Source organism: Podarcis gaigeae, assembly GCF_964106915.1.
Source record: "Podarcis gaigeae genome assembly, chromosome: 12".
Taxonomy (NCBI): Eukaryota; Metazoa; Chordata; class Lepidosauria; order Squamata; family Lacertidae; genus Podarcis; species Podarcis gaigeae.
The window spans coordinates 28,433,992-28,665,560 of NC_139688.1; the positions used below are offsets into that span (position 1 = coordinate 28,433,992).

General features: G+C 42.1%; 3 protein-coding genes and 3 long non-coding RNA genes across 37 annotated transcripts; 3 read left to right on the plus strand and 3 right to left on the minus strand.

The window, feature by feature from the left end:
• Positions 1-549: 549 nt before the first annotated feature.
• LOC310828257 lies at positions 550-12,142 on the minus strand. The gene is made up of 2 exons (XR_014556789.1): positions 11,646-12,142; positions 550-1,765 (listed from the first exon to the last, which is right to left on the minus strand). It is a non-coding gene; the product is annotated as an uncharacterized lncRNA (long non-coding RNA).
• A 200-nt stretch (positions 12,143-12,342) lies between these two features.
• On the plus strand, positions 12,343-43,065 carry CASD1 (CAS1 domain containing 1). Of its 3 annotated transcripts, none has more exons than XM_083705262.1 (18): positions 12,343-13,318; positions 18,442-18,538; positions 19,758-19,878; positions 21,666-21,710; positions 22,863-22,925; positions 24,063-24,107; positions 24,735-24,858; positions 25,961-26,175; positions 27,957-28,382; positions 29,215-29,304; positions 30,521-30,640; positions 31,891-32,047; positions 33,240-33,319; positions 35,460-35,561; positions 36,487-36,627; positions 37,193-37,270; positions 38,825-38,917; positions 40,042-43,065. In XM_083705262.1, the coding sequence occupies exons 1-18, from the start codon at positions 12,724-12,726 to the stop codon at positions 40,306-40,308; spliced, it is 2,859 nt and encodes a 952-aa protein (XP_083561388.1). In that variant the 5' UTR covers positions 12,343-12,723; the 3' UTR covers positions 40,309-43,065. The 3 variants fall into 3 exon arrangements, with proteins under 3 accessions (XP_083561388.1, XP_083561389.1, XP_083561390.1); XM_083705263.1 differs by having other exon boundaries at positions 12,682-16,542; positions 16,847-18,538; XM_083705264.1 differs by lacking the exon at positions 12,343-13,318 and adding an exon at positions 13,523-13,541.
• A 710-nt stretch (positions 43,066-43,775) lies between these two features.
• On the minus strand, positions 43,776-71,144 carry SGCE (sarcoglycan epsilon). Of its 4 annotated transcripts, none has more exons than XM_083705364.1 (12): positions 70,930-71,143; positions 66,582-66,686; positions 60,517-60,639; positions 58,942-59,099; positions 55,747-55,819; positions 53,859-54,057; positions 51,608-51,770; positions 49,550-49,761; positions 48,638-48,664; positions 46,539-46,727; positions 46,232-46,275; positions 43,776-44,054 (listed from the first exon to the last, which is right to left on the minus strand). In XM_083705364.1, exons 1-12 carry the CDS (start codon positions 71,003-71,005, stop codon positions 44,038-44,040), a joined length of 1,386 nt encoding a protein of 461 aa, XP_083561490.1. In that variant the 5' UTR covers positions 71,006-71,143; the 3' UTR covers positions 43,776-44,037. The 4 variants fall into 4 exon arrangements, with proteins under 4 accessions (XP_083561490.1, XP_083561491.1, XP_083561492.1 ...); XM_083705365.1 differs by lacking the exon at positions 70,930-71,143 and adding an exon at positions 69,994-70,127; XM_083705366.1 differs by lacking the exon at positions 66,582-66,686 and having other exon boundaries at positions 70,930-71,144.
• Positions 71,145-76,214: 5,070 nt separating this feature from the next.
• LOC310828265 lies at positions 76,215-85,706 on the minus strand. Of its 2 annotated transcripts, none has more exons than XR_014556798.1 (3): positions 85,647-85,706; positions 79,281-79,369; positions 76,215-76,908 (listed from the first exon to the last, which is right to left on the minus strand). It is a non-coding gene; the product is annotated as an uncharacterized lncRNA (long non-coding RNA). The 2 variants fall into 2 exon arrangements; XR_014556799.1 differs by having other exon boundaries at positions 85,593-85,676.
• A 60-nt stretch (positions 85,707-85,766) lies between these two features.
• On the plus strand, positions 85,767-230,080 carry PPP1R9A (protein phosphatase 1 regulatory subunit 9A). Of its 26 annotated transcripts, none has more exons than XM_083705217.1 (23): positions 106,048-106,333; positions 107,737-107,999; positions 108,868-110,506; positions 167,266-167,398; positions 168,538-168,658; positions 178,173-178,277; positions 189,260-189,395; positions 193,040-193,108; positions 194,494-194,649; positions 199,249-199,302; positions 201,739-201,968; positions 202,970-203,066; positions 204,151-204,322; positions 210,015-210,172; positions 210,694-210,985; positions 214,962-215,049; positions 215,157-215,234; positions 216,150-216,351; positions 221,350-221,469; positions 223,368-223,391; positions 225,612-225,794; positions 227,501-228,859; positions 228,898-230,080. In XM_083705217.1, exons 3-22 carry the CDS (start codon positions 109,061-109,063, stop codon positions 227,711-227,713), a joined length of 4,077 nt encoding a protein of 1,358 aa, XP_083561343.1. In that variant the 5' UTR covers positions 106,048-106,333; positions 107,737-107,999; positions 108,868-109,060; the 3' UTR covers positions 227,714-228,859; positions 228,898-230,080. The 26 variants fall into 26 exon arrangements, with proteins under 26 accessions (XP_083561323.1, XP_083561327.1, XP_083561335.1 ...); XM_083705207.1 differs by lacking the exon at positions 106,048-106,333 and adding an exon at positions 106,408-106,746; XM_083705215.1 differs by lacking the exon at positions 106,048-106,333 and adding an exon at positions 107,044-107,165.
• Positions 144,489-152,152, plus strand: LOC310828274. The gene is made up of 3 exons (XR_014556809.1): positions 144,489-144,533; positions 149,810-149,980; positions 150,357-152,152. It is a non-coding gene; the product is annotated as an uncharacterized lncRNA (long non-coding RNA).
• Positions 230,081-231,569: the final 1,489 nt, after the last annotated feature.

Consider the following 231,569-nt stretch of genomic DNA (forward strand, 5'->3'; position numbering starts at 1 on the left):
TTCACATCTAATGTTTCCTTTCCAACTCGTGATTCTTCCCTATTAAAATGTAGAAAGTTAGCAAGATTCAGATGTGCTTCTGATGTATTTTGACTACACCCAACCCCCTGTGTTTTGGTTTTTCTGGTTCATCTGATGGTTGAATATGCTAAAGACTATTAACTTCATTGCAATGAATAGGCCACTGCTTGCTATATACTAAACACCAATTAATACCCTTTCCAACAAACTATGCATAATAAGCCAGTGTCTGTCTTGTTTTTATATATCTTTGATATGCTCCAATTCTGTAAAACAAAGCATTTCCCAATCAAGTACGTCAATCTATTTTAGAAAGAGACACAATAAAATTTCCACTCCAGAGTTCGTACCCTGTGAGACTTCAAATTCTACTCGCAATTGTATCAACATTCCCTCTTTTTACCAGGTGTATTCTCTACTTTTGTTTTCCATACAAACAAATCCATAAAGGCCACACAACCCTCAAAGAAGCCACAGTCCTCATCACACAACGTGACACAAATTAAGTGCACTACAAAGCACATACCATTGATTTCAAAGGTATTTATTTCCAACAAGAAAAGTTTAACAAAGTTGTTTCTGCTCTGGGCAGGCTGTTTTTGGAGTACAGAGCCCAGTTTCAGGTGCCACATTTTAAGGATGATGATTGATCGGGAAGCCAACTTTGAAAAAGCTGGGTATGTTTATTCTTGAGAAACGAAGGTTAGCTGTCTTCAAAGATCGAAGAACTGCCATACAGTTAGAGCAGGCTTGTTTCCTGTTCCTCCAGAAGGCAGGACGAGAACCAAGGTATGGAAATGGAAGGCAATTAGATTTCAGCAAAGGATCAGAAGCATCCTTGTGGTAACAGCTGTTTAGCCATGGATCAGGCTGTCTTGGGAGTTGGGGGGCTGCCCTTCACTAGAGGTATTGAAGTAAAGGTTGTTTGCTGTCTATCAGGGATGCTATAATCGCATCCTATATTGTAGATGCTGCATCTCATGGGGGTTGACTAAGGACCTTCCAGCTCCATGAGCCTGTGATCTAAGAGCAAATCTACACATTCAGGAAAAGCCAGTGGTACACTTATTTACTGAAGCACCATAGGAAATAAACAGATGTTTGCTCCTAATGTCAAAAGCGCTTTGCTCTTGGAAAGCTAGCAATGAAGGTTTTCTAACCTCCCCCACATTCTAATTTTCTTTATGCAGGTAGGGTTTTTGTTTTGTTGTTGTTGTTAGCTAAGAAGCACACAGACATGAAACAGTCCAAAAGGGCTGATCACCTGCTTTTTCTGACCACAACAATGGATTCACTTAGTGATATGAATGGAATTGTTTCAGAGTACAGTGGATTTATGCTATTGTTTTTTTTTATCAGTCCCATCATCTCATGATGAGGTTTAACTGGAAGATCATCTTGTGAATGAGTCCCCCAATATGTTTCAGGGTGTTGCATTACTTCTCACTCTGCAAGCCAAATTCTAGGATTACCAGATGATGATGAATTCTGCTGGATCTGTTTGTAAGTTCATCCTCCATTTGGCTTTCATGTAAATTTAATTAGAGGAATGACAAATCCTCCCAAAATCATTTTAGAAATGCATTGCAAACTTCATTCTTCTGACTTTGCTTTCCTGGATCTTTATAAAGAGACCATGTGCCTGATGCTATTCAGAGGCCCAGTAAATTCTGCTACAAGGGCACAGTTGTTGAGCAATTTTTAAGAATTCAGTGGTGCCTGACTTCAAGAAGATATTTCTGAACTACCGGAAAAATAATTTCATTCATTTAGTAAAAATCTGTTCAGCAAGATAATTTTTTTGTCTAGTTCTTTAAAAGCACAAGATGATCACAGTACTGAGAGGTGCCATCATTTGACTAAAATCAGGCAACAACAACAATAGCTTTTATTGTTTATATGGTACCCATCTGACTGGGCTGTCCCAGCCACTCTGGGCAGCTCCCAACAAAATGTTAAAGACACAATAAAACATCAACCATTAAAAACTTCCTTGAACAGACCTACCTGCAGATGTCTTCAAAAAGTTGTTTATCTGTTTGATATCTGGAGTAAAAGGACTGATACAAAAAGCATCCCACCCCAGCAAGTTTTTGCATCTGGTCCTTGCAGAATATTATATTATAAATATTAAATATTACATTTGTAGCCCACATTTCCTCCAGGAGATCTAGGTGGCATACGTGGGTCTTCTTCCTCCTTGTCCCGTTTTATCCTCACAACAGCTCTGAGAAGTAGATTAGGTGATGTACTGGGCCGAGGTCACCCAATGAGCATCAGGGCTGAGGGGAGATTTGAATCCTGGTCTCCCAGAACTTACCTTGACATTCTAACCACTGCACCACACTGACTCTAGATTATTATTTTTTATTATTAAGAAGAAGAAATGCATAGTAGAATACAGATTATCATAAAATACAGATTCTCAACAGAGGCAGCATAAAAAGTAAGGGAAGAGAAAATCAGCAGCGGGTTCTCTAAAATACAAAGAATAGTGTACAAATGAAGAATCTTCTCTCTACCCAAAGTACCGTAGATTCCGGCGTATTAGGCGTCTGGGCGTATAAGACGACCCCCAACTTTTGCTGTTCAGTTTTAGAGCTATAGCGTTTGAATGCCGCCAGGGGCAGAGCGCGCACCCCTCCACTACTTCTTCCATCGCAGCAGCAGCAGCCCGAGGTGAGGCGTTTGGTGGGCAGGCAGGCAAGCGAGCGCCACGCTCAGAAGGACTTTCCGCTTCCCCTTCTGTAGGGAGGGAGGGAGAGCGACAGCAGAAGGGGCGCCTGTGATGGCTTGGGAATCGGATTCAGAGGCTGAACCTGAGGAATCCCAGCCTGCACAGGAGTCCCCGCCTCCAGGGCTGGCTGAGCCGGGGCAGGGGCTCTGAAGTGTCCTCATGCTGGATCCTCAAGAACAGACAACAGCTGAATCCACTCTGGCTTCGGAGGTGATCGAAGACCCATTGCCTGCAGGTGCACCTCTCTCAGCCCTGTCAGGGGAAGGTGAGGTTGCCAGTCACCCTCCAGCCTCTCCGGAGCTGTAGAGGCTCAGGGCAGAGAGGTGGAGGGAACTAAGTTCTCGCAGGAGGAGTGCTCACCTTCAGACCAGGGGAGGCGAGTCATCTGTGGACCGGGGCCACCCTATGCCTCAGAGGAGATAAAGGCCAGCCAGCCCAGTCCCAGGTTGCGGAAGCAACATTGTTGGTAACCTATTCCTGCCAGCACCCTGACCTGCTCTCCTGCCAGAGTTCCTGACCACGCCCGACTCCTCGCTTTGGACCTCGCTTCGCCCCTGACGGACAGCCTCCATACCCTCGACTTAGGACCGGACTTAGACCACGCTGCACGGTAAACCCCCCCCCCCCCGGACCAGCACAGCGCCTCTGCTCACCAGCTCCCTCTCTTCCTTCCCAACGCGTATACCTGGCATATAAGACGACCCCCGATTTTGGGGGTGACTTTCCAGGGATAAAAAGTCGTCTTGTACGCCGGAACATACGGTAACTATTAATCCAGCCACCCACAGTAAATGACAGACCCTCCCAGCTCTCACCTGGGAGCTTTCCTTTCCCAGCCTCTCACCCTGGGGGATCTTCAGTTTCCTGCATCTCACGAGGGTGCATCCACCATCTATCTGTCACTTTCATGGCCCCTAATAGCATCCCAGAAGAGGGGACACCTCTACCCCCTGAGGTGAGTCCCATAGGCATTGGCCCATCACTGGCTGTGGCACATCTGTCCATATCTGAGGCTATCTCTGAGGCAGATAGGGATCCCTGTCCCAATCTGGAGCAGTTCTCTGTACACACAAGCAGACCGATCTAGAGCAAAGTTATCCACAATGGAACATGGTTTTTAAAGGCCACTTCATAAAGAAAAATGAGGTGCCTTTCTGGACGCATCCTTTATTAATGGAAAATGCAGCATAGCCTATCACCTGAAGGATTGGAAAATACAAAGTGTGCTCAAAATATTTTTGCGTTGATTGAAAGTTCACAGTGCTAGTTTAAAATCGCTGCACTTTCTTGGGCAAGTGTCTCCCATTCTGAAAAATTCAAAAGCCACTTGCAGCCATCGAAGGGTAGCAGTTTTGTGTCATTAATCGAAATAGAAGCCATCATCCACTGAATAGGTGCCTATCACAAAACTAGTTAAAGGCACAGAAGCCCAGCAAGGGATGGGGAGACAATTTTGTCTTGGGGGGGGGCAGCAACTGAAAGAATCCCTACCACCTAGCAATTCTGTACAAATATCAGTTAATTTTAACACTTACACCCTATCCTCAAAAAACTATGTTTAATTTAATTGCTTTGTTCCAATATGTGGGAATTATTTTTTCTTTGAACTCAAATTATTAATTACAAAGAAAGAAACCAAAGTTTATCAGCACTTGTCTAGGCAGAAATAAGGCCAACTTCAGTGGGGTTCTATCCCAGCTAGGGGTGTGGGAGAGATTTTATTCAGTTCGCATTTAAAGCTGAATTGATCAAATTTGCACTTTCTGAAACAAAATGAGAACCAAAGCAGAACCTTTCGAAATTTGCAGTTATCCATAATTTGCGATGAAGTTATCCAAGCAATGTTTGCAAAAAAACAAATGCATATATTAGGGGGAAATGAGCTTAAAAATGAATACATTTGTGAAAACAACACGCAGAAATTAATTATGAGAAACTGCTTGTAAAAAGTGTATGTGAGTCAAAATGTGCACATGAAACTGCTGAAGAATTTTCATGAGGTTTTTCGGGAGGGGTTGCAAACTGTTTCAGAAATCTGGAGAACCGAATTTAAAATGGGAAACTGAGAGAGCTGAAATTGACAGATTCTCCCACCAGCTAAGTGCTTATAGGATTGCAGCCTAAATCAGTCTTGTTTTCAGTGCAACGGCCATAGACTGCCACCTGTTGTCTTGAAAAGGAAGTGTTGGAATACATGGGATCTGTCTTTTTGGCACCATCAGCTTTTACAGGAACTTGAAGGGGGTACACTCCAGGGGGTGGGGCAGGGTGCTCAGAGGGCCACCCTCCTCTCTGTTGTCACAACTACCCATTCTTAAACTTCTTTAGACCACTTAAAGTTGCGATACTGGAATTTACACTAGGGTGCTGCTAGTTCCACTGAACCCTGTGGGATTGCAGGGCAAGCTTCTTCAGTCACATTTTTCTCTCAGCAATACAATTTAGCTAATACCACATCCTAGTTTTCAGCAACAACAAACATGCAAAAGATAAATTCAGCTATAGGTGCCACACTCTCCCTGATTTTTATGAAAATGTTTACCAAATGCAGACTGGGCATTCGAATCTTTGAAAACTTTTCCGTGGCTGCCCTAATGTAGCAGATTAAAATGTTCAAATTTTTTAAAAAAATAAATCCTTCTCTTGTCCAAGGGGTGGCAGCCTTAACACACATGTTGGATTAGAGAGCAGGATTCTTTAATTCACGGACATGCTGAGGTATGCACAAGTTATTCTATTTATTTATTGTAGATGTCATCAAGTAAACGTTAGTTGTAATAATGTATTTTGGCAGCATCCTAGACATTCTTATATGTTTTGGAAAATATTAGAGAGAGGCATGTCTTCCAGCAAGCATATGTAACCTCTGGCTCGGCTCCACCGGGTTTAGCTGAAATAAAACTTGCAAATATTTGAATGGGGGGGGGGGATTCAGAAGAGTCACAGTTGTATTGAACAATAACACATAGATCAAAAAGGATAAGTAATATATTTAAAACAAGAACAATGCACCCAATAGCCCCCAAGAAAATATATACAGTGGTACCTCGGGTTACATACGCTTCAGGTTACAGACTCCGCTAACCCAGAAATATTACCTTGGATTAAGAACTTTGCTTCAGGACGGGAACAGAAACCGTGCAGTGGTGGCGCAGTGGCAGCAGGAGGCCCCATTAGCTAAAGTGGTGCTTCAGGTTAAGTACAGTTTCAGGTTAAGAACAGACCTCCAGAACAAATTAAGTACTTAACCCGAGGTACCACTGTAATTCTTGCTTACAAACTTTGTAGCTAGCCAGTCCAAAGCTTCATGCAGCTCACTGAGGGCACTTCAGAGCTACTTCTATGTAGATAGGGTTTATCTCAAAGCTGCTGGGAAAACAGCAGCAGCAGCAGGCAAACATATAAGTTGCAGCTTGAAGGATATAATCTTGCAATATGCAAATAAAACTAAAACTACTATATAAACACTGCCTTGAGGCATATGCTGCAGACATGGTATCTTCTTTCCGGTCATAAATTATTACTCATGTTAAGCTTTGTTTTGGAGAAATCCTTGATAGTTTTGGATGTACGCACACTCTTAAGATTATATTTGGGGGGTGGGCCTAACAGATGGACAACAAACATGGATTCTGTGAGCATTTATACTTGCTTAAGAGACTAGAAGGCTAGAAGGACAGGCACACACACACCCCTTGTCCATGGTGATGATCTGACTGTCCTTTCCATTCTGAATGCATGGCTTGTAATCATCATACCTATTCAGACATATGGACTGCATGCTGTGTATTAATCTGTATGTCTACATTAAGTTTCCCTTTCTTTCTGTTATATTTTCAAATAAGCATTTTTTAAAAAACCAAATAGTACTGTAGGGAGAGAAAATGATCCGGCAACTACTTGCTAGTTAAATATGCCAATACATTCCATTTAGTTTTCTTTAACAAGACGATAACCACGGACTCCTCCCTGCCCTGTGCTCTTGTCTTCATACTGTAGTCTTCACTGGGGGACTCCTGACCACTTGTCAGGAATAAACTTAACCAGGCTGCTTTCAGATTGGCACCTGACACTTACCTTTCACCCGCTTTCAGTGCTTTGCTGATGATGCAATTGGAATGTACCGTCAACATCAAGGAGGGCATTTCCCCTTTTAAAAATCTGGAACATGCTGCAGTACGGGAGTTTCCTTGGCACTGACTTTTGACATCTTTTTGGCATCAGGTGTAGATGTTTTCATTCTCCTATAAATTTCAGGGAACACACTGGTTGTATCTGCAGCTATTTTAACTAGGAGTTTGGTGATCATCTTGTGTTTTGCAAGGGAGGCGGTATTTTAGTGTTCTATCCATGATGAGATGATCATGTGCTATTTTTAGATTGCCAGTATTGATTTTAATTCCGTATTTTTAAAATTGTGCTGTAGGAATTTTTCTACTGCGTGAGTCACTTGTGATACCTTAAAAAAAGTGATGGTAATAATCCATTGACACCAATGGGTATTCCTGATTTGGCTCTGATTTTGACCCTTCTCCTTGTCCTACCCACTCCCAGATTACTGCTGAACAGACAAATGGCTTTTGTGATGGTGCCAGGAAACAGCCCTGTCATTTTTGCTACTTGCCTTTCCCACTGTTCTTCCCGACCATAGTAAATATAAAATAAAAAAATGAGAACACCTAGCAAAATGACCCATGTGTGCTCTGCTGTGAGTCAACAGAGGTGGTACTGAAGATACCCCAGATATATGGCTCCTCCAAATGACCTGTTAGTTTAGCATTCATCCCAATGTGCTTGCACAAAAATTACACAGAGGTTAGGTGGATTGTGAGTGAACTGACCAGACCAGTTACATCATGCTGGGTTTTTTAAGGATGTTTTAGCTATGGTCAGCCTATTTTAAAATGTATTGCAGCATTGGTGCTGTTTCATTCGTCTGAAAACCACTTTGGAACTACAGTTAGGGTAAAAAGTTGTATATAAATACCACAACTATGCGTTGCCCAGAAGCAACAGTAATTTGTTTGTGGCAGAAGCAGGCTTTCAATGCACTTGGTTGGGCAGATAGGAAGACACTTCTTCACACATGATTTAACTTACAGAATTCAGGAACCACAAGAGAGCAGTGATGGCCACTAAATAGCTTTCTTAAAATACAGTGGTACCTCGGGTTACATACACTTCATGTTACATACGCTTCAGGTTACAGACTCCGTTAACCCAGAAAGAGTACCTCGGATTAAGAACTTTGCTTCAGGATAACAGAAATCGTGCGGCGGCAGCGGGAGGCCCCATTAGCTAAAGTGGTGCTTCAGGTTAAGAACAGTTACAGGTTAAGAACAGACCTTCAGAACGAATTCAGTTCTTAACCTGAGGTACCACTGCACTTGGGGAAAATGAAAGGCCTGCTGAAGGCTATTAGCCATGCTAGCTAATAGGTGGAATGTCGGTATGTTGTAGTGATTAGAGTGTCAGACTAGGCCCTGAAAGACCAGGATTCAAATCCCCACTCCACTATGAAATTCACTGGGTGACCAGTCAGTGTGTCTCTGTCCAATCTACCTCATAGAATTATTAAGGGGATTAAACGAGGATGGGGAGAGAACCGTGTATGCCACCTTGAGCTCTTTGGAGATAAAGGTGGCAAATAAAGGCAATAAGCAAGCAAGTAAATAAATGATAATTGAATGATGTCTCCGTGTTCAGGGGCAATTCAGCTGATGCATGGCAAGGGAAAGCTGTTGCCTCAAAGCCAAGCTTGTAGCTTTCCCAAAGGTGCTTGGTTCCTTGTTGTTTAAAAAAGAAACACAGTTCTGAAGAACATGGACCCCTTTTACATGGTAGACCTCAGTTTAGTGGTAGAGCATGCAAAATAACTCCAAGCAAACCCTGGCCTCTCCAAACAGGGTTGGAAGTCTCCATGCCTTGCCCCAAAAGTGGAATGTTCAAGGTGCCCTGTAATAATTGATGTTAGCACAGCCTAATTATGATGTTTCAAAAGTTGGGTGAATTAGTGACTGTGTTTGAAGGCAAAACACAGCACACCTTCCACATTAGTAATACATTGAGGCCTTGACCCAGTAAGACAGACAAGGTCAAAAGGGTGTGATGTGGGCCAAGAGTTTTCGTACAACATATCTGCCTCCTCAGAAGAAACTAATGAAAACCAGTTGAACCTAACTGGAGAAGCAGTGACTTCAGGTGTCCCCATTAGAGAGCTGCCATGGCAGTTATTTCCAAACTGGATCAGATGTGAGTGATTTCATCAGAAAAATGCTTTTCAAACGGTTCACAAAAAGGCTTGCAAGAGCCTGTCCACTTCAGCAAACATTCTCATTGTATGGTTTACATCACTTGTTCAAGAAACACTTCTTTACCCTGGCTTTTAACATTTACAATTAATGTGATTCTGTTGGCAGTACATTCTTTAGTTTGTTTTACATTGTTTTATTGTATGTTAAGGTTAAATTTTGCAACCTTCCCTGAGACATTATGGGGAAGGGTGGATTAAAAGTCTCTTACAGTATATAAATAAAATAATGTCATCACTAGGGATGTGGAAGAAATTAAAATCAGTTCACATTTAAAGGCAAACTTACTTAAATTGCACTTTCCAAACCAACATGGGGATCAAAATGCAACAGTTCTTTCAACTTTGCACTTCTCTGAATTTTGCAATGCAGTTCAACCAAGTAATGTGTCAAAAATGCATTGTATTAAGGAAAAATGCTTTGTAGAAATGTGTATACAAAATAGCTCTGCCTGATTCCACCAGTTCAATGTAATGGCAGCTGGGAAGAAATTGCCCTGCCTGTTCTCATTTCCAGTCTTGCATGGCAGGAACTCTATGCCTGAACACATATAAGGAGCCAATTCTTTTTCTCTTTTTTTCCAAGCCCCAGCTCAAAATCATTTCTTTAAAGCATCTATCTTGGGACCCCTGCTAGACTGGCGTTCTGTTATGGCTGCATTCTGCAACATGTTCTTGCCACAATAATTGTGAATGAGTGGTGGATTTTTTTAGTGCTTCTTCCCTGATGTTAACATTATTGCTGTCTGGGCAAACTATTGTGCAACAGAAATAAACCAGAGCATTTGTGGTATTCAAATTTAGAAGAAAGCCACAGGATTAACACTGACTGGAAATGAAGCAATGTGGCTACCCTCCTGGAGTTGTAGCAAGGACAAGTATTACTGAAAGCAGGATCACATATGACGACTCTGAGAGCATCAAGAGCACAAAGCATCATGAACGCACAATAAAAAGGACATCTGGGGGTACATTCATTTTACACAGCCTGATCTCATTTTTGTTTAATCAGAGGTGAAAGAAGTCAGGCTTCCTCCTGAATATGAATGCATTGTTTTACAGCCTTAGCCCTCTTCACCCACAACTGAAACAAAGTCTAAGACTGCAATCTTACACACCAGGGAAATACATACCCCTCACCCCAGCATTTTTTCCTCCCTTCTAACATATCCCCCATTTTATTAGTTATTACGAAAATAAAGGAGGAAAATAGACATAGTGCTGTGTTGAACAAAAAATTGTAAACTTCTGTGACCTGGTTTGTCCTCCCTGATGAAGACACAAATCATCACTACCAAAGGGTGTAGCAATAATAACCACAGTATGCTGATGCATGCATATATAATTCTACCCCTTCCCCTTTAAGATGTTGCTTTCCTATTGAAACCTGCAATCTAAAAAAGCTACATGCAGACCAGAACTGCCAGCTTCAGATCTCACCTATATGGCTTGTTGAAGTATCCACATTCTATGAGAGTATAGTGCTCAGCAGAACTATAGTCTAGATATGCCATGCCTGAGTCGTCCATCAGCACATCAAGGCAACCAGTTTTCAGCTTTCTCCAGCAATCATAAATCAGCCATTCCTTTGTTTTAGCAAATACTAAGAGAACAAAAATTCCCATGGTTCTTTGTTTGTGTTGTTAAAAGAATTCAAAAGTCACATCAATAAACATCACATTCACAATTCTTACACTGTAAACATTTTTACATGGGATTCGTTAGGGCAGATTAAGCAAAAACAATGGGCAAAGGAAGTTCTCATGTCACCAGAGTATTTTTGAGAGCTATGAATTCTAGCTAAAAACAGCCTCCACAACGTCTAGGGAATTATTCCCCTGGGAACCTTTCAGCAAATACGGGAAATAAATTCAAATAATGTGTTGTGCTAATGTTTACATTTGTTAGTAGAGCATCGTCAAGGATTAAAGGACAGCTGCTATTCAGCAACCAAATGCAATGAAACCAGCAAGGCTTTTGCAAGTCTGTCCTACCTCATTAACCTTTTAGTTATTTGTGTGCCAATAAGCAAATAGAGATGATACAGTCAACTCTGTGCACTTAAATTTCAAAATGACTCCTGAGTAAGCAGTCAGAGGATGGAGACTGAGATCAAGTGAGAGCTCCTCTTATTGATCAGTAATTGGCAAAGGAGCATGAAAGAGAGAGTAGGAATGAATGGACTTTTTTTCTAGTGGAGGGTTGTGGACCTCTGCTTCTTAATTTGTTCATAAATGATCTAGAGGTAGGGGTTAGCAGTGAGGTAGCAAAGTTTGCTGATGATACCAAATTGTTTAGGATGGTTCAAACAAAAGGAGACTGTGAAGAGCTCCAAAAGGATCTCTCCAAACTGATTTCATGTATATGCTAATAGAGTCTGAACTGATGGCAAGAGGCTTTTAAGGCACAGTGCATAGCTCAACAAAGATGTCAACCCAGTGGGCAGCAGCCGTGAAGAAGACAAATCCCAAGTTAAGGATAATTAGCCAAGGGATGGAAGATAAAACTGCCAGTACCATAACGTCATTATGCAAAGGTATGGGGAGGTATCCTGTGTACAGGCTGTAGTCACCTCACCTCAAAAAAGATATTGCAACAGAGCTGGGGAAAGTTCGGAAAACAATCAAGTGTCTGGAGCAGCTCCCCTATGACAATAGGATTACAACATTTGGGGCTTTTTAGTTTAGAAAAAAGGAAAGAAGAGATATATTTGAGCTGCATCAATTATGCACCATGTGGAGCAAATGAATACAAGGAAGATATGCGAGCAGGTGGCAATTTCTGTTCCTAGCCCTGAAACAAAATAGAATAAAAAATACCAAGTTGTCAGTTTGTCCAGTGGTTCAGGAAATGTAACTAAGCACACAGGGTTGCCATTGATTCTTTCGACAGGTGAGTGGGGCTAAAACTGAGGCGGAACTTCAAAAGATGATGCAGCCATGACTATGGCAGAGAACTAAAGAAAAATGACATGTAGGGCAGGGTCACTAAAAGGAAATACTGTAACCACGCCAGAGTTCAAGTAAAGTCGCGGCACTGCCTCACCCCTCTGAAAACACTCGGGGATTTGCAACCCTAAGCAGTGGCGTAGCGTGGGTTGTCAGCACCCGTGGCAAGGCAAGTAATTTGCGCCCCCTAACCCTAACCTCCAGATGTTGCGCCCGGTGCGGCCGGCCGCCCCCCCCCCCCACGCTACGCCACTGACCCTAAGTAAGATGCGCTGACGGACAGCGGCCAACTTGGGTGACTTTTAAAGTCCAGTTCCTGGACGGTGGGCCGGGCTGGTTAGTCAACGTGGCTCTCGTTGCCTCCGGCACTACCTGTCCCGGGGCGGGGGGCAAGCGGGAAAGGGCTATCCTGCCCTGCCCCTGGGCTTCCCACCTCTGCCTGGGCCTGCCCCACAGAGTGACGGTGCCCGAAGAGACTTTGATCCCCACCCACGGGAGCGGCGTCCCCTTGCTTTTGCCAAGCCAGCAGAGCAGGTTAGGCAGGTGGAGGAGGAAGCGGCTGCTGCCCCCACGTCGAATGCGAACACCTGAGTCAAACCGGCTGAGGGAAAGAAGTTCGCTTCTTTCGCCAAGTTTCGCTTTCTCCCCTCTCCCCGCCGCCCTTGTTCGCGTGAGAGAGAGGTGCGAGGGTTCGCCCGCTCCCCTCCATGTCTGCGGCAGAGGAGGGGCCAGGCGCCGGGGCGCCGCCGCGAGGGGCGGTAGCGGACCAGCCGCCGCCGCAGCAGCAGCAGCGCGAAGGGGGCGCGGATGGCCGTTGGGGGCAACGGCAGCAGCTGCAGCAGCCTCTTCCCTGGCTTCAGGGACCGGACGGGAAAGCGGGCGCTCCCCTGGCTGCTGAGGTGAAGCGGCGGCGCCCGGACGAGGAGGAAGGGGAGGGGGCCGCGCTTCTGCCGCCGCCGCTGCTCTTGAGCGAAGCGGAGGACGAGGACGCCGACGACCCGCCCGCCTCCGCGGGGCTCTCCTCGCTGGGCTTCTCTCCCCTGCGCTGGTGGCGGCGGCAGAAGCGGCGGCTCTTCCTCTCCCCTCCGCCGTCCCCGCTGGGGACCCAGCGCAGCTGCCCGTGCGCCGCCGCCCGCTCCTTCGCGCACTGTTGTCATGGAGGAGCCAAGATGGCGGCCCTGGCCTACACCTTGGGCAAGCGCGAGATCAACCACTACTTCAGCGTGAGGAGCGCCAAGGCGCTGGCGCTGGGCGCCGTCCTGCTGCTCGCCGCCTGCCACGCCGCCTCGCGCCGGTACCGAGGTGAGGAAGGGGCGGCGGGGAGGAGGAGGAGGGCGTGTGTGGAGGGGCGAGATGAGATAGGGAGCGGAGAAGTTGGTCGTGGTTATTGGGGATCCGCTGGGAGCAGAAATGGGGTCCCTCGCTTCCTCCTCCTCCACCACCACCACAGTTCAGGGGGAGCCTTGGAAGGGGCTTCCTTTGGCATCGGGCGAAAGCCGCCACTTCAGGTGTCTCTGGGAGGCAGGTACGTCTCTCCCTCCTCCCCCCATTTCCTCCAAGCCGTTGCAAAGCAAGCGCTTAGCTGGCCGAGGAAGGGTGACTGACACCTGCCAAACTTCGCCCCGGCGTGAGCATCCTTTCTCCCCACGCCGCCACGCCACATCCGCCTGCCTTGGCAGCTCCAGCTTGCGTTTGCAGACAGACAAGAAAACCACAGCAAGCGCCTTAAGGGCAGAGGAGAAGCCGGTCCGTGCGGATTTCTGCAGGAAGCAGCTGTCCAAATTAAACAACCCAGGCTTGTTTGACTTTGGGCGCAACATTTTTTACTTTGTTTATTAAATGTGTGTGCTGCCCTTCATCCGAAGATCACAGGGCGGTCCACGACATAAAAATGTAAAATGAAGACAGAAAATGCCATTATAACCAGGGACAGGCTATTGGTCTGGCTGGCCGGGTGTTGCAAACTCTGACTGGCAGTAGCTCTCTAAGGTCTCAAGCAGATGCCTCTTTTCCCATCACCTGCTCTCTGCTTCTGGAGATGCCAGGACTTGAGTCTGGAGCTTTCTGCCAGGCAGAACATGTGCTCGCTCACTGAGCTGCGATCTCTCCCTTCAGAAGGGCTGGCTGCATTTTTCTTTTCATTTTTAAAAAGAAATTATTACCCACGCAGGAAGTTGTAGCGGTTTCGGGGTTGCTGTTTAACTAAATTCTTAGCCTGAGGCCTGTGCTAGCTAATTAGGAGTGTGCCGTATAAACAAAGAAAATGTGTGGGAGTGAGGAGTGTAAATCATGCAAACTGGCAGCTTTGCAAGAAGCTGCTGACATGCAAGGTAGGAGAAGGTGGTGTGCTTGAGATACGTTGAAAGAGTGTGGCTTCGAGATCCTAAATTAAAAGATTAAGACCTCTCCCTGCTATTCTTTTTTGTCCTGCCCTCTTTTGACACTGGAAATAGAAATGTATATGCTTGCTTTCAAGAACAGCAGTGGTGACAGAGGTGAACACCAGACAAAGCAGGGCTCCCTATAGAAGTGTTTGGGGAAGCAATGCTTCCCATGTCCTCTCCAGCATCTGAATTGAGTCTCCAATACACCTTTATTTTGTTAGCTACAAAGGAAATACGTTAGTTGAGTAGTGACTTGACCAAGGCCACCCAGTGAGCTTCTAACATTTGAGTGGGGTATTTGAATCTGGATTACTAACATCCAGAAACTAAACTCAAGCTGAAATCCTACCCACTGCCCTAAAAACTTTCAGATGTTTTTGTTCAGAGTGACTGGAAGTAAGAGTATTTTAAAATTCCTCAAGCCTTTTGCATGAGTGGGTAGTCATCACTTCACTCACTGTATGGTGTCATGTGGTTTGTGGGGATTGGTGCACCGTATGTTTATATTATTACTCAGTTTATTTATATACCATTTTTTGGCCCAAAGGTCTCCTCAAACAGTAAACATCATACTAAAATAAAATCTACAGTAGAGTAAAATGGCATAAATCAATAAGACGGCAAAATCTTAGCACATAAGGGCCAAAGAAAAGCCTTCCAAGCTGGAGGATTAAAAGAGTGCTCTTACAATACCCAAACATTGAAATAAAGTTCCATATAGAAGCACTTGCGGCTGCATAATTTTAAATAATTCTTCCTTATATGGGGTCCTTGTAGCTTCCCACAAGTTGTTTTGCTCTTCAGCACGAAGTCGAGTATTCTATACTGGGAATTCTCCCAGGGTCTGTGAGAGGGAAATACTACTCTCTAGGATTGCTGAAGATCATTGATGTGGGTGTTATAGGTGACAACAAGTGAAATTTGCCACTTGTAAGTCTCACCTGTACAGCATTATTTCTGGGTACCAGTTTGGCCTTGTGGGTCTGATTTTTATTTTATCAGTTACCTTTAACACCGGAAACTACATTTTCTGAAAATAAAAATTAACTTCTTGGTAATCTAAAAAATCTATTTAGCCTCACATTTTTTTTCCTTGTGAGACAATTAATTAACTTTCAATTTAAGAAAAATCCTTTATCTCCAGAGTACCTTGATATAAAGCATCATTTGAAAACATAAACCGACAAGAGCTGGGATAGCTCAGTCAGCAGAGTGCGAGGCTCTTAATCTCAGGGTTATGGGTTCAAGCTAGGCACAAGATTCCTGCATTGCAGGGGGTTGGACTAGATGGCCCTCATGGTCCCTTCCAACTCTACAGTTCTCTGATTCTATGCTTCTATAAACTTTTCTGAAAGTGCAACCTTTTGCAACTTTATCCAAAAGGGATAAGGAAGCTTGTTATTGTTGCCATCTATCTGTCTCAAGAGACAATGGAAGAGTGTGCCATTGGGGGTAAAGTTACACCATTGGGGAGTTAACAGCTCCTGGTGTAGCTGTAGAGACCAATACAGGAGAAACATGCTTTATTGCAGCTGGGGCAGATGAAGACTTTTGGTTTCGCTGGTGCAGATGCACTATGGTGTTTTTTCTCTCCCTGCTTCTCCCAGCGGTCATTCCTGATCTGGTCATTTTTTTTTTGATACACAACCTGTCTGTCTGTCTCCAGGTACTGCAGTTGTTTGCAGGGCATTCCCACATGGCAGGGTTAATATTGTCAGCCTTCATGTCACATTTGCAAACAACTTTATAACACAGAGTTGGTTTGTCAACAGGCCTGCTGCCTGATGCCAGCTCCCTGTGGAGCACATCCTTGGGGATCCTGCCATCTTCCATCCTATGTACATTACCAAGCCAGTATAGACATCACTGAGACAGAACTTGGAAGAGCACGTATTTGTTTGAGGCTCTGTCCTGCCATGTGGTAGACCTTCATCTTGGTATTGGTCGTTAGCATCACATTCTCCCATACCCTTTTGGAGAGGTGCACCATTGCTGTGGCTGCCTTACCAATATGCTTGTCCAACATCAGTGGAAAGGTTGCGGGTTATGGTGGAGACCAGGTAGACAAAATCGTCTTAACACCTGAAGCGTGTGATCACCAGTGCTGATGCATGGAGTGCTGGCAATGTCCTGACCCAAGATGTTGGTCTTTGTAAGGCTGAAGGTGAGGCCACACTCCACTTAGGCAAAACAATTTATGAGTCTCTGTAGAGCTTCCTCTGAGTGCACTGTCAAGGGTCCATCATCTGCAAACAACATCCAAACACCAATTCTTTTTCCAGTAGAAGCCCTATGTATTTTATTGAGGTTCATTCTGTTGCAAGACTGAGAATCAGACTGATAACCAGATAAAAAGTGCCGTTTGAAAACTCGCAGCAGCTGCAGAAGTATACTTCTGAGTGAGTGATACTTCCTTGTGTGAGTATGCAGAATTCGTAGAATGCAGAGTCCCAGATATTTTTTTTCTGATGAGAAGTAGCTCCAGAAGAAGTCCTAGCCTCTTAATTTTGATAAGCTCCCTAAAGTTTTTATTTCTATTTTAAAATAAATTGGTAATTTAGAATATACCTGTAGTTGTTTGCTCTAGGAATACTAGCACATTATGCACTGAAATTTAAGGAATGATAACATTATTCAATGGCCACATGACATGCATCTTGAAGGACACTCCAAGGAATTATGCTTTGTATCTGGGTAATTAAAAAATATTTAGTTTAAATTAGTACTGCGAAAAGAATGATAAGATATGCAGCGTTCTTGTAGTCCTCTCATAGGCTTCAGTTGGCCACTGAAAAGAGGACGTTGGACTAGATCAGCCTTTGGTCTAATCCAGCAGTGCTCTTCTTACATTATTACTTTTTTTTACACAACTCTATTTTCTTTCTGAACACTATAAACTGAAACTACACAATTTAAGAATTTGAGGTAACATGAACAAGGAGGGAGAGATGGGAGTACTTGGAGGAAGGTGTAAATGTCTGTAATTCTAAAAACCAAATATAGCCTTGTGTAAGCAGAAGCTGTCTTCTTCAGTGTTGGAGGATGTTTCACATAGGTAGATGCAGATGCTGTTCATGTGATCCCATATTCTTCTGGACCAGAACCTAGCAGGCCATCTTTTGGTCCTTGCTGTACAAGTCAGGTCATAATCAAGCCTCTTTACTAGATAACAGCTGTTACCTAAGTTAATCCTGCACCAGACGTATTCTCTTACCCACACTATTAATTTTCAGTTTGGTTAGAAGCTGGCCAAGTGCAGGGCAAACAACAAAATTGTTGTGAGTGATTGTGTTTCACACAGTTGCCAGGCAAATGTCCTTTGTTAATTTTGTATAGATAGCTTTTCTTCAAACCTCATGCCACTGGGCAAAGTAGGAGTGATACAGCTTTCTCCTTCTGTTAAGATTTTCTCAACGTTTCCTTCCTGGCTTTGTTGCACCTACATTAAAGTGTAATACTTTTCTGTCATTACAATTTTGTTGTCAGAGCAGTGCAATCCAGTAATCAAACTGTAAAACCGATGTCTTTATAGAGTGTAATGATCATGTGTTTAATTTTTTTTAATGCACAATTTTGATCACACAAGTGACAAAGCTACACATACTGCACTGATTTGGAAGTGAGCATAGAGTTCCTTGGCTTCATTCCTCATTAATCCTACATGGATCTTAAATGACTTAATTTTTAATCCTGGCCTTCGGGGGTTAATTATGATGGTTAAATTGAACATAGTTTTTTTAAAGCTGCCAGTTGTAACTGGATTGTGCATGTGTGTGAACTAAGCAGAACAAATGAAACTAGGATCCTTCATTTTAAAGTACATATTGGCAAAAACATTTGATGTCACTACTATATAGTAGTAGTATGTTATTGAAGGAATGATAATGGAGGTGTTGGGCTCATACTCAATTTAGCCTTTTTAAAATGAAGCCCAGAAGTTTGTAACTTTTCTGACTGGCAATAAAATGCCTATCTTTACTATGTGGGTTGTGAACACAGCTGCTGATCAAATGATAATACAGAGTGTTTTATTTTTTTAAGGTGATGATAGTTGTGAGCACCTTCTCTCTAGTGGAAGATTTATTGGGGAGAAAGTATGGCAGCCTCACGGCTGTATGATGCACAAATATAAGCAGAGGTAAGGTATTCTACTTTTAAATTTCCCCTTAAAGAAGAAAATATTGAAAGGGTGCACTTAAATGTAAAGTGTTAGTTTCTGGGATTACTACATTTATAGACCTACACTGTGAATGTCATATGGCACATAATGTGTGCTGCTCATGTGAGTTTCCCCTATCCCTATAAGTGGTTTCACTTTATTAGCAGAAATGAAATAAATAGTAATGATTGTTAGTCTGTATCTTCCTTACTATGAAGAAATTTCTCACATAACCATATCAGTTTACCTACAATTGCAAACTGGTACTTAAAGCAGCCATTTAGGCAAATCCCACCCACCTCATTCAGCCTTCTGAGCCCAGTGCCCTCCAAAGATCTTGAACTACATCTCCCATCAGCTGCAGCCAGCTGGAGCTGTTGGAAACTGTAGTCCAAAATACCTGGAGGGCACCAAATTGGGGAAGGATGCATCTAATAATTCCTCCATCAGCCTTGGTGCATAAAGTATTGCACCATTAAGGTGCCTGTCAGTGAGCAAGTTTGTGTACCTTGATTGCTTTAAGGCTATAAACGAAAATGTGAAGCAAATAAAACCCCTATTTCCCTACCTCCACCAGAGTTGATCTCAAACCGTTTTAGCAGCAGCTAGATATTATGTAAAGAGGAGTTCTCACATTATCTAAAGCCTTTTGCAGTCACCCCAGGGAATGACTATACCAGAGAGAAGGGTGCATCGGTGGGTCCTGCCCTCTTCAGAGCAACCTTACTTTTTGAATTTGATTTCTTAAAAAATGTGCTTACTTGAGAGCATAAGATGAGTATGTTGGATGGGGCTAATGGCCCATCTAGTCCAGCATCCTGTTCTGGCAGTGGCTGACCAGATGCCTGTGGGAAGCCTGCAAGCTGGACATAAGCGCAGCAGCCCTCTGACCACTTGCAATTCCCAGTAACTGATTGAGTTGAAGGCCCAGCACAGTCTTACAGTGTTGCAATTCTCTTTTCTTACTTAATAGAATGTAAAAATGGCAGGACAGTATAACATAACAATTTATGAAATATATAACAATATTTGTAGTGTTTTATAAGAGAAAGGGAAATTTGTTCCCACAAATTGGAATTATCAAGGATATGGAATATAAGTTGGTGCTCAGAATATTCTACAGTGCAGGTTTTTGGGGGTGAATTACTTTTGTTGTGTCATACTTGAAGAAAATCAATATTAATGTTTGTTTTTACAGTGAAGCAAAAACCTGCCTCGTAGACAAACATATTGCATTTATAGGTGATTCTAGGATCCGTCAGCTGTTCTACTCATTTGTGAAACTCCTGAACCCTCACATTAAGGAGGATGGAGTCAAGGTATGGTTTTTATATTTTACTTTTATCACAGTTATTGCTAGAAAACTACAGTCATTGTAATACCTTAGTTGTAAAGGTATTTCTGTTGAAAATGTATTGATCCAGTTTAGACACCACATTCCTGGTCCACCAAATTGGGTTTGGTTGGGTTAGGAAAACACAGTATGCCCATGTGTTCCTCCACCATATTCTCCCTCCCCTTACATGCCTAGCTTTACAATACTTTTTTATTTTTTGCATTTGTACAGTGCCTTCTTGCCAAGGTGGTTTATGATTTAAAATGTTAATACAAATAAATATTGCAAAATATTTTTAGGCTGCCTATAGGAGCTGGTGGCAGTAGCTCCTTGACCTAGGCTTTTCTTGTTTTCTACTCTGCCTTCCCTCAAGGCAGGCCTTTGCACACAGGGCTTAAGGAGTCCCAGGGAAAGTGTGGGTTAGGTTGCCCCAGCAGTTCTCTCAGGACATTGATAGTCTCTTCAGGAGCAGGTGATTATACATAGGATGTCAATACCAGGAAATTCAGGTTTGAGCACTGGGTACACACCAGGATTGTAAATTACACTTTGTTTCTGGATTCCAGTTCTGATTTGTGAAGAATGTTCAAGCCAGTTTCTCAATATGGGCATCCTGTCTTGTTGTGCTGAAGTTTACCTCAAAGTATTGTATCAAGCTGGATGAACGAGAGGAGTCTGAATGGGAGGAAGCAGCAGATGATGGGGACACCCTAGTTTTCAGATCAGGAATGTGATGTCTGAACCAGGCTAATGAATGTAGGAACTTCAGAAAGAGAGCTAATCAAGCAGTTTCAGAGAAAAGAACCAATTGCTGAAAAGACAGGTGGTTAATAGTGGAAACCTGAAGAATGCAGTTGGGAACTTTGTACTTGGTGGCATGAATACATTTCAACCATTGGCTTCTCTGTGCCTTAACCATGTGCAAGTTTGATGCCTATTTTACTTAGCTGTAGCCTGCAGCATCCTGAATTGGCACTGTGCTACCTTGGGGGAACCCAGAAGTAGAGAGGGAAAGAAGGGGAGAGGGTTGAGCTTTTGGTCAGTGCTGCACTTCAGATATTGATAAAGATAAAGGAGGAGGACTATCTTAGAAGAATTTAAGTCAGGAACCCAAGGAGAGAGAGAGAGGAGGCAGTCTGAGATATCATTTTAGTCTGAACTCCAGGCAAAGAGAAAGTCCTAATGGTGTGCTCCACGGCTGTTAGTAGAGGGCGACTTGGAAAGATTGGGGGGGGAGACCTAGTCTCACTAAGGACTAGCCCTTGAAAATAAGAGCATGTCAGTGTTTGCAGCTATTTTACCTAAAGGGCACTGAATAATTGAATTGTGCCTGAAAATCCCCCAAATTATAGCAGTTGCAGAGCTTGTAATCAGGTTTTGGACCATTAGAAATATAGGCCTACTCTGGAGTCCTGGATGAAAATCTCTTGTCTTCCGCTGGTCCTCAAAGCTGCTGTTCTTGTCAAGAGGGAAGCTTCCAATGGCACCCTCTTTCCTGATGCAACTTTGAAGCAGGGTGGGGGTGAGGGAGGTTTTTTGGGACTTTGTGGTGAGAGGATAGGATTAAGAACTTCTCTTGCTGCATCATAGTCCCAAACCTGTTTCCTGCTCCCTCTCTCCCTTATCTCCTCCTTTTCAGGCAACTGCTATTTATAGTTAAAAAGCAAAACAAACCAGGCAACATCAAATTAAGAATTTAGCATAACATGAATACAGTCATGGATTTATGGAAACTGGCGTAATTTCTTTGCCTGTTTCTTACTTTGACAGCATGGAAACATTCCTTTTGAAGACAAATCATCTTCACTTAAAGTGGTAAGCATACCCAGTTGCTTCTAAACTAGAATGAAGAAAAGAAGTTGGCATGTGTATTTATTTTATTTATATTTATTTATAATATTTATATACCACCCTTTCACAAAACACCAGGGTGAAGTATAGCAACATAAAAAGCCTTTAGAAATAAATATTTACTAAAGTAGTACTTTCGTATTTTGTTTATTGTAAAATTTATATCCCACCTTTCCTCCTAAAAGAGCCCTAGGCAACAATCAAGTGATAAAACAAAACAAAACAAAAAAATTCAATGCAGATGCAGACTTAGAAATATCTCCACTTGAAAGGCTTGTTGAAAGAGCCTTCAGTAGGTGCCGAAATGGCAACAGAGATGGCTCCTGTCTGATACTAATTGGGAAATAATTCAGATGGTAGGTACCAAAACACTAAAAGCAATTCCTACATTGTGCAGAACAGACCTCCTGACAAGATGGTATTTGCAAGAGGCCCTCCTTTGGACAGTTGAATCATAGATTTGAAAGGGACCTCAGGGTTTTTGTCCCATGCTCTATTGAGCTTTATATGCCAAAACATGAACTAACCCTGTACCTAATTGGCAGCCAATGCAATTCTTTCAACACGGGGGTAATCTATAAGTGACATCCTACCTCAGTAGTTGAGCTACCGCAGTTTGCACTGACTGCAACACACACAACCACAGGAAGATTTTGCTTTGGGCTGGTTTTCCTTAGCTTCCTTAGGAGGATTCTGAGGACAAATACTTAAATATCTTAAGGAATTAAGTGCTGCAGAATATAACAAAAATCATTTCAAAAATACTCCTACTGCTGAAAACAATGCAGTTTCCTCTTTGAGCAGTTAGTCAAGTCTCCTTCTCACTGCGTCCTCTTAAGTAACAGCAGCAGTGTTTTCTACAAAAAGTGCATAAATTATTAAAAGAAGATATGTGTATGCATGTGTCCAAAAAACCTGATTGGCCCAGGACCAAACATCAGCATAAGATCTTAGTGTACATGCATATTTTTACTTATAGGTGTTATACCTTTGCGGTAGAAAATGCAGATGGAACGCTGCTGATTCTGTCAATAGTTGCCACATTTAATGCTGACATAAGATGACTGTTTCAGGAGAGTAAACCACTTGCTAATAAACTCATCCATTTCCCCTCAGGAATTTCTGTGGTATCCGGAAGTCAATGGATCTATGAAACAGCTTATCAAATCTTGGACTGAAGTGAGTTGCATTATTGAACTTCCTTTATGACAGTGGTTTTCAACTAGTGTGCTGTGGCACCCTGGGGTGCCTTGAATGATGCTCAGGGGTGCCGCGGGCATCCCTGGCCTCTGTCCTTCTTTCCTTCCCTCCCTCCTCTGATGCCTTTGCCTCCCCAAGCCTTATGTGGCTGTTTGTTGCAGCAGCCCTGGCTACAAGCTGCCCAGGTTAATGATGTCTCTGGAGCTGGCCAGGGGGTGCTGATTGCCAGGAGCTGAGGCAGCCTCGGAGTAAGCAAGCAAGTGGGTGAGAGAGCCCAGCCAGCCAATCCACTATCCCTTGCTGCTGGGAATGAACAAGCAAGTCCCAGACTCCTGTGGGGCAGTATGAGGAAGCACCTCTCTTTGGGGCAGGGGGACAGCTCAGAGATCGGGGCAGCAGCAGCTGCTGCCCGGAAGAGTCCCAAGGAGAGGGGAGAGGATGCTGAGGGAAGACTCCACAAGGCAGGCTGTTCGAAAAGGGGTGAGAGCCTGCCAGCTCTGCAGGCAAGGGGTGACATAACTGGGCTAGCCCCACAGAGGTGCCACAGAAAGAATGTAGTTTGTCAAGGGAGCTGTGGACTCAAAATGGTTGAAAACCTCTGCTTTATGGCAATATATTTCAACAATCCCAGGGGTGGGGGTACATTAGGCAGTTCTGGTCCTGAAATTTTTTTCAATATAGTATAAATTAAACTGCTAGTTATCCCTCAGGTTTTTTCAATATGCACTGGCACTCTGAAGTGTGCCTTTATTTATTTAAAATGTGAAAATTGCAGAGGTTTAGGATGTTACATTTTTAAAACAAAACAATTACAAAGTACTGTACAGTGTAGTTAAGTGGATATTTAATTTAAGTGACGTTCTAGATTTTGCTAAGTAGAAAACAGTTCCACAATTCCCTTCATCAGTAGTGCTTCTATAATGTCATAACTTAATTGCTTCCAAATCAACTGCAACATATTTTATACATTGATTAAAGCTTGTGGAGGTTTTTACTTTTTAAAATGAGGTTTAAATGTGGACTAATGTGATTAATTTTTGCAGTACTGTACATTTGATTATTCATATCCTTTATGAAGACACTGAAAAAACTAATCTCCCTTTTACTGTTCCATAGGGTTCTTCTCCAAAGCCTCACATAGTTGTAGCAGGAGCTGCTGTGGTAAGCTGTTCATCTAATATGTCACTGTAATGGCCATTGAAAATTAAAACAGTAGTCTTCTAATTCAGACCTTTAAAATCCCAAATTATGTTCTTTCTGTGTATTGTTTTCATTAACTAACCTTTCATACTTCTGTCTTGTAACTCACAGCCTAAGCTTCTTTGTGCATCGCATCCCCATCTCCCTCTCTCTCTCTCCCTGTCTTTCTGGTTCTAGGGCAATATTATTTAATTTTATGGACAGATACTTCTGGCACGGAACACCTTCTTCTTTGGTCTTACGGGATAAAAATTTATAGGGGGACTGATGTGTGTTGTGGGTATCATTTAATATTTGAAACTGCTGAAGGAGCAATAGATAATTTTTGAATGTTTTATTAGTATGTTTTGTCAATTTTATGTAGTTATCTTTTAAAATTTAAATTTGCATCAAAGCCCTTTAGCAACAGCAGTTCACAATATCCTATGCTTCTTACCCAAGAGTACAGAGTTCAGAATTTTCTTGTGTTTGTCTACTTCAGCTATCCTGTTTTTGAAACATCAGCGAAGATTTGTGAATATTGAACTATTTTGATTATATCGTCCACAAATACATATTCTAACTGATTCACTTTTAATACTCTTTTAGTGGTCTATCAGTATTCACAATGGCAGCAATGAAGCCCTCACACAGTATAAAATCAATATCACATCAGTTGCCCCTTTTCTGGAAAAACTGGCAAAGAGCAGTGATGTCTACTGGGTCTTACAAGGTAAAATAATGACATAGCTGTTGTGTCTCGTGGTGAAACAAATTCATTAGCTAAGCATTTTTGTATATAATGCTTGCAATTCCAGTCTGCAATTCCACACCAGATTTATTCTATGATGTATTCCAAGAACAGCTGCTGCTGTTTGTCCCACATTGTGAATGGCTTAACTGGTAAATCCATTTCTCAGTTTGCGGGAAAACACATTTCTTATTATCTGCACGGTATCTGCACAGAGCATTGGCCACTTTTGGCGGGAAATGGTTGGTTAGGCTGCAACAGGTCAACTGACTGGAAAGACTAGAAGCTAAAATTTTGAGTGGCAGCCCAGACAGTGGATTTGCTCATGAGTAGATACATTTTAATGCCACTGGAATAAATAGGAATAGGATGCTTGTTTCATTATTAGATCAGCAAATTGAGACCAGATAGCTTGTTTGTCCTCCTTGCAGGAAATACTGTGTTACCATCATGCCCTAACTCAGGGACGGAGAACCTTCATTTTGCTCAGCAGCCCATTTTGGCCAAGCCACATCCACCTGCCCCACACCTGACATAAGGTGTGGGGAAGTAATGGCAGGCCTAGTCCAAAAGGGGCTTTGCAGGCCATGCCAATTGACAGTGCCTGCCATGCCCCTTGCACAGTGCCTCCCAAATGCCTGACCACCAGGTTGTTGGGCATTTTTAAAGCACAGCACAAACTCTTCTGCAAGAACTGGACTCAGCATTTCCCAAGCAACAAGCACAAAATTTCCAAAGCTCCTTGTGCAGCATTTCCCAACTGCTCACCAAGGAGCTTCAAATGCCTTTGTTTTTAAAAGGAGCATTTTTTTTCTTTCCAAAGGAAGCAATATTCAAAGTGCTTCCCTTAGTAACTTAAATGCAAACTGCTTTCTTTGCAGAATGAAAAGTGCTCCAATTTTAGGAGCGTATTTCCCTCTGCACAGACTTGAAAAGGGCTCCCTCTAACTGGAGAGACATGCGAAGCTTATTTTAGTGGATCATTTTAGCGGGTGAGAATAGTATATCTAGAGCTTGAGTATTTATTTATTTATTTATTGCATTGCTTCTTTTTTTTAAAATCCCCATTTTCTTTTGACATCAGATCCAGTTTATGAAGATATGTTGAGTGAAAGCAGGAAAATGATCACTAATGAGAAAATAGATGCCTACAATGAAGCAGCAATCAGTATCCTGAACAGCAGCTCAAAAAACTCAAAAGCTAAAGTAAAAATTTTCAGTGTATCTAGGCTGATAGCTGAAGAAACTATAAGTCAGTCCTCAGATGGTATACACCTTTCTGAATCAAGCAGAGAAATAGTAAGTTTGGCCTAGATGATTCTCATGCTCCCTTCCAGCTCTACACTTGTTTGATTCTATTATTATTTATAGAAAACAGCCTTTAAGATTTAGAATGCCAAAAGACTGACAATTGTAGGAAATTGTCTTAATTTTTATTAGATTTATTAGACACTACTTTGTTGCTACTGCATTTTTAGCAGTTGTAAGTTTTTAATGGGTTTTTTAATATTGTATTGTAAATTATTGTAACACTCCCTGGGACCTTAGGGGGAAGGGTGGGTAATAAATTAAAATAATAATGAGGCTTCTCTTCAAGTATTGTTTACAGAATTATTTTCAAACTACCGTATTTTTCGCCCTATAGGACGCACCGTCCCATAAGGCGCACCTAGTTTTTTTGGGGGAAAACAAAGGGGGAAAAATTATTTTCCCCCCCAGGCGCGGGGCTGGGGCGGGGGAGGCCCGCCCGAGCTTCCTCCGACCCCAGCCCCCAAACAGGCAGTTCTCTGCAAGCCGTGGGAGCCCAGTGCTGGCTCCCGCTGCTTGCTGAGAGGTCCGCGAAGTCTGGACGCGCTGATTTCAGCGCGCGCAGGCTTCAGCATGCAGGCCAATCTCGGAAAGACTGGATGTGCTGAGCTCAGTGCGCGCAGGCTTCAGTATGCAGGCCACTCTCCGAAAGCAGCAGGAGCGCTCCCGCTGCTTGCAGAGAGGTCCGCGAAGCCTGGAGAGCGAGAGGGGTTGGTGTGCACCGACCCCTCTCGCTCTCCAGGCTTCACCGAAAGCCTGTATTCACCCCATAGGACGCACACACATTTCCTGTTCATTTTTGGAGGGGAAAAAGTGCGTCCTATAGGGCGAAAAATACGGTATTTAATATAAATATTTTACACAGTGTAGATCATTGTATACTGCTTTGTATTAAGGATGTGATGCTTAGAGAAATCAGAATTGCTGATTGCCTACAGGGCTGTTGTATACATAACTCCTAACCATAGTTTAGCACTGTTTGTTTCTGTTTTTTCTCCCCTCATATGTGGCTAGGAGAAGGATTTGATTTACTTCTGGTTTCATAAAGTCCTGGGTAGTGCTTTAAAACAAACTTGGGGGAGTTTCAGAACAACCCTACATCAACCACGGATTACAAAGTTGGCCAGAATTCTATAAAGCTGAAAATAGCAAAGTTCTCCAACCACACAGAAGTATGAGTGTGGATGTAGTGCTAATCCATGGTTTAATGTTGTATGTGAACACAACAGATATATGGAAAGTTTTTTGAATGCTGAAGGGGGAGTACTATATTAATACTAAGTTCTGTACTATTAAAAAACAAAAATAAAGCATCTTTATTTAAAACAGGAAGTATAATTTCAGAATCAGCACACTGCATTCCTCTGAAAGGAATTTGGGGGTGGAAGTAGGTCCAACACAGATTAGAAAAATATACGGTGATCCTAGCAGTGTTGTCACCCTGAATACGAAGGGTCAAAAAAACCCAAAGGTTTGTGAGGTTGAGGATGGGATCTTCCACTTTTTTTGTTTTGTTTTAGGTTAAACTATGGGAGATCCAATCATGGATCTCCCAACACCTCATTTAATTTGGCCCTTGGATGATAGAAAAAGTTTGTCTCTTGATGCCCATAGTTTGGACTTGTCCAGTGAAACAAATTTAAAACAATATTTTGTTGTGTTTTTTTAAAAAAAGAAAACAACATCCTGCCATTCATTTAGACCATGTGAGTAATACGACATTTTCAATTCCATATCCTAATGGCTGGAATTATGTTTTTTTTCCTGGACAGAATGCAATGATTCTGATAAACATCCACTGCAACAAGGTTATAAAGCCCATTGATGGTTCGTGCTGCCAGCCTCAGCCTCCTGTCACTTTGATACAAAAACTAGGCTTTGGGTTTTTTGCTTCCTCCATAATTGGATATTTAATTCTTGTTCTCATACGTCGTAATAATCACCAGAAGAATAAGCCATGTGCAGATATGGAGAGTGGAGAAGAGAAGAAACCTGCCGCCAACACTCCAGCCGTTTCTACTCTAGAGACAGCCTTGCAGTGTTTATGCAGACTTGGTTTGATAATGGGTTACTTCTACCTGTGCGACAGAGCAAATCTGTTCATGAAAGAAAACAAGTTTTACACTCACTCATCCTTCTTCATACCAATCATCTATATCCTAGTGTTAGGGGTGTTTTACACGGAAAATACTAAAGAGGTAAGCCTGCTTTATTTTTGTTTTTATTTCTGAAAGATCACAGGCTCTTTGTCTGACTGGGATGTTTTCCTTGAACTGGCAATGTTGCTGCCTTTTCTTTTTGTAAAAAGTGTTTTTCTTGAGTTTACAATTTTAAACAGGTTACAATAACAATGAAGACAATGCAAAAAAGGGGTTAATCTTTCTTGTTTGCCTGGATGGCAGACAGTGAGAGGTGCATGTAGAAACTAGTCTACTGTACAAAGGTAACATTTTCCTTCAGTTGTCTGCCCACTTCTGGCCTGTCCAGCGCTGGCATGCGGCTCTTGGAAGATTGCCCACAAAGAAATGTGGTCCTCGGGCAGAAGAAGGATCCCCAACCCTGTTGTAGATAGATTCAAAGAAAACTGTCACTTCCAGAAAAACGCCGTGCATAAACAACAGATGAGCAGTTGTGGATGTTTTGACAACATTTACCCGAGTCCATGACCCTGAGCCAGAGTGGCCAAATGTAAATTCAGCGAGGCTTCTCTATCCCTGCTCCCAACAGGGACCTCTGTCCCTTGAATTTCAAAACCGTCTATCAGGCAGAGTACAATGTTAGCGTTAGATGGGGAGCCAAAGCACTCAGCCATTGTCGTACTGTTTACACAGAGTTCTGTATCAGTCATGTGGATTGTAGCCCACTCCTAGTGGTGCAAAATACATAAAACATAATTGGAGAATAACAGTTATTGCACTTCCCTTTATATAGTAGTTTTAGACACATCCACCCCATTATAGTGTTTCTTTGTTTTGTAGTTCTCTGCTTGCCCTTGCTGGAATCACAATGCTCTCTTTTTATTTTGCACAGACTAAAGTGTTAAATAGGGAACAAACCGATGAATGGAAAGGCTGGATGCAGCTTGTCATCTTGATCTATCATATCTCTGGAGCAAGCACTGTAAGTTTGTTTTGCAGTTTTAACAATTTTTGCATGAGGAATAGTCTTGCATGATTTACTACTGAAGCAAAAGTTGAGTAGTTAACTGAAGTCTTTCTTCTCTGTTTTAATTCCATATTGGGGTGATTAAGGTCTGTTTTGAAAGATGTACTTTTTCAAAAAAAGGTGACAATTAAATTTCCTCGTTTCACCTGTGGTGCAAAGTGCTGTACTGTGCATGAAAGTGTTTTAATTGGTGAGGATGCCACTGATATATAATGCTGTCTTTAGTAGGCTTACTAATTTTTAACCCAGCAGTTCTGAAAAGTGACCTTGGGCATGGTACCCATTTTCAGGCAGGTGGATATTTCCTCTCAGAACTATCCACAATGGATTTGAATTATCCTAGCAGAAGGACCTTATTGGTGTGTGTGTGTGTGTGTATGGAGGGGTGACTTCACCCCCTCCCTATTGTCTGATCATCCCAACCTGATCTGGAAATGGTTGCTGTTTTGTTTTAATGATGCTTCTCGGTGATTTTAGGAAAAGTCAGGTGTCTTATTCTGTTCTAATTTCACTTTTGGATTATTGCTCCAACCCTAGCAGAGATGGCTAGCCCTTGGGACACATGAAACCCCCTCCCCACCAAATTATTTCTTACTGCTCCTATGGGTCCCCCACTGTAATACTATGATGGCAGAAGGCTTTCCATGGCTGCTAAGGCCCCACAAAATGTCTACATTAAAATAATAATAATAATAAATAATAATAATAATAATAATAATAATAATAATAATAATAATAATAAATTCACTAATTACCACTGTAGGTCATCTGCTGTGATTTGGTTATGCCAAAAGATTTTTGTGACTTCCAGCCCCTTTCCTCACCATGTGTCCTTTTCATTTTCACCCACTTTTACTCAGGACACATCCAGCTTTGACATGTGTTCCTCACCACCACCACCTGTACACAAGCATCTTTGCATAGTGAGGCCTGCTTGTTCAGCTGTGGAACAGATATTTGGTTAGTGCTGAGTTGAGGAAGTCCAGAATGTGGAATAAGTTTAGAAGGCGGTGAGACATAGTGAGCTTTAAAGTTCTGTAAATGAGATTATATTCAAAAGCAGAAATAAAGTGAGGGGGGAAACTTACTCATTTTGCACACTTTAATGTGGGATTTAATCTTTGAAAGTTACCTAGCTTTAAAAAAATACAATTTACGTTTTTATTAATAGTTTCTGCCAGTGTACATGCACATCCGTGTATTGGTTGCTGCATATCTATTCCAAACGGGCTACGGGCATTTCTCATACTTCTGGATTAAAGGAGATTTTGGCATTTATAGAGTGTGTCAGGTAAGATGTGAATTAAGCTTTTATGTGTATAAAAATAATTTTGAGTGACTGCTACAAATGTAACCCAGTACTTTGCCCACTGCCATTTCCCAATGTTGGATTGTTCCCTATTTAGTAGGAGGCAAGACTTCACAAAAGTCATTGAGGCTGACAAAAGCTCACCGCTTCCTCTCTGGATCCCAATTGCCTTAGCTCAGGGTTTCCCAAACATGGATCTCCAGCTGTTTTTGGACTACAGTTTCCCTGATCACTGGTCCTTCTAGCTAGGAATGATGGGAGTTGCAGTCCAAAAACAGCTGGAGATCCAAGTTTGGGAAACCCTGCCTTAGCTGAAGCCTAAATCTCCCGAAGTGTGCCACCAGAGTATGATTTTGTTTTCTTTCAGCACTAATTGCCTAAGAGTTCCCCTCCTTAGCAACTGCAGCCCTCTTTGCACTTAGAAATCGGGTGTGGGCGTTAACCCAGGAGAGGGCCTTCTCTGTGGTTGCCCCTAAGCTGTAAAACTCCCTCCCCACAGAGGTACATCTGGCACCTTCATTATATAGCTTCCGGAGAACGCTAAATGTGTACCTTTTAATCCTGGCTTTTGACATTTGAAGTGTATGTTTTTAGGACCCACCTTTTTTTGGAATTGTACGTTGTTTTAAACTGTTTTTAATGCTATGTTTTAATGTTGTGACCCGCCCTGGGACTTTAGGATGAAGGGCAGATAATTAAAAAATAATAATCTGTAACCAAGGCTTCTGTCAGCACTTAAAGCACCATACATTGTAGCTTTTACAGAGGTCTGAGGCCTAATGCCTCATGTAACCTGAGATATATAACCATGCAACCAAACTTATAGCCATCCATAACTCTAAATAGCTATCCTTTAATATTAAATAAGAAGAAATGGTTACTTCACAGATTGATACCCAGTAACAATAGTTATATAGGCAAGAATTTATTTTGTGTTGTGTTAGTTTTTTAATTTCACGCTATTCTGTGCATACAGAGCAGCTGGATAGAGCAAGTCTGTAGAAGGCTGGCTGTTTTCATTTTATGTTTTGAAAAGTCTGATCAGCAAAATGGTTACGTAAGCTTACTGTAGTAAAAATAATTCAAGATATGAATGCTTTGTGATACTGTGTCACTTGAGATGCCAATGTTACCTTGTTGAAATTTTTTGCACTAAAATATACATGAAAAATCTCTTGCCATTCCTTACATTTAATAAAGAAATACTTCCCCTTTTCTCCAATATTTAACAGGTTTTATTTCGACTGAATTTCTTGGTTGTGGTGTTGTGCATAGTGATGGATCGGTCTTACCAGTTCTATTACTTTGTTCCTCTAGTCACTGTCTGGTTTATGATCATATATGTTACATTAGCTCTATGGCCTCAAATAGTCCAGAAGAAGGCCAATGGTAAATATGATTCTCTTTTGTATTAAAATAACTTAAGCACTTTATTTTGCATTCAGTTATATTCAACTTTAAATAGCATTGTGATTTTTTAATACATGGCATTCTCAATACAGTAGTAAAATCAAACTACACTTTTGTAAAGCAAAAATATTCTATCTGCCTCAATTGCTGACCCAAATAACATAACGGAAGATAGTCACAAATTATCATTGTTAATGTGGCCATTTGTGGGAAGGGAGGGTCGAAGATGGGGGAATGCTCAGCAAAAGGAGGCAGGCCTAGGCAATCTTGGGATCCCAATATTTAACCTTTTACTTGTATTGGGTTAACAGAAAACAGTAAAACAATTTAAGAGAAAATTCTAGAACTATTTAGAAAATTAACTTGCACTTTTAAAATAGTTAATCAAAAGATGGATATAAAATACATGTGTTTGGACACACCATTATATAGTTTGTAGTAGGCTCCTGAATACCTCTGTGTTGTTGTTTTTTATTGTATGCTTGGTTCACCTCTTGGCCTGAGAGCTTAATGCTGAATGATGGCCTGCAAAGAGCCATAATTCAAGGTAATGTGTGGCCTACCTTCTTATTGAGTAGAGAGAATTCTCTGCCGGAAGGGTCCATGGAGGGAAATAACACTACCTTTCACATACTTTTCTCAGCCATAGTTTCCCTGATCTGGTGCTTCTCTTTTCTCTTCCTAACTCAAAAGGGCTTGTTTCTTACCGGTCAGGGTTCACTTAGTGAAAATGTCACCACCTTGACACCATATAGCCAATTGGAGTTGGCTGTGTAATGTCACTGGGGGCAAATGAAACCCTCGTCCTGGCTGTGGGGAGGGCTGTGAAGCTGCCCCTGCTGCCATGACTATCTGGCTAGTGCCGCACTGGCTGTTTCATTGCCCTCCGGTGCTGCCCAGTCAGACATTTGCTGCAGTCTGCTTTAACAATACATGACTAGCTGGGGTGGAATGTGGGTTAGGAAGGGCATCCTATTGAAGTAATGTACTGTGGGTGGGTGTCATGTTTCCGTATTGCAGCACTTTCAGAAGAATTTCTATCTGAATGTTCATTCCCACCTACACGCAGCTGTCCCTCTTGCGTATAATGTAAAAGCAGCAACAGTAAAAAAAAAATGCAATAAAAAAGCTTACTGCCTAACATTAGTCTTGTTTTTGCTCTTGTCTACAGGCAGTTGCTTCTGGCATTTTGGTTTACTGCTGAAACTAGTTTCCCTGTTCATCTGTATATATTTTCTAGCGTATTCTCAGGTTTGTATGATTTGTATATTTTGGTACAAGTTAAATATTTGGATTCTAAGGCATGTTAGAAAGCAAACATTTAAGCTGTGTTCAAAAGCAAAGCACTTGCAGCTATGGGACAGTCATGGCAATCAGCCTGTTGCTTCCATAAGGAACAGGTTGTGGTATCTGAGAGCGAAGGACATGCTTTTAGCTCTTTTGTAAATCCATTAAGTGTTTCCACAGAAATTGGTGTTGGAATGCTTGGGTTCATTCAGAGGTCTGAGGGTGGCGCATCTGTTGTCACAAAGCACATCAGCCTGTGCTTGCATCCAAAACTGGCTGTTTTGTTTTGAGGAGAGAGAATTACACACACACACCCTTTTGCTGAAACCTTGGTAGACTTGGTTGCTAAAACCCAGGTCCCAACATTTTTCTAGTGAGGTAGAGGAGAGGCATGTCAAAAATTTTGGGCATTAAATGTTTGCGTATTTCTAACATTAAGAAAAGGAGCAGTTAGAACAACAAGATTCTTTCTGCGGCATTTTGTTGACATTAAAATATGAATATATTATAAATGAAAACCAGATCATGTTTGCTTTCTGGTATTTGACCATAAAAATAATTGAAAACATCTAGCTGCAGAATGATTGGATTTAATATTCAGGAGAACTGTATTCCTGTCTCTGTCTAGTGGACCACTCTGAAGCTTTTAGAATAGGAAATTCTGCAGCCCAGATGAGCAGCAGCCTGATAAAAGACATTGGAATAGCACCTGTCAGCTGGTTTGAAGTTTCTGTTATTAATCTCCCAACCCCACTCCCCTGATTGATGGGATTCCAGCTTTGCTTACCAGGCTGTGCTCAGGCTGAGGAACTGCATGAGAAGCATGTGCTTCCACATTCAGCTGTGCATTAAAAAAACACCTCATAGCTGAATGGGAGAATATATTTTGTATATATTTTTGGATATGTAATGCTTTCATTTTGCCAATGCTGCCTGCTCTTCAGGGCTAAAATGCAACTCAGCTGTGACTTCAGCATAAGATTTATGGCGTATGTGGCCTTATTCTGAGCATTTGAATGGCACTTGACTAAGAGAGAATACTGTTCACAACCATCTCTACAAAGCACTTGCAACTCTTCAATTCCTAGTTCCTTTGGAAAGAATTATTCACGCCCTCACAATTAGGCATGGATTTCAAAACATCTGTGTGTGTGTGTGTGTGTGCACGCGCGTGCATGTGTAAGAGAGAGAGAGTTTAAATGTATTTTCTTTTCAGAAACTTAAAGGACATGTTTGTTTGTTTTTTTCCATTTGAAGACTTGCAGGGCATCCAGCCATTTTTTATAATAGGAGAGTTAAAAGCTTTACTTTGATGAAAGCTGATTAAAACAGATGTTTAACTTTAAGAAAAGTTTATTAAACATTGCAGAATCATTTACTGTTTTTATTCAGGGAACATGGATGCATCCTTTTTGTTTCTTTTTAAAATAAGGATATTCTTCAGCAATTTTACTGTCACAAAAAATGAAAAGAAAATGTTGGTTGTGAGTGTCTCTTCAGCAGCAAAATACTAAACTAAATTATACATCTGGCCAGCTTTCAGCTCTCCTGGAGGAATTGCTTGATAGGTTCCTGACTGTCCTCTTTCTTGCCTATTAGTAGTGTTTTCCTCATTTTTGTTGTTTTCTCAGCCTGAACACAGAAAGCATTTAATAAGTAATCCACACTAATGGATATCATGAATATATGTCTGATTACAGCCAAGAAACAGAATGCTTCTTTTTCCAAATTGTTGAGTGTAGATTGTGTCTGCAATTATACATTACATCATTGCAAGCTGTGGCTCTGATCCATAGATCCTTGTACACAACACCAGAATGCACAAGGCAGTCTCTTTCTTTGCCAGTCTTGAGATGCAGAACATTATAATGTGAAATAATGGGTATTTTCACATGCCTTGATAGGGGGACAAATCCTAATAGGCTGTCTGTGATTTTAGGATGCTGGACTTAAATGTACAGTGAAATGATCAAGTATTTTATTCTAATCTTATGAAAGTCCCTGAGCATCTCCATTTAACTGCTGTTAGAAATGGAATGTTTGTCTTATATGGCCCATTGATGTGACTGAACAGTTATATTCTTTTCATGTCTGTTTATTACAGGGTGCATTTGAGAAGATTTTTTCTATTTGGCCATTGTCCAAGGGTTTTGAACTAAATGGGAGCATCTATGAATGGTGGTTTAGGTGGAAATTAGATAGATACGTATGTACAGTTTATTTTTATTTTTTAATGTTGATTTTGTGCTTTGCCTTTGTCAATTATGGCTGCCAGTCTTAGGCGAGTGAAAGCAAATTATGATCTCACTCTGCAAATCATAGCATTGTAGAGCTGGAATGGAACCCGAGGGTCATCTTGTCCAACCCCCTGCAATGCAGGAATCTGAAATAATTGAAAAATGAAATTAAAGAAGAAAAAAGTTTAGTAAATTGCTCTGGTTATTTTACTAGCTGCCTCTGTTTGTGAAAATGTATGCAGCAAACCTCAGAAAACGCAAATTAGTGGCTGTAAGCAAGTGGCAGGGGACGTGTGGCCTCCAGATGTTGCCAGACTACAACTCCCACAAACCCTGATTGTTGTCCATGCTGGCTGAGGCTGATAGCAGTTGGAACCAGATAATCTCAGGAGGCTCTACACATGTTCCCCAGAGCTGTTGTAAATGCTTGGTCTGTAGTTTTGTATACAGTGGTACCTTGGGTTAAGAACTTAATTCATTCTGGAGGTCCGTTCTTAACCTGAAACTGTTCTTAACCTGAAGCACAACTTTAGCTGATGGGGCCTCCCGCGGCCGCCGCGCGATTTCTGTTCTCATCCTGAAGCAAAGTTCTTAACCCGAGGTACTATTTCTGGGTTAGCAGAATCTGTAACCTGAAGCATCTGTAACCCAAGGTACCACTGTATTATACAGTTGCTCAGTAATACATGATTAGACTGAGCACATTGGGCACTTTTGCCTGACCCAGAGAGACTAACTTCATCTCGTTGCGCCTTAAGAGACTGGCACTGGTTCTTTAAATTCAGGCATTGTTGGTGAATGTGCCCATTACATGTAGGTACCTGAACTGAACTGTCTTCTTAACTGCGCCTTTGCTAAATCCTTCAACTGAGCAGTTCTTCCTTTCTCTTGCAGGTCGTTTTTCATGGGATGTTGTTTGCTTTTATTTATCTAACATTTCAAAAACAGCAAGTCCTCTCAGAAGGAAAGGGGGAGCCACTCTTTCCAAGCAAAGTTTCTAATGTTTTATTATTTATTTCAGTTGTTTCTTTTTTGGTAAGTTTCTGAGATACCTTACTCAGCTATTGTCTTTCTTAATTCCTGAATAGTTACTCAGAGTGGGGATAGTCTTCATGAAAATTAGTAGCAAGCCTTAGGCATGCCATAAGAAGCCAAGGTTATTGGTCTGCTGACATTGTTTTTAAGAGTTTTGCCCAACTACACTGAATAAAGTAAAGAACTTCGGGGGGGGGGGAGGCATCGGGTATTTCAACACAGAGGCTCCAAATCTATGCAGGTTTATTCAGGATTAAACAACATTTTATTTGCCTTACTTCCTGGTATGCTTGCAAAGGATTGCAGTCCAAGTGTAATTTGTAGGGCCAACACTGCTGTTCCACTCTATAAACTAATTTCATTTCTAGCACTGCAAAATAATTGTGTTCTTTGATGTATCCTCCATATATGTAGTTTTTAATTTTATCAGTGTTTAATTTAACTATTCCCCCCTATGTTTTTAGCTATTCTTATTTTTATCTGTAAGCCACCTTGAGTCCTAGTCAGGGGGAAAGGTGGGGTATAAATAAATAAATGTATAATAATATATATGTTTATATTTTAGACGTACTCTATATGGGCCAGCAGTTGTAAAAATAAAACTGAGTGCAATGAAATGCATCCTTCGGTTTCAGTTGTGCAGGTAATTGTGTTCCCTTTGTTGCTTGTAATTGCAGTCTTTGATTATAAACACTCACCCAGGATGTAAAGTGCTAAGGCTTACAAAACTACTGAGAAATCTGGCCTTCACAAGTAATGACAGAGCAGAGTCAAACAATGTGCAGGAATCTAAGGTGTTTTGTGCACCTTAGATTGCTGCACATAGTTCAATTGCCTGGGGTAGTTCTCTCTTGCCCACCTGTGTGGTTGATCATAAACATGTTCAGACAAAACAAAGTAAGAGTATGTGAGCATAATAGCACTACTGTGATAGCAATAGGTCTGCAATTTATTTATTTTAGAGCATTTTATTCCACTCTTCAACCAAAGAGCAGCATACATGCCATTAATGAAAATAAGTCCCTTTTTTGCAGACTGACAATCTCAAAATACATGATAAAATGATTAGAGTTCGGCTGAAGACTGCAGGTCCCTATGCACAGGGTTCGGGCAATATGGCAGTCAGGTGCCAAAACCCACACATCTAGCCTTCTCTCTCTTTCCGGAGGCCGGCATTCCCCTGTCAAATGACCAGACTGTTCCCTCATTACAGAAGAGCCTCAGGGACATAACTTTATCCCGCCCCCTTCCCCAAAGTGTGTTGCATCCAGTTACTTAGACTGAAGAAATCTGGCCTGAAATTCTTTGTCCCAGAGCTTACAATAGGAAACATTGACAAAAGGACTGGTGTCCACTTGAGCTCCGGCTAAGCTCCCTTCACTGGCCTTCTCCCACCTTGTGCTCAGTTTCCTAGCCAAGCTAGTGTGTGATACCGTAGTGCAGAGATGGGGAGCCTTTGGCCTTCCAGACATTGTTGACTACAACAATGGCCATTGGCCATGTCGTCTGGGGCTGATGGGGCACAGTATTTATTAGTTTTCTCATATATATGCCGGGGTGCTCAATGAGGCTTGATTCATATGTAATGCTAAAAATATAGGTTAGAATTGCATAAACTGGCTTTTTGAGACAGGTTTTGCTTCCCAGCTTGTGTTGATGAACCATAGTTTGAACAAATCACAGTTTGGCTCTGTTGGGATGCAAAACAAACTGTGGTTAGTTTAAACCAGGAAGTAGCTGCTTCCAGTTTCCTCACAACTTTGCTGGATGGAGAGCAGGAGGTGCATGAGTCCGAGCCTCACACAGGCTCATTCTCATATGCTCAGCTACTGCTTAGACTTTTATTGGGACGATAGCTGTTTGATATCTAATACATTTCTTTGCAAAGGCCACACTGGCTGTTTTTCAGTGGAAGCAATTGTACAAGGCTAGGATCTTCATTCCACCCCCCACCCCCCAATCTTCACATTGCAGAATTCTGATTACTACTCACAGAACGCAACGTTCTGCACCACAGTTTGAAAACCAGTAGGTTTTGCATTTTATGAAATGTATGAAATACTTTCAATAGATGTGCTATTAATCCAATCTTAGCTTGTCTGTTCAGAACCATTGAGTTTAGATGGATTTATTTCCAACTAAGTGAACAGGATTGCAGCCTAAAACATCTTTTCACGCAGCTTCTTTTGTCTTTCAGATTTTAGCTTTTATCCTTATCAGGAATATACCTGGCTATGCACGTTCTGTATATAGTTCATTTTTCGCTTGGTTTGGCAGAATTTCCCTTGAGGCAAGTAGTATAATTTTATTGTAATTTAAAGGATCAAACACTTAAGTCTGTTTACAATCAAACTTTAGTCGATTTCTTATCCGGCATTATGTACAGTCGAGAATTGGGTGGCTTTACTATAGTTATTACGTGGTATAGATATAGAGGCACAAAAATGTTCCTCTAATATACCGCTTCATTTTTTAACAAAGCAATTTTGAATTTGTCCAGCTATGGGCATCTGGAATTTGGTGCTGACAATCTTAAATCCATCTCAGCTACCACCTGAAATACCAGCAATGTAACCAACCTCATACAAAGTGATGAAAGACCTGCACAGCAACACAGCTTACAACTCATGAAGCTTGAGTTCTGTGCATGGTTTCTGGTTGACACTGAGGCAGAGGACTCTTGTGTCTTTAACAGTTGTGTGTCAAACAAAAATTCAACAGGTTAAACGTTTTCTAGTATGGATGTAGAATTACAAGTGGGGGTGGGGCAAACTTTGCCTGTTGACCTTCTGGGTGGTAGATATTATTACCTGTTTTTGGCCCCTAATTCATTTTGAGGCCATACCTGCCAGAGAGGACACAAATTTGCCTAGGACACAAAGTATATGCAAGCTTTTGGGACCTTGTGCCCTCTTTGTGTTTCATTTTGGTCCACAGTGTGAGAGCCAGCGTGGTGTAGTGGTTAAAAGCGGTGGACTCATAATCTGGTGAACCGGGTTCGATTCCCCACTCCTCCACATGCAGCTGCTGGGTGACCTTGGGCCAGTCACACTTCTTTGAAGTCTCTCAGCCCCACTCACCTCACAGAGTGTTTGTTGTGGGGGAGGAAGGGAAAGGAGAATGTTAGCCGCTTTGAGACTCCTTCGGGTAGTGATAAAGCAAGATATCAAATCCAAACTCTTCTTTTGCAAGTGCGGCAGAGCGCATGGTCCACGTACCAGACCCAGGAAATCCTGTTGGTATTTCTGCATAAGACTTTAGCCTGTATTAAAGTCTTTGTTGCTCTTGTGACACAAACATGTCAGATATCATACGATTTATAGCATATTTGCCCAATGTTCCAAACCAGCTTCGGGGTTAAAGCTTATTTTCATGATAAATGCAATTCTAACTTCATTTTTTCTCCCTTTCCAGCTCTTCATCTGTCAGTACCATATCTGGCTGGCAGCAGATACCAAGGGGATCTTGGTTCTGATTCCTGGCAACCCCATGCTCAACATTATTGTCAGCACTTTTATATTTGTGTGTGTGGCGCATGAAATTTCCCTGATCACAAATGATCTTGCACAGATGGTTGTTCCGAAAGATAATGCAATTCTGCTGAAAAGGTTGCTCTGTGTGGGTGGATTTTTTTCTGGACTTCTCTTTCTATCGGCATTTCAAGAACAATCAAGGCATTAGTGTTCAATAAATCCGAAAAGCTTCACTTCAAGCTTACATTGTGTTTGCTTGAGCCCAAAACTAAAGAAATAAAAATCAACTGGAATTACACAAACCAACCACAACTTCTCTGTGTCTGGGCAACGAAGGAAAGCTATCAAAATGAAGGCAACTGAACATATACGGTACATGGTGGAAATGTCACTCCTTTGCATGGGGATATCCACCCACTAAAGGAAGAAGAAACAGAAACACACTGTATACTACTGCGTGTGAAAAAAGACATATTTTCTACTTGAGCGTTTTTCCAGTTTACATCTCTCTTGAGAATTAAAGAATGGAGTGCGATTTGCTCAAGAGGCATTTAGAGACTATTGCGTCAATTTTACGTTGAGACATTATTACATTGTTAATAATTACTAGCATATCATATTTGTATTTGTATGTTTCAAAGAACTGCTTTTATTGCAAGAAGTAAAATAGACCCTGATCCTGGAGCCTTAAAGGCAGTTAAATTCCTGTCAGTTTACTTAAGGAAGCCAGTTTATTATATATTATCTGTGGGCAGCACCGTGTTAAATGGGTTAACAGCTGTAGCCTTTTCTTTAAAAGAATTCAGCATCAATGTGTGGTCAGGTTTTTCTTACTACTTTTGGAGAGTTTCTGAAAGTAAGAGGTTAGTATCTTTTTTCTGATTAATGCAGTGGTAGCCAATTTGACACCCACCCCCCTCCATTTTGTGAGCAGCTCACATTATCTGTGACCACTGCCCATGCTGGCTGGGGCTGATGGGAAATTATAGTCTGTAACATTGGCTATCCCTGGATTACTAGTTTTCTATGGCTACTACATATCTAGGAAAGCCTTCAAGCACTGGAGGAAGATCACATTAATTTATAATCTTATCCATGTTTACAAAGTGTATAGCATAGCATTTCAATGATCCATTTTCATTCATTTTCCTAAGTTTTCATAATTAACATTAATTTTGAATGTTTGAGTGGTCTCATGTTGATTTTTCTAAAATCATTGCTTTTTCATCACTGTTTTTAGTTTACATAATCAGTGCTTTGTATCTTACAATATTGGTTTCCAAAGTTCACTGAAAATGAAAAGTCCCCTGCCTGCCCCTCTCCTATCACATTTTCCTTTTGTCTCCTGTCATAGGATTGTACTCACACCCTGTACAAAAAATGAGGCAGCTAGGATATTATTCAACTGTGCCCCTTCTCCAGCTGCAAGTAACTGCATAGGAATTGGAAATGTTTATATCACACACACTTCAGTGAAGAGGTCAGGTACCTAGCTATGAGTATTATGATCCTGGTGTTTTTGTGTGTTTTTTTCATTTTGGTAGGAAGAGGTTATTATCTTGCATTAGAGTACATGAGAAGAGTATTTTACTAGGGACTATTTTTAAAGGGCTGCAGCCAGACAGTGTGTTGAAATCAGCATAGTTCTTCTATGCTTAATGGATAGATTAAACTAGCTTTATATTCTGAAATGTTAGTTTTCTGTTCTGACCTTTAGGATCACATCATTTCTAATGTTCTCAATTCAGCCTAGTTACAATCTTAAGTGTGCTGTGCAGATGTGGAAACTCCAGCAGTTCAGGTTGAAGGAACAGATTGCAGCATAATGGAGCTGAATTATTTTTATCCTTTTGAATTCATGATTCTAGCCGTATTTTGGGCAGCCTCGAGGTACATTAAAGTAGTAATAGGACAAGTACAAATCCTAGACACCATCCTAATATCTGTATATCATGTAGGGGTTGTGATTCAAATTTCGTGCTGAGCTTCCTTTTCAGAAGCTGTCCCTGGAGTATCTCAAATTGCTGCTTGAGCAGTGCCAATTTCAACAGGCAGTTTGGGGATTCTTGTAGGGAAATAGTGAGCATCTACCAGTGATATCTGCCCCCTTTATAAAGTTCTTGTGCCCAGGCCCCATTGATGGGAGTTTTAAATAGCATTTTTTGATTGCTGGGGCAAGGTAACTTTTGCAGAGAGACTTTGGCTAAAAGAAATATAGGTGCACACCCGGGAGTGGGGTGCTTGATCCTTTTGAGTCTTGGCCTCAGTGGTTGTCTCTGCTATGCTTGTATGCTGCATATGATTTTAGAGCTTGAAAGAATGAAGTCAGTATTGTTTTCGATGCATACACACAATTCTAGGTAATGATGAAACTGTGTGGCTTTTCATTTATGGGCTGTGTTTCTGATGTATACTTTTGACAGGGGCAACTTTGGAATCCTGTCACAGAAAGTCAAATTGAAATATAATTATGGGGGCAGGGGGGAGGATCCCACTAAATAAATGATGGATCTCAAATGAATTTCATTTAATGCTCAAGTTGAACTGAATTCCTTGCACTGTTAACAAACTACAGTGTGCAAGCTCCATACACAGTTGGCAGTTTATTCACAATCATGTAAAACTGTTCTTCGCCACTGATTGTTGCATTTGATTTTTTCACTTCAGTTTAGCTAAGCCCTATAGTGAAGGTTGGCAAGCCCATGGGATGCATGTACAATTGACTTGTAACATTTAAGGAGTGAGATGACTTTACTTAGGGGTGGGAACTTTGTAATGTTTATAAACCAAGTATTGTAGATATTTTATTTATCTGTTGTACAGATTTGGTTAAAGATTATTTTTTAGGTTTGAAATATTGCACTTGTTTGCTATTACTGTATGTGGATAAAATATATTTTCTTTTAAAGTTATGTGAAAAATATGAAGTAATTTAAACATTAAATAAGTGTGCTGTGGGTGCCTATTTTTGTACTGGAAGGAGCATCAATTAAGCAGAAGTGTGTATGTGTGGTATTTTTTTCTAAGGAGTCTAATATTTGATTTGAATTCTGTATTCTAATTTGTGAGAATACTGAAATAATACAAATGTTGGGGTTATGCAGAAAACTGCAGATGAGCTGTTAGGGGACGATCTTTAAGGATTGCAGTAACCAAAGCTTTCTGCCAGTAATTCACTTTTTGCCTGCCAACTTCTGAATGGCAGTGTAGCTACAGATACAGATTCCAAAATTCCTTACTCAGCAGACTATATTCTGATAGCACTTGAGTGCTCATTTTTCCCAGTTATTACCATAGGTTGAAATAAGTAAACCAACCACATAAGCATATAAAGGACTATTTTAGCATTATGTCAAGGTCACATTGTCTATTAATTCAAAGTCTATTTAGCATGCTTCTGCCATGATTTAAAATAAATATAACTACCTAACCCAGCAGTTCTTGACACAATAATAGCATGTATTGCACCAAGATTATTCTTTTTCCGAAGAATTATTCAAAAATTACTCATGAGACTAACTAGCGATGTGAAGATCCAGAAGAAGAAAAAAATTGAGGAAATCTCCCACCCCCCCAAAAAATTTTTTCCCTGTAGCCTTCATATCTCTTAAGTCCTAACATTTCTCTCCTTTGCATAGTATATACTACTTTATAATCTATGTAAGAAAGAGCCAATAGTTTAATATTTGTTTATTTTAAATATAACAAATATAAAAGTTACCATTTTATAAATTTGTTGAAAGTGTCCAAAGTACAAAAAAATACAGTAAATTTAGTAATATGGAAATGATTACCATCTGACACTGGAATATTTAACACGAGGCATGCATACGCCATCAGAAAAACTCAAGCATCACTGAAGCAGATAAGGAAATAAAAGATGATATTGGCTGTTTTATTTAATTACAAATTAATCGCCTCTGTAAGTTTTCTTTCCTCAGGTATACCATTTACCTGTGAATGACAATTCACAAAAAGGTGTTAGAAAGATCAATAGTCAACATGGTTTTAATTTTACAGTTAGAAAATTGCAAGTCAGCTTCATTCACCTTTAAATAAGAATCCTTACACAATAACGTCCTAGATCACTTTCATCTGCTATGCAAATCTTAGGGTGCCTAATCTTTTGGGAGAGTGACCACCCAAATCAAATCTAGAATCAACATGTACAGTTCATAGTTGTCAGGACTGCCGCTAGGTCCCAGCTCACAGAGGACCAACGCCCAGTGGATGTTATATACAAAAGTCTTTATTAAAGTTTAGTTTCCATTTCCAAGCTCTGGGCGCGCAGACCCACGTCTTGACGCTAGACCGGCTAAGTCCCCTCTGACTCACTGCTCCACCCACACCAGTTTAAGATTCTAGCCCGGCTCCACCTCTTACGCTGTTCTTTCCTTCGCTGGGTCCTTCTGCCCTCTGGGGTTCCCTCCTTCCTGGACTCCTCTGACGCTGAGCCTCCTGAGTCTTGTCCCTCCCTCCGGCGGGCTTTAGGACCTGGCTCCCTTCCCGGGCTCCCCGCTGTGCCGCGCTCCTGTACATTTGAACTTGGCGCGCGCGCCCAGCCGGTGACTTTCCTTCTGACCGTTTCCCCGCTTCCTGATGTGGGCGTTGCCAAACCTGACTCCTCTCCTCCCTCTGGTGGTGAGGACACTGGTCCCGACTCCTGGGACTCCCCCTCCCCACTGCGCTCTGGTGGAGAAGCTGGTCCTGATTTCCAACTGCTGCTCAGGGACTCCCCGCTAGCCCCTTCCTCCTGGGGCTTCCCCCCTGGAGCCCCCCTCGCTTTGGCCACCGGCGCTCCCTTCTGTGAGTCCTCCGATTCGCTAGAGAGGCTTGTGGAATAACTCTGGCCACTGTCACTGCCTGCGCCCCCCTCGTACTCCTCCTCCTCACTCTCCATTTGCTCCCCCTCCTGTGTCTCTCCTTCTGAACCCCTGACAATAGTAAAATGTGCTTCATTGTAGCATTTGGTTTTCAAACAGCGAGAAAGCAGAATACTGTATGTAATACTTGCCTCTAATCTTTGGAAGGTTGTCATACGAAATTCTCCTTTAGTCCCCGAAAGCAGTAATAAAAAACAAAACTTTTGAAAACAAGCCCCCTCAAAGTAGATTCCTGTACAGGTCACCCAACACCTTGAGAAGTGTGCTCATATTTTCCCCATTGCAGCAAAAACAACAAGGGGCCTTGTGGTACTTGAAAGACTAACAAATACTATGCAGCATAAGGCGCTGAGGCCAAGAGGCCATCAGATGCATGAATGGATAGCTCAAGTTGTTAGCTAGATTGCCTTTGATGCATTGACTCAAGTCTACAAAAACTTATGCCAAGTTTCCCCAAAACTCACTGCCGACTTTGTTCTATTTGAATGATTCTCTGATTAACCTTGATTTTGCTGTTTTATTTTATGGTTATGCAAACCACCAAGAATTCTATAAATTTCGGCATAACACAGCTTGATACACTAATAACTAAAACCCTGTTCAGTCATTCAGAGAACCCATGAGAGCGAAAAGGGGTTGGGAGTATGTATGCTATCCCAAACTTTAATTGTTTTTATTTTATATGTGGCAGAAGAAACACTCATCTTCATCCCATGCAGCTCACTTGAGTTGAGGGACTTGGGAGCAACTAAGAAATAATTGGGCTGCGCAAGGAATAATTAGACCCATTCATAGCACATTTCCCAAGGGAAAAAATGAGAAAAGGGGGGTTTCAGGCAGGACAGGATTGTTTTAACGAACTCTGGCTTGGGGAGCGCAAAACAGCATGTTGGGGGGGGGGGGAAGCAAGGCAAGGCAAGGGGGGTTGTTCTGTCTGGCAAGCTGATACCCATTAATACGTTTGCCATTCATTTCCATGGAAGTGATATTGATTGGAGATTTCAGTTCACTCTTTTCCGTTTCAACTATTGCATCTCACAGATGCCATCTAAATTTTGTTAATTCTTACTCTTATGGCCTATGCAATACAAAGCTTTCTCACCCAATGCTCACCCCTCTGCTATTAACTTTGGGAAACCAGGCCCCCGCAAAATGCGGAAGGGAACAAGAACGCTGAGATGAGTTTGTGAGCACTTGTTGATAACTAGGTCATATTCTGCCTTTTCAAGAAATAATTTAAAAAGTCACCTTCCGTTTGCTGCTGCGGAATCTGAGTCTGATGTGGCAGGTTCCTACAAATAATAATAATAACAATAATAAAGCCTCTTTAAAACGATTATATGCTATTTTGAACTCTAAACAGTAAAAGCCTCCAAGGCTTCTGCTTAGGGAAAGGGTTGTTAGTGGAATGTGTAACCAGAGCTTTGCTATTTAAATGCAAGAGCCAAATCATCCTATAGAATGAGATGGCAGCAGCACCACCACCTTGGAAGAAATCAGCGGAAGCACCACAAAACTCAAATTCACAGTGTTAGGCACCAAGAGTGATACTTACTGCTGTGTTTGCATCAGTGGCATGCTAGTGTTGTCATAGCTGTCGGGGTGAACCGGTGGCACAATCTCCCCAGTGACTGGGTGAAACACAGGCAGCGTTGAGAGAGGCCAGGCTATCTCTCTGTTTTTGGACATCTCCCGTAGTTCTTTGGTGGATTTCTGAATGGCACTGTGGTGGACCAGCTGGATGCTAGATCAAAAGGAAACAACATTTCCCCCCCATATTTAATAGAATTGCTAGCATTGTGGAAATAAAGAGTACAAACATATACAGACATTTAAAGCCACTTGATAGATTACCAAAATATTGGTGTAAACGACAAGGTTTATAAATAGAATATACTGGATTTTTAAAAAATTGGAAATTACTTTTAGAGGGATTAGGTCACAGAGCACTGGCAGGTTATATCCAGTCTACCCAAGTTTTCCCTGTGCTTTCAGCAGGAATATCTGGGCACAAGCTGGATGCATAACTGCAATTAATGTGCCTAATTTCTTCTGAGTAACAGCTGGGGGAGGGGGAGACCAGAACCAGGCCTGTGATCCAAAGACATTGTTAGCCCATTTTTCCACCATCATGGTCCCAATAACAGCGCTCTCTCTCTCTCTCTCTCTCTCTCTCTCTCTCTCTCTCTCACACACACACACACACACACACACACATGCTTTAAGAATGTAAGAGCCTCCTGCATCAAGCCAGTGGTCTTTTTAGATGCCAGCAAGAAACCCTCAAGAAAAGCAGCCTCCACTCCTGTGGTTTCTAGAAAATGCTTTGCCCTTCAGGAGGGAAGCCTCCATTGGTATCTATGCCAGCTTCTCTCCTGGGAAGAACAGCACCTTCAAGGAGGGGGCGCCAATTTTCATTGGGACCATGGAGAAAGCAACTGACTGTTATTTAGAAGCCAATAAGGTACAAGGTGTATTTGATTCATTCAGGCATTCAACATTATGTCTTCTTTGACCTTGGCTGCACTGGGATAAGTCTTGGCCGCCTCTAGGTTGCCCACTGGCCTTGCATTGACCTATGCCCTCAACCAGAGGGTTCTCAACCCACTACTGTTAGGCCCTTTTGATTAGGGCTGGATTTAATGAGTAGAGTAACAAGGGTTTGGCCTAGGGCCTGTGATCTTCACAAGGTGTCACTGGCTTTGATTATGATGCTGGTGCTGAAGGTTGGGTGGATCTATGAAGTGGTTCACTGAGAGTCCAGCCCACAGGCCTCATTAGGCCCAGCATGGGTCCCACAAATCACGCCCCTGACAGCTGATCAGCACCAGGCCCAGTGGGGTGGGCGAAGGGCAGGAGGCCGATTTGGCCTCAAGCTCAGATTCTTGCCCTGTGTATTTTTGGTACCTTATTTTGGTTTTGGGTGTTGTCATTTTAATTTTTATTAGAGCTAGGGATTTCAAAAGCGGGAAGCGGCCTGGGACTCTGGACCTCTGAGAGGGCCTATTCAGCACCAAGAGGGCACCTCCTTAGGATCACGGTTGCAGTAGTGGAGCTCGCCTTCTCTGTTTTCAAAAAGGTTTCAGGGAGCTGCCAATCAGCTGCTGGTTGGTTCCAGCAAGTACATCTTCAAAGGTTGCTACAACCTCTGATCAGCTGTTAGGTGATTGACAAGTGGGTGGTCCCGCCCACCTGTCAACATTGGACCGCTCCTGTTCTAAAGTATGATGAGCTTTTCAGCATTCTGTTCCGTGTAACCAAGTGCAGATGTTAATGCTTTTTATTTGGTATGTTTTAGAGCTTGGCTTCTTGTGGTTAGCTAACAATTATTAATAGAAGCCTCACTTTAAAAAGCAGTTTTATGGAGTATAATTTTTTTGTTACCTTATAGAAGTTGACAGTAATATCACAAACCACAAACCTCAAAACTGAATAATAATATTCTGATTCTGGCCTCTTTTATTATGAGCTTTTAAACCCTTTTTATTTTGACCTACTCAGTTTCTCAGGATTCTACATTTTTCAAAGCAGCCACCACAAAGATGAAGAACAAGTTAAGGAGAATGAGGATGGTATACATGTATGAAGCATGAGAAGCTACTGGGAAATGAAAATTAAGTGATGGGAGAAAATAACAGGAAAGAAGACACTTACTCTGGTGTTTGCATGTTTCTCTTTTCCCTAAAAATAAAACAAAAGTTATGAATTAAATAATAGCATTGATATTTGGAACATTAAATCTAACTGCCGATGGAAATAAGTCATGGTATGGAAATGCTGGTCCTGTTGCAATGGATCATGATCTCAAGAAGATGCAGGTGTGTGCAGATGGGAGCTATACATGCAACCGGAGTTGCCTTTGGAGATTTGTTTCTGCAGCTCTAATAGCCAAAGAGGCAAGCTGCATTTTGGAGGGTTGCCTCTTCAGCAGTGAGAGGAGCAATGGCAAACGTTCAAAGAAAGAGTTGGCTGCACATCAAGTTCCTGTTTCTGCACATTCGTTTGGATCATGACCATTTGGTGCAACTTGGAAGCATTTGCCACAGGGTTTATGAGGAGGCATGGATGAAGAAAGCACATAAAGAGATGGGATAGATGAAAGACATGTACACAGAGAAGTGAATATGCACGTTAAAAGGACAGGTGCGGGACTAAAATGTTCCCAGAACAGGTGCATGTAAAATGGAAGAAATTGTGTTGCTTGCTGCTTTTTATTTTTTCAAAAAATGCTTTTGGCTTTTATAATCCTAAATTCAGTTCACAATTTTAATAAGGTTTATTTTAATTGTTAGACACTATGTTTACCTTTAATTAGCTTCAAATTACTGTCAGGTTAAATAGTTTTGTGAACGGGTTGCTCAGTTTTTGAATTTTTAAAAATAAATAAAATTTCTCATTCCAAAGTTAACAAGTAGCTGTAATTTGATTTTATTGCATGTTTTAGAAAAGGCTAAAAACGGACTGTGTTTTTTATGAACTGAATCAAGTTCATCTACTGTTTTTTTGTCATGTACCTTATAAACTCACACAATTATAAAATACTTATTAATGTTTCAAAGTACTCACACGCCTTCCCTTCGGCAGCACATAATATAAGCAAGGATTAGAAAAAGCACCAGGGCTATTGCGGAGGGCACTGCCAATGTAATGAGGAAGTCTGAATAATAGTCTCTGCTTTTCAGGCTTTCAGAAGGTGGCTTATACTCGCCACCATCTGGTAAGATCCCTTCTCCACGGACCACTTCTTGATAGGTGGAAACGTGCTGTGTTTTGTCAACCTGATACCAAACAGACAAAATATATTTTAGACAGTAAAACCTTGGGAGAAAAAATGGGGATCATAAACCATCAAGCAGTACCACTGAGCATTCATTACAGCAGAGTTTAAGCAACAGCCCTCCAGAATCATAATTTCTTTTTTAAGGAAAATTTGTACCACACATTGTCTGTATAGAAATATGGTTGTGAAAATCAAGACACTTTCTTCACTTTCTGTTCAAAGTACATCATGCATTAGCTAGAGAACCCTGCCTGAGAACTGAGACCTTCCACAGAGACCCTTCTTGCTGGACCTTCAGGAATTCATAAGAGGACAAGTCATTAGAGGGCCTTCTCTGTGTTGGCTCCCTCTCCACTTCTGGAATTTCCTCCCACAGGAGATTTGTAGGGTTGTGTTTAAGACACCAGTTAAAAATAACAATAATCAGGCCATTGAGCCCTTCTTGGCGTTTCGGCAGCAATGAGTCATGTGTTGTTGTTTTTTACTGTACTCCGTTCTGATCTCCTTAGGTAGAAAAGCCAGAATATACTGTATATAGTTTTAAGTAAACAATCAAGCAGTCATTGATCGACAGAAGATGAGATGACACAAAACCACTGCTAGAGGTTTACTTAGCATTGAATGGTTGCTTTACTGCTGGGATGGGGAACTCCTAAGAATATCTGGAGGGTCGCAACTCTGCTAGTCCATGACCATTAGCCCTGTAGTCCCAACAATATGTGAAATATTTGCATATTTACTGGGAAATAAATCCAATTGAAATCAATTGGACTGTGAATACTTAGGATTCTGTGCTTTGAGGAAAGTATCTCCTTGAGCAAGGCTTACAGAGCAAGTGCTATAGTCTGAAGAGTTACTAACTAGTTATACCTTAACTCTAATTCTTCAGCAATGACAAGTAGCATAATTCTTTCATAGTATAAGGCATCTTTCTATCATAAAATCATAGAGCTGGAAGGAACCCTGAGGATCATCTAGTCCAACCCCCTGCAATGCAAGAATATGCTTTTGTCCCATATGAGGATTGAACCTGCAATCTTGGCATTATCAGCACCAACCATGCTCTAACCAAATGAGCTATGTTCCTAAGTCAGACAGTTGGTCCATTTAGTTCACTGTACTAACAGATGAACGGGACGCGGGTGGCGCTGTGGGTTAAACAGAGAGCCTAGGACTTGCCGATCAGAAGGTCAGCGGTTCAAATCCCCTGCTCCTGCCAACCTAGCAGTTCGAAAGCGCGTCAAAGTGCAGGTAGATAAACAGGTACCGCTCCGGTGGGAAGGTAAACGGCGTTTCCGTGCGCTGCTCTGGTTCACCAGAAGCGGCTTAGTCATGCTGGCCACATGACCCGGAAGCTGTACGCCGGCTCCCTCGGCCAATAAAGCGAGATGAGCGCCGCACCCCAGAGTCGGTCACGACTGGACCTAATGGTCGGGGTTCCTTTACCTTACTGACAGATGATAGTTCATATTCCTCAATGGGTACTCTTAAACAGGGATGGCTAGGTTGTGACCCTCTAAAAGTTGTTGGACTACAACTTTCATTATCCTGATCCACTGCCCATCCTGGCTGGGGCTGATGGGAGTTGGACTCCCACAACATCTTGAGGGTACCTGGTTCCCCATCTCTGGTTTAACAAACTAGGTTTTCTTCAGGTGCTGGACAGCATTTAGTGACAGGGGCAAATGGGCTTCTCTAGGGAGGGCATTCCAGAGCATCAGCTCATGTCCATCCCATGAACCTCGGAAGGTTAAAAAGAAATCTACATAATCTGCCCTCCAGAAGATTATTTTAAAGACTCATTGGCTATGTGTGTTCTGCAATACTGCCAGCCAGCAACTCACCAAGGAGATTTTACACCAGTCTATTTGAAATTGGGTACGGAACTTTTTATCACAGGTTATTACAGGCTCCATTTCTTGACTGCATCTCAGCTGATTTTGTGGGTTTTCCACTTCCCGTAAGCAGGAGGAGAATGTAGCATCTGCACCAACCATAACATAGACACTGCAAAGAAATGTTGACAGTTTTAGGATGGTCACAGATAAATTTTCAATCAATGGGTTGGATCCAAATGTCCGTGAATGGAAAGAGCTCCTCACTGTTTCCACTTGGCTCTCTATTGCACAGTTCATTTGCAGATTATGCACAGTTCAAAAGCAGACAACATGAAAGCTGGCAGCAAACCACAGCATGTGCTTTATGATTCTCTGAATGCGTCACCAAAGAACTGGATCCAGGACAGTACCAAAATTCAGTTTATCCAGGATAATCTGGGGTTCTACATCACTGCCCTCTCAAAACACCTTGTCCACAAATGAAATATGGGAAATAAATCTGTATATATTTAGATTCAGTGAACCCAAACAGGACTTCAAAATCAGACATAGCACGGGCTCCTTCAATACAGAGACATTACACCTTGTAAAAGAGAGCCTTTTGAAAAGGCAATAAGCAATGGCCAAAACCCTTATTAAGCTTAACCGGGCAAGATCAACAAGCGACCCCTTGCTTAGCAAAATGTCCAAAGAATCCTGTTTATATCTTCATGGTTGAATAAAACTTGACCACCAGAGGGCACTGAGTCCGCCCCCCTTCTGAGAAACCACAGAACTAGCAGAGTCTCAGTCAGATTGCCTGCAGAGCGCCCCAAGCAAAGCAACACTGGACAACTGCAGCGATCCTCAACCCAGGGAAGGAGACAAGGCTGAAAAGGTATCTTTGTTACTCGGGAAAGCTCTCTGGATGGCACTGAGAGGATGCAATGGTAGCAAATTCCCCACTGCCATGGCAGAGTCTATCAAACAACCACTAAGCTGTGCCTCGTTGGAGTCTGTCTGAAGCACTTCTAGTGCACTGACCATTTCCTAGCCAGTTTCATCAACCTCAACTGCATTAAGCCACAGTGTGGTATAGCTGCACCCTTCACAAACCATGCACTTGGGAGCAATGGCAGGCTGAGATATTGGACCCAACCCCACAGGTTAAAATTTGACCAAGATACGTATGTAGTTCTGTATTTAGGTACAACCCCCCCCCCCCAAAAAATCCCAAAGCTCCAAGTAAAGGCTGGGACTGGGTGGCGGCAAGCAGAACCTGGCTTTGCAGCAGCATGAGTAGAAAGGATCTTGTTTGATCACAAGCTGAACATGAGCCAGCAGCACTATGCAGCTGCTTTAAAATCTAACTCAACCTTCAGCTACCTTACCAGAAGCATCGTCTCTAAATTATGAGACATAATAATCCCACTTCATTAGGGTGGCGCTGAGGTCTAAACCACTGAGCCTCTTGGGCTTGCCGAAAGGAAGGTCAGCAGTTCAAATCCCCACAACAGTTTGAGCTCCAGTTGCTCTGTCCCAGCTCCTGCCAACCTAGCAGTTCAAAAGCACACCAGTGCAAGTTGATAAATAGGTACCACTGTGGTGGGAAGGTAAGTGGTGTTTCTGTGTGCTCTGGCTTCCATCACGGTGTCCCATTGCACCAGAAGCAGTGTAGTCCTTCTGGCCACATGACCCAGAAAGCTGTCTGTGGATAAACGCCAGCTCCCTCAGCCTGAAGCAAGATGAGCGCTGTAACCCATAGTTGCTTTTGGCTGGACTTAACCATCCAGGGGTCTTTTACCTTTTACCTTTACTGGGTCTGGAAACTAAGCCCTATGAGCAATGGCTCATAGGACTAGAATCAATGAGTGGAAATTGCAAGGAAGCAGATATTATCTTGGCTGAATTCAGGAAGCACTCTGTTCAGTTTTCCTGGCATTTTCTTACCTGATAAAAGCCTGTTCTGGAAAACCAGCAGAACCTAGCAGAAGTGTAGTGTAATTTCTATTATTTGCTTTCCAAAAAAAAAATTTGTGTGCAAGCCCATTAACCCAGATGTGATGCCCCCCCATAGCCGCCATTTTGTGTTATGCCACAAACCCACACAGCAGCCATTTTGTGACTTGAATGAATGGCACTTGCTCAAAATTCCAAATACGTTCACTAGCCCAGAAAGACCGGCAACCCCTGCTTTAAGATTCTTTACTGCTTTTATTGCAAGCTACATTCTAAAATATCTGGAATGCTAGAAGAAATATAATGAAAACTTGCTTACCCTTCTTTCATGTCATTAATAGGAAGTGGGACTCTGCCTCCCCTATCAAGAGCTGAGGTGATGTTTATGGCATTCAGTTTCTCCGGCTGCCAAACGTTTTTCACCGCTCCAAGGAAGTCTCCAAGAACCTCACTTGCCAACATTTCCTCTACATTCATATTTTTAATGAAGAACTCTGCTTGATATGGTAAAGGAAAATCTAATTGCAAAGAGAACATTAATTATGCCTTAGGTTTGTCTTTTTACAAAATTACAAAGAAGGCAGAATAATAAATCAGAAATACAGCACTGTCATTTTCTAAATATAACCGAGTGTGAAGCAATCCAAGATCCTTTATAAATCTAAGGCTTGCAAAGCAACTTCCACAAATGCTCAAGAGACATCCAGTCTCTTAACCACAGTTACAAGACGGCTGGTTGCACGATCTCTGTACTGAACCACTGGCTTGAATTTGGTTGCTTGAAGGATGGGGGAGAAGCTCAACTCAGTCCACATTTAAAGGAGCACCTACTTAATCACACTTTCTGAAACAACACTGTCAGGGAACTGCCATCGGTTCAGGAGGGAGAGAGGAAAAGCTGAATGGAGTACAGAGAGCCTCCAAGGATCGTGGGAAGCAGCTCCTCCTCAACGGAGGAGAGTAACCACGCCTCCAGTGGAGAGGAGCTGCAGGGCTCGGAGGAGGTGAGGCAGTGCCAGGACACCTTGCCTGGGCAAAGCGGGGAGGAGAGGGGTCCTCCGTTACCCACGCCCTCCTTGTGCAGTAGGCTTCCGCGCAGAGAGGGGAAGCGCAGACTGGGCGTCAAGAAACTACTTTGCTGGGGCAAGTTTATGAGCAGTGAATGAGCCAGCCACAGGAGAGTGGTGCTCTGGACAGACAACGTTTATTTTTGCAGCTAAAGCAAGGCTTTACAGCCGAGCAGGCAGGTATTTGCCTGCTTGCTCTCGAGCAACCACTTGGAACCTTTACAAACACATACACAAGTATCCTTTGAAATTCACATTTCTCCAAATTTTGCAATGCAGTTATCCAGACAAGGGAAGTGTACACAACTGCACATACTAGGGTAAAGTGTGCATGAAAATAGCATACAAAATTGCACTATATTAGGGGAAACTGTTTTTCAAAAATGGGTACCGGTATATGGGGCGGGGGGGGGGAATGCCCTAATACACTGGTGAATTTTCCTAAGCTCTTTTTAAAATAAATAGATCACAAACTGATGTGGGAAAGTGGAGAACAGAACTTAAGAATGAAAAAATGAGAAATGGAAATTGGAGGATTTGCCCATCCCGAGGCTGATCATGTCAGCACCTAAGACTCATGTAGTTTCTTGTTCCCCTGCCTTATGCACTCCAGTTCTCTCCCTCGCTTGCTGGTTTGCACAAACCACAGTTTGCCTACAAACTGAGATCAGAAATTCGCATCATTCACACTATGGTTTCTCGTTCTGACTTGAGGCAAACCATGGTGATGATCACTCTAAGAAAAGTAAGGGATTGAAAAGTAAGGGAATGAGCACTTAAGTCTTGGCATAAATGGCTCACAATGTGTGAACTGAGCTACTATGTCATTCCGATATTTAAAATTTCCTAGAAGCTGGGTGAGGCTCCTAAGCCACCGCTTGGCTCGTCCTGTAATCCACAGTAACAGACCAGATGCACTTTTCAAGTACACACTCTTTTTAAAAATATAAATGCAAATATTTCAAAATATTTATAACAGAATGAAGGAGAGTTCTCTAACAGAGGTGGTTTGGAAATAACAAAATTAAATACAATTAACTAAATACAGCAAAGCTTAGCATACCTCTTTCCTATCCTTTTATTCTATAATAATCTCCTAATGGTGTAATACTATGTATCAATGCAATCTAAAATGCTTACCTTCTGCTGCCATTATATTAATAATCAAATTATGCCTGGCCGTCTCAAAAGTGCGCCTGTTATAAGCAGTGATCTAATAAAGAAGAAACATAGACCAGAAACTTGTTACTATATTTCCAAAAACTATTATCAGTTGAGCACGGAAAACTTGCATCTAGCTCGGCAATTCTATATATGGTTATTCAACAATGCTGTGAAAAGCCAGCGTTAGATGGGGAGAAACCTGGGCAGTGGTTGGGCCCCTCAAGCTTTTTGTGGAAGGACAAAAGGGGAGAAGGGAAAACACATTATACCCCCCCCAAAAAAGCGGGGGAGCATACATTATGTGAGAGCTAGCCAAATAACAGCAAATGGACAAAAACCAGTGAGAAGGCTCATAGGCCCACCCGTAAAATTAAGCAGATGAGCAGCTATGAGAAACAGGGCCTTCCAAGTGAAAGCCCCTTGGTTATGTTACCCCCCCCCCAAGTGATTTGCATAAGGCCTCATCAGAACAAGCTTTAAAATGGGCTCCAAAAACCCCCACTTGTTTTTGGCAACTTCTTAATGAATTTCTATTGTTGATAACTTGAATGTTTTTAATTGCTTTTAGTTACATTTATAACACTGTATTGCTGGCCTGTGGATTGTTTTAGGGTGCTACGTTACAATATTCCTTTTACTGAAACATGGACACTGTGTTCTGGGATCCCAAGTGTGGTGCCCATGGGGACCACAGGACCCTCAAACACTTCTGCCACTGACTAAGGCTCCCTGCCCTTCCCAATTTTGTTTTGCTTTTTAAAAATTAGTCAATAGATTTTTATTGTTTGTAGCCAATGGCCGTCACAATACAATACATAAGCACAAATCATGCAACTACAGAATGAAAGACATTACATGCACCAGACTGAGACAAATCTACAATGTCCAGAATTTAAAACATTTCTTCTGGAGTGTTTATTATTAGTTTTGTTTTTTGGTGGTTTGGTTCAGGGTGTGCCTGCTTTTTTTGTCTATACATTGTCGTTGTCTATATGTTGTTTTTGGAGGGTGCATATATTTTGCATGGACTTTTTTTGGGGGGGGAGGAGTGTTCTGAGCATTGCTGGGTTTTCTTCTGAGAAATGACTATTTTGTGATACCCGCATCAGTTTCTTAGTCTTCCAAATGTGCCCCCAGAGCCAAAAAGGTTAGGGACCTCTGCTGAATTATACAGTTGTTTTCACGTTAAGGCACCTAGAAAAGGCTTTGCCCGAAAAAGTGGCCTAGAAATATACAAAACAAACCAACATGCCCAACCTGATTCTGAGCCAGTCAGTCAAGTTTTGTCAGTAAACTGGGACAGAATTAGAAGACTTCCAAGATTCCATTTCACCACCAAAGATTTTAAGGAGCACATCCATGTCAATAAAGGCTAAATGAGTTGCACTCCAGATGCACCCAGCAGACCACTGCCGTAAATAGATGCTCTGAACTTACAGGGTACCTTACGTGTCACAAAGGTGCAGAGAATACATGCAACAGCCTTAAGTGCCCAGTATTGTTGGACTACAACTCCTATCATCCTTGACCACTGACCATGCTGACTAGGGATGCGGGAGTAGGTGGCCGTTGTAGTCTAACAACATCTTTGGACCCAAGGTAGGAGACAACTGATCTAGAAGGTGGATGATTGTCCCTAGGAATGGGTGACATTTGTCGTTTCATTTCCATGGAGCTTTCTAAGTTTTTCACTTGGTCTCAGAAATCCATAGAAACATCACTAAAGATGTAATCCTATCCCCACTTCCCTGGGCGTAAGCCCCACCTAACTCTATAGGACTTCACTTCTAGGATGGGACATATCTAGGTTCATGCTGTAAATTTCCAGCTACCCTTGTTTTTACAAACTGCTAGCATAAATCAGATGTACAGTACACTTACACATAGATCCTCTCCATTGCTTTCAACTTGATATGCATACAGGTACAGATGCTGTTCATTCTTTTCAATGGGTTACACGTACAATTGCATATCCGAATGCAGCTGCTGTTCCCTTGTTCTTAATATGAGAACATATTTTACATACACGGCCACATTTCTATAGCTCTGCCTACCTTGTGCAAAAATTTGCAATTCCAGGGTGCCAAGCACACTCTCTCCAATAAAAAGTGAACTCTGCAGCCTTATCTGGGCATTCTTAGCACAGAATGTGCAAGGACACACGAAGGAGCTCCACCCTGGCATCATGGGCTCTTCTCCAAAGTCCTCGTGTACAGAGCAAATATTCCACAGGGAGATGGCTTTCACATGCACAGTTGTTCCAGAGGAGCCTTTTTGTGTACAATTATATGCAGTGCTTTTTTTCGGGGTGGGTGGGTACGCAGGGGTACGCATACCCCTAAACATTTTGTGAATCTAAGTATGGCCTCATTGAGGGGCAGTATTTGGTTATGAGTAAGGAAATGAGAGTACTCCTAAACCTTTTTCTGGGGGAAAAAGCACTGATTACCGTATTGGCCTAAATATAAGCCGCACCTGAATATAAGCTGCACCTTTAAAATTCAAGGGGGGGGGGGAAGGACAATACCCAAATGTAAGCTGCTCCCTTAAAGTTACGCAGGCACTCACACCCATTCCGTTTCACCATATGTCCGCTTCTGCAGCGATATCACAAAAGCCATCTTTGCTAAGGTTGCAAATTTAAGCCGCACTTTAACTTTTCAGTTGGAATTTGGGGGGGAAAGTGAGGCTTATATTCAGGCCAATACGGCATATGCATGAAAGTTTCCTTACAACAACTGCTTGTGCTGTGTGTGCAGATATCAGAGGAGGAATGCAATGTCAGAGTGTGGCTACTCAGCGGGTCCCACTCCTTGACCCTGTGCTGTTGAACACTCAAAAAAGGGATGGGATTAACGACTGGTACAAGGTCACGGCCAGGTCATAAAATCCTGGGATCTCTTTCAGGCTGCCTAAAGGCCAAGTGCTGTGACGCTTTGAAATCATTGGTTTATTGTGGCATTAGATTTCATAAGCAGCTTAATTCACCAAATATATGAAGCTGGCAGAAGGAAGACATGAAAACAATGAAATTGGATGTTTGATTTTTTTATATATAAAAAATTATTTGGCGATCAGGGCATGTTTTTTTAATTATCATCAAGGGACGTTATCATACAACACATAGTTATCCATGACATGTCTAGATAAAATATTTTGCAGCAATCCTACCTCAATGACAGATGGTCTTCCCACATTGTCTATTGTTGGTGACCCATACAACACTCCATCGCTGTAGGGTGTTCTCTGGATGTATCGTAGCCAACCAGGTCTGTCAGGGTAACCCATTAGGTTTGTGTTAAAAGTTATAGGATCATTGTTCATCTCGCCTGGATAAACAGGACATCCAATTTAAAATACAGTGTCACCAAGTGAACAGCACAGTATTTTCATGCAATGCAAATGACAAAGCAGGAAACTGCAAGCTGTCAATAATTCTTGTTCTTGGTAGTCCGCTATGATCATGAAAGAATCATAATTCTGCATTTACACTCTGTAAGTCAAACTGACAGGTTTTGCATTTTAGTTCAAAAACACCCAGAAAGATGCACTAACCCAAACCAGCCATGATGGAAATCCTGGCTCCTGAGACTGCAAACATCTGCATAAATTTCAGTGTGATGTGCAGTGCAGTCCTCTGCCTATTTACTCAGACGTAAATATCTACGTATCAACTCTATACTATTTGCAGAGGGCTCTAGACTTAGCCTATTATCTCCCATCCACTTCTCCTAGGTAAGTGCAGATTGCAGCTTAGCTAAAGGGAGTTGTACAGTAAAGAGTTTGTTCTGCTGCTGGCTTGAGAGCTATATGACATACCAAGCAAAAGTAAAACAAGTATAATTAATCACATACTTTCTTTGTTTACAGAACTGCCAAAATATATTTAAAGTATTTTGTTAAACTGAACTAAAATTGTCCCAGTTTTATTTCATGGAAGCCAGATGACTGTCTACAGATGCAGATTGTGCCCTACATTGTTGTTGTTCTTTTATTTAAAAAATGCAGAAAAACACCACTGAACTCAAGAAATGGGTTTCTTTAGTTGCTATATTAAAGAAACTGTAATTTCAGACCAAAATAGAGGCAATGCGAAACACAACAGTTGCAATCACCTCTGTTTGTTTAATAAACACAAAAAACCCAAACAAAAAACAGTAAGCGTGGAGGATTTCTGCTGGGACTGCAGCACAAATGGGGTAAAGATTTGACCCAGGCACCCCCAAACTCGGCCCTCCAGATGTTTTGGGACTACAATTCCCATCATCCCTGACCACTGGTCCTGTTAGCTAGGGATGATGGGAGTTGTAGTCCCAAAACATCTGGAGGGCCGAGTTTGGGGGGGTGCCTGATTTAACCCTTTCCTCCCTTGTAATGCTGCTGATGAAAATTGATACATGCATGGCCCAAATGCTCCTACAAGGTCTGGGAGGGAAGTCTCCACTGGTGCCAATGGAAGCTGCTTTCTTGGGACTAAAAATAGCAGCTCCAGTAGCACGGGGGCGGTGTTTGTGTGCCACAGTGAAAAGGAGAGGCTGTTGCAAGGTGGCATTTGGTCCCAGGCGTGGGACTCCCCACCCCTGATGTACAGGATTGCCTTGTACACCCGCCTGCTCCACCACTGCGTGTTCGTTCTCTCTCTCTCTCTCTCTCTCTCTCTCTCTCTCTCTCTCTCTGCAAATGCGAACTAATTAGGGTTATTTAATGACTCTGAAACATATTTATAAAACTGTAAGCATTTCTTACCAGGCTTTGGATAAGGAGGAAACTCCCCTTTAAAATACTCCCTCTCCAAGACGTGGACAAACAGAACTCCAGCGGAAGGGTACACCGTATGATCGGAGTGCACCTTCGAGAGGATTGTGTACACTGGGAAAGGAGGAGCAGAGAGAAGAGACAGGGTATGAAAAAGTAGGACACATTCAAAATGCCACCACGTTCAAAGCCGCGGCAAGTCATTTTTGGGAAAAGGGAAGCAGAAAAGGATATCCCTATTAATGACAAGTTAAGAAGTGGACAAGGACGACAGAAGACACGCAAAGCAATGCTTCTTCTTTCTTATGTATGCTAACAACTCCTATGCATGCGTAGGCAGCAATCAAAATTCAACCATTTAGCATGTCGCTGACAAAGGAGCAATTATTCTGCTTTGTCCTTTTGAGTATTGTAAGGAATTATGATTTGTATCAGTTAACTATGCATTGTAGAAGGTGGTGGGTTTTGTTTTTATTTTTGCATATTTTGATAAAAAAGAAGTTGAACAACAGGTATCGCCTTACAGTCTACTTGGAAGAAAATCCTATCGATTCCAATAGGAATTACTTCCATGCTTAGGAAAGCAGCATTAAGAAGTTAAAATTAAATAACAAACAAAAGCGTGACAGAAGGCGTTTCAGTATTATAATGAATGGCTATAAATAATCTATTTACTCTATTAGGGTCCCCATTGTTGCTATCTTCTCCATCCATAGAGGAATATTTTCTCAATGACCTAGTTCACACATCACATTAAACAATATTTAACAACCAATTGTTTAATGTAATTGCACCATGATTTCTTGCTCCCCTGCTCCTGTTGCATGGCTAGGAAACAAGCAAAAGGTCCAGTGCCAAGGGCCTTCTAGTGGTTCCCTCACTGTGAGAAGTGAGGTTACATGGAACCAGGAAGAGGGCCTTCTCAGTAGTGGCACCCGCCCTGTGGAACGCCCTCCCATCAGATGTCAAGGAAATAAACAACTATCCGACTTTTAGAAGACATCTGAAGGCAGCCCTGTTTAGGGAAGTTTTTAATGTTTGAAGTTTTATTCTGTTTTAAATGTTCTGTTGAAAGCTGCCCAGAGTAGCTGGGAAAACCCAGCCAGATGGGCGGGGTAGAAATAATAAATTATTATATAAATTATTATAAAGTCTCATTTGTCATGATGTCCAAACACAGGGTCATGGTTTCTTTCTCTCCAAATGAGCCATGAACAAGTAACTAAGGTTTGTTCTTGGCTTACTGCCCATGGTTTGTTTGGGGAAAACAAATGCTAAGTGTGGGTTTGCACATCACAACAATGTCAGACTTTGGCTTATATTCTGGCAACACAGCAGCTGTAGGTACAGAGCAGGAATTTTTCAGCAAGGTGCACCAGCATGCTGTGTGTTTACATTGAACCATAGTTTAACTATGGTTTAAATGTGACATGCAGACTTTGCATGTTTAGGCACAGTTCCTGCCGCTGGCATATTGGCCAGCAGCAGTCATCTGTCGGCACTGGCAGATGGAGTCCACATCCTACTCTCACAATTAAAACGGTGACTGGCAGGTGGGCAAACACAGCGAATTATATGCACCAAGCTGACTTGAATGCCTAGTTCTGAATCAGGACCAGTATGAATAACCTCCAAGCACACCTTTACATGGGCATAGCCAGGATTTTTGTTGGGGGGGGAGGCCTTTTGTTGGGGAAGGCAGAACCTCAGTTTGCTATTAATTTTATTGATTTTTATGATGGGGGGCAGCTGCCCCCCTGCCCTACCCTTGTCTACACCCATGCACCTTAATAGTCCAAATGGGATGGTCTCTTTAGTTAAGAGGTCCATTACTGCTATTTCCATTACATCCTTAACTGTGTCATACCATCATTTAGCTATATACATCTAAAATATTATTAACTAGAATCCTTTTAATAATATTTTAGGCATTTATCGGAAGAGGAGAAGAGGGAGCAAGATATGGGATCTCTTTTCATATGGGCATCAATCAGGCAGCAGAAAACACACATACAGCTGTGTCTGTGTAGTTTTACATAAATGAATCTGTAAATGCAAAATGAGATGCTTGGTTGTTTTTTTTTTAAAAAAGGAACATCCTTCTCTTTAAGCTGGTTAGTGCCAACTTTTGTTTAACTTTTGGCGCCAACTAAAAACATACCCCTTCGCTCAGGCCTTCTGCAGCAGTTTGATGTTTACTGTTAAATGATGGGACTGCCTGGAAGAGTTTTAAGACACCTTCAAATTTTGCATATGCTGGTTTTAATTGTGATGTTTCATCTGAGTTTGCGATTTTAGTCTCCTGAGACTCTATAGTTTTTATCATTTCATACTGTAACACACCTTGGGAATCTTAATCTTAATGTATTTACATGTACCTCAAGGAAAAAAGGGCCCAGGGTGTAAAAAAAAAATACAATCACAGATGATTAAAAAACTAATTCAGATACAAATATTAATACATTACATTTGAGTGGGTACTTTATTCAGGTCACAGTAATGACTTGGAATGCCTACGATCTGTGCCTATATCAATACTCAACACACTTGACTTCAATGTTTTGTTTGTCTTTGTATAAATAAGGATGATATATCTCATATTTTAGAGCTACTGATTTTCTCATAATAATGGAGGAGGGCAAGGGCTTCCAAAAATTCATCACTGAAAGCTGCTGTCAAGTGGCACAAGTAGCATTCACAACTACTATTACAATTAGGTTATCACTTTCAACAAGTCTTTCCTATCTGGAAAATACATATTTCCTATTCTTTGTGTCCTTAGGACACACACAACTGAACTTCTCCAGTTATCCTTTCACTGAATAAATGCATACACTGATTGGGCTCACAAGAGAATGTGTGATGTCTAAATTCAGTAATGTTCATTATTCATTGAATATGAAACTCAGATTTTTTTTCCAGGGGGAATGCGGGTTCCTAGTTAATATTCCATACCCATTGTAACACAGAATTCCTTGCTGTTTGGTGTATCAACAAAAGTGGCACCAATAGTTAGGGAGATTTCTAATCATCTAGGTCATGTTGATCATTCAGGAAACCTTAGGCTACCCTCATCAAAATTAAAATTCAGTTTAAACACAAAAGTGAAAAAGACAGTCGGGCCTTTCTGTGATCATGTCAAGCGATTAAATTGCAGAATGTTTTAAATGACTCATATGATGCAATTTGGGCATGCTGGAGACTGTTCAGCCCTTTGACATGCTGATAAATTGAATGTGAACATTTTACCAGCATTTGTGCGCACCTATCAAGAAGCATCACTGAATTGTCCCACATCACTTGATAGAATAGATTGGCCCCAATACTCCCTTCATAAAACTGTAGCAAGGAGACCTTAGCTAGCACTGGGAAATGAAGGCCTCACTACAACTGTGGCATTTCTCACTTCTAGCAAGCAAACTCTTTGAATCAGCTGTTTCTCCTCCTGCTGGAGCAGAGCTCTGGAAGTTCGCAATGCCTTCTAGCTTCCAGCTGGAGTAACCCTTCACTTCTGCAATCAGAGCAGCAGAAACCTCTCCAGAACAGGATGGCCACAAGGTCTGAAACAGAACAGCAAACAGACATGGGCAATCTGCAGGCTTATCAGACCATCTTGCAGTGTAGACCCTTCTCTGATCAAACATCCACTGGTGCATATGCAAGGGAATAAAAAAATAAAAATAAAACCCAAATATATCCCAAAAAGGGGCTCATGCCCTACAGTTAACAATTATAATTCTAGAGCCCAAGGTTATCCAATGAAGCTGAATTTTGGAAGATTTAGAGCAGATAAAAGGAAGTACTTCTCCACACTGCACAGAGTTACACAGTGGTACTTTGGTTCTCAAACGTACTGTTCTGGGAGTCCATTCTGACTCCAGAAACTGTTCGAAAACCAAGCGTGGCTTCTGATTGGCTGCAGGAGCTTCCTGTTTGGTGTATCAACCGAAAAACATTCGCAAACAGGAACACTTACTTCCAGGTTTGGGGCGTTCGGGAGCCAATTTGTTTGGGAGCCAAGCCGTTCGAGAACCAAGGTGCCACTGTACTGTGAAAATCACTACTACGGTATGTAGCAAGGGCCACCAACTTAGATGTCTGGTGGGGAGGGGGAGGATTTGGCGGACCCAAGGCTATCAATGGCTACTTAACACGTTGGGTATGTACAACCACCAGGATCAGAGGCAACATGCCTTTGAATACCAGTCACTGGATAACAACAGCTGGAAAGAACTACTGTCTTCCTCATGCCCTGCTTGTAGGCTATTCATGGTCATCTGGATGACAACTGTGAGAACAGGATGCTGGACTAGATGGACCTTCGTGAGATCTAGCAGGGCTCTTCCTATGGTGACAAACCAACGTTTTCCCCTGCTTCTCCACTTGGGAATCTATCTATCTATCTATCTATCTATCTATCTATCTATCTATCTATCAGTGCAAATATACCCTCTTCCCAATTCTTTGAGGACACTCACTGTCCTTCACAGTACCTGTTCACAAATACAATATTGCCACATTTATCTATGGACTTTTGCTGGTGTGATACTTCCCAAGCTGTTATTGGCCAGATGTTGCATCTCCTACTGTGCCATATATTTCAATGCTGCTCCACTTCAACAGCCCGCAGTCTAATATGCTACTAAGTGGGCACAGGTGCAAGAGGAAACCCATGACGGATTCAGTCACATGCTATATTCAGACTTCCACTAAAAGCCGAGAGACAAGAGGCCTGTTAAAAGAGTTTTGACTGGCAAAACCACCAGAACCGATTCTCATCCCACTCGTAACAAAATTAAAAAAAGAAATACAATGCCAAATTGGCATGAATCATTTGATATACCGGTAACTACTACAAAGATGTCAAAAGTCACTAACTCTCATGGTGCTTTTCTTGTAACATTTGTGTAGCAAATGCTTACTTGTTCTTTGCCTTGGCCACAAGTCATGCAACTTACATGTGCTTAACTTGTGAGATTTTGACTTTATGAGGTTGAAATCTGGCTGGTTGAGCTTGGTTTTAAGCTCTTTTTGCACAGGGTTTTTCCAGCCTAGAAAGAGCTTTAAGCGCTCTGCCTTGTTTAGTGGGTTCTGGGAGTCAGTGGTTTATCATGTACTGCTGGTGCCTGGGACAGGTGTACATGCACCCTGGGGTGGTGTGCGCACCCCGGAGAAAGAGGCTTGGAGGGTGAGCAGAGCCTGCACCCAGCTTTTGCCACCAATGCCCCTGGAGTGACTGCACAGCACCCCTGCCTACCCATGGCCCTCGGTGGGCGCAACAACTAATTGATGCACCATCGCATAACCACCCTAAAACAAAGCAAATGAATGCTAAACCATCAATGGATGTCTTATAATCTCGCTGAAAACACTCTGCAAACAAATCAGGATGAATTCCTGCTACTGGTTCTGTAATCCTTGGGTTATTTTTTTTTAAATGGATTGTTTTCATAGATATATATTTGGTATTGTTTTATCTTGGTTTGCTGCTGCCTTGAATATGAAAAAGAAAGCTTGAGTTTTCACATTATTGTATTTAATGTTTCAAATAAATAAAATTAAAAATACTCTTAGGCACCTAAAAAAGCAAAACAAAAAAACCTCCAAAACCCTGATGTGACAATTTTGCATTAAATGGAAGTATTTAGCTACCTCTTTTCTCCAAGCGTCCTGACATTTTAAAAACCGTGCCCAATAAATGATGCCAATTGCTACAAACAAGTAATAAAAACGACACATTTATTATGATAAAGAGATTATTATTGCACTCAGCAGATTGCAGATGTGTTTTAAGTAGACACCAACAACAAGAAATTCACAATATTTTATCCAGATCCATTATTTTGGGAAAAGGAATCCACATAGTATAACTGAAAATTTAGTTGAAAACGAAAGATTAGAAGGAGGAATTCTTAAAGCTTAGAAGATTAGAGCATTATATAATTGCCATTTATTTCCACATCATGTTATTAGTGAAATACACACCACTAATACATCAAATCTAATATACCAAGGGGAGGTTGATTAATCCCAAATATTTTTCAACCTAAACTCACCATTCTTCTCAGCAGCCTTTATGCTGCTGCTAACATAACTGATGACGTGTTTGGTCTTCCATTTAACTGTTCCATTTATGCCACCAGCAGAGTGCATGAAAAAAGCTTTCCAAAATAAAACAGATGCAAGGCAAACTGGATTAATATCATGTCAACAGTTTCTCAGAAATCAAAAGCCACCAGTTAGAATATAATTTGCTTTGAAATACCGTACTCTGCACGTACTAATCAGGAAGGAATGGACTGAGGGAAGTTATTTTTTATGGACAATTCTGCATTTGTACCCACCCTAATTAGGAATGTACTTCTCCAGAAGTACAATCTGGGTGAAAGCAGCAGATCAAACACAACAAGTTTAATGAATATATTTTTTCCTTTAAAAAATGTTTTTTGTACTTTCATTTTCCTACTCATATTGAAATACTGCCCCTCAATGAAGCCAAACTTATCGATTCACAAAATGTTTAGGGGTCCCCCTGCATCCCCCCAAAAAAGCACTGCATATATTGATAAATGACACATAACATAAAATCTTGACCTGAAGAATGGCTGTTGATAAGTCTTCTGTAGCAAAAACCACAAAGAGTCATGTGGAACTCTAAAGACTAACAACAACTTCATAGCCTTATATAAGTAGTGTAAAACACTACAGGCCACTACAGACAACAGGCCACTTCACCAGATGCAGGTAATTTACAGGAAAGTACTTTTCCGAGTTTCTGCTGTGTACCCATTACTGACTTAAAACACAATTTTCCTTTCCCCCGTTGCGTTTCAAATCACATTTGTACATTGTTGTACGCATCAGTACACTTGGATGTGTTTCCAAGTTGTTTGCTGTCTGTCCACACACAACAGTAGGGGTATGGATGTCTTCACATGTCATAAGTTTTCAAATCTAATCAAAGGGGGTTTAGGGGGAAACACCTCAAAACGAAGCATTTCCTCAGAAAACTAAAGAGTAGATGTGGATTGTGTATAATGTTGTGCTTCACAAACCAGCAGTGGGAGTGCACTGGATGCAAAACAAACGCGAAGGTGTGTACACAGCAGTCATTTCCCTCTAAAGTCTTCCTTCTGGTTTCAATTTTACAATCTTCCCCAAACCATGTGTGTAGGTTTATACCCAGTGCTTTTTTTTCTAAAAAAATGTTTAGGGGTACTCTCATTTTGAGTCAAGAAAATCACCATTTTATAGTTCAAATTGGGGGATATAAATACAGTAAATGGACAAAAGTATAAAGATTCACAAAACGTTTAGGGGTATGTGTAACCCTGCATCCCCCCAGAAAAAGCACTGTTTATACCTTATAACTCAGGTTAATATTTCATGCATCTAATGAAGTGGACTGTAGTCTGTGAAAGCTTATGCCATAATAATTATGTTATTCTTTAAGGGGGTCAGAATACTTTCTTTTATTTATATCTAAATATATACAGGCATCACATAATATGATAATCTCACATTCAAGTGCTGCAGAATACAGTATCATATACAACTTGCCCCACACAGTTTATGAACTTAAATGACAAGAGTGCTTTCCAAATCTTGTCTTCCACATGTATTTAACTAACCACATATTTCTCCCTATAATCCAGTTAACCTTACAGTTCATAACTTCTTGAACATTCCACTCCAACTATCATTTACCCCTTGTCTCCAGGAATCCAGACCTTTCATATGCAGTGTGATTTGAAATTATGCAAGAAGCTCATGATACTAAACACTACATCAGTTACATTTCTTTAGACATTATTGGATTTTAGTGCAAATGCACTGAATCCTCAATATAGTCCTGTGATTTAGAGCAGGCATTTTTACAGTGCTTTATTTTTCTGCAGAAAGAAATTATATTTCATATGTTTATTAGCAGTAATGCCCAGATGTCAATTGTAAATTCAATATATGGCAAACTTCATTTTACTAAATACAGTCTAAGAAAAATAAACATCCTAAATTAGCTTCTGTATTGGGCATCAGAAAATTATCTGATAAAAATTATCCTAATCCATTAGAAAAAAATCCAGATCAAAATTTTGCAGGAAAAAAACACATCACTGGAATATGCTAGGTTGATACTGAAAGGGGGAAGTCCTATACTAAGCAGATTCCTTGTTCAATTGACATTTCTGTTTATATGAACGCATGGACAAAAGATCAAAGCCATTGACTCCTACATCAACTTCGAAATATTCAGCCTGTGTTCAGCCTAAGATCTGAACACAGCCTGATGACATACAATCACAGTGTCCTTGCCAGGGCACTGGACTTTGGAAGCACCAACAATCAGTTGATTATTGGTGCTTGCAAAAGGGCTCTGCCTTTTCCCACAGTGGTTTGATTTCAAATTGTGCAAGCAAAGGAAACTGGGTCACCTGATGTCACTGTTATATCAAGTGACTGTCAGGTGGGCATTCGCACCCAACTGTCAAAGTTGGCCTGCAGTGGTTGGGGAAAACCATACCATCCAGATCCAGTTCCCCCACCCTTGAAGTAGGCTCTCACCATACAAAGAGGGATCCAGTACAAATGATCTTCTGTGGTTCCAGAGATGGGGAAGGAGCCATAGTTATATAGTTCTGGTTCCCACCAAGCCTTAGTGCAACCTGACACCTACATGGCACCTAAGCAGCCTACTTTGAATGCTTGTCACCTCCTCTCCCATTCTATCTCAAAGGGCTGTAACCAGATGCAGCCATCACTCCTTTAGTATCAGCAAACTTTTCTTCCTCCATCCCACCTACTTTGTTTACTACCTAACCCAATTAAGAGTTCTGGAGAACTTGAGAGTTTGCACACTATTTTGAGATTGTTTAGTTGGCCCAGCAAAGGTACTACTTCAATAGGGAATTTGTATGTGAAGACAATATAATATGTTTAGGTTGCAATTATCTGTGCCTTCTTATTCACCACAGACAAGTGGAAACATTAAGCTCAGTGGCAGACACATGTCATGTACGTAAAAGGACCCAGGTTCTATCCCTGATATTTCCAGGCACAGCTGGCAAATGCTTCTATCTAAAATTCTGGAGAGCTGTAATGTAGACAATACTGTCTGAGACATGGTGGACCTATGCTCTGACTTCAAATAAGGCAGCCTTCTATGTTTTTCTAATCTGAAGAAATAGAAAATCAGTTGCAAAGTACAGGTTTCCCCACTTTTTTTCCCTATCCTTGGAGTATTTGATCCCGTGTGCCCTTAACATTCTCCTCATAATTCTGAAGGCAAGCCCTTTCTCAGCAACAAATATTCACGATGCAACATGGAGTACAAGTACCTGCAAACATCACTAGTCAAGCAAAAAGGCAAATACTGAAATATGTTTCCAACCTACTGTTAAAACACCAGCTACCCAGTGAGATACTTTGCTTTATGGTATACAGCATGTTTCTTCTTGTGCATTAATATACCTCATCATGCCTTCATTTGCTCTGAAGATTATTTCCTATGCCCTAGTTTGCCCAGGCAAGCATTTAAGTATGTTCTCCTCTCCTGGTAAATAGGATTCTCACTCTTTAATTTGCCCAAGCTTCCCCAGCTGGTGTAATCCTAAGGGTGAAATAAATGGCTGTGATTCCAAGCCCTGGGCCAACACACACACAAACAAGCACACAGCTGGTGGGTGGTCTGCAGTAGAGGAATGTGTCTTACATTAACCATCATCTACAGTCCTTCAATATGATCTAAATCTAAGCCGGCACACAACGTACTAATGTTCTACTACATGTTATCTCCTCATTCTAAATACTTGCCTCTGAAATGGAACAGAGGGGTGTTTGGGGGGGGGGGGATTACTTCTGTCCATATATTTATAAATGGATCCTTCTAAACTGGATGCTCAGGTCAAAATATTCTACATGCACCCATCAGGATCACAGTGTCACTTAATTTACATCCCCGCATCCCATCCCACCCAAATTTTCGACCCATTTCATTTATCCTTCGAAATTCCACTTGTGCCTGTGTGGAAATCCAAAAATTTATCCGGGGGGAGTTGGGTTGGGATGTGTGTGTTTTTTTTTGGGGGGGGGGAACACACACGCTGCGTCCAGCCATGGAAGCAATAATGAACATGCCCTTGTTTTTCAGATCCTATGCCTCCAGCCCTGCCGGCCCTTTTCCTCTCTGCAGAAGGTTCAGAAATTTCCACCATTGCCTCGGCGGCCAGGAATGGGGCGAGAACCCGGGACTGAGGCCGCCGGGAGAGGAGCCGGGGAGCCGCCGCCGCCGCTTGGCCCCGGGGCGGAGTCGCGGGCTCCGGAGCAGGCCGTAGCCAGGGAACGCGCAGCCCGGGCGGGAAGGGCGCCGCTTGCCGCTCAGGGAAGGGGGCTCTCGCAGAGACCGACCTGTCAGCAGGAGGGTGGTGAGGGCGGCTCCGCTGCGCCTGCTGTGGGACCACGACCCCGCTCCGTAGCGCGCCATGGCTCGCTCCGTCGGCGCCTGCTGCTGCTGCTGTTACTGCTGCGGCCGCCAAACAGGACCATCGCCGCCACCAGCATCCCTCCCTCCTCCTCCTCCCCTTCTTCCATAGAGACGGTCTCTATGGCAGCGCGGAGGGCGGGGCCTAAGGCCGGCTCGTGGCGGGCCTGGCTTCGCCTCGCCTCAAGTGAGGCCTTCGGGTTGTTTTCCTCTCCTCTGGAGTCGGGCATTGCCGCCCGCAGAGAAGGAGCCTCTGGAGCTCAACGTAGTCATTAAGGGGATATGCGTTGGTCTTCTCCACACCCACCCACCTAGTGCAGGATTTATGCATAAGCTAAACAAGCCATAGCTTAGGGCCCCACTCTCTTGGGGGTCCCAACAAAAATTAAAGGGGGCGGGGACTGGATGCACAAGATCCAGTCTTGTGTTGTGTAGGCACCTATGATGTAAGTCATGGGCCCCGCCTGCTCCCTAAAATATCCCTGGTTTGCTCATTTCTATATATAGGGTGCCTACATTCTGCATGGACTGGTTGCATGGTAACTTGTGCAAATGGCTTTAGATTCCTATTAGGTCCATAAATATAGCATATATTCAACACAAAAAACAGTGGCAATTAGTTGTTGATAAAGGACAGCTGGACATATAAAGGGCCCCATTACCTTCAGTAGCTTAGGGCCTCATCAAACCTAAATCCGGCACCGGTTGGTCTTTTCCACACTCCCACACACTTTTAAGAAAATGTAAAATGCTGCCTAACATGCTGTTTGTCTGCCTCGCCCCAATATTGTCTGTGCAGGCTGGCAGCAGCAGCAGCTCCCTGGAGTTTTGGGTCGGAGTCTCTCCCAGCCCCACCAGGAGATGGGGGGGGATTGAACCTAGGACCTTCTGCATGCAAAGCAGGATCTATCCCTGGGATGCAGACCCTCCCTAGAGACAAGTAAAGAGATGCCTTTCACCGGACCAGCAGATTTGGGAGCAGGCTTGCCTAGGAAGCTGCCTTATATTGAGTTGGACCATTGTTTCATCAAGGTCCGTATATATTGCCTATACATTGATTGGCAATGGCTCTCTCTGGTTTTGTGCAGAGATGATTATTGTTATTTATTAGCGACTTGTAAAAATAACTCAGAGCAACTTACGAACACATTAGGAATACTCAGTGCTTCTTTCTTAAAAAAATGTTTAGGGGTACTCTCGTTTTGACTCAAGAAAATCACCATTTTATAGTTCAAATTGGGAAAAATAAATACAGTAAATGGACAATAGAACAAAGATTCACCAAATGTTTAGGGCTATGTGTACCCCCCAGAAAAAAGCTCTGGGAATACTAAAAACCAATTCCAACAAACGCCATTAAAAACCTAGCAAGTACATCTGTCAGAAATGAAAAGGCAAGTCAAGCAGGACCTCCCCCCCAACCAAAAGTGGCTACAAATACTTTAAAAACCTTCTTAAAAAGGGGCCAAAAGCCTGGGTAAAAAAAGGAAAGTTTTTGCCTGGTGCCTAAAACTAGGCAAAGAGGGTGCCAGGCGAGCCTCCCTGCGGAGAGTCTTCCACAAGCGTTGAGCCACCACTGAAAAGGTCTGTTCTCCTGTTGCCATCCTCTTGATCTACCACAGAGAAGGAAGATCCAAGGATCAAACTTGTGACCTTCTGCATGCAAAGCAGAAGCACTTCCACTGAACCACGTCCCTTTGTTCGGTCTTAATTCTTGCCCTGTTAGAATTCATCTATCCTTTCTCCCTGGTCGCAAGCTTACATACAAAGTGTGAAAGGGAGAGGCGGGCAAGGCAAGGAGCCCAGAGGAGGGCATGGTAGCATTGCAGCTGCTGTTATTTACTAAATTATTTGTACAACTCTGAAAACAGTTGAAAGGTATGGGATACAAAATTTATCTCTCACACACACAAGCACACTGTAGATTATATATGAAGAGAGAGAGTATGTGTGTGTCTGTGTGTGAGTGAGAGAGAGAGAGAGAGTGTAAAATACACACATATTATATTAATGTTGCTATGATATGCTGTTTTGGGATGAAAATTGTTATTTATATCAGTAGTAATAATAATATGTTGTGTTATTTGATGTGTATCCTGGAAGACTTAGAGTGTGCAAGGAAAATATTAGAACCAGCAACTGAATTTCAGTCCCAGACAGCTGGAGGACACTAGGTTGGTGAATAATATAATATGATATAATATACATAGAACTTCAAGAAAAGAAACTTAGTAGCTGTAAGTGTAGGGTAGATAACAGCAATATTAAAAATAAAAATCATTGCCTTGCAAGCATCAGGTGATTTAAAATGTGTATAGCACATCAATATACTTAAGAGTTGTAGAATAAATGACAGTGCCTCTTATAGATCAGTAACTGGTGAATGATGAAGCAGTAACTGGTTCAAAACAAGACTTGGACTTGGTGCTTGAATTACAAGAGGATGCAGAAAGGTTTTACAACCAGCCTTTTATTGCCTTTTTTGAAGACCCAGGGGAAATCATTTGACTGAATTGGGGTGAGAATTGGGGTGGGTTGTGGATTTTGTTGAGAAGTCCTTTGAGCCCCATAATTCAAGCATTCTTAAGAGTAAACAGACTGTTCTCACAATGGAGAGATGTACTGGGACTGGGGCTATTTAATTTATTCATAAATTATCTGGAGTTGGGGATAAGCAGTGAGGCAACCGTAGCCAAGTTTGCAGATAGCGGCAAATTAAAAACCTAAGCTGATTGCAGAACACTCCAAAGGAATTCTCCAAACTGAGTAAATGAGAAATAAAATGACAAAAGACAGCTAAGGAAGGATGTGAACATAGAGGTTTATTTAAAACTATGTATGGTTTGGAAATAGCAGGTGGAAAATGCTTTGCCTCTCTCACACACAGTAGTAGAACTTTTGTCAACTTTTGAAACTGATTGGCAGTAGATTCATGGCAAAGTACTTCTGCATGAACTTAACGGAATTTGCTGCCACAGGATGCAGTGGTCATTAACCTCAATGGCTAGATTAGACAAAGTCATGCAAAATAGGTCTATAAGCAGCTATTAATTGTAATTGCTAGATTGAGCCTCCAGATTCAGAGGTACTATGTCTTAAATATCAATTCCTGATTGTTAGGTACAGTTCTGTAAAAGGAATCAGTCCTGTTTTTTATCTTGGCAACGTAGAAAACCAGTGACCGACTCTGGGGTTGCGGCGCTCATCATCTCACTTTATTGGCCGAGGGAGCCAGCGTACAGCTTCCGGGTCATGTGGCCAGCATGACTAAGCTGCTTCTGGCGAACCAGAGCAGCACACGGAAACGCCATTTACCTTCCCGCCGGAGTGGTACCTATTTATCTACTTGCACTTTCACGTGCTTTCGAACTGCTAGGTGGGCAGGAGCTGGGACCGAGCAATGGGAGCTGACCCTGTCACGGGGATTCGAACCGCCGACCTTTTGATCGGCAAGTCCTAGGCTCTGTGGTTTAACCCACAGCGCCACCCGCGTCCCACTTGCTAGAGGGCAACAAAAGGACAGGGCTACAGCATTCATGCCCGACTTGTGGGCTTCTCAGAAGCATCTGATTGCCACTGTGGGTAACGAAATGCTAAATTAGATGGACCTTTGATCTGATCCTTCCAGGAAAAAAAGTATGACTTGACCTGGTTGATGATCTCCGGCGGGCTAGGGACAAAGGTGAGAGCTGTTTCCTAGTTCTGCTGGATCTCTCAGCGATGTTTGATACCATCGACCATAACATCCTTCTGGACCTTCTTGAGGGGCTGGGAGCTGGGGGCACTGTCCTACAGTGGTTCCGCTCCTCCCTCCTGGGCCGTGTTCAGAAAGTGGTGGGGGGGGATGAGTGTTCAGACCCCTGGGCTCTCACTTGTGGGGTGCCTCAGGGTTCTGTCCTCTCCACCATGCTTTTCAACATTTACATGCAGCCGCTGGGAGAGATCATCAGGAGGTTTGGGCTGGGTGTTCATCAGTATGCAGATGATACCCAGCTCTACCTCTCTTTTAAATCAGAACCAGTGAGGGCAGTAAAGGTCCTGTGTGAGTGTCTGGAGGCGGTTGGAGGATGGATGGCGGCTAACAGATTGAGGTTTAATCCTGACAAGACAGATGTACTGTTTCTGGGGGACAGGAGGCGGGCAGGTGTGGAGGATTCCCTGGTCCTGAATGGGGTAACTGTGCCCCTGAAGGACCAAGTGCGCAGCCTGGGAGTCATTTTGGACTCACAGCTGTCCATGGAGGCACAGGTCAAATCTGTGTCCAGGGCAGCTGTTTACTAGCTTCATCTGGTATGTAGGCTGAGACCCTATCTGCCTGCGGACTGTCTCGCCAGAGTGGTGCATGCTCTGGTTATCTCCCGCTTGGACTACTGCAATGCACTCTACGTGGGGCTACCTTTGAAGGTGACTCGGAAACTACAACTAATCCAGAAAGCGGCAGCTAGACTGGTGACTGGGAGCGGCCGCCGAGACCATATAACACCGGTCTTGAAAGACCTACATTGGCTCCCAGTATGTTTCCGAGCACAATTCAAAGTGTTGGTGCTGACCTTTAAAGCCCTAAACAGCCTCGGTCCAGTATACCTGAAGGAGCGTCTCCACCCCCATCATTCTGCCCGGACGCTGAGGTCCAGCGCCGAGGGCCTTCTGCCGGTTCCCTCATTGCGAGAAGCAAAGCTACAGGGAACCAGGCAGAGGGCCTTCTCGGTAGTGGCGCCCACCCTGTGGAACGCCCTTCCAGTAGATGTCAAAGCAATAAACAACTACCTGACATTCAGAAGACATCTTAAGGCAGCCCTGTTCAGGGAAGTTTTTAACGTGTGATATTTTGCTGTATTTTTGGTTTTTATGGAAGCCGCCCAGAGTGGCTGGGGAGGCCCAGCCAGATGGGTGGGGTATAAATAAATTATTATTATTATTATTATTATTATTATTATTATTATTACTATGAATAAGAAAGGACATGGTATGTTCCAGCACACGTTTGTACTCTATTAAAAAATGAAGCATGGCTTTGAGAGGTCCTAAATCAGGGGTGCCCAAACTTTTTTCAAAGAGGCCAGATTTGATGAAGTGAACATGCGTGAGGGCCGGTCAAAGTTGTTGAACTTTTTTTAGGATTGAAGTTGTTAGCTTTTTTTTTTTTTAAGGATTTGACCCCGGACATTCCTGCCTGAAAAGTGTTCTGTTTAGATCGAAATCTTGTACTATACTTGTATTATACATTTCTGACTCCACATGTTCCACAAAAACATTGGCACCCATGTGTGGCAATGTAGTCAGAGGGTGAATGTAACAATTAACCAGTTAACCAACAATTAACCCTGGTAATTCAGTCTTCTGCCAAGCAACAAGAAGACTTTTCACTATACAGTACTTCTTGATTTGGCTGGAAGGTTAAGACAACTGGCCAACCAGTGAAAAGTATCACTGGGTCAATGATTGCTGAGTGTAAGGCTTAAATGTGGGAAATCCCATGCTCAGATCCCTGCTTACTCAAGCAGCTCACTGGATGGCCTTTTGCTTTCTAGCAAATATAACTGAATAACAACCACCACCCTCTCATTACACTCCGCTGTTCTGAATAAACAAGTCATATGCACAATGCAGCTTTCATAACATTCTTAAGACTTCTCCTCTTTTGTGCTGTCCAGTGCCAACTACTGACCTTTAAAACCTTCCAGCAGATCGAAATAATGAATCATAAAGGCAGTTCTTTTAATGCTATTTATGGCCGTAGCTCCACAAGTAACATGTGCTGTTCTTTGATCTGTGCACTTTTAGATTAGCCCACACAAAATAAAATTCCAAGTTCTGCAGAAATTGCTTTCATCAGCTTTTTGCTACCTTACTTGGGAACTGTGACAAAAGCAAGGAGTAGCTTCTTGGCTGACAGATTGATCACACTGAAAGGAAGAGACAGGGTTAGCATCTGCCAAAGTTTGATTTTAGGCAAAAACAAAAAGCCCTGCTATTTTGTTTAGCTGTGCTTCGTGCCACATACCTTTGCTTTTCTGTAACCCTTGCTTTTGTGCAGTGCAAAGATTTGAATTCTGGGAAGACACATTATTAGCCTTGGCTTGGCACCCGTCTTGGAAAATGAGTCACGTGTTTCAGAGAGGGAGCCCAGTACATATCCAAAAATGGAAGCAAATAAAAACGCTCTTTAAAATTATTGAAAAAAACACACACAACCAACTTTGCAGGCAAATTGAAGTTGCTGAGCCAGCAATAATTACTCATTTGTAGCCAAACCACCATACATCTTTGTGACACTGGCAACATTACAGTGGTCATATAGCTGGAGCTGGCTCAAATATTTATGAAAAGTTTCTGTTATGTTTCATAAACAAAAATTTGGCACAGATTATACTGGTAATGGAAAAAGAATCCTTGTTAAAGAAAAGGATGGGATTGGGGAATATTTTTGAGCCTGAGATCTACATTCCCTTCTGGGCAACCTTATGAGGACCACATGCCAGCAGTTGGCAGAACCAGAAAGAAAAACAGGGAGAGCAACAAATGCAGATTTTACCTTTGCATACCCTGCCACATTTCTCTGATGGAACTATTCCATATTCCTATATAATTCCTATTTAATAATAATAATAATAATAATAATAATAATAATAATACACCACCCATCTGACTGGGTTGTCCCAGCCATTCTAGGGGGGGGGGCTTCCAACATATATCAAAACAAAATAAATATTAAACATTAAAAACACTTCCCTATACAGGGCTGCCTTCAGATGGCTTGGGGATCAGATAACTCCATACCTTCCAATATTCCTCTGATGAAAATAGGGATGTCCTAAGGAAAAGCGGGACATTTCGGAATCAAATTAGAAACCAGGATGGCTTCTGTAAATCTGGGTCTGTCCCTAGAAAATAGGGACACTTGGAGGGCATACCATTGTGCAGCAGGAATGTTCCTGCACACACTCATACACCCTTCTTGATGCGCCCTCCATAGAAGCAAGGGGCCTTATCAGAGTTCAAGAACACATTCCAGCCAGGAGAAAACACTCAGGTTATGAAGCAGGGCCAGTGAGAGAGGGCTGCAGCCTGGAGGAGAGTTCTCATGCATGTAGGTACTAATTACCTGGTGTGTCAAGGGTCCCATCGTTAACGAAGAGAACTGCCTTCTACTAGGAGGAGTACACAATTATCCTTCAAAAAGAATTGCTAAAGTCTAACAACTTCTCTTGGCTGCTGTGCTTAGATCTCTTGACTCCTAAGGTATGTAACCAGCCCTTACAAGGTCTCCTCAAAAATGGATATTGGAGGGTTGGAAAAGTTTAAGAAATGATAAGGCATATATAGAGCAACTCCCCTATGATGAAAGAAGCATCTGGATTTTTTTAGTTTAGAAAAAAAAGTTGAGTAAGAGGTGACATGATAGAGGTTTATAAAATGATGCACGGCATGGAGAAAGTGGATAGAGGGGGGGGGGGGAATTCCCCATAGCACTGGAACTTGCAGGCATACAGTGAAGCTGGATGCTGGAAGATTCAGAATAAAAGTACCATACTTCTTCTTGCAGAGTGTAGTTAAGCTTTGAAACACAGGGGGCGATGATGGCCACCAGTTTGGGTGGCTTTAGAAGAGGACTGGGCAAATTCACAGAGGACAGGGCTATCAACAGCTACTTTGCAAACCAACTTCCACTAATAGAATGCATTTTTGCTTGACTGTTTTCACTACTAAGTGCAGTAGTACCTTGGGTTAAGAACTTAATTCGTTCTGGAGGTCCGTTCTTAACCTGAGACTGTTCTTAATGTGAAGCACCACTTTAGCTAATGGGGCCTCCTGCTGCTGCTGCCACGCCGCTGCTGCGCGATTACTGTTCTCATCCTGAAGCAAAGTTCTTAACCCGAGGTACTATTTCTGGGTTAGCAGAGTCTGTGACCTGAAGCGTCTGTAACCCAAGGTATCACTGTATTCTCCTCATTCATGCATTTTTGTGCACATCTCTTGGCTGGAGAGCTGCACAGCAAAATATAGAGAAGTACAAGTTCCAAATGATAGCTGTTACAGTTCGCATGTTGTTTTAGAATATGTGATGAGTTAGGACTGCCTTTAAATGTGAACTGAATAGAATTTCTCCTCCATCTTCCCCGTTGTGGGAAGGGGGTTCTCTCACAGCATTCATATTATTTATCGCTATCTCTCACACAGAGCACATAATTGATTATCGCAAAAGCTATTCCTCTATCATTATTTCTATGTTTCTGCCTTTCTCTTTTTTTTAACTCAGTTATGTACAGTGATTTACCTCAGCAACTGCTGCTCTGGAGCCCTCTGTAGGCCAACTGTAATAACTGAAACATCAATGGTGGTTTACATCCTGGTACAAAAATCCAGCTGTCAAAATAATAAACAGGATTAATAGATTTAAGACTACGAGGAATACATAAAATGGCATGCACTTTATAAGATACCCTTCATCCAGAGGAGCTTGCATTTTAATTTGAGAACAATATGGGTCATAAATGTACAGAAAAAAGGTAAGAGAGGAAAATATTAGCTTTATACAGCTAAAAGCAGTAACAACAACAAAAAATGCTGTGCAGTTAATGCTGAGCGCCACTCATCTTCTGCTACGGGCTTGCTACTGTTCCCTCCTCTGCTTTGTTTTGCAACATCATTGCATTCTATTAAAAAGAAATAACTGGCTTGTAATTACAATGGTTAGCGATTAGAGTTCTAACCACATTATGTAGAGTTGTGCTGATGACAGTGTTATATTAATTGTGCAAATAAAAAACGAGCCTTTGTTAGCAAAAGTGCAAGCCTTGGTGGTGGTAAAGGAGGTATGAAGTCTAAGTGTTAGTATGTTTGTTGTGGATGAAATAAATCAAGTCTTGACTCTCCTAGAAAGCAATCCTAATTACTAGGGAGGATAACGGCCAACCTCACTCTCCATGCACGGAGAGCAAGTTTCATGGGCTGAGGTCTCCTCTGTGCAGTGACAGAAAACGCCACCATTGTTCCTTTACCTCCAGAATCTTCCTTCTCAATCTCGTGGCCTGGATGGAGCCGTAAGGCATATACTGAAGAGCCGCCTGCCATGTCTCTCATCTTTTCCATTTCTAGTGAGGTGCCTGAGCATCACTGTGTGACTCTTGACTAAAACCATGTCTATGAGCAAAGACTAATTGAAAAGCAGAAGGCAATAGGTTTGGAAATGTGGCACTCCCAGGAGCTTGTTGTGTGGATCCTGGGGATTGCATATTTGCAGAATCCAAAGCCCCCTCATTCCCCTGAACACCCAACTACAGAAAGTGGGGAGTCAGGAACACCAGCCCTGGAGCTGGCACACTTATTTTCCCTAGTGTAACTGGGAAAGGAACTATTTAAAAGCAGAACCAGGAAGGGCACAGAATATTTCCCTCCATACGTCTGCCATGGCCAGTATGAACTGTCTTAGGGAAGTGGCAATATCTCTGCCACAGAATCTCACCATTCCCACCATCATAGGATTGTGCTTCCAGCAGTTTAAAGATTTGTGCCAATGTGAAACATAGAAGGGTGCTAGAAATCTAAATTATTGTACATTCTTCTTGCCATAGGAATCGCCAAAATGTTGAAGAATTTAACTAATGAATATATACTGTTGGATTGTTATATAGCTTTATTAAGTGTTCTTCTCAAACAGTAATATAATTTTGAGAAGTAAAATGTTGTTAAGTCATCCTTTAATGGCATCAGAACTAACGACTGCCCATTTTTGAAAGAATTTGGAAGGAGCCACGAAAGGATATTGGTATAAAAAATGTGTGGGATATAACTTTGTTTGGAAAGTTGACAAATAAAATTGGCTAGGGGGACTAAAAAGAGCAGCAGCTTTAGATCAGAACGGTTTGATTTTTTCAGTGAATAACTAATGATGTAATATGCCAACCTCTCAGTATGCTATTTTCTGTAACTCATAGTTATTTGCTTTTACATTAAAGATAACAGCAACATTTGTTATCTTTCGACTGTACTCTGTAGAGAGTAATTCTTGTGTGACTTTTGATGCACATATTTGTCTTTGGAGCTAAGTTTTATTTATGTTCAAAATGTTATTTATATTTTAAGTTACATTTTTGATATAATTCCCTGCACAAATTTTCTATTGGTCAATACACGCACAAGCTGCCTGTGATACTTAAATAAAATGTGATACTTAAATAAAAAAAATCAACTAGCAGCTTCTAAATTAAATCTGTATGACAGCTATAGCCAAATGACTATTTATAAATACTTGTATATTCACACAGCTCTTACAGTTGTGCAGTTCTGAGTCAGAAAAGAAGTGGTACTGTATGCTGAGCACTAGAACTGCAACCTTGGGGTTCCACTCTTATGATTTCCTGTCACCTGCATTCATGAGCTATCATGAAGAATCTCCACCTAAGTGATGGATGTGAAGGGAGTGCTATTGTTTGCTTGAAGGCTTGCTTCCTCCTGACTTGGTGTGCTAAGGCAGCCCTTGTGTTCCATTTGGTATCGCTGATAATTATTAGCACTGTCACAGTGCATCGCCGACTCCCGGAGCACATTTGCTTGGGAGAGCCACACAAATGAAAACAGTTGGGTAGGCAAGCTTGAGACTCTCTTTGTCCATAATGAGGCAACGTTCCTGAAGTGACAGGTTTCATTTTAAGCGTTTCGGATTTCAAAATCTCTCGGATTCATGATGCATTTTCCACTGAGATGCCCCACCTCCTAGCAAAATTCTACTGTAAGATGTTTGCTGCATTGCAAAGTACTTCAAAGACCCCCAGTATTTATTATAATTATTAAGACTTTTATTTCTAACAATGTTCTCTGTGGTAACGTCATAAGAAGAGTCTGCAGCCCATCTATTCCAGCACCCGCCCTGTGGAACGCCCTCCCACCAGATGTCAAAGAGAAAAATAACTACCAAACTTTTAGAAGACATCTGAAGGCAGCCTTGTTTAGGGAAGCTTTTAATGTTTAATAGGTTATTGTATTTTAGTGTTTTGTTGGAAGCCGCCCAGAGTGGCTGGGGAAACCCAGCCAGATGGTTATTATATTATTATTATCCTGTTCTCACAGTGGCCAACCAGATGCCTGCAGAAAATCTGAGTACAAGAGCATTGTCTCCTAAGGTCATCAGCAACAGGTATTCAGAAGCATACAAACTCATGTCCATGAGTGAGTTCTAGTGTTATCAGATCCATGGATTCACTAATCGTTGTTCAGTCATTCTTTAATCTAGTGATTGTAACCTGGGGATTTACCGTGCAATCTGATGAATGCTCAGAAGCAAGCGCCATTGAATTTGGGGGATTTACTCCATGTATAGAAGGTGTAGGGGATGTTTTTGATCTGGCAGGCACGATCCTAGTCTCCCCACACCACCTCAGGCCAGCTCTGACAGCTGGGCAGGGCAACCCACCAATCTACCATCTCATGTCCTAATGACGTCAGATGATTGACTCCTGCCAAAGCCTTTTCTGCAGTGCTTCAGAAGCCATGGGGGCAGGGGAGTGAGGCCAAAATTTGACACATCCTCCAGCCCTCATGCTGCCTTGCCAAAACCAGATAAGCAAGGCACCAGGCTTTGGGAAACAGGTGTGAGCCTCTGGCAGGGTCCTAGAGCCCTCCTACCTCCTTCCCAAAGCTGAGAAACCTAACTAGGCTTTAGGAAGGAGGAATCTAGGACTGTGTCAGAGCCCTCCTGCCTTCTTCCCAAAACCCAGTGCCCCCTTACCTGACTGTGGGAAGGCATCGCAAGGGCTGGGGAGTCTCAAACGTTGCCAAGGACTGAAGAAAAAGGCCTCTCGGGCTGCATGCATTAGACTTGTTTACATTGTGTAGCAGAGGTGGTCTCGCATTTCAGGCAGCAGTTTCCCTCAGCTCTACCCGGGGACACCAAGGGTTGAACCTGGGACCTTTATGTATACTGGACATGTGTTCTACCACTGAGCCACAGCCCTTTCACCTTGCTTCGCAAGTGGATTTTCTGTGCCTTCCTAACAGCCAAGAAACAGGTCTGGCAACACTGGAAGGAAAAACTGTCTTGGTGCTAATACATCTGTGGATAGAGAACTGACTTTGCTGCCTCTGGATGAGCCAGCAGTCAATTGGTGACAGCACTGTGGGGCGTACAACACTATTTGGACTGCCTTCACTCTGACACCAATACTCGCTGAAGGGCTTACTTTCACTGTTCTGTATCCTAGTTGCTCCCAAGGCTCTGCCCAGTCTTCCCCCTTCCAAAATCCCCAGCTTATCCCCCCTCTGTCAGTATAAGGGGTGAGGTTTATAGGGCCCAAGATACTTACGGCTTGATACTTGCAATGAAATCCTGTATGTGTATACTCAGAAATAAGCCCCAAAGGATTTGTTCCCAGTTTAGGATAGCTGCTTAAATCTAGGCTGATCTAGCAAAGGGGTTGGGGAGAAAAGAAGTCTTAAAGATAGGAAAATGTGCAAGAGGATCAGTTAGTAATTAAATCCCAATGTTTTACACCACAGTAAATTAGTCATTAATCTGCATCTTTAATTTGATTTGCTATGTTTGTAAATAATCAATGTTTAAGCTTTGTTAATAGCACTACAGTGCCTTGAGCAGGTAAAAAACCCCTGAGAGGTCTCTCCTTCAGCCTCGCAACAACTTCATTCTCACCACGACTGTTGACATTTTAGTTCCACAAATGACATTGGAGATGGTTTCCATGGAAACTAAAGATTCAGCCACACACATTCTTGAAACAGACAAATGAGAATATCTGTTTCCTACTACTGACCAAATATTTAATGTCACCAGTGTTTACTAGAAAGCTCCAGGGCATAAGAAGGCTTCAGAAAAAGGACTTAAAGGGAACCATCCCTTCCATATCCTATCTATCTATCTATCTATCTATCTATCTATCTATCTATCTATCCTAACAGCAAGGTCATTCTCAGAGAGCTGATCCTTATATAGCCAAGCCAGACCAAAACTCAGCAGTAGAAAACAACATGTAGGAGAAACTCTAAGGGAGGGGAAAACAACAATTTCTGAGGATGTTCAGTGACCATAGAGCTCTGGGGAGGGGTGTGGAATATTGCTGGAAAGGAATGAAATGGAGTATCCAGGAAATGGGCATTGTTAGCTGCCTGGAGTAACAAACAGGAGTACTCCACACTGCAAAACAGGTCTTACTTGTTGTACCTGATGATGCATAGAAAGGAGGCAAAGAGCTGCCCTAGCACAGGAGTTCTGTTAGGGCAGGTGTAGAGAATAATAATAATAATAATAATAATAATAATAATTTATTATTTATACCCCGCCCATCTGGCTGAGTTTCCCCAGCCACTCTGGGCGGCTCCCAATCAGTGTTAAAAACAGTACAGCATTACATATTAAAAACTTCCCTGAACAACTCCCATCATCCTTGGTTTTTTGTCATGAGTGTTGGGGTGGAGGAGAACTGTAGCTCAGCAACATCTGGAGGGCTACAGGCTCCCTTCCTTTGCTCTATGGCACCAGAATATGCCATTCTTGTGCACAAAGTCTACCCAGCTCATGTCAACGAAACAGAAACTCTACATGTGCAAGGGGCATTTGCAAAGCTGTGACTGCTATGGAAAGGAGAAGAGGACCCCATGTGGACACTGGAGGGCACGTGGAGGTCTGGACCACCGCTTACGTATGATAATGGCCATATCCCAGGGATATAGGTAGGTCTGGGTTTGGTCAGAGCTTGGATGGATGACCACCTGTGAACTTTGAGCAGTCCAAAGAGAAAAGAAACCAATAATACTTTGCTGGGTAAACTGAGCAGAAACAGTATATGATATGAGGGGGTCTACAAATCTTTACAAGTTTTGTTTAGAGGAGGGAGATATGCAACTACACAGGATAAAAAGTTATATACACCAATCAAAATTTGAATTGCCTCAGCAAGGAACATGGCATACTGCCTGGTTGCTAGGCAACACCTCCCACCCACCCCCAGTTGGCTTGACTAACTCTAAGCAGAATTAACCCTTAGGTTATTAAATGAATGATCCCTGCAGTTGTACTTCCAGCAGGAACCACATATATAGCTTGTTAGGTTGCATGAAGGAAGAAGAGTGGGATTCTTATGGAAACATAGGGAAATAAATACACAAAGAAATAATCTTTCCGGATGGGTATAAAATAATGTTTTGAAGTGACTAATAATTATGCTAAGTCAGAGTTAAGCAGAAGCACACCATCTTCTAAGCCCTGCTACCCTACCATCCCTCTTGGTTTGAGTGGCGCTTCTTCAAAGCCATAGAGAAGGGAATGAGGAATGGGTAAAAGGACAGAAACTGTGACAAAGGAAAAAAGTGTTAGGTTTGTGAAGATTGTTGGCAGAGTCAGTGACCCACTGCTTATTAAAGTTTCCCAGCTGAAAAAATTTCAAAGCTTGCCCTGCCCGTGAACAATGGTAAAGATTGAACTACACGCCATACAAAATGTAGTTACAAGTGAGGCTATATATCTTAACGTTTCATTCAAGTAAGAGTAGGATTACTGCACACAGTTGTCCCCGTGGCAACATCTGGCCTATATTTCCCCACAAATATAGAAAACAACGTAAGAAGTGGAAAACCTCACACATTCTTTCTTGTTTCCATTCCAAAGTGTGAAGGAAGAGTAAGACATTCCTACCACAGTGTTCTTACTTTATCTCCATGAAAGCCTTCATTCCACTTGCATGAAAAAGAAAACACTGATTTAGTCACAAACATTTCCTTAAAGAATTCTGATTCTGAGGCAAGTGCTGATGTCATAATAAGAGTTCAGAGAGCTTTTCTTCCTCCTTTTTGCTTTTCTCCATAGTAAGCAATGACATCAACTTTCACAGAGGGAGAAAACCCACCTTGACTTTGGATCTTCAGAGGTAAGCATTAACAAGAACTTGCTTTTAGTTTTGCACTTAGATTGCACTTAGTTAACTCATTTTGAGTGCTGTTCTTGTCACCTCTGTCCTTTCCCTTTTTGAGGTGGGGTCTTTTATCTCATTGACTTTACAACAGCTCATTCCCGACAGTAATGGAAAACTTATATTGGTTAGCCTAAGAGAAAGCCGTAGATACCAAAACAACTTCATGTATTCAGCCTTTCGGGCATAAATATATAAATAAATTTCTTTCATCTGAAGGTCGGGATATACACATTTGTAAATAATAATAATGGTCGAATCTGATCCACACTGAAACAACTTGTTCAAACTGATTCCCATAGAACCGAAGCGGCAGCTAAACTGGCAATCCTGGGCGTGTTTACTCAGAAGTGAGTGCCCCTGGGTTCAACAAGAGTAACTCCTGGGACTTAATGCTGCCAGAATTTTTTTTAATAGACCAGATGTTTGCTGGGGATTAACTATGTATTGGGTGTGGTTGCTGGGCGTGCTTGGAAGTAATGTCTGGATATGAAAGAGTGCTAAGGAAGTATTTGCAATGGGTCAGTGCATCTGGCTGTTAACCAGAAGGTTGGTGGTTTGAGCCCACCCAGGGCAGGATTCCTGCACTGCAGGGAATTGGACTAGATGATCCTCAGGTTCCCGTCCAACACTACAATTCTATGATTCTATTTGGGGGATGTTATTGTATGGAGGAAGTGTGAGTGCAGCTTCTGCCTCAGGGCCCTTCTTTCAGCTTCCACCCAAGATCACAAACTGCAGACGATTGATGGTGGAGTTGCTGTTTGACATGAATTAACTGCAGAAACCAGCCCACGGGAGAAATGTTTGTACTATATGTTTTGAACCGGTCACTCTGCTGTTGCAACTTGTGGTGATTTCACTGGTTTCTCTTACATTTCACAGTAAGGATTGTGGTTTTATGGCTCTGTCTCTAAGCCATTACAGCCAAGCTCTATTCTTCTCTAGTTCTGTGAATTTCATACCTTATCTCTAAGCGCAGATCAGTACAAGATGACTTCATCAGAAGGAAGCCAGAGGCTGTTATCACCTGGAATGATAACATTCACACAGTCTCTACTTCTTCTCTCCCTCCCTCACTTGGAGGCAATTGCCGGGGGGGGGGGGGGAGCTGTCAATTTTGGTTTCTCTCATTTTCCCAGTTTTACGATCACTTCTTCACATTTCCACATCAGTCTCCACTTTTTTTAAAAAAAGGTTCTCATGAAAATTTATCCTAATACACACATTTGTAAGCAATTTTCCCCTATACTATGCATGTTGATGTTATTTTCTTTGACATATGCCTTTTTGCGCTGTGGGTTAAACCACAGAGCCTAGGGCTTGCCGATCAGAAGGCCAGTGGTTCGAATCCCCCCGATGGGGTGAGCTCCCGTTGCTCAGTCCCTGCTCCTGCCAACCTAGTAGTTCGAAAGCATGTCAAAGTGCAAGTAGATAAATAGGTACTGCTCTGGCGGGAAGGTAAACGGCGTTTCCATGCACTGATTTGGTTCACCAGAAGCGGCTTAGTCATGCTGGCCACATGACCCAGAAGATATACGCCGGCTCCCTCGGCCAGTAAAGCGAGATGAGTGCCACAACCCCAGAGTCGGCCACGACTGGTCCTGACAGTCAGGGGTCCTTTTACCTTTACCCCAATATACAGAATTTTGTACACATTGCTTGGCAGGAGTACTACATTGCCAAATTCAGAGGAGTGTGAATTTCAAAGGATGGCTGTGTCTTGGTTTATGTATTGTTTTGGAAAGTGTGAATTGGGTAAATTCACATTTAAATGCAAACTGAATCAAACTTCTACACTACAGCCCTTTCAGGTGGGAGATGATTTGGGCCAGGGAACCCTGGCATGGTGTTGAAGGACGGAGTTGTGACAGTCACGTGACCTACCTTGGACTTCCTAAGCCAGTCTACCACCCATGGGTGTCCTGGAGGATACTATCCTTTCACATGCAACTGCCAGGCTGTGTATGAAAGTCTGTAGCTGCCTTCTGTGTATGAAATCAAGGTGTGTGTGCTATTTTGCTCTTTGCCTCAGGCAGCAAAGTGTTTTGGGCTGGCCCTGACCCCTCTGCTATTTGCAGTGAAATCAAACTGTGCCCTCCAGCTTGTGCCTATGGTAAAATAAGTAGATGAGCCTTCCTTATGAATGCAGTAAGCACCAGGAACAACAACTCACATTATAGCAAACCAGAACATCAGTATGAATTGAGCCTGAATGATGCATGAAAATATCCTTAAATGTTTCTGGTCAGCAAACCAGATCCTCCTGGGGCTAAGGAGGATCTCTTTTACCAAGAATGCAAATATTTGTGGGGTGTTGTTGTTGTTTTGTTCCTTTTGCTTTTGCTCTGCCCTCAACAACGCATAATGCGAAAGAGCCACTAATTTGGAAGCTGAAATTATTGTTGCCACTCAATCTTTACTAAGAGCATTTTGTGAAATGTGAGGTCTGTAGAAAACAATTATGTGGTGTGCATACATGACTGCAAAAGAGGAAGCCAACCGTTTTCCTGGAAACAGAGAAAAGGACACTTGTTGACTACTTTAACCCTGTTAGATTCAAGGAGAGTTATTGTAGTGTTTAACAATTCACGTTCAGAAGTACCACATTCTGCATTCAAATATACAACTTGCCCTAAAACGTTTGGCTTCTTTTGGCCTCTGTAATTTATTCTAAGTATTGGCCTACTCGACACATGCCAAATGTGTAGGATATGTTTCAGAAGTGTACATGGGGAAAGTGCAGTGTCTATTGGTAGAGTTAAGGGTAACATTAAGAAATTTCAAATAAGAAGAAGAACCTGCTGTAATGGTTCTAGGGGTTGCTCGTGCGTAAATCGACACCACACCTGGCTAGGTTACCTGGGTGAACCCTTTCTGTCCGGACAGCCTCTCACCCGTGGCTGTCTCAATCGCTGGCAGAATCCGTCAGTGGGCGTTTCTTGAACTTCTTCCAGCAAAGAAGCTCTTTGACACCTAGTCGCCGCCTACTCTCCCTGCGCGGAAGCCTTCTGCGCAGGGAGGGTGTGGGCAGCGGAGGACCTGTGCTCTCCCCGCTGGTCTCCGGCGAGGAGTCATGGAGCCACCTCGCCGATTCCCCCATCTGCCCCCCTTCTCCACTGGTGCTACGCTGAATTCCTTCCCCAGCACATGGGCTGCTTCTCTCCCTCCCGGGACGCTCTCCTGAACCCCTCTGGAGCCCTCCCTCTCCCTCTGGCTCCGATGGCAGTTCCCTGACACCTGCCCTATCCCATAGGTCTTTAATTGTTACAGCTCAAGCTAGACCTCCATAACTGCTGGCTTTGACTGCTGTGGGGTACAAGTTCTACAGAGCAGCTAGACATCATTGAGAGAGGGAAGCAATGCCCATCATTGACATCATTGAGAGAGGGAAGTATATGCCCCAAATTTTGTCGATGCAAAATGCCTACAATTTTTGAGTTAACAGGGTTGAAACTGGTTGTTGTTTTTTAAAAAAATGGAAGTAACATGAATTAAACATTTGCTAGATTCCACTAGATTTTACATCATGTGAAACATCACATCACATGTGAAAATAAACAGGTAAGGAAACACTTTAAAGATTAAATAAAATGCTGTCTGAATGCAGCCCATGGTATTAAACGTTTGAGCAATGGTGCAACTCCCTCATCACAGAGGTGCATCTGGCCCCCTCAATGTGCAATTTTCATTGTATGTTGAAAATGTACCTATTTACCCTGGCCTATGATTCTTGTGGTGTATATTTTTTAGAGCCCATTCTATTCGTATTATTGTAATTTGCTTTAAACCGTTCTAGTGTTGTATTTTTAATTGTTGTGTGACCTGTCCTGGGTAATAAATAATCTACTACTTTTACTACTACTAGGCTCAGGTATTAAGTGATGCATAAATTGTTCATAAGATGTTAAGTGATACATAAACCCACAACTTACTTGAGGGTTTGGTTCCTGGGAATCACGCAATCACATAAGAAAAGCGAGCGTAAATTGTGGGCTTACTGTATGATAAAGAAATCATTATGTAGCTGTCTGGACCAGCCTTAAATATTTTGTTGCCTCAAGTTAAGGACAAGATGGTGCCACCCCATTTGAGGCACAAAAGCTGGCCAGACTGGCAGCTGAGACTTACTTCATCACCGGTGATAAAATAACATCATTCACCACAGGTGAGAGAAATAGGTTTGCTTAGGAGGCCCAGGGTAGGCCTTGTGGTATGCACATTTCTATTTTTTCCACAGCTTAAGGCTGATCCCTGCCCCACAACTTCTACCTGGGGAGCTGCCTCACTCTGTGTAGTGGTAGGGCCCAATCTGAGCAGCTGTCAAGTCATCTAACTAGATCACATGATAGGAGACTGTTTGCTTTTGGGACCATCACCTGGTAGAAAAATGAAGTCGAATCTCTTAGGCTGTGTACACAGCATACATCTGAAGCACGTTAAAAGTGCATGGCTTTCCCCCAAAGAATCCTGGGAACCTCACAGAGCTAGTAGCCTGAACAAGCTATAGTTCCCATGATTCTTTGGAGGAAGCTTTAAATATACGGGGTGTGTGCAGCCTCAGTTTGCAAGGGGGTGAAAAGAATGTTGTGCCAGAAAGTTCCGGGGCAGTTAGCAGGACAGTTGGGCCACAGACAAGGCGCAAGGAACAGAATGGAGAACTGGTGAGTTTCAGAAACACAAATATGGCAGTTCTGTAGTACTTTGACAGAAAACAAGGTTTGGCATTAAAATGCCGGTTAATTTGTCATGTAAGTCAGTGGCCTAGCGTGGGGGGTGCAGGGGGGCCCGGCCGCACCGGGTGCAACATCTGGGGGTTAGCGTTAGGGGGCGCAAATCCACGGGTTAGGGGGCGCAAATTACTTGCCTTGCCCCGGGTGCTGACAACCCACGCTACGCCACTGGTGTAAGTTGGTGTAAAGAGGCAACAGTGGCCGGTGGTTTAATATGCTTGTTTATATCATTTGAAAGTTTGGGCTAAGGCAGACTTTTAGAAAGTGTTCTAACACTGACTCGCATATTCATAACTACCACATACAGTTCTTACTTGGGTCATGAGCTTTTCACAGGAGAGGAGCTAAGATATAAAATTGCTTGAGTTTTCTGTGCATTTCATGAAATTTACAGGTGGGATCCATTATGTGTCTCAAAACCACACCAACTGTCCAGAAGGAATACAGTGGGGAGGAAATGACCCATTTCAGATGGCACTATGAGATGGGCAGGTGATGGATGGAGGCAGGAATCAGTGTCTGAATGGTGCTTACCTTACCTACGCAGGGAGGAAAGTTTGATTTTTGCTTCAGGCAGCAAAATGTATTGAGCCAGCATTAAAAAAGTCTGCCTACCAATAAAAAATAATATGGGGTGATATATAATGATTAGGGATAAGAGAAATGCACTCTGCAGATGTTCAGAGGCACTATTAACCCTTCACATATTTCAAGTATGGAGTACTGGCATCTGTAAACTGGTTCCGGGATTAAACTCTGGTGAAACGTATCTTAAATTCCAATCAACCCTAATGTCCCATCTTGTACAGCTGTGAAAAATCACAGCCCTTTTTCTTAGGAAAGCATAAGGCAAGCTTCCTTCCTTTGACTCTGCAGAAACAGAAGAACTCAAGAGAGAGAGGGAGAGGGAAAGAAGACATTGTCAGCACTCTGCTGTATTCCATTCTTGGTGGGGTCAGCTGTCAAGCAGCTAGCTCATGAGTTTTCCTTGAAACGTACACCACTTTGTCAGCCTTCCTTCCATGGACATTTCTGCTTGGAGCTAAATGGTTCCAAAATGCCACCTACCACAAACATATGCCTCGTCTTTCAATATATAGCCAGCATTGGCAGCTACACTCTACACAGCTATCTCCCAACTTCAGGCTCTGTTCCAAAACTGACAAGCTTTATCAGGGACCCAAGTGTGAGGGTGTATTAACTTTCCAGGTCCAGGTCCACCCCCCCCCTTTCTTCACAAACTAGGAGATAAGCAGAACAAAATGACCCTGACACTTTTGCACTCTCGGGGCAAGATCCCAACACCTTTGGTTTAAGGGCTCTAATGGGCTGTTTCAGCAAATCCAGTTCTTAATGTTGCACTCTGAGCGGTGCAGGATTCCGGGTGCTTACCCAGGGTTCGTGTTTCCTTTGGAAATGAGGCACAGAGAAGACTGTGGTGTCTTTATGCTATATGGTTTATTTACACATATATTCAATCTGTTCACAGCATTGGCACTCCAAAAGGGTATTGTTTCTCCCATTGCCGCAGCCTTGAATTCAAACATTGTTCTGTCTCTCTGGCTTCTCACAGCTTGCTGGTTTACTTTTGGCTCACATCACTACAACAATTTAACTCAAAACTCTGGCTTTTTCTGTTAAGGAAGGGGGCTCCACCCACCTGCCATCTTGCACCAAACTCCTTAATCCCTCATCACGTCACCAGGAAGCTATCTTGGGTATTCCAAGAATTAGAAGGTTTGAGTTGCTTTTAACACTTGCTAGATCCAGGGATTAGAGAGGTCTGGCATGCAGCTTAACGCCACCAAACTATTAACATTACTATATAGCTCAGATTCAGCCACACAAGTCAGAAAGGTCACCATAGATTTTTCTATATGCATGTCTGGCTTCTGACAGTGAACACTGAGTGCTAAACAGAGGAAATTATTACCCAGGAATGCTTTTCCTGCTCTTTTACTATAATGCAAAATGGACTGACATCAATGCAGCTTACCTTCCACTTAGCAGAGTATGGGGTCAAAGTGATGGTTTGTTTGCAGTGGTATAAGTAAGACTAATTTAAAAACTGAGTGGGCTTTGGGGCTGCAGTCGTTTTTGGAATTTCCCGGCTGAATACCCTGATCTCCACATTGTTGTAAAATCCTTCCTCCCATTTAAATGACTGTGTGGTGTATTGGCCCTTCAGACTTGCCATATCAGGAAGTTGCTGAGTCAGCTGTCAGGCACTATGCTTTCAGTTTCAGTTCCGTATTCCCAAGCAGTGCTTTGCTGTATCTTCTGTCTCCCTAATCTTCTTGTTACTGAAGTCCTTGTTAGTTGCATAGTCTCTGTGTGGCCTCCTCTTACTGGCATGTTTTAGACCTTCTGGACTTCTATTACTAGTAAAAAATGTTTACATTTCCCAGGGCAAATAGCTATACCTCATCCTATCCCGATAATTATTAAGCATTTTGTTTTATCCTGGCCTTCAGCCAAAGAAGACTCCAAAGTGGCTTACAAATATTGGTGAGAAGAAAAACCTTGCCCTCAGGCTCACAATGCTCAGATATGACACAAAAGGAAAAGGACTAGAAGTGTGAGAAGGAAAAAAGCAAGCTCAGGCACTAATTCTTAATTACAGAGGTCTGTGGTGAACATTGCAGGAACGCAATAAATTTTGAGAGGCACTAAAAGTGGCTGGTCTTTCAACAGAATTAAGAGAGAGGCTGTACAATCACTCTCCATATGACTACTGAAAACGCTACTGTGAATGACAGATGATGGTGGTGGTCCATAAAACAAAATTCACCTCAGAGCATTGTCACTGGGGTAGCTATCTCCAATAATGCTGTGAGGATGTGTGTTCCTGATATCCTGTTCCTAAGTCAGCTGTTACCTTTCTACTTAGCTATATAACAGTAACCTATATACATCTGGAATATGATCAAAGTCCAGGTGACATTCATATTGTGAAAAAGTTTAATTTATACCTATAACTATTACCAGCAATGCAATGATGGAGTTTGAGGTCTGATCTGTACAAGGTAACAAAGATCTGACTTCCACTACCCAAAGCACCAAGAATTCTAGGTCACTATTGCTGAGCAGGGCAAAAATTTGTGGGAAATGTGGCCATTTTGCCATCTTTCTCACTGTTGGAAACAGACAAGCCTTATAAACCTGTTTTTCTTTTTCTTTTTTTAAATAATATTTATTAAAAGTTTCCAATTACAACAAAATAAAAAAAAACAAAACATCCAAATTTAAAATCTTGTTTTCCATAACATCTTTCCAGGGCTTCCCCTCCCCTCCCCCTCTTGTATTCCAATTCTTACTTATAAATTCAGCAATTTCTTATCCCAAATTTTGAACTTATTGTCATTGACCCAATTTAAAAATATTTTCCCATTTCCTAAAATCGACCTGTTCCCTTCCACGCGTTCCCCCCTTTAACATACATTACAAATTAAAAAATAATGAAATAAAATGTAGTTTAACACCCTTTGGATTCCAAATTTCCCTCCCCCTTTTCCCGGTTGCGTTCCCAAAATTTATCAACATCTGATGTCTTCCTGGAGCTCCCACAATTATTTAAGCCATAGCCCTTTACCAGTCATCTTTAATTTCAAATGTCCAATCTTGGAAGGAGTCTGTCTCAAAAAGGCCCATTTTTTCCATCCAGATTTTTATACATTAGGAGTAAAAACTCCAATTTTATTTCTTTAAACCTTTCAAATCTGGATGTCCCAAATGTTCCCTCTTCCAACTTTATCCAATTCTTGTTATTCTTGTTATTCTTGTTGTTCTTGTTGATCTCTCTCCTTTTCTTTTTTTTTTCCTTTCCTGTTTTCCTGCACAAATGTTCTAATTCCAAAAGCTTCAAATTCAGCTGCCGAGGCTCTGTTATTCAGGAACGAAACATAATGCCAAGTCCCTTCCATTTTTCAATAGATAAGTCTATTGTCTTCTTTAGTATATCAGCCTCTGTAGTCAAAATAGTGTTCCATTTCTGCAGTTTCCCAGGAGATAGAAAGTTCTATTCAAATTCCATGTCAACAACTTGTAATATCCCTCGGCTCCTCTCGGTGGGTTGCAATAACTCAGTTCCCTTCCAGATCATCCCAATCAGTCCAAATAACTTATTATTCCTTGTTTTAAACAATTTGTATCCAATTTATAACAAATGTAACCGGCAAAGTCCTTGTAACAAAGTTCTCATTTTTGTTCTTCTGCTTTGACAGCTCTTTGACAGCTGTCAAAACCTCTCTTTGTCTTCTCCCGGCGCTCTCGCAAAACGCTCCCAGGGTTCCGGGCGGGGGGGTTACTTTTTTAATCAATTCCACTTTTCTCCTCCAGCTCAGTCTTATAGTTTTCCGTCGCGAAATTAATAACTTTGTAAAAATAGGGTTGCACTCGATCTTAGATGTCAAATCCTTTGCTTTAACTCCTCTACAACGGGGGGGGGGGCTGACTTCCTTTTTGCGCCTCCCCCGCTCGCTCCGAATTTTTTAAAAAATTTATCCCCCTTTTTAGTCCAGGTTCCAATTACTCACGGGTTATTCTTTTAGGTCCAGATTTTCAATAGAAGAAGTCAGCGCTCTCTGTCGAATGGCATGTGGCTTCGCTCGGCAGGGGAAGCGGAGGACTCAAAGCACCACCCCCCCGTCACCCGTTCCGTAGCCTTTAAAAAGGCTCCTTCGCGGGCCGGGGGGGAGCGCAAAAGGTGCCAGCCGAGTCACCATGTCCATGGGTTTCAGCGCCCATGGTTTTTGAGGGTCCCCGCATCGCCGGCGCGGTAGGACCCAGCCCCTGCCGAGCAGGCTCCCTCCGGAGCTCGGAGGGAGTCCGCCATTCGGCGATGGCGCCAACCCAGAAGTCTATAAACCTGTTTTTCTTTCCTTATCTACTTGAAACCCAGCAAGACATCACAGGCCAAAGCTGCTCAACTTGAGTTGCTCTTATGTTTGCAATGACAGCCTTAAATTTAATTGTCTGGTTGAATTTCTGTAAGATATTTGTACATTTTTTATATGAAAGTAAAAAAGTGGAATGTGTAAATCAACCCGAGCTGAAAATCGTAATGCCTTATGTGTCATTGTGAAAGGAAAATAAAGCTTCAGTAAATAAAAAACAACAATGAAACAGTTACCATCAATTAGAACCGAAAAGGCAGACACAATTCAGAAGAAAATTAGAACATCAAACTCATCCTTAACAAGGTTAATTAAGCTGCCTGAACAAAAATGTGTGTTTATGTTTTTAAAACTGTTGTAAATCTCTTGGAGACCTTTAGGTAATAAGCAACTTAGAAGTCTAATAACTAAATAAAAAGATGATCCGAAATACAATATAACAAAAACAAGAATAGCATCTAAAGCAATACATAAAGAGCAGAACAAAAACCAAACACACACTTCAAGCTCAGTTTAAATGCCTGGGAGAATAAAAAGGAATGTTTTTGGCTGGCACACCAAAGATAAGCTTCCTTGTGGAGAGAATTTCACAATTGGAGCACCACCACTGAGAAGTCCCTTTCCCTAATTGCCATCCACCATATCTAGACCAAGAACTAGATTTGTTCCTTTCTTTTCTTTTTGCATTTTGAGGCACAACGTTCTCGAATGTGCAGGAGCTGGTCTTCTATTACATTATTTTTGTGTCCAGTAAACAGAGCAATCTCTCTTTAGATGAGTACCCATAGTTCCTGGATCTATTACAGATTAATCCTGAAATGCGGATGCACCCAAATGCCACGGTGAAAGCAGCTCTAAGACTAAAATAATATTTGTAACTTTGCAATTATTTCCCCCTTCGCCGTTTCTGCCCCATTTTCCAGTGTATTTGGGCTTAATGTTATCTTCAGTTCTGCAGCTGCTTGTGAAATGGAACCCTACAGGTGCACTATCAAAATTATTACAAAACAGTAAACCAACTCCATTTATTAACTTCACAAGCACTGTTATGTGGAATGTGTGGATAAGCCGTACCAAATTCCATGTAGGCATTTGACAAGAAGAGCTTTGGACAGTAACCTGTACCTGTACAGAATTTGTAGACTGCTGTGTGAGGAAACCAACAAGACATAACATTTATGGAGTATTTTACTGATCTACCTGGTCACACCTTACATGGAAGGCTAGCAAGGAAGCAAGACTGGTTAGTAATATAAAGACTTTCAGGCTCCAACTGTCTATCCACTTCCCTGGGAGTAAGTCCCCACTGAACATCATAGAATTTATTTCTGAGTAGATGTGTGCAAGATTGTACATTGTCTTACATGTACTTTCCTTCTAAAGGTGGCTTCCCACATTTCTACTGATGTGGGAAGGGGGGGGGAGACACATTGTTAGGTAACTCTTCCCAAGGGGCTCTTTTAGACTAGCAGACAGCTGGGAAGGCCTCTGAGTGCTGGAGAAATGTTTAACGGAAAGAAAAATGCACTCACCACCCATGGCTAGCTCACAGGAATAAAGTAAACTCAACCTTGCACCTAGCAAAATTCTGAAGAAATCTGAATGTGTCCTGAGAATGAAGACGAAAAAGAGAAGCTGCTCCCCCCCCCCCCAAAAAAAGAAGAAATCATTTGAGAAACTGAATAGCAGGTTTTGGCACAACATTGCTTAAAATCCCCCAGAATGCCCTGGATAGCTTGAGACACCATTTCCTGTGGGAAACAGACATAAATTGAAATGATGGCCCTCTGTGCTGGGCAGGGCTGATGAGAGTTGCAGTCCTAAACATCTGGAGAGGACCAGTGTGGGGGTGCCAATCTTAGACTAATAGAACTGAGTTTGGTAAAATATATGCATTTCCAGTGCTTTTTTTCTAAAAAAAAAAAATGTTTAGGGGAACTTTCATCTTCCTACTCATATTGAAATACTGCCCCTCAGTGAGGCCAAACTTAGATTCACAAAACGTTTAGGGGGAGGCGTCCCCCCCAGAAAAAAGCACTGTCTATTTCTAGCTTTTCAATATGCTGAAGACGTAAGTGGCTGGATGGCTGTTCATAGAAGGCTGTTGCAATGTGACGGTGGAGGCTGGTCCATTAGGGACTCTGACTGTCATTGGCTCTGGCCTCACCTGCACCGGATCGCTCTGTCTTCTAACCTACCAGTCCCAAAGGACACCAGTCACTGCTGGACAATGGGCAGTGCACTTTCTGACTGAGAGCTATGCTACCTTGTATGTTGTTCCCAGGTTGATTGCTGGCGAGGCCTGCAGCTGTTGTGGAAGCTTTGAAAGGCTGTAAAGGAAGAGCAAGCAAGCAAGCAAAAGGTGGAGATGCAGAACTCTTCCTCCAGCATTGTACAAATCTCTCTGGAGGCATGTGGCTGAGACCTGACAGCTCTGCAGATGTGTAGAGCTACGTGAAAAATGATGCTAATTAAAAACAGAAGGCAGAGCGAAGGGTCAGTGGCACCGTGAAGGCATTAGTAATCAAGAAGGGAGCGCATTTGCCTTCAGTGGTGTTCAAAGCCCCTTACAGGTGGCGTTGCAGAAGAGCAGTTCGCTGTTTTAGCCGTAAAAGTTCCTATCTCTTGATTTTTTGGGAGGCCATTTTAAAAGCATCATGCCTTATCTTCCGCACCATCGCTTCAGCTTATACATAGAATATTCTGGTTGCCGCTTTCATAGATGCAGCATAAAGTTTACAGCAATGAGGCCAGATGTTATAATTTCCCTGTGCAGAAAAGCACTTTCCTTAGCACCTGGGAACATCATGAATGAATTGTCAGATGTAACAGTCATAGTTTCAGGGTGCGTCTTTTATCAGGGTGCATACATGCAGGTTTTATGTGGTAGATGAAGTTGTGGGTTAGGGGGGAGCCCATTGTGTTCATGCATCTTCCATCATGAAGGTGCTAGCAGTTTTTTATGTAGGAAAATAGCAGTGTCCATTACTAATAAAGGTAAAGGTAAAGGGACCCCTGACCATTAGGTCCAGTCGTGGCCGACTCTGGGGTTGCGGCGCTCATCTCGCTTTATTGGCCGAGGAAGCCAGCGTACAGCTTCCAGGTCATGTGGCCACCATGACTAAGCCGCTTCTGGCGAACCAGAGCAGCGCACGGAAACGCCGTTTACCTTCCCGCTTGAGCGGTACCTATTTATCTACTTGCACTTTGACGTGCTTTCAAACTGTTAGGTTGGCAGGAGCAGGAGCCGAGCAATGGGAGCTCACCCCGTCGTGGGGATTCAAACCGCTGACCTTCTGATTGGCAAGCCCTAGGCTCTGTGGTTTAACCCACAGTGCCACCCGCATCCCGTCCATTACTAATACAGTACTGTAGTGATATTATTTCTGTGTAATGTAGCACAGCAGCAAACAGACAAAAAGACCAGCACAACTTCTTGCCAGATTGTAAAGACTCTGCGTATTATAAACAATGATGCACAAGCTTTATAAAGTAAAAATACAGTGGTACCTCGGGTTAAGAACTTAATTTGTTCTGGAGGTCCGTTCTTAAGCTGAGGTACCACTTCAGCTAATGGGCCCTCCCGCTGCTGCCGCCACACGATTTCTGTTCTCATCCTGAAGCAAAGTTCTTAACCCGAGGTACTATTTATGGGTTAGTGGAGTCTGTAACCTAAGGCGTCTGTAACCCGAAGTGCCTGTAACCTGAGGTACCACTGTAGTGTTACCTGACACCCATGACATAGACTACTGGATAGCATTATAAAACTTGTATTGTCACATCTGACGCAATGGGAAGTGTTCTGATTGAACAGATTGGCTGTGGCAGGTCTTCTATGGGTGTGGCGTGGGGAAATTGGGTAGTACTTTGACCCTGCTTGCTTTTTTTTGGGTGGGTAAGGGGGCAAGAAGCAGAAGGAAATGGCACTGGCTCAAGTAATTTTGCTGCCTGAGGCAAAGGGCACCAGCTGTTGCACCAAGCTGATCAGACCAGCAGATGATAATTTCAGGTATTTATATACCACACACTATTCAGAATATCTAAGTGGCGTACATAAAATGTTAAAAGCAATGCAAAGAATAAGAACAACTAAAATTTATCATGGAAACAGAAAACTACCTTAAAATGCCTGCTGGAATAAGAAATTATTTGTTAATACTTCGGCAATGGGACTGTATCCGAGTGCAACAGGCTGGCTAAGTGATTGCAGGGAAGGTTTCATGGAACACACAACTTTGTCCTTTGATAGATGGAAACATTCACTGCCCATTGCCATGCACAGCGGCACCTGCCACCTAACTACCAAATGATAGGGCCAGCCCTGGGGAAACATCCACAGAAAATGGATATATTTTTGAAATTTACCCAGCATGTTTTGAGTGTATTGTTCTTCATCAGGCTTATTTTACTTCTGTTACTCTTTTAATGAAATTCGCAGTTCTGTGAAGTTTATAATGGAGTTCTACTGCATAGAAATGTTTACAAAATGCACGTACTTGGTGGAATGTGTGCCCAAAACAGCATATACTGGTGAAAATAACATATTATTAATAGACATTCCTTGCAAAAAAAATTGTGTACATTAGTAAAAACAGCATACCAAAAAAAGTGTTTATCAGGAGAAATTTGAACTAAAATGCTGACAAATTTTCTTGAAGGTTCTTTTTTTTCTTGACCAGAAATTGCTGCAGCCATGTAGAGAACTAAATTTAATATGGGAAAATTAGAAACGGGGAGAACATGAAACTGGCAGAATCGACCCCCTGTATGTGTGACTTGGGTTTTCAGTTATGTCAGTGATGAAGAACCCCATCTTCACACAAAATTGGCCATGCTGATGGGAGTTGGAGTCCGACTGTATCTGGAGGACCATAAGTTCCCCCATCCCTGAGCTATGTGAAGATTTAATGAGCTCAGGCACTCTTGCTATCACAATTCACATATTTTCTGATTCGCTCTGGAAATTCCCTTTACCAACTCCCAACACTGCTGTTCCATTATTAATGAAAAGAAATGTTTATGAATGAATGTAACGAGAACTCCATTGTTCAATTACTGCCCTCAGTAACCAGCCAAATATGTGACCCCTTTTTTTTTAAATTGTTAATTATATAGTTTTGTTAGCATTATCGGTGGTTCTTTTCTGGGCAAAGAGCTCTCTGAAGCAGTCTCCAAGCTGTCAAGCTGGTTACTATTTCTTAAGTAAATCTAGAACCAATTCTGAAATACTAATAAGCCTTTTTAATGAAGTCTCGATGTTCAGAATATGTAGATTATATAGCAGGCTCACCAAATTGGCTGGGGAGCAAAATGGATAATTAATTTAGTGTTCTTCTTGGGTACAGCCCATTGAACTTAATAGGACTTCTGAAGACATCTGATGTGGATTGTGCTTTATTTTCTACAAGAAAACAAGAGCATAAATCCATCAGATTAAAAAAAACATTAAACACATCCTTGTTTACAGTAATGTGTCAAATTGTTTTGTATTCATTTATATTTATTTATTTTATTAGATTTAATATCCGTTTTCTATTATAAGGTCCCAGGTTGGGTTGCAACAGTAAATATACAATCATAAAACAAATAAAACAGTTACATAGTACATTAACAGTGCAATCCTATTCATGTTTACTCAAAGATAGCAGTCCCACTGTGTTCAGTGAGGCTTTCTGATAAGTGTGTTTAGAAATTCAACCAATGCCAACTATCATTTCAGAAAAGGGGCAATCAAGATTGGTTTGTTAAGTTGCAACATATTTTTAACTTGGGGAAACTTGAAGGTCTATGTTACAAGCTATATTTCTCAACCAATATTTTTCGTTCCGGAGGTCCGTTCTTAACCTGAAACTGTTCTTAACCTGAAGCACCACTTTAGCTAATGGGGCCTCCTGCTGCCGCCGTGGCGCCAGAGCACAATTTCTGTTCTCATCCTGAAGCAAAGTTCTTAACCCGAGGTACTATTTCTGGGTTAGCGGAGTCTGTAACCTGAAGTGTATGTAACCTGAAGCATATGTAACCCAAGGTACCACTGTAATGTATTTGCTGTTTCTTTTAGAAACATTTGTGGGTCATACCTACGGGACCGCTTCTCCTGGTATGTCCCATGAAGGACCGTACGTTTTTCAAATAAAAACATCTTGGAGATCCCGGGCCACAGGGAGGTTAGGCTGGCCTCAACCAGAGCCAGGGCTTTTTCGGCCGTGGCCCCGATCTGGTGGAATGCTCTGTCACAAGAGACTAGGGCCCTGCGAGACTTGACATCTTTCCGCAGGGCCTGCAAGACAGAGCTGTTCCACCAGGCCTTTGGCCAAGGCACAGTCTGACCCCCTCTCTCCTTCTGTAATCTTCATAGAACTCTAGCCCAATGGTTGCCATTAATTTGATTCTGAACGGATTTTAGAATGTATTTCAATTAATTGACTGTGATTTTATGTAAACTGTGCTATTTTTATTGTTGTTTGCCGCTCTAAGCCCGGCTTTGGCTGGGGAGAGCAGGATATAAATAACATATTATTATTATTATTATTATTATTATTATTATTATTATTATTACTATTACTATTTACACCGTACATGTAAATCTCTGTGATGCCACTTTAAACAGCTGTGGCTTCCCCCAAAGAATTCTGGGAGCTGTAGTTTCTTAAGGGTGCTGAGAGTTGTTATGAGAACCCTGTTGCCCTTCCAGAGCTATAGTTTCCAGAATGCTTTAACAGGAAACTCTAGGAATTGTAGCTCTCTAAGGGGAACAGGGGTCTCTTAACCACTGTCAAACCCCTTAATAAACTACAGCTCCATAATTCTTTGGGGGAAGCCACAGCTGTTTAAAGTGGCATCACAGAGATTTACATGCATGGTGTAAATTTGGCCTTGCTCTCTGTTACTTCAGAGAGCAGGATTATAACCAACGGGCAGAAAGTGCAGGGAAGCAGGTTTTGGCTAAGGATAAAAGAAACTTATTAATGGCAAGAGCAGTTCAGCTGCCTTGGGAAGTCATGGTCTCTTGTTCACAGGAGGTTTTTAAGCAGAGGCTGGGTGCCCTTTCAGGGGTCACTTTAGTTGCAAGACTCCTGCACTGAGTAGGGTATTGGGCTAGACTGCGTCTGTGGATCTCTTCCACATATAAATTTCTGTGAGTCTTAATGCCATGTGTGTGTGATCGCATCAAAAATGAAACAAAAGGACTTGTACAGTAGTACCTTGGGTTAAGAATTTAATTCATTCTAGAGGTCCATTCTTAGCCTGAAACTGTTCTTAACCTGAGGTACCACTTTAGCCACTGCGCCACCAGAGCACAATTTCTGTTCTCATCCTGAAGCAAAGTTCTTAACCCAAGGTACTATTTCTTGGTTAGCGGAGTCTGTAACCTGAAGCATCTGCAACCCGAGGTACAACTGTAGATAAATCTGGAAATAAAAAATGAACAAGATAGAATTCGTAATGCATTGGCCTTGTAATGGGCCCTAGATCCAGAAATACAAGTCAGATTAAAAGAATTCAGATGAAAGACCTTTCTCAGGGAACATCTCCCTGCAGAAGAAGTTGCATGCTCTCTCCCTGTGCTCTTCTGGAAAAGCAAGGCTGCGCGGATTCCACTATGAATACATTAAACTTAGCAGAAACACTTGGAGCAATGTCGACTGTTAGTAATAATGAATGAACAATGAGATGGAGGGAGAATAAATTGAAATCAACCCACTGGAATGTTTTGTTTAGCCATGCACAAAAATGATACTGAAACTGCACACAGAGTAGCTTTTCACACTCCACGCTAAGGGGAGAGATGGCCTCAGCAAGCTCAGGACCAGGTGACCCGGGAGGCTGTCCCTGTAGGTCATTGTGATGTGTGGGAGAGTTTCTCCTAAAGGTCCCCAAGACAGCAGAGTTACTGTGATCAGGTAACTCAGATCAGGGCTTTTAGTGTGGCTGTCCCTGTTCTGTGGAACAGCGTTGCTGTCAACATACAACAGGCGCCCACTATCTGAACTTTATGGAAACAATCGAAGACAATTGTGCTGCGACAAGCTTTCCCAGCTGAATGAATAGGTCACTGTTGTGGTTGTCTCCTTTAAAAAAATTTCAATTGCTTTTACTTGCTCTTTTCTGCACCACTTTAAACTAGGATCCTTTAGCTGTTTTTATTATATTATGTCCTTCACCTTGAGATGAGGATGGTGAGAGTTCCTGGGATAGCTCAGTCGGTACTCTTAATCTCAGGGTTGTGGGTTTGAGCCCCACATCGGGCAAAAGATTCCTACATTGCAGAGGGCTGGACTAGATGAACATTGTAGTCCCTTCCAAATCTGCAGTTTTGTGATTATATAACCAAAATGGTTGCTTAATAGGAGCAGTCCTGCTGGATTAGACCAAGGACTCATCTAGTCCAAGAACCTGCTCCCCACAGAGGCCAACCATATGCCCCATGGGAAACTAACGAACAGGGCTTGAAGGCAATTTACTGACTTTTCCTGTTGTTGTTCCTCATACAGGCTGGGGCTGATTGGAGCTGCAGTCCAAATCATTTGGGGGGCACCTGGTTGGCAAAGGCTGTTTAGAGCATTTAACATCTATTCTTGGAGGTTCCATGTAGCCATCATAGCTACTGATGGGCATATCCTTTGTGAATTAGTCTCCCTTCAGTGCCATCTAAGCTAGTGGCCCTCAGCACCTCAACTTTTAGCAGCAGATTGTGCATCTTGCAAATTTCTTTTAAACATTTTGTCTTACCTGAATCTGCTAGCCAATTTTGAGTACTATGCATCATTTTATAAACCTCTTACTATATATCCCTCTATCCTGTTCCCAGAGCTGTCTTTTTTTTCTTTTTCTTTTGTAAACTAAAATGTTACAAATGTTTCAGCCATTCTTGGTTTGGAACAGTGTCCCAATCTGAACTGACTATTCATTTCCGTAGTTTTTTTCTGCACCTTTCCCAAAGCTATGTTTTTGGAATGGGATAAGCAGAAATGTACACAGTACTTACAAATGTCGCTGCACTATGTATTTATATAAGCACGTTGTAATAGAAGTATTGCTATTTTCTGTCCCTTTCCTAATAGTCCCCAGCATTCCTTTCGTATATCACATTAGAATTTGTATTTTTGATGGATTCATATGCTGTAGGTTGTAATGTGTATTTGTAATTGAAGTTACAGAACAAGGCCCCCAGTGATTTTTCTGCTGTATTTCAAGGGCATAGCTGGACATTCACACAAGACACCTGCTTTGCTGTGCTCTTTGGACGAGCCCAGGTAGTTAGTTATCCAAGTCCCCAAAGCCACTGTTTCCCTTTGGTCATTGTCAGATACCCATCCAACCCCCAAATGCCAGTCCTTCCAATTGGCTGTAATTTACCGCAAAGTTACAAAAAAGGTGACAAGTTAGCTTGAGTCCCTTTCTGTAGATGCTCTTCCTTGGATCCACCATTTTGTTCCTCCTCTTGACTGACCACTTTCATTGTACTCCCTTGGCGTGGCCATTTTGTATGTAGGGCCTGATGGAAAAGTGAGGTATAAATGCTGCTCCCCCTTGCACCTTGGTTGTTTTCTTTGATGCTGTTTACACTTTATAGTGCATATTCTATGGTCGTGTATATTTTATTAAAAACAGCCCTGATGATTTCTACTGAAGAACAGAACTTTGTTAGTTCTGGATCAAACTTCTTTAAATATAAACTGCAAAAATTCTCAAGGAAATGGTGCGTTTGTAGATTCATTTCGAAATATTCTAGAGTTCTGTGTGTCTGAAATGTAGTTTCATGGGCAGCATGTCACTGAATGCTAGTAGTTGTGTGTTAAGAATGAAGTAGGACAGCATCTCCAGAAACGGCTGGGTATGTCTGAAACCTGGAGATCCCCTGCCAGTCAGTGTAGACAATATTGAACTAGGTGGACCAGTGTTTTACCACTGCCAGCCATTGCGGACAATAAATACCGAGCTAGATGAGCCAACTCGGTTAAAAGGCAGCTTCTTATGAGGAATATTGCATTTAGCTGGGGACTGTGTTTTTGACCACTACGCTTACTACATGACCCCGTAGGTTTCTTTTGTTGTTTGGGGCAAGGAACCCACAGCCCTCCAGATATTGTTGGTTCTCCAATTCCCATCAGCCCGAGCAGCGCTGCCAATGGTCAGGACTGCTGGGAGCTGTAGTCCAACTGCATCAGGTAGCCCGTAGGTTCACCGCCCTTAAAGTGCAAGTGTGGCGACTTCAGACGTGCAACCAGTAATGGGGAGGGCGCGTGGCCATTATTCCGTTAATTTCCACGCGGCCGGGCAGGTTAGCTGAGCTCGGTCCCGAGCTTCGAGGGGCAAATCTGTGTTCCCACTCCTCCAGCGCCAGTTCCAAACGCAGTTTCTGTTCAAAAACCGAAGTACAGTACCCCCGACGGTTGCTTGAACGTGGGGTGTCTTGAAAAAAACACCCCACGCGCAACCCAGGACAGTGGAGAATTTCACCCCTGAGGCGCAGACGGAGTCAGAGGCGTGTAAGAGTCTCTCGCCAGGGGACTCAACCCGCTTCCCTCTTGGGAACCGCTGCGAAAGAAAGCGGGAGCCTCAAGCAGCCTAGGACGCCCGGCGAGAGGCGGGCTGCACGCGGGCCAGCGGGGAGCGCCTGAGAGGCCAAGCGGCGCGGGTCGCCTCTTGTCGTCCTTTCCCGCTCCGGCCAGGCGCGTTGTCGCCGCCGAGCTGCTGCTGCTGCGTGGCTTTGGCGCCTTCTTCCCACCCACCTCCCCAGCCTCCCTCTCCCAGCGGGGCAAACCATTGCAGCGCGCCGAGGAGGTGAGGCACCTGTCAGGCGCTCTTGGCCCGGAGAGGCCGAGGGCCGCCCGAGCTGGCCGGCGTGCTCCCTCCCTAGGGCCGCCCGGGACCCGCCTGCCTGCCTGGGCGTCCCCTGGAGGCCGAGCGGGCGGCGGGAAGCCCGGCTGGTGGTGGAGCCGAGCGCGGGAACCTTCCTCCCCCCGCCCACCCCGCGCAGAGTCTCAGGCGCCACCGCCGCCTGCAATGGCGTGCAAAAGCCGAGTCGGAGGAGCTTGCTGCTGCCGGGCAAGCTGCGGGCGGCGGCGGCGGCAGCAGCGGTGCCGGGAGGTGGCGGGCCGGTGGACAGCACGGCGGCAGTAGTAGCCGGAGCAGCAGGAAGAGAAGCGGAGGGGGATCGAGAGGCGGCGAGGCTTTTGCAACTCCGACTCTCCCGGGTAAGGTGCCGCGGTGAGCCCCCCCCCTTTGCAAAACAAAACCTGCCTGTGTGGGGCTCGCTGTGGCTTGACTCCTGCGGCCGGGAGCAGCTTTTGTTTCGCGAGCACCGAAAGTGGGCAGGCTGGCTGGTTCTCTTGCAAAGCTCGTGAGCGCCGTCTTGCTCCCTGCATTCTTACACAGCCGCCGCTCCTGTTGCAAGGTGCTTCCCGGCTCCCGCGTTTCCTGCTGGGCAGCTTAGCAGCGGGGTTTTTTTTTTCTTCTTCTTCTTCCCCGGCGGGGACAGAGTTGTGCCTTTTGCGCCACTTTCCTATAGGGAGCGTGAAGGACGTCGCGCTGGGCTGGAGAGAGAAAGGAAACGAAGGAAAGAAGGGGATTTATCGCCACACTTACTAGCTGGCAATATACCACCCCTCCCCGGGTTGGTTTCTTGCACGAGCGACGCCGAAACAGCGAAGCGTGGAGGTTGGGGGAAGGTTCTGCGCCTTGAGATTGATTAGACTCTCACCTTCGCTATTATTTGCAAATGACCCTTCCACGCCCCCCCCCTCAATTAATTGCATGCTTGGGGACCAGAGAGAGAGAGAGAGAGAGTGGCAGGCGATTTGGAGGCAGGGATGTGGTTCTCTTCCGAGGAAGGGATTGGGGGGCATTAACGGCCACATTGCAACGTTGCTTAGGAGCAAATAACCGCTTAGTTGTCAGGGCTGGAGAACAGACGCAATATGGGCGCGAGTCTTGTAATCTGTCTCTCAGCCCCGGCAGCGCGTTGACTCGGGCAGGCGGGAGGATGCGGGGGGCGGGAGGCGGAGGCCGGTCGGGGCCGGAGCGAGCCGAGCCAGGTCCACATGTGTGCGTTGCCCGGGTCGGTCGCTTCGGGAGGCTTGCAGCTGCGGTGAAGTTGTAGCGGCGGAGGAGGCGGAAACAGAAGGGCGCTAATGAGAGATTTTGCTCTATTATTAGTCATGTGCTGCTCTTCTGTATTTCTTTAGGGCTGCTTGCTCAGGCTGGAAGCAAAATCCATTTCCTCCTCCTCTATTAAACGACGCCAAGGGACTCTGCCAGCCCCCGTATTCCTCCTTGCCGGGAGGGCAGGACGCTCGGGATTCATATAAAATGCCACTTGCCGTACAGATTTTACCGAGATCCAGACTGGGAAATGGACAGATTTAGCCTGCATTGAGGTTTCCTCTTCTCCCTTTCACTGCACCTTTCATGGTTCTTTGTCATGCTGAATATACCCCAAGGGGAACAGGCAAGTCTTTACCATACCAAATTATTTGCTTCCTGCAAGTTCTAAATTTCTGTGCATGTGATTTCTCTGTCCCTCGTTTCTATCTCTTCCCCCCACCCCTACAATCTCAGAGCGAGTTTATTAATTTGTTCATTTGGTGGTGTTTTGAAAATGAAGGCAGCAAAGTGTTGCTGTTTCAGAGGAATGTGTCACTCATGGCTGCATCACACCATTTCACAGTGGTAGAGATATGTGTACCTGACTCTTCATCATCATTTGAAGGAAACTTTAATGATAAAATACATTGGTATAATGCAGAACTGTTGTACAGTTGAATAGCGTGTATATGCATGCACATACATTGACTGTTGGGAAAGAGAGGGATTAAGTCTTGGTCCTACACAGTCCCCAGTCTCAGTCATGTGATAGCAGAATAATGATTTGTTTATGATAGGAATTTACTTCACTTACTGTTGTCTTCTGCTGTTACTCCATATAATGATCCAGAGTTCTGAGTAATGAAATCCAAAATGGGTTCTAAAAGATGGAGTCCTGATGGAGCCCTCACTTAAATGAAGTTCTGAAGATACTATAACATTCCATCATGATGTTGTTAAAGCATGAAACAGTTTATTTATTCAATTTATGTTTCTCTTCATTTAAGGAGCTTAGGGTATGTGTCAGTGGGGCTTCCCAGGCAAGTCTCCCATCCATATAACTTCCAAATTCAAATGTGATTCCTTTGAAAGATGGAATTGCATCTGGTGGCTTCATATCATAACCTTCCCCTTTTATAGCCAGCCATATTCTAAAACCGATGTAAATATTGAATAGGTATGAAGATCTACAAACCCACTGATACGAATCAAAATCCTCCTTTGTGTTGCAGGTTTCATCAACATTCTTTTGAAAGACACCCAGTTTCCCACTTGTTTTTGCTGGTACCCATATCTGGAGGATTGTCATCTGCCTATAAGTATGGCCTTGGCAGAATCTAATGTCCTTTAAGCCCCTCATCCACAATCTCAACTGGAGGGTACAGCAGCCACTATGTATGTTGGTTTAACATCCCAAAAATAAACATGATGAAGACAGAGTGTTCAGGGGAAAGATCAAATCTCCGAAGTGCCTCTCCTCACAGGAACGCTTATAGGACTGAGTTCCAAGCATTGAAAAGCACCTTTGACAAGCCTAAGTCAGATGGAGAACAAAAGACTAAAGAAGAAGGAGAGGCTTCTCAGCAAACCAGGGGGAGGAAATATGGATCTAACGTCAACAGGATTAAAAATTTATTCATGCAAATGGGCATGGAGCCCAATGAGAGTGCTGGAGGCATGGCAAAGACCAGAAGTAAAGGTGGACCCCTATCTCCCCAAAGAAGAATTAGGCCAAAAGAGCTTGTGGAGAAGGGAGATGGATCAGTTGTGAAGTTAGAATCTTCCGTTTCAGAAAGGATTAGTAGGTTTGATGCTATGCACGATGGTCCTTCTTACTCCAAGTTTACTGAAACACGGAAGTTGTTTGAAAGAAATACTCATGAAACAGGGCATTCAAATCGCTACTCCCCAAAGAAAGAGAGATCCGTTTCTAACAGTGATCTTCAAGATGACTGGTGCAGCTCTAAGTCTAACAGGGGAAGTACAGATTCGCTGGATAGTCTTAGTTCAAGGACAGAGGCTGTTTCTCCAACAGTGAGCCAACTTAGTGCAGTGTTTGAAAATACTGACTCACAACAAAATGTTCTAGAAAAGACGGGAAACAATGAAGAGTATTCTGTAACTGGCCACTATCCACTAAACCTGTCTTCTGTGGACACAAATCTGTCTTCCAGTGTTGCAAACCTCGACGATTTCAGCCCCATAAAAGACGCCAATGCTTGGCCTCCATCAGCTAAACAAAATACCAGCTCAGCACCTGTTGAAAACTCTGAGCAGAACAGTAGTAGATCTCCATCAGACAATGAAACTCCCCAAAGCACTTTGCCTTTGTCAAAAACAGGTGGAATACAAAACAAGGATGTGTGCTACGATTCTGTTGATGCCTGTGAAGCGACTAAACAAGAGTCAGTAGATGGACTTGATAAACAAAGTTTTGGTGAGAACTGTACGAGCAATAAGGCAAAAATAGAGCCTGTAGTACCACCTTTGCAGCAAAAAAAGATCTCTGCTGGAGCTGAGACTGCAGAAATATCAGGAAACTTAATAGCTAGTGATGACATCACAGTCAGTGAAGCTTCGCATTCTGTTGGCTCCCACTGTGAAGATACAAATGGAAAGGAAGAACAGGAAGACTTGAATAACTTTCAGAGTTCTCATGTGTATATGCACTCTGATTACAATGTCTACAGGGTACGATCAAGATATAATTCTGACTGGGGGGAGACAGGAACAGAACAGGATGATCAAGAAGACAGTGATGACAACTGTTATTACGAACCTGACATGGAATGTTCTGAAATTATTGGATTGCCAGAAGAAGATGAAATCCCAGCAAGTCGAAAAATTAAGTTTAGTTGTGCTCCAATTAAGGTAAGTTTCACTGGTCTGTTATTCTTTACATTGTTTTTGAGTGGTTGTTTTTGTTCTTTTGTTTTAACTCGACACTGTCTCTGGCGAATTCTTTTGCTAGTTTCTTCCGGTATTGAATTTGTTTCGTGGCGTTAGGATTCATATTTGGTCCTGACTGGAAAATAAGGATTGATTCAAATTGTTAAGAATCATTCTAAGCTCTAATAACTCTTGTTTGCCCCTTGTATAGTTGTGGCTAACCTGTGTATCAAACATATTTATTGTCACAATATTTAGGCATACTTTCACTCAGAAGAGTTTTATGTGGCTACAGTAGGTTTGAAATGGTTCTAATCAGCCTGTGTCTGTGATAACTTCTTGTTTTCCCCACAGTAGGGGATGTTTGGTTCTGCAAACATTGTATAATGGCGGCCCCTTCCAACAAGTGTGTTTGTGTGTAATCCTTGACTGCAGGATTGATGGTGAGAACATGTGATAGGGGATTAGATGAATTGCCTATAAAGTCCTAAGTTTTAGATAACGGCTATGGGGTGGGGAGGGGGAGCTCTTTATAACATCATAGCTCAGGTACCCATTGAGATGATAGGCACTGCATACAAGGGCTGAGGAAGTATTTTTCAACATTAATCATCACCATTTTGTCTGTTAACGTGACTTTAAATCACATTTCCCCCCATGGCACTTCCATCCTGCATTGTAGGATAACTGAGACTTGCAACACCATATTTCCTAAGCCTAGCTTAGGTACAAATTGTTACTGGCATTTCATTATGGAGGCTTACAATCGGTTTCAGAAATGCTTTCTATAAGAGGGCTGTTGAGATGGTTGTATCAGGCCACAAAGATTCCAACATCTGATTCACATTCATTGGGCAAGTTTAAGGCCCAGTTGATTGTAATCAGGGGCTTGTGTCTTTCCTGGGAATAACTAACATTGTGAACATAGTCAGAGTTATATAGCAGCTGACCCCAGGCAGCAGTGTGAAGCCAAATGGGCCAGCTTTCTTGCTGAAATATCCCAGATTAACTAACTCTAAAGCAGTATCGGCTAATCAGAGGCACTGCAGCAGGGAGGTACTTGGTCCCTTCTGCTTTCTATATTCCACCATTTGGATAATTGCAAACTGAGTTAGTCTAGCCTAGTGGTGTTGGTGTTGGTATGGGGCAGGAAGAGTCAGTTCCCCTCGAAACAGTTTCTTTCTTTCTTTCTTTCTTTCTTTCTTTCTTTCTTTCTTTCTTTCTTTTCGCCATCCTTTGGATAACCACAAACTGAGCTAGTGAAGTGGATCAGAGACTGAACTGTGAACTAAGAAGACCTCCCAATCAGACTTTTGTCTCTGCTATGAACTCAGTGGGTATCTTTGGAAGCCATTCTCTCTGGGTGCTACAGTTTTGTTTCTCTCCCCCAGGTTGATCTTACCCTCCCTTTGCACCCATTTGTCAAGCATGCCGATTAGGGAACTGGACGTTGTTTTAGTAGGCTCCCCTGCCCCCACCCCCAGCTGTCTCATTTCTTAATTTTAAGAATTTTATGTATTCCATAAATTTAGTCTCCTCAAGGGGTAGTTGCCCAGCACCTCCTAACAAAGTGCTGGAATGGTATTCATTATGTCCTGGAATACAGTATTTTTTTTGAAAGTCATGTTTCTGAGAGCCCTGTTACTGAGAAAACCCCACCCACCTTCCTGATTTTTAGGAAGCAACTCCTTCCTTCCTTTTGCAGTGTCTTTCCTTGCAAGTTGAAGCTCGGGGTAAACATTGCGTTAGAGGACCTTGATATATAAATGTGATTGTGTTGTATTTTCTTATGGGAGAAATCTCTCATTGGGTTCTATCTAGTAGCTTGACAATTCCACGGGCAATGTTTTAAACCCAGGTAATCGATCCTGTTTCACACATCACACGTGTTTAGATATGTGCCTTCTACCTGAATAATCAAACAGGAATAGCAACTATCTGTGATGTAAGAATGGTATTTATGTTATATTAGTTGAATCATTGAAAACCAGTAAATATTACTTTAAAAAAAATGAAAGCATTAAGCAGAGAAAAACCTAATTTGAAATTGAGGTAGTGTCAGTCTTTGTGCTAGATTGGAAATTATATAGGTATCTCTGATCATGAACTACTTTTTTTAATGAAATTGACTGACTGCTACCGTTTAGCAACAGTTGACAAAGGCACTCATGAGTGTTGTCACTGGCATATGTGTGTGTTTTAAAAAACCTGGTACAGTACTGAGGCTGAGAAGGCAAGGCATCCCACTGCTTTACAAGAGTCTCTGAAGCTCATCACAACAGGGGTGAGCCCCTGCCCTCCGTCCCCCCCTCCCTTCCTGTACTGGAGCTGGGGAGGAAAAGTGGCACTTTCCTCCCACGGTTGTGCTGGGGTTCAGAGAAATGGTGTGATGTCACAAATAAGACTTTTCCCACTTGATGAATTCAGTTACCAAGGCTTGCTCAAATGCGTGGCATATAGTGAAAGTTACTTTGCAACCCATTTGTGATGGCATAGCTGGCTTTTGTTAAAACTGTGCAAAATCTGCAAATGAAATGTTAGGTTTGTACAGAACTGTACAGAACAAAATGTGTAAATAGCAGGGGCGCCGACTTATAAAAAATATTGGGGGGGCCCATACCGGGGTCCTGCCCCGGGAAGTTTTCTAAGAGCCGCTCCCGGCCCGTTGCTGCTGCTGCCGCCCGCCTCGTGGCCCCCTCGCCAGCTGAGGGAGGGAGAGAGACCGAGAAGGAGAGAGATGCGTGGTGGGCAAGGCAAGTGCCTGCCGCGCCGCGCCTCCCACCGCCCCTCGTGCCGGCCGCCCCCTCCCCTCCCTTCTCCGCGCGCTCTCGCTCGGCCTCTTTTACTACCGTAATAATTATTTGTTTTAACTCATTACTGAATGTATTTTAAAAGGTAACTATCGTCAAACAAGGAAAATAAAAAATACCAACATAATTTTGTGATTTTACAAAGCATAATATAACTAATAATTTTCTTAAATTATTGGGGGGGCAGAGCCCCCCCAAACGAATTTTTGAGGGGGCTCGGGCCCCCTCAGGCCCCATGGAGTCGGTGCCTATGGTAAATAGGTTCACTTGTTCAGATTTTAATTTAAAAATCAGTTCCCCCCAATATTCTTGACATTTTACTAAATGCTGTGTAAGTGCTGTAACAGTTTTTCATTTGCTCCCACCACAAATATTTATGGACACACCACTAAAATATTTAAAAGTTGGGGGCAGGTGTGGTGGTAGTATCTTGTTGATGCTGTGACCAGGGAATAGACGGGGCGGGGGGATGCCAGTGACAATGTCAGATTGCCTTGCATAAGTAAATTGGCCTGGAAACCAGAAGTTCTCAAGCAAAGCTGAAAATTATAGAGTAAGAGGTAACCCATATGCCAGGTTTGGGTTTTTTTTAAGGTGTTAGAGACTGTTCTGCATGCCAGATTGGGCTGAGAGATAACGAGGTCGTTGTAATGGCTGCTGGCCATGATGACTGTGTTCTGCCTCCACTATCAGTTGCTGGGAATCACTGGTGGGCAGTGCGCTCATGTCCTGGTTGCAGGCTTCCCATAGGCATCCGGGCAGCTACTATGAGAAAAGGATGCTGGACTAGATGGGCCATTGGCCTAGTTCAGTAGGCTTAGCCCATGTTCCTATGTATTAAAATGAGGGCTATGAGACAGAGTGGTCACATTACCTGGAAGCTGTACGCCGGCTCCCTCGGCCAATAAAGCGAGATGAGTGCTGCAACCCCAGAGTCAGCCACAACTGGACCTAATGGTCAGGGGTCCCTTTACCTTTTACCTTTACTGAGACAGAGTATGTTGCTTTGAGCCTCTTGGAGAAAAGGTGTGGGATATGCATGTAATAAATAAACATAGAGAAGAAAAGGTCCTCGAGAGGGTCTCTTACTCAGCTCCTAGTATTCATGGTCTGTTTCTCAACTTTTGTAAATCAGAATAGCTAACAAAGAAATAAGATCCAAAGTAGTCTGGCAACCCATGTGGCATTCTTTGTAGGTTTAAACTGGTGAATCCTGCACGGATGAATTTATAACCAGGTCTGCTATAACTTAGTCCATCTTTTCCTGACACACGTTTTATTGGTATAACCATTACTTCAGTTAGGAAAACCACAATTCCTAACTATAGAAAACCGTATCTGGTAATATCAGTTACAGCTGCAAAAATCGTTTATCCAGCTGCAGTAATCATTTATCCACTAAGTAATTGAGGAACAATTGGCAAACTGTAATCTAAAGAGTCAGGTGACAGAGTTGATGAAGGGAGTCGCTGGAAAGAAATTAAGCTAGACAAACAAACCCTCTCAAACAATTGCTGTTTTATTCAACAATACCAATTTGCATATTATTGAAAATAACTTGATCAGCAGATGAGAAATTATCATTCCTATGTTAAATTGTGTGCATCTGTCACAGCCAGAAGTGAGAGCCACAGATTTAATGTGTTGGTAGCGATTATCACATAAAATCCACAAAAGGCATATATGAAGTACAACACTTCAGGAATGACTAACACTTTTGGGGTAAGATAAAAACAAAACACTTGACCATCAAGCATTTGAATGTGGAGAAGCTAGTATTGCTTGATTTTCACCTTGACTGCAAAAATACATACGTGTTGTGAGTGTGCATTTCTTTAATCAATGTAATGGTAAATTTTGCACCGATATACACAATGAGTCTCTAACTGCAGTTTGCTAGAACCAGGAGGGAAAGAACCCCCCACCCTCCTTTGCCTTTGATGGGAAATGAGTCAGTCTATTGTCCTTTTAAACTTTTGTTCCGTCTTTTTTTTAAACTCCTGCAGCTAATGCAGCAGTCACCAGTGGAAAATTCTGTGCTAAGCTGCTTTTACTTGAGAGAGAGTTGTGGCCTTAACTATTTTGGTCTTGCAGCTTCCTCTACTACTGTGCAGTGCTGTGGCAAGAGTTGTACTGGGGAAGGGGACCAAATAACTTGCGACTCCTCTCTAGCCCAACTATCTGTCTTGTTTTGTTTTGTTATTGTTTTAACAATATAAAAGAAGATACAAGAAGAAAGGGAGGAACCACGTGAAGGAAAAAGATGAAGAATAACAATGCTGGTTGTTATTTTTTCCCTGACTTTCCTAGTACCTGCAGCACATCCTGTGATTAGCCTGGCCCTGGGAGTACAATTTCCCAGCTCATTTTGGAATGGCCAGTGTGTACTTTGATTAAAACAAATAAATAAATGCAAATCTTAGCACTCGGGCATTCCCCAAGAAAAGCAGAATTTCAAGTGCTGTATCAAATTATGCAAATTTGCACAGTATCTCTTAATTTGTCTGGCTATTTTGTATAATTTAATCTCGCTTTACCAGCCATGGGGGAAAGGTAAAAAACTATGCGTGACACTTACGTTTTTGCTCTCCATCTCTGGAAGCCTTATTCGGGCACTGCTGACTCTGAATTTGGGATCTGTAAGCCTCTCAGAATGCTGACTTTTGCTCTGTAGATGTGATGTGGGACTTTGCCAGTTTTGACCAGTTTAAGCTATGCCTCCACCTCTGCTCAACCTGAATATTCATCATTGTGCATACTAAAAACAAACAAACAAACAAACAAACAAACAAACAAACAAAAAACACTGCCCCATCAGTACAATATGGATGATGGAGGTACTGTAGTGTGTGTGTATGTGCATAAACCCCCAGCTTTTATGTGAATGGGCTGTAGGCTACTGTTCTAAGGCAAGAGTCACATCTGTTGCTGCACCAACTTTTGCCTCTGACCCCACTTACCACTGGTATATGGGCCCCAGAAGGTATTCCACATGAGAATGCAGCCCTCAGATTCCTACAGCCCCACTACACACACGGCCAGTGTTCTCTTGATTGTCTTTTACAAAGAACATAAAAACTGTGATTTCCACACATGTATGTTTCTCTGTGAAATAAAACAGACCAAGCAACCTTGACAAGAGTTCCTGGAATGTCAGCTGTGCCAAGTTGCTTTTTCCTATTGTTGTTTTAAACAAATGCCTATTTTTAAAGAGAACAACAACAACAACAACAACAACAACAAAGCATTTCAGTGTATATTTAACGTAACATAAGATCACATCATATTTTTATACAGTATATTCCCCCTTTTAATCTAGTATAAATATATCACAAGATGTTAATAATAGGCCAACAGCACAAGTATCTGTGTTGTTGATGGACTACAACAATCATCCCTGACCATCGGGTTCCTCGTTCATGGATTTTATGCAGTTTATTTAACTACATACATGTGATGGAGTTCAATAACACTTGGATGGCCAGGTGTGTGTAGCTGAATAAACTGCATAAAATCCACCAGAGCAAGTGAAGACCAAATTCAATATAATGGGAAATGTGTGAATATATCTCCCAATATCTTCTCATCCCAAGTTTTGCTAATTGCAGGATTTGGTTTGGGTTTGAGGAGGTCTGTAGTTGTGAGGTTCTAACCCTCGTCCCATTGCGACCTCTATCAAAATTGCCTTCACTAGAGGTGCTATTGGCTGTAGAGGAGAGATCATACAAGCATAATAACTTGTATATTGCCCCCTCTACAGCTAATATTGTGGGTGTGTAGGTGTGGATTGGAGTGGTGGCATAAAAAAGAAAAAAAGCGTATGTTTTTAAAGTATGATTTGACATGTGATATGTTTTTTTGTCCACGTCTACATTAACCTTTTCCTTAATGTTGGGAAAAATGTGGACAGGCACACATCTTTATCCTGTGCTACTACCGAGCTCCTGTTGCTCGGTCCCTGCACCTGCCAACCTAGCAGTTCGAAAGCACGTCAAAAGTGCAAGTAGATAAATAGGTACCGCTCCGGCAGGAAGGTAAACGGCGTTTCCGTGTGCTGCTCTGGTTCGCCAGAAGCGGCTTAGTCATGCTAGCCACATGACCCGGAAACTGTACGCCGGCTCCCTCGGCCAATAAAGCGAGATGAGCACCGCAACCCAAGAGTCGATCATGACTGGACCTAATGGTCAGGGGTCCCTTTACCTTTACCTTATTCTTTCAATATCCCCCCCCCCGCTAGCATTTTCATTCCCCACCCCCAATAAACTCCTATAATGATAGAGAACATTAATGCAGTTAATTGCACACAACTTAAAGAATAGCTGAAGGCAGAGCCAATTTAAATTTCTAAAAGTGTCTAATAGCAATTCATGATTTGCTTGAGATTATATGAAGAAGTTGCAAGATTTTTTTTACTAGCTCTGTGCTTAAAAGGATTAAGATGGATGATTAGGGATGTAAACTGAGGGGGAGAGAAGATGCTCTTCAAAGGCTTATAAGCTTGAAACATGCTGAGGTAGAAAATAGACCTATTGTGCCTATTCTTAAAACAGTAGGTTCAGGAGTAGATTGTTCTTCTGCAACCCCCTGTTACTAAGTGCCACATTAGAATGCCACTTACCATGTGAATACTTCCAAGTGAGGTACGTAAACCTAGGGGTTCTTCACTGTACTTAACTATCTCATTACGTGGTCATACGGGTCCTTGCATTTTGTCATCTAGCACCAAGAGTCTGTTCATATAGTAACCAGAATGCCAGTGTAGAATCTATCAATGCCATACCAAATGTGGCATCCAAAACTAATTTCCAGCTGTGCTATCATGGCCCCTTCATTCCCCCCCCCCACCAAATACAGTACAGCTCTTTGTTTTACTGGGGACCCATGAGTTCTAATTACTGCTAGGTAAAAAGGTAAAGGTACCCCTGATCGTTAGGTCTAGTGGTGGACGAATCTGGAGTTGCGGCGCTCATCTCGCTCTATAGGCCGAGGGAGCTGGGATTTGTCCGCAGACAGTTTTTACGGGTCATGTGGCCAGCATGACTAAGTCGCTTCTGATGAAACAGAGCAGCGCACGGAAATGCCGTTTACCTTCCCGCCGGAGCAGTACCTATTTATCTACTTGCACTTTGACGTGCTTTCAAACTGCTAGGTTGGCAGGAGCTGGGAGCGAGCAACGAGAGCTCACCCTGTGGCGGGGATTCAAACCGCTGACCTTCTGGTTGGCAAGCCCTAGGCTCAGTGGTTTAGACCACAGTGCCACCAGCGTCCCTTGTAAGTTGTTTTAGGTCACAAGTAAATTGAAACTATATTATTACTAGTAGTAATAATAGTACAAGAGAGCTTAGGTAGAGTTAATGAGTATACATCCTACCACTACTAGGCAGTAGATCCAGTGCCCCACATCAGTTTCCTAGAGAGGGGCACCCCCCAAACTACTTTTAGCCTAATAGCAATGTCTCAGCTCTGTTGCTTATTGTTGAGTCTGGGTCCCTGTGTCTTCTTTCTAGAAGGCATGTGGAGCAGAAAACAGTATCATGCTTGAAAGTCTTTACTCCAATACATGATTTCTGTACTTTAGTGTTGTGTTTTTAGCATTCTGGAAGTGTAAGGGCTATTTTTAAAGCCCTGTAGGAGGGTTTTGTGGTTTTTTTACACCAGAAAAACGGCAGTGAGTGTCACTGAAGATCTTTACACTTATGTTGTGACTCTTGTATATAGGCTTTGTGTACTATGGCTTTTTTTTTTTTAAGGTGATTATCTCCCTGCCACAGTTTCCAGTTATAACACCCATTTTTTCTTTCTGTTTGTACTTTTACTATCTCTTCCATCAAATCTATATCACATGCTATATATTGTGTATTGAAAAAAGCACAATTCTGTAGATTTACTGTATTACGTTAGTGGGGTATGCCATATCCAGAGTTCTAAAATACGCCTCTCAGAGTTCCAAACTATGCACATGATCACTTATTTCTCTTTGCTTCTAAGTAGCTCTCATGTTTTCAAATCAGGGTAGGATAATGCACAAGCGTAAATCTATATGGAGAGTAAACGACATCAGAGCAGCCTTACATATTTCATCCAAATGCTCTGCAGATCTTTGTTGTGTGGGTTTTTTTTTAACAGATAGAAGAGCAGAGAATTTAGTCCTGTTGTTAGCACTGTTCTACCAAATTGTTTTTAATTATGTGAGAAATTGGTACTGAGGAGATTAGTACTGCAGTGGCTATTGCTCTGCTTTCCACAGCAATCTTTCTGAATACCAGTTGCTGGAAACTGTAGGAGGGGATTCTGTCCTTGTGCTCTGGTATTGTCTGAAGGTTTCCCATTGGCATCTCGTTGGCCACTGTGAGAACAGGATGCTGGACTAAATGGGCCGCTGGTCTGATCCAGCAGGCTTTTCTTACGTTCTTAATGTTAGGAGGGGTGGCACAAAGTTGCTCACTGAACCTGTTCTTACAGAGAATAGAAGGTTAGGCCACTGTTTTAGGAGACAACCCTTGAAGGATTTTGTAGCGAAAACAAGAAGAAGTCTTGTTGCATATTACAAGATGAAAACATTTATATGGCATAAGGTTCCGTGGACTGGAGTCCATTTAACTCTCATTTAAAGCATTTAAAGAAGTGGATGCTGTTGCCAAAATAAATTTATTTGTCTTTAAGGTGTCCTAAGGGTCTTTGCTCTTTCAAGAGAGCTGAAGTTCTTCAGCCAATGATTAACCAACTTTCCTCTCAACATGGTTGCAGCTGTATTGAACTCAGTGGGAGAGACATCATCTTGATGTTTGCAATTTACAGACTCAAATACAATTAATTTGTCCTGTGACATAAAAGAGGGTCAGTTAACCAAGATGTCAGTTAGTGTAAAGCAATCTTATAATCTCATATTTCATAATAATAAAACTTAATAAATTGCTTTTCCTTAATCTGACAGCATTATTTGTATTTTAGGGCTAAACAGCATGCAGTTGTGGGAGACTGAAATTGGGGAGGATGTGGTGGGGGTGGAGCAGTGGCGTAGCGTGGGGGGTGCAGGGGGGGCCGGCTGCACCGGGCGCAATATCTGGGGGTTAGGGAAATCCACGGGTTAGGGGGCGCAAATCAACGGGTTAGGGGGCGCAAATCCATGGGTTAGGGGGCGCAAATTACTTGCCTTGCCCCGGGTGCTGATAACCCACGCTACGCCACTGGGGTGGAGAGCTTATTGACTCAAACTTGCCTCCCTCAGCAGCTCTCCTGGGGGGAAGGGGGAGGGAAATTATTATCCTCAGGTGGAGAAAAGCTGCTAGAGCAAAATTTGAATTAACAAACTGCAGAAAGGGAAAGGGTTAAGCAGCTCCACTGGTCCACTGTTCTGAACTTCATATGTTTTCTTTTTTTAAAAAAAGTCAAGGCAACAAATAATACAGTTGCCTATCATTTGTTGCTTGACCCAGAGACAAAATATATTGGATAGAGCTTTGAGTATAGGAAATGATTGGATGTTTAATTGTGAAATGAGGTGCTTATACTGAGTTCAAATGGTTAGTAGCAATGTAATGCAGCCTTTGCTTTTCACTTTTTACGTTTTATCTCCACCCTTCCTCTGTAGGTCTTAAGTGGGGGAAGCAACTAGGCAGAGATGCCCTGTTGTATTATCACTGAAATATTGTCTAATAGTAATTATGCACAGGTGCAAATTAACAATACATAAGAATTTAGGAAAACAAGGAAATCTGGTGAGCACTGGGTACTTTCCAAAGGACAGTGGTGAAAACGTGTGTGTGTGTGTGTGTGTGTGTGTGTATAGATAGAGAGAAAAATAGATAGATATAGATATATAGATATAGGTTCAAATTAGGAACATCACTTAAAATCAAGATCACTTGATAATAATGATAATTTGCAAAGTAAACTTATTTCTGAATTAAATAGTTTTTCATTACTTAGATAATTGATATCTAAGTGGGTTTTTTGGTCATACGATGCAAAGCTTTCAAAAGAGAAATATTGGACAGTTGGTTTCTATTCAAAGAAGATCAGAGAGATGCTCTTTATGTGTTAAGGCCTCTCTGGTAGCTAGTAAGTTGATTGGTTTTACAACTCTAGGTTGCTATAGGCCACAACATCTGCTTGGCCTTGCAAGTCTATTCATGCCCTACTTAGGTTAATCTTCAGTCATTTCTTGTCAGGAGTTGCAACAGACCTAAGACTTTTTGTTGCTGCTGTTATTTATTAAATTTGTATACCGCCCTTCGTCTGAAGGTCACATGGCAGCTTACCACATAAAAACACAAAAGGCATAAGATAGTAGCAATACCTTCTCCCACTATTTTTGTACAATTTGACTGTTATGCACCTGTTGCAAGTTTAAAAATATTTACAATCATTGACTTTAAAAATCTCAAACATGTGGTCAGTTTAGGTGACCACCAGGCCAACTGATTGAAAGGCTATGGGATTCATTGTCTCCCCAAACAGTGCTGGAATTAGAGGTGGACAGCAGGGGCCCCTGACCCTCTTGCTTTTGGGGACAACCCCAATAGCAACTGTCCGTAGAAAGCCAGAGAGGCATCAGGATGTGGCTGAAACTGAATGCAGAGAGTCAGGGCCTTTCGGGCTTGTAGATTTTATTAAGGTCTTTACTTACTCCCTTGCCCTAATATTATTGATTAACCTGTATAAATGCTTTAAATAAATAAGGACTCACCTGCAGCCTTGCAATCTAAAAATATTTGACATGCTAACTAAAAGGATGAGGGGGCAATTAGGAAGTAAGTGTTGAGTGCTGTCCTCTGACAGTGCTATTCACACCTTATCCTGTGCAAGGACTTGATGGAAGCAGCAAAGTGTACAACTGCTTCTCACATTTCCTGAGGTCAGGGCCTTGACCTTGTGATAAGCCATCCAAATTGCAATGCTTTTGTCTAGAACTACCAGCAGCAAGCCAACTTAATGGTGCTCAAGGGGGGAAAAACCAGTGTGTGGATTTAGGAAATCTCCAGTCTGGTGGAAATAGTTTCACGGCACAGTGCAAAGTGTGATTAAATAAAGTGTAAATATAATTGTAAATAACATGCTTCATATTTCCCTTTATGTTTAGGGAATGAATCTTGCTTGCCTGTTTAAAAATATTGTTCAACTTATTCTAGTGGTAGTTGAAAACGCTTCAAAGTCACTGTGTTTATGTGTGTTTTCTGAAAGCGTGGGGCATCTGCTTCTCTTTCTCAGGGACACACTGAGGCTATTGAAAATGTTGCCTCGGGTGGTCCAGAGCTTTCAGATAATGTTAGAACTATGTATTCCAAATCTCTGGCAGAGAAGTGTCAGGATCAGAAGATTACCTGGAGGGAGAATATTCCCCTCACTCTGTTTATCAGCAAAATGGGGAAAGGCTTTGAATCAAATAAAGCAGTAGGGGAATGTTTATTCTAGAGCAATGTTTTATTTTGGGCAGGGTAGGAAATAATTGTAGTTGCCTCTGCCCACATTTCTATCTCCTTTCACTGCTGTTTCTGGCATTATCCGTTTCAGATTCAAAGATCCTTTAGTTTAGAGGCTTGCTACAGCCTTTCCCAATCAACATGGGCAATTGTGTGTGGGGCGGGGGTGTGTGACATGGAAGTGGACTTTTAAGCACATTTGGCTGAACACTCTTAAAAGCCTCCCTGTGATCAGAAAACCTAAGGAGCTGGGTCGCTGGTTACGGAGAGGCTTCTAAATGCATTCTGTGAAACTTACCTAAAAGTCCCCTTCGACCTTCCTGCTCTTTATGGGAAGGTCAAGGATGAAGTTGTTGGTGATGGAGACAATGGGGGCAAGGCCAGCTTGTGTGCTGTTGTACCTCCTATGCAGTTCATGCCTTCAGGCATGGAAAAGCTGTTTCCACCACCCCCAGCCATGTCCACCTGCCATATACCTCATGTCATATTGCATCAGACATGGGACGAGTAAGATGGTGGCTGCAAAGTCCTCTTTAGACCTCCTTTCTCAGTGCTCCTTACAGGGTGCCCCTGGTTGCTCATTGCAAGTGTTCTTTGGTGCTCTTTAAATTGGTTGACTGCATTGCTGGAATTGGATCCACTTGGGAGCTCTTGGTTGATTTCCAGTTAGATCTGAGTTGGACATTAGAGAACTTGGATTTACCAAATTTTTGCACAGTAGGAAACGTGCAGCACTCCTGTGTTCCTCCATTTGCTTTTCAATGAAGCTAACTTGAAAATGATTCATGTGGTTCCATATGTGCTTTCATGTGCTTTAAAAAATGTTTCAGAAGTGGCATACATGTATTCCTAGCCTATTGTCTATTTCTGAAAGATAGTAAGGTATAGAAAATGGTTTTAAAGGTTTACATGATTTACCTTCTAAGATAAAAATAAATAATGCATGCTCTGAATGTTTAAATTGAATCTAGCAATAGATACCTAGAGCCGGCTTCATGTTTGAAGTGACCCATAGCATGCCCTATGGTGGGCCCCCGGATGTGGGCTTGCAGCACTGGTGGTTTGCTGTGAGCTTCCATTTTAAATTTCTCATGGTACCTCTGGGTATTGTCGGGAATTCAAAATGGTGGCTTGTCAACCAAGCTGCCCAGCACAAGTGCCCCAGGGAAAACATTGGTAGGGCCTGCTAGGGCACTGGAGTCCTGGCAGCTGCCCAAGGGTACCAAGGAGCTGACTTGAGGCCTATAGAGCCCCCAGGTTAGTCCCTGCCTCCCTGTACTGGGGATTAGATACTGCTTTCAACAACCAACAGACCTTTCTAAGAGGAAGAATGTAACAGTTATAGGCTGATATTCTTCCACCTCAGTTTGACAAGTGCACTGTTATTATTTTTTTCGCGTATGTTGGAAACAGGAGTGACAAATATGTGTACCAGCTGTGACATGTCACAAGTTAAATGTAAAGCAATCTGATGCAGAGTCTAGGCTGTCATTGGTACAGCAAACCAGTAAGTTTGTGTGAAAGTTAATAGTTTAAATTCCTGCTCTGTCACACGTGTTTATCTAAGCAGAGTGCATCACAGAAAGAAGCACTGCGTGGGAGAATCATTGAATAGACCCAAGTGCACAGAATAAATCACTTAAAACAAAAATGGGAAAAAAATTCCTTCTTCCTGCATGGTTGTAATTTTGTAGGCTAATGTTACTTAAAAATTGAGTGTCTGAGAACAGTTTGTTTACAACTCTGCTAAGGTTTCGGCTAAGGCTGGGTAGATACCTAAACGGGACAGGTAAGCCACATAACAAAGGGCACACATAGCAAAGAAAAATACCTTGCACATTTTTTAAAAAGGGAGGGTGCTGTGTTGTATGCAGACACAGTGAATCAATTGCACACTGTTCCCTTCAATGTAACTCAGCCTACATGCACACCATACATTTAAAGTAGATTTAAGGCCCATGAAAACTAGTTTACACTTCTTACAGCTACAATCCCCAGCACCCATAACAAACTACGGTTCCCAGGGTTCTTTGGCATAAGTAATATGCTTTAAAGATATGGTGTGTATGCAGCTTCAAGCTACAATACTCAGCCTTCAGACACTTCTCCGTTGAGCCAGTGAAAAACCTTGCTGCTAGCCTGTGTTAAAAGCTCAGCCATTAATAAACCAGTTAAGTTACCAACACCTGCGTAGAGCATGAACTCAGCAGCCACAGTTGAACCGGCAGCAGACAGTGTTGTTTACCTGTGCACCCATGGTAGAAGAAGTTGAATCTGTAAGAATGGGCTGCTTCCTCATGCCAGGAAATACCTGTATAATAAATTCCAGTAATGTTTGGATATTGGTCATAAATTCAAGTACAGTGGTACCTTGGGTTACATATGCTTCAGGTTACAGACTCTGCTAATCCAGAAATAGTACCTCAGGTTAAGAACTTTGCTTTAGGATGAGAACAGAAATCATGGTCTGGCTGCGCAGCAGCAGCGGGAGGCCCCATTAGCTAAAGTGGTGCCTCAGGTTAAGAACAGTTTCAGGTTATGAACGGACCCCCGGAACGAATTAAGTACTTAACCCAAAGTACCACTGTAAAACATTATAATGAAGATGATTGTAACTTGCTTGAGGTTACCCTCAAGGGGTGGAGCAACTGCCATATGAGGAAAAGTTACAACACTTAGGGCTTTTTAGAATTGTAGAGTTGGAAGGGACCTTAAGGGTCATCTAGTCCAGACCCCTGCAATGCAGGAATGTCAACTAAGGCATCCATGACATATGAACATCCAACCTCTGCATAGAAACCTCCAATGAAGGAGAGAGTCCATCACCTTCCCAGGGAGTCCGTTCCACTGTCGTTTAGAGAAAAGACAAATATAGGAGGCAAGAATATGGTGTATAAAATAAATGTAGTTTATTCTTACAGCAAATACTGAGGTGGAAGGGAGTCATTGAAAGATGATGTTTCTTCAGGATTTCCACAAAACTGAATGCATGCCCTCTCTCTGCTTCCACGTGGTGAAACGTCAAGTCACGATTTCCAGTTAAACAGATTTTAGGTATTGTTTTACATAACATGGCAACTTGTTCCTATCTGAGATAACTTCCACAGTATTACTTTACCATTGGATATTAAAGAGGAGTGTGCAGTGGGGGGAAAGGACTGCATGGAGGTTAGTCGTTTGTCACACCCATTCACCCTGCATATTCTTAACAGCATGTTCATGTGCCTCTCCAGAAATGTTGAGCTTGAGGTACATCGTTGCATTGTTCAGTTAGCAAGCTTTGCCAGAGGGCCACCTAATTTGGCCTCTTCTCTCTTTCTCCCCACTTTTTGTTTGAATTCTGCATCTGGAAAATGTAAGAGGAATATTCCAAAGACGTGTTCGTGACCGAGAAGCCTTTCCGATTCACGGTGTGGGCTGCCATGAAAAAGCTGCTGAGGAAATGAATTCACATTCAGCGAGGGGCTTGGATAGGATGCAGTTATTAAGGCATGTGGCCACACACTGCATGGTGAAGATAAAGAGGAAAATTTAACAGATGTCTCATTTTCCAATCCCCATCAACCATGTGCGCTGGTTGGCTGTTATGATTAAGAGTCTTTTTTGTTTTTTCAAACAAAAAGCATTTTTGTCTAGTTAGCGAGGTTTTTGTAACAGGTTTCACTAATTCTACTACAGCAAGAGACTTGTTTTTAAATATTGCCTTAGTTTTTGTTAATGACGTTTACAAATGCCGTAGCAAGAGAAGCTCTTTTGAAGAATTATCTTTTTCCCAATTTTATTACTGCAGCATCGATTTGCATTTGGAAGACCCCTGCTTGAAATTTCTCTCCCCCTCCCCCCTCCTCTTATTTCTAATGGAAATGCTCTGAGTACTGAATTATGGATAGAGAGAAATGCATAGGGTTTTCATTAAAAACATTTAGTACTTGAAGGCAAAGAGAATTATTAGCATGCATAAGAAAATATAGTGAGGAATTTTTTTTTTGCAGGCCTGCTTTTCTGAGATTTAAGAGGTTTGAAATTCTATCTGTTAAAGGGTAAATCAAAGCACAGAACTATCCTAAAGAAAGGATAGCTTTTGTGGTTCTTGTCGTCATCCCCCCACCACAAATGTATTGATGTGACAGATCTTGAGGCAATTTGGAAACTGCTGCTAAAATTTTGTGAATTTTGTTAACAACTGGATCGTATTGCTGTGTCTTCAGTTTGCCATCCACACCAGCATCCTTCTTGCACTATTGGAATGAAATGGTTAACATGACACAGTAAGCTAAAGCTTGGCTTCCTGAGACCATGGAAATGTTTGGTTCCTAGAGAGGAGCTCACAGCTTTGCTTCTCCCTGGTACTTTTTACTGCCACACCAGGCGATCCGTGGGTTGGCATTTGTTCCGATTCAGTAGGAAACGGTGGGTTTTTATTGGGGGAAGTAGCAGAATGCAGGATCACCCCTAACTTCTGGGACATTAAACCGTCCTTTAAAGAGGGATTAATGTTTAGGGCCAGGAAAGATTCATCATTTTGAATAAAGGCAAGTTTTCCTGCTTTGGTTGTTGTACATTAGCAATGCAGGATCCTGTCTTTATACCCGGACATGGATTCATCTCGCTTAGTATTTTTTTTCCATCACTGACTGCAGTGACTTTACAGAGTTTCAAGCAGCTCTGCGTGGAGATGGCAGGGATCGTTTGCTTCTCTCTGTGGTGAAAGAGCGGGGGGGGGGCAGGGCGGGGAAACTGTTCAAGCTTGATATCTATTCCTGAGGAACAATGATGAGGGCAGAGGGATAATATCTGAGGAGCCCCCCCCCCCCCCGCAGAACAGTTATATCCATTGCTCAGATCACTTGGCAGATGCATGGAATTTGTCCAAGTAATTTGGTTTTTCCGTGACGCCCTGCTGGCTGTTTAATAATACTCTTCAGTTCCATTTCTCGCTTTATGATGGAAAGATGTTCTTTTCATTGTTCACTACTGTGTGTCATCTTTTGCATCTTGACACTTGGTAGTTTTCTATGATACCTGATTTTCTTCGTGCAAGTACAAGCGAGTGCATGTCTTTCTTTCAGCTCCCCTTGGCTTCATTCAGGAAGGCAAGAGTGTTGGTCAATTCCTTCAGAAAGTGCTGCCCTTTTTATCCTGCAGAAAAGACCAACAGTTCCATGTAATCAGTTTTTCCTTGTATGTGCTGCAACAATATAAAATTGGCTTACTAGAATAAGTAAACATTTTCCACATGGTAGATTCTAATGGGATTGCCAGTTTACCATTGTATTCTCAAAATGGAGCACAGCATTAATGAAAGCAATCATTTTTGAATGCACATTTGTCTCCTTTGCAGTTCTCTGAAAAGAGCACTTGTATTTTCAGAGTATAACTATCCAAACCTCAATTCCCAATTTTGAAAATTTAAGCCTTTGTTTTTAGTAATGGATTTTTAAGTGAGCAGCTGCTCTTTGTTCATAGTGATTGGGCTGTTCCATTCAGCTTTAGATCCACACAGGGGACCTTTAGTATCAGGTTAAGTGGCTGGGATTACTCCATATGGGACTTGCTGTTGGTTAGTATAGGATGGGGGTGGGATCCTGTGGGGCTCATGACTCTCGTTGGCTCCAGCCAGCATGGTCAGAGATGACATAGTCCAGCAACCTCTGGAGGGCCACAGATTCTGCACCCCTAGCATAGGCATTTTGGGGGCTCACTGTCAGGGTTGGGTTTTTGTTTTGCCTTTAGATGTGTGGTTAGTGTCACTGGAATGGGAAGTGGGAGTGGTACTCTGGTATGCCTTCTATTAGGGCTGAAGTTAGATGTCCTCTCCAAGCACAATCCTCAAGCTGTAGCCAAGGTTCGTTCTTGGATTACTGCTTATGGTATGTTTAAGAGAAACAGACCATCAAGCTTGTATTCGATGTGAAGCCCAAACCACAGCTTAGCTCCTGGCAGTAGCAGGACAGAGGGAGGAATGAAATGCCCACAGTTTTTGCTCTGTGGTACTCGCATGCTTGCTCATTAATGTTCAGCCATGGTTTGGCTTAGCATAACATGCAAACTGGGCTGTATCAGACCTGCTTCATCTGCAGCATTAAACCTTTGCTGCAGCTGTTGATCTGATGTACTAAACTCTGTGCAAACCAGTTGCAATTGAATGGAAACAATTGGCTGCCATATAAAACTGAGCTAGCAATGTTGGGTTATCTGGTGGCTGAAAGAGCTTTTGGGGGTTACTTAAGTGGGTTTTACTCATAATATCAGTAAGTTCCATTTTTAAAAATTGTTTGATTTTGTGGTCAAGGTCCAGTTAAAAGTTCTCCAGCCACCCTTCTGCTGAAGAGCATCTGGCAAGGTGTGACAGATGCAATCTAATAAAAATATCTGAAGTTGTTTATAATGTGATGTCCACTGCATTTCTTAGTCTCTGCCTCTCGCTAGTAGTGTCATGACGTAAATCACAGTTGCTTTACAGATTATCTCACAAACATTACAAATTGCTTTAAAGATTATCTTGGAAAACATTACTGTAATTAGATAGTAGATTAAACTTTATTGCTTTCCTTATATTTGGAAATCTATGCTTTGGGGCACAGAAGTGCTGACCAATGAACGAGGAAAAGCACAGTTAAATAAACGTAGATTTTTCAGGTCTTAAATGCGTCTGTTAAAAAGAGAGAGTTTATATTGCACTTCTTCCTGTGTTTTCCTTAGAGAATTGCAATTACGGTATACACTTCAAGTGGTGGAAGGAAATGCCTGCTTGCTTTATAAGGAGCACACAGCATCAGGCAGCTGTCTCAAACTCTTTAATTATGTTTCTGTCAGGACTCAAGAATTCTGTCCTAGCACTTCTTCTGATGACACAGTAATGAATTTTACTCATTTTTGGGGGGAGCTTAGGAAGGGCTTGTGCTTCTGCCTGCATGGTTTTCTGATTCTCTAGTCCTTTCTGCCTTGATCCTGGGGCGCTTCCCACTCATGACCCTTTTTGCTCTGCACTTCTTTCGCGCACACTCTTCCTCTTAAGTGCATTTTTATACCATCCCATGGGATTCCTCTGTTTGGGGAGTCAGTGGTGGAGCACATTTTTTTTTTGCATGCAGAAGGTTCCAGGTTCTGTTCCCGGCGTCTCCAGTTAAAATGGATGGGCAGCAGATGAGGAGAACGAGTTCTGCTGGGAGCCCTAGAGAAGTTGCTGCCAGTCAGAAGTAGTAGACAGTGCCACTAGCCTTGTCTAAATCTTCCCTCTTTTCATCTAGGCATCCAAGTGCTCTGGATAGCACACAGTGCCCCTTTGCCCCTGGTGGGAAAGGGTAAGAATTTATGAGTTATAGCAATGAATTAAAAATAATGGAACACGGCATTGTGTAAGCAAATGCAGGGTTCAAAAACTTGGGTCTTCAGCTGTTTTTGGACTACAACTCCCATCACCCCTAGCTAGCAGGACCAGTGGTCAGGGATGATGGTAATTGTAATCCTAAAACAGCTGGGGACCCAAGTTTGGGAAACCCTGATTTATCATTTAAACATCTCTTCAGTAAAATAGTTGGTCAACACTCTCAAGTTTCTAGAATATTTTATTGACAGAAAACATTTTTAATTCCTCACTTGAGCAAGTGACAGGATTGTGTGTGTGTGTGTGTGTGTGTGTGTGTGTAGAGTACTGTATTTAGATTTTTGTGTTTTGGAAAGAGCAGCTCGGTTAAGCCAAACACAAATGAAAATGGGCTCTTACATGGTGAGTCTGACAGCCTGGATATGAGTACTCTGAATGCTGCTCCTGACCTTGATTTAGATGCCAGTTCAAGTCACATCAAGTCAACATTTATTGACTTGCCCCAAACTTACTGGCTGAAAACATTACCCTGGGCAGCTTACATAGCTCTATATACAGAAATAGGAGCCAACACTTCACTGCACTAATGTAACTGACAAAAAATATCCAGTTTCAATATATCACTGACTAAATTTGGAAACGTATTAGATGTAAGCTATAAATTAAAAATGAAGCAAATATTTGTGCATTGCCAAAGCTAAAGTAATTGACTGAAATCCTAGCAGATGGAACCTGTCTCCCTACCACCTTTCTTTCTTTCTTTCTTTCTTTCTTTCTTTCTTTCTTTCTTTCTTTCATCATGGAGTTTATGCCATAAACTGGGTTTAATACCAGTCTTTTCTTGTGAAAAATGTGGAAAGATTAGGTATTCTACTATTTTCTGTAATTATGCTTAGCTTAAATAGAATGAAGATCTCAAAAAAGAACAAGTAAGAGTGCTGATATGATAAAGTTAATGGAGGGAGGATGAAAAATATGGAAGATATAAATTGTGGAAAATAAGAGCATTTTTGTATGTGGCAAGAGTATAATTAATGTGATGTATAATTTAGTTGTCAGGGAGAAGTCTGTGAACAAGAAGTCTCTCAAGTTTCCAACACTGTGGATTCATCTGCTCTAAAAATGCATATTAGTGCATTGGTTTTATTCCACTTTAACTGTCATGCCTTCCCCAGTGAATCCTGGGAATTGAAATTTGGTGACAAGCTGAGAATTCTCTGTGTAAGATTGACCCCCTGCCCCAACCTGCAAAAAAGCCTGCAATTCTTCCTGGAAAGAGTGTTTGTCTATTAAACCAGTGTAAATCTATGGTGCAGAAGTGTCCCTGTACCAGAGTCTGTTCCCAATCTCTAGTTCTTGCCAAGGAAAGGAATAGCAAAGCAAAGGATATTACTCCCTCTCAGCTGACATGGAGTGGCCATGCCATTTTGCTAGCTGGTGTTTGCACCAAGATCCTTCTGAGCACTCCTAGCTTGCGCTGCTCTGCTTGAATGTCCCCACCTCTCAATATATTATTATGTACTACTACTGATACTAATTCATTTATACCCATTTATATTTCGCCTTGCCTGCAAAGAACTGCAGGCGCAGCATACATGGTCCCTTCTCTTTCATTTTAACCTCACAAACAGCCCTGTGACGTCAGTTATGCTGAGAGACAGTGACTGGCTCAAGATAGTCCAGCGAACGTCATGACCAAGTGGAGATTTGTACCTGGGTCTCATAGTGCATTGCTTCCTCCCTTGTCTGGAATGATTTGACAGGCTTTGTGGCCTCCCTTTGGCTATGCTTAATATTTAGAAACATAGGAAGCTGCCTTAAGGCAAGTGAAACCTTGACCCACCCACCCCAGCACCTCCTTCCCCCCTGTGGAAATATGCCCTGATGGAAATGGATTAAGCCATTCTTCCCCACCCAGTTGCCTCCTGAAACTGCTATTGGTTTTAAACACACCCACCCACACACAGGGGAAGCAAAACTGCGCCAGACTGTAATTTAGGGTTCCCCAAAAGATGAAATGAGTACCCTCCAAACGAGGGCACAAATTTGCATAAAATGTGCATATGAATAGATGCAAATGTAGAAATAATCACTATCATTTAGACAGAAATACAGTACAGTGATACCTTGGGTTGCAGACGCTTCAGGTTACAGACGCCTCTAACCCGGAAGTAGTACCTTGGGTTAAGAACTTTGCTTCAGAATTAGAACAGAAATCGTGCTCTGGCGGCGTGGTAGCAGCGGAAGGCCCCATTAGCTAAAGTGGTACTTCAGGTTAAGAACAGTTTCAGGTTAATAATGGGCCTCCAGAATGAATTAAGTTCTTAACCCAAGGTACCACTATATAACATAGTGGGGAAGACTGAGACCAGGTTACCTGTGTGCCTCCTGAGTCTGCTACCCAGGTACTTGTTGCTGGGCAAGTTCAAGACCCATGCTGCTCCCACAGTCTGTAAAACTCTGTTAACAAAGGAACAACTAAAATAATAATAATCTCAACATAACAATCAAAGCAAAAGTCACATTATATGTTTAACAAATCCACACAACATTTTATAATCTTTAAAACAATATTAACAGCATTAACAAAATAGCAAGCGAAAAATAAACTTGGCACTGAAGAGATGCCTTTATTTAAAAAGCTTCTTGTATAGCTCATTCTAAATGTTTAAATTTGAAGGAAAAAAATGTTGTTGTTTTTTTAAAAAGCAATAGCACTATGTTCAATAATGTAAAATATTACTTCTCTTAACAGAAAATAGTATTGCATTGCCTGATTGCATATTCACAATATAAACTGACCACCCCACAATCACTTAGGCATATCACTTAATTCATTACAGGACCAACCTTGTCTGAGATATATTTGTGAAACATGAAATCATTTGCCCCTCTGGAAACATAAGGAAATGACAAAATTGCTTGTGGGTGGCAATATGCAATTACTGTTGCCTCAAATTTACCAAGAACCTGGTCTTTCAAATGTTAAAATTGATCCAAGTAACCCATGTACTGGATTGATTTTGCGATGTAAAAACGTATGCTTTTGTTCTGCATACACTTTAAATTTAGAGTGCCGTTAAAAGCAAGGTAATATTGCCTTGATTGTAGAAGACTTGGAGTGATACACAAAGCCCATTGAGCAGAGCACAAAAGGAGTAGCTGTATTTCTGTGGATTCAAGCTGATGTATTAACATAGCTCTCTTTGACTTCTCAGTGTCAGTGGGATTTAATGTGGGTGGAATACTTCCCACAAAGTGATAATAGGATTGTACCCAGTATTTCTAAAATATGTCCCCCACCCCACCCCAGATTTGCAGCCTACGCAGTGAATTTATGTGCTTGCGTATATCAAAATGACACAGTCAAATAATATTTCAGCGTGTTTCTTGAAATGAAAGAATTGATTTATTATGATGCATTGTTCCTTTTTTTTTTATTACTTGGACATGTTCTATTGAACATTTCTGTATGCATACAGCAGGGGCAGTGTTCCAAGGCGCCAGCTCACGAGGGCGATAAGCTGGTGGCTCCTCCTTGGTCTCCTTCTGGCACCGCCACTGGTGGGGGGCTGCTTCAGCCCCCCTTTCCCTTTGCAGCAGGTGTAGGAGGGGGCGAAGGAGCCAGCCACGGAAGCCATGCTGCGCTTGGCTCTGCGCTTTGGGGATATGGACATAGCTGTCAAGCGTCCTTTATTTGGCGGGACAGTCCCTTATCCCAGTGCCATGTCCCGCTGCTGTCCCTTATTGATGAGGCTTCGTTTGGCTGCTGGCTGGGCTTTCTGCCTTTGGCTCGGAGGGGCTCAGAAGTTGAACATACCTGTGCCCGGAAAATCCCTTATTTTGGCTGCTGATCCCTTATTTTCGATGCTGCTGGTCCTTTATTTTCAAATCTGTAAGTTGACATCTATGGATATGGAGTCCCTGAGCCCAACCCCAACCCGAAAATATTGAGGGGCCCCAAAAAGGCTCAACCCCTAGGAACTGGCAATCCAGCAGTATTATAACTTGCTGCGTAGTACCCCAAATACAGCGATGACCAAGATTATGCATGGCAAGAAACTGTATGAGCCATGTTTAAAAACAACATCCTGTAGAGATTTCTGAAGAGGGTCTAAGGGGCAAAGAAGAGAATGAGCAGAAAGAAGCAAAAGCAAAGTGGAATAAATTAAAGGCTAATTATTAACTCGAGGCCATTTTCAATGGAGGGAGAATCTCATTTAGTTTAGAGACGAGAGAAGAAACGATGCAGCAGAACATTGCTCTCTTAATTAAGTATAATAAACCTAGTCACTGCATATATTGTATTCTACCAAGGCAAATGTTGGTCTGCTGGAGAAACTGATCCTTTTTAGACCTCCTCTTTATGAAGCATGACTCCAGAAGGTTGGAAAGCACATACTGTATCTTCCCCCTTACACACACAGTTCCGCCCCCCAATAAGCTCTTGAATCCAGTACAGTATTGCAATGAAAAAACTGGCTAGTTGCAAACAGGAAGCAGAAGTTGGAATTGCTGTATGTGACAGGAAAGGAGGAACCTGAGGGTTCTCATGGCTTGATCGTGCAAATGGTCTGGTCTTAATGGTGTGTCTGTAAGTGACTGTGGAGGCCAGTTCTGGATCCACATGTCGTTCCACAGTGAGGACCATAGCTGCCAATGTTTCCCTTTTTTAAAGGGGAATTCCCTTATTCGGAATAGGATTCCTTGCAAGAAAAGGGAAAAGTTGACAGCTATGGTGGGGACATAGGTTTCTGGGCGGGAGTTGATCACAGTGAGGATTTGCCAAACTTGCCTTTCTCTTAGCTCGTTTCCCTCTTTTGTCCTGAGTTCTTGCTTCTTCAAAGTCCATGACGACTTTGGTAGAGGCTATTCTCCAACTGGAGCGCTCGTAGGCCTGTGTTTCCCAATTATCTGTGTTTATACTGCATTTTTCAAAAAAATACTTGCCTTGAGAGCGTCTTCAAACCTCTTTTGTTCTCCACTGGCATTACACTTTCCATTCTTAAGTTGGGAATAGAGTAGTTGCTTTGGAAGACGATAATCAGGCATCCAAACAACATGACCGGTCGTGTAAATGCTTGACATTGCAGCAGTCTTAATGGGTAGCGTGCAGAGTGATATGTATATATATATCATAACTTGTGTACACTGGAAACATCTCATGTTTGCTCACATATTTACAATTACTTAAAAAAACCACAACTTTGTTCCTATGTTATTGGAAAATAATGTTAAACATATGTATAATACAATGTAACGAAATAAAATAGAATGAAATAAAATTAAGTAAAAGTGATACGAAGTACAAGTTTGACCTGATTACCTTGTCACTTCAGGATTAATAATAATAATAATAATAATAATAATAATTTTGTACCCCACCCATTTGACCGGGTTTATTATTCATTTTAATAGTTTTCCCATTTCCACAGTAACTTAATTTCTTTCCAAGTATTGAGAAAGTCTTATTTATTAACAATGTTGAAAAGGAGTAAAAGTAGGTGTTTTGAAATGTAGACAATTTTAATCCTCTGTACCTTTGGTTTTCTATGAAAATGTGTGCATGCTTTTCCGTTCACAATATTCAGTGCATGCCTGTAAATGGGTCAGAAGTTTATTACTCTAGACACCCTGAGGATAGAGTCACAAAACATTCTGTAGAGGTGTTTAAAGATTTGCAGACACTCAGGGTTGAAAGTTGAATGCAGTGATGATTTTTTTTGAGATAGTGCTTGAGGTACTGCTAAAGCACTGTTTGTGGTCCTATAAAATTCTACCATTTGCATACTCACATCTTTGGTTTCACCTTAAAAATCCTTTTGCAAACATTGTTTGCCTTCAGGGACTGTGAAAAAAACCTTCACATTAGAAGGGAGCTGAGGAAGAGTGCAAGTAAAAGTATGCCTAAAAAATGCAGGTGTAATGTGTTTTACATATCTGTATCCCAAGGGGAGCAAGTGCATCTGTTTCTGTAGCCAAGTAATATTATTATTATTATTATTGCTTGCTCTTTGCTAAAGGCTTAGAGGTACTTCAGTTGGTAAATATCTCTGCTTCAGATTCCAGTAAATGTGAAACATATGTGAATATAAATACAGATAGCTAGGCTGTGAAACAATAGTGTTAGGTCTAGCCAGACGTGGGCAGGATTAGGTTGCTATAGCTTCCCTCAGTTTTCTTTCTTCATAAAACATAATAGGGAGAACAAAATGATCAGGCAGAAAGTGTGGTGAATTTGTTCATTCATTCAGACATTAATTATTCGTTTTTATATGCTGTCTTCCGATCAAGAGCACAGGATAGCTAATAGTGTGATTTAAACACAACAGAATATATAATAAAAAAGCATACTCAAAAACATATCATATGCTCATGTAACACATTCTTACATATGTCTACTCTGAAAAAAGCCCTAAGTGAATTCAGTGAACTTTACTGCTAGATAGGTTGGTATCGAATTGCAGCCTAAGTCATTGAATTCTTGTAGCTTTCTTTATTAAAAGCACTAATTTCAAATTACGATTTAATTGTTTCTGATGAGCTGAAATTATGTCCTTCCTCCCACAAATTTAGGGCTAAAACCATAGCTGGCATGCTGACTTTCACTCCATCTTTTATCACAATACATAAAATAATATTTAGAAAGCTTCCATTGCTTATTTACCACAAAATTTTTTTTGTAGAAAGGTATACCAGTAATATTGTTGCATATATCTTAGTGATTCATGACCATCATAAAACTGGTACAAGAAAGCAAAGGGAAGAATTTCCTTTCAGAAAGTGCAGTCCTTGTAATAATATTCACACTGAAACCAAATCATAACCCTTGTGGAGAAAACTAGTTAAGAGGGTTTCTTGCTGGCAGTAAATATGTTTTCAGATTTTACATTTTTATATCAACTTGCATACAGATAATCATGTCTGCCATTGATCAGTAACAGGAAAAAGGCAATCAAATTTTCATATATGTAAAGAAAAATCCTGGGAGTAATATATTTTGAAACATGAGTTGATCAAAGGATTTTACAATGTGTTTTCATTTCAAAACTATTTATTTGTCATCCACCTCTTAATTTAGGGGTACATTCGAAGGTAAAATCTCAAACCAGGTTCATATGAGTATTGTTTTCTCATTTTTGAGCAATTCTGTTGTCAGAAGACACTAATTCCATTAGATAAAAGTTTTATTTCATTAATTTAATATGCTTACATATTACCTCCTTTCTCTGAAGTTGGCATTCAGGGTGGCTTACAATATTTAAAAACACCATAATAAATACAAAGTAATAAAAATGAACTAGTTATAAACAATACCACAAAACACATTTAAAACTAGTTTGCCCTGAAAGCAGCCCAGGAAACAGCATTGTCTACACCTTAATTATCAAACTCCTATCTGAATAAGGAGATGTTATCCTGTGGGCAGCCAGCCTAACCTCTTTTGGGCAGGGTATTCCATAATATGGGAGCAGCCACAAAAAAGGCTCTCTCGAGTCACCACCAATTCTGCCTCTGATATTTATGGGACCAAGAGAAGGTGCTCACCTGAGAATCTTGTCACCTGGGCAGGTTTGTATAGGAGATACTATCTTTCTTTTGTTGCAAAGTCAGAACATCACTCGATCATTGCCCTCATGGACTTCCCAGAGGCTCTTGGTTGGCCACCATGGGAAACAAGATACTGGACTAGGAATAGGTCTTTGATCAGATCTAATAGAACTCTTATGTTCTTAAGTGTCATGTCCTGCTTCTAACCTGCCTCACAGATTCGTTGTGGAGCTAGATTTGGGGTGGGGTAGAGTTTTGTCATCCTCAGATCCTTGGAGGTAGTGTGATATCTAAAAGTTCAACTAATGTGCAAGTATGCATGGTGTTCTTCAGCCCCTTCCGTTCTGGGCATGTGGTGAGGGCAACCTGAAAAACCAATGTTGTGCTTACTTTAACATTTAAAATAATTTAACAAACCATTATTAAATGTATCCATTTTCAATTGTGCAATGAAGTGCAGCTCCAAAATCAAGAATCTCTGCTGAGTATTGCCAATAAATCAAAACTGTACTTTCCAGAAGATTATTACATTATTTGCAAGCCTCTGAAGGCCTCTGTTTCCTTTCTACAAAAGGCTACTGTAAATTGTCACATGGTAATCGGATCTGTTGTTCACGGGAACGAGCTTCTTTTCAAAATATTATGCTGCTTACAAAGCTCCTTATTCATTAGGCAGATTAGCAACTGTTCTTTGAATATTCTCGCCTCTCTCTATACAATGTACACAGATCCATAGTTATCCATAAAATAAAAGCAGAAAGAATACAGAATTATTGTCCTGTTCCTGTTTACATGTGAATGAATATTTCTTTTTAAAAAATATTTAGAGAGCCTTAAGGAAAAAGTGCCATACAAGATTTCCTTCAGTGTAAATACAACTGTGCACATGACATCAAAGCACAACAAGACTTACAAATTCTAATGGAGATTACATTTTTCAAAGTGACACAGGAGAAATTTGAATCCATTCTGTCTGTACACTGCTTTATTCACTATACAGGTCACAGATCTTATTTATAGAATGTAAGCTGCTGTTATTGTTATTGTTAAGATTATTAAACATTGCTGGCTCTCTTTACTCAGACAAGGAGAAGAGAAATAGAGAATCACGTTTACCATCTGCCTACTGCAACATAATTTATAATCAAAATAGTGAAAATATAACATGGGTAGACCCAGTTTGCCATGTTAGCTGATTATTTTCCAAAAGGGAGAGTTGGTCTTATTTATTTAGGTGCGAGACAAAAACTTTCCCCCATAACCAGGTCTTTGACCTGGCAGTATCTGTGGCCTTTTAGAAGTGGGTGGGATGTTTTTAATATATTTCTCCCCCCCCCCCCCTTGGTTTTAATGTATCTATGTGGGTTTTAATTATCTGGTTGGTTGGTTGGTTGGTTGAAATTGGCTTTGGGTTGCCCTGGGCAAGATAGATAGATAGATAGATAGATAGATAGATAGATAGATAGATAGATAGATTCTTTATTGTCATTACACAAGTGCAACATTGCACAAGTGCAACGAAATTGGATGCCATCCCTTAAAAACAACAAAAGCAACACAACAACAACAACCGAACAAACCACATTCCACCCACACCCACACCCATCAAACTCCCAGGTCACACTATCGAGTTACTGCATTTAAGAAGGCCACAGCTCTTGGATAGAAACTATTTTTCAGTCTATTTGTCCTTGACTTGATGTTTCTGTATCTCCTGCCAGAAGGCAGTAGTACAAACAGACTGTGTCCCGGGTGAGATGCATCCTGCAGGATATTGTTTGCTTTCCTAAGACAACGGGAACCGTACAGTTCTTCCAAAGATGGGAGGGGATGACCAATAATCCTTTGGGCTGTGGTTATGACCTTCTGGAGCACCTTCCTCTTCTTAGCTGTACAGCTGGAGAACCAGGCACAAATACAGTATGTGAGAATGCTCTCTATGGAGCCTCGGTAGAAGGACACCAGCAGTCTCTCACTCAGATTGTTCTTCTTTAAAAGTCTGAGGAAATAAATTCTCTGCTGGGCCTTCTTCACCAGAGCAGTGGTATTTGCGCTCCAAGTCATGCCCTGATCGATAGTCACTCCCAAAAACCTGAATTCCGCCACCCTCTCCACCCGTTCCCCGTTGATATACAAGGGCTGAATGTCCGCCTTTTTTTTCCTGTAATCCACCACCAATTCCTTGGTCTTAGTCGTATTAAGAGCCAGATTGTTCTCTGCACACCAAGCACAAAGCCGCTCCACCTCGTCCCGATAGGCGGACTCATCCCCTCCTGAAATGAGCCCCACCACCGTAGTGTCATCAGCAAACTTGATGATTTTGTTGCTGGAATAAATGGCTGTACAATCATACGTATAGAGAGTATAGAGCAGGGGACTCAACACACAACCCTGTGGTGAGCCGGTGTTAAGGCTAAGGGCTGTGGACATATGTGACCCTACTCTAACCCTCTGAGAACGTTCTGACAAAAAGTCCAAAACCCAGAGACAGGTGGAGTTGGAGAGTCCAATCGCCTCTAGCTTGGACACCAGTCTATGGGGGAGGATAGTGTTAAAAGCAGAGCTAAAATCCACAAACAGCAGCCTCACATAACTCCCCGGCTGCTCCAGATGGAACAGAGCAGCATGGAGAGTGGTAGTGATAGCGTCTTCCGTGGATCTATTTGCCCTGTATGCAAACTGGTAGTTGTCAAAAGTTGATGGAAGACAGGAAATAATGTGACGGCGCACCAGTTTCTCAAAACACTTCATGATGATTGGAGTCAGTGCAACTGGTCTGTAGTCGTTCAGACTACTGATTGTGGATTTTTTAGGCCACTAACGAATTTAATTAATTAATTAATTATAATAGTTTTTAAATCATTAAACTTAAAAAGGCATAAAATTATTCTTATTCATTGTATTAACTGTTTTGACTCCAGCTTACATTGCATGGCCACAGACAGATCAAGCCAACTGGAGTTATGTAACATTTCATGATATTTTTCAGGAAGTACCACTTGCCCCTTAAAAGTTAAATTGATACTTCTGAGTTAATTGATTCTTAACTAGGTAAATGACTTCACCTGTCTTTCACCAATGAGCACTTAGCTACCCTAAATTTAAACCAGTCACATATTTGCTGCATACTTAGGTGAAATTAAAGAGCATTATTACTCTGGGGTATGAACCATTTTTGTAAGGCATTCAACCATTCAGCTTGTTACCATTGCCGCCAACATTTGCAACATTTTCCTGTATATTGATGTACTTAATATGAAACTAAGAACACGTAGCATTGGCAATTACAGAAGAGTAGCAATGATGATTGCAACTAATCCACAGAAAATCTTGTGGAATCTTAAAACTAGCAGAGCAATCGCTTGTGGCTGGGTGGGGTGAAGGTTCCTGCCGATCTATTTCAGGGTGGGTGGGTCACCTTCTGACAGTATCCCTGATGTTGGGGATATGTAAAAAGCCTTTTTTCCCAAGATAGGGGCAGGGCTGAGTTGGCCTCTGTTAAAAAAAACACACAAAAAAACTTGTATACAAATTAAAAGTTGGTGTTTTCTATGCAAAGTTTGGAATCTTTTAAAATTCTGTTTCCAATAACAACATGTCATTCTTGCTAGGGTACTGAAGAAGAGTAAACTATAGTGTCAGAATAGTGTGATATCAGCTTATCCGAATACCTGGAAGAAAGAGGAAAGGCTATATGGCTTTTACCTCATCTGAAGAGCCAATTACTAGTTAGTTCAGAAATGGCTGCTTCACAATTATGTAGAAAATGGGCTCAGAACAAACTGCTGTGGTGTGGAGTGCTGTTGTTCAGGTTTCCAGCCAACCATTCGTTTTTATAGGATGCTCCATTCTATTTATCGCCCCTCCTCTGGCTTTCTGTTCTCCCCTCCCCCCCCCAAACCCCCAGATATGCAGCATTTTCTGGCTCCCGGTCGTACTCTACCATTTTATGATTCTATGATCATGTTCAATCCTCACTGAGCTATTTGGTAGGGGGAAGGCTTTTGGTCGCTTAGCTTTTTTCCAAGTACATTTATATATTTCTGCAAGCTTTGGGGTTCCAAACTTTAGGGTTCCACCAAGCAAGCTAGTACTTCCTTCTTATTTCTCAGTGACCCCATTTTCGCTATAGTCATGCTGGCACTCACCAGCTGAGTTTGTGAGTGATTGCTCCTGTGTCTTTTGTCTGTCTTTTCAGATTAGCCTACAGAGCTGTATTGTAGCGAATATTTCTAATGATAAAAAGTGTTTTGTACATGTTACACCTAATAGAAATAAATTATGATGAGAATAATAGAAGGATGATGGGGAACAGGGTAGGTACTCTCCACAATGTGCCAGGGCTTGTGGGTGGGTGGTAGTCCTGAGAGCAGATATCTTATTGATTTACCTACAGCACATATTAAGGGGTTCCTCCTCCCTGATCTCTCACTTTAAAGTTTCAGCCAGAAACACAGAGGTGTCCTGTTTGCATTACGCCTATCATCATATCTCACAACTGCATCTGTAACAAAATTGCTTTGTTTCCGTTCAGTGTTTAGGCACCTTAGAGGGTTTTATAGAGAACTGATATGCCGACTGTGCAATATGATTTGGAGCAGTGCTGGATTTACGTATAAGCTAAACAAGCTATAGCTTAGGGCCCCACTCTCTTGGGGCCCCCCAAAAAATTAAAGGGAAAAAAAACTGGATGTAGATTTCCAAAATATAAGATAAAAAACAATTACTTTGATAAAATACATATTTTGTTATGTGTGGGACACGGGTGGCGCTGTGGTCTAAATCACTGAGCTTGCTGATAGAAGTTTGAATCCCTGTGATGGGGTGAGCTCCCGTTGCTTGGTCCCAGCTCCTGCCAACTTAGCAGTTCAAAAGCATGTCAAAGTGCAAGTAGAGAAATAGGTACCGCTTCGGTGGGAAGGTAAACGGCGTTTCTGTGCACTGCTCTGGTTTCACCAGAAGCTGCTTAGTCATGCTGGCCACATGACCCGGAAAAACTGCCTCCATGTATCGACTGGGAAATGTGCAGTGGTGGACTGTATATGTACAGCATGTAGATGGGAAATGAACAAGATTTGCACCTATATGCTGAGACCTTGGTGGAAAACCTCCAGCCCATGGGCCTAATTAGGCTTGGCAAGTCCTGGAAGTTGGGCTGGCAGGCTGCTTTGGGCAAACCACACCCATATTTCCCAGACCCAATGTCAAATACGATATCATTGGGGGGGGGGGAGTTCAAGCCATGGCTTGAAACCTCAAACTGTGGCTAAAGGAAGTAGGGGGGTGCATACCAAGTTCCTATTTTTCAGGCTAAAAGCAGCATTTTTGGATTGGGCACCCTTTCTTGCCACCCTGCATGGCAACAGAAAAAAGGCACCAGATTTGAAAAGCATCAAATTTTGGCTTCAAAGGAATAACAGGGAGGGCACAAGTCCACGCCTGATTCTTTCTTTGCAGCTGTGGCTTGAGATCAAACTGCAGATGCAAAGGAAGACCTGGGGCTGCCGAGGAACAACTTGCGCAGCTGCAGTGGCCACCCAGTACCCTTAACAAACTACAGTTCCCAGGATTCTTGGGGGGGGGGGATAATCAGCTTTAAATATGCATAGGGTGTGCTTTAAATGCATAGTTTGGATCTGCCCTTTTTTTGTACAGCAAACCCAGTACATACTTGAAATACTATGAGGTACTAATGCAAATGCTCCTGGCAATCAGTGGGCATTTAATTATGAATGCCAGCTGGGGAGTGTGTGTGTGTGTGTGTGTGTGTGTGTGTAAAAGAAGACCAGTGTCAGTTTCTGAACCCCCCCGCCCCCGCAGTTGTGTCTTTAAAAGCCACTGTATCAACAGCAGTGAGCAAGTGGAAATGTTTTATCTGTGTGTAGCATCTCAATCTGTTGTCTGCGGAATGAGCTGCAGTTAAAGACCTAGACAGGCAAGGACAGTTTTCCTTTCTGATAATTTTAAAAATCTTACATCCCAAGCATGAAAAGATGCAATCTACCATTTAGCTGGTACATTTTGTAACAGAACACCAATTCTGATACATTACAGGTGAACACAATCAAACGGCAAAGCTGCACAGAAACAAATGCCGGTTGTGCCACCATCAGTACAGCTGGTAGTTTTAAACTGACGGCACAATTACACCTTGATAGTTCAATAGTTCATTAGCAGCTACATTGTGCACCTGTATATTTTCTTTCAACGATGCCAGATAGAGTTGGGTCAGGCTGTCTCTTAAAAGCAGTACAGAAAATGCCATGTAGATGCCTTCTTCATTGAGCTTTCTGTCTCTCTTGCTCTTGCAGTCTAGCCATCTGTTAACCTTCCTCAGAGTACCTCACAAAGAGATTATCCACTTCCTCTTTATTTGTATTTTGTGGCTGGATTAGCAAATCTTTCTGTGTTTTCGATGTTCTGTAGATTGCGACACTCTGTAATTACGATATGTAACGAAGAGTGGCTATAGATATCAGAGATGCACTTATCTGCAATATTACACTTACCAACTTTACTAAACTGTGCAGCTAAACCAGTTAAAAGCTTTATAGCTTGGGGGAGGGGAGGTTAATCTTTTCATGATAAATTGTATTTTCTGGCCAGTAGTCAGGAAAAGCACATTGTTTCATGGTGCATCATGAAACAACTACAGGAAGTCCATAAACACTGTAGTAGCAAGCCTTCCATATTAGCTATGCTGGTAACGCTGCAATGCAATGTGTTCAATGTGGCCTTGTCATTTATTCTGAGAATGATTTTAACAACTTGTGGTAAACAGAAGTTGGTAGCTAGTTAATTATGGTATTGACTTTTGGATGTTTTTCTTTTGCAATACAGAGTATTTAACAGCAAAAGCAGAGTGTATTGCTTATGTGTTCAATGGATTTTACTACCATGTAAGTGCACATAGGATTGCATTGTTTATAGATGGCGATATTACTATTAATAATAGTGTGCATTTGTAAATCTTACCTTTTAATAGTCTTTTCTGGTATCCTCATTTGATTAGATCTTGAGGACTTGCATTTGACTTTGCATGATAAGTCAATATTGATATTTTGAAATATTAGTCCTGCTTAATATCTAAAATGTAGTCTTAAAATTGAATGTAAAATATCTCATATATTTAATCTTTTTCTGGCCAAAGATGGGTTTCATGTAATCTAGGAGCTTCTTTTCTCCTGAATTACTTTATTTGGTCAACCAAATAACTTTTCCAGTAAAGTACTTTCCATGTGGATTTTTGTCAGTCCAGGTGTTGGGGGTTTTTTTTTTTGGTGATAGGAATTTACATCTGCCCTGTGTTGCTTGTAGACTATTCATTTCCACATTCTAGTGGGAGAGAAGTCTGCAAGTTTTTATGTGCCTTTAAGTTTATATACACATTTTTACATGATCTATCTACCCAATTTGCTTATAATGACAATAACATTAAACAAAACAACAGCAGCAATATAGAAGTTACATATTATTTACAATTTAGACATTCTGATAAGTTCCATTATGATATACACAGCCGATATTGTGCCATTTGAGCAATCTAGTCTTGCTCAATGTGTTGTCATATGATGATGGGGGACTCCAGTTGTTTTCCTTCTGTGCTATATATTCAGTAAAGCAATATCATTGTTTCTGGAAAGTATGCTTGTTTTTCATGGAAGTTGCCTGTGTTCTCACTTGTTTTATTATTTTTTCCATCAGTGCAGCTGGCTATATTTGTCTATACCAGTCCTCCATTAGAGTGTTGACCATTAGTTTCCCATTGTTTAGTGATGGTTATTCTGGCTGACACAAAAAAAGTTAGGAAATCCTTGTGCAAAGCATCAGTCTCTTACTTACCACGAATGGATAACAATGCCATGAGCAGGTCAGGTGCAAGCCCTAGACTTGTGATCAGGCCTCTCTCATGCCCAAAATCTTCCAAGCACTGCACAGATCCTACTCATATGAAATTTCTACCCATTTTGCACTCTACTTACGTTCTTTGTTGAAAGGAATACGTTTACTGATCACAACTGGTTGGCATAAGCAGTTTTGCTGAAGCTCGTAATTCCTATGCTTAGATTATGAACCTCAGAGAGTTTTTAATACTACCTCAAAACTATAAAGGTTTCCAGTTCAGGCTGAGACTTTGCCTTGGCATCAGCATTGTTGGTTGCTGTCACTGGGTACAGTCTGCAAAATCACTTCCTCTAACCCTCATTTCTTCTGTCACTTCTACTGTCTAGCTGACTGGATCCTAATCTGGAAAAACTTGTAGTCAAGCAACAATGATTGATTTATATTTAGTGTGCTTCTTACACTTCAAATTATAATACATAAAAAGGAGAATGAGAGCACTACGCGAGGTTGATGTCAGGTAGAATAGTTTAAATAAAATAATAGTCATTCATAGTCTAGACACTGGCAGCAATTGTGAAGCAGGAGATCTCTTGAGACTAGAAGTGTTATTCTTTCTTTTGCTAATAGAGACTTGGTGGCATTTTTAACATACCAAGTGAATTAATCAGTACACTAGAGGATAATAAGATAAACCAATATAGATGCCCTAGATATTCACACACGTTATCGTTTCATGTTGGTGCCATGTTTTAATCTTGCAGGAAGCTTTTAACTTTTCCATTTCATGCTCCAGTTTAGCAAAGTATGTCATAAGGAGGAAGAAACCTCTCTGCTTCTTTTTTTGGTTTTTGTTGATCTAGAAAAGACTTCTGTCCTTAACAGAAAAACCAGAATGCACTTTCTCCTTACAATACCAATAGTGTTTATTTTTAAGTAGACTTCTCTTTGAAACCATATTTTCTAGACAAATGGATGAGTTCATAGGAACTTTGCCATGGAGCTGATATATTTCAATTAAATTGAATTCTTTAGTCACAGTTGAACACAGTGTCAGGTGTGTTCTGAAGTCTCTGTTGCAGTCTTGGCTACTTCTTACCTATTTAAAAGCAAGGCTCTTTGTGAGAAGTTCTGGACCCAGGGAAAGTCAACACTTAGGACCCTTCTCAATGAAAAGTATACAAAAGTTTACTTTTCACCTGATATGGTAGTAGTTAGTTCCAAAAGTCAGCTCTTACAAAGCAGCTAAGGAAACTAAGTGGGTCATGTTCTTAACACAAGCTTTTATATTTTTTTTATGAAACTACTTTGAATATTATGGTTTTAAAGACAATTTCTTGAGCAGTTATCCTTTGAAGAAATAATAATGATGGCTCTTATTCAACTGCTTTTTTCCAGCATTCATATGAATATTTTGTCTGTAATTGGTGTTCTTATAAAAACTTGAAGGAGTAGTGTATTAGTGATATAAAGCTGTCTGCAATTTTTTTTTAAAAAATGTTTTGATAATTTAAAAGAAACATTCGGCTAACCAAATATGACCATACAGTCGTACCTTGGAAGTCGAACGGAATCCATTCTGGAAGTCCATTTGGCTTCCAAAATGTTCGAAAACCAAATTGCGGCTTCTGATTGGCTGCAGGAAGCTCCTGCATCGTGAAAATTAGGGTGCGCTTTAGATTTGATGGTGCAATAGATTTGATTGCAAGCTTGAAAAACACCACTGACAACAAATGCTTTTCTGGTTCCAAGGTTTTGAAAATTGAGGTGTGCATTAGATTCGGTGGTGCATTAGGGGGAGTTAATAGGCAGAGGCACACCTGGCAATGTCTCCCAGGGAGAGGTGGCACATCAAGAGAAGTGAGGAGGAGGAGGAGCACTTATTCTCACAAGTAGCTGAGTCTTCTCTGCTTAAAAACTTGGCAGGCAGGCAGGGAAACTTGTTGGAACAACTTTTTCAACTCTTGTGTACTCTTGCTACTAATCTTCAGCTCTTGAACCTTGCCCTTGCTCTCTGACTGGATAACTTGGGGTAGATTCTGCTCTTTCTTTGCCACTGAGTTTGGACCATTAGACTGCTATTATAAAAGTTGTCTGGTCTTGGGCAGAAGCCAGGGCATTCTTATCGAAATATTTTGCTTTTCATTCCAGATAAAATGTTTGGAAACTGTGTATGCATCTGTTGCAGACAGGCTAGTCTCATTTTCCCTTGCATGATAGAACCGTAGAAATATGCCCTTTGTATTTTTTACACACAGTTGGCAGAACCACCACCCGCTTTTTAATATCTTGGTTTGAACATGTGGAGAAATCAAACTTGTGATATGATAAAGAGGAAAGAGATGGAGCTGAGCCAGGTCTTCTTCTAGGAATGAATTCAATAGTGTTGGGGAGAACAGCAGTGTGGATACAATCCTCCAAGTAAAGCTTCAATGCTCAGCTCCAGATTTCTAATTTATTAAAGTTATGGGAGTTAAGCAAGACAGAAGCAGACTTGAGGAGAGTGTGGGACATGCTCAGAAAGCGGAGGCAGAAGTTTTGTTGTGCAAAGGGAAATCCTTGCACTAACAAAGCAAGTGCATTAGATCCTGACCCATGTTGATGGTATATTGGACACATTCAGTGGAGGGTTTGTCTGGTTTGTTCCTACCACTCCCTCCCCCCCCCCCACATTGAGAAGGAAGAATAATCCATACTTGAGGAACCTGAGAGACATCCTGTATCCCATTAGCCCCTATCAGATGACCCATCAAGACGAGTCAAAAGATGTCTATTGGAGTACTGTTTCCTGGTTTTCCTGCTAGATAGGCAGAAACCTCTCTTTGTATATTCCAAAGAGAGCAAGAGAGAAACACAAGATGATGGTTAGTATTGACTTGTTTAGGGGATTATGACTCAGAAGGTTGTTGGGGCAGAGAAAAGGCTCCTTTGTGACTTTTATGGTATAAAGGTAAAGGGACCCCTGACAGTTAAGTTCAAGAACCAAGGTACCACTGTATTAGAAAACAACAAAGTTGACTTATAGCACCCTTAAGGTAAAGGTACCCCTGCCCATCAGGGCCAGTCATGACCAACTCTAGGGTTGCGCGCTCATCTCGCCCAAGAGGCCGGGAGCCAGCGCTGTCCGAAGACACTTCCAGGTCATGTGGCCAGCGTGACTAAGCTGCATCTGGCGAGCCAGCACCAGCGCCGTACATGGAAACACCGTTTACCTTCCCGCTACAAAGCGGTCCCTGTTTATCTACTTGCACTTAGGGGTGCTTTCAAACTGCTAGGTAGGCAGGAGCTGGGACCGAATGACGGGAGCTCACCCTGCCGCGGGGATTCGAACCGCCGACCTTTCGATCGGCAGGTCCTAGGCTCTGTGGTTTAACCCACAGCGCCACCCGTGTCCCCATAGCACCCTTAAAGACTACCAAATGTATAGTAGCACACACTTTTGTGGATTTGTTAGTCTTTAAGGTCCAATAAAACTGGTTGCTGCCTTTATATCAGCAGACTATCACAGCAACCTTCCTGGAAGTTGGTATTATAAAGACTCATTATTAATACATTTTTGTATTTTTACATTAAATAGAAGCCACTGACAAATACATTTCATTTTTTAAAAAAGGCCACTCAATTCCATATGTGTCTACTCAGAAGTAAGCACTATTGAGTTTAACTCATGGGGAAGTGTGTTTAGGATCACAGCCTTAAAACTAATACAGTCTGGCTATATTTGACCCTGGTATCTGATGAGTAAAGTGCTTTTTACAAGCGTAGGAGGGTTAGGAGTGATTGAGTTTTCACTCTTGATTACAGCCAAGAATTATAATCATGCTGTACCTGTTTCTATGGTGCATGTAATGATCATGCTGTTTCATATAATAGAGCAAGAGGCAGCTTGCTATTCTGAGAAGTGTATGATCCAAAGTCAGCGGGGGGGGGGGGGGGGAGTAGGTTAGCCTGCTTACTTTTTCAGAAGCATGTTGGTTTCAGTATGTTGTCCTTTTTTGCTCACAAAATCCAGATCGGCCAATATATGTGTTCACGTGCAATCTCTTTGTTTATTTATTTAAGGGTTTTTGTTGTTTAAAAAACAACCCAGCACTTTGGCCAAAAAAGGGCTCCCAGGTCAGTTTACAGATCAAAAAGGACGGTCCTTGCCCTGAGACTTGTAGCTGAAAAAGATCTAACATGAAAGGGAAATAGACTGGGAGGTAGGAAGAAATAAGCAAACTCTGGTACAAGTTTTTAGTTAGAAGTTCAAGGAAAGGAGGCACGAAAGTTGCTAGTCTCTCTTTGTTGTGCTGATAAATGAAGTTTCTTCTCTTCTCTCCTCTGATTTTAGCCTGATGGAATGGCTGCTTCCAGGTGACAGTTGATGGAGAGAAGAGTTTGGCTTTTCAACAAAACTGGGAGGAGCCCTGCATCTCTGTTCATATTAAATGGTGTACAGGCCAATCACTTTGGATTTAACTCCTCATTCAAGGAGTGCAAATTAACACAACACTAAACGCGGGTGGCGCTGTGGGTAAAACCTCAGCGCCTAGGGCTTGCCGATCGCATGGTCGACGGTTCGAATCCCCGTGGCGGGGTGTGCTCCCGTCGTTTGGTCCCAGTGCCTGCCAACCCAGCAGTTCGAAAGCACCCCCGGGTGCAAGTAGATAATTAGGGACCGCTTACCAGCGGGAAGGTAAACGGCGTTCCGTGTGCTGCGCTGGCTCGCCAGATGCAGCTTGTCACGCTGGCCACGTGACCCGGAAGTGTCTGCGGACAGCGCTGGCTCCCGGCCTATAGAGTGAGATGAGCACACAACCCTAGAGTCTGGCAAGACTGACTCGTACGGGCAGGGGTACCTTTACCTTTACCTTTAAAACCCCACTCCATTTTCCTAGAACAAGGCCCCACCAGCCCACAGCACAATACTTACCCCACCAACCTGCTATTTTAAATCCTTATCACTCTGGATATTTTAAATATTAAATGCCAACAGGGAAGTCACTGTCCAAAGTCTCAGGATGCATTCAAATGTGGAAATTATTGCATGAGTTTTCCTGATTATAATGCTAGCACTTGTATTCCAGATTCTAATGTTCCTTCTACACTGCAGTATGTGTTATGGAACGGTGGCTTTTTGTCAATATACTGCCACATTGTGCTAAATATTAAATTTTATTCTGGAATTCCAATCCAGATTTTGTCATGTGACATTTCAATGCAAAACTCCTGTGATTTCCTGGGTCAAGGGTGTTGCAAATAGTTGCTGTTGTTTTGCTGGAAGCAAATAACATGGAACTGAGTGCTAAACTTCCTCAAGATTCCACTAGTTTTCCAGAAATAGCTTTTATGTTGTGTTGAAAGATCACCTAAAATGTGGAAACTATCAGGTCAGGAAATACCAGGAAAATGCTATCTGAAGGTAGTCTAGATCAAAACTGATAGGAACACATTTTCCTCCTCCTGAAAGCATGCTCTTTATTTATCCTCTACCACCAAGGTCAAAAGAATGAAAGGGAACTTATAAAACATTAACCCCCAGATGTGTTTTAAAGTACAGGGTGTCACTCCTGTATCCATTAGGATGAAATTTTTGATTATCATCACCAAAGCAACTCCATAGTGGCCTTTAAACTGAAGGTGAAGAAACGCAGAGAAATGCCCAATTAGCTTATTTTTCCAAATTATGTTGTGACTTCAGCCGCAGATTCGTAAATTTGCCATATGATTAGTTGGCATAATTAAATGAAGTAAAATTTCTTCTTAGCATCTTTGTGTAGCAGCCTCATATATTAAGAGGCTCTCTTACTGCGTGCCACAGGATCAAATTTTTGTTTCTTCTAATAATTGGAGCATTCTTAAAATGTCATATATATATTTATATATGCCTTTGCAGATATACCTGAATATTGGCCTGAATATAAGCCTCACTTTTCCACCAAATTCCGACTGTGAAAAGTTTAAGTGTAGCTCAAATTTGTAACCTTACAAAAATTGGCTTTTACAATATCGCTGCTGAAACAGACACACGGTAAAACGGAACAGGTGTGAGTGCCTGCGCAATTTTAAAAGTGTGGCTTATATTTGGGTGTGGATTATATTTGGGCCAATACGGTAATTATTAACCATATTTTTGAGACTGAGCACTCCCCTCTCTAGATACTCCTCTGCCTTCATTCACCACATCCCCATGTTTCGGGGTTGCATCTGCCAACTCTGCCTGATGGCACAGTAACTAATGGTTAAGTGCTTCTAGAACACAACTCAGAACCAAATCTGGGGAGGTGTGAGGGAAGTCATATGCAACAGCAGGCAGGGGCACAGTCCAATGGTCGAGTCCTTAACAAATGTTAGCCATTATATCTGCACTGGCTAGATTCCTCCAGTAATATATTTGGAAATTACTTTCACCCCAGAGAGTGACTGATCATCTGGCTATTGCATCCAGCATGTGGTTATTGAACCGCAAGTGTAAAGATTATTAATTTAAGTAAATGAACTGTTTAATAAAAAAGCTAAGCACTGCTGAGTCATTTATAACTGCCTTCCAGAGGAACTGTGTTCTGCTTGCTCAGGCATTCATGTTTACTGGATTTCTCTGATGCACCTATTATTTATTATATATTGAATTTACATCCTGCCTTTTGCGTGGCAAACACATCCACAATTAATATTTTTTTTAAAAAAAATAAAATCTAAAATAGTTTAAACATTCTAAAAACAGTTTCAGTTAAAAGCACTACTCCATCCAGTGATTTCTGTGTTGCCAGTAACAGTATCTTTCAGCCATCAAATGCCTGGGTAAGCAGGAATGTTTTCAAATTCCTCCTAAAAGTTTTTAATAATGGAGACAGGTGGCATTCCACAAGGAGGTAACTGTCACTGAAAGGGCCCTGTCACAGGGCAATGCTAACCAGGTGCTGGTACCACCACCAAGTCCTCGCCTGCAGATCATAGGGTCTGAGGTGACTGATATTGTGGAAGGTGTTATTTTAAGTACTTAAGCCATTTAGAGCTCTATATGCTTGTACTAACACCTTGAATTGGGTCTGGTAGCTCACTGGCAATCAGCATAGCACTTTCAGGACTGGTGACACACGGTCTCACTGGGCTGCCCCACGTAAAAACTCAGCAGCTGCATTCTGCACCGGCTGCAGCCCCCAGACTCTCTTCAAGGGCAGCCCCATGTAGAGCGCAGGTCCCAAGAGTGCATCTTCACCCTAATTAAAAAGATAGGCTGATTTGTGCTTGGCTTTGTGACGTTGCTTGTAGAAGAGGGAGTTTTGCTTAGCAATACCATCATTGTTGTAACCAAGAAACTTCTACAGTCAAAATTAACTTCTGCAGCTGTTCTTCCCATTGGTTCCGCAAGCTGTGCAGTCATGCAAGTTTTATATAGTTCTGGAGGAAGAATTACAATGCTGCTTATGTTTTAGTTAATGCTGGCACAGGTACAGAACCCTATGAGGTTGTAAGCTATCACAACACTATGAAACCGATACTGGCAGTTTCACAGATTGCAGGTTAACGCTGCAAACAGGGGTTCTCACCATCTTCTGTTGTATCTGGCCATTACTGGTAGCAGATACTTGAATCAGATAATGGCTACTGAATTAAAGTGGGACCCGTGACAAAAAGTTGCCTAGTATCCTGACACCTAAAAGCAGTGCTCTTGTTCAGTGCTCCAGCTAGCCTTGAACAGAGGAGATTTTTTGCACCATTCAGGCCTCTTGGGGAAGGGAGTTTCAGGAAAAGCGGAGGGGGAAAGGACACTTTCTCCCTTTCCTCCCACCCCAAGTCTTTCCAGTGTTATATATAACCACTGAAATCTTGCTCAGGTGCCTACTGGTGGTAAGATCTATCAGGTGGGCATTCACAAGGGTCAGGATCTTTTCTTTGGTGGTCCCCTCCTTGTAATAAGTCCTTCTGAGTGAAATATTCATTAGGATCCCAGTGAGGCAAATCCCTTGGGCAAGAGACCAAAAGATTGGGGTTTTAAAGTGGCATTATTTTAACAGAATTTACATGCCATGTTTATGTTACACCAGTGCAGGTGCACAACTTCACCAGCATGGAACCCGTTGAAAGAAAGACTCCCAACACGAAGCCACTGTGTTGGAATTCATTGGTAAATTTCATTCTTTAGAATTTGATCCTAGCTCACTGCAGAAAGTAACTGTCCCCCTTTAGGTGTTAGTTTCCACTATTGATCTTGCTGTGCTGTTCAGTTCTAGTTGCTGCTAGTCTCAGGAGTGGGTCCTGCTGATTGGATCTTATTCATTTGATTGGTTTCTGTATTGATTTGTGCACCACATGCTAGTACTGCGATGTACTTGCTTTCTCTTATATGGCTTGGTGGTTGGTCTCACAACCAAACATGTCCTAGTGTGAGATCTTTCTCTCCCCCCCCCCTTTTCCCTTTCTGTACTAACGGGGTTGAATCCAGCTAAATTTTAAAGTACACCCGTTGAAATTAATGGACCTATGTAAATCATGTTCATTAATTCCAACAGATCTACTCTGATTATGACTTAGTTGGATTCATTCCTGAGTGCACAGTCTGCCAATTTACGTTTAAACTATAAGTTATGCTAAAGATGTGCGATCATATGTGTCTGGTTTTCTATAATTAATTATCTATAGCACTGGTTCCCAATTAGTTTAGTACCAAGGACCCTCTGTGTTTCAAAAGCCAAGGCATGGACCCCCTACTTTTGATTTTTTTTGATATCTCTATGGTAGTTTTTGTTATGTGAATGGTGACACAGACCCCCTGGGTGGGTTATGCAGACCCCCTAGGGTCTGCAGACCACCAGTTAGGAACCACTGATCTATAGGGCTCCTCAGCTTTGTAGGGACTTGCTGCTTACCTTTTGCTCCTCCTCAGGGAGGCAACTTTTGTCAGGATTATAGATTCATAGAATTGTAGAGTTGGAAGGGACTCTGAGGGCCATCTAGTCCAACCCCCTGCAATGCTAAAATCTCAACTAAAGCATAAATAACAGGTGGCCATCCAACCTCCACTTTAAAACCTCAAATGAAGAAGAGTCCACCACCTCTCATGGGAGTCTGTTCCACAGGTCTTACCACCAGAAAGTTCTTCCTGATGTTTAATTGGAATCTCATTTCTTGTAACTTGAATCCTACCCTCTGGAGCAGGAGAAAACAAGCTTGCTCCATCTTCCATGTGACAGCCCCTTGGATTTTTGAAGATGGCTACCATATCTCCTCTCAGTCTCCTTCTTCCCAGACTAAACATACTCAACTCCCTCAACCCTTCCCCATAAGGCTCAGTTTCCAGACCCTTGATCACCATCGCCATAACTTTATTATTTATACCCCATCCATCCGGCTTGGTCTCCCTCCTCTGCACACGTTCAAGTTTGTCAGTATTCTTCTTAAATTATGTTGTGGCGAGAAGTCATAACTCCCCTTCTAACAACCACGGTTTCAATCCTAATAGTGCCTGCTATTTAAAGAACTGCAACAACTCCAGATATGTTCAGTGCAGTTACACATCTTAATGCAGTGTGTTGCTTGGCCATGCATCAGCTCATGCATCTTATGAAGTGGCTCTGGCCCACAAAAGCTTATGCCGTCATAAAGTTGTTAAATGTATAAAGCTTCACAAGGGTCTTGGTTTCTGTTACAGCAAAAGCAAAGTTGGCTGCCACTCTGGGATTTATCAAAGAAGAAGAAAAATGGTGTCTTCAGACCCATTAGTAGCATGATGTGCATCAGTTCCTCTTTTAAAAAGTACATGGGGTTGTATCCCACTAAGTTCTTTTCAGAGTAGACTCACTGAAATTAATGAATCCAAGTTAATTATCTGCAGTAATTTCAGTGGGTCTTCTCTGATTTTGGATGCAATCAAAAATTTGCAAACGTACTAATTGCCTCGCTTCATTTGGTGCAGGTTTGTGTATAGTTTGCAGGTGCTTATTTTAGAAATACAGCTCTTTTGTGAAGTGAAACAAAAATACAGAAATCCTATGAACTTCCACCCAGTTTAAAAAAAACCACACATTTTTTGCAAGGCAAGTCCTAAAGTGAAAGTTTTTTTTGTTGTTAGTGCAACGCGAGTGTAACACCAGCTCCTTAATATTTTATTTTCCTTTTGTCCTGAGTTATTTTTAGAGCACTTAGCGTGTGTGTGTGTGTGTGTGGGGGGAAATAAATTAAAAGAAGATAAATAGCAATGTGTCTCCTTTTGGAAGCCAGAATGTGAAACACATTTTGACAGCTCTTTCTTTTGGAGAGATGGTCAAGCATGCAAATTATCATGAAGCAAATGAAGGTACTCCAATGCAAGGCCTGTATAATTTATGATTCCTACACATTCTAATAATATGGTGGGGCAGAATTATGACTTGAGAGTACCTTTGGGTGAGAAAAAGCAATGAAATAAAAAACATTCATGGGGTTTCAAAACACTAACACCAATTAATGATTAATAATTAGTAAATCATCAAGCACTGATACATTCTTAATGCGTTCTTCCAAAATGAAGCTCCACCTTTGGACCTCGCTTTTCTACATGCTTGTTTTGCCAAGCAGGTGGGAGAATTCAATGGTGTAAGGAGCCGCTATGATGTCTGAAATAAAATACTGTTTTCATAAAATTGGGACCATGAGATCATGGCTGACATAATGTCTATTTCTCTGAGTTCTCTATAATTACACGTGTCTCTCTCCTTCTCCCTTTGCTCTGCATTTATTCATCCTGACTTTTTTTTATAAAAAAACACTTGTTGAGAGCTGTTTTTCTCACAGCACAATCCTATGCATGTTTACTCAGAAGTAAGTCCCATCACATTCAGTGGGACTTACTCCCAGGTAAGTCTGCATAAGAGTGCTGCTTTAATGGCCCTGATCTAACAAGTTGCTGTATATGCAGCAACGTACTCACTCCCAGACTCTTTCTTTCTTTCTTTCTTTCTTTCTTTCTTTCTTTCACAGTGGGCATGTGGATCTGGGAGGAGTATGTGTTGCTAAATCGATTCCCTGGGTTCGAACCACTGCCTTCATTTAGCTATGTGCAGTGATGCCTTTGGTTATCTTTTGCCAAATACAGTACCAGCTGTCTTGGACACCACTGCAAGCTCCTTTTTAAACTGTTCACACAGCAGCTTGTAATATGGCATGTTTGTGTCAGCATGCAGGGGGTCACAAGGCCAGCTGGTTAGCCCCAGCTGGGTCGTATCCTTCCAGCCGTCCCGCTGTGAAGACCCATCGGTCTCTGGTCCGACGTAAACCAGCAACTCGGGCTTCAAAGCCAGGGCACACTATTTCAGCAGAGTGAACTGCGCACACAGAATAGGTGTGAGGCTTGTGGAAGCATACTACAACTACGGATTTCTTAATCATAAATAAGGACAAAGAAACATGTTGTCTCTCTCTTTGTCTTCCCAGAGAGACAGAGAAAAGCAAAAGCTATATACACAACGGAAGTTCCCAGCATACTGTGCTGGTATATAAACAGACATGTGACACGCAACAGTTCCATGTCTGCTCCTTAAGGTGGAATGGAAATCTCAACAGTTTGACCAAGGGTAAACACAATTACTGTCATGTAGGAGATAGTCGTTTCCCTACTTTTCTGGATCAAGTTCATATTTTCTCCTCATTGGGGTGTTTTATTTTGTTGTAGGTGATGCATCTAATTTTTTTATTATATAGAAAGAGATTATTCTCGATCTGCATGACCTATAACTGAAACATGATAAACTTTCAAAACCTATTGGGATTTGGCAAAAGGAGGATTAGTGTTCAAAGAAAAAAGTCAACAATTCCACTGGGTAGAATTAAACTCTTGGGCATCTCTCCGTAGCATTCTCACAAGCTTTAAATATGAATTTTAAATTTGCATTTTAGCATTCAACATTCTAAACATGTGCTGTGGTCTAAACCACAGAGCCTAGGGCTTGCCGATCAGAAGGTCGGCAGTTCGAATCCCCGCAATGGGGTGAGCTCCCGTTGATTGGTCCCAGCACCTGCCAACCTAGCAGTTCGAAAGCACGTCAAAGTGCAAGTCGATAAATAGGTACCACTCCGGCGGGAACGTAAACAGTGTTTCCGTGCGCTTCTCTAGTTTTGCCAGAAGCGGCTTAGTCATACTGGCCACGTGACCCGGAAAAACTATCTGTGGACAAACATCGGATCCCTTGGCCAGTAAAGCGAGATGAGTGTCGCAACCCCAGAGTCGTTCATGACTGGACTTAACTGTCAAGGGTCCTTTACCTTTTTTTTGTCGACACCTAGTTGGTTTAATTGTGAAACCTACCATTGTAAACATGGTGAGTTATTTAGACATCTCCTTTCATGTGTTTTGTTTTTGTTGAGATGCGAAATAAACCAATGCAAATATTAATTGTAATCCCACACCCTCACCCCCACCTCCAATTCATCCTCCATTGTGTGATAAACGAAAGCATACAAATGGCATTTCTTTTAAAACAAAAGCTAATCAGCTTTTGAGCCCAATGTTGTTGGCTGCATTCCACTGAGATCTCTTCACTGAGAAATAGTAACATATTAAATTTGAATGCTAATTTGTGGAAGCCTGGTCTTCTTTTATATAAACAGCCCTTATCCACTTCTCATGCTGCTGCCAGTATGTAACCTCCATTACCTGCCAACAGTGTGCTTACGAACTTCCATTCCTCCGTGCAAGGAGCTTGTAGGACTGGATTATACTCTGATCCTTTGAAGCCCTACGGTTCACAAAGCCCTATTTCCTATTTCAGGCCATAAATTTTTAACAGATCCAAGTTCTAGGTTAATGTTTATCCATTTGCTGCAAGCTTGGCTTTCCACCGAGTTTAATTTTCCCATATCAAGTTTCCTCATTGTATCAGAGCCACTTCACAGATTAGGGAGGAAGAGAATTTAGGGAGTACTGAGTGCACTTGTGGTGCGTGCTGTCATGTTTGAAGTAGGTACACAAAACTTCTGCAGCAAGAACACAGGGCAGGCGTTGTGTATGGCCGATTTGTATATATACCTGTTGAAAGAGACCCATAACTGCTTCAGTTTTGACAGCGTGTGTTCATTTGTACACACAGCGATGCTCTTAATCTGTCATGTGAGAAGTGACCCTCAGATTGGTGTGATGCATTTATTCAGAGCAACCTACACAGTTTCCAAGAGCAGAGCTATAATTACTGGTGTCCTTGTTGCCTCTGGGACTGGAACATGGTGGCGTATTGCAGTTTCTCTGTAGCTGCCTTGCTGATCAATCTGATGCATGTTTCCTTAGAACTCAGTCCTGCTAAAGTCTGGTCTCCTGGAACAATGGAAAGGGCTCCACTACTTCAACTCTGTGCTTATCTCTTTGAAAATTCATTGAAAGCATGAAAACGCCAGGCCAGTTCTTCTTTCTCTGCTGTGTTTAGTTTTCTATTTATACGGGGGATTTTTTCTTTCCATAAGGAAATATTTAGAAATGCAATTTACCCACCTGCAGTCGTATACGCCATTCTAACACTTTAAAACAGTGTTTCTCAAACTTGGGTCTGCGGCTGTTGTTGGATTACAACTCCCATCATCCCTAGCTAGCAGGACCAGTGGTCAGGGGTGATGGGAATTATAGTCCAAAAACAACTGGAGACCCAAGTTTGGGAAAGCCTTTTTTAGAACTCTTAAAGTGCAGGACAGTGCAGGACCTTGTTGACCCAGGTCTTGGGAGGACCAGGTTTGAATTCCTTACAATGGTCCCAGGCTGTGTGGGGGCTTGAGAAGGTATGAAAACTCACATTGGTTGGTTCTCAAACAGCAGCCTGAGTCCTAGGCTTGGGAGGTAAGGTTTAAAAGCAACTCAGTGGTTCTGATCTCACACGGTCCCTCTGACTTGTGGTAAAAAAGAGGTTCCAGTGCCCTTTTAGTTGATTCAGTGTTGCAACAGTCCCAGGAGATGGAAACTCATTGCAAATGGAACTGGTTTCCCCCCAGTGCAGCCTATGCTTTTCATGACCAGTTTGGGTTGTTGAAACTTAAGCCAGAAGCACTCATAGAAATTTTGGATCTTGCCTGAGCCCTCCATGCCAGTTTTATTCCAGAGGGTCTCCCAACCCTCAGTGGCAGTTTTTCATGGAGGAGAAAGGGGGCTAAAGTGGGTTTGGGAAAATGGACAGAAAATGGATGATGGGACTTATGCAAGCACTTTCCGCTAAGGCAAACCTCCCACTGGATGTGACCCATTGTTTTCTCCCTAATCTGTTGTTCACAAAAGGCTTTTTATCTGTGCCTGCACACCCCTCCCTGCCCTGACAAAGAACAGGAGGATGCCCAGCATAAGCAAAAGGTGTAAGCCATTTATTTCATTTTTTTATGTTTATAATAGATGATTTACCTTTATTTGGGTGGAGACCAGTTCTCCGCTAAGCATGTATATACTGAAAGTTATGAAGTATAGCAATATATTTTGACCTTTATTCTTAATTTTAAGATCATTTATTTTGAATACATGGAAAGCATGGATGGACGGGGTATAAATAATTAAATTATTATTATTATTATTGTTATTATTATTAATGTGAAAGGGTAAGTTCTGAAATGAATGGACCATTGTTCTAGGCTGCAAATCCTGGACTGGCTTATGAAGATAGGTAGAATTGAGTTTTAGTGGCAGAGATTTAAAAACATGTTGAAATCAATGGGATTTAAACGTGTTTGCTTAGAACATGACTATAATTTTTAGTTTCATTGTGTTGTTACCCCTTCAGAACCTGGAGGCGAACTTAAACATTGATTTAACCTTATCATATGAACACAACAGTTCTTTGGCATTTTGCTGTTTACTTTGGTTGTAGGCAGAAGCATGACAAATACACATATCTTTCCCCTGAAAATAATGGGATTGTACAATATGCTCAACAACAAAAAAACCAACAAAAAGTAAACACAAATCCATTCAGTGATTTACAACTATGGGTGCTTATTTTCCTCACACTGCCGCGCAATCTCTTTGAAGCATGATTTTAAAAACAGCGTTCTGAGCCCGATAAAAATATTTTGCTTATACAGCTGATGTTCCCATGTGCATCTGTGACCTTCTGTTTGCTGCCTAATCATCATCATTTTTTTCTGAATTATATTTACAGCTGGTGCTGCCATACCAGTTAGGCAGATATCCCAGATAAACCCCTACTTTTGGCTTGTATCACATCCTCTTTTGCCTTGACTACCATATTTGGAGGCATTAGGAAGCTAAACTACTAGGAATAGAAAGCTGTCTGATTTTTGAGACACTGATGTGATTAAATGTAATGCAATACATTCGGTATGAGCTTTTAGAGGATAAACATTCCTTTGCTTACTGTAGGTAGCTTTACATCTTGCCTGGATGCAGTTCATTGTGCTCCCAGGAAGGAGAGCAAGAATACGGAACAGTCATGGGGGGGGGGAGGAAGTGGGGGTGGAAACCCAAGTCAGCCAAAACTGAATTCTGCCTGCAGGTGCTGTTGAGTTAAATCTACACTATAAAAATAAGAAAGCACTACTCTAGCACTTGGGGATCTGTAGCATATATTCTTTTTGAAATATTTCTTTTAAAAAAAACAACAACAACAACCTGGCAGCTTTCACTACAGTACAAAAGCTTTTTCAATAATCCTCTTTGCTGCCGTCTAATTGTTCGTTTATGTGCAAGTGACGTGATACCAATATGCTGAAGATAGGTTTCGTTACTGGCGCTGCCAGTAGACACAATCCGCTGAGACATTGATCTGTGTTGACCCTCTTCAGAGCTAGGAGGAACACATATGCGTTTTTGCAAAGGTCCTTTGGAGGATTTCCTGGGGGGCTGCACCAGTGTTAGAAACTGAGATATTAAAGTTAGGAACTAAATGGCACCTTAAACCTAGGTTATGGGCACAAAAGGTAAAGGTAAAGGACCACTGGATGTTTAAGTCCAGTCAAAGGCGACTATGGGGTTGCAGCGCTCATCTTGCTTTCAGGCCTAGGGAGCCGGCATTTGTCCACAGACAGCTTTCCAGGTCATGTGGCCAGCATGACTAAACTGCTACTGGCGCAACAGAACACCGTGACAGAAACCAGAGCATATGGAAACACCATTTACCTTCCCACCACAGCGGTACCTATTTATCTACTTGCACTGGTGTGCTTTCGAACTGCTAGGTTGACAGGAGCTGGGACCGAGCAATGGGAGCTCACTCCATCACAGGGATTTGAGCAACCGACCTTCCTATCGGCAAGCCCAAGAGGCTCAGTGGTTTAGACCACAGTGCCACCTGCGTCCCTTATAGGCAGAACAACGGAATGTCTAGGCGCACTTTTTTTATATAACAAGAATACAAAGCTGAAAATGAATGAACTTCAGCTAAAAACTTATATTAATTTTTCATGTGATCTGAAGACTGCAAAAAACAAAGCCATGCTTCGCCTACCCACCCACCCCCATAGTCCAAAACAATGGGAGTTGTTTTGGACTACAACTCCCATTAGTCCTGGCCAGCAAGGTGTTAGGGGATTAAAAAAGCATATGAGTCCAGATCACAAAGTAAATGTCATTTCTAAAAAACAGAATAACTTAGGAGAAAAGGATTTGCAGTGAGATGTTTATGATCCATATTTCCCATAGCTTGTTTCTTCTGTTCTTTGCAGTATTCAGACAAACCAGCTTTATTACTGCAAACTCAGACTGGAAAAAAATAATGCTTCAGGGTAATCAGAATTGAAACCGTGAGTCTGTGAATGCCAAGCTTCTAACAATGCACCAATCTAAACTGATGCCACCTGCAATTTGTATTAAAAGTCCGCTTCAATTCAGATCTCCATATGCTTCTCATTATTTTTTTAATTTTTTTTTTTTGCACTCTAGATCAGTAGTCTTTAATATTTTCATTTGTAGTCTTCAACTTGATTCCCAGACTTTAACCTGCAGCATGAGGTCTATGTTCAATTTTTGTCTCTGTGTGTCTGTGTTCTCACTCGCATCTCTGTCTCTCTTTGTATCTAATTTTCCTGATTTTCCTCACTTTTTGTTTCCCTCGCTTCAATGGTTTCAAAAAGAAAATGGTGGCAGTATCTCTGGAGTGAATCCTGACCCACTAGTTGAAGATAATTAGTATACTCAATACCCTGTTTGCATATTCTGTATAGTTGGTGGGTTTTTTTTACATTGAAATGGACACAGACAGCATTGAGGAAAATGTGTTTCATTGGCTAAGAGTATCAGTTTAGCATGAGCAAAAGCAAAAGTTGGATCAGTTTTTGATGCGGGTCTGTCTTACTCGTTTGGAGTTTTTATTTGACTATTGGAATTCCAGATGATGAATGGAGACAAAGGTGCATTCCTGCTTTCCAGTTTAAATGGTTTTAATTTTATGTGGGAAAAGATTGGTGGACAACTACCCCAGAGTTTTTTGATCTACTGCCATAAAGTGAATCCCTTTTGTAAGGCGAATATGGCATATATGATCTGTTTTGTTGGATTATTAAGAAATTTGTTGGATTTTTGAGAACTGATTATGCATCTGGGAAAGTATATGCATTTTTCTTCTGTGCTATCACTAGGGCAAAATGGGGTTAAAAATGGGTGTGGATAATAAATACTACATATCCCAGGTTAAGTGATAGCCTGCTGAAGGAGCATGCACATTTTCTGCTTGTATATGTATATGTCTATACATACATGCTGTTCTAGTGACTTAAGGCTTCAAAATGTGTTGCTTGAAAGTATCCATGGGAGGCAACCCAGCGAAAACACTGCTTCTGTGCAATCACCACTTATTTACTTCAAATAAATGCAGCTCATGTGAGGGTAGTGCTTTGAGGGCTGATCCCCCAGTCAATTTAATTAGAACAGTTCTCCTTTAATACAAGATTCCCTTTCCTTATCCTGATGACTTTGATGCTCTTTTAGGTTTGAGATAACCATAAAATGGAACAGCATACTCATCTGTTACCTTGACAACAGCAAGGCTTGCTGCAGGCAGTGATGGAGAGGCTTCAATTGCACATGCACATCGTGTTAATTTTTCCTTGTGGCATTATTGCTGATTATCTCTGTCTACAGTTACTTATTTCATTTTTTTGAAAAATTGTAGTTTTGAGCTCTGAATGAATCACGATATTTCCAGAACAAGTCCTTTCCCCTAACCAAATATCTAAACTTAAGGAACCAGGAAGTGTGTAAAAAGCAGCATGGAACAATCCTGGAATCTGCCAATTTTTTAATGTATTGAAATATGACACACACCATATACGGTGTTATCTGGGATACAACAACTGCCTTGTACTGTAATTCCTAGCATTGCTTAATAAGACCTTAAACTGAGTTCAGAGGGCTTTTCTGTCTGAAGCTTTGCAAACTGAAGCTGCTTAATTTCAGTATTTATTTTAAATAACTTGTTTGTGTTCAATGCCAATTGTGAAATTAATTATTAATTCATAATTGTAGTCTTTGTTTATACAGCATAATTTCCATAAATATCTGCTATGTAGCAAATATTGCCAGGATTTAGGCAATATTTGAACACCGGTTGTGTAGCTACAAAGAAAAAAATCTGAAGTCTTTAAAAAAATGGTAGGTTTTTTAAGGTAATCAGTGGGTTGGATCCAGACTAAATTAGCTGATCTTAGGTAATATTGAAACCAATGGGATAAGTTAGTCATGGCTTAATTTAAGTATCATTTATTTCACTGTGAACTAAGTTCAGCTAATTTAGTCCGAGTCCAACTCTGAATAGTACATTTTTCATTTATATGTTGTATAGTGTTGCATTTTTGTATCAGTTGTATAGGTATTTCAGTCAATTGGGTATTTGAAATACCCGAACCATTCAGTAAAATAATATTACAATTTTTTCTTGCTGTTTTACAGGAGCAAATAAAAGCATGTTCTTTACTTAGAACGTTCTTTAATTTCCCCTCAGAGAAATATGGACTGAGCAATGCTAGCTTCTGGTGTGAAATCTTGAAATGAATTCATAGCCAGAAGCAACAGCCCAACAAATACCAATAACAGCTGCCCTGTTAGAGTAAAATTAGCAATGATCTTAACACCAAGTACTTTGCTAAAATAAATTCACTTTCCGTTTTGAGGCCATTGCTAGCTACTTAACAGCAGCACCCTATTTTATTACCTTGGGTTGCCTCCTGAGTGACGGCTGCTTTCTTTATTCTCCCAGCAATATTGTAAGGTTTCCTTGACAGTCTTGTCAGTATGAAGGGGATGGTGGAGTTTGCCAAGAAATACAGGATAGCTTTAGCACCTCAAGGAAGGCATGTGGAGTCCAGGCTCAAATCCAGAGGGGTTGTTTGCTTTGCCAACCTGAAGCCCATATTTGATGCAACGAGAAGAGCTTTGTTCCTTAAATAAAGCATTTCAACCCACACAGTATATTATGATAGCTCAGTTTTGTTGTTAATTTTTTTCATTCATTTTGGGGTTGTTGTTTTTTGCAGGTTAGTAAGGAAATAATTTATTTAAGGTGTTATAAGAGAAATGTATGAAGGGAAAATGGAGTTCTCTCTTCCACCATGCCTAGCAGCCTGGGGTTTTTTTTTTTGGGGGGGGGATTAGTTTTGCACAAAACATGTGAAAAGCCAGCTTAATGTTTTACACACAAAAAATAATGTGATCCTCATTATAGATACCATTGCAAATTCTCATGTTTGAAGAAGCTGTAATTTCTCCTTTTAAAAAAATCAAGTAACCCATTACAGTGGTACCTCAGGTTAAGTACTTAATTCGTTCCGGAGGTCCGTACTTAACCTGAAACTGTTCTTAACCTGAAGCACCACTTTAGCTAATGGGGCCTCCTGCTGCCGCTGCACCACCGGAGCCCGATTTCTGTTTTCATCCTGAAGCAAAGTTCTTAACCTGAAGCACTATTTCTGGGTTAGCGGAGTCTGTAACCTGAAGCGTATGTAACCTGAGGTACCACTGTATTTTTTTACAGAACTGGTGATTTTGAAGAGGGAGTGGCAAGGGGAGTATGTTGGATGGCAACACCACATTCTAACACCAACCCAGTGGAGTAGCCTACTAGCAATGGGTTTACTGCTCTGTTTGTTTCTTCTTGCCATCACCATCCTCTTTGTCCTCTAGGTCACTTTGGGATTCCTGCTGCCTTACAGTGGTCTACTTGGGAATAAAAGGACTGCCACCTTAGCTCAAGTCTTCAGCTTTAGACTTAAATCCCTATGGGTTGTATCCATTGTTAGTCGGAGTCAGAGTAGACCCATTGAGTTGTATCCAGTGCTAATCATCGCAGAGCAGACCCATTGAAATTAATGGAGATGACTTACTTAGGTCCATTAATTTCAGTGTGTCTGCTCTGAGTATCATTCACTTGGGTGCAACCCTTTGATTTTAATGGAAACTGATTCTTCACTACTCGTTACATGGATTTCAGTGAGAGAAAAGGTTTAACCGGCATAGTCTGGATCTAATCCCTTATTGACTTTGGAAGTCTTTTAAGGAAGAATGTGGTAGCACACACTATCTGTGGTACTAAAGAGGTAGCAATGCCCATGGTGTTTTTCATGTCAGCTGAGTGAGCCAATAGGCCTCCCCTCTTGCTACATTATTGTATGGAGTCACCCCAGTAGCTTTAGGAGGAAAAATGGTGACAGCCAACTAGTTGCTCCAGAGAATCTTGACTACCCCAATTTTTGTTGTTGTGCTTTGGCTTTTGAATGTCACTGAGTTTTATAGAACTGAGTGTCTGATAAGGTTTAACCAATATTTAACATCTTATTCAAAATGCCTTATGTACAAGAAGTTTTAATTTATGCGACACCTAAGGTTTCAGTTTACTGTAGTGTATACTGTAGTATTCATTTATCCACAGCTTTTATTTAATACAGTGTGAGTAAATCACAGCTTTGTTATTTGTTAAAAGATGAAACTAGTGATAGTTCAGATTCCACCATCATATTGTATCTTATGCACTTCTTAAAAATTGCTGTGAATCTTTCAAGTAAAGATAGTGCTCTTTTAAAAAAAGGTTTGAACTGCCCTTTGTTTTACATTATTAAAAAGAACAGAGTGGTGCTCTTTCTGGAACACGTATTGAATTTGTTGCTATATGGGTTAGAAAAAAAATCTGCTTAATGCAGTAATAAGATCCTGAATCCTAAAGAGGTGCTGTGGACAAAAGGTAGATTTGGCTCTACTAGTAGATCTCTCAGTATGTTACAGTAGATCAACAAGGGTTCAGATTCTAAATTATTAAATAATTATTAAATCATACGGACAACAGAAAAGCTTCCCTTCCACCTTGCCAAAACAAAACAAAAAAGCTGTAGCATTTTGTGGATTTTTGTGTTACAGGATTGTGACCTCAGTTCTGGAACCGAAAGCAAATTATTGAGTTGAGAATGTGTTCAGAGGCACAGTGACCCAAGAATATGGTCACCCTCCTGACCCACCATTTTGCATCTGGCTCCAAAGACAAGCAACCTCATTATTACTGATGTCCACAGTTATATGTGCACAACAGTTATTTCCTTTAAGAGAGGGATGGCTAACATCTGACCCTCTGGATGATGTTGGATCACAGCTCCCATTATCCCTAAGCACTGACCATAGTGGAAGCTTGGGCTGATGGGAACTGAAGTCACACAACATTTAGAAGGTCACGGGTTCTCCATCCTTGCTTTAAGAACCTATGAAACCCCCTTTTCAATTAAATCAATGTTCTATCTAGCCAGCCAGATACTCTAGAAAGCTCGGAAGCAGGGTATGAAAGCAGTAGCTTAACTCTGGAGTAGTAGTAGATTTTAGAAGTGAGCTTTTGGATGGTTTAGTTGACTTATTACCATTATCTCTCTCTCCAGGTTTTCCACACATATTCTAATGAAGATTATGACAGGAGAAATGATGAAGTAGACCCGGTGGCTGCATCAGCAGAATACGAACTAGAAAAACGTGTGGAGAAGCTGGAGCTTTTCCCAGCAGAGCTTGAAAAAGGTATGCATTCTACAAATGCTATGCTGCCGAGCATTTTTTTTAATGTATAAAGTGTCATACAGATATGTAGTAGAATTGCAAGACTTTGCCAGAAAGGGATCATGAAAAACCTGCCATAGCTTAATATCTGGGGATTTCATAAATAATCAGCAGTGTGCAATTTGTATAAATAATTCCTGGATATTAAATAGTAATATTATATATTATTATAATAATATAATATATTATATTATATATTATATATATTATATAGTAATCCAGTTGAGGTAACATGTTAATTCACATCAGTGGCCCCTGGTGTATGCAGCAGAACATTGGCTTCAAACCTTGTCATCCTCAAATAGTCTCCTGAGGGGTTGATCCCCTCATATCCGCAGTCACAAAACTGTTTTCAGAAACCCCCTTTTAGGGCTCATTCAGACTTCCTTTTGTGCTACATTTCCAGGCACAAGTCCGGGCTTTAAAGTTCCATATCTGAGCAGTTTTTGGTTTTTTTGCTTTATCCCGGTGCTTCTCCAGATTGCCATTTGCTTCAATTCAGTGGTAAAAACAGGTTTTCCCTGGAACAAAAGCAAAAACACTTAGACACAGAGCTTGAAAGCCCAGAAGTGTGCCTGGCTAGCACAGGGTGAAGGGAAGCCTGGACGAGCCCTCGGTGTCAAAATAGATTTGCCAAGTGTCTCTTTGAGATATGTGTGAGTAGGGTTTTTGGTATCCAGATCTTATTGTTTATTGCATTGGTCCCCCACCCCCATTTCTGTTATGGAAAACTGCTTTTTAGTTGTATCCTGAACTCAGCATGTATTAGTGGGCCATAATTCCTTTGAACACAGGATTTCTTGATTGGCAGCCATGGCAGAAGGAGCAATATAGGCTTCTTTCTCCTTCCATTGCAAAAAACGATTGGGGCTACTTGACTTCCATGATGGGAAATAAGAAATACTGTAAGTCTATTGAAATGTTATGGCTTTATGAGTTAGGGAGGATGACCTCTAGAATGACAATGTGTGTTTTACTCTTTGTGCATGCAGTTATAAAGTCATAAACAAAAAAATCATGGAAGGTTTTACTTGTCCTAATCCAAGTGTGAAAAATGCTTAACAAATGTATGGATCTGCTTTGATTTATCTGCTTCTCAGATGAAGATGGACTTGGCATCAGCATTATTGGAATGGGAGTTGGAGCAGATGCAGGCCTTGAGAAACTGGGCATTTTCGTCAAAACAGTAACAGAAGGTGGAGCGGCAGAAAGAGATGGCAGGTGAATAAAAATACAGTATGCTGTTGTGAATATAGATTGGGATTGCTTTAAAATACAGCTCCTGTCTGATTTTGTTCACAGGCTTCATCCAAAACCTTGTAGCTAAAGGTTTTCTTGAGGCCCCTATTCCCAGTATGGCCTTCTAAAAGGCTGAAAACCTACTTGTGCCTATGAACGTTCACCACCAGTTCTCACAAACATTTCTGTTCATTGAAAAGTTGCTTTGTTCTGCAAATAGCGTTGTCAGGTGGACTGTTTCATGGGTGAGAAGGGAATTAAAGCACCCTCTCGTTTGGGAATGATCCTTCTAACCTCACAGCAAGCCTGGATTTCAGTGCAGACCGAGATCTGTACAGAATCTGCTCCATCCCAGAACTAATATTGTTTGTTTCATATTTCTAGCCACAACTTTATCTTTTCACAGTACATAACATCCCCCCCCCCCCCGAGGTTTACTTGCTGTATACATTCATTGATTTATTGGTATGTAAAATTAAGTTTTGTATGTCTCCATAGCAAGCTGCTACATATTTGTTGAATGTATCAGGACCCTTTTTTCCGATGGGAAAACTTGCTATCTATTCTCCCCCTACTTGCTGTATCTTCAGTGCACAAGCAGTATTTTGCTTGTTTTGGAGGCTCATGGTGTGCAGATCCTCTACTTTTGAGACAAAATAATCTTGTATTCCTTCAAAATAACTGTGATTATCTATGTATGGTTGACCTTGCACCATTGCCTTATCTTCAGAATGTGGAGTGCTTGGGGGAAAATTGTTTACTTTTCCAGGTCACTCGCCGCAAAAATACCCTTTCATGGGTCAAAAGTGAAATTTAAAGTAAAATACAGCATGATTTATATAGGTCATCTCCTTGCTCTATAAAAGTGGAGTGATGTTATATTGCAAAAGGAAACTGAAGCTCTTATAGAATGAAATCTAAAAGTAAAGTCAAATCAATAATTTAAAAAAGTCCCAGGCTGTGTTGCAAAGGAAAACTTCTGCTTTTGCCAATATTCTAGAATAGAAAAGCAGAAATCAGTATATAATTCTATGGATCTTGATGGTTCCTTGAAAAATGTGCCAATGTGCCTAAATATGAACAATCATATATACCAAGGATTGCCAATATGGGACCCTGCAAATACTGTTGAACTGCGACTCCCATCATCCTTCATTTTTGGCCAAGCTGGCTGAGGTTGATTAGAGTTGATATGGAGAGCACTACATTGACTACCTCGGTTGATATGCTGTGATATAATATGATATATTGTAGTGCACTACACTATATAGTATTATATACTAACTGACTCCACTACAATGATATTAAAATTGTTAGGCTAGCTGGTTTCTGGTCCTGCCTGCTTCAATGGAGGCAGCCCCCACAACAGCAGGGGATCGCCGGCAAACGAAAAACAAGGGTGACTGAGGGTAAATCATCCTTGCAAATTCCCCCCAGGGACGGCAGGAATAGGCTTCACTCGCAGTTCATCTTGGTACCTGGCTCTCGCTCTAGCATGGAATGTTGGAGGCAGGGAAGCGCTGAGTGCAAAAGCACTTCACCTGGCGAAAACCCTCCTACGCCGCCATTAAGAAGCAGAGTTCTCCGTTTAATTGCATCTTTAATTCTTTAAAGTACTGGTGTGTGATGGAAAAGGGTTGCAACAACATACTGCTGAATATACCAGCTACATCAGGCATAGGCAAACTCCGGCCCTCCAGATGTTTGGGACTACAATTCCCATCATCCCTAGCTAACAGGACCAGTGGTCAGGGATGGTGGGAATTGTAGTCTCAAACATCTGGAGGGCCAGAGTTTGCCTATGCCTGAGCTACATGGATCAAAGGTTTGAATTAAGGTAAGTTTTTCTTTGGTGTGAGAGTTGGTTGGGGAGAGGGAAACCCATGGTTTGTTTATTCTAAGCTTGTTTTATATATTTATGATTCAGCAACCCTCTCTGGAAAAAAGATAAAAAGATATTTACAAGTGAGGAAGGGACATTGGAGTAATATTGATATTAACGAGCAAAATAGAAATGCACCCAACCGACCATGCGGGGAGCCACTTTAACTGAAATGTATTAATTGGAAGTTGATTGACATTTTTATAATTGTATAATTTGGGAATTAATTGTTATTGTTATAATTCGGCTATTATTGGGGGTATATTGGAAAAATAATTTATTTTTTTAGAAAAAAAAATTGTTAGGCTATTTTGACTAAATGTGCAGCAAACAGATTTCATCAGTGAGACAATTACTGGGTTCCAAGCATTGATATCTAGATCAAGATAAACTAGATTGTATGGCTGCTCATCAGATGCATCCAGAGTTGATGGAGGACCTTTTTGGCTCCACAGGCCAGATCCTTATCAGGATCAGCCTTGCGGACCAAATTTGACAGGTGAGCAAGGCTGCCTACCTATCAATCACATGATGCCACAATGACATCATGTGCAAAGTGCTTTAAAGCCCCCAATTAATCTTGCAACTGGAGGTTCCCCACCCTGTCCACCGTTTTTTTTTGTGAAATCTCATGCAGGTGGATGCAGTGGACTGGATCATGCCCAGAGTATGATTTTATACAGGATGGGGTAGATGTTATGAGCAAGATTTGTTTTTAAACATTGTTTTCTATAATAAGAGAAATTAGCTACACCCACATGCTGACTAATGTACTTCAACTGGAAATTAAATTTCTTATGTTAAGGACCTGATTCTGTAACTTATATCTCAAGTACAGCCATTGAATACATTTTGTCCACTCCTGAATAAATGATACTCTGATTCTGTAAGGGTTGCAAAAAATTATGGTAAGTGCCAGCTATTCAGCTGAAGATAAAATGCCAGATTTTTTTCTTTTCTTAAGCTCTGACTCTCTTGAAACCCCCCTTCCCCATTTAACAGTCGCAATATATAATTAGATTTTAGCTGCTTAGGCGTACTTGGGTATGAAAATACCTCCCTTATTTGGAGCCTATGAAAAAAGAATGTGTTATGCAGAGATTATGCCAAACCACCTGACGTCTTTCCAAAAATGAGTCATAAATAAGAAGGAGGCATAAGCAAGTAGGGAAGCAGGGTCAAAAATAACTCCATGAAGTTTAATTCTGAATTAATAGTTTTTGGGCAATTTGTTTCTTTGTTTAAAAAGCCCTTATATCTCACCTTATTTTCAGAAGAAACTTGCGGCAGATAACAAATCAAAACGCCACTCAATATTTAAAACATATTTCAGTTCCCATTCCTAGCCAAACACTGGGAAACCAAAATATTAGCACAATATTTTTCTTCTTCTGGTTCCTCTTTTAAGAATTCTGCTGTTTTAGAGGACTGTTTAGAAGTAAGTTTGATGAATAAGTGGGACTTTCAGGGGAGACCTTCCTGGTGGATTGTGCCTAATTGCCTTTACCCGTTTGCCACAAAAAAGCATAACACTGTCTTATTTTTAATACACAGTAGTTCAGAACAAAATGTGGCAGAAAAAGAATTTAATTAAGTCTGAAGTATTCACACTCACTCCATACAACTCCTAGCACCCATAACAAACTATACTTCTCTCCAGGGAATGGACTGTCCAATGGGCTGCAGATCCATGCCCAGTCCTGCTCTTCCACTGCAACACCCCATTTTGGAGCCCAACACCAGTTACTGCCAATGGAGCACCATCACCACCAGCAGAGGCCAGCAGACAGAGACATCTGATAATCTTAACCCCCACCCCACCCCTTCAGCAGCATGGAGTGGGGTTAGGAGTGCAGCCTTTGGTGCTTTTTTCAAGCCACAAAATTATCTCATTTTAGAATTTATTTTTATTTATTTTTTAAAAAACCTGTCTGCATATTGGAAGAAATGAATTTCAAAATATTGAATGAAAATGAACCATAAATGATTGTTTTAAGTTTGCTCATTAATCTACATATGCTGTAAGCTGTAAGCTAGTAATGTATTGCCACTTGTTAAGTAGCTGCACTTTCAACCAACTAACTAGCTAATCAGCCAGTTGCCTGTTTTATGAGCAAGAAATATATTTGACATTGTAGAATGAAAATGTACTATGATTAGGAGTACATAAGGGGACATCAGTTTTGAAAATTAATGTCTAAATCTATAAATCAACATAAAAAACAATACAACTATTGTTCCCAGAAAGGCGCTTTTCTGGCCCCATCCATTACATGCATTACTTATTTTTTAAAAAATAAAACATGTATGACATTGAACAGGACTGTCCAACACCCTATAGAGCACATAGCCTCAGAATATGAAGATAAAACAGGAATTCTGGACTGCGAAGTGAAGAAACAAGCAAGTTAAAAATATTTTAAAAGGATGCTGATTAAAGTTACTTCTTTGTCCTCTGATTTCTACTGCACAAAATTAGAGAGCTCAAAGGCACATGAAAGTCATGGAGCCCAGCTCTCTGCCCTAAGGCAAGACTGTGTACAAATTAGCCCCCTTAAAGATGAACCTACACTATCCAGTTATAAAGTACCAGATGCAACAATGGGAGTGGATAAGGATTTTTATTTTTATTTACTGATAAACAGTTCCCAAATGAAGGATGGTAATATGGCTGTTGCAGTTATGTCATTTAAAAATGGTTGCATTCTTCAGATTTTTTTGTTTTGTTTTTGCTTTGATATTTGTTATCAATTAATATACGAGGGGTCACAAACCAAGCACCATCCATGGAGGCTTTCATTGGTTCCCCTTGGGCAGGTTCCCCAGACTCTGGCCTTTCATTAAAAAAGAAGTAACTCTCTAACCCTCCCAGAGAGGAAGTTATGGAGCAAAATGTGCAAGTACCTTCTAATCAGTTTCTGGGAAGCAAGAGCGGCCAGTGTGTGTGTTTCAGGGGTGGTTGTCTCTGATTTTGTGTTATATCACACCCCCATGACAGTCATTTTGTGACGCACTCCCAGCCTTTCCCAAAATCCAAAATGTGGCCACTGTTCCAAAACGTTTGGTGTCCCCTTCAACAAATAGTGCCTTGGATCCTAATATAGCTTAAGATAGCCCAGGGAAGGAAAGTTTCCTACTCCATTCCCTGCACCCCTTCAGTCTGAGACTTCTGAAAAGCCTCTGTGGGGGATTGGGCAACCTGAACAGTGGAGGATGGGGCCAGGAGAGCTCATGGTGGGGAGGAGGACGGGTTGGGAAACTTTCCTTCTGTGAACCTTCTTAAGCTAACATATCTTAGGATCCGAGGATTTGGGGTGATTCTCCCCTCCACAAGCACCATCCCCTCACCTGATTCCACATTGTTCAGAAGGGCCTCCTGACACACCAGAGAGCTCCTTTCATGGGAGTGCAGGTAGTTTCACTGGGGGAGGAGGGGATGGGGAAACTTTTCTTTTTGTCAACTTCCCTAACTTAACAATGGTCGCACGGTTTTTCTGTTTAGCAAAACCCATGGCACATGAAGTATGTTGGCTCATTTGTTGGTGCTGTTAAACATAACCTTTCAGGCTGCCAAAACAGTCCTCGGAAACCTTTTCATACATGCCAGGGGACATTATTAAGGGTTGGAAGATTATTTTCCCCAAAAATACAATTAGTAACGTGAGCTGATATGCTAGGTTGCAGAGTGAAGTCAGTTATTTCGTACAAAATTTACTTTGCATTGCATATATTTGCTGAATGTATTATTCTGTAGCCCTGGCGGCATACTTGAGCTAGATGCTAAGGTTAAGGGAAAACTGCCCATTTTAAATACCTTGGCTTGAAAGGGAAGGTAGCTGATGTAGCATAGTGACTGAAAGGGAGCTACGCACTCATCTCTTCTTTGAGCTCATTAGGTGGCCTTAGGCAAGCTACAGTCTGCAGTTTCCTTCCCTCTAACAGGAAACTCAGGTAGTTTAATGCCCATCAGTTTTGAAGCAAAGCAGAGCCACTCAACAATAAGGTAGCAGTTTCTATATACTTGGAGGGCTCCAAAGGTATGCAGAAGTATGTTTTTAAATGATCTGACAAGCACCTGTGAGCTTTCAAGTTGAGATGGAAGCTGTCCGAAGGAGAGAGAACTGGCCTACTCCAGCCTCTTAGTAGTTTATACTTACTTACTTTGCCAAACCTTTATTAGGTATTACAAGTATAGCCCATCATAAAACATTCATATATATATAAAATTTTAAAATATATACAAATAAACAGCCACGCGAAATATATAATGACGAAGATTTCCATTGGGATTTCTTCATGCTAAATAATGCCATTCACCACTCTAAGAGATACTATTGACAAAAACTCAGCCACCCTTTCAGTTAATGTTAGACAGATAGAATCTGATGTTAGACTACCAAAAAAAGGGGATAGCACATTTGTGTGACTGATTGTTTAATGGACAGTAGAAAAGGATATGTTCTACAGTGTCTGGCACATTCAAAGAACATCCACAATGTCTATCATTTCTGGGGATGTTTAAATATATCCCCTTGGCAAAAACTGAGGGGAAAACATTCAGTCGGGCTAACATAAAGGCCCTGTATTGGGCTGGAATTATTAATATTGAGATATAAGTGACCCTGTTATCTGTTGTATTTAAACCAAAGAACTTGGCAGAGCAAATTTTATTTACAGCTGACTTGATGTTTTGTTATTCAGTGTCCCTTAACCTGGTTTGAATTTTGCAATACATATATTGCTCACTTGAATTATACAAGGGTTCCAAGTCAATACTAATAGATCTAATTTTACTATGTAAGAGTTGGAACCATCTGGATTTATAAGAATCCTAAAGCAAGTTAGAGAACAGATTTGAAGTTTGGCAATGTAAATGGCAACACAGCCAGTATTTTATAGTGCTAGCTCACACCCAATATTCTGTTGTGTGTATACCTAATTCTGCACACTTGATTGAACTTGGGAGCCTCAGGATACGTCTCAAGAAACTTGAGTGTATCTTATCTAAATCACTATTATATGCTTGTATCCATATTGGGATCCGCAAAAGTAGCTAGGACGACAAATCTGAATAGCAGCTGGTATAAATTGATTACCTTTCTGAAAATAAAAGCGAGCTACTGCTGAGGAGGTACACTTTGCCTGTTTTATAGCACTTGTACGATGGTTTGACCAACCTGAGTTGCTCTGGAATAAAATTATGAGATACGTGTGCATCTGTACTTGCTTAATTTCCTGTCCTCTTATTTTCCATTTCTCTAATTTTCGGGAGGTTTTAGCAAGTATCCTGAATGATAATGTCTGCTGTAAGGTTAAATCCCCCTGCTTGCATTATACAAGGCTGTTTCAAGAAGAAAGAAAGGAAAAGTGACCCCTTTCCAACCCAACAGAACCACCCCCTTTCCCGACTACACACTATATGGCTATTAAATAGACCACATAGCTTTGAAATGCTCACATTAGCCTTGTACCGGAACATGCAAAGCTAATGTCAAACTATTTGTCAATCTAGTCCAGCATTGTGTAGTCAAGTTGGCAGGAGCTCCCCAGGTCCCAGGCGTGGTATTTCATATCAGCTGCTACCTGATCTCTTTAACACAGCAGGGGAATGCTTGACGGAGAGTGATATCCTTTCTCCCTCCCTCCCCTCCTGCAACTCTCCCATCCTTCAGAGGCCTAGGCTCATCTTCCACGCTGGGTGGGAACCTTAGACAGAATAACTCTTCGTGAGATACCCAGCAAGGCTTGCAAAGATGTTTACTTCTTGTCGCTTCATATTAGCTGCTTTATTGAATATATGTTTACATGCCTGGAATGTCTCCCCCTTAGTTACTGTAATATCAGTTTAATTTGGGGCGCTGCACTCTTGCTGGAAGGCAGCACTGAATTTTATTTGGTCCAGCGGCTTGAATTGGCTGGCTACCTTTTTGCATTGTCAGAGCCGTTACGCGAGGAAATGTTCAAAGGAGGGGCTGACTTTGTAAAGAGCTCGTTTTTTAAAAAATTGTGGCCACCATCCCTAATGGTAGATGCTCAGATCTGCTTTGATTATGTTCCCCTGGGCTACGTCACTTCTGCCGGTGCATTACTGGTACGTCTATGACATAATTTGTACTTATTGGTTGATAAACCATGTGCCATTCTTAATCATAGAATAATAAGCGAAGTACTCATGCCCATGAGATTGCTTCACAAAGTTGGTACCAAGTGCTAAGTACAGAATCTAACTTCCAGAGAGTTCCACCTTTAATTTAAAACACAAGCAGGTTCGTCACTGTGCAGCTCATTCTACCTTCCATGCTCATCGGTATCATGGTTCTCTTTAACTTTTCTTTGCGCTGGCTTACCTTCCTTTCATCATCTTCATTTTAAAACCTCACTTCTTGTTTTTGAACACTTTCACTGCATTGCTCCTGTCTATTTTTCCTCTTTAATTCCTCTTAACACTCTTCCTAAAGACATCTAACGTCTCACACCCCTGCCTGTTTTCTTAGACTGGAGCAACCTGGCCTGTTATTATTAGGCAGCATCTTATCTTTGGAACTCATTGCCACCAGCTGTTTGTATAATGCAGGCCCACCAGCTCTTTAAAGTACCTCCAGATATATTTAGTTTCCATCCAGTTACCCAATTAACTGAGTTTATAAATAAACAAGCAAGCAAACAAACATTTTGAGTGTACTACCGATAATACAGTCATGATATAACAAAGATAGGTAAGTCTCAAGACAATAAAATGAAGGAAACCAGAGAGAGAGAGAGGAAAAGAGAGAGGAAGGAAGGAGGACCACAGTTCAGTTTCACAGTTGACAGATAATCTAAATTGAGGTTGCAGAAAAATGAGGGAAGGGAGATTAGGAGGAGGCTAATGCAACAGTTCGAGTTTATCGCTGAGTACAGTATTTCCAGACACTTACCTGATATATTTATTTATTCATTCTGAGCATGCCCCAAAACTCCTGTTTGAAAATTGTTTTGCCATGTGACATGGAGTGTTGCTTGGCCACATGGAACTAGTTGCCTTGTTCATTAAACCCTGGCCATGGGCAGACCCTGGCAAAACCTTAGAAACCAATGGGAAACTGAGCAGGGTTTGCATTGAGGATTTGCATTGCTGAGTCTTCAGTGCCCTGCCCTGCCCTGTGCACCTTTTGATATGTGGCATGAACAGCACAGCATTTGTGAGTAATAGTAATGATTATCACTAGCACATCACAATTTAAAATTTGGTACTAAAAATATTTTTAAAAGATTGCAGTCACAGGAATAGGGTGTGTCTTGCACAACACAAAATATGGGTTTTTGTACAGCCATGTGTACATTTCTTGCCACTATATCTGATGCTGTATACTGGTAATTGTAATTTGTCCTGTTTGTTCATTTACCTCCATGGAAGTGGAGATCTGGTTCAAAAAAAATCTTGATTTCAAATGGCATTTTCTTCTAAAACAACATTGTCAGTAGGAATTGACAATATTATGTATAATGCAAGATGTCATGTATGTGTTGTTGACTTAATTATGTATTGCTTCCAAATGCAATTTAAAAAGACATTATATTTTGTTTCATATTCATTACTTACTGTTTCTCCATTCTTTTTATTTCCTCTGAAAGGATCCAAGTAAATGACCAAATTGTAGAAGTAGATGGGATCAGTCTGGTTGGTGTCACACAAAATTTTGCTGCAACAGTCCTCAGAAACACCAAAGGAAAAGTCAGGTAACTTTGAGAAATCCTTACAAAGTACGATTTAAATTGGTGGCACCTGTGATACTGTCTGGTCATGCAACTGCTCGATCGTAAGTAAGCATATATATGTTAAGAAAACCTATGCTACAATGGATTGTTTGTATCAGCCTTGGACAACCTGGTAGCACCAACCCCAGACAGCATGGCCTCCACATTTAGCCTTTAAGGCCTTGCCATTTTGTCAGATTTGGCTCACAGAGGGTGGGGCAGATAAAACCCAGTCCCCCATCCTGACTGAAGAGAAGGAAGATGGATAGGAGGAACCCCACCTTTCCAGAGATCTTTTGTCTCACCATTTGTGGCATAATTACATATTAACTGCATAGTGTGTGGTGCCATTTCTTTTTAAATTTAATGTTATGTTCAGGATTCCACTTTTCATTAGGACCACAGCACACAGGGAGGGAAGGATTGAAAGTAAAGCCAGGGGAATCAAACCATTTTAACCAGGCATTGTTGGCACTGTTTGAGAGAAGTATTCCACAAGCAGGATGCCACCATGGAGAAGGCCCCATCACCATCTACCCAATCTTATAATCTGGAACCAACTTCAGGAGATTCCTCAGAGAAGGAGCTGGTTCATATTGGAGCAGGCGATTCTTAAGTATGCTGGTCCATAGTCGTTCAAGCATTATAGGTCAAAACCAACACTTACATGGTATTTTAAAATTGAAATATAAATATAATGAGAACAAACTGAATGCAGGGCCAGCCCTGCCACTAGGAAGAGTGAGAGGAGTGCTTCCTCAGGTAGCAAATGCCAAGTGATTAGGGAACAACAGTGAGGTGCTGAGGACAGAGCTGTGTGTGTCACATGGCCTCTGCACAACCTAAGATAGCCAGTCACCTGCAGATTTGGCTGCCGGTCCCATTGGCTTTTGTCCCAGGAATAGGAAAGGTGCCACCATCTTGTCCGTTGCCTTAGGCAGCAGAATTTCTCAGGCCAGACCTGACTGGACGCTGGTGAAGATTTGCTGAACACTGGCAAAATGTGTTCTGTTTGGCAAGTTAATAGCCTGGCTGCTGTTTTCAAGGCCAGACTAAGTTTCTAAATAGTCTTCAAATGCAAATGCAATTGCAGTAGTCTAGCATGGATGCTATCAAAGCACGGATAACTGAGGCAAGGTTATCTGTGTTCAGGAGGGTCTACAGCTCTATTCAAAGTATCACCTAATAAAGGGCTCAAACTTGAAATTTAATACTGCTTTTCTCTTCAGCTGTTACACTTCATTAGATGTTTGTAAAAAGTAAAAGCCTTCTGTGAGTGCATTTCAATTTGGGAGGTCAATTTTCTCCCTTGGTAATATTTTTATTCCCAGAGTTTGTAGTTCTTAAATAAGTCTAAATGTTTAGGGCTCTTTCAGACGTCTCTGTATGCAGGGCTTGAAATGCAGGAATTGATGGTTGTCAGTAAAACAATTAAAATAAAATGGAAAGGAAAAAAGTATTAGAAAGAAAACATCAAGTATAATAATGTTGCTATATAAATCAATGGTGTGCCCATATTTTGCATGCTGTGTGCAGGTCTAGTTACCAAGCACATAGCAGGAGAAAAGGGTTTTTTTAAATGTTTATTGGCGAGGAGAGTGAAAATTTGAAGTTTCCTTCTAGTCCTGCCCCCTCCCTCTCCGTTCCCCACACTTAGAACTGGAGTTATGAAATGGAATTGTTTGACATGAGATTTAGGGTGAATAAAAGGAAGTGCGGAGTTATAGATTGCATTAAGATACGGAGAGGGCTACCAGCTAAGGCAGACTTTAGAAAGAATTAGACAGAATTATTATATTTAAAATAGTTTAGGATATCCTTTAGGGTGTAACACCCACAAGTTGGCTTACGTAACAGAATTTAGAAAATACATTGTCAGGGGTTCAGAAGGAGAGACACAGGAGGGGGAGCAAATGGAGAGTGAGGAGGAGGAGTACGAGGGGGGCGCAGGCAGTGACAGTGGCCAGAGTTATTCCACAAGCCTCTCTAGCGAATCGGAGGACTCACAGAAGGGAGCGCCGGTGGCCAGAGCGAGGGGGGTTCCAGGGGGGAAGCCCCAGGAGGAAGGGGCCAGCGGGGAGTCCCTGAGCAGCAGTTGGAAATCAGGACCAGCTTCTCCACCAGAGCGCAGTGGGGAGGGGGAGTCCCAGGAGTCGGGACCAGTGTCCTCACCACCAGAGGGAGGAGAGGAGTCAGGTTTGGCAACGCCCACATCAGGAAGCGGGGAAACAGTCAGAAGGAAAGTCACCGGCTTGGCGCGCGCGCCAAGTTCAAATGTACAGGAGCGCGGCACAGCGGGGAGCCCGGGAAGGGAGCCAGGTCCTAAAGCCCGCCGGAGGGAGGGACAAGACTCAGGGGGCTCAGCGTCAGAGGAGTCCAGGAAGGAGGAAACCCCAGAGGACAGAAGGACCCAGCGAAGGAAAGAACAGCGTAAGAGGTGGAGCCGGGCTAGAATCTTAAACTGGTGTGGGTGGAGCAGTGAGTCAGAGGGGACTTAGCCGGTCTAGCGTCAAGACGTGGGTCTGCGCGCCCAGAGCTTTGAAATGGAAACTAAACTTAAATAAAGACTTTTGTACATTATATCCACCGGGCGTTGGTCCTCTGTGAGCTGGGATCTAGAGGCAGACCTGACATACATGAAATACGCCACAAACAGCTTAAAAAGGTATAAAGCAGTAGTTCAAGAAATATAGGCGCAAACGTTCCATAAAAAATAGTATAACCCAGTTTAAACCAGCTCAGTGGTTTCATAAACTAGCAGTAGTAAAATAAAGGTAAACCAGAACAAATGAGTTGTTAAGGCCCCTTTGTGCGTATGCACTGTGGGAACTTTACGTAATTCACTTGTAAGGGAGTGTCATCACTGCAAAGCCATCACCAAGAAGACCCTACCTTTCATGCTGCCGACATGATTGTCTGAAAAGAGAGCGTACAGAGTCTTCCCAGTGTTTGCTTACAGGCAGCCAGAATCATCTTCTCCACACTGCGTGGGTTACAAGATTCACCCCGACGAATTCAGCTGTGCTCCCTTTGAAGGATGCCTGTTTCCATAACACTGCTGTAAATCAAGGACCTTAGGATAGACTTATGCAAACCATCTAGAACAGGGTTACTTTCTTCCCCCATAGCTGCCGTAGTTGTAGGGGAGAGGTTATTGTGCTCCTTAACAGCTGCCCTTAATGACTTCAGTATAAATAATAAATTATTATAAATTATTATTCAAGCCACAGGGAGAGAAAGGTATGCATGTATGTATATATGTATGTATGTATGTATTTATTTATTTATTTGGTTGGTTGGTTAGTTAGTTCACCACCCTTCACCTGAAGATCACAGGGCAGTTCACAACATAAAAATACAAAATGAAAAGACAAAATACATAACGAAACAAAAACAAACCAGTAGCTCCCTGCCACAGACACGTTTAGAAAGCCATAGAACAGGCATAGACAAACACAACCCTCAAGATGTTTTGGGACTATAACTCCCATCATCCCTAACTAACAGGGATAACTAACTATCAGGGATGATGGGAATTGTAGTCCCAAAACATCTGGAGGGCCGAGTTTGCCGATGCCTGCCATAGAATGTTAATCAGTCAAATGCCTGGTTGGAGAGGAACATTTTTGCTGGGCTCCTAGGGACATGTAATGAAGGCGCCAGGCAAGCCTCCCTGGGGAGAGTGGCTGTTGCCTGATTGCCACTTGTCCAGGGGTCCTTTACCTTTATCTCTCTACTTGCAAGCTCCCATGGTGCATAAGAACATTCTATCAGAGGAAGTGCCACACTTACCTCTACAATTGGCAGCTGCTGGTAATGAAGATTAGTAGGCAACAGTCCTCACTATTTAATTTGACAGGCAGAATTGGCAAAGTATTGCTATAGTTGCATTTCCATTTTCACATTACTGTGCAAGCTGCAACATCAAATGAATTTTAAGTAGTTTGTTTAAGTAAATTCTTCCATAATTAGCATTGTTTGCAATTGTTATTTTAAATGTGTGTGTCGTTACTGGGCATACATATTTACCAGTGTCACTGGTAATTGTCCCCTAAAGCATTCCTTCTTATCCCCCATCCCCAACATAAACGATCAAAGACATATTAGCTTAAATATGAGAAATTGTATTTGATAAATTGTGCAGAAGGAGGTTTAGAAAGAAGTTAAACTACAGCTTTGTATTTCATTTTTCTGCTTTAATTCGGTCAATACTGCTCTAGAAAGCTTACAGGGTACTACTGTTTAGTGACTTTGCTTCCTGTCAAGCTTCATGAACATTTTCTGAATGGTCATGACAATGGAAGTCACTGACCTAGAATAGATTGTTCATTGTAGCTTCCGGATATAATGTAGCTCAACTGTCTTTAGCTGACACAGTGAAGAAACTGTTAACACAAAAATGTGCTTTTTACCTTCTGAACTCCTCTTGCTTTGGCACAGCAAAATTAGGTAAATTTATCCGCATGAAATCTTTCATCCTTTTTTTATATTAGCTGGAGTTAGTAGGTTCTAAAATGTTTTTACTGTCTAATGGAAATGTTTCTTTTACAATGGCGTTTGATACATTTGAGAAAGATAAAAATAATTGCAAACTTCCTAGGATTAAAATAGACTATTATAGTAACAAATGAAAGTTCTGCTTGTGTAAACAAGGACATCCTGCTGAAATGTTTTGAGACTATGTTTCCGAATATGTAATATGTTTCTATTTATTGTAATAGGTTTTGGAAGTTGTCTCCAAGTTCAGCCTTCTTAGAAGTGCTCTGAGGACACAATAATAATAATAATAATAATAATAATAATAATAATAATAATAATAATAATAATAATTTTAATATTTGTACCCTGCCCATCTGACTAGGTTGCCCCAGCCACTCTGGGCGGCTTCCAACATATATAAAAATTTAATAAAACATTGCACATGATGCAGTAGTCTTGTTGGTACGTAATGCTACGCCATAGTTAATCACTTATTGGACTTCAGCAGTGCTCCTGCTATGCTTCTCCCTTAGTTCAACCAGGAACAACAAATATTTCACCAAATGTTTGGGAGAAAATTGTTTCTCCCAAACAAACCATAATCATGAAGCTAAGATATGTTCTTAGCTTGCTAGGAGAAACAGTCCCTGTTTTGACACACTGATACAGCTTATTGTATCTGCTTGCGTCAGGTGAGGAACAAAGTCAAGAGATTGGACAGTGTGCTGATTCCTGAAGCCTGTGTCCCAATAAGCAGATTCTTCTCTGTCCCATCTTCCCACACTTCCACCATACTTTTGTGGTTCACCTCTGCCTAATGGCATAAACTAGAATCCTGATCTTTGCCTTCATCCAGACTTTGATCTTGCCTGTGATGAGTTATCAGTTGCTGTAAATAGAGGTTACTGAAACCTGTAAAAGGGTTGGGAGATTGTTGTAAGGTTCCTATTACAGCTGGAAGGAGACCATAACCAGTAGTTAAGGCAATGCTGTTACTCTGAGATTTAGGACTGTAAGGCTATAATATGAAGAATGCTAGTGCTTGTTACCTAGCTTGGAGGTATACATGTATTTGTATAAGCATAATGGAATTCACTCTTAATTGAAGTCACTCTTGAAAGTGCAAAATGTATCCAGATTTTATGTTTTCCATCCTGTATCTTTAATGGCTTCAGGTTTTCTCAGATGACAGTATTTAGATGGCTATAAGTCATTAGCAGACACCCTTCCAAAGCCCTTCATATAAAACAAGCCATTCTGCACCAGTATTTTACATTGATATTATTTTAAGATAATCCAACTTGTCGTAGTTTATCCTGAGGTTGTTGTTTAATTATATTCCTCTGGAGTGGCTTAAATCTCCTTCCCCTTCTAACTAACTTCTGCTGCTTGCTTATAATCATTGTGGAATTCTGCCTCTATCTCATATCGGAGATTTTACTGCTGCTTTCTGAAGCAGCCCTATTTTTTTTTTACAGAGGAATGCTCATTTAATCTGTTTCTTGCTGCTTGGCCAGCTATCGAGTTTATTTGTGTGTTAGATTCCTTATCTCTCCTTTACCATAAGGCCCCAGGGCAGATTACAAGAATAAAATCACAACCCTAAAGCAAGAGAAGTGTAAAAGCAATTAAAAGTAGTTCCATATGTAAAAAAAAATTCAGTGCATCCAAAAACAATTTCATATATAAAAGCAGCTAAAAATAGTTTCAATACAAATGCAGATTGGAATAAAGCTCCACTTAAAAGACTTGTTGGAAGAGGAACATCTTCACTGAATGCTGGAAATATAGTAGAGATGGTGTTTGTCTGATATGTAACAGGAGGAGGTTGCAAAGGGTAGGGGCCACCACATTATGGGGCTGATTCCTATATTATAAGAAATAGAAGTCCTGCTAAAATGGACCTCCAGTGACAGATTAGGTATTTAAGTGATGAGATGAGTTGTTGGATTACCGGGTCCCAAAGCTGTATAGGGCTTTGTACACCAGTCCCAGCATCAGTAACTTAGCATGGTAGCTGATCGGCAGCCAATGCTAGTCTTCAGCAGTAATTGGGCAGCAATAGTCTTTCACAGAGAGCAGTCTAGCTGCCGCAATTTGCAGTAGCTGTACTTGTAGTAGTGCCATTTGGATCCTTCTCGTTGATTTCCATGTGTCTGTGCATGTTTCCATTGGTGGTGAAGGACTGGTCATACACCGAACATTTAGGGCCTTTTGCCAGAATGGACCAGCATGTGGCGGTCGAGGGAGCTTGCGGAGCTCAGAGACTTTCCACAGATGCTTCAGGAATAGTCTGTCCCTCCAGTATCCGTGTTATACTGACGAATATGCATTGTCAACTGATGCTGAGTAGTGCAAATCTTTTCACAAAGAGGGCAGGTATAGGAAGACTTGTCATCTTTTGTTTCCTGGTTTCTCTTGCCGGTCCAATGGAGAGCAAGAGGTTTTGGTGGGGACTTGCTGTTCTGAGATGGTGCAGTGCCATTTTCAATGATCTTCCCCAAGCTCATAAAAGCTGCCATTATGATGCCGACACGTGGCAAATCTTAGAAGCAAGAGTAAACCCAAAACTTCAAAGGTGCTGCTGAGGAAAGGCTCTCTGGATTTAGGTGGTCTGGTCTTCAGCTTATTAGACAAATACCGAAAAGCAGCACACAAGGAAAGAAAGCTTCACTAGACAGTGTCAAGAAAGGAAAAGGAAGTTCCAGAGAATAAACTCGGAGGCTTAAAGCAGTTGCACAGCAGCAGCGGCACCACAGTTCTCAAACTGTTTTGAAGGTGCAGATTTGCTGCGTGTCGGCATCATAATTGCAGCTATTAGGAGCTTGGGGAAGGTCGCTGAAAATTTTGCCATCCACTAGACCGCTTTCTCACCCTATTATACAGAGCAGCGTGCCCTTTGGAGTTGAAAATACATTCCATTTAAATTTGACATTTTCCCCATTATTCTGGAAGTCATTAAGGAGGCACACCTTCCATCAGAGATAAAGGGCCAAAAAATGGGACTGTGAAGTATCTCCCAATGGTCTCTACTGTGGAATTTGTTTTCTCCATTGTGCTGAATTTTTTTGTTTGCTTTTTAACTGCTTCTGGGGTTTGGGAGAGAATATTTTGTTTGTGTCTGTGTTCATTTATTTAGTTCGTTTGCATCCCACCTTTATTTCCTTGTGGAACTCAAGGTGCCATATTTCTGAGTTCTTCCACCCAGGCTCTGACCATGTCTAGACCTGCTTTTCTTCAACAAGGTGCCCTAGTACTAGCCTCAGAATAATTGAACAGTCACTTCCTGAGCAGAGTTTTCTCCTGTTAGACGTTATCTGGGATTTGAGGCATCACTGGTGTCAAAGGGCACAACCCCCAGGAAGCACTCTTGCACAGCTCACCTTCGTTTCAGTAGGGGTTGCATCAGAAAACTGGACTTTGGTGGACTTTGCCTATAATCTGTTGGTTCCTGCTGTGTGACTTCACACAGTTCATTATACTTCCTGTTGTCTCTAATCATATTGTATGTCTCTCAATACAGTCTTGCCAGTACTAAAGTACATGTCTACTTCTAGTGAACCAGTAATAGGAAGTACATAATTAGCAGGGTTATTGAAGTCCTTTTGCTTTGGTGGCTAATCTTTTAGGCAGTGATTCAGAACATTATGCCTCTTTTATGCTGGTTTCTGGATGCATAATCAGAAATGGAATACATTTCAATATTTAATTAAACATCTTGCACTTTAGAAAATCCACATACACCCCCGTCTGTAAACTGCTTTAAAGTATGTACTTTTTATGGAATGCTGGGAAATGGGGTCTTTATACGGCCTCCCCACAAAGTAGCCCACCCCCAAATATTCATGAGAAAGAGACTGCTGGAAGGGCAGAAGTCTCCAGCAATTCACTTTGTGCATTCAGATGGGCCTGGTGCAGACATCCTTGGCCTTGGTGGGGTCCATAAGATCCAATTCATGTGAGCAAACTTATAAAAATGGCAGTTTCAGCTATACTATATTGTTGTTTTCCGGAAAGAAAATGAAATGCTATGTCTATCAATATTCACAAGCTTATGACATGACAAGTTTGATTAACCAGTGTTTCAGCTGACTTGGTGAAATGGGCCTTGACTGTCCTGGCTTCAGATATTCTCAAGCCTGGCTTTTATCATGGCCTTCTCCACATCCTTTTGAGACGGTTTTGCTGCCTGAGATTAAGGACAAGATGGCACCCCCCCCCCATTCCACATACAGAAGCCAGTCAGGCTGACAGCCGAATTTTAGTTCAACCCTCTTGAAGTATTAGCAGCATCCCTCACCAACACCCATGGGCAGCAAACTAAACTAGAGGGCATAGGGCAGGCTACAACAGGCCTGCCCTCTAACACCTTGCTACCGTTTCTGGCCCCCAGTCTCTCTCACCTGAGGGGGACACCTCACAGTAAGACCAGCCATGTTTTGTGGGACAAGCGTAATATAGGTTAATATGCATTTTAGGCATGCTCTCTCTTCCTAGCTGCTTTGTATGGCAATGTGCCCCTCATTGCATCACGTCAGATAAGATCATTTTAGATACCATTCTTCCTCCATTGTTGGCAACTTGGTACATGCCAAATTGCATTCCTGTCTGCTTCTCCCTATAACTTCATGTCTGACCAGTGACTAAGCAGAAGTGATGCTCTTGAGAACTTGTGTTACAGATTGACACAGATTCTTAAATTCCACTGGAGAATTTGTAGCCTCTGCACCTCAGATCAGACAATGTATATCACATGGCCCAAGAACCTTTCTGCAATCAAGATGGCCTGGATCTTTCTCCTTGAGTTCTATGGAGTAAAGTCAGGACATAAATGGAATATATAACTCAGATAATCTTTCAGCAAAATGAAAAAGAAAAAAACAACCCCAAACAATGCATCCTATATAACACACTGTGGTATGGAAGTGAATTAATTGACTATGGAGTACAGCTATAGAAAATGCTTTTGTCTGTAAATCTCTACAGCCTTTTTATAGCCTCTAAGTAAAGTACACTTTCCTGCTTTTGAGTTGTTTTTAAATCCTCCTTTGCTTTTGCGATTTAGCAGGCCATTGATTGAATTACATGATGTGCCAGTGTCCACAAGGCTTGCGGCCTGTATAAATTTAAAAGCAATAAAAATAGCAATTAGCATGAAGGCATAGGGAAATGGAAGGAACAGTAGGAACTATTCCCTCTATAATCAGGGAACAATGGAACATTTCTTAAGAAAATGTGGAGATGAAGGGGAAGTGGTTGTGCCTATAATGTATGGCCCAAGACTGTTAATTTATACAGTTAAATAAAGAACTAAACATCTGCGTATGCACTGCATGCCAAGGAAAGGAGTGCATAATATGCCAGGAATCATTTATATTTGCACAGTGTGATTAGGCTGCCACAGGTTTGCAGTGGCATGCTTATTTTAAAGTAGTTCCCTGATTTTGAGGAGAATGCATGGAATGTAGGCAGCAGGACTTAAGATTATTTGATGGAATCCACAGGCCCTTGAGGTGTGTGTTGTTGTCTCCAGACATGTACCAGGGTTTGTCGTCACCATCCCTCCATGCGTCCATCCACTGCATTGGAGGCTTTTCAGGGTCAGGGTCAGGCAGCAGAGGAGACCCTGTTTGGAAGGGGGTCTCCAGCAGCTCTACTGTGTGTGTGGAGCTGTTTGCAGGGCTGGTTTGATCCAAACCATAGTCAGCATTTTACCATTTACTCTGTCATTTCGTTTCTCTCCCCCCCCTCCTCCCATTGATTAGTTGCATCCAGCCACAGCTTTCTCAGCTCAGGGGCTTTATGGACACCAATCATGCACACCATCTTCTTTCATAATACATATTGAAGTAGCTGCAAACCATTGAGGGAAGACATGCATTTATGAATACAACCCAGTGTGTGCCCGTTGTCAGACAGGATCTGGCTGGTGACTGAGCTGCAGAAGGGGGGCAGGCACACACTTCCCTCTTCCATGTGTACTTTGCTGTTGGTAAACCATGGCTGTTGCCTTCTCATATCAGGAAATTCTTGATTAGGAAACCAGAATATACCAGCAAGGACAGGATCCCTCCTCTCATTGATGCACTCAGGTCACCATCTCTCCCTCTATTCATAGAAAGTGTTTTGTAACTGCAGTATAAACATTTGTGATTTTAGGTCATGGAGAAACTCCCATAATTACAACGGCATGTTTTTATTATCATTGTGACTTCCATTTTGAACTTGTGTCTAGCACAATACAGATCTAAAACGATTGTGCATTGGTAATAGATGAACATGTATTTATTTGTTTTTAAACAAGACATTTGGGCATGTATTACACAGCTTTCATGTAGTGGACCCCAGTCTACAAAACCTTATGCTGTAATCAAGTTGTTCGCCTTTAGCATGCAACAATACTCTTTTTGCTGCATTTGGCCATCATTTCATATATCATACGGAGAAGACAGCAAATGATTTGTGTTCCCTGGTGTTCTCCTCAGGTTTATAATTGGCAGAGAAAGGCCAGGACAAGTAAGTGAAGTGGCTCAGCTGATTAGCCAGACCCTAGAGCAGGAACGTCGCCAAAGAGAGCTTTTGGAACAGCATTATGCACAATATGACGCAGATGACGATGAGGTAATATGTTTGTTCTTTCTCTTGTAACTTCGTGAAGTTCCCTTTCCTGCATTTCATTCTCTCTCAAATGCTTTTCTAATCACAGTAGGAAACGACTCCTTTTGCAAATGAACATCCCCACCCCGTTTCACAAGACCACAATCATAGATAGTCATGTTAGGCACAATAAATTTCTCTATAAATATGTAAGAGTGTTGTTGCTGAAAGCACTCTCTGGGTTGCAGCAGAAAAATTGCACTTCTGAATGCTAAGTAGGGCTCCATATTGTCCCTGGTGTTTCTGGTCCTCAATACATATCGTGTCGCTTTCAGATTCTTCTTTTTTAAAACAAAAAACTTGACAACCCTACTTTGACTTTTTTAAAATACAAGTTTCCAGTCCTCACCTCTTGACCCAAAATTGGGGGTGGTGGTGACAAACAAACAGAGGAGGAAAGAGACATATTTTTATGCCTTCCGAGGACCAATTCATATCCACTCATGTGATGAAATAACCACAAAATGATTTTACTGTGTCAGTTTTACATGGTGAATATTCCTTATGAATGCACATCAGTGTGGTGACAGTTGGTATTTACCATGTCAGTGAGTTTCTTAGTTATCAGGCTTCAGTAAATACCAGCTGTCACCTCGCATGGCACATCCACATCTTTTCCCCTTGTCAATTAAATTACTTGCCATGATAATCAAGAAATAGCTTTCCTGTATCAATAATAATAATAATTCTATATTTATTTTAAGTATGTCTATATTGCCTTTTTTTAACAAAATTGGTCTTCAAAGTGGCTTACCAAGTTAATGTTAAATAACATGAAAACAACACACCTAAAAACAAAGTAACCAAATATCCAAAATAAACTAGACAACAGTGAAGCAGTTCTAGATTATTAGCTTTTAAGAGATGAAGAGAACAGGATACTTTTAGTCTGGTGGTATAATAAGGGACGCAGGTGGCGCTGTGGGTTAAAGCCTCAGCGCCTAGGACTTGCCGATCGAAAGGTCGGCGGTTCGAATCCCTGCGGCGGGGTGCGCTCCCGCTGCTCGGTCCCAGCGCCTGCCAACCTAGCAGTTCGAAAGCACCTCCGGGTGCAAGTAGATAAATAGGGACCGCTTACCAGCGGGAAGGTAAACGGCGTTTCCGTGTGCGGCTCTGGCTCGCCAGAGCAGCGATGTCACGCTGGCCACGTGACCCGGAAGTGTCTCCGGACAGCGCTGGCCCCTGGCCTCTTGAGTGAGATGGGCGCACAACCCCAGAGTCTGTCAAGACTGGCCCATACGGGCAGGGGTACCTTTACCTTTTATAAAGGTAACATTGCTGCTGCCAAGCACATATGTCTATAGAGTGAGTATTTATGGGGAGTACTTTTCGATAGTAGTCCTTTCGATAACTTGCTCCCAAACTGATTAACTCTTTATAGGTTAAAGCACTGCGAATTGAGTCTGGAAACAAACTGGGTAGTACTGGTCAAATATGTTCACCACATTGAATGCCAGTTAGCAATCTAGTCGTCATATTCTAGACCAGCTGAAGTTTCTAAACACTTCAGCTGGTCTATATATACAGGGGCACCTCCATGTATATAACACATTGCGTTAATCAAGGCTAGACACAACCAAAGGAACAACTGTTGTGAGATCATCTGTTGCTGGAGGGGATGCAATTCTACCTGGCAATATGTAACTTGGTCTTGAGTTCATATACCAAGATTTCTCAAGGCCTGACCAAGCTTTTCATATTGGAGAGTAAGAACTGTGCAGTTCAGGCAGTACTTCACCCCTGAGAGTTCTGCCCAGGGTGATATGCATACCAGGCCTTGATCTTGCTTGCTTGCTTTCTCCTCTGATGCCTTCATCACAAGTAGAATGTAAAGAGAAACCCAGAATAACTTACGGTTTATTCATTACCTTCCCACTGTGGTGGAGGAAGCCTAGGAGTAGCGAGAGACGGAGTGCACAAAATTTATGTACAAAATTTACATTCTATTTTTCTACTGTAGTTATAGTGCTCAGAGCAGCTAACAACAATGTAAAATTTACTACATCAGCTGCAAATAATAATAATAACAACAACAATAATAATATCATTGATTATACATACAGCTGGCAAAAGCATCTTTAAAAACAAGTGGTGGGTTCTAAAAACTCTCAACCAACAGACGCCAGTATAATCCTATTGATGAAATATTCTCTCAGAACAGTAAAATTTTTTTAGAATGAATGCCAACATTTTCAAGAATTGTAGTTTCTTGTTTTCCATGTTTATGGATTTTTTTTTGCAAATTATGTTGTTTCTGTGCAACTTAAATAGGAACATTTTCTGCAGCCTTCCAACTCTAAAAAGACTTCACATTTAGACATCAGTGCTAAAGAAATCATTCCGCTGTTATCAAGAGAAGAAAGCAGTATATCTCTTTCTTTGATGGAAAAAAAGAACATGGCTACTAACTTTTATAGGATGGAGTTATAGATGTAGATGTAGATATAAAATTTAAGCCTGAGTTTAAAGTAATTCTTTTATTTGAGTTTAAAAAAGACTAGCTCTGATGCCTAATACTCGTCTGAATTTTGTTTTTCTCATGGAAGATTTGGCTGGCTCTTTATTAAGAGCAAGGTTTGTTAATACACAGAAGCACTGTTATCTGTCCAGGCAGGAGATTATTTTTATCTCACTGTAATTAGTTTTGAAGGTGGTGTTGTGTAAGGAGATGCTTCAAGTATAACCCTCCCCAACCCCTCCCCAAAGCCTACTATATATACATGTTACTTTACAAGTTTTTCCCAGTTTTATTTTTTCCTTGTTATTGGAGATGGGTAGAACAATGACATTTTGCAGATAGCTGAAAGTCAATTAGCATGCAATCATGCAGCCCTTAACTCAAAGTATGAAGCAAAATTGCATAGCCAGAAAGGACATGGTGTTGCTCCACATTTGATATACCAACAACAAACTCAGATCTTCAAGTGACAGCCTTTATGAAGCCAAAATGCCACCATCCATGGCACTGAGTGGGCCAATGCTGCTGCACTACCTTCCTGGCAGATGGGTCGCTGTGGTGTAATGGGATGGCTGAGGCAATGGGGAGGCCAGCACAGTACAAACACACCAGTGGAGCCAATCAGGTCCACCTGCCAGTATGTTTACACCAAGCCAACTTCTTCACCCCTCTCCTTACCAGTAAGCAACACCCACTGGGTTGCACCCCATTCGGTGAGCAATTTCTGATTCATGCCTAATACAGAGGTGTATCAGCAGGCTTAGTGGAGCACAAAACTTTGTGGAAGTGCAAAACATTTGCAGGCGGGTGAACTCAATGAGAGGAAACCTAAAACAGTTCCACAAAAACTAAACATGCTCAGTGGGCACAGAGGAGAGGGGAAACTGGGTGGAGTGCCCTGAACAGGAACACTGCAAAATTTTGCTGCGGGTACCATTTATTCCCATTGCCCTCTGATTCAGCATAGTGTTAACTTGTCATCTGAACTCCATTAGTGAGAAACCAAGGCAGATATGGTACTTGCTTTCAGAGTTCCTTGCTTCTGCTTCATGGGTGATCGTAGAAACTATACAGAAGACAAAGAGTTTGTTGACCATCGTATTAATGTGTAGAAGAGTTCTTATTTAATGTTTGTTATCAACTGTTTTAGAATACTGACAGAGAATGTCATGGAACCTCAGGCAACTACAATAAAAATAACAACTGTTACCTTAAAAAGGTTTGTGAAGAAAGTAACTTGCCTCTGATTCGTTGCTTCATGTGGCATACTAATCATATTTTGAGATGTGGCTTATTAATTCAACATAATTTCTAAACAGCTAATGTTGCTACAGTCCCTCCTTCATTTATTCAGCTGCAGGCCGAAATATGACTACCCACAGGTATAGCAGTTGGGACTTTGACTGGGGAATCCCCTTTTGATCCAAACACAGCTATGGAGTTTAGTAGGCGGCACTGGAATGATCCTTGGTCAGTTCCCACGCAGCCCTCGTATAAAAGAGAGAACATGTACAAAAGCCTCCTTGTATCTGTAGTAGCTGCAGGTTCTTAGAAGCTGGAAAACACCTGTCTAGTCTTCACTTGGATGTGCTTCTGACAAGAAGAGATGCTTCACTGCCTATTTGGTTCCTTTATTTTTTTGAGACAGAAACGTGGTTTCCCCAGCTGCCTTCCTTCCTTGTTTTTTCTGGCAATAACTTTTTTTTAAGATTCCCTCTCCTAACTTCTGCCTAGAGCAGTCAGTGCCTGAGAGAACCAGGAAAGCAGACAAAGCTGTAATTTCCTTCTTCCCTTTGGCAAGAGAAGGTGAGGTAGATGCTTCTGGCAAGAAGAAGAGTGATCTTTCTTAGCAGGAGTCTGGAGCAAAACGAAGGTGGACAGAAGGCTTTCCAGACATGGCCACTTCCCATGGTCACCCCTCAAGAATCTGTTCAAGTTGTGTGCCACTGCAGGTACAGGGGATGTTTCTGTACACATGTCATTGAGAGGGGATTGTGCATCTTCTGGTAGTCTGTTTAACAGGGTGCTTGTGAGGCAGAATCAGTTAACTCTGCATATTCCCCTGCACTCCTAATAAAGGAAGGATGGGACCTGTGCAAAAGGAAAGAAAGAAAGATATGCAATTCCTGTGATCTTAGCCATTAGAATTCTGCTGTACTTTTAGAATTTAGAACTTTCCGAAAGATTCTACCCTGTGCTTTTTGTTACTAGTGCTCTTTCAAGCTTGCTCGCCTTATTTCCCCATTATTATTTTTTAAAGTTTGTTTATTATAATTTATTTAACAACACGTATATACCGCTTACTGGAAGAAAATACTTCTAAGCGGTTTACAATGAAGAGTAAAAGAAAAGTTGAAAATGCCAATAAAGCAAACATTAAACAAACAAGTTACATAAACAATTACAATATAAACTAAAACTAGCAATTATGAAACACATATTAAAATCGCAAATCAAGATTACATGTTAAAGTGAAATGCCTGGGTAGGCTTTCTTAATCAAGCAAGCTTACCCAGTTTTTGTTTTGAGAACTGCGTTCAGTGAGGTCCTATATTTCATTAAGGAGAGAGGATTTCAGAAATGTTTTAATTCTGTGCTTCTAAGACAGGAGAATATGCCACAGATGAAGATGAGGACGACATGGGGCCTGTCCTTCCAGGAGGTGATATGGCCATTGAAGTGTTTGAGCTTCCTGAAAACGATGACATGTTTTCCCCGACAGAAGTGGACACCAGCAAACTGGCTCACAAATTCAAAGAGGTAAGGTGGGGAGAGCACAGAGTTTGGTTTTCAGACAATATTGATTCATACAATTGCATTCTTTGTGGATGGGGATTCCTCTCTGTAAATGATTTAATTGATTTCCTACTGACGTTCAAAATCAATATATGCAAATGGCTGGAGCTACACTGCTCTTGTTAAATGAGACAAATTTTGTCAGTTCTTTTTAACATGTGTTGCTGTAATGGTCATGCTGTTGTTTTTGTCAGAGGTCTGTAAACAAGCTGGGACAAATGATCAGAATGAAAGCTACATTCCTAAAAAATTCACTGAATAGGGCATACTGATTCAGGACCAAGTTGCCTGGGGATTGCAGCCATATAATTAGTTATAAATCTGATGCTCTCACTTTTCACTTAAACAAATCATTACTGGTCATTTGATTATCCTGGTCTAATGTGCCTACCACAATCCACCAGACTTCAGTATTGCATTTAAAATACTTGCTTGTGCAATCCCCAGTTTAAAATTCAGTTTATGGCTGCAGACCTATGAACACCTACCTGGCAATAAGTCCAGCTGAATGCAGCAAGATGTTCCCACCTAAACATGTCTTCCCTGCATGCCCTTGCCTTCTGTTTGCCAGAGTGAAGGTGTCGAAAGCTGTTGGGCTCTAAGTGAGTCCCTTCCTTTTGTCCTGGAAGAACAAAGCAAGTTCATTCTGAACTATTTTATCCTAGTGTAACTAGGGTTGGAGGACGCAGGTGGCGCTGTGGGTTAAAGCCTCAGCGCCTAGGACTTGCCGATCGAAAGGTCGGCGGTTCGAATCCCTGCGGCGGGGTGCGCTCCCGCTGCTCGGTCCCAGCGCCTGCCAACCTAGCAGTTCGAAAGCACCTCCGGGTGCAAGTAGATAAATAGGGACCGCTTACCAGCGGGAAGGTAAACGGCGTTTCCGTGTGCGGCTCTGGCTCGCCAGATGCAGCTTTGTCACGCTGGCCACGTGACCCGGAAGTGTCTCCGGACAGCGCTGGCCCCTGGCCTCTTAAGTGAGATGGGCGCACAACCCCCGAGTCTGTCAAGACTGGCCCGTACGGGCAGGGGTACCTTTACCTTTACCTAACTAGGGTTGGAGTGATAGTAGGAGTATGACCAGGGTGGAAGGGTGGATATCCGAAGGACTTTTGTAGCCTTACATTGTGATGCTGTGCATGGTGTACTAGGGATGTTTGAGGATTTGGTTTGGCCCTCATTTTTAAGTAAACCGATCTGATTCATGCTTTCCTGGACTAATACACAGATTGGAGCACAGTTACCCTTTTGATTTCTGTGCTGCTTTGAATTTTGCAGTGCAGCTCTAAAAACATACAAAAATATGTGTTAAATGTGTATGATGGGGGTAAAATGTGTACTGAGATAATGCGAATGCTTTTGCTGTTTTATTTAAAAAAAGCAATGATTGGAGATTCACATTGAAACAGGGCAGAACAGATTTAGGAATGAGCATACTGCAGAGCTGTCGAGGACCAGAAATAGAACTGATCTGTCCATTCCTAATGTTTACCACCCAGTTTGGTGGGGCTTACCCCCAGTAGATGTGTTTAGAATTGTAGCCTGGAGATGGTTTTCTTTATTCTTTGGGTGCTATGTTTTGACTTCAGATATAAGTACACTCACATGCTTTATGTTGCACAACTTTCTCTTGCTGAAACATATCCTTCCTAAAAACCGCAGGATGCTCTTTGGTTTGTCATTAAGGCAGGCTTGTTTTCTTCAGCTGCAAGCTCTGTGGGACCTACTGCGCTATGTTCCGACAGTTATCTGACTATGCAGTCAGCGTTCGTTATTTATTTTTTATAAGAGGGAGGTTCTGTTTTAGTAGCGCAGGAAAGAGAAAAATGATAAAGCCATCTGCACCTGAGCAGATTGTATTTTACAAAACTGTTTGAGGGTCTGTTTGTTTTGCATTATTTACTGAACAGCCTAAATATAGTTCACTTGCTTGTGTAAGTGTTTTCAAAAAAGCAAGTAAGAGGGGGCTAGAAGCTACGTGATGAACTGTAATTTTCAATTAAGCTGTGAAAGTGCTGGATTCATGCGCTGAACACATGAGTGGATTGCTGGACTGTACAGTCTCAGGATTTGGAGATACAGGTTTTTCTCAGTTTAAAAGGATGGATTAAACAGTAAGAGTTGCAGGAGAAATAATTTAAGACTTTTGATTGGCTTTAAGGCTAGGTGTTCTGTGCTTCTCTGTCGCCAAATTTATTTAGGGAATTGCTTTTTACGTGGAATTTATAAAAAAAGAGGGTGTTTTAGCATATTGTAATCAGATTACCGGGACGCAGGTGGCGCTGTGGGTTAAAGCCTCAGCGCCTAGGACTTGCCGATCGAAAGGTCGGCGGTTCGAATCCCTGCGGCGGGGTGCGCTCCCGCTGCTCGGTCCCAGCGCCTGCCAACCTAGCAGTTCGAAAGCACCTCCGGGTGCAAGTAGATAAATAGGGACCGCTTACCAGCGGGAAGGTAAACGGCGTTTCCGTGTGCGGCTCTGGCTCGCCAGAGCAGCGATGTCACACTGGCCACGTGACCCGGAAGTGTCTCCGGACAGCGCTGGCCCCCGGCCTCTTGAGTGAGATGGGCGCACAACCCCAGAGTCTGTCAAGACTGGCCCGTACGGGCAGGGGTACCTTTACCTTTACCTTTAATCAGATTACCGGAAGAGCCACATTTTTAAAGATGAATCTGCCTGGGGCCTGAGATCTGCAGGAGAGGCCCTCTTTTGCTTCCTGACAATATCAGAGCAAGGGCAAGTGTGGCGGATGCACAAAGCCACCCTTCTGATAGTAGTGTCTCTGCCGCCCAATGGAGTGGAGGTTGGGCAAGGTGGTGGCAAGAATGGAACAGTGCAAGCACACTGGCAGAGCCAATCTGGTGTTCCTGCTGGTGCACCCACACAGCCCCAGCCTCACTGCTTCCCTTTCCCACACCGTCTGGTAAAAGTAAGCTCTGCATGCCCCACCATGATGGCCACACCTGGGTCAGTGGGAACAAGGCCTTTTTGGTTGCTGCTTCCGGACTCTGAAATTCCCTTCCTTCCCAGGGAAGCCCATCTTGCCACCTCCTTAATGGTATTCTGCCGGCAGACCTTGTTCTAACTGACCTTTGGCTGATTGTGGTTGCCTGGTGCTGAATGCTTTTTTTACTTCAGCCGGCTGTTGCTTTCACTTGTTCCTGTTTTCATTTTGCTCCTTTCTGTGTCTTGATAGTCGTTTTCATTGGCTTTTTAAATTGAAACTGTACCTTTTGTCGGGTGTTAGCTGCCTTGGACTTACTGGGATGGAAAGGTGGAGGCATATATTTAGATGATAAATAAATAGCCACAACTTGTTGCACTTCACCTGTGACATTTAGAAAAGAGAGTGCGGTTGAGGTCACTTTGATCATGCTGAAAGGCCATAAGTGGGCATAGCTTGTAGCACCTTTCTCCGTGACCAAAGGGAGCCCAACCGCAATGTCATGTCTGTGTGTAACAGGTGAAATGCAGTGCTTTACATGCCACACACAGCTATTGTGTTCCTTAGCAGAAAAAAGGACGAGGGTGCATTCTTTTGCATGCATCTCCCCACAGCCCTTTGTAGCGGGGAAAGGAGAAGAACATGAGCTCGAGTAAATGCTGTGGGTAAATGGTGACCAGTTTGTTATGGAGGGAAGGACTGCGCTCTGCATATATACATAATGCAAGTCTGTGTCTGTGTATGTAAAAACAAATGTGGCCATGGGAGAGAATGTATGTGCCTAGTGCAGGATGGGCTGTGACCGTTGCAATACAAGGAGTGAGTACATGCACAGTACATCGGTGTGTGTGCATGTGTGTGTAAGTGTGTGTGCACATGTTTATGGAAAAGGGGGTCTACTGGAGAAATATGTGCATTCTACTCTGATAAAATCCAGTTTTGTTTTTGCTCTGGCATATTACACCCCCCCCCCCAAAAAAAATATCTTGGAAAAAATGTTCAAACACCCACCCTGAATAGTACCTTGTCCAAGTCTGGAGATTCTTCTCCTGCAGTTCATGTCACAAGGGGGTCACTAGGGTAGACCAGCCATAAATACCTTCAGTGATTCATCCTGCTGAGATTGAGTTTGACACAGCAGTAGGTTGAAGGTCACAACAGCTTCCTTCCTTGGTTGTAGCCTATATGTGTTGTGTCCTCCATAATGCTTGAGCCTTTTAATAGCCTTTTAGCTGCCCACTGTGACATGCTGGCTTAATCCGTGTTAGTGAGGCTTTCTAAGAATATTCATGTGCACATCAAATCTGGGCTGGCTAACAAGCTGAATACAACAATCAGTATTTTCTTCTCTTTCAAAACATTTGACTTGTCCTGGCAGATTCGATGTCCTAATCTGATATTCCGAGAGGCTAGCCAGCAACACTTTTTCTTTAATTAACTTGCATAGACTGAGTCATTTTCCAAGCTAGATATTTTAATTTACAGTCTACTGCACTGCAGCAGTCTTGTGGGCCTTCTGCTGTGTGTACTACAGTATTCAGGTGGCAGCATAGAAGTCTTTTTTAAAAAAAATTGGAGCTCTGGCATTTTCAGCTCACTTGTTCGCTTTGTGGTTTTCCATTTTCAGTTGCAAATCAAACATGCAGTTACAGAAGCAGAGATTCAGAAGCTGAAGACAAAGGTAAGAATGATTACTGGCTACTAGAAAGAGCAATGTTCTTATTTTCAGCTGCTGTAAGTTTGTGTCCAAAGGGAAGCAAAGAAAAGTAAGTTCTCATTGAGAAAATGCAGCAAAAAAAGAGAGGTCTGTATGCAGTGGCTCCAGAGAGCTTGTTTTGGTAGAAATAGTTTATTCGAGTCTCAGGAGGATCATGATGACTGTTATTGCAAGGAAAATAGTTCCAATCGCATATTAAATTTTTACTCCTTTCCCCACATCATTAGAGCACTAACAGGCTTGAAAGGGGAATGGTAAAGAATTTGCTTTTAATATATGTAGCAGAAATTGCTTCTGGAAAGGCAAAGTATTGTTTTTTTTTCTTATATAGAGAGAAGTATGAGGAAGTTAACTCAGATACTACTTCCTTCTTTAATAAAACAGGATTTATGTTATATTAATTAGCCGGCCTTGTTCATAAGCCTGCATGAGACATTCATTTAAATGTTTTATTTCAAAATAAAATCCTTTCAGTTTATGTACCTTGCTGAATTCAGAGGATGCCATGTCCCAATTAAGTTAAAGTACAAGTTTCTTTTAAACTCAGCGTGGACACATAAATGTTTATTTCAAACTGATGTTAGTGAGCCTGTCTGCAAGGAGAAAACATACAAGGGAAATTCCTACATAATTTTTTATAATCTTCCTTTTTTGATTTTTTTTTTCTCTGCTTCATTTGAAAAAAATCAGAAATCTTCTTGCCAGATTACAGTCTTACTTATCACTAGAAATCCTTGTGTGGCTAATTTTGTTGCCTGCTGAAAATCTTACTGCCTTCAGAGGCTGTTGCACTTGGCTAACATCCATTCATCTGCGATTTGTAAAAATAGAAGTCTTTGCTGTATTTTTTGCATGTTTCATTCTCTACCCCCACAACAAACCCTAAATAAAACAAGTTGTTTTACATGCTTAAGATCCATTTAAATGGAAGTTAAATCCACAATTATAGGCTTAGGTGACAGCCCTTTGATTTTAATGAGCCAAAGGTATACCCACTTTTCCCTGGATTTCCTAGTGATTTCTCAAGGCCAGGAGTTGTGAACCTTTAAAGCTAGAACCATATTTGGCATGAATGCATTTAGACTGAGGTGTTTAAATACATAACCTACTATAAAGGGGTGTATGGAGTGTTAGGGAAGGGGTGGGGGGCACGTTGGGCTCCTTCTTTGTTTGTCCACCTTTGGTGTGTCCCGTCCCCCCCCCCCCTCACATTCAGCTCTTTCATATGGCTCCTAGAAGCTGACAGCACCCCAGGAACGGCTTCAACTTGCCGACTAAACCAGGTGAGGGTAGCCAAGGGGCCTTGACAGACTCTGGCAGATTGAGTGGCTGAGAGCAAGAGTGGGTCCAATGGTCAAGAAGGCAATTTCTGCACCTGCTGTAGAGGGAAGTGAGGGGCAGATGGGGCTCTTCAACTTGGCAACATAGCCCATTTAGGAGAAGGAAAACTCTGATCCTAAACCTCCACTGCTTTGCGGGATATCTTGGGGAGAAGAAAGGGCTAAGGAGTAAATTCTACACTAATCCGGAGTGGGATCCCTAAGGCGGTTGGATGGCACCTTGTATTCTGCCTTCTGGCAGCCAAGCAGGTGCCCAGCATCTTGCTCTGCTTTCCTTTGGACCACACCAGCGAGGCCGAGAGGTGGGGTCCTCTCGTCTGGGCAGCTCAGGACCGCCATACTCACTGCCCAGGGTTGCATCTCAGGGAAGTCACTTTGGTGCTGCTAATGCAGCAGTTTGGCTTCACTCCCCCCCCCCCCCGAGGCACCCCCTATTGTCTCTCGACACAGACAGATGCCAGCAACAACTATAAAAGGCAGATGATTAGTTATTACACACCACTTTATAGCTATGAAAGCTGTTAATAGAGAAGCTTCTTCCAACAACTGTAAATACTCTTCAAGTAGGAAGCAAGTGTTCTGCCTATGGTAATGTTGCACAATAAATTTGTCAAAATATGCTTCATTTTATCTCTGTATGACTAATTTCCAGTTTGCCTTGTTTAGACACATGGCAAACTTTTGGGGAAAATAATAATAATACAAGCAGTAGTGTGTTCATTTTAAAACTGCAGAAACCTAGGTGGATGCAAGGTGGATGATTATTCATTTAGCCTTAATGTAGTCTAGAAAGTTCTTTAGTGCTCTGAAATTATTACTGTTCTGAACATTATTGTATGCAAGGATAGCCAACATGGTGGGCTGCAGATGTTGTTGGACCCCAACTCCCACCAGCCCTGTTGCCAGTGATAATGGAAGCAGGAGTTCGGCAGCATCTGGAGGGGGCATCTCATTGGTTATACCTGCCATATAACAATAGCACTAGGCTGTTGTTCCTCATGCATGTTACTTTGAACCAACTGTACCTGAATGTAAAAGCATCTGCCTTCCTCTTTCAAAGCTGCAGACAGCTGAGAATGAGAAAGTAAGGTGGGAGCTGGAGAAGAATCAGCTTCAGCAGAACATTGAGGAGAATAAGGACAGGATGATGAAGCTTGAGAGCTACTGGATTGAGGCACAGACCCTATGTCACACCGTCAATGAACATCTGAAGGAAACGCAGAGCCAGTATCAGGCACTGGAGAAGAAATACAATAAAGCCAAGAAACTGATTAAGGACTTTCAGCAAAAGTAAGCATGAACTGAGACGCAGGTTCAGGCAAAATTTCTCAATCTGTGTAGCATAGGCATGCAGAGAGCCAGAGAAATAAACCACAGTCCCTGACTTACAACATTTGGCTACAGACCATGGTTTGCTTGGGCTGAAACAAGCCACAATCTCCATATGATCTAGGAAGCTGCCTTAGACTGAGTCAGACCATTGCTGCACCTTGCTCAGTGTGGTCTAACCCTGACTTGTACTGGCTCTCCAGTGTTTCAGACAGACGTCTCACCTAGTCCTGCCTGGAGAAGCCAGGAATTCAACCTAAGGCCTTCTACATGCAAAGCAGATGCTCTACCACTGAGCTAGAGTCCTTCCCCTGCTGGCCTACAGTCTTTAATTCTCAGCCAGGAATTGTGACTTATTTCTCCATTGTGTTAGCAGGAAGTAGCAAAGAAGGCAAGATCAGCCCTCTTTGGATGTGCAAAGTGGGCCAGAGCTTAAACCTTCTAAACATATATTACCACTCTGGGTTAAATCTCTAAATGTGTAAAAAATGTATACTTCCTAATAGGTTTATTCATAGCTTTCCAGATCTTTGTATCTGTACCTTTAAAGAGATAAAACAAGAGTGGTAAAATGAAAGAGGATTTAATTCCAAGGACACACGCACGCACACACACACACGCCAACCCACCACTATATTATCTGTGCACGTGCATAATAAATTTATAAGCCTGATTTTAATAACGTGTATTTATTTAGTTTTGCCACTTTCACTGTGGTGATTAACAACTATTCATAAAGCAAACAAGAGATAATTCAGGTTAATCTCCTACGATGTAGCTTCAGCTTATTCATTTTAATATAAAGGTATTTGCTCCGCACATCCTCCCTCTTGCTGCTGCATTCTCATTATTATCAGGTCTTATCAAGACAATACATACTGAAGTGTAGCAGTCCATCAATTTTTTTCAATACCTATCGCAACTGACTCTTGTTCTAACCAGCAAATATATTTTTCCCTAAGAGAACTTGAGTTCATCAAGCGACAAGAGGCTGAAAGGAAAAAAATAGAAGATCTGGAGAAAGCCCACTTTGCAGAAGTTCAAGGTTTACAAGCTCGTGTAAGTAATTTTCAGTATTTTAGTTTATTTCATGACTTTATTTTGGAAGTGTTGTTGCCTTTTAGGAGTAGGTGTGGCTATAGGGATGTTCACATGCTGCATTCAGTGAGTGCACACCTCTGTACACAAATAGTTGACAGCTGTATCTTTGTATAGTTATTCACATGTAAGGTTAAAGTAGTGTACAGCCTGTCTGCCTATGCGAACAGTAGGTGAGCTGTTCAGATGAACATGTGTCCACCAGATCAACAAGCCTGTTACAAATGTTTTAAATAAGCAGACAAAAGTACTATACTGCATGGGGATTATCATTGCATTGCAACAGGGTAGCACAAAGCAACCCATGATATATAGTTTACCAATACACAGGTCGAGTATAGGCATAGGCAAACTCGGTCCTCCAGATGTTTTGGGACTACAACTCCCATCATCCCTGACCACTGGTCCTGTTAGCTAGGGATGATGGGAGTTGTAGTCCCAAAACATCTGGAGAGCCGTATTTGCCTATGCCTGGTATATTAACAGTACAAAATGTCTGTGTGGTACTAAATACATGCATGGTAGTGGTTCTGTTCATCTGATGAAGTGAAAGGGTTTTTTAATCGTATTTTTCCAAGCATAAGTTGACCCCTATTGTTTTAAACCCAAAATTAAGAAAATGAAACCCTAAAACAAAGGTGAAAATCGAGCAAACTGAGCTGAGGAAGGTGGTGAGCGGGCTGGGGGCAGGATGGGAGTTTGAGAGGGGAAGAGGAAAAAAAGGAAAGAAGGGCAAGGAGAGGTAGCTGAGGCAGCTCTCAGTGGTGGTGGCAGCAGCTGCTCTCGATTCAGTGGTCGAGCCAGCAGGGGCTTCAGGAGACGGGGGGGGGGGGGAGAAAGGGGAACGGCAGCAGGAGGTACCGCCTTAGCCCGCCCAAGCCAAAATCCCGGACATATGCTTAAATATTTAAAAAAATTCCGCTGGTTGCTATGTTCCATGTACAAGACAGCCCCCAATTTTCTACTTTTTTTAAAAAAGCAAAAAACCTCAACTTATACACGGTATTTTATTTATTTTGCTAATCGTTAACTTCATTTGTCCTAGATCAGAGAACTGGAAACAGAGGTTTTCAGGTTACTGAAGCAAAATGGGAGCCAAGTTAACAATAACAACAACATTTTTGAAAGGCAAACATCCCTTGCAGAAGTCTCAAGAGGCGATGCCATGGAAAACCTTGATGCAAAGCAAGTGTCTTGCCTGGATGCCTTAAGTCAAGGTTTGTTTGAACCAGATGATAAGCTTGAAGATTGCGTTGTTTCTGTGTGACGTAGTTGTAATGACTTAAATGTTTTCGGACGTGGTAAGCCGTATACCATGCTTTACTGTGTACAAGTCAGTTGTGCACCCTTTGTTCCTTCTCAGTTGTACTTGGGAGAAATAGGTCATGATCCCTTACATAGTGTTAGTTCTGAACCAGGGACCATTGATTGTTTCACTCAAATCAACTATGGCCGGTAAGCCAAGGACAAACCTTTGCTTATCGTCATCCACTGGAGCCAACTCCAGGGGGCTGTGGGTTCTTTGGCACCCACAATAAAGTATTTGTGGGGCTGGGCCCCCACAAAGTCAGTGGGCAAAGCTGAAACCCATCATTGCAGGCATCCACAATCTTTGGCGTGAGATAGCACCTATGTCATCACCATTTGTTTGGAGTGAAACAAAGCACAATCCCTGCTTCAGACATAATGCATTCAGGCATGACACTAAGCCAGGGATTGTGGTTGGTATGACTGGGGCGAAGTGAAGCAGTCACCAGTGACGTGAATATGGTGATGGTTGATGGCTCTCTGTGACATAAAAATGTGGCCAGTGTAATGTACGATGTGGTGACCCATCTGTAATACTATCATACATAATTTCATAATGCCTGTAAAAGCACATGTATTCCGTTCAGTTATATTTTTATCCCCGTTCATTGTTGACATTGCTAATAAAAAGGTTAAGAATATAAATCTATATCTCCTCTTCTATATCCCATATCTGGGGTTTTTTATGTTGTATAAAAGGTAAAGGTAAAGGTACCCCTGCCCGTACGGGCCAGTCTTGACAGAACAAAACATCACAATTTTCAAAAGGGGTCTTTTATGTGCAAAAATAAACAAATTGAATGTGTAAATGTATGAACGTGTCTCTCTCTCTGTGTTGATAGATAAATATGTACAGTTTACATGTACAAACAAATGTATTTGGGCCAAAATAGATCAGTGTGCAGTCATCCAAGTGCCAAAAGTACATGAGGACTGCCATTCTCTCCCCTAACATGTCACCACTAGCTTTCCTTTAGTCCTTTTATCACACTACTTTTCTCTGATCTGTCCTGAATATGGAACATGACTGAGGAAAAAACTCCTGCAGGAAGTAAGTCTCAGTGTGTGATTTTGGCAGATCCACACTTCAACACACATCTGCCATCTTCATATGTGGACACAAATCCCCATATGTGTATGAGAACCTCCATCATAGGAGCAGCGTATCTGCTTGTACGGCCCTTTGCTGGTTATGCATAGGCTTTCGACTGTGGCTGTACCTTAATAGATTCTTTATAATGTTCTTTTAGCGAATGCCCTTGGCATGTAGGTTTTTAAAGAGAGGAAATAAGAACAGAATGTTGTGATGTTGAGGGTGTACACAAGTCTCTAGAACTGAGTGCTCTGATGTTCATTGCAAATAAGTCCATCATGACAACTGGAGTAGTAAATCTCGCTGCTCTGCTAACAGAACTGCAAGTGTGTAATGGGACTCTTCATTAAAGGCCCTGGTTTTGAGGTCACTTCATGGCACATAAGCACTTTCTACAAAGGAAACAATGTGAAACTTTTGTGCAGTGGTAGGCCCATCACATTTCATTGTCCATATACATTCTGGGAAAGCTTAATTTGCTATAGCACGCTATGGCATTTCCCCATCTACATGCTGTTTCCTACACAAAAAAAGTGTTTTCCATGTCAAGAATGCATATTGTGTGAAGTGAAGGTATTGCCCACAACCCTTAGTTAAAATTCCATCATATCTGTGTGATTGAAGTGTCCTATGGATATCTGTGAGCAAATGCAGTATAGCTAGGGCCAAGCTTTTACTTAAACTTTTGATAGATGAAAAATAGGAATAGGGAGACAGAGGCCAGAGGCCTTCCAAAGATTGGTGGACTCCAAGTCCCATCAGCCCCAGCCCAGGAATTGTAGTTCAAGAATAGCTAGATGGCCACAGGTTCCCCTTTTCCGTATAATGCAAAATGTTCAAAAAATAGCTGTTGGAGACCATCTATCAGGCTGATTTTTTAAATTTTTTTTTTTTGAGAAATAGGGAGTATTTTCTTAGCCTATGGCAACTCCGTAGGGCGTTCTGAGCCATGAGACCATTGTGCAATTCAGGCAAGAAGCAGCTGTTGCAAGAAATGTTAAGCATTTGACTAGGAGCAGGAAGTATCTCGTTCCTCCTCTGCTCCTTAAGAAATATACACTTTATTTAGATGTGTGTTAGAAACTGCTAGTTGGTCTCTCGACTCCTCCCCTTCCAAGGAAATGATAATAGATATCCTCCTCTGATGTTTCAGAGTGTGGTAATGCAAGATGGTGGGAATCCTCATGGACAGTATTGTGCTCTAAATGCATGATTTAATCCTATTTCAAAGATGGAATGAATTGCTTGATAGTGAAGTCTTACAGCCTGTGTGTGTGTGTGTGTGTGTGTGTGTGTGTGTGTGTAGTGAAGAGAGAATCCTAGATTCCTGTAAAATCGCAAAAGCTTGCAACAGTTATACCAATAACTGAATGTGGCCTCTGCCCAATGTGATGACAAGTTATGCAATGGAGGCAGATTTTGATTCTAATCTGAATAGCTCATTTTGGAACCTGGGTCTTGTTGCTGCCCCATGCCACTTCCCTGGGGCCACTGCCATTTTCTATTCTATAACACCATTTTGGAAGAGGCGGCATACATGCTATGATTAATGCTATAATCCTCTGTCCATAACCTGCTGGCTTGAAAGCCTTGCCGTGTTTGTTTTCTTAAAGCAACTTTTAAAAAAAGAAAGTACCATGCACATAAATGTGGTGCTTTTAAAATGTCAGTAGCAATGCAGTTAATTCTGTAGTTTCAAATTTCTTAGGAAAGCTTTTGAGTGAATGCCACAATGTATCATGTTACTATTTACTTAGCGGGTTAGTTATAAAACTTCCTCCTTTGTCACCCTTCTGTTTGGCACATTACTCTGAGCGTATTTCATGGAAAATAGACTTCATAGATGCGTAACCCTGAAGAAAGAAGGTAGGAGCAAAGAATTAGTTTAGGCTGCAATCCAAAAGGGTTCACGTATAACCAACATTTTTAGGTAACAACAACCCTGAATTACTGTTTGTTTTGATGCTGCTTCTTAGAGCAGCCAGACTTCTGCCTGAACTCCTGTACATTCACAAAGTATTTTTCGGAGTCAGGGTGAAAAACACTATGTGTGCAGTGTTGGAGAAGAGACCACAACTCAGTGGCAGAACATCTGCTTTGATTGCATGTCCAGGGCAGCATGGCACCTGGACACGCAATGCACCCTTTCTGGAATCCTGGGGAACCACTACTGAGCTGGGTAGCTTCCTGTGACTGCCCTAATTGCAAAGTCCCCAAACTGCTCTTTGCACCTGAGATGGTTTATTAAAGCACAATTGAAGCAGCAAGAGGGACAATTTTTGTAGAGGAGAATTGAGTGTGTGAACACACCCCAATATGTATTGCTGATTTTCACCTGACTTCTTCCCTCTGCCCCATTGGGTTGTTGCTGTTCTCTTTATATTAATCACGCTGAAATATTCACTTGGCAAAATAAGTTAGGGTAATTCCTGTTAACCTATTGCGTTTGTTCCTGAATCTTCTTGACTATAAATAATTGCTTCAGCATAATTGCCTTCAGGAGTTAATTCTCTCCTGCCCCTCCTTTTAAATTGAAATCCTCTCTAAGTACTCTTTGTGAGGCATTAAGGCTATTATTGTTTCAAACACCTTATGAAGATCTTTTGGACTTAGGTAACCATAGTGACACAAAAGGGTACATGCTGATTCCATTTGCGCAATCAGCGGCAAAAGTCTCAGCTGACTCTGTCAAAACCATGTTTATGCCGATCGGGTCCCATCTTGCCTGTGTACTTACTTTGAATACTTTGGCTTCACCTAATGGATCAGGTGTTTTTTTAATATGGAGGGGTACCAGTATTGGTTATATAAGCCTATTTGCAGCTGCTTCCCATAGGATATAATTACATATGTACTTCTATTACAAACTGAGGGGCAAGCTAGACATGATATCAGTTGCAAGATCACAATTAACATGCTTGATTTTTAACATTTAAATCGCAACGAAAGGGTGCATGTGATCAGGACTCCAATTTGTGAGGAGATAAACCCTCTCCCTGCACACACATGTGAACTGTGATCCATTTGAAAACCACACCCTCCTCCTAAAGCAGCTATTTGCACTTAGAGGGCTACAGAGTATGGCAAAGGATTAACAGACATCCCTACACACTGTTGAACAAATCTTGATCTCCTGCCCACTATTTTTTTTTTAACAACTAGGTACAAATTTATATGAATGAAGTTGTTGTGACTTCTCTCATGGAATGCTGGGAAGTGTGTTTTGTTGATGATTCTGCAAATTCTGTGAAAATATCCTAATACAGTGTACTTTGATCTCCAGGTGTCATCTCCAGGCATAATTCCAGGCGAGGGATTATGGGAGCTATGATCCAATAAAACCTAGGGACCAAAGTTTGAGAAACACTGTATTCCCTCACTGATCTACAGCTCCCAGGGTTCTTTATCTTTCCGTGGGTCATCATTGAGAAGGTGGCTTGAGGTGTTTTGGCACCTGGGGCAAAATACCCCACTGCTGCCCCTGTGATGGGAGTGGGGCATGAGGCTCTGCAAGGACTTCCTCTCAAGAAGCCCTTGCAAAGCCTTGCCACCCTGCCGAGTTGGGGCAGGGAGATTCAGCAAATGGTTCTTAAGGAGAAGCTTTCACCGAATCTCCTCCTTCACACCCAGAGACTTGCCTCTGCAAGGCCTTCTGCACAGTTTTAGAATACACAAAAATTGGTAGCTCCCAAGTTAACAAAGAAAGTGACCATGGCAATCCCCAAAGGAAATAAACAATCAAATTAACTTAATAACCATGACAAGGAAAAGGTCTAAAATCACTAGACAATATAAACAATTAGTGGATATTTTTTTCAATTATCAAAACAGGTGCCTGATTTAAGGTAAAACAATTTTTGTCTTCATGTGGCCAGGACCAAAGCAGAACAGAACATCATTTGCCAGTTCCAAATCAGCAGCTGCATTTTTTAAATCTGTCTGGTTCTATGTCCGAATGTAGGTCAGTGTAGAGGTGCACTCTGTGTGTCATATCCTCACCTCTTTAGCTATTACATCATATGCAGGTGTGTGAGCATAGATGGGATGGTACTGTGGCTCTTGAGTGCTTATAATTTTAAGAACCAAGGGTTGCTTACAGTTCTTCTTTAAGCATGAATCTTCTTAGCTCTGACTTCTGTTTTCATATATACTATCTTAAGAAGTGTCATACTGGCAAGGTAGCTGTCTTAAACCACCACACTGAACTAAACTGCCCATCAACTAGCTGTACTTTATAATACAATGGTTTTCTATTTCGCTTTCCATGGGTCCTCCTGAGGCTTCAGCATCTTCTGGTGCTCGTATTTCCATGCAGCAGCTCCAAGGTTGTACACAATCTGATGACAACAAAGGGACAATGGTTTCCACTGAAATAAGGGCATGACATTTTGATCAACGTGTATGAAAATACGGCTTGATTTGTATAGAATTGCAGACTGTATCTCTCCAGATAGTGGCATGTTTAAATGCAGGTCGTGATTTTCTATTCTCTCTCTCTCTCTCGAAAGATTTTAATGAAGCAGTTCCCGAGACAGAAAGGCTGGACTCAAAAGCACTGAAGACTCGAGTTCAGCTTTCAGTGAAGAACAAAAGGTCAAGACCAACTAGAACAAGACTGTATGACAGTATCAGCTCCACAGATGGAGAGGACAGTCTTGAAAGAAAGGTGATTCTTCTCTTCCCCCCCCCCCAACCTTCTCATCAGTTGTTTCCTTTCACCATGCTCCCTCCCTGGCAGTGTTTACTAATTTGTGATGAAAATGTACAATGAAAGAAAGTATTTCTTCTCCCAATTTGAAGGTAAAACACCTGTGTTTTTTAGCAGTTTCAAGACTTCTGATTTAATTTTACACACATTCTGATGTGCTGTCTTTCATTATTTCCTCTTCGCCCCCTCAATATGTTATTAATTCTTTTTATTCAAACCCAACCGAGTTGATGCTTAGCAGGTAATTTTATTTAGATTCAGAGAGCTTGAAATGCTAATCCTTGCGAAGGAAATGGTTACAAATGGAAAGCAGATAAGGTAAAAGCTTAACGGTGCAAAATTATTGGAATAGTTCTCCAAAAGGAGATACGGGATGGAAAGCAGGTGCCGAAGAGGTGAACTTGCGCTTTCGAAGTAACTCGCTGTGTGGTTGGTTCCTGAAATGCCATAATCTGCTTCACAATCTCTTATATCAACAGCCTTCGCGCAGTTACGGTAGTCCCATGCACATTACCAAACCACCTCTGCCTATGTGTATGAGAGCCTCCTCACCAGCATCAGATTCTGGTGCTTCCTCCCTTTCCCCCGTGGCTAGCAGTGCAACGTTTGCATTTGACAACGTAACTGGAAACCAGGACGAAGTGCGGCCGTACACGAGTGGTGTATGTTCCCATGGAGATACTCCACTCTCCTCACCTTCAAAATCCTGTCTGAGCTACGAAGCTTCACCTGTGCATCATCCAACCAGCAGGAGTATCTTCCATGATGAAGGTATAGCTGTGATTTTGCATGCTGCTGCGTCACTTTTCTCGCTATATGCAATGAGTTCAGTTGTTGGTGGTTGTGTCCTTCTGTCGCCTCCCAGAGAGGGTCACCTGGCTCCCAACACTACGGTACCAGGCGAATACATTAGATACCAGGCGAATACATTTTTGTTTTCACAGGCCTTTTAAATTTAATGATACATGTCGGTGTTCATAGATATTTGCTAGATGTTTTATGTTGATTTTAAGTTGCTGTCTTCGTGTTGGTTTTACTTGTCTTTTATTTATATGTGATTGGTTTAAGGGGTCAAATATTGTACTGTAGTTTGCATTTTTAGTTATGTGCAAACCACCCAGAGAACTCAGTTATATGGCTGGTAGATAAATGTAATTTTAAAAAAGTGGTCATAAATTAAGGTTCCAACAAAACATTTTACGCACTTCCCTAATTAGAAAGTCTGGTTTTCTCCTCTTTGTCATTCTGAGCTTTTAAACCGTTTAGTTAAAACCATTGCTTTTTTTCTAAGGCTGATTTTGGAATGAGTGAGTTGGGAGATACAATTAGAATATGTCTCAGTTATTTTAAACATTTGCAAATTTCTGTGAAATACAGTCTTTGCCTTAAATCAAGGGCACACAATTTAGTTTGGGGAGAACTTATTTTAGATTTGTTCTGAAACCTTGCAAAGTACAGGAATTCACATTCTGTGAGAGAAGGTCCAGTGCTTTTGTATCTAATTGTGGTTGATGTTTCAGAGAGGGATTGAATCGATGTATTGCACTTCAGAAGTGAAGGTGGTACAAAAGCTTGTGTTTTAGTTTGTCTGCCATGTTCATGGAAAAATACATAGCTCAAGGAAATTCTTGCACATATACAGCTCTCAAAGTATGATCCAGAACATAGGGAATCGTCTTATGCCAGGCTGACAAAAACTAGTGGATTGTGACACCCCCCACACTCTGAATTGTGTGAATTGGTGCCTCAGTGTGTGTGGGGGGGGGGGTTGTAGTATAAATATAGAGTCTTGAACTCAATTATTGTTCTTCCTTTGTATTCATCATCTCCTTTGTTCCTAATAACTCACATACACAATCAGAATTGCTCTCAATGACCCCACTCAAGCAAGAATCGCTTAATAATGATTATTCCTCAATAATGTTTAATCACTGGAGAATCCCATGTTTTTCCCGCCAGGAGTGTTATACAAGCAGCATTAAGTGTAAAAGCATATTTTAATGAATATGTTAGAATCAAAGTGAAACCATTTGCTTCAGCATAGAAATATTTGAATGGATTAAGACCTCTTTTGCAAGTGTTTCTAATTGGGGCACAGCAATTCTGTGCTCCAGTAGGAACCATTTGATAATTAGAAAGTTTCCCCCTCCTTTTCTTTTACAATACAATGCAAGAGATTGGGGGGGTCATTTTCAGCCTGGGGGGCCTCATTTCCCCTTAGGCAGTCTTCCAGGGACCATGGGCAACAGGTGTGACTTGCCTTCATGCAGAAGGCTGCAGGGCAGCCACGCACCAGCCCACGGTTTCTAGACAGGCAACTCCCCATTTATGTAGCAATGTGTGTTTAAGTGAAATCGCATATATTTGAAACACCATTGAAAAAGCCGGCAAACTACTAAACCTCTGGAAACCCTTTAAAAACCTTTGAAAAAACCAAAAATCCATCGAACTCCACCACAATTGTTCTCTCCAAACCTCCTTGCTCAAACTCCCAACTCTCTGTAGGCCTCAAAGGTTGGTGCAAAGGCTCCTGCAATTGCACTTTCAAAGGTTTGTGGGATTGCTGGGTGCTGTTTTGTGCCATTTTTGTGCTCTTTTAGGGGCGTTTTTGCTCCTTTTCCGTGCCACTTCTGTGTTCACGGTGATGCACAGCCGTTCATACCTTGAATGCGCCTAAGTGGGGACTTGCCTGTACTTGCATCTCTCCAACCAGGCAAGCGAAAGTACTGTTCTTGGGCATGTTCCACTGTTCAAGGACACATTCAGCCGGGCAGAGAACAGAAGGCTGTGGCTAGGGACAGGGGGGCACAACTGAGGAGAGTCCTGTGAGTCAGCTAGAGAGGCCTGGAGGGCTCCTTTTGGCACCCGGGCCTGCTAGCAGAGGAATACATTATACTTTTGATGTCAATCTCCTACTCAGTAAATTCAGCACAAGCACAAGACTGTTTCAACTCCAAGCCCTTTCCTAGCAGTCTAATGTAACCCCAAGGCCCCCTGACAGTCACAGAGCCGTCAGATGTATTAACCCCATTAGGCGTGTGGCATCTTGCCAGAAGGGGACATTTGCAGTCCACACGGGCGCATGTGTGCACATAGCAGATTCTCTGCATCCCCTCTGTTGTTTTAAAATACCTTTTTGTTACGTTCCCCTAGATTTATATAGTTTGCTTGCTCTTGTTAACACGGGAAGTTTGCCCTTCGTGATTTAAAAGCCTTTCTGCATTTCTCACCCCGGGGGAGGTTTCAAAGTGCACTATAAAAATAGCAGTACATTTGTAACAGCGCAAAGACACCTTCTGACCAGGAGGCTTTTCACCTCTTTGTTTCTGGAAAGCAGCTGCTTGCTGTGCATCAAAGGGTGTTTTTGAGGCTTCCACAGCATTCAGGGCTGGCTTGTTGGGTGGCAGGTTTGCTGTTGGGGAGGAAGGGACTTTGAAGCCCATGTGTTGCTGTGGAGTATTGCACCTCTTTGGGTCCTGGCTTGCATGTCTGTATGCAGACATGCTCATTTCCTCGCATCTCTTCCTGAAAAAATTACCAGTAACATCTATCGCAACTGGGTTATTTGCTTAGAGCTGCGAATAGCTGGTATACAGAAACGGAGCTTCTCTCTACATTAAAAAAAGAAAGAAAGAAACATGGGCCCTGAATTTTACATTAGCAGCATCAATACTAATTAGCCATTGCAGTAGATAGCACTGAAATGTGTCTTAATCTTTCTGTCTTTTCTTGTATTTTTCAATGTTATGCAGGCACACATTATCACTGCACATTGTATTTCCTTTTACTCCAGTTTTCTTTGGACTTTTAATTACTTACGAACTGTAAGCTTTTGTATGTATGTATGTATGTATGTACATGTACAGTGGTGCCTTGCAAGACGAAATTAATCCGTTTCGCGAGTCTCTTTGTCTTGCGGTTTTTTCGTCTAGCGAAGCACAGCTATTAGCGGCTTAGCGGCTATTAACGGCTTAGCGGTTTAGCGGCTATTAGCGGCTTTAAGAAAAAGGAAACAAACTCGCAAGAACTCGCAAGATGTTTCGTCTTGCGAAGCAAGCCCATAGGGAAATTCGTCTTGCGGAACGACTCAAAAAAGGGAAAACTCTTTCGTCTTGCGCATTTTTCGTCTTGCAAGGCATTTGTCTTGCGAGGTACCACTGTATGTATATATATACATGATAAATTAGCAAGTCATCCACAGCCCTTTTGTTGGGATTGAATGGTGTCAAATAGGCAAGTAAGCTACATGAAGAATTTGAGACGTAGTTGAGATTTTTCTAGTGATTGTGCAAAAACAAGAACTGATTGTTGCCCAGGGTTATGATCTAAAGAATCTACTACTAGCACAGAGGGAAGATTCTCATGCGACCTTCTTAAAAATGTTTTCACTACAGCAGTTCCCACTGCCTAAGAAGCAAGCCACAGTTCAGTTTAACAAGCTGCTTGTCTCTTCAGCTGTTAAACGTCAACAAAGGTTTTGACCGAACCTGATGACCCTCTCTGTATGCAAATACAGATTTTTAGATTACAGCAAAGGTCTTTCCTAACAGACATATGGTCCATACATTTGCGGTCAACGTTTTGTCTTGTTTGAATAATAAATGTTCAACTTGTTATGATTTTGGGGGGTTGTGTGTGTGTGTGTGTACGTGAATTTTTCTGGATGCAAAAACAAAGTGCTGTTTTAATGGTAAAACACAAATGGCTATAATGAACTGTGTTTTTTTAATGTACAAATATGTCCTAGATGGTGCCACAGGTATACAATCCCCAAGAACATCCAGCCCTTCTACGGGGCATATAAGGACAATAAAACAAAAGTTTGTGGACTTGGGGTAAGCATTGATTTCTCATTAACTAAAATTAAAACCTTTTTAAAAAAATTAAAAAATAAATGGTGTACTACCTTTTGGACACTCTTTTGACTCTTTTAACGTTGTAGGGCTCCCTTGAGAAGGAGTTCTAACAAAGGCAAGAAGAGGAGGGAGAAGGAAGCAATTAGGGTCTCTACTGGCTGCAGGTATGAGTGAATAGCATGGGTATAACCAATTTCAGGCCCAAATAAGTCCTACTGTGTTGGGTGGAACTTTCTTGCTCATAAGTGTGCGTTGGATTGCAGTCTTACTGTCTTCCAGCCTTCAAGCTGTGTAATTTACACAAGCCCCATATAGAGAGCACTGCAAAAGTCCAGACTAGTTGTAACCAAGGCACCAACAATAAAGGCTAGAGCTGCCCCCCCCCCCCCGGCTACAGTTGCAGCCAGCAAACTATCTGTGGCTGGTAAAAAAAGAAAGTGCTGCATCTCTTGCAACATCTTACTTCATAGTAGCTTTAGTTAATATGTTTAGGACTACCAAAATAGCCTGTACAGTGGTACCTCGGGTTAAATACTTAATTTATTCCGGAGGTCTGTACTTAACCTGAAACTGTTCTTAACCTGAAGCACCACTTTAGCTAATGGGGCCTCCTGCTGCTGCCGCGCCGCCAGAGCACGATTTCTGTTCTCAACCTGAAGCAAAGTTCTTAACCTGAAGCACTATTTCTGGGTTAACAGAGTCTGTAACCTGAAGCGTATGTAACCCAAGGTACCACTGTACAGTGAAGAACAGTTAATATTTCAGGCAATAGCTGAATAGCATGAAATTATTATTCTTTGCTGTATAGTTGATGGTAGGTTTTTACTACTTTGTGCTGCCTCATAAGATGTACTGTATGCGTTCCAGTTACAGGTAGGTAGCCGTGTTGGTCTGCCGTAGTCGAAACAAAACAAAACAAAATAAATCCTTCCAGTAGCACCTTAGAGACCAACTAAGTTAGTTATTAGTATGAGCTTTCGTGTGCATGCACACTTCTTCCTTTACTTTTTTTTTGTCTGCGGTGACATTATAGTTTTTAAAAGTCTAATCTATGTGCATTACTACCTTGTGTTAAACAGGACAACTAAGGAGCTGCTGGAGTGCTCAGCAAGTAGAGTGTCTTTAATCAAGCGGTCCTCCTCTCTCCCACATAGTCCCATTCCATTTGCATGCTATGGAGAGAGCAGCAGGAGATCCAATTCTTCCAGCAATCTGCCTTCACCTACCAGCTCAACTGATCCTTCCTCTGAAAATCTAAGTCCAGCTAAAAAGGGGTCCAAGGTAGAAAATGCAAAGTACCTCCTCCCCAGTGCATGGAGTGGCTTAAGCGAGGTTGCTATTACTGGCTTAACGCAAAGGATCTGTGTTATAGTAACTGCAAGCAACGTGTTCATTGTTCAGCAAAAATGTGATATGAGCATTCCAGGTTGTCTTCTGTGTCTCTTCAATGAATGTTATCAGAGTAATTTATATGCTAGTGTCAAACTGCCAAGTTCAATGTGGGCTTGATGCCAGCATATATAGCTGGACAGTCTTTGTTCGGACTTTTTAATGAACTTGCTTAATTTGTAGATGTGTAGGGGGGAGGGAACCATGGCAGGTAACTGCTGCAGCTCTTTGGCCTTCTTGGATGAAAATGAACCCATGGGAACCATAAGCATGAAAGAAAGGAAAGAGGGAATGTGCAACATGTAATGTTCGAAGTTGCTAAGGGGGGCAAGAGGGAACAGGAGGACCCACTGCCCTGTTAAAAGCCAATCAATGGATTTGCAAACCCAAATTGTAGGGGATACCCTCTTCTTTCCCAAAGCTTTTGTTCCATAAAATTACATTGAAGCTTTTTCATAATACAATACAATAAAAAAACCAAACTATTCTAAATGAAAACAAAAAGGAAAGAGAGAGACTTCCATGTTCCAGATCATGGTTTGAAGGCACATAATGCTGCAATCTTGCAGAAATTAAGCTTGTGCAAAGAACCCTCTCCTCCTGTAATATCCAGAAATTGTTGATTGGCATGGCCTCATTGCTCCAACATCCATTTTGCTTTAAAAAAAAAAAATCCTGCAATTTTTATTTTGTTTTATTTTTGCAAGTTCTCACCTAAAGTGCAAGTAAGTATTTTGAGCCACACTGAAATATGTTGCTTTGACTACCGCATTGATTGTAGGGTCAGCTTTAACACATCCCACTGGCACATTTTAAACAAAATGTTGCTGTTCCATCTCTTCATTTCTCTGTCATTCCTGCTCCTTTCACCAGACAAGATGTTCCTGTCAAGCATCTTGGGTATTACGTTTAATTCCATTTTGAAGTTCTTCTGAACTAAGAAAAATTGAATTGTTTAAAATGAATGTTGGTCCTTTTTTTCTTTTTAACGTGCTTGCATGTTGCTATTAGCATGGTAGCTTGCAAATAATATTTTGTACGGCAGTGTTACATGCTCCACATATTAGTCGTTTTCATCTCTGCAGCATTCCTTGAGAATCCTTTTGACCAATACGAGGGTGAAAATGAAATTCAGATAGTTTGTGTGATTGTTGTGCTCTGAAAACATGCCTTGGTCGGTGTGTAGCCAAGCTGAGACTGTCTCCACTGCAAGATGCTGTCTGCCAGTCAGTGTGAGAAATACTGAGCTGGGTTCTGCTCAATATAAGGCAGCTTCCTATGTTCTCCAGTGAAACAAAACCATATTACACATCTTCCATTCGTATTAATAAGGTCTGCATAGGCCACAGGTTTCACAGGTCTTTTATTGTTCTTTCCTGCACACTGCTTCTGTCCTTTGTAGAATGTGTGAACTGGACTTTTGTGTGTATGAACTGAACTTTTATGGGAGCAGCCAGAGAGAATTGTCAAGTTGTAATTGCAACCAAGGAGTTCAGAACCATAGCAAAACCATTGCATATTTGGTCATCTGTGTCCAGTGGGGATGAGTGCAAAAAGAACCTCATTTGAATAAAGCAGCATTTAAATGCATTTTAAAAAGGCAAATAAGTATAAATAGCAGGTAAATGAAGTCACCGTCTTTTACAAAGCAAAAGGGGGAAAGCTTAGTGCTGTAACTTGGCTTTTTTCATCTCTTTGTGAAAAGCATTTTCAGATCTTGGTTTCACCGATTCAGGGCATCACGTTTTACACGGTGACACACTTCTCTGTTATACACCATACAGCCCTTTTCAATTGAAACTGGTTAAATTACATGTTTGCTACAGCTCAGTGCTTAAATCAAATCATGGTCAGCATCCCTACTTCTGCTGTGTAGCTTTAAAGAAGCGGAGGCCCTGCAGAAAATATAAAATCCTGCTCAGACACCATATTTACTGTACGTTGCCTTGTGCTTTCTGTCTGCTCTTGCCTTTTCCTTGCTTCCTGTTTCAGTGTTTCTCGACAAAGGTTATGCTTGAAAACCAAGAAGAGATCCTCATTGAACTATCATGGTGCCAGCCTTTGCTTTTAACTCACTAGCTGTCAAGTAGGTGGTTACATAGCAAGTCCTCATGTTTCTGAAGCTACAGCTGTGTTCACCAGACCTGCGTAAAGCAGCACTGTAGACAAGCCCCCGCAACTGATTGTGGTCTGTGCAGCGAGTGCATAGCCACACTCTTGACCAGGGGTGCCAACTTGTCCCCCGCATTGAGGGTGTGTGGCCAAGTGACGTGTCATGTGACACTGCCCAGCATGTGCCAGGAGGGGGCAGGACGTGCAGAGGGCAATCTTTGCTGCCGCCTGGCTCCTGGGCTGCCAGGCCGGAGCTGGGGCACACAGGGGTTGGCGGCCCCCTGCCCCATAATATGGGGGGAGTTGGTGCCCCCTCTGCCCCCTATTCCCGGCGCACCTACTCCTGACAGCAGTATAGTTGTTGCTTACCTAGATGGGCCTGGGGTGGGAATAAGGCTAATGAAAGTGAGACCCTCCATCTGACACTCCCGCCAGTGCATCCACATGCACCCACCACTTCAGCCCCATCCAGGTAAGCAGCAGACATGCCAGTGTCAAGAGGACAGCTCCTTCCCAGCACAAAACCTCTCCATTCTTAAAAGTCTCCATGGAGAAAGACAAACGTTGGACAAATGGCTCAAGAGCAGTGACAGTGACAGAGATATTTAGGAAAGGAATTACTGCTAAGGTCAGACTACGTTTGATATTATCGTCTACCCCCCCGTCCACCCCCACCCCCACTTTTACTCAAATTCAGCAGCAGGCAGAATCACCAGGTTTCATGGGAAATAATAGAGTCAGAGTGCTTAGTCACCCAAGCCATATTTCATGTAAATCTCTCCCTAGGAGCTGTTGCTAGGCCAGCAAGCCCAACAGATGTGCCCGTCACGCTCAGAAAACACACCTGGGGTGATGTAAGGCAGTGGCGAGAGCAGGCACAGCATCTGAACCTTCCACCATCCCACTCCTTTGTAGGTCTGAAAACAGTGTGTGCGATAGAAAGGGGGCAGGGGGAGAGATTTTGGATCAGGAAAGCTGTTCAGGGGAAATCAGTTGAGCACCACAGCCACGATTGGGTGAGCAAATAGGCCGCCGCCCCTCCCATTCTGCACAGCTGCATTATTTGACTAATGAAAAAGTGTCGGGAGATCTTCATCGCCTCTAGTTCAGCCCAAAGCCTGACATTGGAGGCTTCCGGGGCTACGAAATGAACAACTAAATTTCAGGGCATGCACAGGAGGTTGTCTCCAAAGGAGCCTCCTGGAAAAACAAAAGTGTTGTGACTCAGTGTTCTTCGTGTTTTACAAACATCACAAAATAAAGAAACTTGCCATAATGTGCAGCACTTACTGATGTAAACTAATGCTTAAAATTCTCATTTGCATTTTAGCCAGAAATATTATTCTTTATGTTTTTGGATTATGCTACAGCCAAAAGCTAAGTTTAATATATGAATGCTTTTCTGTTTCAGTTCCCCTTTTAAGTTTCACCTTCAAAACAGATTTGGGTTTATGTATGGTTGACATAGCCCATTGCTGGTTTTTAAGAGTATGTGGCTTGTTTGTTTTTAATAAACCTCAAAAGCTTCATGAGTATCTTGATTTTGGGGGTTTATCTGTCTGTCTCTCTGTTTGCTAGTTTTAACTGCATTGTTGCTGTTGTTTTTAGCCTGGCGTATGCCATTGCAGGATTCCTCTAATGGCAATTTGGATGAATTTTACCAAACGTACATATCACAAAGTGCTCTGTTGGGAATCGCTCCTCGTTACTCGTCTTTGCTATAAAATGTGATGTGTTGTTCATTGCATTGATAAGGGGCAAAATGTCTGTTTTGTGTTCATTTTGATTGTTGAGCTATGCCTATCTTTCAGATAATCAGTGCGGTTGTCGCACAAAACATGGGGAACAGATTAAATTGTTTGATAATATACAAAGTTACCATCAGAAGGAAAGGAGCAATGACTCCATTAATCTCTTTGATGCTGATCACAAGGTTGGGGGGGGGGGGACGACTTCCTTTCTGGTTAGGGACACACACACCCCTTACAAAAAGTTAATTGTATGTTGTGGTCAAATAACAGCCTATCCTAATGGGAAATTTCTGTATATCATGGAGATCAAGAATTTCTGAGGATTAGCATTTCCAGGCCTAGGGATGCTTCAGTGAATCCTGTGTTTCTGCTGGGTCAGATTATTATTCCAAACCCATTTTACACCTCATTCCGTTTCATTTATTCTCAGGGCGAAATTGCAGTCCCCACTGGTAGACATCATTTTTCAGTTGCAGCTATTTTATTCCCTAGGAATGCCCTGGAATGGCACAACTAAGGTGTTGGGGGTGGAGATGGCAGGCAGCAATGGGACTCCCTTGCAATCATTTACATTAAAAAGAGAGAATTCTCCCTGCTACTCCTGGCGGCTAACCTGCTTCCAGCAACCCCCTTTAAAAAAAAATCATCCACTCCCCCCCCCACACACACCCCGTGCGCTAAGAAATCAATCTTTCGGCAGCCCATTTTCATGCACACACAAACCCAAATTCTAGCCAACAACTGTTCTCCGTCAAGAGCTGTCAGCTCAGCATTATCTACAACTGTAAGCCAGGTGTGCAGAAAGCTCTGTCTTCATCACTTGCAGATAATGACAATACATTTCATTTTTCAAGACATTGTAAAGAAGAGCACTTTGAGTTTGCTTTCCTACTCCGTGGTATGTGAATTATCACAATCATTCCTGAGCTGTGCCTGCTCAGCAGGGTGAAGCCAGTTCATTTGGACATTAGGCCTATTCGCCGCCATTTGACTGATGGGTTTGGTTTTCTTCTTTGTCTCCTTACAGAATTTCGCTTTCAATGACGACTTCAGTCCCAGCAGCACCAGTTCAGCTGATCTGAGCGGCTTAGGGACAGAACCGAAAACCCCAGGATTTTCACACTCCATAGCACTGTCATCTGATGAGGTATCCATAGTAGGAAATAACTCCTGTGCTCCCTGTGGATTAGTTAATAGGCTAACAGCTCTTGGCTGAATTTAACTTTGCGGGGAAAATACTTTTTATGACTGCAGCTCACAATCAGAAAATCCACAGGATGTGTCTGTTGGTGGACTTGGAACAAAAAGTTCAGTGCACTCTTCAGAAATGTACAGGAAACAATGCCGTTTGTTACGGCCTAATGCATTTTGAGTCAAAGACTAAATGTGAAAAGTGCTTAGGACATCATATATCCTATAAAATCAAAGCCCTGTACATAAATTCAAGGCACAATACATAGTGTTGGTGCTGCCCTTTAAAGCCCCAAACAGCCTTGACCCTGTATACCTGAAGGAGCGTCTCCACCCCCATCATTCAGCCATCACTGAGGTCCAGCTGCGAGGGCCTTCCGGCAGTTCCCTCACTGCATGAAATGAAGCTACAGGGAACAAGGCAGAGGGCCTTCTCAGCAATGTGCCTTCCCTGTGGAATGCCCTCCCATCAGATGTCATAACTATGCTACTGAAGGCAGCCCTGTATAGGGAAGTTTTTAAAGACTGATGTTTTATTATGTTTTTATATCTGTTGGAAGCCACCCAGAATGGCTGAGGCAACCTAGTCACATGGGCGGGGTACTACTACTACTACTACTACTACTACTAATAATAATATATTAATAAGGGTTAGGGTGCAACTACATATATGTAATCACATAGTGTTGTATGAAATACAAGATCCATTGGAAATTTTTTTAAAAAGCATGGCTAATTTGGGTCCATTAATTTCAGTGGATCTACTGTAAATAAAATTTAGTTGGATTTATATATACAGTCGTACCTTGGATCCCAAACGCCTTGCGAGTCAAACGTTTTGGCTCCCGAACGCCACAAACCTGGAAGTGAGTGAGCTGCTGTTAGAGCATCAGCTGCTGCAAGCCAAGTACAATGGAGCCTTTTAGTGGGAAGCATGTTTAGCTGGGTGTTAAAAGGCAATCACTTTTCCTGCCTCTTCCATGCCCCATACATATCCTAAATCATATGGCTATTGGGCTAACCTATGGGTGGCTTCCTGAGGGACGCAGGTGGCGCTGTGGGTTAAAGCCTCAGCGCCTAGGACTTGCCAATCGAAAGGTCGGCGGTTCGAATCCCTGCGGCGGGGTGCGCTCCCGCTGCTTGGTCCCAGCGCCTGCCAACCTAGCAGTTCGAAAGCACCTCCGGGTGCAAGTAGATAAATAGGGACCGCTTACCAGCGGGAAGGTAAATGGCGTTTCCGTGTGCGGCTCTGGCTTGCCAGAGCAGCGATGTCACGCTGGCCACGTGACCCGGAAGTGTCTCCGGACAGCGCTGGCCCCTGGCCTCTTGAGTGAGATGGGCGCACAACCCCAGAGTCTGGCAAGACTGGCCCGTACGGGCAGGGGTACCTTTACCTTTACCTTTTATGGGTGGCTTCCTACTCCCAAGGATGGTTCAGGTTAGGCGTTATAGCCAGGCGCAATCGAGACCTCCAAGGTTAAATAGCACTGACCTCCGATGGTAACTTGTAACTTCTTGACCTATTAACTCACAGGTTGGGGGAAATTCCAGATCTGTTGATCTCAGCAAAGGTATATAACTATAGGTCAGTTGAAGATTTCAGCCACTAGAACCATCATGGCATCTCTCTCCTATGCTAAACAAATGTTCAGGCAAATCCTGCTTATTTGAGTGCATGGGTAACTAATACTAGCTCAATTATATCTTAGAAAAAGACATATTTCTGTTAAATAGGGATTGTTGCCACATTGTTGTCCTCAGCCGGTTCCCAGTGATCCCCTATTTATTTGAACAGTTGTACACATTCTGTATATCATAATGTGTTCTTTCCCATTTTCTTTATTGCTGACTCAGAGCTTGGATATGATTGATGACGAGGTGAGAATAATAATGAGATATTTTTTGCAGAGGGTTGTACTAAGAGGTATTGTCAGGTCTGCCTCTAGATCCCAGCTCACAGAGGACCAACGCCCGGTGGATATAATGTACAAAAGTCTTTATTTAAGTTTAGTTTCCATTTCTAAGCTCTGGTCGCGCAGATCCACGTCTTGACGCTAGACCGGCTAAGTCCCCTCTGACTCACTGCTCCACCCACACCAGTTTAAGATTCTAGCCCGGCTCCACCTCTTACGCTGTTCTTTCCTTCACTGGGTCCTTCTGCCCTCTGGGGTTTCCTCTTTCCTGGACTCCTCTGACGCTGAGCCCCCTGAGTCTTGTCCCTCCCTCCGGCGGGCTTTAGGACCTGGCTCCCTTCCCGGGCTCCCCGCTGTGCCGCGCTCCTGTACATTTGAACTTGGCGCGCGCGCCCAGCCGGTGACTTTCCTTCTGACCATTTCCCCGCTTCCTGATGTGGGCGTTGCCAAAGCTGACTCCTCTCCTCCCTCTGGTGGTGAGGACACTGGTCCCGACTCCTGGGACTCCCCCTCCCCACTGCGCTCTGGTGGAGAAGCTGGTCCTGATTTCCAACTGCTGCTCAGGGACTCCCCGCTGGCCCCTTCCTCCTGGGGCTTCCCCCCTGGAACCCCCCTCGCTCTGGCCACCGGCGCTCCCTTCTGTGAGTCCTCCGATTCGCTAGAGAGGCTTGTGGAATAACTCTGGCCACTGTCACTGCCTGCGCCCCCCTCGTACTCCTCCTCCTCACTCTCCATTTGCTCCCCCTCCTGTGTCTCTCCTTCTGAACCCCTGACAGGTATATAGCCATTTCTTTTCTTTCCCATTGGCACATTTGCTTTTGTATAGCAGATTACGGGAACGAAGTGCATGCCTGCCTCTCTTCCCTCACCCTCAAACCCTCCCACCACAATGCTAATACTTTGAAAACTCACTCTATTGTGTCGGGGATTTTTAAAAGGCACAGTTAGATCCTGGGACATGAAGGCCTGATTTTCATGTCCGGATTGGCAGTAAGTATGGACCAGACAACAGGAAATTGCTTTTTCGCACAACCTAAAATTAATGCGTGGAATTGGCTGCCATGAGATGGAGGAGTGATGGCCACTAGAGGGAGGAAGAGGATTTTACCTTTATATTCCACCTTTCCTTCAGGAAACTCAAGCTGGCAGACATAGTTCTCTCCCTCCCCATTTTTATACTCACAGCAACCCTGTGAGGTAGGTTAGGCTGAGAGACGGTGACTGGCCCAGTGAGCGTCATGACTGAGTCGGGGTTTGAACCCTGGTCTCCCAGGTTGCAGTCCAACACTCTAACCTCTACAGCACGTTGGTTTATGCAAGGTTGTGGAGGGTAGAGTCTTATCTGTGGCTACAAGCAATGACAGCTGTATGCCACCTTCAGGTTCAAAGGCAGTTTGCCATGGAATACATCGGGTGATGAATATTACCTTCATGCCCTGCTTTTGCACTTCCCAGTTGCACCATGTTGGCCACTGTGGGAAACTGGATGCTAAACTAAATGAGTCCCCAGCATAATTGTTCTTGTTTTGTGATTCATATTTGCATGGTTCCCTGGTCACTGTCTCATCTGAAGGGAAGCTGCCATTCTCAGATGTGTGCAGTCCAACAGAGGATCTCTCACTACTGACCGGTGCTACTGACTTGTGCAATGTGGTGCTTTATTGAAATGTGCCCTCTCATGGCAACAGTTGGCATGTGCCACTTCTGGATGAGCTCCCTGATATGGTAAATACCATCTCCCACCATGAGGCGGCCACATTCAAATGAAATCTTTGCCCTGCCAAATTTACTTGTCTTAAATCAGCATGTATCAACTTTGAGATGAAAGTAAAACAATAGTTAGTCCTTCAGTTCTCAGTACCAAAGGGGGCTTTTCCAGATGCTTGGGCCGCTCTCCAGACAGTGTGACGTCATTGAAACATAGGCCAGGAGAGCCCACTCACTTTGTCAGACAACCCCATGTATTTCCACAGCCCCACTTCATTTTTTAATACTTTGTATCTGTCACACTAGATGGGCTTTTTGAAGTATGTGGACTCCCAACAAGCCAGTTTTGGTGGTCTTGCATATCGATAGGCACATCAGGTATTTGAGTACCATCAGAAAGTGTGCCACTATGATGCCTCTCTCATGAAACGATGATGCCACCCTCACACACCTGATCTTTGAAATATGCTTGTTACAGATCCTTGATGATGGACAGTCTCCCAAGCACAGCCAATCCCCAAATCGCGCCTTTCAGGAATGGAGCGTGCAACAGGTTACCAACTGGCTAATGAGCCTGAATCTAGAACAGTATGTCCCTGAGTTCACTGCCCAAAATATAAACGGAGAGCGTCTCGTTCAGCTGGATGGCAGTAAGCTTAAGGTAATTGCCTCTCACTGTGGCAAACAAGATTCAGAATTCTGTTTGTGCCCAAGGGATCTGTTAGCGGGAAATATTTGTCTTGGATGCCAAAAAATAAAATAAAAATATTCTTACTACTAACAAAGCCCACACTAGCAAGTAGCAAATAATGGAAGCGGTGCAAGTTGCTGGAGATTTTGATTATGCTGCTGATATAATAACAGTTGGAACCCTGAATACATCATTATCTCTGAAAATAAAGCCCTGGATGCACAGTACTCGGTGTTAAAAGTTAATGGGCAGTTTTCAGTATACCAAGCTTAATTTATTCTATATAGCAAAAGTGTTCTTTCTTTTTTAACTTGAAAAAGGACAGTGTTAGAGCACAAACAAAATGGCCTACGCGGCCAGGGGTAATTGCACCTTTGGCCAAATTATTAGAGACTTTAGTTGTATCACATTTCACTTTGTGCTATGCTGAATAGGTAACTGCCTCTGCTTGCAGTGTTAATTTTGTACCATTAATGTAGGGAAATTACCAAGGAGATAGTCACGGGTCACTTTGAATCTAGAAAATGCAGTTGTATTGTATGTATTATTGTTACTGTGTAAAACACACACACACACACACACACACACACACACACACACACACAGTGAGTTCTATTTTCCATAAAAATAAATAGGCAGACCCAGAAGGCAGCTTCCGGGGCCCAGCAGGGCTCACCAGTGCCGACACTTGCCCTGGGCCCTTCACATTGGGCAGTTGAATCGTGAGCCTCAACTTTAGTTTCCCACAATGCCCTGTAGTCAGGCACTCCCAAGGCACTGTGGGAAATGAAAAATGATGGCTCCAAGCTAACCCTTAGAATGCTGCCATCAACGCCACTCTCAGGCAAGCTCAAGGGGACGCATCAACGTAAAAGAGGGTCCTAACCTATTTTGGCTAGGGCTTTCTTAAGTCTGTGGCCACCCCTGAAGGTATAGATATGTGTACATACATATACACACATTCATTCGCTCCCCATGCAGCAGCATCAAAAGGCGCTTGTAGATGTCAGCTTACCCACTACAACTGGAACCATACCTGGAAGCAAATCAAGAAGTAGCTCATTAAACACGTTCTTGCTGGGCTTTGCAGCAGCTATTTGCCAGGGAGATGTCGTAGTTGTTATTCCCCCTCATGCTGATCCTGCTAGTATTTTTGGAATAGCAGTGATCAGCCTAAGGAATCACTTCTGGCAACATCTGGCTTTTAGGCACCTGGAACCCCCACTTGGCAGGCTGTCACTCCAGAACAGCACAGTCACAGTGGGAAAAGCAAGCGTTCAAAATGCACCTTTCATGGCCCGTAGTCACTAGGTGAGAGCAGCTCACACATGCGGGACTAATTTAAACCAGTATTGCTGATGAGTAATGACTGCGAGGTTTTGTATAGGGACTGGTGCTCAGTTCAGGATATGCAAGGCTATAAGCAAAGGCAATTGGGGCTGCATTTATGGATACCATTGCATTAATACTGTGGACTGAGGAAGCTTGCATGCAAACATTGCACTAGTCCTTTTTTGTACGAAAGGCAGAGGACACTGGTGTGAGTTGGCTATCCCTCTTTTTGTCGAATGAGGGTGTCAAGCTGTGAAAGAACACTGGGTTATTCTCCACCCAACTTAAATGTTTAGAAGGTGCTACAAATTAAACCGTTCCTCTCTTTCTTTCCTTGCTATTAGGCCCTTGGCATGACATCTTCCCAAGACAGAGCTGTCATTAAAAAGAAAATTAAAGAAATGAGAGTGTCTATAGAGAAAGCTCGCAAAGCTCAAGAGAAGATGGAGAAGCAAAGGGAAAAACTTAGGAAGAAAGAAAAAGAGCAGCTTCAGAGGAAGCCCCGAAAGCCGGAGAAGCGCTCACCAGATCCAACAGAGGGAGCTAATGACCAGTGATGAATAAGAGTTGATGATTATTCTATTAGGAACCGGGGAAGAGGCTTTCAGGGAAGCAACTCAAAAAGCGAGTCTTGTTTTCCTTCCCTACCTCCTTGTCTTCATTACACAGAGCTCTGTACTCATATCTGAGGCTTTAACTAGAATAAATAGGGGAAATGAACACTGTGTAGCTACACTTTCCTGCAGTTGGTGGACATGCTGGTACTTTTGGCCTACTCGGCCGGCCACAAGCCCTGACTGCACTTTGCATTTTCTCATAACCGGGCTGGCCAACCAAGTCTGGGCCAGCCTTCAGAGCCTTTCCCTTTCCCCATCCCCACTCCATCCTTTGCATTGTTCTGGTTGTGTCTGGCCCCTTCCGTAAATCAGCATAGGACACGGTAGGACGCAGCTTGCTGTACTGTAAACTTGAAGATTGCCTCCAGAAACGGGCAACGCTTGAGAAGCTTTCACTGGACCTGTGAAAGGGAGCAAACTGGAATCGGCTGCGTATCAGTTATCGTTTGTTTTCATGGGAACAGCCGCCCCGCTTTGACACCTCAGCCCCCCAATTCTCTGAAGCGGGGCTCTGTTTGCAGCGATGCTCAGAGGTGATGGTGGCTTCATCTCTGCAGCCATGGTTTCAAGACTTGAAACAACACAGTGGAGATGACAGGCAGCAGAGTCTGTCTCATCAGAGAGGGAGGCAATCCTTTATTTTATTTCCCCCCTTTCCCATGTGAACTACACAGCAGTTTAGCTCAAGAAGGAAGCAGGGCCTTAACTTGCTAATGTGAGAGCAGAGAGTAACATTTACCCTCTTTGCATGCGGGTGAGGCTAGGTTTCTAATATTAGGTTGGGGCTTGTGCTAGAACTTTGGAATACAGTTTTCCCTTTGTTTTCCTCGGGGTCAAGGGGGCGAGGTGTCCCTAGCTACTCTCTCCTGTAGCACGAGATTCCTTTTTTCAACTGATAGTGGACGGAAAACTCTTGTTTCTTTTCTAAGGAATACGCCCCACCCATTTTCAGCACAGAGCGTGGGGGCGGGGCTGATGAGGGGCAAGGGGTGGATGGGAGCGAGTATGAGACTGGCTGGTTGCAGACCTGGGATTTGACCAGCTGAAATTGAGTTGCAGAATGAACCCTACTTAAGGCTAAAATGTGTACTTAACGAGAGAGAGAGAGAGAGAGAGAGAGAGAGAGAGAGAGAGAGAGAGAGATGCCAGTTAAGACAATGTGAGTTTCAGAATTAAATACTGTCCCGTTAGTAGAATGATGCAGTGGAGTAGAAAGCGAAAAGGAATCCCAGTAAATGAGACTTTTCAGTAAACGTTGGACAATAGCCTCATTTCCCTTTTGGGGCATTGCACAAGTGCAGAGGATCTGATTCCAGCCACCTGTTCTGTGGTTAATTCATTTTTGGTTAGCTCTTGGTGCTGCCTTTCGCAGAACTAGGGACTAAGATTCAACAGGCAGAAAATTGGGCTCAAATGATGAATGCGATTAAAAGGATTCTGTTAATCACTTATACATTTTAGCAGCCAGATTTACTTTAAAGCCTACCTGGGCTTCTCACTGGAGTGCTGCTAGCAAGTTCCATTCAGTACAGGAGGTCACATTGTCGTTTCAGCCATGATAGTCTCTCCCCCCCTTCCCCCCCCCCTTTTGTACATGCGTCGCTGCATGTGGCTCATCTCTCTGATGGCTCTCTGCATCCCCACAAGCCCAGTGCAGTTTTTTTCGTGTTCCCGATACAACATTTGAACTGAAAATCTGCAGCTAGAATAACAAATCTCTGCAGTCAAGGACACTGTTTTAGATATATTGATGCTTTGGGGGGGACACCACACCCCGTATGACTCTGTAGAGAGGGCATATTTTCAGCACTGAAAAAGAATGCTTCTCAAGACGCAAATTCAACAGAAAACTCAGATGCAAATCTGTTCAGACTAGTGTTCTTTGGTTTATTTTAAGAGGTTAAAAGGTTTTGTTTAGATAAAAAAGATTATCTGGGAGAAACTGGAGATGTACTATTTTTAGCTATGAATGCATTAAGGTTAAATGCATTAGATGCTCATTTTCTCTTTTAAGTTATGTTTACATGCTTGTAATTTAAACTGGATGTATATACTAGTAACATCTATAAGCACATTCCTCTGCTTTACATTATTTATATCCTCTCTTTTGTTTTTCTAAGATCCCTGGGGGACGATATTGCGTTGTATATTGATTTTTTGCATCCCTGCTGTTTAGGACCATGTAAATTGGGTTTTATCGCCGCAGATAACTACTTTTGATTTATATCCTGTAATTGTTCTCTTTCTTCGTTTATTGCTTGGTGGCAATTTGGGAGTCGAGCACTGAATTTTAATCTGATTTTTTTTTTTAAGAAAAAAAGTGAAAGTGGTCAAAATGTAAAAGAAAAAAGACACTCCTAAAGAACTACAGTTAAGAAAGAAATGCATAAAATGCAAATGGGGGAGCATATTTGAAGAACAGACAAAGCAAGGACGCAAGACAGCTTTTGTTTGCTCCTCTTTCTGCTCCTCCTCTCCTAAACATTTTTGAAATGTTCCTAAAAGTGTTTCCAATCTTTTATTTAAAATGAGATCAGAGGGGTATTTCCGATGTCATAGGAGTAGCGGTCCTGGTGTGAGCGTTGCTGGGGCTTGTTTCTCAACAGTTGTCAGCGCGGCAACCGCAGCTTCTTCCCCTCCTTGCCTTTCAAATGGTAAGAGAAGATGCTCTGCGCAGACCTTGCCCTTTGCCACACGCCTACGGAAGACACAGCCAGCCAGCATGGCAAATACATGCTCAGCTGTCTGGGCTTCCCTTGTTTGCAGCCAAGTGAGATGTGCTCCTAGGAACTGTAAGCCGCCTTTAGTCTTCAGATGACAGTCAAGAGCGTTTGGTCTGTTCAGTATACTGGAACTGGAGAATGGAGCGCTTCTTCCTCCCCTCGTTATTAGCTCAGATTTTGCCAATCCTGAGCATCCCCCAGACCTGTAATAAAAGTACACTGATCTCTGGAGCATACCCCAGAGCTGGGTGGGGGTGTTGCACCGACATTTAGCCGTGTTTGCCCCCAAAGTGTGGGCTCCGCCTGAGTTCCTTCTCTTGCTTGTTCCGTTAGACAGGGCTCAGCCACAGCACAACGATTCAGCAGCTTCCCACCTGCTTCGTAACCACTAAGGCAGGCTGCTAAATATTTTGGTTATAAGCACTTCCACAATGCATTCTCCAATAGGGTGGTGGTGTTAGCAGTCGGCAAAGTTAGGTGCTTAACCAAGTTCCCTGCAAACTGAAGATTCCAACGCAGGAACGAGAGTTTGGGCAGTGCGGGGGGGGGGGAGAGGGGGTCTGTAGGGGCAGGACCCACTCAGTTCATGCAGACCAAACTAGATCAGAACCTGATCAAAAAAACTGCTCCGCAGAGTTCCCAACCACTGCCTGGCCCCCTCCTGTGTTGTTTGGGTTACCCGCTTGCAGTCTGGGAAGAGGAAAGGCCCTACAGGATACGTGGGAAATGCGGTAGCCTAAGGGCTTCATCCTGCCTGAGGTAGCTGGTGAAGCCATCGCCTGTCACATGGTTCCTGCACACCAGAGCCTTCATATCTGTGTGCATATATACCTCTGGGGCATTGCTGGCCTGCACACATGCAGAAGGATCCCCCTTGGTGCAAAGTCTGTGATGGTTGGGCATTAAGTCACTTAAGAGAGAAAAGGACCTTCCACTACTTTTCCTTTCATTGCACTAGTCTCGCATTTGGTTAAACAGGACTGTGAGACTAAAGACCCACCAAAGAGAGAAATGGAGGGTTGCTACATAGCTAGTGTGTCTAGTTGTATGACACTTTGCACAGTTTGTTGACC

Coding starts and splice junctions, on each gene's coding strand:
- CASD1 (XM_083705262.1), top strand. CDS start 12,724: ATGTCTGCGGCAGAGGAGGGGCCAGGCGCCGGGGCGCCGCCGCGAGGG. Junction 32,048..33,239: donor AGTCCAGAAGAAGGCCAATG/GTAAATATGATT, acceptor TCTTGTCTACAG/GCAGTTGCTTCTGGCATTTT. Junction 33,320..35,459: donor ATTTTCTAGCGTATTCTCAG/GTTTGTATGATT, acceptor TGTTTATTACAG/GGTGCATTTGAGAAGATTTT.
- SGCE (XM_083705364.1), bottom strand. CDS start 71,005: ATGGCGCGCTACGGAGCGGGGTCGTGGTCCCACAGCAGGCGCAGCGGA. Junction 48,665..49,549: donor TGCTGCCGAAGGGAAGGCGT/GTGAGTACTTTG, acceptor TTTTATTTTTAG/GGAAAAGAGAAACATGCAAA. Junction 46,276..46,538: donor CCACTGATGCAAACACAGCA/GTAAGTATCACT, acceptor TATTATTTGTAG/GAACCTGCCACATCAGACTC.
- PPP1R9A (XM_083705220.1), top strand. CDS start 109,061: ATGATGAAGACAGAGTGTTCAGGGGAAAGATCAAATCTCCGAAGTGCC. Junction 110,507..167,265: donor TTAGTTGTGCTCCAATTAAG/GTAAGTTTCACT, acceptor CTCTCTCTCCAG/GTTTTCCACACATATTCTAA. Junction 178,278..189,259: donor AACACCAAAGGAAAAGTCAG/GTAACTTTGAGA, acceptor TGTTCTCCTCAG/GTTTATAATTGGCAGAGAAA.